The sequence below is a fragment of the Callorhinus ursinus genome, unplaced genomic scaffold (assembly GCF_003265705.2).
Source record: "Callorhinus ursinus isolate GAN/ISIS: 27379988/994484 unplaced genomic scaffold, GSC_fseal_2.0 scaffold44, whole genome shotgun sequence".
Lineage (NCBI taxonomy): Eukaryota > Metazoa > Chordata > Mammalia > Carnivora > Otariidae > Callorhinus > Callorhinus ursinus.
Window position 1 is genome coordinate 3,709,975 of NW_027397106.1, and position 274,209 is coordinate 3,984,183.

General features: G+C 43.8%; 10 protein-coding genes, 1 long non-coding RNA gene and 3 pseudogenes across 39 annotated transcripts in view; 8 read left to right on the forward strand and 6 right to left on the reverse strand.

Annotated features, from left to right (window-relative positions):
- The window catches only part of BIN2 (bridging integrator 2), a 29,418-nt gene extending 13,431 nt beyond the window's left edge, over window positions 1-15,987 (forward strand). For 2 of the 3 annotated variants that reach the window (XM_025882652.2, XM_025882654.2), the window contains 11 exons: window positions 1,646-1,700; window positions 1,973-2,067; window positions 2,586-2,681; window positions 4,166-4,273; window positions 4,585-4,670; window positions 5,812-5,887; window positions 6,761-6,843; window positions 10,307-11,024; window positions 12,918-12,989; window positions 14,459-14,533; window positions 15,513-15,987. In XM_025882652.2, the coding sequence (XP_025738437.1) occupies window positions 1,646-1,700; window positions 1,973-2,067; window positions 2,586-2,681; window positions 4,166-4,273; window positions 4,585-4,670; window positions 5,812-5,887; window positions 6,761-6,843; window positions 10,307-11,024; window positions 12,918-12,989; window positions 14,459-14,533; window positions 15,513-15,542 (1,494 nt within the window). In that variant the 3' untranslated portion in view covers window positions 15,543-15,987. The remainder of the gene's footprint in view (window positions 1-1,645; window positions 1,701-1,972; window positions 2,068-2,585; window positions 2,682-4,165; window positions 4,274-4,584; window positions 4,671-5,811; window positions 5,888-6,760; window positions 6,844-10,306; window positions 11,025-12,917; window positions 12,990-14,458; window positions 14,534-15,512) is intronic. The other variant, XM_025882653.2, reaches the window with a different exon arrangement.
- A 4,656-nt stretch (window positions 15,988-20,643) lies between these two features.
- Window positions 20,644-35,699, forward strand: SMAGP (small cell adhesion glycoprotein). The gene is made up of 5 exons (XM_025883328.1): window positions 20,644-20,742; window positions 21,046-21,243; window positions 21,981-22,050; window positions 34,176-34,256; window positions 34,958-35,699. Exons 1-5 carry the CDS (start codon window positions 20,644-20,646, stop codon window positions 35,134-35,136), a joined length of 627 nt encoding a protein of 208 aa, XP_025739113.1. The 3' UTR covers window positions 35,137-35,699.
- A 1,390-nt stretch (window positions 35,700-37,089) lies between these two features.
- DAZAP2 (DAZ associated protein 2) lies at window positions 37,090-41,211 on the reverse strand. Of its 2 annotated transcripts, none has more exons than XM_025882656.2 (4): window positions 41,077-41,211; window positions 39,927-40,045; window positions 39,352-39,520; window positions 37,090-38,543 (listed from the first exon to the last, which is right to left on the reverse strand). In XM_025882656.2, the coding sequence occupies exons 1-4, from the start codon at window positions 41,087-41,089 to the stop codon at window positions 38,221-38,223; spliced, it is 624 nt and encodes a 207-aa protein (XP_025738441.1). In that variant the 5' UTR covers window positions 41,090-41,211; the 3' UTR covers window positions 37,090-38,220. The 2 variants fall into 2 exon arrangements, with proteins under 2 accessions (XP_025738441.1, XP_025738440.1); XM_025882655.2 differs by having other exon boundaries at window positions 38,281-38,543; window positions 39,275-39,520.
- Window positions 41,212-41,235: 24 nt separating this feature from the next.
- On the forward strand, window positions 41,236-86,345 carry POU6F1 (POU class 6 homeobox 1). Of its 7 annotated transcripts, XM_073881988.1 has the most exons (13): window positions 41,238-41,369; window positions 48,020-48,173; window positions 53,664-53,770; window positions 68,457-68,550; window positions 70,525-70,720; window positions 74,886-75,007; window positions 75,836-76,061; window positions 76,588-76,844; window positions 77,530-77,658; window positions 78,283-78,486; window positions 81,234-81,375; window positions 81,931-82,099; window positions 83,102-86,345. In XM_073881988.1, the coding sequence occupies exons 4-13, from the start codon at window positions 68,503-68,505 to the stop codon at window positions 83,445-83,447; spliced, it is 1,839 nt and encodes a 612-aa protein (XP_073738089.1). In that variant the 5' UTR covers window positions 41,238-41,369; window positions 48,020-48,173; window positions 53,664-53,770; window positions 68,457-68,502; the 3' UTR covers window positions 83,448-86,345. The 7 variants fall into 7 exon arrangements, with proteins under 7 accessions (XP_073738084.1, XP_073738089.1, XP_073738087.1 ...); XM_073881986.1 differs by lacking the exons at window positions 41,238-41,369; window positions 48,020-48,173; window positions 53,664-53,770; window positions 77,530-77,658 and adding exons at window positions 55,362-56,558; window positions 69,347-69,492; XM_073881983.1 differs by lacking the exons at window positions 48,020-48,173; window positions 53,664-53,770; window positions 77,530-77,658 and having other exon boundaries at window positions 41,236-41,369.
- LOC141370751 (swi5-dependent recombination DNA repair protein 1 homolog pseudogene) lies at window positions 66,072-66,760 on the reverse strand (annotated as a pseudogene).
- Window positions 86,346-93,224: 6,879 nt separating the features above from the next.
- Window positions 93,225-151,809, forward strand: TFCP2 (transcription factor CP2). 9 transcript variants are annotated; one of them, XM_025882821.2, is made up of 15 exons: window positions 93,225-94,065; window positions 131,107-131,258; window positions 131,764-131,840; window positions 133,219-133,324; window positions 136,617-136,723; window positions 139,014-139,166; window positions 140,013-140,123; window positions 140,462-140,550; window positions 143,276-143,342; window positions 143,735-143,828; window positions 144,729-144,819; window positions 147,252-147,364; window positions 147,794-147,936; window positions 149,819-149,870; window positions 150,303-151,809. In XM_025882821.2, the coding sequence occupies exons 1-15, from the start codon at window positions 93,944-93,946 to the stop codon at window positions 150,335-150,337; spliced, it is 1,512 nt and encodes a 503-aa protein (XP_025738606.1). In that variant the 5' UTR covers window positions 93,225-93,943; the 3' UTR covers window positions 150,338-151,809. The 9 variants fall into 9 exon arrangements, with proteins under 9 accessions (XP_025738606.1, XP_025738608.1, XP_025738612.1 ...); XM_025882823.2 differs by having other exon boundaries at window positions 147,252-147,352; window positions 150,300-151,809; XM_025882819.2 differs by having other exon boundaries at window positions 93,226-94,065; window positions 150,300-151,809.
- Window positions 151,810-158,223: 6,414 nt separating this feature from the next.
- On the forward strand, window positions 158,224-173,801 carry CSRNP2 (cysteine and serine rich nuclear protein 2). 4 transcript variants are annotated; one of them, XM_073881989.1, is made up of 6 exons: window positions 158,224-158,864; window positions 159,413-159,676; window positions 161,326-163,870; window positions 164,937-165,196; window positions 168,241-168,537; window positions 170,310-173,801. In XM_073881989.1, exons 3-6 carry the CDS (start codon window positions 163,720-163,722, stop codon window positions 171,231-171,233), a joined length of 1,632 nt encoding a protein of 543 aa, XP_073738090.1. In that variant the 5' UTR covers window positions 158,224-158,864; window positions 159,413-159,676; window positions 161,326-163,719; the 3' UTR covers window positions 171,234-173,801. The 4 variants fall into 4 exon arrangements, with proteins under 4 accessions (XP_073738090.1, XP_025738624.1, XP_025738623.1 ...); XM_025882839.2 differs by lacking the exon at window positions 159,413-159,676 and having other exon boundaries at window positions 158,224-158,973; window positions 163,634-163,870; XM_025882838.2 differs by lacking the exon at window positions 159,413-159,676 and having other exon boundaries at window positions 163,634-163,870.
- A 468-nt stretch (window positions 173,802-174,269) lies between these two features.
- Window positions 174,270-183,330, reverse strand: LETMD1 (LETM1 domain containing 1). Of its 3 annotated transcripts, XM_025882842.2 has the most exons (9): window positions 182,744-183,317; window positions 182,033-182,184; window positions 180,120-180,235; window positions 179,413-179,495; window positions 177,239-177,425; window positions 177,014-177,115; window positions 176,756-176,908; window positions 176,227-176,323; window positions 174,270-175,302 (listed from the first exon to the last, which is right to left on the reverse strand). In XM_025882842.2, exons 1-9 carry the CDS (start codon window positions 182,863-182,865, stop codon window positions 175,232-175,234), a joined length of 1,083 nt encoding a protein of 360 aa, XP_025738627.1. In that variant the 5' UTR covers window positions 182,866-183,317; the 3' UTR covers window positions 174,270-175,231. The 3 variants fall into 3 exon arrangements, with proteins under 3 accessions (XP_025738627.1, XP_025738628.1, XP_073738092.1); XM_073881991.1 differs by lacking the exon at window positions 174,270-175,302 and having other exon boundaries at window positions 175,310-176,323; window positions 182,744-183,324; XM_025882843.2 differs by lacking the exons at window positions 177,239-177,425; window positions 180,120-180,235 and having other exon boundaries at window positions 182,744-183,330.
- An 18,943-nt stretch (window positions 183,331-202,273) lies between these two features.
- SLC11A2 (solute carrier family 11 member 2) lies at window positions 202,274-242,302 on the forward strand. 6 transcript variants are annotated; one of them, XM_073881994.1, is made up of 19 exons: window positions 203,508-203,646; window positions 207,343-207,405; window positions 215,071-215,278; window positions 217,914-217,985; window positions 219,473-219,621; window positions 220,376-220,501; window positions 220,933-221,052; window positions 222,478-222,584; window positions 223,110-223,180; window positions 223,288-223,355; window positions 225,779-225,934; window positions 226,563-226,721; window positions 227,523-227,609; window positions 228,365-228,484; window positions 228,643-228,792; window positions 229,939-230,012; window positions 230,606-230,759; window positions 232,733-232,786; window positions 238,648-242,302. In XM_073881994.1, the coding sequence occupies exons 4-19, from the start codon at window positions 217,952-217,954 to the stop codon at window positions 238,723-238,725; spliced, it is 1,707 nt and encodes a 568-aa protein (XP_073738095.1). In that variant the 5' UTR covers window positions 203,508-203,646; window positions 207,343-207,405; window positions 215,071-215,278; window positions 217,914-217,951; the 3' UTR covers window positions 238,726-242,302. The 6 variants fall into 6 exon arrangements, with proteins under 6 accessions (XP_073738093.1, XP_073738094.1, XP_025738754.1 ...); XM_073881993.1 differs by lacking the exons at window positions 203,508-203,646; window positions 215,071-215,278 and adding an exon at window positions 202,278-202,347; XM_025882971.2 differs by lacking the exon at window positions 215,071-215,278.
- On the reverse strand, window positions 224,134-225,031 carry LOC112832344 (deoxyuridine 5'-triphosphate nucleotidohydrolase pseudogene; annotated as a pseudogene).
- Window positions 242,303-242,450: 148 nt separating the features above from the next.
- HIGD1C (HIG1 hypoxia inducible domain family member 1C) lies at window positions 242,451-256,265 on the reverse strand. Its single transcript, XM_025883181.2, has 3 exons — window positions 256,172-256,265; window positions 252,202-252,336; window positions 242,451-242,515 (listed from the first exon to the last, which is right to left on the reverse strand). Exons 1-3 carry the CDS (start codon window positions 256,263-256,265, stop codon window positions 242,451-242,453), a joined length of 294 nt encoding a protein of 97 aa, XP_025738966.1.
- Window positions 243,021-252,069, forward strand: LOC141370762 (uncharacterized). The gene is made up of 2 exons (XR_012375079.1): window positions 243,021-249,041; window positions 249,084-252,069. It is a non-coding gene; the product is annotated as an uncharacterized lncRNA (long non-coding RNA).
- Window positions 256,266-269,996: 13,731 nt separating the features above from the next.
- LOC112832737 (U2 spliceosomal RNA) lies at window positions 269,997-270,158 on the forward strand (annotated as a pseudogene).
- Window positions 270,159-272,506: 2,348 nt separating this feature from the next.
- TMT1A (thiol methyltransferase 1A) overlaps window positions 272,507-274,209 on the reverse strand; it is a 5,634-nt gene continuing 3,931 nt past the window's right edge. For both annotated transcript variants that reach the window (XM_025883329.2, XM_073881996.1), the window contains one exon: window positions 272,507-273,441. In XM_025883329.2, coding sequence (XP_025739114.2) covers window positions 273,427-273,441 — 15 coding nt within the window. In that variant the 3' untranslated portion in view covers window positions 272,507-273,426. The remainder of the gene's footprint in view (window positions 273,442-274,209) is intronic.

The following is a 274,209-nucleotide window of genomic DNA, read 5'->3' on the forward strand; positions in this document are numbered from 1 at the left end:
CCGAAGGCAGTTGCTTAACCAACTGAGCCACCCAGGCACCCGATAAAAAAAATTTTAAAGTAAGTTGTTAGATAGAATTTTCTGATTTTTCAGTTTTTCTCCTATATATTTTTGTTGTTGTTGTTGTTGTTGTTGTTAAAGATTTCATTTATTTGACAGAGAGAGACACAGCAAGAGAGGGAACACAAGCAGGGGGAGTGGGAGAGGGAGAAGCAGGCTTCCCGCGGAGCAGGGAGCCCGATGTGGGGCTCGATCCCAGAACTCTGGGATCATGACCTGAGCTGAAGGCAGACGCGTAACAACTGAGCCACCCAGGTGCCCCTCCTATAAATTTTTTTTATACTTTTGGTATGCTCAGTAGCCTATCTAGTGCTGAAAACAAGCAAAACAAATGAATAAGTTCACAAGTGCTTTATGGTGTACGCATAATGCATCTTAGCTTGAATACTCCTTCCCCGAAACTGGTGTGAGGCTCACTATTCTGACCCATAGGCCCTGCCCTGTAGAATACACTAAAGTAGGCTGCCCCTTTCAGTCCAGGCCCACACTCCTGAAGTCAGACTCCAAATGTCAGTAGTCTGGCTTCAGCTCCCTTCTCATACAACTCCTAGAAACTGGAGTCCACACAGAGGAAAGAGACTAGAGTCAGAAGGGGCTTTAAGTAACAACAGAGGGAGCCTATGAAAGAGAAGACGCGGAGCAGGGTCTGGGAAAGATGCCTTCCAACATATGTGCAAGAGTTATCAGATCTATTCTGAGTACAGAAGGCCAGCCCGAGACCAGTGGGCCAGAGTTCTAGTAGAACTATTTAAAATTGAAGCATAACCTCAGCAAGAAGTCATGAGTTTCTGCTTGCAGGAGGTATTCAAGAAGCGGAGGCTAAATGAACATTTGTCAGAGTTCAGACAAAAGTGGTTCATCTGTTGGGTTGAGATTTGAACTTCCAAATTTAAATGATACCTTCCTTTCCTTTTCTCCCTTCTTTTTTTTCCAGAGAGGAGACCTAACTGTGCTTGGGAGGCCCAGCCAAAAAAAAAAAAAAGAGAGAGTTCAGACACAGGAGCGAAGACAGGATTGGGTAGATGCATAGAGCTATGGATGAGGCCACTGGAGTTGGGGCTGAGGGAGAATCAGGGATGAGCCATTTGGAAGGGAAGCGTAAAGGCTGTGACTGATGGAAGGGAAGGGTGAAGGGAGGCGAGGCAGAGAAGGATGTCGGGGGAGAAGAGGGATGGCCTGTGTGAGGGTTCACGGGAGAAAGAAGGCTGAGCGTCTACAGAAGGTGGTGGTGGTTTACTTACCCAGAGAGGAAAGTATAAGCCAGGGCATCCCTCCCCAGAGAGGAAAGTATAAGCGTCACCTAGGACACCTAAATTTCAGCAGAGGAACTGGGGTACAGGCTTTTGTTCACCAGAAGGAAGAACAAGGGAAAGAAGGCCTGCAAGTGCCATGGGAACAATCTCCAAACAAAAACTGCCCCCAAAAAGACAACCAGCAACTTCTTGGTAAAGAGAACAAAGGCTAATTTATAACGTTTGCAAATTCCAGGATTGATTTCTGCCTTTAACCTACTCTTCTACCTTGACCTCTGAAGCATCTTTCCAAATGTATCTCTCTGGTCACCCAAAGCCCTTCTCCCTTGCAGGCAGAAGGCCAGAAGCTCTACAAGGACCTGAAGAACTTCCTTAGTGCCGTCAAAGGTGGGTAGTGTGCGGCACAGCCTGAGTGAGAGCTCTGAGGATGGGAGGAAAAACACCCAGTCTCCGGCGATTTGAGGCCTGGACCGTGTGGGCATAGGAAGAGCAATGTTTCCTGTCCCAGCCCCCGCCCAGCTTCCCTCTCAGGTCACCCGAACCTTCCGGGGGTGCGCGTCCTTCGGAAGTAGACCCGCTGATCTGCCCGTCGACCCATATGGCTATAGCAGCCTCCTTTGGGGGAAGCTGTAAGGTGGGACCGACTTCTTTCCTTTCAGTGATGCATGAAAGCTCAAAGAGAGTGTCGGAAACCCTGCAGGAGATCTACAGCAGCGAGTGGGACGGTCACGAGGAGCTGAAGGCCATTGCGGGGGTAAGAGTGTCCCGGCTTCACAGCTCTTCAGCACTCACTCCTGCCTTCTCTTAGCTTCTCCGTCCAAGCAAATAGGAAAGCAAAGGAGCCAGTCCGCGTCCTTCATGTGTATAGCCTCAGCAACAAGTGTTCCCTCATCTGCGGATTCCTCTGCAGTCCATCTTCCTCTCTTTAAAACCTTATGGAAGTTCTACCTACATAAAACCCAGCTGGTTGTCTTCAAAAACTAACTTCATGCAGTTTTTTCCTCCCAAATTTCCCTGTCCTTCAAGTCGAGTCCAAGACTGACCATCTCTTCCTGTTCTTGATGCCTGAAGGTATGTCCAGTGTCTTATAGGGCAGTTCCTGGGGGCAGGGGTGTTTCTTCATCTGACTCTTCACCAGAACCCAACGTGACATTCTAAACACAGCACTTCAGAAAGGAAGTTTGCTGCAGGAAGAATTTGGATTTTTCCCTGCTGGGCAGTTGTTGCTGAGAAGTGGGGCCCTCACCTCTGCCCTTTGCCTCTACCCCACAGAATAATGATCTCCTTTGGGAAGACTATGAAGAGAAACTAGCTGACCAGGCGTTGAGGACCATGGAAAACTACGTAGCCCAGTTCAGCGAGATTAAGGTAATCAGTTTCAGAGTCGAGGGTGGCCCCCAGAGTAAACATCCTAAGTAGAGTTCGAACCCACGGTTAGAAATGAAGCTAAGGGGGTGCCTGGGTGGCTCAGTCGTTAAGCATCTGCCTTCAGCTCAGGTCATGATCCCAGGGTCCTGCGAGCGAGCCCCACATCGAGCTCCCTGCTCAGCGGGGAGCCTGCTTCTCCCTCTCCCTCTGCCTGCCGCTCCCCCCTGCTTGTGCTCTCTCTCTCTCTCAGACAAATAAATTAAAAAATAAATTAAAAAAAAAACTAGCTGATATGTTTATTGTAGAGAAGAGGAAACTTGGAGGAGTCCTAATAATTATTTTTCAATACTGGGAGGTCTGTTAGGTGAAAGAGGGATGCATCCTGTTCTAAACGGTTTCAGAAAGCAGTGAGAATTCACTTACTCATCGAACTCAGATTTATGAAACACCTACTCCGTCGGGCACTGCGCTGCTTCTAGATTAATAGAGAGAAATTAGAGGGATCCTGATTTAAGTTTCTCATAGAAATATAAGTTTCTCATAGAAACTTAAATGAAATGAAATATACTGTGAAGTTGGGAGTTGAATTTCAACTCCAAGCAGAAGTTGAACTACTTACTTTGACTATTACAGAGAAGCTCCATGCACTAAATAGGAAGTTGGACCAGATAATCACTAAGATCCTTGCAAAATCTATGATTGGATTTGTAGTTTGGATGAGATTGAGTAGACGCTCTCTCGGTGCACACAATAATTTACTATTTTATTATGCTTTAGGGTTTTCAAAGCACTTTGTAGTCAGCGTTTGATCTTTAAAATATTTAAACACTGTAGAGCAGATGAGGCTGCTGAAGTTCCAGGAGAGATGTGCCTTGCCCTCCGTCATAAGGCTAATAAGTGGCAGCAATGGGAGTAAGACCCTAAACTCCTGACTTTGAATTCAGCTGGATCCTCAAGGCCGTTTCTCCTGGAGGCTGAACCCGTTTTTAGTGGGTTCATAGGAAATATTAACATTTAGTGCAGCCTTCCATGTGCTCTATAGAATTTCGCTTTACTCTATACCCGCTACACACACAGCCCCCATGAGAATTCCCATTCTTTCCAAATAGTGAGGGAAATCCCATAGGCACCAAGCTGTTAGAAAGTGAAATTTGGGGGCGCCTGGGTGGCTCAGCCGTTAAGTGTCTGCCTTCGGCTCGGGTCGTGATCCCAGCATCCTGGGATCGAGCCCCACATCAGGCTCCCTGCTCTGCGGGAAGCCTGCTTCTCCCTCTCCCACTCCCCCTGCTTGTGTTCCCAGTCTCGCTGTCTCTCTCTCTGTCAAATAAACAAATAAAATCTTTAAAAAAAAAAAGAAAGAAAGAAAGAAAGTGAAATTTGGTAACAGGGCCCAGTAATTGTGCCTCTCTGTTTGCTACTCTGTTACCTGCGTCCTGGCCACTGGAAAGTGAGTATCAAGGCCCTCTCTCCTGACTCTGGGTTAGGAAAGAATTGCCAAGCGGGGTCGGAAACTCGTGGACTATGACAGTGCCCGGCACCACCTGGAGGCGGTGCAGAATGCCAAGAAGAAAGATGAGGCCAAGACCACCAAGGTAAAAAACAAAAAAAACCCAGGTGAAACCCTGCCTTCCTTCCCCCGATAACTGTGGCAGGTGGCTGGGCCAAGCCGGGCTTAGGAAATGACAAATTCAGCATCCAGCATCCTGAAGGAAATCCTGTTTCCCCTGGCCCCGATGCTCGAAGGAAAGTCAGAGACGCAAGGCTGGGGAGGGCATGGGTCTGGGGAAGGAGAGGCATGGTTCCAGGTAAGCCGAGTCCCTGAAAGAAGGCAGGGAATAAAGGCGGCAGCCTCCAGCCCTAGATTCCGGATTGAGGGAGACTGTCCTGTCTCTTACACCCGCAGGCAGAGGAAGAGTTCAACAAAGCCCAGAGTGTGTTTGAAGACCTGAACCAGGAACTGCTAGAGGAGCTGCCTGTTCTTTATCATAGGTAATGACTGACAGGAAAGGCCTAGACTCCTGGGCCTGTGGAGGCCCAGGTTACCTGGCAACCCAAGCATGTCACCTCATGAGAAGAGCTCTGTTCCAAGAGTGGGATGTCACCTCAGCCCTGCTACTGGCTTGCTGGGTGATACTAGGCAAACTGCCTTATCGCCCCAGACCCTGGTTTCTTCATCTGCAATGAAGAAAGAGATAGCGGGGCTTGCCCTGCTGGCTTTTCCGGTTTAAAGGCAAGATGCTTCTTGGATAGGAGAGATCTTGGCAAGTAAATTACTGCCATCATGGGAACTAGGAATGCTTCAGTGTGTATTGTTTTAAACGAGCTTGGTTCATGAACATCCAGATTGACCTAGAAGATAAACCATGGGATGATTATTTCTATCAGGGATGTCTTTGCTTCACAGAAGGTAAAAGTGTTTTAGATGTATCTGGGTAGAAATTCTATTTGTATCCTATTTTCATCATACAAAATACGCTGCAATGCAGTTGTAGTCAGTATTTTATATTGCCACTTAATATTAGTCTGTGTATGATGGAGCCTTTTTAATAACTACATGTATTCTAAAACACTAGTTATGTGACTCCTAATTTAAATAGCCTTGAAATTTAGTACAGTTTCTTTAAATGTAAACTCCCCCAATTCATTTATAGTAGAATTCCACTAATGTGCATACAGCTCCATAGCAGTCCAAGTATTGCATAATGAGAAAGAATAATTACTTATTATAATAATTATAATTGTACGGCCTTGTATTTATAGCGTACTTTAAAAATTCTTCAGAGTACTTTCATTCATATCACTTTAATACCTAAAGAGCCCAAATCAAGTGAGCTTCATGCAACTAGAAGTCTCTTATACTTTGGTGTCAGACTGGGCTGTTAAATGTCTCCTCTGACCTTCCCACACTTCGGAGAGTCAAGTGTGCTACTGGCCTGGCTCTGACGAATCCAGATCCCAGAACATCCTGAGTCTTAGGGTGCGGGGCGCTTTTCTCTGAGGAGTCTTAGTGTTGGCTTAAGCTCCTACCTTGTATTTCAAAGGTTTCCTTTACTAACCCTTACCTGTATGTGTTGTTGTGGGGTTTTTTGTTATTGTTTTGGTTTTTGTTTGTTTTTTTGCCTCCTGATAGTCGTATTGGCTGTTACGTGACCATCTTCCAAAACATTTCCAACCTGAGGGATGTCTTCTACAGGGAGATGAGCAAGGTGAGAAACCTCTGGCCAATGTAGATGCCTAGGTGGGTTTCCCTAGGAAATATGAAAGTAGCCCTAATTTACATAATCATATTAAATATTGATATTGGCACCACAGGTTTTTACTTTTCTCTTGTGATGAAAAAACAGCACTTGATTGACGGTGTTGAACTGTGTCAAAGCACAAGTATACACATCAGAGGGCCCTCCCCGTCTCCATTAACAACTGAATGATGGCATCCAGACTTGAGCTTCAGATAAATAGAGGAGGTTAGGCCTATGGAAGGAAGAGCTGAAGTGGGGAACCAAGCTGTGAATCGTTATCTTTAGCTGCTACGGAGGAGGGAGGGCAGTGTTTAAACACAGGTCTGTCTCTCGGGTAGTTGGGCAGGAAGAGAGAAGGCCAGTCCTTTTCAGTGAGCGGCAGCCACAGAACACGACCTCGTGGGGCCTTTTCTAGTCCTGGGATTCCAAGACTCTGTTCTGTCACGTCATTAATTAAATTCATGCACACATCCATATATTCCTCTCCACAGTTGCTTTAGCTAAATTATGGTTTGCCTCGTTAATATTACAATGGGTTTTTCTTTCCCTGGATTACCTGAGAGAAGCTAGAACCTCAACTCAAACATCAAACACCAAGGACCCGGCCTTGAGAGAGCCGCCAATCTGTTGGAAGGGGCAGAACTTAAGACACAGCCAGTCAAGGAAGAAGGGGCAGGACAGAACCCTCGATGCTAGTGCAAAAGAGATGAGGGGGAATCTTATAGTGAAGGGTGCGGAGGTTTTATTCTGGGAACTGTCTGAAAGGGAGGAGAGAAGGGATATATATGCCCGTCTCGGGTTTCCCACTGGCTAGCAACCCGTCTCTCTTGCTGGCTGTAGCTGAACCACAGTCTCTACGAGGTGATGAGCAAACTGGAGAAGCAGCATTCCGACAAAGTCTTTGTGGTGAAGGGAGTATCAAGGTGAGCAACTCCTGAGACTCCTTGCTCCTTCGCTTGTCCTGTGAACATACGCAAACACTCTCATTTCCATCCCTAATCCTGGCCTTCCCTTCATGTTCACGTGCATGGTGTCGTTTATTTGCATTATGCCCCTATATAAATTCTTTTTCTTTGTATGAAATATTTCAGCTATCACTAAAGGTATAAGGAATAATACACTAAAAAAGAGGAATACAGTAAGTAGCCATACTGCCGTCAAATTTAAGAAATCAACTATTATAAGTATTATTGAAGTGCCCAGTGTCCCCCTCCCCACTCATCCTGCCCCTCACCAAAGGTAGCCACTGTCTTAAATTTAGTATTTACTTTTCCTGTGCTTTTCTTTTTACTTCTCTTATACACACAGAAAATACCGTTTTGCGTGTTTTTAAACTTCATAAAATGGAATTATACTATATATGTACTTTTGCAACTCCTTTTGCTCTCTTTGTACCCTCTGTGAGGGTCATTTATCCTGTTGCTGCATGTTGCTAGCCCTGGTCTTTCCTCTCCCTAACTGTTATGGATGCTGTTGCTTAGCTGGTCTACAGTTTATTTATCTATCCTCCTGCTAATAGACATTTGGGTTGTTCTCCAGTTTCTTGCTATCACAAATAATGTTGCAATGGACACATTTTACATTGCTCCTGTGGCTATTACCAAGAGTGTCTTTAGGGTGTATACTGGGAGTGGAGTTGCTGAGTCATAGTCTGTGCATTTGGGCCTCTTCAGCCTTGCTAGGTATTGGCATTGTCAAATGGCTCTCCAAAGTGACCGTTGCACTGTACAACCCACCAGCAGTAAATAAAAGCCCCCATTGCTCCCTATTCTTGCTACATGTGACATTGTCAGACTTACTAATTTTTTCAAACTAACAGGTACGAAATGGAATTTTTTGCGATTTTAATTCGTATCTCCACAATTGCTAGCTAGCATGAACATCTTTCCGTGTTATTGGCCATTAAATTTCCTTTCAGTGACTTTCCTGTTTATCCTTGTTTTCACATTTTTCATTTAGATTGTTTACCTTTTAAAATTTTTTTTTTTAGATTTTATTTATTTGTCAGAGCACAAGCAGGGGGAGCGGCAGGCAGAGGGAGAGGGAGAAGCAGGCTCCCCGCTGAGCAGGGAGCCGGATGTGGTCCTGGGATCATGACCTGAGCCGAAGGCAGACACATGACTGACTGAGCCACCCAGCATCCCTAGATTGTTTACCTTTTTTAAAAAATTGATTTATAGAAGGTATTTGTGTGTGTGTGTGTGTATTCTGGATATTAATTCTTTAATGATATGCACTGCAAATATCTTCTCAACCTGTTATGGATTACTTTTCGTGTGTGTGTGTGTGTGTGTGTGTGTGTGTGTGTGTGTTCATACATTATGCTGATAAACAAGCAATTCAGTGGTCCTTTAGAATGTGATCACTTTCTCATTCTGAAGCCTTTGCTTGGGAGGATTTAAGTTCCTTCTGTGAACAAGGTTTTATGCTGAGAGTTAGAGATCCAAAGACATAGGAGACATGTCCTTTGGGTGATTTACCAGAAGTTGGAAGGACAGACGGTGTACCTAAGGAAAGAAGGAACGATATAAGCTTGCCTATACTAAGTACCTAATGAGACCAGCAGGAATTCCAGAGAGGTGAGTACTTCCCATGGTATGGATGGTCAGGGAAGACTTTGAAAGGAGATGGTGAAACTGATCTTGGGACTTGAAAGTAGAATCAGGCTCACATTTGTTATTTGTACTATTCATCTAGCAATTTGTTACAGACTATTAAAAATAATCACTAAAGGATCAATGTAGATTTCCTAGATGAATTCCCTTTTGCTCCAAAAATTCTGTTTCTCCGCATTGAAAGCCAGAGTTCTTTCTAATCATCCATTCGTCTGAAACCTACTATCACTTAAACCAAGATGTCCCAGAACCTTGTAGGGAAATCTGTTTTTTTCTTGCTATGTCCTGGGCCTTCTATACCTGCTAACCCCGAGAATGCTAGTGCTAGAAAGAACCTATGTCAGCCAGCTTGTCTCACGTCAGAAACTCCCACAAGGCAGGAACTAAGTTTCTCTCTTTATCTTCCTATCCCTGTCTCCCATCCTTGTGCCCACATTAATTGGTACCTGTCGAGTAAATACTTGTGGGTTGCTTAATCAGTCTGTGGACAGTACATAGGAGGCACTTGAGGAGGTGAGTAGAAGTCAAGCCGATGTGGGCTGTAGAAGCACTCAGCAGGGTATCCAGCCTGCTTGATGAATGTTAGAGTCAATTTCATTATTCGTGGTAATTGTGTTCTATAAACTCAGCAGGGTATCCAGCCTGCTTGATGAATGTTAGAGTCAATTTCATTATTCGTGGTAATTGTGTTCTATAAAGCCACGGTGAGCACGGGATTGGTGAATACTGAACCATTGCTGCTACGGGAAACACAGAGTTAGGTTCCTGTGAGCCCCTGCTCCCAACGTTTTCATCAGCCCGTCAATACATAACCTCGTCTCATGTGTGTTTCTGTTTAAAGACACCTTATTTAATACATACTGCTGGGGCACCTGCGTGGCTCAGTCGGTTAAGCATCCGACTCTTGATTTCAGCTCAGATCGTGAGCTCTGGTTTGTGGGATGGAGCCCCGCATCAGGCTCTGCACTCAGCATGCAGTCTGCTCGGGATTCTCCCTCTGCCTCTGCTTCTCCCCCTGCTTGTGCTCGCTCTCTAAATAAATAAACAAATAAATAAATAATACATATTGTTGATTCCTTCATATTGAACTGCCAGCCAACAGCACCAGAACTCATGCCGGAGTGACGTTTCTCTAGTGTGTTTTTTTCTCTGTAAGGCACATCACACTCTTCTGGCTCTAAGCACTTTAGTGCTATACTTGGAGGCCATTTTAAACAGCAAAATCACCAACAAAAGGCACAACAATGTGAAAAACATGGCCAAAAGGACACATTTGCAGTATAAGAGCTGAAACAAGGCAGAGGATTGCCTTCTTAGACCTCAGCTGGGAAAGTGCCCGTTAGGCGCTCATTTTTCAAAGCTCACACATGTCCGTGGCTGGCCGCAAAAGCAAAATGAGTATTAATTTTGGAGTTGTAAATAAATTTTAGGGAGTAGGTGAATTTGCAAATACAGAATCCTCAAGGATCAACTGTATATCACCCATGGAATCTTTTCCACAGAGAAAATATTTTGTCAGCGTTTTGCTGTGTTTCTTTCTCGTCTTGTTTTCTATATATGTTTTTACATAATTGAGATCGTGATATGGATAAAATTTTGTAGCCTCTTTTTCACCTTAGGAAGCATTATTGCAAAGTATACAGACTTTCTCATATTTTACATTGCTTTGTTCTGTTTTATTGTTATGTGCGTGCATCATTATTTATTTGGGGGTGTTTGGGTTGCTTCCAGTTTTTAGCTCTTCTGAATCTGAATGCTCTTACTTTTTCAGCAGCAGCAGACGCTCTTTGGTCATCTCTTCCCCAGTTTGCACGTCTGCGGTCTCTAGCCCCCTGACCTCACCTACCAGTCCCTCTGCGCTTTCTTTGAAGAATGACAAGGACTCCACCTCAGCAAGTGAAGAAGAGCTGGCATCTGATCTGGCCCAGGGAGAAGAGGATTCCAAGATTAAAGAGCCCTTAAAAGACAAGGAAAGAGAAGAGGAAGAGTCTGAAGCAAGCTCCTCTGAGGAAGAGCCTCTCCCAGCTTGCAATGGCCCCGCCCAGGCCCAGCCCTCTCCCGCCATTGAGGGCAGCAGGTCCCAGGAGAAAGTTCTCCCTTGCTCGCCATCTCCATCGCCAGGCAGTGCTCTTATCCCTTCAGAGCAGCCCTCTTCTCTCCCAGAAGTAGTCCTCCGAACCCGCACCTCAAGTGAAGGATCTGAACAACCAAAGAAGAGAGCCTCTATCCAGAGGACCTCAGCACCTCCGAATAGGCCTCCTCCACCCAGAGCCACTCCCAGCCCCAGGCACTCCTCAGGGAACATACCCTCTAGCCCTCTAGCCTCTGAGCAGGGTTCACCTACCAGTCCCAGGGCCTCCTTAGAGGTTTCTCCTGACCCACAGCCACCAGAGAAGCCAGTAAGAACTTCTGAGGCCAGAGAAAAGGAAAACATCAACAATCTGAACCCAGAAGAACTTTGTACTTCCCCTACCTTGATGATGTCTGAGGTGAGATTGGATCTGGTTGAGTCTTTTTTTTTTTAAGATTTTATTTATTTGAGAGAGAAAGAGAGCATGAGAGGGGGAGGGTCAGAGGGAGAAGCAGACTACCCACTGAGTGGGGAGCTTGATGTGGGGCTCAATCCTGGGACTCCAGGATCATAACCTGAGCCCAAGGCAGACACTTAACCGACTGAGCCACCCAGGCGCCACCAGGTTGAGTCTTTATTCCCTTTTAAAACCTCCATGTAGATCATCTTTACTATAGTAAGCTTGCCCCAGTTGATAAGCTCTTATGTCATTAGATTACAGTTTTAAGGATATTCTTGGATACCTTTTTTGATTCTGGGGATTGTTTCACATATCCATAGCAACTAATTCAGTGACCTGTACTCTTAGGGTAGTTGACTTCTGCAAAGGACTATCTCTAATCTTATTATTATGAGCAGATTCTTGCTAATTTCTTTCTTTTGCTCCAAGTTCTGGGAGTTCCCAATATAAAGAATCTACAACTGGCATCCTGAGCTTTACCTTCTTTAGTGGGGGATGGGGAGGAGGGTCTCATTTCAGTTTGTCATACTTAACGGCTATGGTAAGCAAAATGGCATCTGCAAATTTCCGAGGTCTGTCTACTTTGATGAGAGAGGCATAGAAGAAGGAACTCACAGGGGAGAGTAAAGCAAAAGGGATAGTCTTTTGAAAGGTGAGGATATGGATGAGAAAAGGATTGTGTTAAAATAGAGACCGAGAGCCCGTGGAGAGCACCCAGTTCCCTAAAGGATCTGGAAATCAAGTCACATTCTATTCAAATTACATGGAAAGGCTTAATCATATAGGAGAGAGGTTTGACTTGTCCTTTGAGATTCCTGAGGGCAGAACTATGTGTAAAGACTTTTTTCCCCCAAGTACATTTTGGATCAATATAAGAGGAACTTTAAGCAATTAGCTCTGTTTAAAAAGATAATATGGAAACACAATTTGAAATACAGGGGAAAGGGGGCACAGGGACTTCCAAAAACAAAAATAGGGTAGGCCACCTTGAGAAATAGCCCTCTTTCCTTGCTGTTGAAAGCTAAGGATATATAATCACCTGTCAGGTGCATTGTAGAGAAGATTATGGTGAGACATCTAACTAGATGGCACCAAGATTCACTCACTCATTCATTCATTCATTCATTCATTCATTCCCTACTTACTGAGCCCCTGCTATGTGCTGGGCACTTTTTTAGGAGGTGGGATATGACAGTGAACAAAACACAAAACTCTCTGCCTTCCTGCATCTTACATTCTAGTGGGGGGGGGGGGGGGAGGAATAAGGGAGATAGGCAAGAAACAGTAAGTAAAATGACAATTTAGCGATGATAAGAGATAGAAAAATTAAGTAGGGGAAGGTACAGGGAGTGAAGGCTAAATTGCAGGGAGTTTTTTGTTTTTGTTTTCGTTTTTTTTTTAAACATTTTATTTATTTATTTGACAGAGAGCACAAGCAGGGGGAGTAGCAGACAGAGGGAGAAGGAGAAGCAGGCTCCCCACCGAGCAAGGAGCCCAAGGCGGGACTTGATCCCAGGACCCTGGGATCATGCCCTGAGCCAAAGGCAGATGCTTAACCGACTGAGCCACCCAGGCACCCGCTAAATTGCAGTTTTAAACAGAGTAGTTAGAGGAGACATTTGAGCAGTGAAGGAGGCCATGCAGACATCTGGGAGTCTGAGACTTCTGGTGCCCCTCCTTTCACACCACCCAATTCACACCACTGAAGCCTGACCAGGCTACCTCGAGGGCCTCCTGTTCTCTGGACATGGGTCCCGTGGGTACCAGCTAGCATGGACAAAGGGTCCAGGGGTGGCATCCAGGGTGTGAAGGTGTGGAACTCTCTCCTCTGTTGTCCACTTTGATCCACAGGTCTTTTCAGAGTCTGACCCGACCGAGGACAAGGAAGAGAATAGTAAGCTCACCTCTGCTGACTCCCCTGAGGTACTGACATCTAAGTCGTCAACATTATTATGCTCTCCGTCTTGATTCACATGAGGTGCAGAAGGTCCTAACGGAGCAAGATAGGAAACTTTTTCCCTTTGTTGGCTTCTAGGCTGAGGAAGCTCTACTGATGGAGAGAAATGTGCAGGGTGTGTAGACAGTGAATAAGCACAGGGTAAATGTGGGATTTTGAGTAGGTAAAGTGTAGCTACTTTTCACTTCCCTGCACTAAAAAGAGCAATTCAACAGCATGGAAAAATCAAAATTAATTTATATTTGACTTTGTGATATATTATATGATTTTAGTATGGGGTCAGCAAAAGAGTGAATAAAACAGGTTTGCCTCTTGGGCATCATCTTATTGTAGGGGAGATGGTAGGGGCCAAGATACTGTCTATTTTTGAGAAACAGTCTAGTAACACTGTCCTCCTTGGGAAAGAGATACAGGGTACAACCTCCTACCCCCTGAAGCCACCTCCTTAAATATACATATATTGGAGATTTATAGTGTTTTCTTACTCCCAGCCTCTCCTCTGGGATTGCTTGGTCATCAGCTAAGGAGACATATTTTTCCTTCCGCATTAAGCAGCTAGAGCATCTCAGATCCTAGCCTATCAGAGTCATCAATCTCCTGAGGCCTATGTCCTGCGAGATCTGTTCACTTCCCTTCCTACAGATGCACCATAAGTCATACTTTCCCTCAAGCAGAATTATGGACATATCACATATTAAAATGGGTAAATAAAAAGAAAACTGTGAGCAAATCTGTTCTTGCTCAGCATTTGAGTCACCTGAGAGAATGAAGGTTCTCTGAAAGAAAGTAACTTTCTGGGAGGTGGTATTACCTTTGGGGCAGTTCATAGCCTGGAATTCGAGGAGGAAATAAGAAGGAAAATCCCTTAAAGGAGAAAGCACCTCAGAGTACCAAGGTCTTCTTCCCCTGGCTTAGCAGTTCCTAGGCAGGGCTTTCCAAACCTTGGGTACCCATCTAAGAACCCAGAACTTTTCCCAAAGAAACCGTCATGCCACTTGCCTTTCCTAACCACCATAGCTTAGGATCATCTCAGTGTGAGAGCCGCAGTGCATTCCCGAGGAGGGTTAGTCTAAAAGTGGTAGGTAGTGGTTTTAAGGCCTATATTTATAGTCTCACAGACTCCCACATAGATTTATATACAGATGCATGTCACACAGATCACACGGTGTCTGATCATGGAAACAATGGGAGTCCAAAGACCTGGTTTCCTGTCCCAGCAGGTCATTTGATCCTTTGAATCTCGGTCTCTTGGTCTGTGACAGAGAATGACAGTAAAGCCTTCCCTGATGCTCTCAGGCCATAGTAAAACAACATTGTATGTCTGCCCTTTGTATTGTCTATGACCCTCGTAAATGTAAGGCACAGAAGACCCTTCGAAGCTGAGAGACTCGGGAGGTTGAGCCACTTCTCACTGGCAGAACTCTTCTCTTTGCAGAGCCAAGATCTTCAGCTTCAAGTCTCTGCAGTTCCAGAAGAGAGCAATGTCATGGCAACCATGCCTCAAGAAGAGGTAAGGAGGCCAGATAACACAGAGAATGGGGTGAGTGGTAAGACTCACATTGGGGGTGGACAGAGGTTTGGTTACAGTCTGGAAACCTCACCATGGGCTACCAGGGGAACCCGGCAGTGAACAACATCCTCAGGGCAAAGTCAAGCAGGCGGGAGCCAGAGGAACCAAGAGTGACCTGGGACTTTGTGGTTTCTGTGCCCATTTCCCAGCACTTGGCCTTGAACCTTTTACCTCTCACCATAGCCTTATCTCCTAAATATATTTTTTTTAAGATTTTATGTATTTATTTGATAGAGAGCACAAGCAGGGGGAGTGGCAGGCAGAGGGAGAGGGAGAAGCAGTCTCCCTGCTGAGCAGGGAGCCCAATGTGGGGCTTGATCCCAGGACCATGGGACCCCCTAAATATTTTTATCTGAACTTATTTCAAAGTAGTTAAGTGGGGCACCTGGGTGGCTCAGTCGGTTAAGTGTCTGACTCTCGATTTCGGCTCAGGTTGAGATCAAGCCTCACATGGGGCTTCTCACTGGGCATGGAACCTGCTTAAGAGTCTCTCTCTCTCCCTCTCCCCCAGCCCCTCCCCTCCCCCACTAACACACACACACACACACACACACACACACACACACACTCTCTCTCTCTCTCTCTCTCTCTCTCTCTCTCAAAAAAAAAAAAGTTAAGATATATAAAAGGCACACTAAAAGGTAAACACACACACACACACAAAATATACTCAGAAGTAAATTAGTAACAGTGACCTAAAATGGAGCTAGGCAAGTACAAAAACACATTCTATAAAATAAAACTGTGGAGGATGGACCACAAAGTTGGTTCCACACTTCCTAATATCCAAGAAGAAGAGGCAAACCTGGTCAGTTCACCCAGTTCATGATGCCCATTCCTTAAGAGAGAAACAAGTCCCCCCCCCCCCAGTTGGTGGGAGGGCAGATCAGCATCTAACCCAATCCTGTTTACTTTCCAGGTATCTACAGTTCAAACTGACTACCTATGAAGGGAAACTGTCAAGACCTCCACACACACCTCCCCAGACAAGGTCCTCAGCTAGAGGGTATATAGGTCAGAGGGACTTAAGATCTAGCATTCATTTTTAGGTTCTCCAACCATATGAACGCTGGTGGTCTCTAAAGATCTAGCATTAATGGAGGCTGAGGAGCAGACTTAGGGGAGGGAGGGCAGCAGGCTTAGGAGAAGAAACTATTAGATCCCGGGAATATTTAATTCAGGCTTTAGCATTGTTAGAATAAAAAGACTTTATATATTAAGTAAAGTGGGCCAAAAATGACTATAAAAAGCATAAGCATCTGTAGACAGAGACACGTCCACATAGAGACTCATTACCACACATATTCAGAAAACAGTGAACCGCTCATTTTGCAAGACTTAGAGGCAAAAGAACAGATTTTCAGGTTGTTAAATAAAGTATTACTCTGACTGTGTTATGGATTGTTTTTTTGACACAAAGAGTTACAGCCCAGCACTGTGTTCTCCACTTAGGTAAGGTTATTGATTCTACCTCACGTTCAGAAAGCTTTAGTCACATCCTTGACCCCCAGCCCCAGTCGGAATGACGCCAGGGGCCCCAGGCTCCTTTCCTCAATCCAGATGCTCTGTGGCATGCCCCTCACCCCCACTTTCAGCTAACAAGCAAATACCCTGGGAAAGGGGTTACATTTTAGAGCTGTAGCTAGTGTTTACAGTCTGCTACTTGGTGTAACTGAGTATCTGAGCAGGATGGAAGGAGAAATGGAACTCCCAAGTGAAGGGAAAGGATACAAAGTACAGTAATAGAATGGAAATGGTGAGGAATTTAGAATCCGAAATCCTGTATTCAAGTCCTATCATTTACTTCAGTGAAAACATTAAAAACACACTTTGAAGTTCTGCCACCCTAATAAACACACACATGCAGATGTTCCTCCATTTTTGCTTCTGTTTCTGGGGTTATGGACAGTGTCGCAATTCATGCAGTCATTCAGCAAGCATTTATTAGCACCTGCTCTGCACCAAGCACCATACTAGGTACTAGAGAAATAATGAGGAAAAAAAGTGAGAACTTTATGGAGACAGACTATTGAGCAGGGAGCAGAATGGGCAGGATTTAGGAATGTGTTAGAAGAGGAGACATGACCGAAGTTACAGTGAATTACTCTGGGTTAGGCTTGAGAGACTAGGCTTTGGTGGTGCCATTCTCCTAAATGGTGGTAACAGGAGAACAGGCATCACTGCGTGTGGGTTCTCTGCTCGCAAACAACAAACTGCCCCGATGAAGCAATAAAGAATATGTTGTGAGGACATTAGGCAGCTCATAGAACTGGAAGAACAGGAGAGGACAAGAACCACCCCAGGCTGTCTGTCACAGGAATGTGTTGGACGGCCGTGTAAGCAAGACTCCGCTTCCATCACCTTCTGCCTCTGTCCTTTCCAGATCCAGGTCCCCGGAGAAAGAATGAGACTGGCCCAGTTTATGGAGAGGCATGGTAGTGTCTACAGTGACAGACCAGTGGCGGTGGGAGGGGGTGCACAAGGAAACTTTTATTTTATTTTATTTTTTTAAAAGATTTTATTTATGTGAGAGAGAATGAGAGAGCAAGCGAGCACATGAGAGGGGATAGGGTGAGAGGGAGAAGCAGACTCCCCGCTGAGCAGGGAGCCCGATGCGGGACTCGATCCCGGGACTCCAGGATCATGACCTGAGCCGAAGGCAGTCGCTTAACCAACTGAGCCACCCAGGCGCCCCACAAAGAAACGTTTATTTTATTATTTTTTTAAAAAACTATTTATTTATTTGAGAGAGAGAGAAACAGCATGAGAGGGGATAGGGTCAGAGGGAGAAGCAGGCTCCCCACTGAGCCGGGAGCCCGATGTGGGACTCGATCCCAGGACTCCGGGATCATGACCTGAGCTGAAGGCAGTCGCTTAACCAACTGAGCCACCCAGGCGCCCCACAAAGAAACTTTTAGAGAAATGGAAATATAATGCTGTGGCGATTGTTTAGTGAGTACATACATGTGTCAAAACTGATCACATTATATACTTTCTGTGTAGTTTATTGGTTGTCCCGTACAAACATTGGAAACGAGCTTGAGAACTTCCAGGACTTTCCAGTAGATGTGTCCATTAGGGAGCTGGAAATAAATGTTTGTATTTAGGAGTCATTCTTCTAAGATCTAATCCTGCTACTTTTACTTAAAAGCCTTCAAAAGATTTCTACTGCTGAAATGGAGAAGAGGTTGCATGCCCCCCCATGAAAGCCCTACTGCCTATATTTTAATACCGTTCCCATAAGGCATCCCATTCCCTTGGCACTCAGAGTCATGGCTAGGAGTGATAGTCCAGAGGTATCAGCAGGGTGGGGGAAATGTCCAAGGCCTTCCGTGACCTGCTTGGAATCACCTCTCCCACATTCATCCAGCAAAATCCAATTCAAGCCTTTTCTTTGCAAGGCTTCCCCTCCTAGGAAAGGAGTGTGCCAGCAAGGACTTCTAGGGACTTACAGTCTGATGTGGGGAGACACGCACCCAAAGTAACTGCTATGGCAGAGGCACAACAAAAGTGGAGACCTTTACTAAATTGTGAGATTGCCACTTCATGTGCATATGGCCCTAAATAAGGTTCCAGCAAGGCAGGGGAAGGGGCCGGTATGCTGGACCTAACTAATAATTTTGCTTATTTAGGATAGATAGTCTTGGCTAGGAACCAAGTTGTTGACCCCTGATTTACAAAATGGTAAAGCTGGGGCTCCTTGGTGGCGCAGTCAGTTAAGCATCTGCCTTCGGCTCAGATCATGATCCCAAGGTCCTTGGAATCCAGCCCCACATCACATCCGCATCCGGCTCCCTGCTCAGTGGGGAATCTGCTTCTCCCTCTGCTCCTCCTCCTGATTGTGTTCTCTCTTTCTCTCTTAAGTAAATAAATAAAATCTTTTTTAAATAATGGTAAAGTTGTCCAGGGGAAAGGCTAGGATTTAGAAGACTGCCATCCTGGCAGCAGCACAAGAAGGGGCTAGAAGCCAGTAAATTGGGCAGAGATGAGTATCTCTTATTCCCTGCCCTGAGGCCCCTGCGGTCTGTTGACAAAAGGAAGGCTGCTCCAGTTTCTGAAGTTTAGCATTCAATCCTTGGAGAACACTGCTACATCACCACCAGTGAGGCCCCATTCATCATGTATCTGGATGCAGCTCTATATAAAATTAATTGCAAGAACATCACCCAATCCCTGCCTTCCAGCAATCTGAAGGACAATATTGACAGGCTAGGTGAGATATCTAGAGAACACTGGAAACATGACACAGGCAGGATGTACAAGATACACCAAAGAACAGCATACACACACTGCTTACAGTATTGCTATTTTACGCTAGATTAGGTGCTGAGCACATGCATACTGGATCTTATTTTTCTGCATATTTACACTTTTTAAATGAATGGTATGTGCCTACAGGGATAAAATCATGTACCAGCAAATCTTTTAAGGTTACATTTTAAAGAGAAAAAAGTTACTTGTGAGTGATTAACCATGAAATTGTGAAAGTAACATGACATTTCAGTAGAGTCATTGGCCTCTAAGAGTCTACAATGGGGGGGGCGCCTGGTGGCTCAGTCCTTAAGCGTCTGCCTTCGGCTCAGGTCATGATCCCAGGCTCCTGGGATCGAGCCCCACATCGGGCTCCCTGCTCAGCAGGAAGCGTACCTCTCCCTCTCCCACTCCCCCTGCTTGGGTTCCCTCTCTTGCTGTCAAATAAATAAAATCTTTAAAAAAAAAGTCTGCGGTGGGTGGGGACAATTGTTAGTACGTAATGGAATATGCTATGGGGGAGATTAACCAGATAACAAAAAAATCTCAACCTTTCCTGGAATTCATGATCAGCTTGTCAGTAAATGCAAGCAATTACCACCTTCAAAATTTAACCCTTAGGATTTGAATTTCCTTTTCTGTTGGATATTCTTTTATCTGAGAACTAACCAGGCTGACATTTTTCTTAACTTACATACATCTTGCCTACGTGTTACTTTCTCTGCTTTTCTTGGTTGGATTGGTAGTTTTCCCACATATGGGCTTTCTTCTTCCTCATTGATAACTACTGTGCCTTTAAAAATATATTTAAATAAAATGCATTTCATCAACTTACTCTGTTTTTTCCTCTGGTTTTTACCAACCAAATAATATCTTTAGCAATGAAAGCAACCACTCTTGCTTATTTTATGTTTTCGCTTTTTTCCTCACACTATGCTTCTATTCTGAGATTTTTCTGTCAGTCTTTACTCCCCAAATGAACATGCACCAGACCTATCAGTCTATATAAATACTGATTTCCAAAACTAGAGAACTCCTCACAGGAATAAGCAAGCAAGGAAATCTGTATCACTGGCAGAATAACCTGTCCTAACCCTAAATAGGAAGAGAGTCCAAACCCTAAATAGGAAGCCAAGATAAAAATAGCTAGCATTTACTGAGCACTTACTATGTGCCAGGTAAGGTTCTAATGCTTTAGACGTATTAACTCATTCTCTCCCCCCAGTAACTTCCTGAGACAGGTATGGCCCTAGGTAGAGAAATGAAACCCAAGTCGCGTGTCTAAGATAACACAGCAGAGCGCATTCCAGAGCCTGTGTTTATAGTATTACAACCTTGGTCACTGAGTTCATTAATTTGGGAACATTCCCTGCCACAGAGAAGTGAGTCAAGATGGCTAAAGTATGGCATTGATGAACAGTTAAATTGAGGTGCTCACCATGTGCTAAACGTGTGGCTATGGTATGGCTTCACTTCGGGGACGAGGGAACAGATTTTAGAGACGTTAAGTAATTCGCCCAGAGCGACACAGCTAACAAGCGGCGGGGCTGGGACTGTTTGAATCCAAAGTCCACGACGCTCTTAACCTCTATACTAAACGGCCTCAGAAGAACGTCAGACGAGGAGGATCCGGATGGGGCACCGGTCCCCTCCCCACCAGTGCTCCCAGCTTCCCGGCCGCGGTGCGCCTGAGTTAGCTTACACTCCAAGATTCTGGACACCGAGCTTATTTACGTAAATGATAGGCAAACGCAAGTAAATGTAACTTTCCACATCTGCTGGAAATTCAGATTACGTCGATGGGGGGCAAGCGGACAGATCCCAGTTATCCCAGTTCCGATCCCACGCCGTCTGGAGCCTCGGGCCGAAGGAGGAAGCGGCTCCGGGTGGAGAGTAAAGTGACAGTCGGACAAGGAAAAGCAGCCTTTCCTCCCGGGGGAGCAGAGGCGGCCGGGCAGGCAGAGGGAACCTGCAGAGGGCGGTTTCTCTCCTCTTTTCCTGTCCCACCCAGTCGGCCGGTCCCTCCACCCCCACTGCCGGCCGGCCTCCGCCGCTCGCTCCGCGCGTCCGTCCGCGGCTTCCTCCCGCTCTGTGTCCCTCGGCGGCTCTCCGCGAACCTCCGCCTTTCCCGCCCCCGGCGAGTTCAAAAGGACGCGCGGAGTGGCGCCGGGCCCTCCCCCGGCCGCCCGTCCGACTGGTAGGTTGAGCACGCGGAGGAGGGCATCGGGGGAGGGCGAGGCCAGGCGAGCCCGGGGGCCGCACGTACACCGCCGTCGCCTCGGCCGCCGGAGCGACGCGAGCCCAGAGCGGCCGGAGCCTCTCCCGTCGCGGCCGCTCGGAGCGGGCTGCTCGGACGGACGGCCGCGCGCGCCGCGGGCTGCCCCGGCAGCCGTGTGCCGGTAACGCGGGAGGGCCGGGGCGGGAGGCGGGGCCGAGACCGGTCGCCGGGTCGTCGCCTCGCGAGCCTCGACGTCCGCGCGGGGCGCCGAGTCCCGGGCCGGGCCAAGTGGGGTCGGCGCTACCGGCCGGCCGGTGGGGTTCGGCAGGCAGGGGAGGGCTGGCGGGGGGAGCGGGCCCGCGCGGGACAGCGGCTGGTCGGGGACAGGCCTGAAGGGGACTGAGGCCCCTCACCTCCACGTTCAAGTGTCTGGCTCCCGGCCCCCAGGCCCCGGCCCTGCCCTGCCCCCACGCGGGCACCGGAGCCGTCGCGTCCTGCCCTCCCGGCCCTCTCCTGACCCCTAGTGGACGGTTGCGCGCAGACTCGCGGCTCGGGGAAGAGCGGGGTACCTGTGCCTGCAGCTTGGTGAAACTGGGTCCGCTGTTAATTTGCATAGCTTCGCCTAACTTTCTCAGGCCGGGAGAAATCCCTTAGGTAAATGTGGTGGCCAGGTGAAAGGATCTCGGGGTAGTACGGTCAAAGGCAACCCACACCAAGTACCAGAGGTCTCGGCTCTGCTCTTGGCACCTGCAGCCTGAAGAGATACTCAGGGAAACCAAAAGGGAAGGGTTTAGGACTAGCCCCATGGGGGAAGGAATCCGGGAAAACCCGGCCCTTTCAGAGGCTTTCCTGGGACTTCGGCGTCTCCAGCCCCAGTAGGGGCCCACCTCACGCCTGTCTTTGTCCCTCTTCATACAGATCTGCCTCTCCCTGGTGCCCAATCCTCTTGCTGCAATGACTAGCCTGCTAACCACGCCTTCTCCAGGAGGTAGGTGAAGGCCTTTCCCGATACGAATGGTAGAGACTTGTTAATATTCCCCCACCTCCAGCCCAGGCCTGGAATTCCCTGAGCCTCAGCCCAGATGCAGTGACCCTCCTACTTCCCTGTGCCGGCCTCACACCGGAAAAGGTCCTGGGAAGCTGGGAAGCTGCGGAGGGCAACCAAAATGCTTGCTTTGGTGCAGTTTGAATCTGAAATCACATGGACCTGGGCCAGTTCCCAGTGCTACCACTTAAAGCTTTGTGACCTTCAGTGAGTGATCCATTCTCTAAGCTCCAGTTTTCTCATTTGTAAAAGGGGGAAATGGTACCTATCTTATGAGCTTATTCATGAAGATTAATGAGATAACCCATATAAAACACCTAGCACAGTGCCTCATATCTAGTAAGCACTCAGTAACATTGGTTATTATTATTAACGGGTGCTTGTTAGAGACCCACCTTTTCCTGGAAAGGAATTCTGCCTGCTTTTTAATTCCACTCCTCTGATGATACACTCCAGCATCAAAATCCATTGGTTCCTGGAGCTATCTATGCTCAGGCAGGGATCCACCTCATCACATTGAGAAAGAATTCCCGCCTTTTGTTTAGTAACCAAGCTGAGCCAGACAAACCATCAGATAGTCACTGATGGTTTTCGTTGTGTACGGTAGGGTAAGGGAGGAACCAAACCTTGGTTGGTCTATGTACCTCTGTTTTCAGGTACGCGGCCTCATTCGTCATTCATTAGGACACACTATCTACTATACTGATGTGAAAACGAGTGACAACCCCAGGGAAGTTGAAGACACTGTCCTCTGTGACCATGAAGCACATAATTCGGAATGTCCATTATCCAGGGAGAGACAAGAGGGAGAAGTGGATCGAAGTCTAGATTGGTCAGCAAAGGCTTCATGAGTGGGGAATGGAACGGGAGGGAGCACTTAACCTTGAAGAATGGATGTGGTTTGTACAGACCAAGAAGGGTGCAGTGGCTGTTCCAGATCAAGTTAGTGCCATGCGTTGAGACCACAGATTGCATCTTTCCCAGAAGGTGTTCTGGAGGAAAAGGCAGAGGACCTCTAGAATAAACCTACCCATAGGGAAAAGAGGTGATGCTTTGGCAGCTAAGTGAGAAGTTAGGACTTGGGCAAATTTTCCCTTTTTTTTTTTAATTTGTGGTAAAATATACATAATATGTTATTATTTTAACCATGTTTTGGTAGTTTGGCGGCATGAAGTATTGATTAACATTCACGCTGTTGTTCAGTCGTCATTACCGTCCATCTCCAGAACTGTATCATCTTCCCAAACTGAAACTGTATCGATTAAACAGTAGCTCCCCATTCCCCCTCCCTCCGGCTCCTAATGACCAGCATTTTACTTTCTATCTGTGTAAATTTGACTAGGTACCTCATATAAGTGGAATCATACAATATTTGTCATTTTTTTTTAAAAGATTTTATTTATTTGACAGAGAGACACAGCGAGAGCAGGAACACAAGCAGGGGGAGTGGGAGAGGGAGAAGCAGGCTTCCCGCAGAGCAGGGAGCCCAATGCGGGGCTCGATCCCAGGACCCTGGGACCATGACCTGAGCCGAAGGCAGACGCTTAATGACTGAGCCACCCAGGTGCCCCCAGTACTTGTCATTTTGTATCTAGCTTTTTCACTTAGCATCTCAAGTCCGTCCATGTTGTAGCATGTGTCAGAATGTCCTTCTTTTTAAGGCTGGATAATATCATGCATGCGTCATTATATATACATGTACTATATCATTTTGTTTATCCATTCATCCATCAAGAGATTACTTCCACCCTTTGGCTATCGTGAACAAGGCTGCTAGGGATATGGGTATACAAATTTCTTCTCGAGTACCTACTTTCAGTTCTTTCAGGTATATACCCAGAAGTGGAATTGCTGGATCACGTGGTAATTCTGCTTAATTTTTTGAGGAACTGCCACACTGTTGTCCACAGCGGCTGCACCATGTTGTATCCCACCAGCAGTGTGCAGGGTTCTGATTTCTCCACACCTCACCAACACTTGTTCTTTTCTTTCTTTCTTTTTTTTTATAGTAGCATTCCTAGTGGGTGTGAAGTGCTATCTCTTTGTGGTTTTGATTTACATTTCCCTAATGATTAGTGATATTGAGCATCTTTTCTTGTGCCATCTGCATATCTTTTTTTTTTTTAATATCTCCTTTAGAGAAATCTCTATTCAAGTCCTTACCCATTTTTTAATTGGCTTGTTTTGTTGTTGTTGTTTCTCATCTTGCTTATTCCTTATCCCAGCCTCGTGAGCAGGTTTTATTCTCATTTTACAGAAGCAAAAACTGAGGTTCGGGGTAATTAAGAAATTTTCAGAGGTTAAATTCTCCCAAGGTCGTGTGGCTAATAAAGGCCGAGGCAGGATTTTGTGCCCAGTACTGATTTACTCCAAAGCCTGTGTCCTCTCTGTCACGGTACACCGCTCTGAGTCTCACTGCACCCCACTGGCCCAAGCCCAGGAAAGAGAAGAAAAGAGAAAGGAAGTAGAATTCCAGGGCGGGTTCCCATGGAAAGGAGAATTGAGGGAACCGCCCTTTGTTGGGCAGGTCTAGAGCAAATTAAGTAGGTTGGCAGACTCAGGTGGCAAAGGATGTGATGCCTCAGTGATAAGAGATTTAGCCTGAAAACAATGGCCACAAAGAAGCCAACAGGTATCTGGGTTAACAACAACCAAAAAAAGGGTACATAAGCAAAGTAGATCTTGAGGTTCATTTGCAATTGGTTAGGATTTGAGTGGAGCCTCAAATCTTGTTGTGTTCCTCTACCCCAAGCCCCCTACCTGAGAGAAAAATGGTGTTACAGTCCTTCCAAGCCTGAGGAGAGGGAAGGAAGGGAGTAAAATTACCATTCCTTTGTTTGGACAGGAAGACAGGAGAGAAATGGTGTCGGAACAGGAGATAATGGGGGGGAGAGCTGTGAGCCATTCACCCCCTTTTATGCCAGGCTTCCTGAACTTAAGTTTACTTTGTTGTTGTTTATTTTTTCGTTAAAAAGCTATTACATGCCCCTCAAGGAATAGCCTTCTAGACCTTTTTTATGTATATGCAGACATATATATGTGTATGTGTGTGTTTATAGTTCCATTTTAATTTACTTTTTTTCAAACACGTAATCTTCTACACATTCCTGCCCTAGCAATTTGCTTTTTTCATCTCACCATATATCCCTTGCCAGTAATTACAGATCCACGTCATTCCTTTTGACAACTGTATAGTGTTTCCAGACTGAATGGCCTGTAATTTACTTAATCATTCCTCTGCTGATGGACATTCAGATATGCGTCACTCTTGCAAACAGTACTATAGTGAACACCCTTTCCATTCTGCAGTAAAATTCAGGGAACCAAACCCAGTGGACACGTCAACTAAAATGGTTAGCTGAGGCAGAGCAGAGATGTTTCCAGAACCTGGAGAGTTGATAGTGCGTGGTGGAAAAATACCTTGGAATGAGGAGATAGATTTGAAGCCCAGCTCAGCCAGCAGCTCAGTGACCCTGGGCTGGTTGATGCAATTTGCTGAGCTTGTACATAATGATAATACCAACCCTGCTTACATCATGACTGTGAAGTAGAGATAAAATAATGTATGTTTCATAAACTGTAAATAACAAATATAGATTACAGCTCTGTTTTCTTTTTTTTCTTTTTAATTTTAAGTAGGCTCCACGCCCAGCATGGGGCTTGAACTCACGACTTTTAGACCCTTAGATTAAGAGTCACATACATGCTCTACCAAATGAGCCAGCCAGGCGCCCCCATAGATTACAGTTCTGGCACTTGAAACCTGAAGACCCTAGCTCCTTAGCACCTAGCTGTTTCACTTAGTCTGAAACAGCTCTTTTATGCAGAGTGGAGTTCAAAAATTTGATTTTTTAAAAATATTTTATTTATTTATTTGACAGAGAGACAGCGAGAGAGGGAACACAAGCAGGGGGAGTGGGAGAGGGAGAAGCAGGCTTCCCACGGAGCAGGGAGACCGATGTGGGACTCGATCCCAGGACTCTGGGATCATGACCTGAGCCGAAGGCAGACACACTCAACAACTGAGTCACCCAGGGGCCCTTGATTTTTTTTTTTTAAGTAAACATTTTATTTTGGAGTAATTTTAGATTTACAGAAAAGTTGCAAAAAATAATATAGAAAGTTCCCATATACCCTCCAGCCAGTTTTCCCTAATGTCAGTATCTTATATGACCATGGCATGTTGTGAAAACCAAGAAATTAACATTGGTATAGTACTGATAACTAAACTACAGCCTTTGCTGAGATTTCACCTGTTCAAAAATTTGATTTTAAAGAGAATTCTGATAGAACACTTTCAATTTATAAAAATTCCAAAATTAAGGCTGAGAAAAGTCCTCAGGGTCAGCTAGTCAAACCACCCATTCTGTGCTAGAATTCTCTCTCCAGTACCCCATGAAGCATCTGGCCAGTTTTGCTCTTCCTTCTCTGGGAGAGACCTCTCTGTCCCATTAGTTTCTGCCAGTGGTCCTCTTGCACAGGTCATCCCTTGACATATTTGAAGGTAGCATTCAAGTTCTAGGCTCTCCCTAAGTTTCCTTGCTGGGCTTTCTCTTACCAGCTTTCCTTATCTGATACAGTTTCCAAGCCATTCACTTTGTTGGCTGCTCACCACACAAAACTGTCATACCCAGATTCAGCAGTCTAAGAGTGGCACAAAGTAGGGCCGCACTGTTGTCTCCATTGAAGAGCCCCATTATATTAATGGTGCCTAGAAAAACAGCAAGTTTTAAATTTTTTAAGATTATAGAAGAACAGGGCGCCTAGGTGGCTCAGTCGTTAAGCGTCTGCCTTCGGCTCAGGTTATGATCCCAGCGTTCTGGGATCGAACCCCACATCAGGCTCCCTGCTCAGGGGGAAGCCTGCTTCTCCCTCTCCCACTCCCCCTGCTTGTGTCCCTACTCTCGCTGTGTCTATCTCTGTCAAATAAATAAATAAAATCTTTAAAAAAAAAGATTATAAAAGAACAGTTGACCCTTGAAAACATGGGGACTAGGGGCGCTAGTCCCCCCACACAGTCAAAAATCCATGTATAACTTTTGACTCTCACAAAACTTAACTACTAATAGCCTACTGTTGACCGAAAGCCTTACCAGTAGCCGTCAGTTAACACATTTTATATGGTATATGTACTACATACTGTATTCTTGCAATAAAGGAAGCTAGAGAAAAGAAAATGTTAAGATCATCAGAGAAAAATGCATTTACAGTACTGTGCTGTACTTATGGAGGGAAATCCACTTTGTATGTGGGTCCATGCAGTTCAAACCCATGTTGTTCAAGAGTCAACTGCATTTATCATCGTAAGAAATTTGGGAGATAAAGGAAAGCATATAGAAAAAAAGAAAAACCATCCAAAATTCTGCAACCTAGCTGTCACTCTTGTTGCCATTTGAGGGTATTATCCTTCCAATGCCCGTGGCTTTTGGGTGATCTCACTGTAAGTCTTTTTTTATATGTGCTGCTGCCAAGCCATAGCATCTCCATTCTTTCTTCGTCAGTAGTTGAACAAGACTGAGGAATCTCAAATTCTCATCTTGTTCAGTTTGGCCCATTTCTCCAGTCATTTGAAATCTCTCTGTTTATCAACTTATTAGCTGCCCCTCTTGTTTGGAGACTTGCACAAATTTGCCACACCTCTCCTGGGCCTGCAGGAGTCTGCGTTTATGCAAAGGGCACGAAGCACTTCCACATGCAGCTTATGCAGAAGGCACAAGCAGGCCACCAAAACAAAAGATCTTGCAAAGAATTTAAGATCTTGCAAAGAATTTAATATGCAGTGTATTAGAAAAGTCAAGCAAAAAAGCCAGAGTTATTACCATCAGGGACAAATGATACTGAACTTTCTTATGCCTGTCTTGCAATGTAGTATTTTTATTTTGAATTACAGGAAGACCTCAGATTTGGTCCTGGCATGGTTTGACATAACAGTATCAATTCAAAAAGAACTAAGGTCAAATCCCAGTGGAAGAATTTGTGGTTAGACTTGGACCACTTCATTCCTTGATGGTCAATTTCTACTCCACTTAGTCCTGATAGCCAGGCTGTATTACTCCGCAGGATATTATAAAGTCTTTTAAAACATATTTATTTATTTATTGTGGAGAGAGAGAAAGAAAGTGAGCATAAGCAGGGGGAGCAGCAGAGGGAGAGGGAGAGAAGCAGACTCCCTGCTGAGCAGGGAGCCTGATGCGAGGCTCCATTCCAGGACCCTGAGATCATGACCTCAGGCGAAACCAAGAGTCAGACGCTTAACTGACTGAGCCACCCAGGCACCCCTATTATAAACAGCCTTATCCGGGTCCTGTGATAAGACACTATTTACTCCTACAGCACCTTCGGCTCTCCCATCCTCACTCTCAATAGATGACCTTGCATTCTGTTTTCTTGAGCAAATTAACGTCCTCAGAAAGAACTGCCCAAGGCCCCCACTGCCCCCATCTCTCCACCACCTGCCTCTGTGCCCACGTGCATGTCAGTAGCATGCACTCCGCTCTGTCTGCAGCCAGCCCCTCTTTCTGGGCACTGGACCCCATCCCTCCAAGGACGCGGTTGCAGCCACTGACCTCCCTCATGCATCCCCAGCAGTTCCCTCTCTTCCGACTTACGCCTATCCTTCCTATTTGTACATAAACATGCTGTCGTTTCTCCCATCCATGAAAAACCAAACAAAAAATTTGAGCTCCCTTCCTCCTCCAGCGTCAGGAGGAACTCCCATTTCTCTGCTCACATTTACAGAAAAAAGAGTTTATCTATATTCTGCCTCCAGTTCCTCTTCTTCCTCTTTTTTTTCTTGAATCCAGTGTCAGCCAGGGCCTTACACACAGCACGTCACCGGAGCGTCTCTTGTCTGGGTCATTCATGAGCCCTGCATAGCGAAACCCAGTAGTCCTTGCACTTGATCTCTTTGGCTGCTACATCTCAGTCTTCTTTGTTCTTTCCTTTCTGAGCTCAGCCCTTGGGCCTCTTTATCGGTACTTATTCCCTCGGTGAGCTCACCTATTTTTCGGGGGCTGAAATATGCTGACTTTTTAAATCTCCAGTCCAGACCTCTTCCCAAAATTCCAGTCTTAACAGCCGCCCTTGGGTGTCTAATAAGCAGTCATGTCCAAAATTGAACTCGGATCTTCCCTTCCAAATCTGTTCCTCCTGCAGGCTTCCCAGCTCGGGTGACACCATGCCTTCCTTCCCTCCAGTCACTCAAGCCCCAAACCTTGGTGTCATCCTTGACTCCACCCCATACCCCATCAGTCTTGGTGTCGAATGTATCCAGAATCCTACCACTGTTTCACTGGGCTACACTGGGCTTCCTCACAACGTGGTGGGCTCAGTGTTTCAAAAGCATGGTCTTTGGAATTTCAGGCCCTACCCCAGACCCCCTGAATCATTTTAACAAGATCCCTAGGAGATTCCTATGCACAACAGAGGTTGAGAAGCACTGCTTTGGAATATAGATCCAGTCTGTGCCCCAAAACCTCTATGAGGTTCTCATTTCAGTCACTGAAAAAGCCAAATCCCTTCCATGGCCTGCAGCACCCATAGTATACAGGCCCCTCAATTTCATCTCCTCTTGCTTCTCCCTTGCTCTGTTCAGTGACCTCTGTGCTGTGCCTTAAGCATGCCAAGCATGCAACAGCCCCAGTGCTTTTCTTTCTTTTTTTTTTTTAAGATTTTATTTATTTGACAGAGAGAGACACAGCGAGAGAGGGAACACAAGCAGGGGGAGTGGGAGAGGGAGAAGCAGGCTTCCCGCGGAGCCGGGAGCCCGATGCGGGGCTCAATCCCAGGACCCTGGGATCATGACCTGAGCCGAAGGCAGGTGCTTAACTGACTGAGCCACCCAGGTGCCCATCCTGCTCTTTTTTCCTACATAGCACTAATCAGTATGTAATACAGTATATCTTTTTCTTATTTTATTTATTGTCCATCTTCTCAGAATGTAAACTGTATGAAGAAAAGTTTTTTAATTACAGTAAAATTATACATAACATAAAACTTACAATATTTAAGTATACCATTAAGTATATTCACACCCAAACTGAACTCTCTACCCATTAAACAACAACTCCTATCCCAGGGCCTCTGGCTGGCTCATTCGGTAAAACATGCAGCTCTTGATCTCCGGATTTTAAGTTCAAGCCCCACATTGGGTGGAGAGATTACTTAAAAATAAAATCTTAAAAAAAAAAAAGTAGTAACAGCTACCCATCCCCTCTCCCCCCAGTTCCTGACAACCACTATTCTACTTCCTGTCCCTATGAATCTGGCTATTCTCGGTACCTCATCTAAGTGGCATCCATTCTGTAGCGTATGTCAGAACTTCCTTTGTTATATTACTCAGCCTTAAAAACAAAGGAAATTCTGACACGTGCTACAAAATGGGTGAGCCTTTGTTCCTGAGGTGTGTGCTTCCTCCTTTTAGAATTAGATGCCAGAGAGTCTTTGCTTCCAACAGAGACCATTTTCATCAGAAGTAAAAATCTGATGTAGGGTCCGCCTTCTTCATTACTCGGTTGTCTTCGTCTAGAGGTAAATTTCTTTGTACCTCCTTCATTTTGTACTTAACTGCTTCACCAGATGGCTTCCAACCAAAAACTGCATCCACGAAGGAGGCTTTTTTTTTGGTGTGTGTGTCTTTTTTTTTTTTTTTTTTTTTTACTATTTTATGTATTTATTTGAGAGAGAGAGATAGCGAGAGAGAACGGGAGCGGGAGCGGGGGTGGGGCCAGAGGGGGAGAAGCAGGCTCCTGGCCAAGCAGGGAGCCCCACGCAGGACTCGATCCCAGGAGCCTGGGATCATGACCTGGGCTGAAGGCAGACGCTTAACCCACTGAGCCACCCAGGGACCCCGAACTGTATGTTCCTGCAGGTCTTTCTACATTGCCAAAATGTGCTCTTCGGTTGTAGCGAGCTTGCCTCTGAGCACCTCAAGCGTTAAAGTTAAGAAGGATGTTGCCTGTGAGGCAAAATGTCTTCCCCGTTACACAGACGTCACGGCCCGCTCACCAGTTGCCCCTGAGCCAGTCCGCATTAAGGACGCACTCTGTGGCACGACAGCGTGTAGCGGATTGTGGTCGGCTGGTGTTTCTCCCGCCTTTACCCCTGTTTTTTAAACCCTTGAGCTTTCTGGAAAGCTTGTTTTGCTGCCCCGTGGTAATCTCTGGGAAAAAAGAAAAGGACATAGTAGGAAGGATTAGTATAAATACCTTGCTTGGGCTTTGGAGCGTGTAGTCCTGGATTCAGATCTTGGCTCCATGCACTGTTCCATCATGTGTGACATGAGCCATGCCATTTAACTCTCCTGGGGCCTCGGGGTCCACATTAGCAAATAAAAACACCTACTTTGAAGTGATTGATGTAAGGATTAAGGAGTATGTCTATAAAGCACCCAGCACGAAGCAGGGACTTAGTAAATGGCAGCTGCTATAATTGGGATCATTTGCAGAATTTCCCAAATAGCAGTCATCTTCCATCCTCTGGGAGTCATATGTATCTGCCCTCTGAACCCTCACTGAGATTGAGCTCCATGGTCCAGTCCCTGGTTGACTTCATCACCGCCCCTTTCTCAGCATCTATGACTGTACCTCCGGCACATGGTAGGGGCAAAGTAAATTGCTGTTGATTGATTGAATTGAATCTTCTTAATCTTTATACTTAAGCTCCCGTACATAAACTATTCTTCTCAGTGCTTTGTATAGCTTACGTTTTCTAATGTTTAAGGAAGGCAAGACTAAGAGCATCTGTACAGCATTCTAGATCAATGGTGGGAAGATGAAGTGCAGCCCTGGGAGGTTTGGGGGAGGAAAGTGTGCATGGTGAGGGGCAGCAGTCTGAGGCAAGAATCAGGAGGGTAAAGTTCAAGGCTTCTCTTTGATGGAAGTCACAGCGTAATCTCAGAAGTGACAGCCCATCACTTTTGCTGTACTCTCTTTGTGAGAAGCAAGTCCCTGGGTCCAGCCCACACACAGGGAGAGGGGCTTACACAGGGTGTAAATAAACACCAGGCAGCGGGGACCATCCCGAGCCACCTCACCAGCTGCCCACCACACCTCTGTTTTGCAGTTCAAGAAACTAAAGCTCCAAGAGGTTTAGTAACGTCCTTAAGGTCACCTAGTAGTATGTTGGGGCAAGGTTCGAACCGAGACTAGCTTTCCCTTTTAAGCACTAAGCACAGAAACAGCGTCACTATGTGATTGCTTCCTGCGCTCTCATTCAGGCCTCATCGTTGCCCTGCAGGGTTGGTTAATGTCGCCCCCAGCGGCAGCAGGAGAGCAGGACCGCGCAGGAGGGAATCAGGAGACGTGACCCTGTGGCCTGGCCTTGGGAGTGGGGGGTTGCTCTAGGCAGCCCACCCCTGCTTTCTCTGTTGCAGGACCAGGTTCATCAGGCCCCTTCTTGGCCTGTGTGAAAAGACCCCTCAACACCATTGGCCCCTTTCAGCACTGCTCCCAGGCTCCCAGTCCCCCCGCTGGTGACTACATATCACTGGCCCTGGATGGAAACCTGAAGGCGGCAGGCATCGGAGGGGAGTCACGCTCCTGCACTGTGCTCAAGCTGCGCGGGCCCTTGTCCCTTTTACCTTGTAAACTCCTACCCCCTGCTTCAGTGGCCAGCTCACATCTCACTTCCTGGGAAGGCTGTGCCCTGCTGGAAGACTAGATCAAGGCCCTCTGTCCCGGGCTCTCCTGTGTGCCCGAGATCTCCTTTGTCTCGTGTATTGCGGTCATTAACCGTGAACCATGGCATGGTAGAGGGTCAGCTCCATGAAGGCAGGCCATTTGCTTACCATTATATCCCCAGTGTGCCTGGCCCCCAATACCTGATGAAGGGTAGGCGGTTAATGAGTGCTGCTATTATTTATTGAATGAATATTGAATAATGTCTCCTGTGGGCGATGTCAGGGTCAGCCAGCCCCTTTTCCCCAGGATACCTCTGTCCTGCAGTAACCTTTTTTTTTTTTTTTTTAAAGATTTTTATTTATTCATTTGCGGGAGAGACAGAGAGAGAAGAAGCAGGGGGAAAGGCAGAGGGAGAGGGAGAAGCAGACTCCCTGCTTAACAAGGAGCCCGATGCGGGACTCGATCCCAGGACCCTGGGATCATGACCTGAGCCGAAGGCAGACGCTTAACCATCTGAGCCACCCAGGCGCCCTGTCCTGCAGTAACCTTAACTCGGTGCCTTTTCAAATCCCTACACTAAAATGCTAACTAGGGACAGAAGTAAAGGGCTCCCTGACGGCCCATGTAAATACTTTTTTTTTTTAAAGATTTTATTTATTCACTTGAGACACAGAGATACAGAGAGAGAAAGAGAGCATGAGCAGGGAGAGAGGCAGAGGGAGAAGCAGGCTCCCCGCTGAGCCAGGAGCCCGATGTGGGTCCTGGGAACAAGTCCCACATCGGGCTCCCGGCTCAGCCGGAGGCCTGCTTCTCCCTCTCCCACTCCCCTGCTTGTGTTCCTGCTCTCGCTGTGTCTCTCTCTGTCAAATAAATAAATAAAATCTTTAAAAAAAAAAAACAAAACGAGTTTGTAAGAACATTAAAGAAATAGCTCTGCCAATATAATGTAAATATATATACATGTATATACACTCATCATTTGATCTCATCTGTGTAAGAGTATGCATTCCTAATAATAGCTTATCCTTATTGAGTTACCTCCTCCCTGTCACAACAACCCTAAAAAGCAGATGAAGACGCTAATGCACAGAGGGGTTAGGTAATTTTCTGAAGGTAACACAGCCAGTAAAGGACAGAGCTCAGAACCTCATCAGTTAGGCTCCAAAGCCCATACTCTTTTTTTTTTAAGATTTTGTTTATTTATTTGACAGAGAGAGTGAGAGAGCACAAGCAGGGGGAACAATTGAGGGAGAGGGAGAAGCAGGTTCCCCGCCAAGCAGGGAGCCCGATGCAGGGCTCGATCACAGGACCCTAGGACCATGACCTGAGCCGAAGGCAGACGCTTAACCATCTGAGCCACCCAGGTGCCCCTCCAAAGCCCATACTCTTAACCACTGTATGACAAAAGAATTCACCCCATTTCCTTTTTCACTTTTCTAAATTTTCTAGAAGAACTGGTGACCACCCCAATTCTTCAGGCCACTGAAGCCCTGTCCCCAGAAGCCGAGGCCAGCACAGCACTCATTGCAGGTAACAAAGGCCCTGAGCCAAATCCATTTTGAATTCAGGGGCTCTCTTGCTCCATAGACTGGCAACCCAGTGTAGTGATCAAGGATTTTCCCTATGCAGGAAAGCACCACAAATTGGAGACCAAATCCATTAATGGGCTCGTTTTGGCACGTAGGTTATCTTCTATGCACACACACAAGGCTATAAAAGACTTAGAGGCTTCACGCCCGAGACACTGCCAGTAAATGTGGGAAGCGGCCACAAATAGATATAGGTGTGTACGGGCAGTACACTCCAGTGTGCGGGTGGGGATGGGAACATGTGTGGTTTTGTCAGACGCGTGAGGACGAGGGTGGGAGGGATCAGAGAAAGCCCTGCAGGAGGCTGTGGATTTAAAAATGCCTTCCTGTTGGGATAAGCTATTTCCTGTTTCCCTCCTTCCTGTTTCTATCAGAACCATCAGGAACTGGTTGAGAGGGGGTGGTTTTGTTAGAAATCAAAAGCCATGTGTGTTTAGCTTAAGCCCCAGGACACTTCAGATTATCATGCACCGTGGAAGTGGGACTTGAGGGGGAATATGGATTTTGGAAGTGGACGCTGGTTAACTAGAACAGAAGGATCTTTATAAAAAGTGAGGGAATCGTTGAATTCGGGGGACCCCATGAATTACTGAGACATCCTCAATCCTGAACCATCTCTGCATTTTCCCTCTCCTTTCCAAGTTGTTATCACCGTGGTCTTCCTCACCCTGCTCTCAGTCGTGGTCTTGATCTTCTTTTACCTGTACAAGGACAAAGGCAGCTACGTCACCTACGAACCTGCAGAAGGCGAGCCCAGCGCCATCCTCCAAATGGAAAGTGACTCGGCCAAGGGCAGGGACAAGGAGGAATATTTCATCTAATGATTCCCGGGCCCCAAGGAGCTTCTCCAGGCTCCAGTGCTAACACACTATTTATTAGGTGAAAGTTTTATCTGAAACCAGTGAGAAGCATTGACTGATATGGGCAAACCTGAGCTCCTTCTAGGACACAGGCCCAAATGCCAACATCACTGATGCCAGGGACACAGAGAAAGCTGTTGATGACATCTTTAGCGAGGCCTTTGTAGTCTAGCTGGTTTCGGTGGCTGCCCAACAAGGTGGAGCAACACCAGGCCACATGAGCCCAGTCATCTTCACTTTTTTCAAGGTCAAAGGGAAGGAGAGTTAGGGTCGCTGGCTGCTCCTCTGTCCCCTACCTGGTCTGCTAGTGACAGCTGGAACAGAGATAGTGTCTGTAGAAGTTCTTCCCAGGTGCTGGATACCATGGTAAAAGGCCAAGCGGGGAGGGGCAGGAGACTATGGAGACCCCACCCCCTGATGAATGTGCTATATCTCCTAATCTGAGCCCTTCCTTTCCATATTCCCCAACAACCTTATACTGATGCTATTTTTATCACAATTAAAAATGTTCATTGACAGAGAAATCTGATTCTCGTGTGCAAGAAGTAACTACCTTTATATTCTGACTTATCCATACTGAAACTTTTTTGACATTTTCTTTTGCTTATTTAACTCGTTTGCATATGTTCTCTCCCAAACATAAAGAACCCTAGGGAAGTTTCAGAAGAAGTTCCCATTGGGCGCCTGGGTGGCTCAGTCGTAAGCGTCTGCCTTTTGGCTCAGGTCATGATCCCGGGATCCTGGGATCGAGTCCCGGATTGGGCTCCCTGCTCTGCGGGAGGCCTGCTTCTCCCTCTCCCACTCCCCCTGCTTGTGTTTCTGCTCTCACTGTGTCTCTGTCAAATAAATAAACAAAATCTTAAAAAAAAAAAGTTCCCACAACAATCTCAGGAGTTTGAAACAAAGATGGTCGTGGGAAGCTTGTCCCAGGGGTGTCATTAGAAACATACCCTGGGAGATGAAATGGTTTTACCTTCCATCCTGGCAAGGGCCAGAATTTCCCAGACCCATTCTTTTTTTTTTTTTAAGGTGTATTTATTTGAGAGAGAGCATGCTCGAGAGAAAGCATGAGTGAGGGGGGGAGCGGTAGAGGGAGAGAGAAGCAAGTTCCCCACTGAGCAGGGAACCCAACTCAGGACTCCATCCCAGGACCCTGGGATCATGACCTGAGCTGAAGGCAGATGCTCAACCAACCGAGCCACCCAGACACCCTTCCCAGACCCATTCTGTGTATACACAGAGGGAACCAGAAACAATCTCCCCACCACTCTTCTGACCAGTGTCCTTTGAATCAAGCCCACAGAAGCTTCTTGGATCTTAGTCCCCAAATGATATGTGTTTAAAAGACCCAGTGTTTTGATAGAAATCATAGCTCCCCAAATACTGTTTACTTTGGAATTAAGCTAAATCTCCTTTGAGGTCTTAATTGTTATTGCCTCCATTGTCCAAGCTCAATTCCTCCCAAGACCCAAGAGTTGAAGAATCAATTTTGACAATCCTAGTTTTCAGTATTTTCTCCACACAGAACTTTGGAGAAACTGAAGGTCACCTTGAACTTACACAGACTGTCATACTAAAACATTTTTCTCAAGTCAAATTCTAGAGCAAGTTAGGACAGTCAGTCGTTCCCTTATTTCTAAGTTTATGTTCTGAATACCTCTGGCATAATAGGCTCTTAAGAATCTGAAAGAGCTTAGGAAGTAAAATGAAGAAAAGTAAAGCACCTAGAATGGGACTCATGAAAATGGTCAAATCTTGGCCACGTACTCCTGAATTTATTTCAAAGGCTTCATTTAAAAAACAAAACAAAACAAAAACCCAGAATGACAGTAGCACCTATCTGAATTCTGGGTGGGACATGAAAGATACATGGAGAAGAAATCTAAAAACAAGTTGAGTAAAGAATCCTTGAAGTGAGGTGTAATGCAACTTCATCACTTTATTCAAATCTTCAAAATAGTCTTTATTCTACATTTTTAGTATAAAAAATCCACAAGTTAAGTGCACCACAGTGTAGAGAGAGACATACAACGCTGAACTTCCATAACAGTCAATGGTACAGTCAAACATCACATGGACCGAACACAAAATTTAGATGAACTGAAATTATAAAATAAAATAAAATCCAATTGCAGAAAACAAAAATCAAAATATTAAGGATCCCTGAAATATTCTTAACCCTAATGAGATTTCACTGGACTCAAGTCATTTTGTAGTGAGGGATTCATAACATGACCCCATTAACCCAGCTGAGGAATTCTCAGGAGCCGTGAGGGCCTCCATCAGGTATTCTGACAATGAACGGTAACCAATTTTTGGATGGGAAAACCTCCCCTAATTGGGCTCTGACGTCATCCGGCTTTTGAAATGCATCTTCCTCCTTGCCCCCACATTTTAAACAAACCTGTTTACAGTACAGTTTGCATTGACACCCTTTGTTCAAATAGAGCTCTGTTTTTCTGGCACCGAAGCAAATTGGGGTTTGGTTCATGGATGAAGAAACAACCTATGAGGAGGGTCCAAGAGGCACCCTCCACTTTTGCCTGAGGAGATGCAAAAGCAGAAGTAACGGGGCCTGTGCTTGGGGCACAGAGGGGGTTTCAGAGGATCCTTGTGAAAGACTAGTTAAAAGATGGCAAGTGGGGACAAGTGCAAGGAGAGAAGGAAGTTAGTCTGACTGGCTTTCTGTCCTGCACCATTGATTCAATGGAGATTGGCGGGAAGGAACTGGAAGAGACTAGAGGTGAGGGTGGGACATGGGGCAAAGAATGGAAAGGAGGGAAAGGCAGACAACTAATGCGTTTCATTTATAACAAGTAATAGAAATCAAAGACTTAAAGGAGATTAAAGACCAATCAGAATAATTTGGCAACTTTAATTCTTAGGAAGATCAAAGTTCCCTCCAAACCTAATTTGATGTTTTATTAACTAAGAGCAAAGACCAGTATGGTACAGTATTACTCCAGAGGAATTAAAGGAAGATCCTTAGGGCTGCTTTACCCACATTCATTTTATGAATGGATGCCTCCCCTACCTCAAAATGCTTTAAGGAGGTACTGCTACCATTACATGGTTCCTTATTAAGTTTGAAAAGTGCCTGAAAGTTTGGGCACCAGAAAGACACCCCAACAACATGTGTCTAAACTGCAACTTCAGGTTAATATGACTAAAGCAGTTACATTGTGAGAAGTGCTGAAGGTATGTGATGTCTTTCCCGGCACAGAGGTGGCCTTGGTTCTTCACCAGATGGTGTAGCCACCATCTGAGCCACCCATGAAGAAGTTTCCCTTCCGCTGAGTTACGAGGACATTGGCTCCCTGCATGACTGCAAGCTGAGCAGCGTTGGGAGGGCATCCAGGGGGTGGAGGCTGAAAGGAAAAGACAAGGTTGACTGGGCATAGGGCAGCTGAGACAAGGGAAGTGGGACACAGGTGAAACAGGATCCGTTAGGAAGATGGCAATGTGCTGACCAATCGCATCTTAAAGCTAGTCCTACCACCAGCTTGGGTTGTAAAGCAGGTCTGTATTCTCTGTGAACCCAAAGATACAAACAGGAAAGAGCCTACCACTCATTCAAAGGCGTTCTCACCTCATTTCAGGCATATGGTTTTGAGTGGATGGCCCTAGCAAGGACCATTTGGGGCTCTAATTCTTATGCATGGGCGAACTAAGCAGGAAACCGGACTACAACCTCTAGCATCTTTCCAAATGTTACTTAAGAGGGACTATGCTTTCTCCATTTTTAATCATCTTGTTTCCTGATGGAATGCCATGCTGATGGCAAACTTGAAGTAAATGTTTATGGAATAAATAAGGAATATTACTAGACCAGTACCAAACTGGAACTGAAAAGGCAGCAGGCAGGACTCCTAAGATAGGAAAACAAAGGAATCTGGTTAACTCAGACCGCAGGGTATGTGCCAGATGCTACTAACTTTCCATAGTTCTCCTGCCCCCCTCATCTGCTTTCTGCCTGACCACTGGAAATCAGTGGTTACACTAATACCACAGCTATTATCCAGGGACGGTGAAAGGATGGAATCTCTTCAGAAATTTAAAACACACAAGAGCTGAGTTTTTCTGGTAAGGTCATACTCACAGGAATGTTGCCAGCGGTAGCCCCAGCTCCAAATCTGGCACCTGCATCATACCCTCCTTCCACCAGCACTGCTGAACCAGGTGGATAGATGGGACCAACTGGATAATAAGCCATAGGGATTGTGGAACCTAAAGGTCCAACAGCCACAGATTGGGCCATGGGAAGATACAGTGAGGCGCCAGGAAATGCAGCTGACATGGTGGGGACTGTGGCAGCCCCTGGGTGCACAAAGCTCGGACGATAGAGCTAGAAGAGGTAGAAGAGAAGGGAACGGGTTACTTTAAGACATTCCAATTTTAGATCTCTTTCATGAGTCAATTCTTAATTCTCCTTGTGCAGATTACGCTGTGAGTTACACAAACTGCCTTTCCGCTGCCACTCAGTATTCTCTTGGGTCACTTCCTGCTATAGCTAATGTTAGGCTCAAGGAACGCAAACTCATCTTCCTAACCTCAGCCTGTGCCAAAAAACAAAAAAATCAGATAATGCCTTCTCAACCCCAGCAGAAATTGCTGAAGTATACAGTTTCAGACTGTTCATGTGAGCACTCTCTACTCTTTATGGAGTTAATAGATACGTGGAGTCAGGCTTAACTGAAGACTGAAAATGTGATCCCAGAGTATTCAGTTCAAGTCTAGTAAACTGGAAGCACCTCCGAGTAGGCAGGTGGAGCATCAGTATAGGGTGGAGCCTGAGGAAGATGCAAGGTCTGAGGGTACACTGGGTTCCCAGGAGGCTGCACAGGGTAGGTTGGCTGCGTTGGATATTGACCTGGAAGACAAGACAAAAACGCACGTTGCCTACCATACAGAGCCACCAAAATGGGGCAGTGCATATTAGGTAGCTAACCTAGTGACAGCAAGCAGATTTGTAAACAGACTGCTCTGGAGGGCCTGATTTTTGAGGCCAAGAAAATAAGCATTTTCTTTGCACCCTTATCCCACTTACACACAAAGATGTTGGATTCTAACTGGCCATATAAAGGGCGCTCTTCCCATTAGCACACTGGTGTAAGGGAAAGTCTAGCTGAACTCAAGTTTCTCCATCGATGCAGGCAGGGCAGGTCTGGGCACCCGTTCCTGCCAGTGTACCAACGGGAGGTACATCCTGCCTCCGCTCTGGGTGGTCTTCACAAGCCTGGTGTAACTGCCCACGACCTCGTTGAGTCACAGTGGTTATGATGATTTGCCCCATAGATTCCTACTCAAGGTCGACTTCCAAATAGATGAGTGGTGGAAGTGAACCTTCAGACTCGAGAGAAGATAAAGGAAAATGTCCTAAGAAACAGCTGAGGATCGTGTTCTGCCAGACACTAGTACAATCACAGGAACCGGGAGAACTTCGGGCCGCCATCGAAGGGAAGGGGAGAGACCCTTCTGGCCCCCTGGCCCGCCCACCAGCGCCGGCACCTCACTAGTTAAGCCCGGGCGCCAGCCTCTGGTTCCGGAGCGCAGCGCCCCGCCTCCGCCGGCGCTCCATTGGCCTACCCAAATCCCTGCTCTAGCTCCCCATTTGCTCCTGCAGATGCCCATCATGACAAGCCTTTCCCCCCCCACCCCTCCACCCGAGCCCGCAGCTCCAAACTGCGCCACAGAGTTTAAGGAGGAAAGGGCCGAGAAGGAGCGAGTAGCCGTAGTTCGAGGATGACGAAGGCGTCTGGAGCAGCCCCCGGGACTGCAGCTGGTCCAGGACCGAGGCGCAGCTCGCCCCAAGCCTAGCGCTTGGTGACCCTGAACTCCGGGCCCACTCGCTCCAGGCTAGCACGAGTCCCCCCGACGACCCCAACCGCCCCCTGTCCTTGCCTTTGCTGTTCATGGTGGCTGCTGGTCCGGTTCGGCTCGGCGTCGCGGACGGTTATTTTTTTCGTCCTCTTCCTGTTCGTAGTCACTTCCGTGTCACGTGACGATTCGTCCGCCTAGCGTCACCCGACGCCCGAGTGCCGCTACCACCGGAAACCCCGCCCCTCCGCCGGGTCTCCAGTAGCTAGAGGAAGGGCTCGCGTGGTCCCGCCTACTCGCGAGCGTTGGCACCGCCCCTTGGGTCCTGTGTTCCAACCCCCACCCGCGCCCCACGACGGGAAGAAAACCAAATACAGGTATTGTCTCAAAACAGGGCTTTTTTTTTCTCTCTTGGGCGCTCGGAGGCAGAACCATTAAACCATTCCCCGGAACCTTTTTACACCTACGCGCCTCAACTCAAGGTCACCTCACCTTGACAGCCTTTCCACAAGGGGCATGGATTTCTAATTACTTCTCTAACTGAAACATGCTCCCGAAACCTTGACCTATCGCTCAGTTTCCCTTCTACGAAGCCCGACTTAAGCCTCAGCTCCGTCCAGGTTTATTTTGCCAGTCCGGCTGTCATCTGTCCTTTTCTGAGGTAGACCATGGGCGGAAACTTCGCTGCCTTGTCTGTGCCACCGACAGGTGCCAGTTATTTACTTGTGTCGCTGTCTTTCTTACCAAAAGGCAGGGCGTGCTCTGCTGTGTCCTCCACGGCAGCTGTAGCACTAAAACCCGCACACTCGCGCTACCCAGGGAGTGCTTGTGGCCCTGCCCTGCCTTTGGTACCTGTTACAGGTGAGCTGTATGGTGCCTTGTGTATATTTTCTGTTTCGTCTCGCCCCTAACCTAATTGTCCTCAAGGGCAAAGATGCCATCCTTGAGGGCAGCAATTAAGGTTTTCCTTACATCCTTCATTTTAAAATATGCCTCCTGTGTGCAAGTACAGAGATGGAACTGAACAAGACATTTTTTAATTTGGTTCAGACTAATACTAGTATTGAAAAGCCTATAATATTTACCTTTTCCTGTATTTCTGACTCTAATCTTGAAGGCAGCATAGTGTTAGACATTCACTCATTCAGCTTATTTGTGAAACACAGATGCCACGTACTGTTCTAAAACAAAACAAAGCCCTTGCTCTCTTGAAGTTCACCTTCTGGTGCCGGGGCTTGCAAACACTTTTGACCACAATCCATAATGCTATGCTTTAAATCATGACCGAGCATACACACACATTTATAACAAAAATTTTTGACCTAGTACTTACCCTGCGACATAACAGTGCACTGTAGTATTTCCTGTTCTCGTGTTTATTTTTTTCAGATCTGGTTGTGGTTTCTCATCCCACTAACAAGTCAGGACCCACAGCTTGAAAAACATTGTGTTTTAGTAGACTTGTATCTCCAGAGCCCTGTACTTTTCTTTTCTTTTTTTTTAAGAATTTATTTATTTATTTGAGAGAGAGAGAATGAGAGATAGAGAGCACGAGAGGGAAGAGGGTCAGAGGGAGAAGCAGACTCCCCGCCGAGCAGGGAGCCCGATGCGGGACTCGATCCCGAGACTCCAGGATCATGACCTGAGCTGAAGGCAGTCGCTCAACCGACTGAGCCGGCCAGGCGCCCAGCCCTGTACTTTTCTTAGCATGAAGTTTGCAATCAGTAATTGGTAATGGAGTGAGTAAATCCTTGAAGGTCAGATCAGAACAACTCTTCCCTATATCCTGACTTTTCCAAATCAGATCCTAAATTGATTCCACCCCAAAGCCTGAAGCTGGGGAAGTCACTAACCTGTCCTAACCCGTACCCCGTGCTCAAGGCTTCAGAAAGTAAAGGACTGAACCTAGGAAAGGTTTTTTTCTTTATTTCTCTCTGTGGCCCTTGGGGACCCTAAAATTGTGTTGACTAAAGCAGTCCGTGTCAATGAGAGTGTAAGAGGTGGCTCCTAAATCAAGATACTAGTTATGCTTCTCACTCTGTCACCAACTGACTTTGGTCCTCATCTATTCAGCTTCCACTTATCCCAGGCTATTTCTTAATCAGATGCTGCGCGGGGACCTTACAGATGTAATCCATGTCCATTGCAGACTGAGGAAAGGTGCAGATCAGGAAACTGTATTTCAGAGAAGTTAAGTAGTTGAACTAAGTTACATAGCTGCAAAGCCAGTATTCAAACTCAGGTTTGTGACTTTACAAGCATTGTTTTTAATTTGTTTACATTGTTTAATCTGTTTACATTGTTTTTAAATCTGTTGCCTCCCAAGGGTCTCAGTTTCATCATCTGCCAAAAAGGTCACACAATCCTTGTGTCACCTCCAACTCTAGACTCTGTTTTAGGGAAGGAAAGGAGCGAAGGGAAGTCTGAGAGGACAGAGGGGAAAGGGGCAGAGCTGATAACTGGGTTGTAAATTTTGGTCAGGCCCTACCAGGTGTTAAAAATTCAGATGCTTCTACTGGATGGTAAAGAGCCATTGCCCCCAACCATCTCCCCAGTGGTTTGGCCCTCTCTGCTCTGGCCCTCCAGTGGAACCCACCCCAACTTAGGACCTAGCTCCAGCTAAGGCAAGTTGCCCTCAGATTGGTCAGTGCCTCCTCTACAGGATGTTAGTTATTTTGCTTATCGCTCTGGGACCTGGGCATAAAGCAAGCTAGGGCAGAGCCAAATGAGGTTTCCAAGAGAAATGGAAGGGTCACAAACCACTGTTTTCTCTGGCAGATGGGATTAAGGAGCAACTGGCTACTTTCTTGGACAGGAGTCGAGAACCTTTCTGTTTTTTTCCTTCTCCTGGGTTCCCCCACCAAGATGAAATGTTCATTTAGTCATTTATCAGACATCCGTTCTTGAATTAATTTAGCAACTATTTATTGAGCACCTGTGCAGGGCCCTGTGCTAGGCACTAGGGAAACGGTAGTGAAGAAGCAGACTTCTTCTAGTCACTACTCTCCCAGAACTTAGTCTACCTAAAGTAAACAGATAATCATAACGTAATGTGACTAGCGCTGACATAAGGACAGTACGGGATGTTAGAACACAGATGAGGTGCCTAATCTCTTCCACTGGGCTCAGGGAGGGCTTCCTGCTGACAGTGATGTTGGATAGGAAATCTGAAGGCTGAATGGAAGTTCAGCAAGTGAAGGGAATTCCTCCAAGAAGGAACAGCTTATGCAAACGCCTGGAAATGAGAGTGCTTATGGAAAGAGAGGACACGAAAACAGTTCAGTATAGCAGGAGCATGGAATGGGAGGTGAGGTCTAGTAAGACATGATGGTAAAGAGAGAAACAGGAGCCAGACCACGCAGGGGACCTTGGAGCTTATAGAGGATCCGATCTTAAGACACTGGATTCTAACTAAGGGCACTGGTTAGCCACTGAAGAGTTTTAAGCAGAAAAGTGACATGATCCTGTTTTTATTTTAGAAATAGCTTTCTGGCTACAAAATGTAAATAGAGTAGAAGGGGACAAGAGTGGAAATATGTCTGGGAGAGCTAGAATACCAAGTAGTAATTTTAGTGAGTGACGATATCAGACTGGCCCAGGGAAATGGCAGGGGGTAGAAAGAAGGAGGGCAGCATTCCAGAACGATTTAGGAGGCAGAAACAACTGGACTAATACTCAGGATTAATGTGTCCAGAATTAATTAAGAGAATTAATGTCAGGGATGAAAACTACATAAAGTGAAAAGACAAATGACAAATTGGAGAAAAGATAGCGGCGATTTGTATCACAAAGGTCTTCTCTCCCTGTCCCAGAGCTCATAGACATCAGTAAGTACATGACCAGCGTTTAGAAAAAGTAGCAAATGACATTTACAGACAGTTCAGAGAAAAGGAAATACAAATGGCTTTTAAACATATGAAATGATGTTCAGCTTCACTCTTAATAAGAAAAACGCAAATTAAAACCACACAAACACCATTATCAGATTGGTAAAATCCAAACATTTGCTAACTTTATTTGCAGTGCTATGAATAAACACACTAATTTATTATTTTGGGGGGGGTGTTTTTTAGTTTTTGTCTTAATTCCAGTTAGTTAACATACAGTGTAATATTAGTTTCGGGTGTACATATAGTAATTCAACACTTCCATACAACATTAGGTGGTACTCACCACAACAAGTGCCCTCCTTCATCCCCATCACCTATTTCACCCATCCCCCCACACCCCTCCCCTCTGGTGACCATCAGTTCTCTGTAATTAAGTCAGCTTCTTCTTGGTTTGTGTGTTTCTCTCTTGGTTTTCTCCTTTGCTTCTTTGTTTTGTTTGTTAAATTGCACATATGAGTGAAATCATGTATTTGTCTTTCTCTGACTACAATCTAATTTACTGATGGTGGGAGTATAAATTGGCACAACTCCTATTGGGTTAATTTGGCAATAACTATCACAACTACACAGTAGCAGCCCCATTTTTTTTTTTTAAAGACTTTATTCATTTGTCAGAGAGAGAGAACACAAATGGGGAGTGGCAGACAGAAGGAGAGGAAGAAGCAGGCTTGAGGCGGGACTCGATCCTAGGACCCTGGGATCATGACCTGAGCCGAAGGCAGATGTTTAACCGACTGAGTCCCACTATCCCCACTTCTAGGAATGGTCCCTACAGATATATTTGCACTCATGAGAAACACTGTGTATAAGGTGTTCACTGCAGCATTGTAATAGCAAAAGATTAGAAAAAACCCGTAAGTCCAGGGTGCCTGGGTGGCTCAGTTGGTTAAGTGTCTGCCTTCGGCTCAGATCATGATACCAGGGTCCTGGGATCGAGTCCCACAGCGGCCTCCCTGTTCCGTGGGGAGTATGCTTCTCCCTCTGCCCCTCCTCCCACTCGTTCTCTCAATCTCTCTTTTCCTTTCTCTCTCTCAAATAAATAAAAATAAAATATTTTTTAAAAAGAAATAACCCATATGTTCATCCATAGGGAATTAGTAAAATCTTAGTACGTCCATACAATTAAATACTGTGTGGCTGTAACAAAGAATGAGAAAGCTCTGCGAAATATTTTTCTAAATAAAAAAGAAAGGTTCAGAACAGTGTGGTTAGCATGATGCCTTTTGTAAAAGAGCAGGAAAACCAAGAATGTTCATTAGCATTTGAGTAAAGAAATTCTGAAAGAATACACAGACACCTATAAAAGTGGTTACCGGTTGGCATGGGGAGACGGAGGCAAAAGTGAGACTTTTCACTGTATACCTTTAAATTTTTAAAAAAATTTTTAATCATGTGAATGCTTACCAAGTCAAAAAATTAAAACAATGTTAGCACATCTATTTCAATGGCTAATATAAAAAGCCTGAATATTTCAAGTGTTAGAATGTAGAGCTACTAGAACTCTCACACACTGCTGGTAAGAGTGTAAAATGGTACGACCACTTTGAAAATAGTATGGCAGCATCTTTAAAAGTTAAACACACACATAGAACTACCCTGTGATCCAGCAATTGGCACTACTACGTATTTACCCAAAGGATACAAAAATACTGATTCAAAGGGGCACATATACCCCGATGTTTATCGCAGGATTATCAACAATAGCCAAAGTATGGAAAGAGCCCAAATGTTTATCAACTGATGAATGGATAAAGAAGATGTGGTGTGTATGTGTGTGTGTGTATATATATATATATATATACACACACACACATACAATGGAATATTACTCAGCCATAAGAAAGAATGAAATCTTGCCATTTGCAATGACATGGATGGAGCTAGAATGTATTTTGCTAGGCGAAATAAGTCAGAAAGACAAATGCCATATGATTTCACTTGTGTGGAATTGAAGAACCAAAACGGATGAACATAGGCAGGGCAAAAAAGAAGAGAGGCAAACCATAAAACAGTTTCCTAACTATAGAGAACAAACTGAGGGTTGCTTGAGGGGAGATGGGCAGGGGGATGGATTAGATGGGTGATGGGTATTAAGGAGTGTACTTATGATGAGCAGTGAGTATTGTATGTAGGTGATGAATCACTGGATTCTACTCCTGGAACTAATATTGTACTATATGTTGACTAACCAGAATTTATTTTTTTTAAAGATTTATTTATTTTACAGAGAGAGAGAGAGAGACAGTAGGGGGGAGGGGCAGAGGGAAAGGGAGAGAGTCTCAAGCAGACTCCCTGCTGAGCGTGGAGGCAGCTCCTGACCCTGAGATCAGACCTGAGCTGAAACCAAGAGTCGGATGCTTAACCAACTGAGCCACCCAGGTGCCCCACTAACTGGAATTTAAATAAAAACTTGAATTAAAAAAATAAACAACAAAATATTTTTTTAAAGGTTTATTTATTTGAGAGAGAGAATGAGAGAGTACATGAGAAGGGGGAGGGTTAGAGGGAGAAGCAGGCTCCTCACTGAGCAGGGAGCCCGATGTGGGACTCAATCCTGGGACTCCAGGATCATGACCTGAGCCGAAGGCAGTCGCTTAGCCAACTGAGCCACCCAGGCACCCCAAAATATTTTTTTTTAAAGTTAGACGTTCACATACCATATGATCCAGCCATTCTACTCCCATTAGCCCAAGAGAAATGAAAGCATATGAGGACAAAAAGACTTACCAGGATATTTATAACAGCTTTATTTGTAACAGCCCCAAACTGGAAACAACACAATGAACGTCAGTAGGTCAATGGATAAACAAATTGTGGTATTGCCATACAATAAAAAGGAATGAATTGTGGATTCACACAACATGGATAATGTCAGTTATGCTGAGTGAAAGAAACCTAACCAAAAAAAAAGAATGTATACTGTAGGATTCCATTTATATAAAATTTTGGAAAATACAAAATCTGTAGTGACAAAAAGCCTGGGGGAGGAGGAGGGAGAGATGGACTCTGGGAAACTTTGGGGGGTGATGGATATGTTCGTTATCTTGATTATGGAAATGGTTTCATGGCAGAATACGTATGTCAAAATTTACCAAATTGTACATTTTTTAAAAAGATTTTATCTATTTATTTGACAGAAGAACACAGCAAGAGAGGGAACACAAGCAGGAGGAGTGGGAGCGGGAGAAGCAGGCTTCCTGCAGAGCACGGAGCCTGATGTGAGGATCAATCCCAGGACCCTGGGATCATGACCTGAGCCGAAGGCAGATGCCCAACAACTGAGCCACCCAGGTGCCCCAAATTGTACATTTTAAATGTGTAGTTTATTGTGTCAGTTATACCTCAATAAAGGTATTTTTAAAAATAATGTTGGGGACACCTGGGTGGCTCAGTCGTTAAGCATCTGCCTTTGGCTCAGGTCATGATCCCAGGGTCCTGGGGTCGAGTCCCACATCGGGCTCCCCGCTCAGCGGGGAGTCTGCTTCTCCCTCTCCCTCTGCCTGCCGCTCCCCCTGCTTGTGCTCTCTCTCTCTCTCTCTCTCTCTGACAAATAAATAAAATATTTTAAAAAATAATAATGTTGGGATGAAGAAGAGGGAAAAGCCAAGGATGATGGCTAATGAACTACTAATGTGCCTGGCAAGACAGATGCTGGGACCAAAATTAGGACAGAACTTGGTAAGTGCTGCAGTAGAGATGGGTAAACTGTGGTCTGAGGGCTCAAAGAATCCCCTTGCCTCCCCCTGCTCGGTCCCCACTCCCAAGTAATCAGGCTGGGTAGAGCTTTTTAATGTACCTTTCTTGAATACCTACTATGTGTTCTGCTCTTGACTCATGTAACTGGAAGAACAAAACCACCTTCCATATTCCAGCCCAAAGAGGGAGGGCAGAGGTTTGTGGAAGAATCCAATCTGGCTCTTTGAAGCAGCCTTTTCAAAGCTTTGGCTGGTTTTTTGTGTAACTAAGGGAACAAGGATTACAAGATATATGACTCAGAAATGGACCCTCCTTTCTTATTCCAGGCCAGCCTTTGTAGGAGAGGCACTAACACTGCTCTGCATAATAATGCAAAGGGCTAACTCTGCTGTGGCTGGGGCGGCCGAGTAAATCCTGGGGCAATGTCTCTTTTGGGGTTTTGATCAGTTTTTCTCAATGTGAAATCAGAAGCCACCTGCATCAGAATCATCCCATGCTCATTAAAAGTGCAAAGTAATGGGAGTGGTACAAACACACATCGACATTTGCCACTTTGGGGGTGGAGATTGCATTTTCTTCTTCAAGGTGTGTGTCTGTGTTCAGAGGTTACTTACTTTCCAAAAGACAGAAGAATAGAGCCTCATCTGCATCTCAGTCTGGCCAAGAGACTGGGAGGGTTCTGGACTTGGGTGCCAGCCTCCTCTAGCCAGTTCTGCGGGTGGACTGTGTGCCAAAGCTCACTGGGACACCTGCTCTGTGGCGCCTTTCCCCTGGCACCACACACACATACACACACACACACACACACACACACACACACTTACCTCTTCCAGACTCACACACACACACCCATTCACCTCTTCCAGACTCACACACACACACACACCCATTTACCTCTTCCAGACACACACACACACACCCATTCACCTCTTCCAGACTCACACACACACACCCATTCACCTCTTCCAGACTCACTCACACACACACACACACACACACCCATTCACCTCTTCGAGACTGAATTTGTCAGATTTAGGGAAATATACTGGGGGTAGCTGAGGAACAAGAGGGAGGAAGGGCCTGGGACTTCCCAGAAAGAAGTGGATGTTTGAAGGAGTTTCTAGGGAGAGAAGCAGACCCGAGGACAGGGAGCCAGGTTAGGGTCTGGGCCACCTCCATGAAAGGAACAGACTCTTTAATAAAGATTGAACTCCTCAGCTGTTTTTCACTTGGATTATAGGAAAAGTTAAAGGCAAATTTTTAAGCTTTCCCTTATTCATTGGAATTCTCTTTAGTAGTCCCCCAACCCTCTTTGTGTAAAGAACACTTTGTGTAGTCACGTTGGGGAGAATTCATAGCCCTGCCCCACTGTGAATATAGTTGCATTTCATCCAGAGGAACCACACCAGGCATGCTAGGCTGTGACCAGCAGCCAAGTGAGTGGCCCAGGACCAAATGGAACAGAAGGTCAAGTAGAAGATTTGGGAGACAGGCGTGAGACAAACCTTGCCTTGCATTACACTTCCCCAAATACACTAGAGAGAGGTGACCCTTAAAATGGAGAGAAATACAAAAAAAAAAAAAAAGACGAAAATGCTGACACTTGGGTTTCATATACATTATCTCTGTCGACACTTACAAAACCTTAGAAGTGAGTGTTATTCCCATTCTACAAATGGGAAACTGCAGCTTAAAAAAGCTAACTTGCGCAAGGTTACACAGCTACTAAGCGGCCATGGTCACATCTGAACACAGATCTGTGGATCTGATTGGATTATAATGTCTCCTACTTGCTCCTGTGGCAGTGGGGGTTTGCTGTCACACCAGTTAACTACCTGTTCATGCCCCAGGGACATGTTAGTCTTCATTCTATAGAACTTTGTCTTATTTGATGCTTTCACAGAAATAAGATGTAATAAGGAAAATAATAAAATCAAAGGTTCCTGGAATACATTGTGAAATGCTTCTCTCTTGGGACTGGTGGGCTTTATCATCCAGAGGACTTAGGAAGACAGAATATAAAGAACATGGAGTGTGAAAGAAGATGTACGCTCTACTGCTGGTCTGCTCACCAGCTGTTTGGCCTTAGACAAATCACTTAACCTCTCTGAGCCTCGGTTTTCTCATCTTGAATATTATTCCTACCTCACAGATTTGGTATGAAGGTCAAATAAGATAAATGATAAATACTTCTTGAGCTATAGAATGCAACCTGTCTCTTAGTTAATATAAGTATTAACTCTATCAGATTTGCTGAAGCTGCTCTTTTATTGCAAGGAAGGATAGCCCCTCTGGCCACTTCCTGGGCACAATCTCTATGCAAGCAGGAATCAGGGGCCTTTAGCCAAGTTAAATGAATGGTGGTTGACTCTGCCAATTTATTTCCTACTCCAGGCTTTCTTTCCCTCTTATCTACACATCTGCATGTCAGGAATAAATTTCTTTTTCCTACAATATCATTTTTTGATGGAAACTTCCAGACTTACTCAGATGGGAGAAAGGAGGGGGGAGAACAAAAGACCACATTTCTTCAGCATTTCAATCAACAGCCTCATTTTCTTCTAACAGTTGAAGTGAACTTCTTATGAATAATGGATGATAGCCTGATGAATATGCACACAGCCTATTATGCCTGTGAGGTTTGGTAAATAATTTATGAGCTAAAATGTTCCTCACCTTGTTACTGTACAAAAATTGTGAAAAAAAAAACACACATATTTACCCTTTGAGCTAGTAGGGTGATCTGTCAGAGTGACAGCAGCCTAGTAATACCGTTCTACATAATTGCTAAAATTAAAGTAAATAGAATAAAATATATGCATTTCAGGGTGGGAGGTCTGTAAAAAAAATGGAGTTGCACAGCCATACTCTGTGTCACATACAAGTTTTCAAAAACTCTGGCTTCTCGGGGGAAAAAGAAGAAGAAAAAAAAAACCCTCTGACTTCTCACCTTAAAATATCCCGCATTGTTGACAGTACTCAGGGACCTCCTCCTCCATCACCCATTCTCACAAGGACTTCAATATGACCAGTCAAGATGGGCAACAGTTTCCTTGTTTCATGAAAACTGGCCGACCACAAGCCATAACGTGGTAAAATTTAAGCCTCCAGAGATTTAAAAAAAAAAAAATCCTAATAGCTTTCAGAGAGAACAAGCAGGTAGCACAGAGGGGAATGAACTGGCAGAGAAGCACTTAGAAATGCATCACTGTCTTCTCCCAGTTGAGAGCTTTTTCCTGCTGACCAACCTGCCTCCCCACTGTTAACCATCCTCCAACTCACTCCCACCTGCCCACGCCTCATTCCCTTAGCAACGGCAGTGATGCCTTTAATCTGGTGATTAGAGAGGGGGAGGGGCAAAATTAACTATGGACACAAGGAAGGTATTGGGGAAAATAGGCACGGATCCTGGGGAAATTTGATTGTTCCATGACAATTTTTGAAGACCTGAAACTGGGTTAGTTCTCAAGGCAGGGAAGATAGGACACCAGGGATTATTTGCTCAGATTCCCAGGGCTTTCTAGGAATGGAGTACAGTGCCAAGGGAGACTCTTCCTGTCAACAGCCTCTTGCTGTCCCCCTGATATGCTTAGTGCTTGGAGATGAGACAAAAGAGGAAACATAAGGCCCTGCCCCACATCTGTTGGGGAAACCAATATATTCTCCAGAAAAAGAATGAATGGCCTATAAACTACAAATTATATAATGAAGTCATTGGAACAATGATGTAATTAAAATAATACTAATTAGAACAATGTATTATTCAAGAAGGCTTTGGGAGGAGATAAACCTTGAGTGGAGTTTGAAAAGAAAGAACCTAATTAAACTGAAAGATTAAAGGTATATATGGCCAGGCCTTCCTGATGTGGGCCCTGCCTATCTTCCCAGCCCCATTTAGTGCAACTCCCACTTGCTGTGTTCCAGCCATATTGATCCTCTTTCAGTTTCTTGAAGGCCGAGTTCTTCTTGCCTCATGGCCTCTGTGCCCTGCCTCTGCTTCTGCCTTTGCTGTTCTTCTGCCTCCTGCTTATCCTGTTGTTTACACTTTGCCTTTTCTTTGACCCCTTCAGAGGTCTGCCCTGCCCTGCCCCCCAGCGTTACTCTTTTGTACCACCTTGTTTTCTTAAACATCAGGTGTAATGATATATTTGTGTTTATTTTTTTGTTGAATGTCTGTTTCCCTAGTAGACTATAAATTCCAAGGGAGCAGTCTGTTTTGTCTTCCACTGGACACTTAGCACCCAGCCCAGTGTCTGGCACACAGTAGATAATAACTATTTGTTAGAAATGTAGGCTCAGAAGACATGGGACGTGGGAGTTCAGGAGAAAAAGAAAATGTGCAAGAGTTTTCTTTGGCATGGGAAGCAGAAGGAAGCCACTGGCAAAATTGCTCTCTACCCATCCATGAAAATATTTATATTGAAGCTTTTTTCTGATTATCAAATATATACTTATTTGTATATATACAAATATATACAAAAAAGACTGTACTGCAAATATTAAAAAAAAAAACTGTATTACAAGGGTTGGAGGGGATGTGAAACAACTAGAACTCTCATATGTTACTACTGAGGACATAAATTGGTTCAAACACTGTTGAAAACCAGCAGAATCTACAAAAGTCAAATATATACTCCAAACCTAGCAATTCCACTCCTCAGGATTTACCCAGGAGAAATGAGTGCATATACTCACCAAAAGTCTTGTACAAGAATGTTCATAGCAGCTTTATCCATATAAGGGACAAAAACAGGAATAGCCGAAATGCCCATCAATAGTAGAATGGATAAATTGTGGCATAATTATGCAATGGAATACATACAGCAATAAAAAAAGAACTAACAGTACTGCTAGACACAACAACATGGATAAATCTCAGAAACATATGTTGAGTGACAGAAGGCAGACACAAGAGCACATACTGTCTGATTCCATTTATGTGAAGTTCAAGAACCAGCAAAACTAATCTATGGGGACAGAATTCAGAATAGTGGTAACTGGGAGTTTAGTGACTATCAAGGAGCACAGGAGAGTCTTTTTTGGGTGTTAGAAATGCTTTTTTTTTTTTTTTTTTTTTTTTTTAAGAAGGCTGCATGCCCAGTGTGGGGTTTGAACTCACAACCCTGAAATCAACAGTCGCATCCTCTACGGACTGAACCAGCCAGGTGCCCAGAAATGCTCTATATCTTGTTGTGAGTAGTGATTTATAATTATGTAAAAATTCAAGTTGTACGTTTAAGACTTATGCTGTCTAATGCACATGTTAGACCTGAATAAAAAAACGTACAAAAAAGTTAATATATGCTCATCAGAAATTCAAGCAATGCAGGGTGCCTGGTGGCTCAGTCGGTTGGGCCACTGCCTTTGGCTCAGGTCATGATCCTGGAGTCCCGGGAGGGATCGAGTACCTCGTTGGGCTCCCTGCTCAGCTGGGAGTCTGCTGCTCCCTCCCCCCTTGCTTCTCCCTCTTGCCCATGCTGTCAAATAAATAAAATATTAAAAAAAAAATTATCCTTGACATTTACGTCATTCAAAGCATTTGATCTGTGTGTAGCACCAAAGCAAGTCACATAAACTAAGAGTTTCTGCCTTCGTGTAACAACGTGCAATAGCAACTGTGCCCGTCCTTCACACAGAGTAGTAGGAAATACAAAAATGATTAAGTCACAGCCTGTGCTCTCGAGGAATTTACAGTCTGAGGGGAAAGACCATTGAGACTACGGACAGACCAAACAAAACTCCCAAGAGCTGTAATACCATGACGTGTCAGAGTTTCACAAGGCCATTAAAATGGATGCAACTATGGGACACCTGGGTGGCTCAGTTGGCTAAGTGTCTGCCTTTGGCTCGGATCATGATCCCAGGGTGCTGGGATCCAGTCCTGCATCGGGCTCCAGCCTGCTTCTCCCTCTACCTGCTGCTCCCCCTGCTTGTGCTCTCTCTCTCTGATAGATATCTAGATAGATAGATAGATAGATAGATAGATAGATAGATAGATAGATATCTAGATAGATAGATAGATAGATAAAATCTTTTAAAAGAACGGATGCAACTATCATACAGGGACTGATACCTTACAACTGTATAGAGCTTATAGTTTTCTAAGTGCTTTCACATTCAGCCTCTCTATTAAACTTAACCCTATGAAGTAGTGATTATAGATAGAACTGTCACTTTGTAAGTAATGAAGAAGTTAAACTGCTTGCCTGGACTGTGAGCGGAAGAGCTGAGACTCACACCTAAATATTCTGACTCCTAATCCACTGGTTTCTTATAAATCTGCCACCAGCGGTATCTCCTCACCCTCAGGTAGAAACAGCGAGGAGCTAGAACCCGAGCCCTGCGGGCCAGGCAAATGATAATATCAGGCCTCAAGAGGAAAGCTTCCGTGAGCAGGACCCCTGGGTGTGAGCAAGCTCCAGGCAACATTCTGGAAAAGTGTGTAGTAGTGATGGTGTGGAGCCACGTGATGCTCCTCCTCTCTCCTCCTCCCCTGCAGTGTCTTCCACCAGGGGGCTTAAAGAACAGTCCTGGGAGGGCTGGGGGCTCCATTCCCTTCTCCTCTATGGAACAGCGCTCTCCCCGCTCTCCGTTAACCACCAAATGGCGGGGGGGGGGGGGGGGGACACGAACAGGCGGGCAGAGAGGTGCACCCAGACCGACAGCAGGCCACCACAATCACTGAATTTACAGAGCCTCCCTCCTCAATTCTTCTCCCATCGTTCCTTCTCTTCCCCTTTGGTCTTCCAACTCCTTCCCCTTCCGCTTGTCAACTACTCCAATCTGCTTTACCCTCGGCCCCAAACTCTACCTCTTCGAATCCCTTCCCGTTAGCCTACCTTCAAAGGCCTCTAGAGAAACCAAACAGTCCGCACCATCACCACCAGCGAAGCAGAACGTCGTTCTTCTCCAACCTACTGAACTGTCTCTCTCTTTTTTTTTTTTACATTTTCTTGTCCACTTGGACAAGAAGGCAGGGAAGTTGTCTTGACAGCCCACAACCAACCGCCAGTGGGGTGAGAGGGGAGGGAGCATTCAGGACCTGGGTCCCCTCCGTGAAATGGAGCCAGGGCACAACCAACTGGAGGTTCGACGCTGGCTGAACGCCCCCTTAAGCCCCCCACTCCTGTCTCGAGCTGGGGTTCTGGCTCGGGGCTTGGAAATGGACCTGAACTTGACTTTCGACGATGAGGAGCACGGCTGACTAACTAGAGAAGAAAGGCGGCGGTGGCTGGGAGTCCCCGCCCCAACCCTAGGCCGAAGGGAATGTGGCATAGGGTCCCCACTTCGGACTCCCTAGCTCCTGCTCCCACTCTCGCACCTTCCAAAACGAAAGCACCTCGAGCAGCACCTCCGAAGGGGCTGCGTGACTCGCCCCCACGGACCTTCCACTCCAGTCCGGGAGGAGAGCTGGGGCCTCCCGGCGTGACCAAGGGCTGAGGGTGCCCACCCCACCCCCACCCCTCCTCGTTCCCGGGTCCCCAGATCCCCTCCCTTCCTCCACCGCCCGCCCAACCCGCCGCCCCCGGCGGCTGGCGCGCGCCGTGCAGCATGCGGCAAAGCTCTTTGCATAAATTATGCTCATGACGCAGCAGCTAAAAAAATCCAAGTAGCAGAAGGAGGGAAAAAAGGGGGGGGAGAAAAGGGGGGGTTGTGGAAGGGGGGAAAGAAGAAAAATATATATACCTGCCCGCCCCCCCCAGCTCCCCCTTCCTGCTTCCCGGCCGCCCCCCCTCCGCCCCGCGCAGCCCGCGGAGTCCCCTTCGGCTCTGCCCAGCCCGGCCTGGGGGCCCGGGGGTGGCGGCGGGTCCCGACCGGCTCCCGGGCCGAGCCGAGCCCAGCCAAGCCGCACTGGCTTCTTTGTCTGCGGGCGGCGGCCGCCCGGCCCCGGCCCCGGCCCCCTGGCCCGAGCTGTGAGATGAATTTCTAATCGGTGGCCGCCGGGCACCCGGGGCGAAGGCGGCTTGGGCTCGGGCTCCGGTAAGTAGCGGGGTCCGGGGCGGGGAGGGGTTTGCACGGAGGGGGAGGGGGCCGGGCAGGGGAGGTTTCGGGTTTGGTTAATATGCAATGCCCGTAATTAGCATAATTTATATATTTATGATAAAGAGAAAAAATGCCGCGGGGCCGGGGTGCCGGGATGCCGGGCCGGGGCGGCGGGGAGCTCTGGGAAGGAGACTGCGCGCGGCCGCCCGCCTGGGGCCAGAGACCCCGGGGGCCGCGCCCTCGCCCGCCAGCGGGCCGGCGGGGACCGGGGGAGGGGAGGGGGCGGCCGCCAGGTGGACCCCGTGGGGAGCTTGGACCCGGCCCCTCCCCTGGAGCCCAGGTGGGATACGGACCGGAGCGGACGTTACATACACAGAACCCGTGGCGACCTGGAGCGGATTCCCGCCCCACCTGAGAACCCGGACGCCTGGGTTCCCGGCAGTTAAGGTCAACTGGGTCGGCCTGGGTGACCTGTCACAATTCTCCCCAGCCACAGTACCCAGGGAGGACTGGTGGGACTCGGGATTAGGAACCCAGACGTTCCTGGAAGCGTGGAGGAATGGTGGGAGGGTCGCCATCGAGCAGAGCATAAGCACTTCATAAATATTTAATAACAATATTATTATTAACAAATAGTCATAATAATGGGCCCGATATGTGCTTCCTGGCCATTCTCACCTGGCAAGGCCAAGGGAGCCCCAGGGAGCCTTGTAATCCCCACTCAGCCGTGATTGGAAGCCTAAAACCACAGAATAGCCTCAGCTGCAGGGCAGGGGGAAATAAAACACGGTCAGGAAGCCTTTCTGGGCAAATGAAAAGAAGTTCTTTGCAGAGATTGTAGCCTCATCTGCTCTTCCAGATTCCTTGCTCCAAAAGTAGAGGCTGGTCTTTAATTGTTTATGGACATATATCCCTCCTCCCCTTATTTTGGTTTTCTAAGGCAGCCGACAGTGACAAGCAGGGCCTTCTGAAGAATAATTCCATATATTCCATTTTGATTGAAGTCCTGGTGCTCAGGGTGATATTTCTGTGACCTGTTTTTTGTTTTGTTTTAGCATACGTGCAGTAGAACTTCGTTTCGTTCGTTGGTCACACAAAAATACCTAGTATGTGCCATGCTCTAACCAATACAGATAGAACTTACCTTGTCATGGAGTTTTCATTTCAGTTTAGGTGGCGGTGGTGGTGGTGGTTAGGGGGTCAAGGGAAGGCAGATAATAAACATGAAAGCATACAAGGTAATATCATAGAGTGATAATGTGTGTGTATGTGTGAGAGACAGAGATGAGCTATTTCTTCTCTTTTGAAGGTACTACCTAGCAACTAAGAAAAAGTGAATCCGAAGAAATTTGCTTCGCTAAGGGTTCTCTGCATTATGAAGGAACATGGGATAAGATTATATCCCTCTCCCCAAGATTACCTGGCTATAAAATCATACTAGTAATCTTTTCTATTTTTTAACACTTTACAGTTGAAAACATTTTTATATGCGTGCTTTACTTCAACTAAAAATAATAACAATTATTATTTTACTGAGCCTGGGTGGTTCAGTCCGTTAAGCATCCAACTCTTGATCAGCTCAGGTCTTGATCTCAGGGCTGTGAGTGCAAATCCTGCATTGGGCTCCACGCTGGGCTGGGCGTGGAGCCTACTTTAAAAATAACAACAATAACAGTAGTAACAGTTACATAGTGTTTGCTGTGTGCCAGGCCCACTTCTAAGTACCTTACATAAATGTTACCAATTTAAACAACCCATGAGGTGGGTACTATCATTTAGCCTCATTTTACAGATAAGGAAACTGAGGCTTAGGGAGATTACCTGAGGGGAAGCAGTACTCAACCTGGGTCTTCTGCCTTTAAGCCCCAAGCTCGCTCTGTCTCAAAATGAGGATCAGTGAGGCCACAGAGGGAATGGGAGGGAACCTGGATTGCCACATTAGGAAGGAGTAAGAGTGGTTAAGGTTCTCCAGAACTTATTGCCACTTCTTTGAAATAATTTTTAAGTAGTCCTAGGACTGTGAATAGGGCAAAAAAATTGAAATAGGATCTGTGTTTTGAGGGAGGAGGTAGGAAATACGAGGAGGGCAAGTGACCTGATTTCTTGGTTTATATTTTTGGCTCATAGTCATTAACACCCCCCCCCCATTATGTACCAGCTATTATACTAGGCACTGGGGTATGTATTTTTTTAATATTTTTATTTATTTATTTGATAGAGACACAGCGAGAGAGGGAACACAAGCAGGGGGAGCGGGAGAGGGAGAAGCAGGCTTCCCGCGGAGCAGGGAGCCCGATGCGGGGCTCGATCCCAGGGCCCTGGGATCATGACCCGAGCCAAAGGCAGACGCTCAACGACTGAGCCACCCAGGCGCCCCAAGCACTGGGGTATGTTAATAAGTGGACATGTCTTCTTGGAGCTTACAGTCTAGTGGGGGAATATACCTACTTTTTATTTTCCACATTTCATTTGCCCCCTCCCTTCACCCTGCCTAGGGTGAATCATGCTTCGGGACAAGGGAAAGGGCACAGGAGGAGAAACTAAATGTGTCCTTATTAAACTAGTGTTTACTGTTTGCCTATATATGTCTAAGATTATACATGATAGTTTGGAAAGGAGGAATTAAAGTTGTTCACTACTTTCCTTTTTTCTCCTTCCCTTGTTTCTGGCCCACGTGAATGCCTAGCTGGTCTGTCAACAGCTTACCAAGCTATTTATCTCTGCTACTGGATGGAGGTGGCGGGGGGCGGGGTCTGGAGGAGAACTGAGAGTTTTCATTTTCCAATGTGTCCTGATCCCTGGGGGCCAGAATAAGCCGCTTACAATTCCGGAGAGGAAGTTTGGTATTGTGTTAGGAGGATAGGGGTCTGGGATAGGTGGACACTGTGTTGAATTTTGAATCTGCTATTCACTTTCCTGTGCCCTTGGGCAAGTCACCTGACCTTTCTCTACCTCCACTTCCCTGTTGATAAAACTGAGGATCATAATAAAGCCCCATGCTAAGCATTCCACTTACATGATCTCTTGTCACCGTTATAACAACCCCATAAGTTTTTCCCATTTAATCACCATTTTAAAGATGAGGAAATTAGGGGCACCTAGGTGGCTCAGTCAGTTAAGCGTCTACCTTCAGTTTAGGTCGTGATCCCAGGGTCCTGGGATCGAGCCCCGCATCGGGCTCCCTGCTCCGCGGGAAGCCTGCTTCTCCCTCTCCCACTCCCCCTGCTTGTGTTCCCTCTCTCGCTATGTCTCTCCGTGTCAAATAAATAAATAAAATCTTAAAGAAAAACACACACACACACACACAAAAACCCCCGCATCATCATCATCATCATCATCATCATCATCATCATCATGAGGCTCCTTGCTCAGCGGGGAGTCTGCTTCTCCCTCTCCGTCTGATCTCCCTCTCCTTCCCTCCCCCCTTCCCCACTCATGCTCTCTCTCTGTCAAACAAATAAAATCTTTTTTTTTTTAAGATGAAGAAATTAAGCTTCAGAGAGATTAAGTCAATTGCCCAAGATCACACAGTTATTTCATGGCCAAACTGGGGTTTGAATCTGGGTTTCCCTCCAAAGCCTCAACTTTCTATCTATAAAAATGGGAGTAATAATAACTAATTGTTCTTAGTGTTTTATTCAATAATCCCGAAGTAAGCTCTCTTATTATTTATCCCTGAGAAAACAGAGAAGTAACCTGCCCCCCTGTGGAAAGTCACACAATTGGTCAAGTTTCACTGTGGATTTGCACTATGGACTGGGGGCGCTGGTGTCCCAGAATCAAATAATAGTTAATATACATTGAATCTTTATTCAATTTACTGTAACACTAGCCCCGTTTCAAATATGGTGAATGAGGCATAGAGAGGTGAGGTCCTTGTCCAAGGTCTCACAGCTAAGACATCTTAAAACTGAGAGATGAATCTAGCTTCTTTTTTTTTTTAAGATTTTATTCATTTGAGAGCGAGAGAATGAGAGATACAGAGCACGAGAGGGAAGAGGGTCAGAGGGAGAAGCAGACTCCCCGCCAAGCAGGGAGCCCGATGCGGGACTCGATCCCGGGACTCCAGGATCATGACCTGAGCCGAAGGCAGTCGCTTAACCAACTGAGCCACCCAGGCACCCTGAATCTAGCTTCTTAACGGCTGCACTAAATTGAAATGAGATAATGTATGTAAGTTTTTATAAGAGCTACCATTTTCAGAGCCCTTACTATGTGCCAGGCATCAATCTAAACTTTTTACATGCATTAATTTATTCAATCCTCGCTATAACCCTATGAAGTTGGTGCTGTTTCTCGAATTTTTTCAGATGAAGAAACTGAGGCACAAAGGTTAAGTCATTTGTCCTGAGGCCCACAGCTGGTAAATTCCAAAGCTGAGATGATGAACCCGACACAGTCTGTCTCCAGAGTGTGCTCACTATAATACTATGTGTAAAGGTCATGGGTCCCAGTAAACTATAAATGATTATTATTCTTCAGCAGGTGTAAGCAGGGAAATCTGTGTCCTGGGAACAGAAATGGAGAAGGATGGAAGGACATGCAGAAAATCCATCAGGCAGCAATGACTTTGAGGTGGCAGCCTCTCTGGAGTCTGGCAGTTTAAGAAAAGGGCTGATAATACTTGTGTGCAGGGATGTGGTGTTCTTCACACCAGCTACGAAAGCTGTGTGGACCACCAAGGCAGTGTTAAGTGGGGGAATTCTGGGCATATTGGAAGGAAGGGCCAGTGGGATTCGGTGAAGGAGCAAATGTGAACAATAAGAGAGAAGGCAAGGATGATGGCAGGGTTTTTGGCCTGAGCGTCTATGGAAGGATGAAACTGCCCATTGGCTGAGACGGGGAAGGCTACATGCAGGTGGAACAGGTTTGGGGGCACCTGGGTGGCCCAGTCGGTTAAGCATCCAACTCTTGGTCTCAACTCAGGTCTTGATCTCTGGGTCGTGAGTTCAAGCTCCGTGTTGGGCTCCACATTGGATGTGGAGCCTACAAAAAAAAAAAAAAGAAAGAAAGAAATCAGGAGTTTGGTTTTGAACATGTTGAGTACAAGATGATATAAATAATCAGTAGGCTTTTGGATTTCTGAGGCTGAAGTTCCCAGATAAGGTCCCAGCTGGAGATTGAGATTTGGTCCTTGTGTGACTGAGTGAACCCAGCTAGGGATAAGGTAAAGCGTTGATGGCACCATTCAGCTCAGCCCTAGTTACCCATCTATGCCAGTCTCCTGCATGCCGTCATTGTGGTCTTTTTGAATGGCAGCTCTGCAAGAGGTAAGTGCGTACACAATTTAAATACAAAAGGAGTGCAGAGCTGGAGATACTGATGCCAACAAACAACGTAGCCTGAGAGAATAAAGTCAAATTTTTGAAAGGTGATTTTCTACAATAAATGTGGCTTTCTTTCAATTGACTACAGGTAAAACTAATTTCAGCTTAGCCAGCCATTCCTTGGAGTCCACTAACTTCACGAAGAGGACCCTCTGCCTCCAAAATTGACTGTATAGTGAGAAGGTATTTTACACCTTGAAAACCTCAACCACATGAAGTGTTAAGGGAGGGATGAAAACCACAGAAATGAGTCTAAGTTAAAAGTCTGCATCCCACATGAGAATTTCCATTGTCCTCCACATGGCATAAGATACTTCACACATAAAATTTCATGTCGGAACCCAGGAACAAGGGGAAGGGGACCAACCCCAAACTGCAGTAGGTATCCCTTCTGTGGACCCTCTTGCCCCTGTTTATCCATGATGACATTTATTTTTTTATTTTATTATTTTTTTAAGATTTTATTTATTTATTTGACAGAGGGAGACACAGCGAGAGAGGGAACACAAGCAGGGGGAGTGGGAGAGGGAGAGGCAGCTTCCCTGGGATCAGGGAGCCCGATGCGGGGCTCGATCCCAGGACCCTGGGATCCTGACTTGAGCCGAAGGCAGACGCTTAAGGACTGAGCCACCCGGGTGCCCAACCATCATGACATTTAAAACATACTGTATTTGTAGTTCTCTCTTTGTTTCCTTGACTCCCATGTTAGACTGAAGGCTTCTCCACAAAGCTAAGGAAGGTTCTCTCCCCCGGTTGTATCCCCCATGCCCAGCACATAGTAGCCACTGAAATATTTGTTGAATAAATGAAGGATGAAACATTTCAGGATTTTTCCTAATAGAATCTCAGGCTACTCTAGGGGGTTCGGATGTGTTTCAGATTTCCTTTTTTTTTTTTTTTTTTAAGATTTTATTTACTTATTTGACACACAGAGAGAGAGAGCACAGCAGGGGGAGAGGCAGAGGAAGAAGCAGGCTCCCCGCTGAGCAGGGAGCCTGATACAGGACTCAATCCTAGGACCCTGGGATCATGACCTGATTCCAGGGCAGACGCTTAACCAACTGAGCCACCCAGGTGCCCCTGCTTGAGGTTTCCTAATGCTCCTCCTGGGTGCCTTGGAACGTTGCCCTAAGCAAGCCCAAAGCAGTTGCCAAAGGAGAACGATACATAGAACCAGGTCCCCTAACTCAGACCCCTCTGCTGGAACTCCTAGATGGTCCCAGACCTCCGGATTTTCAGATTGTGGGCAAATGCCTCAGCACCCACAGTTCATTCTCTCCCCGGGGTTACCTGTGTTTTTAGATGTTAGCCCAGGAAAGGGAGGGATGAATGAACTCCCTGGGAACCAACTGAGGTGCTTTGCCCGATTAGAGTCAGGTATTTTTCACTCATCTCACTGGACAAAGAAGACCAAGGAGGAGGCTTCGGGTGGGCTCTGGCTCCCACCCCAGCTTTACCGAGAGCAGCTCCGCTGTGCTGTGTATGGTGTGGAGTTCTACTGCCTGAGTGATCACAGGAGCCCCTTCTCTTAAAACGGACCGCGGATCGTCTGTCCTCACTGGCTGTCAGGCTGTGGGCACGGCATGGCATCGTGAGCTCAAAGGAGGCCGTGCAAATGGGCCGTTTACCCCCATCATTGGGGAACCGGTCAAAAAGCAAACTAAAGATGGCTGTCTAGTCAGTGAGGCCAAGCCACAGCCTTAGGCTTGAAAAATGTGGAAAGTTCCTGGCAAGGGGCTGGGACCAGGTGCAGGAGAAAGTCTGCACGGATACTGAGCTAGGAGATGCACAGGACAGAGCTCAGAGTCAAAATGCTGCGTGTCTACAGATTGGAGAGGTGTTTATGTCACATGCATAACTCTGATAGGAGCCATCTAAAGCCAAGACAAAGGGAGACGAGGAAGTCCTGGGGTCTGAGATGAGGGAGGCATTTGCCTCTGTTCTGTCTGCATTTCTGCTAGGCAGAAGCCTGGTTGGTGGGTCAGAGGGCGCCTGCGTGGCCAGAGGCTCTGAGCCAGGCCTGCCTTTTCCCTTGACACAAAGGACTAAACATTGAGGATCCGGGTCCACATAAGCTCATGGAATTTCGAGGGTAGAAGGGATGTTAGAATTACCTGAGCCTCTCTACTGCTTGAATCCCCCGAATAACACAGTCACAAAGTGAACACTTGCTTAACCACTCCCTGTGAGTGGCCATGGCTGGCCCCAAGGAACCGGTGGCCACAAGACTGGGAGCAGGCTTTAAGCTCCTCTTGAGCAGATGCCCCTTGCCCCACAATGACTAGCTACTGATGCCTCCCTTCTAAAGGCCTTTGGAATTGGAAAATTCTTGCCCTGTGAAATGTATGTATCAAGCTATAATGGACCCAGATTTACTTTGCACACCTTTCTGCTCCATTTTGTCTCTGCCTTTTATTTGAATTTGCAGATGACTTGCTAATTGACTTCTGTATATAACCAATATCATGGCTCATCCCAGTTCCCATCCAGCACCGGTGGTAAATTGCCAAGTCCTTGGCAAAACTCACAGAAGGCTCCCATGTACAAAATCTGGAGGAGGACATCACCCAGGAATGAGGCCAGAGTCCCAGTGAGGGTGGATGATGCCTACTAGCTCTTCCAGCAAATTCCTCTGCCCCTCCTGCCCCACCTTGTCCTAACTGAAAAGGGAAGCCTTATTTACTCTTCTTTTTCAAGTTGCTGGGTGTCCTGAATTTCTTGCCCTTCCTTTCATCCCTACTCTAGGTGGTTAGGGAAGGAAAGGGAGAGAAGGAACCTCATGGATTTCCTTGCCTCCTTGGCCAGGAAACATTCTGCCAAAGAGTGAAGACCCTAAAAAGCGATTACACTCTTAGGGGCGCCTGGGTGGCTCAGTTGGTTAAGCGACTGCCTTCGGCTCAGGTCATGATCCTGGAGTCCTGGGATCGAGTCCCACATCGGGCTCCCTGCTCAGCGGGGAGTCTGCTTCTCCCTCTGACCCTCTTCCCTCTCGTGCTGTCTCTCATTCTCTCTCTCTCAGATAAATAAATAAAATCTTTAAAAAAAAAAAAGCGATTACACTCTTAGGTATATATGCCAAAGAATTGAAAACGAGTGTTCAAACAAAAAACGTGTGCAGAAAAATTCACTGAAGCCCCACTATTCACATAGCCAAAAGGTAGAAACAACCCAAACATCCATCCACCAATGAATGGATAAGCAAAATGTGGTATATCCATACAGGATTTTTTTTTTCAGGACATATGAGTTTAATTGCCTACTAGACCATCCAGATGGAAATATGTGGTAAATGAATGGAAACCAGAGTCACAAAATTAGGAGAGAGGCAGGCATTTTTAGACCAGCTTAGGTTTAGACATTCACCAGGCTGGACTTTTTTTTTAAAAAAACATTTAAAATAAAACTTACCACAATAAACAGAACAATATATTAAAACTGACTTCCAGAATTGTCCAAATTATTTTAATCACAAACATTTTTTTCACATTTCTTTAAATGTCACGTTTTCTTTGGCAAATTTGTTTAAAATACTAAATTTTCATATAATTTAGTTTGTCTAATAGAGTGCCCTACATTGATGGTCATCAGGATACCTTTCTCTAAGCCCTAATGGTTTGTATCTTCCCTTTAAAATGTATTAGTGGGCGCCTGGGTGGCTCAGTTGGTTAAGCGACTGCCTTCGGCTCAGGTCATGATCCTGGAGTCCCAGGATCGAGTCCCGCATCGGGCTCCCTGCTCAGCGGGGAGTCTGCTTCTCCCTCTGACCCTCTTCCCTCTCGTGCTTTCTATCTCTCATTCTCTCTCTCTCTCAAATAAATAAATAAAATCTTTAAAAAAATTAAATGGAAAATCAAAATAATTAGTTTTAAAAAAATAATAAAAAAATAAAATGTATTAGTATCGGGGCGCCTGGGTGGCTCAGTCGGTTAAGCAGCTGCCTTTGGTTCAGGTCATGATCCCAGGGCCTTGGGATCGAGCCCCGCGTCTGGCTCCCTGCTCAGCGGGGAGCCTTCTTCTCCCGCTCCCTCTGCCTGCCACTCTGTCTACTTGTGCTTTCTCTCTATCTCTCTGTCAAATAAATAAAATCTTTAAAAAATAAATAAAATAAAATGTATTAGTATCTTTAAAAAGTGTATAAATATCTTTTAATTGCGTTATCATTTTCAAAGAAATCCTAGGGGGGAAATTATGAATTAAACACCTGTAAGTTCTTCATTTCTGCTATAGTATAGCAATCGGTCATCTAACCCATAGTGGCCTAGCAACTGAGCAAGGCTGAGTCTTGTCAGTTGCAACCGATTGCCCCTCGTAAAGCAACAGCTGATTACAGTTTCTCCACTTCTTTTCGAGCAACCCCATAACTGGCCCAAGTCATTCTTTGATCTATACATTATGCTAGTTTTGGTCCCCGAAGAAGGTCTTCCTTTTCCTCAACCTGCTTCACCAGTTTTGCTTGTTCTTCATTTAATCCGTGTTTGGGAATCCTCATTCACAAAATCGTTTTGGAGACCACTGCACAACGCAGGATCAAGTGCATAGACTCACGTGCATCGATATTCTGGAAGGTATTTTGTGAAATACGTACTTTCTTTACATTCACGATCTATGTGTTTAAAATGTTCTTAAAATTCCAAACGGTTTTTTTCTGGCGAAGATACTGATGTCCTCGAAAAGTTCTGATAGTCTTCATTCTTTAAGACATTTTACCATGCTGTAACAGGGATTAAATGAAGATCTTGTTTTCCTTCCTCGTTGTTTAAGTGTTGCCCTTACAGGTTTTTCTCTTGAACTGCTTGTGTGGGGAGGTGCTGGATCAGCACGGGCCTGGGGAGAGCTCAGGAAAGTCGCAGCTGAGCTTGATGCACTTTCCATCTTGGAAATGAAATCTCAGTTTTGCCTCTCCCTGAGCCAGCGCAGAGAGTGTTGAAAGCCCACCCGATATTATCCATTATTCCATAGCTGTAAAAAGGATTAAAGTCTTGATACATGCTACAACGTGGATAAACCTTGAAAACATTTTGCTAAGTGAAAGAAGGCAGACATAAATGCCGTTTAGTGTATGATTCCATTTTTTTTTAAAGATTTTATTTATTCATTTGAGACACAGAGATACAGAGAGAGAGCACGAGCAGGGGGAGAGGGAGAAGCAGGCTTCCCGCTGAGCAGGGAACCCAATATGGGGCTCGATCCCAGGACCCCGGGATCATGACCCGAGCCGAAGGCAGACACCCAACCATCTGAGCCACCCAGGCGCCCCCCATTTATTTTTTTTATTATTATGTTATGTTAATCACCATACATTACAGCATTAGTTTTTGATGTAGTGTTCCATGATGTATGATTCCATTTAGATGAAATATGGAGAATAGACAAATCCATAGAGAAAAAAGCAGATTAATGGTTGCCAGAGGCTGGGGCTGGCAGAGGAGGGGAGTAACAGCTAATGGGGGTTTCCTTTGGGGATGACGAAAATGTTCTGGAACTAAATCGCGGTGATGGTTGCACAATATTGTAAATCTATTAAATTCCACTGAGTTTGACACTTTAAAATGGTTACAGTGGTGAATTTTACCTCAATCAATAAAATAAAATAAGGAAGACCGATCAACCACCCCAGGGTTGAAAGAGGAGGAAAGGAAAGATCTGGAATCTAGAACATGTCTCTGAGTTTAGTTTCCTCATCTGTACCGTGGTGGTAATAATGCCGCCAGCCGGCATGAGTAATTAGAACAAATAAGTGTTACATAAACACTTAGCACTGGAGGCACTCAAAGTCAATGTTAATTGCCTTATTTTCTATGTAAGTATCTAAACCTATATGTCCCTATACCTTTATTTCTTATGACCCTACTGTTTGTGGTTCCAACCAGCCAATCTGTTCTTCACAAGGGCTCCTTCCAATTCCTCTCCCTGCCTTTGGCTGGCTGTTCCACCATCTGGGAGGTTGTCCTGCCTTGTGTTAGAGGCCTGTAGGGTTGCTAGGCCACTGCCACGGAATCATGTAAGAGCTGATTTTGTGGGACCCCCTGCTGAATCAGACTCTCTGGGGATGCTTGCTTCAGGGGAATCTGGTGTCTGTATTTTTAATAAGTGCTCTAGGTGATGATCATGCATATTCAAGTTGGAGACTACTGTTTTAATTTATCCCTGTCTTTACCATCTTTTCCAGGAAGTCTGCTCAGACTCCTCCCCTGAAAAGCCCTCTGATTAGCCAGAGTGCTCTTTTCCTGTGTCTGAGGTTCTCAGTGTCTAGGCCAAAGTCAGCTTGGGTTCGGCTGGGTCTGCTCACTCCCTGCAGACTGGGGGACTCCCAGGGACAGATGCTTGGTGTTCTCTTTCCTCTTGTCACCCTGGTTCCCCCTGAGTTTAGGTTCTCCTGGGATGCCGTAGGAAGGCAAGATACTTTAGTTTTAAAGTCCTTAGAATCCTGCTTACTTCCACAGATATTTGGGAGAACTTAGATTGGCTCTCTTCCTACCATTCTCCTCCTGACTTTTTGAGATGATACAGAAATTGTATTACTGTGTCACATCAGCCTTTGCTTTTCCTGTCCCATGTCATCCCACAGATGTGCTAGGTGTGGGCCGACCCCCACCCCACCCTGACAAGTAACCATGGATCCTGGAGCCGGGCCAGAGTCATCTCTGACTGTCAATGAGCAGGTATATGCTAGGGCAGGAAGGGGCGGGGGGAGTGAGGGTCATGGACCCCGGGGTATGGTCAGGAGGAAGACTCCACAGAGCCTGTCAGTATCTGTTTCTTACCAAAATTCTTGGTCACTTCACTCATCCAGATATAGTTACCAGCTAGGATTTCTCAGGGGCTGAGTTGGGGGATTTAAGCTGTGACTTTTTTTTTTAAGATTTATCTATTTCAGACAGAGAGGGCATCAGCTGGGGGGGAGGGGCAGAGGGAGAAGCAGACTCCCCACGGAGCAGGGAGCCCCATGTGGGACTCCATCCCGGGACCCTGAGATCATGACCTGAGCCGAAGGTAGACGTTTAACTGACTGAGCCACCCAGGCGCCCCTAAGCTGTGACTTTAAAAAATGAAATTAAAATATACAAATATGTATGGGGCACATGGCTGGCTTGGTTGGTAGTGCATGTGACTCTTGATTTGGAGGTCGTGAGTTTAAGCCCCACACTGGGGTAGAGTTTACTTTTAAAAATAAAGAAAAATTTAAAAACATATATATAAATATGTATATTTTTACATAAGGAAAGATTGGGACATCACATAATTTACTCTATTTTTTCGTATATATGTATTATCATTTTTTGTAGTGAACATATTTATTACATCATTTTTTAAAAGAAAAAAAAGACTAATATCTCTTAAAATGTAATTGGACTGAAGTCCCTCATAGGTCAAGTTTGCATCAGAAAGGGAACTGCTTTTGGAAGTTTATTTCACTCATACTTCCCTGATGGGTTACATTGTCACTTTTTCCGGCAGTCTCTGGCTGGATTCAATTTTCAGGCCTCAGGACTGTGTTGTGGGAGTGCCTTCGGGTACAGGCCAAGTGCAGGGGAGGCCCGACGGAGCTTTTGCATACACAGAGTGTCCCTGAATCTTGAATGGCCCAATTCAAAGTGCTGGAGGTAAAGAGCCCAGGAGTGCTGGCTGTTTGAGCAGAAGACCACCAAGTGTTCTAAGGAGGCCTGCGGGCTGCCTGCACCGCTGGGATGTGGAAGCCACCCTCCAGGTTGGAGCATGCCCACAGGTGGCACGACTGGGCCTGCAGGCCCACGGGGTCCAAAGCTCCAGTCCAGGATTCCTGACCCTTGTTTCAAGAAGTTAGCTCACAGGGGAATCTTGGCCTTTACCCCAGGGTTTTAGAAGTAAAGGAATCATGAGCTTAAAAAGTTCCTCAACATTGTGGAGCAATCATTTTCCACCCCCTTTATCTTTGAGGGAACTTCTATAAGGTTGCGTGTGTGTGTGTGTGTGTGTGTGTGTGTGTGTGTGTGTGTTTTAAAGATTTTATTATTTATTTGACAGAGAGAGACACAGCGAGAGAGGGAACACAAGCAGGGGGAGTGGGAGAGGGAGAAGCAGGCTTCCTGCTGAGCAGAGAGCCCGATGCGGGGCTCGATCCCAGGACCCTGGGATCATGACCCGAGCCGAAGGCAGACGCTTAACGACTGAGCCACCCAGGCGTCCCTCTATAAGGTTTCAAGAGAAGCGAAGAGGGATTTGCTTCTTGGCCCAGCTTAGGCTGTGGATACCGTGTTAGGGGCCTCCATCACCACCCTCCAATATCCTAGCAGCTAAGAGGACACCCTGGCAAGGCTGTGGGTTAGGCCACTTACCACTCCCTGAACTGAGTCCAAGAAGGGGGACAAATAGAAATATTCCCAAGCGCTTTGGCTCTGTGGGGCTTTTTCCAGCACATGTCAAGCCCTTCCCCTGTCACCAGGCCCCCAGTTCCTTTCCGAAGCACCTTTCCTGGAATCAGGGAGCTGCAGCCGGCCCCAGGCTGTGGAACTGCCACAGAGCAGGCAGCCCTCAGGCAGGAGGTCCAAGTCTTGAAGTGCGCTCTCCGCTCTCCCCCAGCCAACCCCAGAGCTCTGCTCCCCAGGAGCTAGACCAGCCGCTCCGCACCAGCGAAGTCCCCTGTGCTCTGTTTGCAGGTCATCGTGATGTCCGGCCACGAGACCATCCGCGTGCTGGAAGTTGGAGTGGATGCCCAGATCTCTGCCGAGGAGGAGGGCAAAGGGCTGGAGGGTGTGGCTGCCGAGGGCTCCCAGAGCAGAGACCCTGGCGAAGCTAGTGAGCCTGCTGGTGAAGCTGGGCCAGACAACCCAGACTCCGCTGCAGAGGCAACTGGTACGAGGCCATCAGTCCCATCTGGCATTGCACCACCCGAGTCCCTTTCTCTGGATCCTTGGAGAGCCAGCATGAATCCCTGGGGCCTCGGTGGCCTTAGGGTCTTGCTGTCTTCCTGTCCAATGGGCAGCCTCTGGCCACAGCTATCCTTCTGCTCAGCTGCTAGGGCTGTCCTGCCGTCCTTGTTCCTGGAACTCTATCTGGTTTCAATCACTTCTACACCTCAACTGGGATGGTCATGGTGAGCTAGGCGGAGAGAGGCAAGGCTCAGTTGAGGGGACTGAATTCACCTCAGAGAGAGGGGGCTCCAGGTCTCAGCCAGACCCTCAGGCCCAATGCAGAAAAGACTAGACCTTTAGGATCCTGACAGCCCTTCCAACTCAGTACCTTTGGTGGTGGATCTGGGAGGTCCCAGCAGCTGGGGGTGGGGGGGGCGTGTTACCTACCCTGGACTAAGGCTGTGGGTTAGGTAGGACCTTGTAGAATCTGAGCTCCTTGCTCCCAGCTGGGCTGCTGTGAGTCAAGCCAGCTGGTCTTAGTTGTGCTGTCCTCTAAAGACACTTGAGGGCAAGAGTTTGATTCTCCTGTACGGGGAATGGAGAGAGATGATCCACCCACACGGTCTCTCCTAATTACCCTGCAGTATAGCTGCGACACAACCAGGCCTGGCCTAGAGGCTGGGACTGGTGTCAGGCATGGCTCTCTGGCCGTGGGGCACCCTTTCCTGGACTTTCCTCACTGATACCTTGCAGAGTAGACATCTTTTGCTGGAAACCTGGGACCTCCCTAGTCAGTCCCCCCAGAACCCCACGATTCATCTCCCCTAGCCTACTGCTTATCTTCCCTTCCCTAGATTGGAGATCTGGGCTGATGGAGGTGGGCCAAGAGGAGGAGCCAAGAAGAGAGCAAATGAGGACAGGCTTTAGGGAAAAAGCAACTCCTGAATAAGAAAACTGCAAGGCCTCATATCCCTTGCTCTACCCACAATCAGTGTGCAGATTCATTTGGGACCCTAGTAACCCCGGGTCATTTTTTTCTCCTTTTGAATGAAGGAATGGCAAGAGACATGACCATTCTCCGCTAGCCTGGAAATGCTCTGCTCCGTGTTGAAGCTGGGGTGGGCATCGCCTGCCCCTGTGGGGGCAGTGCCCTGGAGAGCAGGCAGCCAAGACAAGGGTGTTACATCTGGCTCCCCTTCTCATCCCTTTCCATGGTGGGGATGAGGCCCCTCTTCAGAAAATTTGGGAGGTATCCCAGGTTTATCCTCATTTTCCCTTTTACTCATTTTTTTTTTTTTTTTAAGAGAGGGAGGTGGAGAGGAGGGAGAGAGAGAATCTTAAGCCGAATCATGCTCAGCAAGGAGCCCGACGTGGGGCTCGATCTCAGGACACTGAGATGGTGACCTGAGCCGAAATCAAGAGTCGGACGCTTAACCGACTGAGCCGCCCAGGCGCCCCATCCCTTTTTACTCTTCAATCTGTCTTCCATATCTCATTTCTTCTGGTGCCTTAATTCTGTTCCTTTTCCAAACCTGCTCTCGGAAATGGATCCTAAATCAACTATTTACACCTTAGCATGAGTGTTTATGGTAATGTACATCATCTTCCAGAGGTTTGTATATTTAAGCCTTTCACGAAAGTCCTATTCTCTGGAAAGGAAATTCTAGTTATCATCAAGAAGGTAAGGGAGGCATTGTGACGTACCTCCTAAGAAGCTGCCAACTTAGACTGTGGCCTTGCAATCTTTCTAGATACGCAATATTACGAAGAGTTTCCTCTTCAAACAAAACTAAGTAATGGGAAACTTTTTCAGGATGAAAAAGCTCGAGTGATTTATATCACTCTAAATTACTACCCAGGCCTTGTCACAAGTATGTATCTTTAAAGTTGTGGCCACCAAGAGTAGACTGTAATAGGACACTTACCACCATATTATTCATAGGCCCATTTCCTTTATTGACATAGATTCATAACACCTGAGTCTGGGTGTGGCTATTGTCAAACTGTCTGGTTTTTCACTGTCATAACCGGTACTGCTTTGAGTTTCTTTGTACTGGTCCTTTGAAAATTTGTTTTTTCCTTTGAGGTATTGTCCACTTGAATTCCTTTTGAAGAGAAATCAATTGTGTACATAGGAGGAAGTCATGACATGAAAAATACAAAATCTATCAATGAGAGGACAAGTTAATTGGCTGTAAGGTACCACATGCCTGTTAAGCCAGAAAAATAAACAGTGATAAAACCTAAATTGGGTGGCACTTTGGAGAAATAGGAACATTATTGACTGTTCTGTGAATTGGTTCAGTCTCTGAAAAGCAGTCTTGCAAGAAGGGACAAAAGCCCTAAATGTGTACAGACCCTTGGACCCTGGGTCCTACTTTGGAAATAAATCCTAATAAAATGAATATGTCCTTTCTTTAGATGGTAAGCTTTTCTCATTCATGTTCATCACATTCCCATTTTCCCACTTCCCTTTTTAAATTTCATAAAATTTTGTGAAGCAAAATCTTTTTTAAATTTTCATGGATTCAGGGGTGCCTGGGTGGCTCAGTCGTTAAGCGTCTGCCTTCAGCTCAGGTCATGATCCCAGGGTCCTGGGATCGAGCCCCACATTGGGCTCCCTACTCAGCGGGAAGCCTGCTTCTCCCTCTCCCACTCCTCCTGCTTGTGTTCCCTCTCTCGCTGTGTCTCTTTCTGTCAAATAAATAAATAAAATCTTAAAAAAAATAAATAAATTTTCATAGATTCAGAGTATCCTTATGTTCTCTGATTTTTTTCAGTCGTTAGAACTGCATTCCCCTCCACAGTGGAGATGAACCTGCTATTTTGTTTTGTTTGAATTTTATTTTTTTTAATTATGATTTTATTTATTTATTTGACAGAGAGACAGCGAGAGAGGGAACACAAGCAGGGGGGTGGGGGAGGGAGAAGCAGGCTTCCCGCGGAGCAGGGAGCCCGATGTGGGGCTTGATCCCAGGACCCTGGGATCATGACCTGAGCTGAAAGCAGATGCCCAACGACTGAGCCACCCAGGTGCCCCCTGTTTGAATTTTAGAAGGCTTTAGTTGTTGCCTGTTTGTCTCTTTAATTCCTTAAACAATTGGATTGTTTGTCCTTATATACTGTGAACATTACAGTCCTGAGTTAAATTGCTGCCTTTCCAGATTAAAACAGGGGCTGGGAACGTAGGGTTGGAAGGTTATCTGATTCAGTGGTTCCCACTCTGGCTGCGTCCTGTATCACAAGCGAGCTTAAAAGAAAGAAGAGAGAGAGGAGCGGTTGCTGGCCTCCACTCCCGGGCATTCCCATTCAGGAGGCCTAGATTCAGGCCTGGAAATCTATGCGCAGCCAGTATTAAGAGGCCACCGATCTGGTCTAACCTCCATCACCCCATCCGTGGTCTCACCATGTATTAAATAATAACCCCTCTCCTCATGGTTGTGTGGCTTTGAAGAGGTTTCCTGGTAGGGTCCCCAATACCGAAGTCGGACGCTGTAACATGGGTGAAAAGCTCCGGTTCACAGGAGGTTCCTTTAGAAGCTCAGCGAAGCTTCTCTTCTGGACCTTAGCCCTTAGGCACTGGCAGAGAAACTCTGCCCAGCCTGCAGTGCCCCTTCTGGAGTCCAGTTTTCAGGGCCTGTCACTTCAAGGACTTCACCCTACAGGAATCCTCGGAGCCTTGCCCCAAGCCAGCACCTGCATCCAAAAAGAAGCCTGCAGGTGGCATGAACAATGATTCCGCTGCGGGATGAGCCAAGGGAAGTTGCTCCCATCGATTCTAGCTCCTTCCCTTCCTGCCACACGTTCACTTCAGGCCCTTCTACTGATGATGTGATAGGTCACCGTGTCCTGTGGAGCCGGGGAATGAGAGACTGAGAGCCAGCTGCGCACAGGCCTGCATTTTCTTCAGCTAGAGGTGGGAAGAGGGTAGCCCACCTTGCAGGTCAGGCACAGGGCTCCCCAGCCTCCTGTTCTCACGACCGGCAGCACTGGGGGAAGCAGTCTCCCTGGGGCCAGGGAAGGCCAGTGATTGGCCTTGGGTTATGCAGAAATAGAGCGTGAGGCTGAGAGTTGTCACCTCAGGCTGCAACAAGATGCTCTACTCCGGTGACCCCTCCGCGCTTACCAGGCTCACTCCTTGTCCTTTCTCTCCATGCCATGTGAAGTGAAGTCTCTGCCGGGGATCCCTCCGAGCCCTGCCCCTGCTGTTGCCACCTTCAGCCAAGCCCCCAGCCAGCCTCAGGCCTCGCAGACCCTGGCGCCACTAACTGTACAAGCTGCCCCCCAGGTAAGGGCCCCCCAGGGAGCTGAGCAGAGGGCCCTGGGCAGGAGCAAAGCATGGGACAGCCAACGTGGGGTGGCCGTGGGATCTGGGAATTTCACGGGCAGAACAGGGAAGGGGCTGTGGCTTGGAGGAGGGACTCCCCCCTACTAGGCACCCCTGGCCTCTCCCCTACCCCAGATCAGGCCCACTGGGAAAATCAGATGTGTGCTTGCCAAGTCATATCCCTGGGTCCAGCAAGGACTGTAGGTAGGGAGAACATTAACTCTTTCGTGCCACAGGTGTCTCTTTATCTCACGACTAAATGAGGGGATGCCCTTGTTAGCCCCTCCAGTGGATGCCTGGCAGAGTTAATGGATTGTTCAGAGTCCTCATTTAGAGCCAGGGGGCAGCCCCAGTGCAATGAGAAGCTGCCTCCCGGATCCCCCAGCCGTGCTGCACTCCCTGTGGCCCTTCGCTCCCGGCACAGATCTGCCAGGCATCCAGCAGGGGTATCCTCCATCACAGCTGCCCAGAGGCCTCTGTAGGCCCTCGACCACTTGGTTCCACCAGCCCCCGCCCTTGCTTCCCCTTGGCTGTGCTGTGAGCAGGGTCAGGCCCTGTCTCCAAGGGGGGCAGCTTCTCTGAAGGCAGGCTGGTCAGGTCCAGGCACCCCCTCAGGGTTGGGCCTCCGGCTAGGGCTTGTCTCTTCCCCACCCTCATGTGGGCCTTTGCCCCCCCCCCCCCAGAATGCTTTGTTTGTGCTCAACTGGGTCCGAGAGACCCGGTGTTTGCGCTGTCAATGTTGATTTTTTATTTTTTCTTTTCTTTTTGAAATCTTGTTTGCTTTTGCAGGTCTTGACTCAGGAAAACTTAGCCACAGTTCTGACAGGAGTTATGGTTCCAGCAGGGGCAGTTACTCAACCTCTTCTTATCCCCATCAGTATTGCAGGTCAAGTGGCTGGTCAGCAGGGGCTGGCCGTGTGGACAATTCCTACAGCAACCGTGGCCGCCCTCCCAGGACTGACAGCTGCTTCTCCCACGGGGGGAATTTTCAAGCCACCTTTAGCCGGTCTGCAAGGTAACGGCAACTCTCCCCAGGACAGCACCAGGCCCCCCACCACCCTATACTGCTCTCCCTGCACGCGTGCTTGCCATGTTGGACTCAGAACCCGCGGCCCGCCAGGGCCCACAGCCCTGGAGTCTGGATCCGGTGTCCCAGGCACCCCGCCACAGAGCTGCTGCACCATCTCGGGACTCTAGGCCATGACACGGTGCTGGCCCAGCAGGCCTCTCCTACTCCAGCCAACTGAGACTGCCCCTCTCCCCCCACGCCAGAATTCACCCCACGACCAGCCTCCTGAGAAGGACTGCAAGAAGATTCAGCGTCTGGTTTTGAACCTCCACATCTCCAGGCCCAAGGGAGGGGGGATGAGAGATGTTGTCCTGTGCTGCCCCTGCAAGGATCAAGGGAATCACAGCTGCCTGTCCCCTCTGCCCCGCTGTCCCAACCCCCTCTTCTGCCTGTGCCAGATCCCCTGGGATTGGAGCCGCTCAGGGGCCGCGGCTAGGCGTTTGAGCACCCCTGTCTCTGCCTTGCTCCGTAGCAGCCGCTGTGCTGAACACCGCCCTCCCGACACCCGTACAAGCTGTCCCACCGCCGGCACAGGCCTCCTCGCCCAGCCAGCCCCGGCCAGCAGCCCAGCCCCAGACGCTGTTCCAGACCCAGCCGCTGCTGCAGACCGCGCCTGCCATTGTCCCGCAGCCCACTGCTGCGGCCGCTGCTGCCCCCACGCCCAAGCCGGTGGACACCCCCCCACAGATCACCGTCCAGCCCGCGGGCTTCGCGCTGAGCCCAGGAATTGTAAGCCGCTGCCCTCACCCGGGGCTGATCAGGGATGGACTGAATCTTGGGCCAAGGGTGGAACTGGCCCTTCCCACAGGGGAGGAAGGAGGTGGAGGACCAGCCCCCCCGAATACGGCTCTTTTCCAACACATCAGCAGAGATGGCCCCCCTCTGAGGCCTTCTCCTTGCATCTGCCAGCCCATTCGTCCCAGACAAGAGCAGACGGCCTCCGCCAAGGGGGCTGGGCAAATACTCCAGAACCTGAACCACTGGATCGGCCTTGGAGGGTGGGATGATGTCTGGGGATTGCACACTTGTGAGCTGTAACAAGGCAGAGTTGGAGGCTCACGGCCATATGCCAGTGTCTGTCCAGTGTGGCTCCCGGCTTGCCAGGGGTGCTGTTAGGTGCGACTAGAATCACATCGGCCCGCCCCAGTCTGGACTTTCTGTCCTCCCAGGCCTGGCCTGAGAGATTAGCCAGGGTTACCCTTCCACGGCGGCGGTCCCACCCTTCCCTGCCAGGCCCCTGCAGCCCCTGGCCCTGGATACTCTTCAGCTGGACCTGGGTCTGCAGCCCACATTCACATCTGCCCAGCACCTGTATCTCCCCACCCCCCCACCCCCGGCCCTCAGCATTCTCCTCTCTGCCTTGGGCTCTTTCTTGCCCCTTGGCCTCTGAGCAGGATTCTTTCTCCACCCACAGATCAGTGCCGCTTCCCTCGGGGGACAGACCCAGATCCTAGGTTCCCTCACTACCACTCCGGTCATTGCCAACGCCATTCCCAGCATGCCAGGGATCAGCAGTCAGATCCTCACCAACGCTCAGGGACAGGCAAGTGGTCAAAGGCAGGGCTGAGGGGTGGGGGCTGTGGAGAAGCTATCTGGGGGGTCAGGATGTGGGCTAATGGTCAAAGAAACTCCAACAGGGTATCGAGCTGCTGTCCCTGTCCCTTGTGTGGCAGCTCTGTGCTGATGCTGAGCCCGACAGGGGCATAGCCACCACCCCGCCCTCTAGGTGCTCACTCTAGCCGGGGGCTTTCATTTGTGGAGCACCACCTCGTGGCCTGGCTCTGCGTTAGGTGCTTTCTTGTACATTACCTCACCTCACTTGGAGTACAGGCCTACTAGGCAGAGATTTGCATTCCCCTTTTACAGGGGAGAAGGCTGAGGTCCAGAGAAATTAAGCCCCCCGATAAAATGAGGCAAGGCAGGGATTCACATCCAGGGCCATGTGACTCACGTGCAGACCTACTCCTGCTCCACCACAGCTCTGGAGATCGCACAAAGGAAACAGCTCCTAGAGGATGAATCCTTGTCTTTACTGATGAGTAAACTGAGCTCCAGAAGGGTGAAATGATTTGTTTAAGTCCCTTCCCCTGCCAGTGTGGGGGTTTGGGTTGGGGGCAGGACTGGACACTGGCCTCACACCCGGGGTCCCTGCGTTGTTTCCTCCCAGGTTATTGGAGCCCTTCCGTGGGTAGTGAACTCGGCTAGCGTGGCAGCCCCAGCACCAGCCCAGAGCCTGCAGGTCCAGGCTGTGACACCCCAGCTGTTGTTGAATGCCCAGGGCCAGGTGATTGCAACCCTGGCCAGCAGCCCCCTGCCTCCACCCGTGGCTGTCCGGAAGGCAAGCACGCCTGAGTCCCCTGCTAAGAGTGAGGTACAAGGGCTGGGTTGGGGCGAGGGCAGGGTTGTGGGGGGTGGGCGGCAGGCAGGGCTGTCTGGCATGGACTGCCTCCCTCAAGACTGCAGGGCAGGACAAGGTTATCTTCTGAAGTCCCCGGGAAACAGCACCTCTCCAAAGTGAGGGGAAATCCCAGGGTAGAAGGCCCAAGCGAGTCCCCACATGCTCTGTCCAGGGAAGGAGCACCCCCCAACCCCTACCCGCACACACCCAAAAATGCGTCTCTGTGCCCTCAGAGGCTAGTGGCGTGCTGAGAAGGCCAGGGAGGTGGTCAGAGTAAACCGAGCCTGGATTAGCTCCAGGGTGAACAGACCACCAGAAGAACCCCAGAACTTTATTCTGCACCTCCTCCCACTTTACCCCTTCACTCTGCACTGTGGCTTTGATTATTGCTTTATTTGTTCATTCCAGGAGCCGTTTTTGAGTGCCTCCTCTATCCCAGGTGCTGAAGATCTAGAGATGAGTAAGATGCCTTTCCTAGCCTTAGGTAGCCCAGTGCTGGAGACATTGCAAGCCAGCGTGACAAGGACTATGATAGGGACCTGCGAAGGTGCTGTGGGGAGCCAGAGAAGGGAGCTCCCAACAGACCAGGGAGTTCAGCAAGGCCTCATAGAGAAGGGTCGGTGAACTCATCTAAAGGGATGAGTTCGATGGGAGAGTGGGCCTACCTTTACGTAATTGCAGGAATGATAATGTGCCAGAGCAGGGGTTCCCACACTTGAGTGGGTATCAGAACCACCCGGGGGGCTTGTTGGAATGCAGATTCCCCACGCACACACACACATTCCCCCCACCCCCGGAGTTCTTATTCAGCAGGGTTGGAGTAGAGCCCAAGAGTTTGCATTTCTAGCAAGTTCTCAGGTGATGTTGAGGCCGTGGCCCTCAAATGTGGTGTGTTGTTTCCAAGCTTTGTGAATAACCCCTTAGCCTCCTCTGTAACATGGAGATTATCAGAGTACCAATTCAGAAGGTTATGAATGTTAATGGATATATTATACATAAGACAGTTAACACTCTGGTACACAGGAAGCACTGGAAAAGTGAAGCTTTTATTTTATCACTGTTATTATGTAGTGGGAAGTCATGGAAGGGCTTTTAGCAGGGAAGTGGCTAGATGTGTATTAAAAAGAAATTACCCCCCTGGGGGGGGGGGCGGTTGGTGCCTGGGTGGCATAGTTGGTTAAGCATCTGACTCTTGGTTTCAGCTCAGGTCTTGACCTCAGGGTTGTGAGTTCAAGCCCCACGTTGGGTTCCACACTGGGCATGGAACCTACTTAAAAAAAAAAAAAATAGCTCTTATACACGTGGAGCTAAGAACTGAACAGTGGCAAGACTTGAGTCCTTGTCACCTGTTAGGAGGCAGCCGAGAAACAGTTCTAGCAAGAAATGAGGAGCCCTGACCGAAGGCTAATAAGGTTCTGGTGATGAAGAAGGAATGGACTTGAGAGCTACCAAGAGGTAGAATCCAGGGAACAGGACCCATCCTAGAGAAATCTGCACTTTCCCGGAAGCTTAAAAAAAAAAAAAAAAGTCATACTGGGGCCCCCGGCTGGCTCAGTCAGTACAGCATGCGACTCTTGATCTTGGGGTCATGAGTTCTAGCCCCATGTTGGGGGTAGAGTTTACTCAAAAAAAAAATCATACAAAAAATACTAATGTCATATATTTATAGTTTCTCTTGATGATAAATATGATACATGATTTTTATAAAAATTCCAATAGTACGTTAATGGAAAAAAGGAAAATTCCACCTCCAGAGATGACTTCTGTTGACAACTTGCTTTATATGCCTCCAGATTTTTTTCCTGGAAACTCATATGTATTTTTTTTGAAGATTTTATTTATTTATTTGACAGAGAGAGACACAGCGAGAGAGGGAACACAAGGAGGGGGAGTGGGAGAGGGAGAAGCAGGCTTCCCGCGGAGCAGGGAGCCCGATGCGGGGCTCGATCCCAGGACCCTGGGGTCATGACCTGAGCCGAAGGCAGACGCCTAATGACTGAGCCACCAGGCGCCCCCATATGTATTTTTTTTCTTTTATTATGTTATGTTAATCACCATACATTACAGCATTAGTTTTTGATGTAGTGTTCCATGATTCATTGTTTGCATATAACACCCAGTGCTCCATGCAGTACATGCCCTCTTTAATACCCATCACCAGGCTAACCCATCCCCATACATATTTTTAATAGGAACTATTCTCTAAAACCTGTTTTCACTTTACCTTTTTTTCCACTTAGCACTGTGACCCAGAGCTCTTTGTGTGTATTTAAGAGATTTACTGTACTCTTTTTAATAGCTGCATAGAATCTCACTGTAGGGGAGTCCCAGGAATCACTTGCCAGTTCCCTATTGATGGACATTTGGGGCCTGGGAGGCCCTAGAATCAGGTTTCGGTTTCTGCTCTGAGGGAAACGATTTGAGAGCAGTTATCTCAAGGGTGGATACTTGTTGGGGCTTTGACCAAGTGTACTGAAACTTTCTGAGCCTCTGACCTGCCTGTGTCACAGGTGCCTATGAGGCTCCAAATTGGTCATGATTGTTGGGTGGGTGCTAATAAGTAGCTTGTAAGTCTTGCTTTGTGATGGCGCATAGGTAGGAGTGTGCCAGGTGAGTGAGGATTTCATGCCCATTTTGCCCTGCCTCTGGACCTTGCAGGGACTGCAACCCCCTGAGCCAGGCAGGTGGGCAGTGGGGACTCATGGACTCTCTTCTCATAGGTACAGCCCATCCAGCCCACGCCAGCCGTGCCCCAGCCTGCGGTGGTCATCGCCAGCCCGGCCCCAGCGGCCAAGCCATCTGCCTCTGTTCCCATTCCAATCACCTGCTCTGAGACCCCTACTGTCAGCCAGTTGGTATCCAGTAAGTGGCTCCTGGAGAAGGTTGTAGGGAAGAGGAGAGGAGGCATTTATTCAAATACCCCAGCGCCTTTGGATACTGCTCTCCTTAATAAACTTTCTAGGGTCCAAAGGGGAAGGGCAAAGGCCTGACACCAGGGATTGGCTCTCTAATTCCCATTCCTGCTGAGCTGGATTCTAGGCATGATGATAGTGGAGGCTGCTTCTTTGAGAAGCCAACCCAGTGGCTGTCTCTCCTTTGGTCTCTCACCCAGTATCTGAGGAATGTGGATGGCTAAGGTGTACTTGGGGCTAGGAGTGGGGAGAATGGGGGAGGGTCAGGCATTAGAGCTAGAAGAACTTGAAAACAGACCCCTACTTCCAGACAGGTTAGTCCAGGCTCCTTTCCTGCAAGTCTCGTTTGCTTTGGGAATAGGGGTGAAGAGGACAGTAAGGGGGCATGGGCCTCTTGTCAAATGTCCTCACCCCTCACTACCTTACCAGGCCAGGCCAGTAAGCTAGATAAGCAGTGACATCTTCTGTCTTACACACTCACCCCTGGTCCCTTCCTCTGGCCTAGAGCCACATACCCCAAGTCTGGATGAGGACGGAATCAACTTGGAAGAGATCCGGGAGTTTGCCAAGAACTTTAAGATCCGACGGCTGTCCCTGGGCCTCACGCAGACTCAGGTGGGTCAGGCTCTGACTGCCACGGAAGGCCCGGCCTACAGCCAGTCAGCTATCTGCAGGTGAGTAAGTCCTGCTCAGGCACCCGATGTCACTAGGCACTCACTGGGACCCAGGTGCATGGCCCCTTTCCATGTTCTCCCTTCCTCCTGCCTCCTTCTAGGCCAGAAAGGCTGTTCTAAGGATCGACGTGAACACCTACAGTAGCCAAAGACTGATGCAGTCCATCTGAGGGCCCTCTGTAGTTTATCCTCCAATCCTGAGCATTTATGTGGTCTTTTGGTGGGGGGGACCCCAAGACCCTAATCCATTCAGGAGCCCTACAGGGAAAGGAGCACAGCTTAAGAAGTTGGTCCCAAAAGCGGGACCTTCGGTACTGACTTGGCTCTCAACCACGACCCCCGCTGCACCCCCCCATTATGCCCCCATTTCCCCCTCCTCCAAGGCATGACTGTAAAGGGATGGAGCTGGCTTTTCTGTGTGCAGTGTTCGAACTGGTTCTGGTGCCAGCATCAAAGGAGGGCAGAGGGTTTCAAACAAGAATGAGCACATGGCTCAGGGAAGGCCAAAAGGTGCCTGCCAACTCCCTGGATCAGATGACGGTGACTGTTAGAGCAGGCTCCATGTTGGCAGTTCCATAGTCCCATCTGGGCTTCGGTCAGAAAGAGTTGTCTGACTTAGTGAGGCTGCTGTGGGGCTGACTGGAGAGGTGCACTCGTGACATCCATGTGCCATCTCTGAAAGCCTCTCTAGACAACTCCTCAGAGGACCTCACTCACTTGGGTGTGAACATTCTGGAAGAGTTGTTCATACAGCAGTTGCACTGCTATCCTTGCACCACTGAACTGAGGCCATGGGAGTGGTCTCCCTGGTATGACCTGGGATGCAAGACAGTCTGAGGAGTCCGGGCTTGGCTGGGCCAGGGTAGTCTTGGTGGGGGGGGGAACATTTAGTCCAGTGTCACCAGTCCTGAGAGGAGCGGCCCCTTGCGGAGTGTACTCACACCCCAGTGTGAGGACTAAGACATTCTCACCGTCCCTTCCCTGGGCTCGGGTCACCCACAGGTTCGAGAAGCTGGACATCACGCCCAAGAGTGCCCAGAAGCTGAAGCCAGTGCTGGAAAAGTGGCTGAATGAAGCCGAACTCCGGAACCAGGAAGGGCAGCAGAACCTGATGGAGTTTGTGGGAGGTGAGCCCTCCAAGAAACGCAAACGCCGCACCTCCTTCACCCCTCAGGCCATAGAGGCTCTGAATGCCTACTTCGAGAAGAACCCGCTGCCCACAGGCCAGGAGATCACCGAGATTGCTAAGGAGCTCAACTATGACCGGGAGGTGGTGCGGGTCTGGTTCTGCAATCGGCGCCAGACGCTCAAGAACACCAGCAAGCTGAATGTCTTTCAGATCCCTTAGGGCTCAGCCCCCAGCCCTGCGTTCCAGCACTTTGTACTTCTCCCTTGGCACCTGGCTGCAGCCACCGCCGTGACAGCACCTGTCACAGTGTGGCACGCAGCTGTGCTTGTCCTGGGTCGCGAGACTCCACCGTGTGCATGTGTGTCCGCTCCCTCCCTCCTCTCCTCCACGTATCTCACAGCATGGGGAGGGCAGAGGGGCCCACCGAGAGCTCCAGGCTCGGGCCAGTCACGCTGAGGGATCCCTCCCTCACTTAAAGAAGCACTTTGCTAATGTGGTTTTCGAAGGGTGAATTCTGGTTGGGAACCAGACACCCCCCCGGCCCCCGTCCTGGGGGCAGGGCTGCTGCAGCCCCCGAAGGACCCCTGGCCATTTGCTCTTGTTTTCGACGGCATTCTCTCTGGCCCTCTCTTCCCCTTTGCTCCTGTGTGTAAGTGTGGCAGGGACTGCAGCCTCACCTCCCACCCTTTGCCTGCAGGCACACTGCCCCCCCACCCCTCCCGAAAGGACCCAAGAGGCACAATTCTGGGAAAAGTGTGATGAGCTGCTCAGAAGGTCAGGCTCAGGGTCTGCCTTGCCTTCAAGGTCAGAAGGTTCCCGCAGCCCTGGGGCCAGAACACGTGATGTCCTTTCCCACTTCTTCCTGATTCCTTTTGGGGGGAAATTGCGCCAAAGGGGAACCTTTTCATTTGTAATCCATGGTGGAAGGAAGCAGCTTTGAACTCTAGCTGTCCTGGAGTTGACCTGGGTGTACAGCACGTTGGGAACTTAGTAAATAAGCCCATCCTCCCAGATTTTAATCTAATCTCTGCCCATGGCTGTCTCCGCCACTAAACAGTGAGGGATAAAGAACTGGCAGCCTGGAAAATCCCATTGCCCAAGCTCGCAGCACCCTGGAGAAAAATGAGGGAAGGAATGCTGACTCTCTCTTTCTCTTATCCTCCCACTTACCCCCAACCCAGTGCCGGGCCTTCTCAGAAGGGGCAAACGAAACACTAAACCAGACAGCCAGGCCCCGGGGAAAAGGCCAACATCCAGAAAGGACTGATGGCAGCCCAGGAAGGTCTCTTGCGGAAGGTGACTTAACTCTTAATTTTCTTTGAGACTTTGAGCCTTGGATCTTGGAGGAGAAATCTTATTTTGTCCCAAGTCTTAGACCACGTGTTTGTGCAGACGATCCCCACCCCCACCCCCCAGTCAAGAAGACCCCTGAGGCAGGATGGGCGTCACCTGTAGAAAGGACAGCTATGGCACGTTGAGGGCTGGCATCTCATCCGAGCTGCTAAGTGAGTTTCACGGTGGCTGGACAACCCCTGGAACTCAGTATGTCACTCTGGGAGGTCAGGAGAGCACTAAGAGGTTGACTTAGATGAACCCAGGCTTGCTGTGTAGACCGTCCCTAAAGGGGCACAAGTCACAGAGCCAGGTCCGTAGCAGCCGCCCTCCTCCTCCACACCTCACAAGATATACCCTGATGAAGTGACTGTGAGGCGAGGGCACATCCCCACCCCCACTGGTCACTGTGGCAGAGCCACCTCCTAGTCTAGCTTCCTCTGGCTTGCTGTCATTTCCTGCCTACGACTGGTCCCTGGCAGGCCCTACATTGGCAGAGTGTGAGAGGACAATTGTGTGTCAAATTGCCACACACACACCCCGCTACGTTCGGACCAACCAAACCTTCCCGAGTGTAGTGAGAACGAGGAAGCAGGCAGGCACCTTGCCTGCCCCGGCCTCCCAGGAGAGAATATGTCTCCCCGGCGGGGCGGGGGGGGGGAAGGGGCGTCACACTCAAGTTTAGGGTTATCCACCCTGTCTGCATGAGATGAACTGGCTTGGGAGAGGCATGCTAAGCAAGTTTTCAGTAAGAAGAGTTAAAGTACTGGGGTTGGCAAAGGATTCAGTGACTTACCCTTCAATAAATCAGAGAGAGACAGGTTTTCACCCTCAAACACTTGCGTTCAGATATGCTTTCTTTTTTGGGAGAGACAAGTGGGTCACAGCTGGAGCCCTGGAAGTAGCATATAATCCAGGGTGTGGCCGTGGCTGTGGAGATGCAGGAGGAACCCATCTGTCCTGGTCTGCGGAAGGAAAAAGATAATGAAGTTCTGGTCTAAATTAGGCCTGGCCATGCTTTCTCAGCTCCTCCCTTTTCTAAATCTGTCTTCCCGAGGCTGGGCTAGAATGAAACCATTTTCTCCTCTCCAGGAAGGATGGGTAGGTCTTTCCGAGGGACAGAATTTTTGCGGGCTGAATTCCCCAGGCAGGGGGGTGCAGAGTATCCCTGAAATGGCCCAGGGCAGAGCTCACCGGCTTGCTGTCTCTGCTCCTGCTCTCCCACTGTCGGACCCTCGGGGAGCAGCTATCTGTACCCGAGGTGGGTTTTCTGCTTTGTTTCTGGTAGCGCCAGGCTCTGAAGGGCGTTAATGTAACTTTTGTCTTGAAAGCACCTTTCTGGACAGAAGCCAGAGCTTAGGCAGAAGAAAGGGCAGAAATGATTTCACTGTCTGCGTGTGGTGTTGTTTGTTTGTTTTTTGTTTTAAATGAAAGAAAGACCAAAACTTTCTATGGCCCGGTGAATCAGCTGGGGTCTTTGACCCTGCACTATCCACGGCATTTTATCTAGTGGGGGCCCAGGGAAGAATTTGGCCAAGCGGATTGAGGAACACACTTGAATCTGGAATGAGAGAAACCCTGACGTTTTTGTGCCCTTGGACCCACTCACCTTCCTATGCCTAGATTTCCTTTGTGTCTCGTAGGCCAGGCTCTGACACTGAGGTTCTGACTATCTCCCCACAAGGGGCAAAGCCTGCTGAGGGCTGGAGTGAGGGGTGGGGAGGGAAGAATGGGGATGAAGCACTTGATGTAGTTGTGTGGAATAAACAGTATTTTTCTTTTGTACGGGTCTGCTTGTTGATCCTTCATCTCTCAGGAGCTGATAGGGAGAAGCCAGACAAGTACCGGGGAGCTACCTCTGCCATCAGAGCTCGTAGCCTGGAAAACCCCATTGCAGGAAGGGCGAGCGTTAGTGCCCTGGCCTCTCACTTCAGAAAGCCCTGCCATGACCCTCCAGCCAGGATCCTCCCCATGGAAGGCAGGGTCAAGATGTGCCCTTTCTCCTTCCAGGACCTCAGAATTCCCTGCAAAGCCCACTTGCCAACCTCTCTTCTCTGGGTTTTGACAGACTGTGCTGTTGGTGTGCACACTCCTAGGCCCAAGAGGTGGCCAAGGGGTAGCTGTTTGTCAGAGAGCTGAGTGGATGGAGCTTGGATATACAAGCTGGAGTGTTTATAAATACCCACAAAGCCCTTTGCCGTGTGAGGTGGGTGTGCCAGGGGGGAAGAGAAGACAGACTGTAGGCTGGGGACCAAGGCTGCGGAACATTCTAACACAGAACTTCAGGTTATTATGAAGGTATGCTTGCCATGATACAAGGCTAGATCATTCACAGTTAACTTAGACTTGATGCAAATTTAGCTGTGTGGTAAGTGGATCTTCATCTGTGCTCTTCCTTCGGCCTACAAATGTTAGGGGCAGACCTGGCACTTGGGCTTAGAGCAGGGAGAGCATGACTGCAATACGGGCCCCTCTCTTTACCCGTCTACCTCCTAGGAGTTGGGTTCATGCCATGCACCCCTGCACCCCCCCCTCCTCCCCCTTCCACCTACCTGGTATTGATGAGGTCTGGGCTCCATCATCTAAACTGGTGAGAGCAAGGCATCAGCTCTGATTCCACCCAATCAACATCCCTGAGCCTGGCCCTGTGCTGGATTCTAGATCATGCTCTACCACCCCACCTCTGCCCAAGGGACAAAAGGTGTCCAACATTCTGATGTAGGGCTTAGGGATGCGAGGAGCTTTATAGCACTCTGAAATAATGGGGCAGAAAAGTCAAATAGAAGCCAGCGCTTACCTCTGCGTAGATCTCACAACCCTAATATTAACTGTCCACACTAGGCTGGGACTCCTCAGTACCCAGGCCAGGGGCACACAGTAGGTGCTTGATGAACGTCAGATAGATGACTGAATGCGTTTCCTGTCCTCTCCTTCAAGGAAATAATAAAAGCTGAGTTCCTGACTTCACACTCCTGGGAGAAAGCAGGTATAGAGGATTCTGCTTAGCTATGCAGGGTTTAGACTGTGGTATGTGGGAGTGAATGGAATCTGGGCAGCAACTGGCCCTGACCTGAGAAAGGCAGCTCCCAGCAGCTCCCACCAGAAGAGTTGGTGGAAGCTGATCTCTCTGGCTCAAACCAGTTGAATGTGGTTCCTGGCACTGGTCCCAGGACAGCCTGAAATGAAGAGGGGTAGTTTTGTGGAGGACTGCAATTTCCATTCCCAGGTCTGAGATGTTCTTTTGGCTTTCTGGACTCAATTCCGCCGTGTATGTGCAGGCTTCCCCGCACCAATAAGCAGTGCTCAGACACCAACAAGGTATCCACGAATTCAGTTCAGTTCTGACACGATCTCCCCGAAGATAGCATCAGATTCCACAGGTAAAAGGCTCAGTCTGGCAAGACCACCCTCCACTTCTGATACCATCACACGCCCCAGTTGTTACCTGTGCTTCTGATTGACCAGCTACAAATTGGAAGCTCCAACGGTCCCCTTCCAACAGGATGCCAGTTGTGAGTATAGGTTGTTACCTACACTTCTGACCCACTGGCTATACATTAGAGGTTCCCATGACCCCCTCTTTGGGTTCTAGATTAATTTACTAGAATGGCTCACAGAACTCAGGGAAACCCATTTTACTCGCCAGATTACTGCTTTATTACAAAGGTTATTAAGGGATACAAATCAACAGCCCTATGAAGAAATACATGTGGCAAGGTCCAGAACAAAGGAGCTTCTGTGTTCATGGAGCTTGGGGCCCTGGCTCAGTGGCACATGGAACGGTTCTATTTCCCAACCTGGAAGCTCTCTGAACACCTTCCGTTGGGATTTTTATAGAGGCTTCATTACATAGGCATGGTTGATTAACTCATTGGTCATTGGTGATTGATTGAAACTCTAGCCCCTCTTCCTTTCCCGGAAATCAGGGGGTGGGACTGAAAGTTTCAACCCACTATTCATGGTTGGTTTCCCTGGCAACCAGCCCCCATCCTTAAGTGTTTTCCAAAAGCCACCCTCCTTAACAAACCCAGCTGTGGTGAAAAGGAGCTTGTTATGAATAACAAGACACCCATTTCACCCTCATGGCTCTGAAGCATTTTCAGGAACCGAGGACAGAGACCAAATATCACAAAAGATGCTCCCATAGCTCTATTGTTCAGGCAACTCCAAGGGTTTTGGAAGCTGTGAGCCAGGAACTGTGTGGGTGAAGACCAAATATATATGAGACTATATTTTGGTCATCTGGATACACACACACACACACACACACGTGTATACACATATATACACATAAATATACACACACACATATATATACACTATATATATATTTCTTATAAATCACAATATCGCAGATGTCCTCTGTGCTGAGGACTGCTGTGAAGAGGGAACTGATCTTTTATGGGCTGGAGAAGATGTGGGCTGGATTCTGGATTACAGATAAGAGATGCAGGCAACCAGAAGTTGCTTGGAGCTGCATGGCTATGAAAGGTTTTGATTTCCTTTTCCTCTCAACTACAGAGTCCTTCAAAGAAGCCAGATTGGGGCTCACAGGCTTGTCTGGGGGGATGTAGGAAAATGTGAAGAGTTAAAATTAGGTGGTCAGTCCCTCAACAAAGCCTGCCTGGTTAATGGTTTCTTCCTGTATCTAGAAGAAAATGCCCACTAATTGACTGGGGAACCCAGCAACCATGACTGACTTCAGTATTTGAGTGAGAAGGGAAGCCTAGGGGATGGATGGGTGCTGACCCAGAAGCTTGAGCCCTCAAGCCTCTGAGAGAATTGTTTTGTCTTGAGAAGTAGGCAGGACAGGTGCTAGGGTCCCCTTTATGTCAATCATAATAGCTAACCCTTACTGATCACAACTATGTTCTAGGTACTCTTCTAAGCACTTAACATGCATTATGTCAGTTAATTCTCACCATAATTCTATAAAGTAAGAACCACTATTATACCCATTTTATAGATAAGGACTTGAGGCACAGAGAAGATGAGGAATCTCCTTAGCGTTGCTTTGTTTGTGAACTGCAGAACCAGGTCTCATACCCAGGTAAGTTGCCTCTAAAGCCTGTGTGCTTAACTTTACCCCATACAGGATGGGACTTGGGAATTGCTTTTCTGTCCTGATCTTATTGGTAGAATTTCCACATGTTTTTACCACCCAGGGTCAGCTCTGCTGTGTTCTGTAGAAGAGGAAGAATTTTTCCTTTACCCTTTTAGGTTCTTTTGGTGGGTCTATTAATTACATTGACATAAAACACACTTAACAGGAGAAAAACAAATCTAATTACATATGTACAACAGCCCCATAAGAATAGGAGACCCACAAGTGGTCAGGCAATTGAGGCTTATATGCCATCCTGAGCTACGGGGAAGGGGGTTGGGGCCTGAGACTTTAAAGGGGAGGAAGATAATTTACAGGAAGATGGGAAGAGCAAATGTTTGGTAAGCAAATGTTTGCCATGGCATGCAGAGACAATGGAGCCAGAAAGGAATCTGAACAGGCCCCTGAGCTTCCCATAGCTACCATACTGAGCTCATCTTCTTTGTAGTTATCTCTGATGATAGTTCTCTTCCTGGCCTAGGCCCTCTATCTAAATTATTTTAGGCAGTTAAAGGAAAGATAAAAGCTTTTCCTTAGCCTTTCAGGCCTTGATCGACTTCAGCTCAAATTAATCCACAAGCCAAAAATGCACATTTTGGGGAGGCTCATTCTGAACCCCTTCAGATCCATCTAAACAGTGTCTGGTTTGGGGACCTAATCTAGGGAAATGAACCCTTTACAGATAAGCCTTAACTCCACCCAGTCGTCCAGAATACTGAATTTGGAGCTCTGTGCCACAGGTGCTCTAATTAATTAGTCATATTTACTATATCTAATAAGAACCATGATTTTTGTTGTGGGATGAATTTACCCATACAAAATTTGGTTTATTGATAGGTGGTGCTGGATTTCCAGGGGGAACACCTGGTGATCTTTTCTTGGAAGCAGAGCTCCCAGGGCTGTCCCTGAAATCCCTGTTTCCAGCCCTGGCACTCCAGTTTCACTTTTAGTTACATTGGGAAAGAGAGAGGAAGGGAAAAGTCCACTCCCCCCCTCAGTCACAGCATTCCAGGGGTAAACAATCTGTAAAATCTTTTCCCCACAGGGGGATCTGGGCTCACAGACATAAATCTCGAGACTGATCTGCCTTCCAGTTGCGACGGGCCAAGGCTTAGGAATTACTTCTCATCTTACCCCAGTTTATTTTAGAATTAATAAATGGTAAGGAGGATTTTTGTGGCCTTTATTTTGGTTCAGAATTTAAACTTAAGCTCAAACATTTCTGAGAAAGACAAGTCTGTCTTTTTCTAAATATTTTCCAGAGGACAGGGCTCCATAAGATTTCTGGATATGGTAATTATCTCTTCCAAACATCTAGTATAAATATTCCTTGTTTTATTTTATTTTATTTTTTAATATTTTATTTATTTATTAGATAGAGAGAGACACAGTGAGAGAGGGAACACAAGCAGGGGGAGTGGGAGAGGGAGAAGCAGGCTTCCTGCTGAGCAGGGAGCCCAATGCAGGGCTCGATTCCAGGACCCTGGGATCATGACCTGAGCCGAAGGCAGATGCTTAACGACTGAGCCACCCAGGCGCTCCCCTTGTTTTATTTTAAATCCATTCACTTTGAGCTATTTTTTCTCCATATTAAAAAAGTTTCATCCAAGATGTCTTCATGTGTGCAGTTTTTGATAATTCAATATTCTCACCTCCACAAGCTTCAAGACTCACCTCTGAAAAGAATAGGTAGGGAGCAGATCTTTTTTAGGTTAAAACCATCCACGGGGACAGAGTGGCACAATGGTTAGATGTCCAGACTGTGAGATCAGTCAGGCTTCACCACTCGTAAGCTGGGTGACCCTGAACAAGCCAATTAATTTTTGTAAGTCTCAGTTTCCTTATCTATGAAATGAATCTAATCATGGTACCTTTCTTACAGGAGTGATGTGAGAATTAAATGAGCTTCTATACATAAAGCACCTAGTTAGGGCTTGCACTGAGGAAAGGCTCAGTAAATACAAGTCTCTCATTATAACATCAGAGATTTAGTTACTTGCCCAGATTATGCATGTAGTGATGGAGCTGTTAATTCAAGGAGGCATGGTTCCACCTAACAGGTGTGTAAAAATACTCTGGATATAATGTTTGTTTACAAAGGATTTTGATTATGGCGTCTCTCTTTTGGTTTCTGAGCCCCGGACCAGTTGGTTTACTTATAGACACATGTTTTGAGATAAAACTGGCTCAAGGGAAGGAGAAACGGCTTGACGAGACATTTAATGTCCCAGGGAATCAAGACTTCGATGCCAGGGCTTATTAAGGTAAGCCTAGAGCCCTCAAAGAGAATCTTGTGCCTGAAACTGGGGGCATGCTGTTAAACTTCATGTCAACCTCTTTCCTTTCTTAATTCAATAAGCATTTTTTTAATTTTTTTAAGATTTTATTTATTTATTCATTTTGAGAGAGCGAGAATGAGAGAGAGAGAGAAAGCACACGAGAAGGGGGAGGGTCAGAGGGAGAAGCAGACTCCCTGCTGAGCAGGGAGCCCGATATGGGACTCGATCCCAGGACTCCAGGATCATGACCTGAGCCGAAGGCAGTCGCTTAACCAACTGAGCCACCTAGGCGCCCAATAAGCATTTTTTTTTTTTAAATCCCACTGAATGCAGAAACTATACTGGGAGATATGTATAACACAAACCTGAAAAAAATTTTTTTCTCTTATTTAGGAAATCGCAGTCTAATGTAAAAGGCAGATACATACGACTCAAAACAAATTGTAAAAAGTTCAACAACAGAATACAACAATGAACCAATACTTTAACATATAGGCAATATTTTATAGTAAAAAATATCAGACTTTGGAATCAGCTCTGAAGTTGGCATGGCAATTTAGCTCTGGCAAATTTCAGTCCCTAGGCTTCTGTCCCTACTGGTAATATGAGGGTCATCATACTTAGCTTCATTACAAGATTGTCTTGAGGATTACTAATAATGTCATAAAGTTCCTGGTACATAGTTGCTGCTCGATAAACAGCGAAGGAAGGTGAAGCAGGGATGGTTAGCCCTACTTTTCAAAGGAGGAATCGAAATCTCGACGAGATTAAGCGATTATTCGAAAAATCACCAAACTGGTAAGTGAAGACGCCAGCCCAAATCCTAAATTCAGACCACGACTTTTTAAAAACTCCAGCTTTCACCTATCTCGTGCTTTCCTGTTCAAATGCATTCGGGAGAATGCGGAAGATGAGGATAAGCAGTCTTGACCTTCGGAGAGGTGAGTTTTAAGCAGAGAGAGTATTCCAGGAGCAAAGGAGCACCTAAAGGGAGCGCCGGGGAAACGGTGCAGAATCCTCCAGGGCTAGGGGTGGGTTCGGTAAGACTAGAGTGAAGGCTCCACCCACGCCTTAGAGTGCGGACTCAGTACACAGCGGAAGGCAGTCCTCAGGTAGCCACACAGAAGGCCATTTAAACAGAGGACACCTGACGCACGCCGGGTCCTCTCCTAGACCGCCCAGCCCATCTACGGGGGCGGGTGCCGTCGCGCAGCTAGCCTATTATCACTGCCGAAGCCCACGAACTCTCTTCCTCATTGGCGAGCCACGGGGTGACGTCACGTTCTCCGGACCCGCAAAGGGAGAGGGCGCCATGATTGGTTGGCGCTGGGGCGGCGGGCGGTGGAGGACCCTGGCTAGTCTGGGTTTCAAGCCGGTGCTGGACTTTCCCCTTCCATGTTCCGAGGCCGTGGGGGACTGCAGAGGGCGGGGAGTTGGCTCGGCGGAGACCTGGATTTGGTTCTAAGAGCTTCGGGGTTGAGAAGGGGTGACCGGAAGTGATCGTGGGACTGACCGGAAGCGAGGCCTGGAGGGGAAAGAGAGAGCGGGTCCCTGGAGGGAGGGGGGCTTCCCGCAGAAGGGGACCGGGGGGAAAGGTGCGAAAGCGGCGTGGGAGCGCCGGATAGGCAGCGGGTCTCTGCTGCTGGTCTGTTTGGAAGGCAGCGAGTGACCACCACGAGCTCAAGGGGAGAGCCCAAGGATTGAGAGTACGGGAGTCCCGGGCTGCCTCGGGGGAATCTGGAATAGTTAAGCAAAGGGGCCCGCGCGCGGCTCCAGAGAGCTGGGTGAGAGGGATTTTGGAAGTCGAGGTAGGAGCTAGGAGCCGAGGGTACGGCAAATTAGTTGTGCGGGCAGTGCGGTTCAGGCTTGGGGTCGGCCAGTGGGAACTGCGTGGGAGATCTTGGTTTGGAGTTTTCGACAGTCTTGGCCGCGTTGGGTAGAATCACACTACTTGCCTTTGTACAAGAAACGGTGTCTCCTGGGGCAAGGAAGGAGCCAGCATGGCCTGGGCTCTGAAGCTGCCTCTGGCCGATGAAGTGATTGAATCTGGGCTGGTGCAGGACTTTGATGCTAGTCTGTCCGGGATCGGCCAGGAACTGGGTGCTGGTGCCTATAGCATGAGGTGAGTGAGATTTTTCCCAGACCCTGCACCTTCTAAATAACAAAAGCAGGAGAGAGAATGGGCGGGGGGGGGGGGGATGGGGGGAGGTATTTAGTTAAATAAGCTGTATGCGGTTAGGGAACATTGACTTGTTTCTTTGTTGCTTTGAATAGTGACTATTGTGGAAGAAATGGAGCAAGAGATTGTAGGTAGTGTCAAGTCTGTGCAGGATTAGTGGAAGAAGCAAGAATGGCCCTTGTTTAGCAAAACAGATGAATGTTGAGAGGCTGTTTGTTGTGCCAGTGTGGGAGACTTGGGGACCGATGGTGTGTGTGTATGTGTGGGTTAGGTTGGACTGGAAGTGTGTGAAGGGGCCACATTGAGCATGTTAGGGATGTCTGGGGAGTTGGGAGATGGGGTTAATGATGAATATTGGTTGACTGCTTGTTGGAAGGAAATGTGAGACCTTGGTGAAGAAGTCCACACGTCTGCCTTAGCCAGCCGTTAAGGATTAATTGTGGGATGTCTGCCTTTTGAAACATAAACTACAAAAAGAAAAAGTATCGGAGAACTTTTAGATACTTCTAGACTTTGGTGTAACAAGTCAAATGTTGATAATAAATAAAAATCTCCTATGAAAGTAGCATAACTTCCCATGTAGTTTATTTGCATGCATTAGCTACTTCATTCCCCCAAGTGTAGTTTGTCTCATTTATGAGATGTACAAGAATTGTGTCTGGAAATGTTGAAACATCTGCACCTTAGGGTTACATGGAATATAATTGGGTTTCCAAATGCATTATAACGCTCAGTCTAAGTAAGTGAGGCAAAAGAGACTTTAGAACATCAGTTTGAATTTATGAGTTTATAGGGGAAAGATTTTTTTTATGGGGAAGGTAGACAAATTTTGTATTCTGATAGTGAGATCCTTTGAGAGTTATGTAATGTAAAATTCTTGTCTTTATGCCTGCTACACCAAAATGGATTTTCCTCAGTGAAGTAAATTAATGAGTTAGAACTTAATACTTCATCTTCAGGAATCTTTGCTTACAGTTAGAATAATAAAGGCTATCCTTGCATACATATTTTAGTGATTCTCAGGGAAATTTAAGCACTCTCATGCAATGCTCTTAGTGTTGAGAAATTTAACTCTAGTTTTGCCTGTCCTTGTTTACATAAGTCTGCCCTTAAAAATAGAGATTATCTTGGTCTGAAAGTAAATGTCCCGACCCTGAGCTTGCACAGCAGTTGACATAATATTTGACAATTCATGCTGTTGTTCATGTAAAGACTAACACAGCAAAAGTTTGGTTTTCTCTGGATTATCAGAGGATGAAGATAATTAAATATAACTGTACTTGTTATAAAAATAGTTGACATTGTCAACAAACATTCTGTGCATGTTATGTGCTTTCCATTATCAGGCAACCTTAAATTTAAAAATGCTTTCCTATGTCATATCCTGAGTGGTCTTCACTGGTATTAGCACAATGGTTTGTGTATTTACACATTTAGAATTTTTTCCAACATCAGTTCTGCAAGAGTTTTCAGACATGACTTTGTTTTCCCTAGAGCACAGTGTGCCAGAATTTGAAGTATTTTTCTTTGTTTTTTTTACCTTCCTCTTTTTTATGCATTTTGCTCTTGTCACTCTTCTCTTGACTCTGATACATATTTAATCATTTGTGTTAACTTGTATTAATTAGATATCAGTTCTCAGACTTTGTGTTCATGAGAGTCATCCAGAGTACCCATTAAAAATAGTTTCCAGGGGCGCCTGGGTGGCTCAGTCAGTTAAGCGTCTGCCTTCGGCTCAGTTCGTGATCCCGGGGTCCTGGGATCGAGTCCCGCATCGGGTTCCCTGCTCTGCAGGGAGCCTGCTTCTCCCTCTGCCTCTGCCTCTCTCTGTCTCTCATGAATAAATAAATAAAATCTTAAAAAAAAAAATAGTTCCCAGGGTCTCATCTTCAGTGATTTTCTGGGGCACAGGCCAGAAATCTGATTTTTAAAACAAGTTCTTAGATTTTGATGCAGGTAGTCCAACAACCACATTTTAAGAAACACTGACTGGAGGAGTTTTCATACACAAAAACGATTCTTTGCTCTTTGTGTTTCTCCCTTTAATTAAACCTCGTAATTAATTTTCCTACACCTTTTTAGGGAAGAGGTTCTCTTTGACAAGCTATTTGTTTTGTAAAATATATTCCCTAACGTATTCATTTTACCCTAATTTGCATTTTTGGCTGCATCTTATAATCAAATCTATTGATTTATATTTTATAAAGATTCATCTTAACTGCGTTTCTGTTTTGGACTCCTGATCTGCCGTTGTATTCAGTAATGTTCGTTTTCTCAGTGGCTCTTTTTTCTTTTTTCTTTACATTTTAATACATGGAACAAGTTTTATAGTTAAAATAAAGGAAATTCCCTGAAAACATGCTAAGTAAAAGGAGCCAGTCACAAAAGACGATGCAACATATGATTCCACTTTTATGAAATGTCCAGAATAGGCAAACCTATAGAGACAGAAAGTAGAATAGTGGTTGACTAGAGCCTGGGGAAAGAGCTAATGGGGAGTGACTGCTAATGGTACTGGGTTTTTTGGGGGGAGGGGGTTCATAAAAATGTTCTAAAATAGTGGGGTTGATAAAAATGTTCTAAAATGGTGGTGAGGGGCACCTGCCCCTGTCGTTAGAGCACTCTTGATCTTGGGTCATGAGTTTGAGCCCCATGTTGGGTATAGAGATTACTTAAGATGCATACATTCATATATAAAAATAAATTGTGATAGTTGCACAATTCTGTGACTACACTAAAGACAACTATACACTTTAGATGGGTGAATTGTATAGTATGTGAACTGTATCAAAATAGAGCTGTTATTAAAGTAAAAAAGGGCTCTCTCTCTCAATTAAAATCTTTTTTATTTTTATTTTTTATTATTTATTTATTTATTTGAGAGAGAGAGAGAGAGAGAGAGAGAGAGTACATAAGAGGGGAGAGCGGGAGAGGGAGAAGCGGACTCCCCGCTGAGCAGGGAGCCCGATGCGGGACTCGATCCTGGGACTCCAGGATCATGATCTGAGCTGAAGGCAGTTGCTTAACCAACTGAGCCACCCAGGCGCCCCTAAAATCTTTTTTAAAAAGTAAAGAAGATTGGGGCACCTGGGTGGCTCAGTCATTAGGCGTCTGCCTTCGGCTCAGGTCATGATTCCAGGGTCCTGGGATCGAGCCCCGCATAGGGCTCCCTGCTCCACGGGAAGCCTGCTTCTCCCTCTCCCACTCTCCCTGCTTGTGTTCCCTCTCCTACTGTGTCTCTCTCTGTCAAATAAATAAAATCTTAAAAAAAAAAAATAAAGAAGATTAAATTTTGTTGTTTAGTTCAGTTTGTTTATTTATGGTGGGCAGCAAAGCAAGGTTTATTGAGAGTACAAAGCTCCTGAAGAGGGAGGGTCCCCAAGAGGGTTGCCTAAATTTTGTAGTTTAAAAAGAATTTTCCATCTTTCATTTTTTTAAAAATTTGAGGTGGAATTCACATCATAAAAATTAACCATTTTAATGCGAACAATTCAGTGTTATTAGTATATTCACAATGTTGTGCGACTGCCACCTCATCAGGCCAAAAGAAAACCCTGTACCTTTTATGCAGTTGTTCCCCATTTCCCCCTCCCCTTTCTCCCTGGCAATCTGTCTGTAAGGATTTACCTAATCTGGATATTTCATATAAATGGAGTTGTACAATGTCTGACATTTTGCGTTTGGCTTCTTTCACTTAGCGTCATGTTTTCAGGGTCCATTCACATTGTAGCATGTATCAGTACTTCAGTATTTCATTCCTTTTTATGTCTGAATAATCTATCATATGTATATAAATCATAGCTTGTTTATCTGTTCATCCATTGGTGATGTAGGGATTGTTTCCACCTTTTGACTATTATGAATAATGCTAATGTGTCATTATGTTTAAAAAGGAGATGAGTATGAAATGTTTATAAGCATTTGTGTACAAATTTCTGTGTAGATTTCTTTTAATTGAGTTGTAATTGGTATATAATATTGTATTAGTTTAAGGTGTGGAACATAATGATTAAATATTTGTATAAATTGCAAAATGATCAGAATGATAAGTCTAGTTAACATCTTTCACCATACATAGTTAGAAAAAATTGTTTTCTTGTGATGAGAACTTTCAAGATCTACTCTCTTAGCAACTTTCAAATATGCAACACAGTATTATTGACTATAATCACCATGCTTACTAGACATATGTTTTCATTTCTCTTGGATATATTTCTAGGCCTGGAAATTCTATGCTTAACTTTTTTTTTTTTTAATTTAAAGACTTTTAGAGCAGTTTTAGGCTCACAGAAATACTGAGAGGAAGGTACAAAGATTTGCCATATACCCCCTGCCTCCACACATGTATATTCTCCCCTTTTATCAACAGCCTTTACAAGAGTGGTCCACACTCTGTACTTACATCGATGAACCTACATTGACATATTATAATCACCCAAAGTCCATAGTTTACCTTAGAGTTCACTCTTGGTAGTATACATTCTAGAGTTTTGGACAAATACATAATGACATGTATCCATCATTAGAGTATCATACAGAGTATTTTTACTGCCTTAAAAATCCTCTGTGTTCTGCCTATTCATTCCCCCACCCCCACCCAACCCTGACAACCCACTGATTTTTTTTTTTTTAGTGTTTCCAGTTTTGCCTTTATAGAATGTCATATAATTGGAATCATGCAATATGTAGCCTTTTCAGATTAGCTTCTTTCACTTAGATATATGCATTTAACATGCCTCCATGTCTTTTCATGGCTTGATAGCAAATTTCTTTTTAGTGCTCAATAGTCTAGTCTGGATGTATCACAGTTTATTCATTCATCTACTGAAGGGTATTTTGTTTCCTTTCAAGTTTTGGCAGTTATGAATAAAACTGTTATGAAACATCCATGTACAGGGTTTTGTGTAGAGATAGTTTCCAACTCCTTTGGGTAAATAATAGCAAGGAATGCAATTCTGGATCATATAGTAAGAGTATGTTTAGTTTTTTTGGTGTGTTTTTTTTTCCTGATATTTTCCCAGCTTTATTATTTTTTTTAAAGATTTTATTTATTTGAGAGAGAGAATGAGAGAGAGAGCGAGCACATGAGATGGGGGAGGGTCAGAGGGAGAAGCAGACTCCCTGCTGAGCAGGGAGCCCGATACGGGACTCGAGCCCAGGACTCCAGGATCAGGACCTGAGCTGAAGGCAGTCGCTTAACCAACTGAGCCACCCAGGCGCCCCCCAGCTTTATTATTTTTTTAATTAAATTTTTTATTATTAACATAATGTATTATTTGTTTCATGGGTACATGTTTGTGATTCATCAGTCTTACACAATACACAGCGCTCACCATAACACATACCCTCCCCAATGTCCATCACCCAGCCACCCCATCCCTCCCACCCCCCCTCCACTCCAGAGTATGTTTAGTTTTTGTAAGAAACTGCCAGACTGTCCTCTAAAGTGGCTGTATCATTTTGCATTCTTCCTGGAAATTAGTGAGAGCTCCCTTTGCTCCACATCCTTGTCAGTATTTGGTGTTGTCAGTGTTCCAGATTTTGGCCATTCTAATAGGTGTGTAGTATATACCAAACTTTTTCAGGAACTGTCAAGCCATTTTTGGTTTTGTTTTTTTAAGATTTTATTTATTTATTTATTTGAGAGAGAGAGCATGAGAGGGGGGAGGGTCAGAGGGAGAAGCAGGCTCCCCACTGAGCAGGGAGCGCAATGTGGGACTGATCCTGGGACTCTAGGATCATGACCTGAGCCAAAGGCAGTCGCTCAACCAACTGAGCCACCCAGGCTCCCCATGAACTGTCAAGCCATTTTACACAGCAGCTGAACCAGTGTATGTTCCACCAGCAATGTACGAGTGGTCCTATTTCTCTACACTCTCGTCAGCACTTCTTATTTCCTGTTTTCTTTTTTGTTGTTGTGTCCTGATTAAACCCACCCTAGTGAGGGTGAATGGTATATCATTGTGGTTGTGTTTTGCTATACTCCTTAGTGACCATGAAGTTGAACATCTTTTCACATGCTTGCTGGCCATTTGTATGTGTATCTTTGGAGAAGTGTCTATTCAAGTCTTTTTTTTTTTTAAGATTTATTTATTTATTTTTAGAGAGCGAGAGAACGAGACAGCACATGCACGAGAGCGAGTGCGTGGGGGGAGGAGCAGAGGGGGAGAATCTTCAAGCAGACTCCTAGCTGAGTGTGGAGTATGTCGTGTGGCTTGATCCCACCACCCATGAGATCATGACCTGAGCCAAAACCAAGAGTTGGCCACTCAACCGACTGAGCCACCCAGGTTGCCCCCACTTTTTTCTTAATATTTTATTTTTAAATAATCTCTACACCCAACATGGGGCTCAAACTCACAACCTCAAGATCAAGAATCACATGTTCTACCAACTGAGCCAGCCAGGTGCCCCATCAGCATATGATCTCCAACTTATGATGGTTCAACTTAATGATTTTTTGACTTTACAGTGGCGCAAAAGTGATATGCATTCAGTAGAAACCATACTTCTGATTTTGAATTTTGAACTTTTACTGGGAGGGGAGGGGAGATGCGATACAATACTTTTCTCATGATGCTAGGCAGTGGCAGTGAGCCACAGCTCCCAGTCAGCCAGGTGATCACAAGGGTAAACAAATGATACACTTCACAACTATTCTGTATCCATACAACCATTCCATTTTTTACTTTCAGTACAGTATTCAATAAGTTATATGATGTTCAACACTTTATTATGAAATAAGCTTTGTGTAAGATGATTTTACCCAACTGTAGGCTAATGTAATTGTTCTCAGTACACTTAAGGTAGTAACCTAGGCTAAGCTATGATGTTTGGTAGGTTAGATGTATTTTTTTTTTAAGTTTTTTTTTTTTTTAAAGATTTTATTTATTTGACAGAGAGAGACAGAGAGAGGCAACACAAGCAGGGGGAGTGGGAGAGGGAGAAGCAGGCTTCCCACTGAGCAGGGAACCCGATGCAGGGCTCGATCCCAGGACCCTGGGATCATGATCGGAGCTGAAGGCAGTCCTTAACGACTGAGCCACCCAGGCACCCCGGTAGGTTAGATGTATTAAATACATATTTGACTGACAATATTGTCAACTTAGGATGGGTTTATTGGGACATAACCCCATTGTAAGTCAAAGAAGATCTGTACTTGTCTTTCATATAATTGGTTAAATTTATTCCTATTTATTTTATTCTTTTGGATGCTATTATACATGGAATTGTTTTCTTAATTTCCTTTTTGGCTTGTTTATTGCTGGTATGTAGAAACAACTGATTTGTGTGTTTGTGTGTGTTGATCTCATATCCTGCAACTTTGCTGAATTCACTTATTAGCTCTAGTATTTTTCTGGATCCTATGGGATTTTCTATACGTAGAATCATGTATAGCTTCACTTTTTCTTTTCCTATTTGTATGCCTTTTATTTCTTTTTCTTGCATAATTGTTCTTGTAAGGACTTCCCGTACAGTGTCAAATAGCAGTGGTGAAAGTGGGTATCCTTATTTCTGATTTTAGAGGGAAAGCTTTCAGTCTTTTACTATTGAGCTGTGAAATTTTCATAAATGCCCATTTAATATTAAGGAAATTTCTTTTTATTCCTAGTTGGCTCTTTGTGTGTGTGTTTTATCGTGGTAAAATACACATAAAATTTACCATTTTAGCTATTTTTTTAAAAGATTTTATTTACTTATTTATTAGGCAGAGAGAGAGAGCGAGAGCAGGACCACAAGCAGGGGGAGTGGGAGAGGGAGAAGCAGGCTTCCTGCCGGGCAGGGAGCCCAATGTGATGTGGGGCTCGATCCCAGGACCCTGGGATCATGACCTGAGCCGAAGGCAGACGCTTAACAACTGAGCCACCCAGGCGCCCCCATTTTAGCTATTTTTAAGTATACAGTTAGTTCAGTGGCATTAAATACATTCACGTTGTTGTGCAACTATTATCAGCATCCATCTCCAGAATTTTTTCATCATCCCAAACTGAAACTCTCTACTCATTAATTACTAACTCGCCTAGTCCCTGGCACCACCATTCTACTTTGTCTCTATGAATTTGACACTCTAGGAATCTCATATAGGGGAGTCATACAAATTTGTCCTTATGTGACTGCCTTATTTCACTTAGCATAAAGTCATCAAGGTTTTGCTGAGTGTTTTTATCATGAAAGTGTGTTAAATTTTGTCCAGTGCCTTTTCTGTGTCTATTGAGATGATCATGTGGTATATTACGTTGATTTCCTTATGTTGAACCACCTTGTGTTTCTGAGAAAAATCCTACTTGGTTATAGTGTGTAATCTTTTCTTTTTTTTAAAGATTTTATTCATTTGAGACACAGATACAGAGAGAGAGAGAGAGCATGAGCAGGGAGAAAGGCAGAGGGAGAAGGAGAAGCAGGCTCCCCGCTGAGCCAGGAAGCCCGACGTGGGCCTCGTTCCCAGGACCCTGGGATCATGACCTGAGCCGAAGGCAGATGCTTAACCATCTGAGCCACCCAGGCGCCCCGAGTGTGTACTCATTTTTATATGCTATTAGACTAGTATTTTGTGAGGATTTTTGTGTCTTTATTCAGGGATATTGGTCTGTAGTGTTCTTTTCCCATGCTATTTTTGTCTGGCTTTGGTGTCAGGATAATGCTGGCCTTGTAGAATGTTTTAGAAAGTGTTCTCTTTTTTTTGGAAGAGTTTGAGTAGGGTTGGTGTTAATTCTTTAAGTGTTTGGTAGAATTCACTAGTGAAGGCATCTGTTCTAGACTTTTCTTTATTGAGAGGATTTTGATTACTGATTCAATCTCTTGTTATATATCTGTTGAGATTTGTTATTTCTTCTTGAGTCAGTTTCAGTATTTTGTTTCTAGAAAAAAATTTTGCATCTAAATTATCTTATTTTTTGGAGTAAGATTGTTCATAGTGTTCTCTTAAAATCCTTTCATTTCTATAAAGTTGGTGGTAATAGCCCCTTTCATTTCTGATTTATTTATTTGTGTCTTCTCCCCTTTTTTCCTGGACAGTCTAGCTAAAAGTTTGTCAATTTTGTTGATCTTTTTAAAGAACAGGCTTTTGGTTTTGTGGATGCACTACTATTTTTTTATTTTTCTACTTCATTTTGCCCTCAGATTTATAATTATATTTTCCTTTTTTAAGATTTTATTTATTTATTTGAGAGAGAGAGCAAGCAAGTGTACAAGTAGGCAGAGTGGCAGGCAGAAGCAGGCTTCCAGCTGAGCAGGGAGCCCGATGTGGGGCTCGATCCCAGGTCCCTGGGATCATTGACCTGAGCCAAAAGCAAACACTTAACTGACTGAGCCCCCCAGGCGCCCCTGTAATTATATTTTCTTGATAAATTGTCTTTTAAACCAATATAAAAGTCCCTCTTTGTCTCTTGTAGCAACTTTTAACTTAAATTCTATTTTGTTTGATATTTGATTAGTCACTGCAGGTCTCTTTTGGTTACTATTCGCATGGAAGATCTTCCGTTCTTTCACTTTTAGCCTATTTGTGTATTGTATCTAAAGTGAGTCTTCTGTAAGCAACATATGGTTGGTCATTAAAAAAATATCTTTTCTGCCAGTCTGTGTCTTTAATTGGTGAGTTAAACCATTTGTACTTAAAGTGATTACTGATAATGAAGGACTAATTTCTGCCATTGTACTATTTTTTTTTAAGATTTTATTTACTTTAAAGATACAGACAGACAGCAGTGGGGGAGGAGCAAGAGGGAGAGGGACAAGCAGACTCCGTGCTGAGTGCAGTGACTGACACAGGGCTCTATCCCACAACCCTGAGATCATGACCTGAGCTGAAATCGAGAGTTGGACGCTCAACCAACTAAGCCACCCAGGTGCCCCTGTGCTATTTGTTTTCTATAGGTCATATATTTTTGTTGTTGTTGTTGCTCAGTTACTCTTCTTTTGTGTTTGATTCTTTCTAAGGTACCATTTTAATTCCTTCTTTATTTTTTTATTTTTTATTTTTTTGTATATTTTTAAAAGTTATTTTCTTGGTGGTTACTGTGGGGATTACAGTTAACTTCGTAAGTGTATAACAATCTAATTTGGTTTGATACCAGCTAGACTTATTGTGGTGATCATTTTGCAATAGATATAAATATGTATAGATATCAAATCATTATGTGGTACACGTGAAACTAATATAATGTTATATGTGAATTATATCTCAATTTTAAAAAACAGCATACATTAATTCTGTTCCTGTCCAGTTCTGTTTCCACTTTTTATGTTGTTATTGTCACCAATTATGTCTTTATACATTGTGTGCCTGTTACCATAGATTTATAATCATTGTTTTATTCATTCGTTCTTTTTTTTTTTTTTAAAGTAAGCTCTACACCCAATATGGGGCTCAAACTTACAACCCTGAGATCAAGAGTCACGTGCTCCACTGTCAGGCACCCTTATGCATTTTGTCTTTTAAATCAAATAGGAAACAAAAAGAAGAGTTACATACTAAAAATCAGTGTACTATGTGACCTGTGTAATGATCTTTTTTCTTCATGCGACTGTGAGTTACCGTCTAGTGTTCTTTCATTTCAGGCTGAAGGATTCCCTTTAGCATTTCTTGTAGGGCCGGTTTACTAGAAATGAACTCCCATAGCTTTTGTTGAAAAATAGTTTAATTTTTCCATCATTTTGGAATTCTTGGTTTTTAGTTTCAGTGCTTTACATATATTATCCCACTGCCTTCTGGCCTCCGTGGTTTCTGATGAGATATTGACTGTTAATTTCATTGAGGTTCCCTCAAAATGTGATGAGTCCCTTTCTATTGCTTTGAAGATTCTGTTTTCCAACAGTTTGTACATAACGCACATAGGTGTGGCTCTCTTTGAATTTATCCTTTTTAAGTTTGTTGAGCTCCGTGGATGTGTAGATTCATGTCTCTCATCAATTTGGAAAGTTTTTTTTTTTTAATAGATTGTATTTATTTATTAGAGATAGCGAGCACAAGTGGGGGAAGGGCAGAGGGAGAGGGAGAAGCAGATTCCCCTCTGAGCAGGGAGCCTGACGTGGGGCTTGATCCCACGATGCCGGGATCATGACCCGAGCCAAAGGCAGATGCTTAACAACTGAGCCACCAGGCATCCCAATTTGGAAAGTTTTTAACCATTATTTCTTCAAATTTTTTTGCTGCCTCTTCCTCTCCCTCTTCTCCTAGAACTCTCATAATATGTACATTGTTACACTTGAATGGTGTATCATAGGTCTGTTAGTTTCTGTTCATTTTTCTTCATTCATTTTTCTTTCTGCCCCTCAGTCTGAGTAATCTCAATTTGCTGTCTTCAGGTTTGCTGATTCTTCTGCTGATCTGATGTGAATCCCTGTAGTAAATTTTTAATTCCAGCTATTGTACTTTTGGGTCCAGATTTTCTATTTGTTTCCTTTTTATAACTTTTATTGCTGTTCTTTACTTGTTCATACATTGTTCTCCTGATTTCCTTTAGTTATTTGTCCATATTTCCTTCAGCTCTTTGAGCATATTTAAGGTGTTTGTATATTAAGTCTAGTTTTAGGGCTTGCTCAAGGATAGTTTCTGTCAATTTCTCTTGTGAATTGGCCATGCTCTCCTTTGTCTTTTTTTTAAATTTTTTTTTTAAGATTTTATTTATTTGAGCGAGAGAATGAGAGAGAGAGAGCACGAGAGGGGGGAGGGTCAGAGGGAGAAGCAGACTCCCTGCTGAGCGGGGAGCCCGATGCGGGACTCGATCCCGGGACTCCAGGATCATGACCTGAGCCGAAGGCAGTCGCTTCTTTGTCTTTTTATATGTTTTGTAATTTTTTGTTTAGAACTGGACATTTTGAGTATTGTAATATGGTAACTCTGGAAAGCAGATTCTACTCTATCCCTAGAGATTACTGTTGCTACTTGATTAAAACTGAAATTATCCACTTGTTTAGTTACTTTCCCAAAGTATTTTTGCAAAAAGTATGTTCCTTGTTTTATGTGGTCACTTATGTCTCTTCTGTTACCTCCATGGTCAGCCAGTGATTTGACAGAAATTTTCTTAAATGCCTGAATCTAATAAGAAAAGAAAAGAGGAAAAAAGAATGTTCTGTTTCTTTAAATCCCCTTGTCTGACTCTGCTGAGGAAGCCACCTCTGGCACTGGGTTGAAACAATGGCCAGCCTGTGTGCCAACTCTTCAGCAATCAAAAGCAGTGATCAAAACAAATAACCTTGATTTTTGGAGGACAGAGTCCCTATTGCCCACTCTGACACCAGCAGCCTGCAACAGGATCTCAGGCTACTGTCCCCACAGCTGCCTGCCATGGGACTGGGAGCTGGGGGAAGATAGATGGTATGCCAAGTGCTGAAATTCACTAAAATTTACCAGCTTCTTTCTTCATCAAGCATTCCTTTGGATGCTGCTGGTGTTTGGCTAGATTCCAGATTTCCAAAACAGTTGGTTCAAGCATTTCTTGCCAACTCAACAGTTATTTTTGGTGGAGGGACCAATTTCTGGAGCTTTCTACTTTGCCATCTTTCACGACCTCTGTCCTTAATCTGTAGTAGCCTTTTAATTGGTCCACCCCTGCTTCCAGCTCTGCACTCATCACCCTCACAGCCTGTTCTCTACACAGAAACTTTATAAGTATGTGTGTATTTTGTTCATAAAAAATAGTAATTTCAGACTTGAAGATTTGCAAAAACACTACAAAGAATTTCTAAATACTCTTCACCAAGATTACTCAAATGTTAACATTTTGCTATATTTGTTTTATCTTTCTCCCTCTTCTCTCCAACACCTAGAATTTTTTTTTTTCTGAACTGTTTAAGGGGTGCCTGGGTAGCTCAGTCAGTTAAGTGTCTGACTCTTTTTTTTTTTTTTTTTAAAGATTTTATTTGTTTGACACACAGAGAAAGCGAGAGAGGGAACACAAGCAGGGGGAGGTGGAGAGGGAGAAGCAGGCTTCCTGCAGAGCAGGGAGCCCGATGTGGGACTCGATCCCAGGGCTCTGGGATCATGACCAGAGCCGAAGGCAGACGCTTAACAACTAGCCACCCAGGCGCCCCAGTGTCTGACTCTTGATCTCAGCTCAGGTCGGGATCTCAGGGTTGTGAGTTTGAGCCCTACATTGGGCTCCATGCTGGGTGTGGAGCCTACTTGATTAAAAAAAAAAAAAAAAAGAAAAAGAAAAACTGTTTGAGTTGCAGATGCAGTGCCTCTTAACACCTAAATACTTTAGTGTGTATTTTTTTTTTTAAGATTTTATTTATTTGGGAGAGAGAGGAGAGAGAAGGGGAGAGCGCGTGCATGAGTTGGGGGGAGGGGCAGAGAGAAGCGCACTCCCCTGCTCAGCAGGGAGCCCGATGTGGGGCTCCATTCCAGGACCTGGATTCCTGATTCTTTGTATTTTTTTTTTTTTAAGATTTTATTTATTTATTTGACAGAGCACGAGTAGGGGGAGCGGCAGGCAGTGGGAGAGGGAGAAGCAGACTCCCCGCTGAGCAGGAATCCTGACATGGGGCTTCATTCTAGGACCCTGGGATCATGACCTGAGCTGAAGGCAGATGCTTAACTGACTGAGGCACCCAGGTGTCCCTGACTCTGTATTTTTATGACATTAACAACTTGATGAGTACAGGCCAGTTATTTTGTAGTCTGTCCCTCAATTTGGGTTTGTTTGACGTTTGCTCATGGTAGATTCAGGTCATGCACTTTGGGTGGTACTACTTAAGAAGGGATGCTGAGCTCTTCTCTGTGTATCATGTTAGGGTGCACATTCTGTTATTGGTCCCATTACTGGCAATGTTAATTCTAGCTACTAAGTTAAGGTGATGTGTGCCAGTTTTCTCCATTATAAATTTATTATTTTTCCTTTTGTAATTAGTATCTTGTGGGGATATATTCTGAGACTGTGAAAATATCCTATTACTTTCAAACATTCACCTACCAATTTTAGCAGCTGTGGATGACTCTTGCCCTAATCAGTTTTCTTTTATGATGTTTGCTAAATGATGGTTTTCTAATTATGTCTTTCCTTCTACATTTATTGGTTGGCTTTATGCTGTAAGAAGGAACTTTCCCTTTTTATTTATTTATGTTTAACAATGTTGCCTTGGAGATTTTTACTTCATTATGTTGTAATCTTTTACAACTTATATATTGTGATCAAATTGTTCCAGATTTGGCCAGAAGAACCCCTTCCAACTGGCTGTGCAGAGAAGCCTTTTAAAATTAAGGTCTTGAGGGAAAAAAAAGTAAAATCTGGTTAATGTCTGTTGTCCTGAGGTAACTACTAATAACACCCTTGTTCACTCACCAAAGTGTCCCTGTTTAAATGATACATTTATGATAATTAAATTATCAGTAAGGTGATACCACCTTATTTAAAAATGTAGAGCAAAAAAATAAAATATAGAGCAGATCATTTTCCTTTTCTCCTGAAAACTCTCCAGTGATTTTGCATCTCACTTTGAAGCCCCAGTTCTGGTACTGATCTACGTGGGATGCCCTTCTGATCACCGTGTCTGCATGGACCCTTCTCAGTCTTCTCATGGCCTGCCCTGTCCCGGCCACATTCGGTCCTCTTACAATTCCTTAAATGCTGTGTACACTCCCACCTCAGGGCCTTTGCATTTGCTGTTACTCTTCCTGAAACAGCCTTCTACATTGCCCACTTCTTTGGGTTTCTACTCCAATGTCACTTCATCAGAAAGATGTTCTGTAACCACCTCCACATAAAATAGCAAGCCGCTCCGTCTCCTCACCAGTACTCTGCCTTCTGTCCTCCGCTGTATCTTTTTCTGAACATCTGATATCTTATTCATTTGTTTGCCCCTTTCCCCAACTAGAATGAATGTTCCACGAAGGCAGTTTATCCCTCGTGTTTTAGAACGGTGTACCTAACAGGTAGTTTGTGTGAATTTATTGGGTGTGTGAACTGAACTCACTCACTCATTATTTTGTTTAAGAGGCAACTAGTGTAGCGGTTTCTGAGGCAGCTATTTCTCTTTATCAAAATTGAGTTTTGTTCTTTTTTGCTTTGCTTCTTTTTCACTAGTTTGCCTTCACTTTTTTCCTTTTCATCTATTACCTATCCGTCTTCTAAATCCCCATCTCTTTTTTGTCTTAGAGTTGGTCAGTTGTTACAGACTGTTCCTTTACTTTTCCTTTTATTCTGGGTCTCTTATGATGGACAGTGTATTTAGGTGAGATTCCTCACTTTGCCACAAAATTTATCACTACTTTTGAAAAAATGGCACCCCTGTAAAAATATAAAGAAATGAGTAAAGGGCGCTTGGGTGGTTCAGTCGGTTAAGTGTCTGCCTTCGGCTCAGGTCATGATCCCAGGCTCCTGGGATCCAGCCCCGCATCGGGCTCCCTGCTCAGCGGGGAGCCTGCTTCTCCCTCTCCCTCTCTCAAATAAATAAATAAATAAATAAATAATAAATAAATAAATAAATAAAATCTTAAAAAAAAAAAAGAAATGAGTAAGAATGTCTCACTCCAAATTCAGGTTACTGTTGCCTCTGGAAGTTGGAGGGGGATATAATGGAAGAAAGATACAGAGGTCTTCAACTGTTAATGCTCTGTCTCTTAAACTGAGTGGAGTATACACAGGTATTGGTTATACTTTGTCTTTTTATGTCTGAAATACTGTATAATAAATTTAAGGAAAAAAGTGTCCAGCGCACAATTGCTGGCTAGCTTTCCTCATCTTTTTAAGTTGTCCTATCATTCACTGCCTTTTTTACCAAAGGTCTGTAAATTTTTCTTTGCTTCCTTATAGTTTCTTGCTCTCATAGTTCTTACAGAAGATGACTTCCAGTCAGTGTTGCCATTCCTTCCTTCTCCTGCTTTGTTACCTTCTTTATTTTTTCCACCTCCTGCTGCCCTGCCCTCCTTCTTTGTCCACCTTGTTGGCAGTAATTCCCATTTGTAGCTGAGAGTTGGTTCTCCTGATGCATCATGGAGCTGGAATCTGGGAGAAAAATAGGTTGGGGACTTGGGATACACAAATTGATGTTCTGATTTTCCTTTCACTGCTAGTTCATGCTTTGTATGCCCATCAAGTCTTGGTTGATTCAGTCACTCAGCAGATTTTTCTTCATTCCACAAATATTTGAGTGCCTTTTGAATGCTAGGTTTTGTACAGCTTGATTGTGTAGCTTTGAGTCTTTACCATATGCTCCTATAAGCAGTGCTGTGTCTAGTGCTATAGGATTAAAAGACAAATCAAGCAGGTTTTTGTCTCTCCTTGCTTACAATTTGCTAGAGAAGATAAGACATGTATATAAATAGGTATGATACAGGCTAGAAATTGATATACCAAGACACTTAAAAAGTGCTGTAGGAGTTCAGAGCATAGAAACATTACTTTTACCTCCGAAGGGGTATCGGAAAGAAAAGTAAGGTTTGGCCATGCAAAGATGGACAAAGAAGATATTAAAGGCAGAGGACTTGTAGGATTAATGTAATTGCTGGATTATGAAGTTTGTGTATCTTTATACAAGGTAATGCTAAATTATTTTCCCTGGTATACTTGGGAGTTTAAGTGTTTATGTTGTGATACATCCTAACCAATACTTAGCTAGTCAGTGTTTTAATTTTTGTCAGTTAGTGGATGTGGATTTCATTGTGGTTTTATTTGCATTTTCCTGATTTTTTATGAGTCTGAGCATCTTTTTAATATGTTTACTAGCCATTCATGTTTTCTCCTGAGAAGTAAGTATTCAAGTTTTTTGGGGGGGAGGTGGGGTTGGTCTTTTTTATGTTAATGTATAGGAATTTTAAATATATTTTGAGTCCTCATCCTTTTTTTTTTATTCATGAGAGACGGAGAGAGAGGCAGAGGCAGAGGCAGAGGGAGAAGCAGGCTCCCTGCGGGAGTCCGATGCCGGACTTGATCCCAGGACCCTGGGGTCATGACCTGAGCTGAAGGCCGACGCTTAGCCCACGGAGCCACCCAGGTGCCCCGAGTCCTCATCTTTTGTCAGTTATCTGTACAGCTGGCATTCTCCCTGTTTATGGATTGTCATCTCACTTTATGTGTCTTTGGTTCCAAAGTTCTTAATTTAGTGTGTTATAACTTATCAATCTTTTCCTTTATGGCATGTGATTTTTATTTCATCTAAGAAATTCTTCCTACTCTAAGGCCATAGAGTTATTCTCTATTATTGTCTTCTAAAAGTTTTATATTTCTGGAGCACCTGGGTGGCTCAGTCTGTAAAGCGTCAGACTCTTGGTTTCAGCTCAGGTCATGATCTCAGGGTCCTGGGATCCAGCCCCAGGTCCGGCTCTGTGCTCAGCATGGAGTCTGCTCAAGATTCTCTCTCCCTCTCCCTCCCCTTCTCTCTCCCTCTCCCTCTTCTCTCTCCCTCCCCTTCTTCTCTGTCCCTCCCCCTCTTCTCCCTCCTCCTCTTCTCTCTCCCTCCCCCTCTTCTCTCTCCCTCCCCTTCTTCTCTCTCCCTGTCCCTCCCCCTCTTCTCTCTCCCCGTCCCTCTCCCCCTCCCTTCCTCTCCTGCCCCCCAAACTTGTATTCTTTTCTCAAATAAATAAATAAAATATTTTAAAAATAAATAAATAAAAGTTTTACATTTTCATTTTTTATGCTTAAGTCTTCAATCCATTTAGAATTTTTATAAAAATAATGATTTTTGTATTGGATGTTGCTAAGGATCCAATTCCATTTTTTCCTCCCGTATAGATGTTGACTTTTTTCCAACATTATTTTTTGAAAAGTCCAGACTTTCTTCACTGATCAGCAATACCACCTCTGTCGTCAATTAAATTTCCGCATATATAGATTTGTTTTATGGGCTCTGTATTCTGTTATGTAGGTTAATTTGTCTGAGTCAATTCCATGATGTCTTAATTACTAATGCTTTGAAATAATTCCTGATACCTGACAGGGTAAATCTCTAGTCTTGTTTGTTCTTCAAGAGTGTCTTGGCTCGGGGCACCTGGGGGGCTCAGTCAGTTAAGCATCCAGCTCTTGGTTTCCGCTCAGGTCATGATCTCAGGGTCATGAGCTCAAGCCCCGTATTGGCCTCAGCTCAGCTCTAAGTCCGCTTGTCCTCCCTCTGCTCCTCCCCCCCGCTTGCTCGAGCACACTCTGTCTCTAAAATAAATAAATGAAATCTTAAAAAAGAGTATCTTGGCTCTTCTTGGCTTTGCTCATTGGTACACATTTTTTAATTAGTTTGTCAAATTGAATCTATTGAGATATTGATTGGAATTGAATCTAGAGATCACTTTGGGAAAAATGGACATCTTTATGATACTCAGTTTTTCAGTTCTTGGACATGATATAGCACTCTATTTAGGTCTTATCTGAGTATCTTTTGAATTCACCCCTTTGTCTCCCTACTTTCATTGCTGGTTCAGATTCTCATTTCTTATTTGGACTGTTGCATTAACTTTGAACTGATCTCCGTATCTTTACTCTCCTTTTTGCAAGAGGCAGTCCAGCATAGTGACCTCTGGAACCAGATTTAGGAGCTTGAAATCTGGTTCCATCAGGATTGGGCAAGTTACTTAACCTCTTTTGCTTTAATTTTTTTTAAATTTTTAATTAATTATTATTTTTTTAAGATTATTTATTTATTGGGCACCTGGGTGGCTCAGTTGGTTAGGCGACTGCCTTCGGCTCAGGTCATGATCCCAGGGTCCTGGGATCGAGGCCCGCATCGGGCTCCCTGCTCGGCGGGGAGTCTGCTTCTCCCTCTCCCACTTCCCCTGCTTGTGTTCCCTCTCTCACTGTCTCTCCCTCTCTCTGTCAATTAAATAAATAAAATCTTTAAAAAAAAAAGATTATTTATTTATTTGACAGAGAGAGACACAGCGAGAGAGGGAACACAAGCAGGAGGAGTGGGAGAGGGAGAAGCAGACTCCCCGCCAAGCAGGGAGCCCAATGCGGGGCTCGATGCAGGGGCTCGATCCCAGGACCCTGGGACCAGGGCCTGAGCCGAAGGCAGACGCTTAATGACTGAGCCACCCAGGCGCCCCTAATTTTCTTTTAAAGATATTATTTATTTATTTGAGATACAGTGAGAGAACAGGAACGGGGGAGGGGCAAAGGGAGAGGGAGAAGCAGGCTCTCCACTGAGCAGGGAGCCCAACACAGGGTTGATCCCAGGACCCCGAGATCATGACCTGAGCCGAAGGCCAGATGTTTGACTGAGCCACCCAGGAACCCCCTCTTGTTTTAATTTCTCGTAGGGTTGTTATGAAGATTAAATATGTGTTTTAATATATGTAAAATAATTAGGACAGCATCAGGCGAACAGTAAATGTTCAATAAATGCTATTATTACTGCTGTGATTTATTTTTTTAACATTTTTTTTTTAGATCTATTTATTTATTTGAGAGGTCAGGCCCCATGTTGGGTGTGGAGCATACTTAAATAAATAAATAAATAAATAAATAAATAAATAAATAAATAAATAAATAAATAAAAATAAGTTTTTAAGTAATCTCTGCACCCAACGTGGGGCTCGACCTCACAACCCAGAGATCAAGAGTCACATGCTCTACTGACTGAGCCAGCTGGGCGCCCCTAGTTTGAGCATTTTGACTGATCATATTACCATCCAATACAAGGGTCGGAAACATGGCAGGAAGGTAGGCTGGGTAGGAAAATTAAGAGTTGTCGTTTGAATCTGGTCCATGGAATATCCCTGAGAGGCATTAAGGAGGCAAAGGTATGTAGGTATTTATTTATTTATTTATTTATTTATTTATTTATTTTTTAAAGATTTTATTTATTTATTTGAGAGACAGTGAGAGAGAGAGAGCGAGCACATGAGAGGGGGGAGGGTCAGAGGGAGAAGCAGACTCCCTGCTGAGCAGGGAGCCCGATGCGGGACTCGATCCCGGGACTCCAGGATCATGACCTGAGCCGAAGGCAGTCGATCAACCAACTGAGCCACCCAGGCGCCCGGTATGTAGGTATTTAAATATTTAAATCTGGAGTTCAAAATAGGAGTCTGGACCTAGTAGGTGCGTTTGGGAGTCATCAGAATAAGGTGATTTTTTAAATGTATGATAATTAATGAGACCACTGGGAGTACAGAAAGAGAACAACAAAACCAATTCCTGAGGTTTTGTAGAAGAAGAGGGGTTACCACAGGGGAGCTGGGGAGATGCTGCTAGTGAGGGAGGAAGAAAATCAGGAAAGAGTGTTCAGAGGCCAGAGAGGAGAGTGTTTCCATGGAAAGGCGGAATGAAAGCCTGTCATGGTTTGAGGAATGAATCAGATGAGGAAGTCAAGACTATGTATATAGAGACTTACAGTTATGAAAGGTACAGAGAAGCGTAGCAGTAGCTGAAGGGGGATGTGGGAAGACTTTTTTTTAAAGACGGGAAATACTCAAATATGATTACGCTGATTATATTTTAGTAGAGGGAGACTGATGGTGTATACATTGAGACAATTAAAGGAATAAAGTTCTGGGGAATTGAGAACGGATGGATTCCAAGTCCATGGGTAAGGATCAACCTTTCCTAGGAGGAAAGACTTTGCCTTCGTTAAATTAGGAGCAAACCATTTCAAAGGTAGGTAGGTTCATAGGTTTGGTAGTGGAAGATACCTAAAAACTGTTTTATGACAGGGGCTCCTGGGTGGCTCAGTCATTAAGCATCTGCCTTTGGCTCAGGTCACAATCCCAGGGTCCTGGGATCAAGCCCCACATCAGGCTCCCGGCTCCGCAGGAAGCCTGCTTCTCCCTCTGCCACTCTCCCTGTTTGTGTTGCCTCTCTCGCTGTCAAATAAATAAAATCTTAAAAAAAAAAAAACATGTTGTATGACAGATTTAATTAGTTAAATTGTATGTGGAGAGGCAACTGCAGGTAACTTCCAAAGACTTAGGAGTTCCTCACAGGGGTTGTAGATAGCCAAGTCCTCTGCGGTTTTGATAATAAATGATAGCAGCATTTCCTGGACTATTTGTCCACAAGTATAACCCAGCCATGTTTGCTGGGTAGCCTAATTATAAAGACGCAGATTTTCTAATGGGCATATTATTATTTTAATCATTTATTTAAATAGTATTTATTGAGTATCTACTATAGCCAGGTCTTGTTGATACTAGGGTGACAAGACAAATGAGGTCCTGGCATTCTTAGAGCTTGGATTTTTATGAGACGGGGAGTAGATAGACAGACAAGGAAATTTCAGAAAGTGCCATGATGAAAATATATAGGATCTGCTTTAGGTAGAGTGACCAGGAATATCTCTTTGTAGACATGACAATTTATTTATTTATTTTGAAAAGATTTTATTTATTTGAGAGAGAGAGAATGAGAGCACGAGGGGAGGAGGGTCAGAGGGAGAAGCAGACTCCTTGCTGAGCAGGGAGCCGGATGTGGGACTCGATCCCGGGACTCCAGGATCATGACCTGAGCCGAAGGCAGTCGCTTAACCAACTGAGCCACCCCGGCGCCCTATAGACATGACAATTTAGCAGAGACCTGAATGATGAAAAAGAACCAGCCAGGCAGAAATCTGGAATTTAGCTTCTGGGCAAGGGAGTCAATTATTGCAAAAGCTTGAGTCCTTTTAATGAAATCAGTTATTGATACTATCATTCTCTTAGTATGAATGGAACAAATAGCCATGTGGAAGTGTTGGAGCACACCACCTTTAGAAACATCTTTGAAACATTGAACAGAAGCTTTTGATTATGGTTTTTTCCTCGGGAATGTTTTTGTTTTGTTGTTGTTTTACAGAGAGAGAGGGAGGCCCGGAAGAGGGAGAACGAGGACTTTTTTTTTTTTTTACTTAATTTGAGAGAGAGTGAGTAAGAGAGCACAAGCTGAGGGGCAGAGGCAGAGGGAGAGGGAGAATCAGACTCCCCGCTGAACAGGGGAGCCTGATGAGGGGCTTGATCCCAGGACTGTGGGATCATGACCTGACTCCCAACCACTGAGCCACCGTGGGCACCCTGAGAGAGAATCTTAAGCACGCTCCACACCCTACCCCATCCTCCCCGTGGGGTGGAATCTCACAACCCTGAGATCATGGCCCGAGCCAAAATCAAGAGTCAGAGGCTTGGGGTGCCTGGGTGGCTCAGGCATTAAGCGTCTGCTTTCAGCTCAGGTCATGATCCTGGGGTTTGGGATCGATGGGCTCGAGCCCCGCATCAAGCCCCGCATCGGGCTCCCTGCTCAACGGGAAGCCTGCTTCTCCCTCTCTCACTGCCGTTGCTTGTGTTCCTGCTCTCCTTGTGTCTCTGTCAAATAAATAAATAAAATCTTTAAAAAAAAAAAAAAAAGAGGCTTAATGGACTGAGCCGCCCAGGCACCCCAAACCCCAGGAATGTTTTGAACAGGTGTTGCTTTATGCCAGCCATTGAGTAATAATAAAGAAGGACAAAATTTGGATAAAATTTTAGTTTCCCCCCTGCCTGAAACAGTGCCAACCAGGCACAGAAGTGCTCACAAAAGTATTTATTGAATGAATGGATGCATGAACTTGGATTTATATATGCTCTTCACGACCTGTGTAACCTTGGGCAAATTTTTAACATCTCCTATTACTTGAGTCTCAGTTTCCTCAACTGGCAAATGAGGGCAAATGAGGCAGTTCCTCCTGCCCCACAGCATTATTATATGGGTTAAATGTGAATTTATGTGTAAAAAATCTGTGGCAATAGTTGAGTGGGAGTGAAGGAGAACAAGGGAAAGGAACTGCAGTTTGTTGGAAAGGAACTTTTAAAAGGGAAACAGATGTGGGATGTATAATGAGAGATGAGACATGAAAAGGTAAACTGGGTCCACTTTGGAAAGACCTTGGGAGCTCAGTTGAGGAGCTAGTACTTTATCATGATTTCCCTGGGAAGTGATGAAGCGTTGTAAACAGGGTAATGACATTTTAAATTTACATTTTTAAAGGTTACTCTGACACACATTGGAGGATAATGATAAAAAGCTAGTTATCATTCCTGAGAAGGGTCAAAGCTTAGTGAACTGGGTATCTTCTGCTCTGCATATCTTTAGAAATGCAAATTACTTTCATCTATCTACTATCCATAAAAGAAAGGGAGTAAATACCAGGTCTGCTTTGATTACATCATCAGGCCTAATTTGAGGTACCTCCAGGGAGTGTGTTGGCCATTTTAGAAGACTGGGCTTTCATCAAAAGTATGGTCTGAGGAAGAGCAATTTTCCTACAACTTAACCACTGTGAGCATAAGGGGAGAGAGATAGCTAAAGCCTTTTTACCATTTCATAGGACTCATGCTCTGGTAGTTTTAGGATTTTCCCAAAAGTCATTAGCAGTTAAAAGCGTTAAAAAACAAAAAAATCCGTGCTTGTGAGGAATGGGAGACCAGGGAGATTTGGGGGCTTTGAAGCTAGACTTGGTAGTGGGGATGGAATGAGCAAGGCAGAAGAACCCCAAAGGATAGGTGGTGAGTGATGCTTGCCCATGAAGAGGGAGGGAAGCTAAACTGAAGGGGGGGGGAAGAGCTGGTAGACATTTGGACCTGAAAAGAAGCTTTGAGGCTCAGTACCATAAGGGTCTAAGTGTGATTTCCCTTGTTGTTTTCCCATGTAGGACATACTATGATGGTAGATACCAGATTTTGAATACTGAAATGGGAGTTCCACTTTCTGTATCAAAATTGTCAGATTCTTGGAATATATAAACCATGAATACTGTTGCAGGTTGCCATTCATCACCTAATGGGAAGAGTCGGTAATTTCAAATTTAATAAAAGAGCCTGGTACTAATGATGCCACAGGTGATGTTTTCAATTAGCAGTGTCTTAATGAGATTTATAGGCTGGTAAGAGCTAATCCTGTAATGTAGGAAAAAAACTGAGAAAGCAGGCCTATATCTGGCAAATCTCCTGAGGTAGGGCTTTGCTGGATTCAGATTTCTTTGATTAAACCTGTAATATCTTACGAGTTTTCTGGAAGCAGATTTGTATCTGACATTGGTCGGATACTTTTCAGCTTCCAAAATAAGTAAGGCTTGCAGACAGGTTTGAAGTGAGAAGTTTTTAGTGACTTTCTAAGCTAAAGGAAAATAAAATGCACATTGCTTATAGAAGTAAATAAGTAGTAATTGGCAAATAATTCAGCAGAGTAGAAATGAGGAAGATTCAGAGACTGGGGTGGGGGGAGAGAAATTAGCGTCATTCTTGGGTAAACTTTGAGATATACACGATGAATGACAACTTTCAAACTGCTGGTCTCTCATAACTGTGCTGAAGAAATAGAATGGTTCATATCTAGGAGTACTTCTTAAAGGGCTTAAAGAACGGTAAGCCCAGTATTGAGATCTAGAAAAAAGGTCTACAAATACTATTTCTAAAGAAAGACTTGTCAGATGACCAATATCTCTATCAGGGGCAGCATCAGCATAAAATCCAGAAGTGGTGTTTTTATCTACTGCTCACTTGGCATTTTAATGTCCTATTCACTGGACAGTCTGCATTCCAGGTTTGAAGTTGGAAGGGAGTAGTAGAGTTAAGCTACTCAGGGCAGAGTGTATAAAACACCTGCTAGAGATATCCTAAGCCTTTTTGAGTTACATCATTTTTGCTCTGTATTTTATTTTATTTTAAAGATTTTATTTATTTATTTGACAGAGAGAGACACAGCGAGAGAGGGAACACAAGCAGGGGGAGTGGGAGATGGAGAAGCAGGCTTCCCGCTGAGCAGGGAGCCTGATGTGGGGCTCGATCCCAGGACCCCGGGATCATGACCTGAGCCGAAGGCAGATGCTTAATGACTGAGCCACCCAGGCGCCCCTCTATATTTTAAAATAATTCGTTTATGCTTACTCGAGTATTTGTAATACCGTAAGGACAATGAACGGAATGTAGGAAAACAATAGATATTTATAGAATGATGCATATGATTTATTGCTGTGCAGAGAAAGAAATTTAGACAATGATGTAATACTTTATAAGGGGACTTCGTCTGTAACTTGATTACTGTTCTATCCCTGCCACCTAAAATAGGCCCAGAAGATAGTATGTGCTCAAAGATTATTTGCTGAATAAATGGAAAAAAAAAAGATTGAAGAGATTTAGTGATTGAATGTCAAGCTGAGTGTTTTCCCCCTAGTAGTTGGATTTGGTGATACATATGTATAGACCTGAACAAACTCCCTTTCCCTTAGAGATAATGTTTCAAGATGGCTCACTGAGGACCTCTGTAAAATCAGATTTTGGTATAGAGAGGTGGTCATCTTAGACGACAGAAATCAAACCCATTACATTGGCTTATTAAGGCATAGCCCTTAGTAATTAAGCTCACTATCTCCCCTCCCCCTTCTGATTTAAATGGTGCAGGATATGGCCTGGAAAGGAGTTTTAACTACCCCCCCCCCCCGACCCCTGCCATTGATTGTTAATATGCACCCAAGGTTAACAGCCACTTATATTTATATACCTTCCATGCAGACCTGACTCCTTTAATTTAGTAATACAGTCTACAAGTTACAGCAGAAAATGACTTGAGGGCTATTTTACTTCGAAATATTTCCTGACTTAAAAAGCAGGATTGGGATTGCAGTGTTCAGTGCAAACATGCTGGCCGTTAGATTTCGCAGTGCTTTCTGTTGCTTTGCAGTGGACAGTTATGTGCTCTATGAATTAAAAATGAGAGCGCCAAAAGGGAGCTAATAAGAATGAGTTGAGGAAGAGTCACTTTTCTGTTGAGTACCATCTGTGTTTACTCTCCGTGTGAGTCTCTATTTGTTTAATTATCTATTAGAGTAGATAACATCCCTGTTCTTTTTTTTTTTTTAAGATTTTATTTATTGATTTGACAGAGACACAGCGAGAGCAGGAACACAAGCAGGGGGAGTGGGAGAGGGAGAAGCAGGCTTCCCGCGGAGCAGGGAGCCCAATGCAGGGCTTGATCCCAGGACCCTGGGATCATGACCTGAGCTAAAGGCAGACGCTTAACGACTGAGCCACCCAGGCGCCCCAACATCCCTGTTCTTAAGTAGCCAAATGACAGTCTGTCTGATCTGGAAGACTTGTCTTTTATTGTGTTAGTTTTTGGGTTTTTTTTTAAGATTGTTTAATTTAGGACAACCCTCTCAGGTCCCCTCCCTCCTTGGGAGCTTTGTACTATCACTTTACTATTGCTCAATAAACCTTGCTTTGCTGCCCACCAAAAAAAAAAAAAAAGATTTTATTTATTTGAGAGACAGCACGCGAGTGGGGGGGGTGGGCAGAGGGAGAGAGAGAGAGACGCAGACTCCCAGCTGAGCAGGTAGCCCAACTCAGGGCTCAATCCCAGGACCCCGGGATCATGACCCGAGCAGACACTTAACCAACTGAGCCACCCAGGTGTCCCAAATTAGTTTTTTGAATACCGGTAAAGGGACTGTAAATTAATTTATTTTTTATTTTTTTATTTTTTTTAAAGATTTTATTTATTTATTTGAGAGAGAGAATGAGAGAGAGAGAGAGAGAGAGAGAGAGAGCATGAGATGGGGGAGGGTCAGAGGGAGAAGCAGACTCCCCGCTGAGCAGGGAGCCCGATGTGGGACTCGATCCCGGGACTCCAGGATCATGACCTGAGCCGAAGGCAGTCGCTTAACCAACTAAGCCACCCAGGCGCCCGGGACTGTAAATTAATTTAATTTAGTGCAAAGTTTTTTGTTGTTTTTTTTTTTTTTTAAAGATTTTATTTACTTATTTGACAGAGAAAGAGAGCACAAGCCGGGGAAGTGGAGCAGAGGGAGAAGGAGAAGCAGACTCTCCGCTGAGCAGGGAGCCTGATGTGGGGCTCAATCCAAGGACCCTGGGGGCATAACTGAGTCGAAGGCAGACACTTAACCGACTGAGCCACCCAGGTGCCCCTTTAGGGCAAAGTTGTGGGATTTTTGTTTTGTTTTGTTTTTAAGATTTTATTTATTCACTCGACAGAGAGAGAGCGAGCGAGCACAAGCAAGGAGAGTGGAAGGCAGAGGGAGAGGGAGAAGCAGACTCCCCGCTAAGCAGAGAGCCCGACGCGGGGCTCGATCCCAGGACCCTGAGATCATGACCTGAGCCAAAGGCAGCCACTTTAACTGACTGAGCCACCCAGGCGCTCCAAGTGCAAAGTTTTAAGGGAAAGATGAGCAGCACTGTTTTTCAAACTGCTGGTTGTGGTCAACATTTAAAAAAAAATGAAGTCAAATGGAAAATACCAACATTAATAAGTATTGTTTTGTGAAACTTGTTTCAGTTCTATAGACACATGTACTGGGTCTTAATATAAAAATGACTTACTTGGGGGGTGCCTGGGTAGCTCAGTTGGTTAAGTTTCCGACTGTTGATTTCAGGTCAATTCATGATCTCAGGGTTGTGAGATCAAGCTCCATGTCAGGCCTGCGTAAGGTTCTCTCTCCCTCTTCCTCTGTCCCCCACCCCAAATGACTTAATGTAGATGGTATTCAGAAAAATTTGAGGAATGCCTGGGTCACTCAGTCACTTGGGCATCTGGCTTCAGCTCAAGTTGTGATCCCAGGGTCCTGGGATCGAGTCCCGCGTTGGGCTCCTTGCTTGGCAGGGAACCTGCTTCTCCCTCTGCCTGCCACTCCCCCTGCTTTGTGCTCTCTCACTCTCTCTCTGACAAATAAATAAATAAAATATTTTTTTTAAAGAAAAAAGGAAAAAAAATGGAAAGTCGTAGGGCTAGAGCATATGAAAAAGATGGAGGAAAAGAGGTAGTTGTCCTATCATTCTCTTAATGGGGCCAGACTGCTTATTATCCACATTTATTTTTTCTCTTTTTCTCTTACCGTCTCTCACACTTTCTTTTGTTTTTTTACCCAGTTGCTTATTCTATGGATCTGACCATATTGTTCAAATTCTTTACTACTGTTTCTTTACCAGAAGAGCTAAAATAAGTGTGTTTCACTGGCAGTGTAGTTTTTATAGCATTAACTTGTTTTATTTATTTATTATTTAAATTTTTAAAATTAGAGTATAATTGACATACAGTATTACTTTAGTTTCAGGTGTACAGCACAATGGTTCAAGTTCTTTACATGTTATGCTGGGCTCCCCACAAGTGTAGCTGCTGTCTGTCACCATGCAATGCTCTTATAACTGACTATTCCTTACGCTGTGCCTTTTATTCCTGTGACTTATTCTTTCCATAACTGGAAGCCTGTATCTCCCATTCGCCTTCACCCATTTTGCCCATCCCCTCCCTCCCCTCTTCCCTCTGGCAACCATCAGTTTGTTCTCTATAGCTCTGATTCTGCTTTTGTTTGTTTATTCATTTGTTTTTTTAGATTCCCAGATGTGAGTGACATCATATGGCAGTTCAAGAAGGTTCCCCAAAACACAAAAGTGAAAGCTATTACTCCTTGGGGTGCCTGGGTGGCTCAGTCGGTTAAGCGTCCGACTCTTGATTTCTGCTTGGGTCGTGATCTCACAGTCGTAAGATTGAGCCCTAAGTCTGGCTCCATGCTCAGTGTGGGGTCTGCTCAAGATTCTTTCTCTCCTTTTCCCTTCTGCTCACGTGTGTGTGCGTGTGCTCCCTCTTTCAAAATAAATACATAAAATCTTAAAAAAGATTCTTTCTCCCTTGCCCTCTGCCCCTCCCCGCTAAAAAAACCCCAACAACAACAACAAAAAACACCAACGCTACATTTGGATCATCTAGATTTCATTTATTTTCATTTGTCCCCGAAGCTCTGTGTTCAGCATTTGCTCTGCTATAGATAGGAACTGTCTAGCAACTGTTTAGGTGTAAGTTAAGCATAAATGAAAAAGAACTTAGTAAATTGGTTAGGGAGAAGTGAATACAGGATGGGGAATAGATGATGTCATAAACTTTGCATTAAAAAAAAAATTGTGAGAACTAAAAAGATGTACCATTCATTGCTTATTCCTGAAACATGGAAGACCAAAGGAAGGGGGAATAAAAGAAGAAAGAAGGAAAATAATTTCATTTAAAAAAACTGATACATAGTTTTTATTTTTATTATTTATTTATTTTTAAAAATATTTTATTTGAGAGAGAATGAGAGAGAGAGAAAGTGCATGAGAAGGGGTAGGGTCAGAGGGGGAAGCAGACTCCCCACTGAGCAAGGACCCGGATGTGGAACTCGATCCCGGGACTCCAGGATCATGACCTGAGCTGAAGGCAGTCGCTTAACCAACTGAGCCACCCAGGCGCCCCTGATACATAGTTTTTAGTACTTAGAATAGTGTGTGGTACTAGTAGGTGCTCAATAAATATTTGAATGAATAATTGAAGTTTTCTTTTTAAAAAGGTAGTTACCAGTACCTCAGGAAACTTGTATTCCACTTACCAGCTAGTTAATACTTAGTTTAGAAGAATGTATTCTGAGAGCATGGTTCATTAGAATCATCTTTGGCTAAATAAGATGTGGGCTTTTTCTAAGAATTCAAAACCTTTGTTTTGACTTTAACTGAGAATACCATTTTGATTTTTTTTTTAAGATTTTATTTATTTATTTGACAGAGAGAACAAGAGCAGGGGCAGCAGCAGGCAGAGGGAGAGGGAGAAGCAGGCTCCCAGCTGAGCAAGGAGCCTGATGTGGGGCTCGATCCCAGGACCCTGGGATCATGACCTGAGCCAAAGACATGCGTAACCAACTGAACCACCCAGGTGTCCCAAGAATACAATTTTTAGAAATTGTCTGTGTTAGAGAAAACTACAGTGATGAGTCTTTTGGATTTGGTATACAGAAGAGTTTGCATGCCTAGATGTTGTCCATGCCTTTATGATGATTGGTTTAGTCCTTGTTTTGTCATGGCAAATACACAAGGGTCAAAAACATTAAAAAAAAAAAAACAAACTGTATAGACAGATTTATAAGCCAGTTGGTCTAGCCAGTATATAGGCTTGTATAGTTATCATTTGGCTGCTACCTTCTATAGCAGGTGCTGTAGAATATACATTGGACGATAATCACAGGGAAATAGTGAGATTTCCTGTCTACTAGAGGCTACTGTATACCAATTAGTATTTCTAATAATCCATAGGATCCCTAAGCTTATCCCAGTGCAGCTTCTAAAACCTAAACAGCCTCAAAACATTTATTCTTTTTAGAATAATAAAATAATAGAATTGATTTGGAGGACATTTTTTTAAAGGTCAGCTTGTCCAACCCTGAACCGATGATTAAATCTCTTTATGGAGCAGACCTAACAAGACTTTGCTTCAGACAGACACCCTCATTTCCTTCATTTACTCTTCAAATGGCATGACTCTAGGTCCCCTCCCTTATTCTTTTCTTAGATTTTTAAAGTCCCCCCCCTCTCTTTTTTAAGATTTTATTTTTATTTATGAGAGAGAGCAGAGGAAGTGGTACAAGCAGGTTCCGCGCTAAGTGTGGAGCTCAACACAGGGCTCGATCCCACAACCCTAAGATCATGACCTGAGACAAAACCAAGAGTCAGACACTTAACTGACTGAGCCACCCAGGTGCCCCTTAAAGTCCTCTTTTTTTTAAGGTTCCACACTCAGAACTAAGCACAGTACTCAAGTGTAGTCTGATTTGCATAGAAAAGAATGTCATTTCCCTTATCAGACTTTGTTTCTAATGAAACCTGCTATCAGCAGTTTTGGCATCCATGTTACACTGTTTGTCTTGTTGAAATAGATTTTTTTTTAAAAGCCCTAGTCTATCTCACATGTATTGGCCCATTTTGCTGTCTTTGAACTAAAAACAGCAAAATGTGTGATGTTATATTTATCCTTGTTAAATCTTACCTTGTTAGATTTAACCTCCTCTTCCAGCCAATTAGAATTACTTTAAAAGTTGATTCTATCATACAGGATATTTGCTTTCTCATCCTATCATTTATATATTTGATCATCATCCTCTTCATTGTTCTCATCCAAGTCATTTAAAAAAATGTTTTTTAAAGATTTTATTTATTTATTTGACAGAAAGACTGAGAGAGAAGTACAAGCAGGGGGAGCTGCAGAGGGAGAGGGAGAAGCAGGCTCCCCACTAAGCAGGGAGCCTGATGTGGGGCTTGATCCCAGGACCCTGGGATCATGACCTGAGCTGAAGGCAGACGCTTAACCAACTGAGCCACCCAGGCTCCACCCACGTCACTTCAGAAAATGTTGCAGAGGACAAGTTTCTCTGGGGTCCTTGTGACATACTACTAAACCTTCTAGACTTACCTGTATACTCTTTAGGTATGGTTTATATAGTGATCTATGAAGCCACTTAACTGTACAAAATTCATATTTTTCACCTTGAAAATCCAGAAGTATTTATCTTTACAGCATTCCCTGGTCATACTATGTTACAAATAGGAAAATGAGTTAGTTTGGTTATGGCTCCTAGTGATCCCTGTATCCTGCCAAATACTCATAATTAATATGTGTTTTAATCAGTAATACGCTATTTACATCAAAGAGTGGACCTGTGTCTTCCTTATACTTTTTGTAAGTCTCAGCACATTCTGGGTTTCACCTCACGCTGCTTATATATATATCAGTGCCACTTTTTTTTTTTAAATTAGTTTCTTTCCTTTTATATGTATTTTTCTTTTTTTTATAGTTTTTTTTTTTAATTTTATGTATTTGCCAGAGAGAGAGACAGCGAGAGAGGGAACACAAGCAGGGGGAGTGGCAGAGGGAGAAGCAGGCTTCCGGCGGAGCTGGGAGCCCGATGCGGGGCTCGATCCCAGGACCCTGGGATCATGACCGGAGCCGAAGGCAGACTCTTAATGACTGAGCCACCCAGGCGCCCCCCTTTTATATGTGTTTTTCTTGGGCATGTCCTAATTCTGAGGTGACAGTGAGCTTTCCATTTAGTCTCTTTAGGTACCTCCCCTCATTTTTCCCCCTCTATCTCAGATAATGTGAGATTGGCAAAATGTCATTTTTGAGATCCTCAATCCTGTTGTCTCCCCTTTTATTATCTCAGGCCATGGGCTTGGGTCCTATTGTCATTGTTTTTTGAAGCCTGTTCTCTTAGAGACTAGGAACCACATCTGGCTTTGTTCTTTTTACTTATCTGGCTTGGCTGCTTCCTTTTCAGGCTCCCACCACTTCCTCTTTTCTGATCAGTTTCTTCTTGGTCAAATTCAGTTCAGAATTAAAATTCTACTCATTTCTTCTGCCTTCTGGGTGATAGAATAATTAGCAAACAATTTTAAAAAAAGATTTATTTCTTTTAGAAAGAGAGTGCAAGCGGTGAGAGGGGCAGAGGGAGAGAAGCAGATTCCTGCTGAGCATGGAGCCTGATGAGGGGCTTGATCTCACAACCCTGAGATCATGACCTGAGCCAAAATTAAGAATCGGCCGCTTAACTAACTGAGCCGCCCAGGCACCCCAAGGCAGTTTTGTTTTAGGGGGAAGGGAGCAGCAGAGGGAGAGAGAAAGAATCCCAAGCAGGTGCCCATCGTGGGGCTCAATCTCACTAAACCAAGAGCTGAAACCAACCGTCGGACACTTAACCGACTGAGCCACCCAGGCACCCCAGCAAGGCAATTTTTAAAATATATGCTGCTTTTTAGTTGAATGTGATTTTTCAGTAGATGTTCAGACAGTAGAAGTCTTTTATTACTTTCTGTGACAGAGGGTGCCTACCAGAAAGTACCCTTATTTTACCATTACTCAGTAGTAAGGAATCTGACTAGCTTTGTGTTAAAACCTGCAGCACCATCTTTTCTTACCAGGTCTCCCTGATCTGCCCTGTCAGCCTTTACACAAATCCGGGAAATCAGTCTGCTTTCCCCTCTTCTTTAAGGTGTTCTGACTAGTTATTTACTGGATTTTTTTTTTCTTTTGAAGCTGACCTCAGAGTAGAATGTAGCCTCTCTCGTTCTTGCTCTTTCACACTGGGACTGACATAGAGGTATTGCCATGTTTTGTTTCAGATGTTTTCATCATGATGGAGTCTAAATGAGGGCATAAGTAGGGAAGTTAGAAGCTTAGGACCTCATATAAACCAAGTTAGTTTCTAATTTTCTTTGGTGCTATGGACAACCTGTCTACTTGCTTCTCTTACTCAAGGTAGAGCTCATCAAACTTTTCCCTCTCCCTTCTTAGGCTCTCTAGACAGATGGTAGACCTGAGGGAGAGGGTTAAATAAACCATAGTCATTAATTCCTACAGACCATTCAGAGGTTGCCTTATCTCAAAAGAGTAGTTTATGCCTCAGGAGACCATGAAGCAGCTCTTCATGGAATCCCAGTTAGATATAAGAAAGAACATTCTTGATCATGCTTCTGTTCCTCTGTTATTTCCATTTAGATGCTTTCTGCTGTTTCCACTCTTGGTGTGAATTTCCACTTAGCAATGCACATTTTTAACACATACTCAACTTATCTTTTTATCAGGTGAGATTTCTGTATCCTTACATTTTTTTTAAAGATTTTATTTATTTATTTGAGAGAGAGAGAATGAGAGATAGAGAACACGAGAGGGAAGAGGGTCAGAGGGAGAAGCAGACTCCCTGCTGAGCAGGGAGCCCGATGCGGGACTCGATCCCGGGACTCCAGGATCATGACCTGAGCCGAAGGCAGTCGCTTAACCAACTGAGCCACCCAGGCACCCCCATATCCTTATATTTGATCAGATATCACATTCCAAAATGGTCACAATGTACTAGTGCTGAGTATTCTGGAGACTGCAAACAAAAATATAAATCACATCAACAAATATTTACTAAGCACATAAAAGAGAAGTTACTCCTTCAAATAGTTTATGTTTCATTGGAATGAATTAAATACATGAAGTAGGGGCCCCTGGCTGGCTCAGTCAGTGGAGCATGCAACTCTTGATCCTGGGGTCATGAGTTCAAGCCCCACATTGGGTGTAGAGATTACTTAAAAAAAAAAAAATACATGAAGCAATTGGAGAATGTTATAAAATGCTAAATTGTACATTGGTACCAACTACGTAGGCTCCACCACTCAGAGTCGGTTTTCCTGACCAATGCTCAGTTTACCTCTGAGAAGGAGCAGACTTTTGTATTTCCAAAATTGTTGCTTACTTAATCTGTTACTGTTTTGCTATAGACAGGGTCCTAGAACTGTGCTCGCCAGTGACCTTTAGCCTCCATCTCTAGGAATGTGGAACTGAATGGTACTCTTGCTCCCACAGCAGAGTAAAAGAAATGCACTGTAGCAAGAACATGAGTAATTCAAATATATTTGACGTTTTGGGATCTTAAAATCTCTGATGAGAAAATATAGTTTTGTGTATTTGGTTTGGCTGTTTTGAGTTAGTTAATTTTAGGGGTAATTTTTAGAATTAGTTTTGAAGTTTCAGCATCAGATTGCTTAGTCATGAGGGGTTAGGTGTAAAGCCACGTTATATTGGAAGACTAGGGACTATTGCTATGTATTAACCTTGCTAGCCAGTAATATTTGAGAAGAAAAAAAAAAACACCCTACATTCTAAAAGGTTGAGCTGTTGCTATGTTTCAAAATCTGATTCGCCTTGATTCCTGATAATCTTCACTACTCTTTCAAGGAATCATCAGATGTGGTATATTTGAGAATGATATGTATTGAGATACTTGTTGAGAATGATAAGGCAACAAAGTCTCCCAAAGACTAGCATCATGTTTCTGAAGTTTTATAGTGTTTTGCTTTATTTTCTGTACTATTTGTTGGGGGAGCATTGGTAGCTTTCTGATTTTGAGAAGTGGAAGAACTGGGTTGGAGTACTTTTCTAGAAAACCCAGTGCTTCTACAGTTTTATATAGCCTCAGGGGATCAGTAGTATGTTTCACATGACAATATAGACAGAAAGAAGGATTCCTCACCTCCACTCAACCCCAACCCTTTGAGCAAAGGACACGTACCTCAGGGCCTCAGGGAGAAGAAAGCACCCTTTGTTTTTCTAGCCTTTGAAATACCTTTTAGCATTAAGAAACTTGTGTTTCATAAAAACTGGTTTGCATTTCGGGTGCCAGGATTCAACTAATAACATATAGCCTTGCTATTTAGACAACAGCAGAAAATTTCTCTCTTTTCTCTTCCCTCCGCCACACCCCTCTCTTTTTTTTAAAGCATTTATGCCATTAAATTTTTATTACTCCTATGTGGATCGTTAGGACAATAATCAGAACATTTTCTGCTTATTTTGTTTTCCAATAGGAATTGATAATGTCTCTAAGATTTATAGGAGTTCAGCCATTTTTCTATCAATGGTTGTTTTTGCCTGAATGTAATGATTCTGTACTGTTTGGGGAGAATGTGTACTGCCGAGGTGCATATAAAGAATTGCCATGTAACCCACACACTTAGCGTTCTAGAGAACATTTTTATCTCCCCAGAAAGTTCCCGTGTGTATCTTCCAAGTCAATCTCTGCCCTGCCAGGAAACCACTGTTCTCCTTAGCTTTGCCTGTTTTAGAACATCATATAAATGGAATTGTACATTATATATTCCTTTTATCTAGCTTCTTTTGTTCATTATGTCTGTGAGATGCATCCATGTTGTTGCATTCCTTCGTTTCGCTGACTGGTATTCGATCGTATGAGTATACCACAGTTTGTGCATCCAGTTCTCTTAATTACAAACATTTGGATTCTTTCCAGTTTTTGCTTTTATGCTATGAGCATTTATGTACAGCCTTGAGTGGACTTATATTTTCGTTTCTCTTGGATAAATACCTATGAGTAGAATTGCTGGGCCAAAGGGCAGATAGATACATACTTTTATAAGAAACAGTCAAACCTGGGGGCGCCTGGGTAGCTCAGTCGTGAAGCGTCTGCCTTCGGCTCAGGTCATGATCTCAGGGTCCTGGGATCGAGCCCCACGTCGGGCTCTCTGCTTCGTGGGAAGCCTGCTTCTCCCTCTCCCACTCCCCTGCTTGTGTTCCCTCTCTCACTGTGGCTCCCTCTGTCAGATAAATAAAGAAATTCTTTAAAAAAAAAACAAAAACAGTCAAACCTTTTTCTAGATTGGCTGTGTTATTTTACACTACTGCTGGAAAAGAATAGGAGTTCTGGTTGCTCTGCATCCTTGCCAACATTTGGGTTGTCTTTCTTTTTAACTTTAGCTGTTCTAGTGAATACAGGTACAAATTCTGTAAGTGAATTAAAATATATTTTATTTTGAGAATTTTGTGGCATGTCTTGAGGTAATTGGAAATACTGCTTAATTTGGTACATCTATTTTTTTTTTAAGATTTTATTTATTTATTTGAGAGAGAGAGAGCACGAGCGGAGGGGGGAGGAGCAGAGGGAGAGGGAGCCCGCCAAGCAGGTTGCCCAATGCAGGGCTTGACCCTGGAACTCCGGGATCATGACCTGAGCCCAAGGCAGATGCCCAACCGACAGCCACCCACGCGCCACTAATTTGGTACATCTCTTAAGATTCTTTTAAAGTTTGGTCTGGGGCAAATGTTGATCACAACAGTAGGTTTCCAGGATAGGGCCCAGGATATTCTTTCCTACTAACCACAGCTGGAGTTTATGAGGGAAAATTATTGTTAATCCTATACATCAATTTTAGTCCCTTATGGTTTCCAAAATATTTTCTCACATATTTACTCTAGACAGCAAATGTGATTCCCATTTTATAGATGAAGGAATGAAGACTAGAGAGCTTGTCTAAGATTTGCCTAAGGCTTTTAGGGACTAAAACACACCACTTTTAGTTAGTTATATTCCACAGAATGAAAGCTGACCTTGAGATATATCCTGGTCATTGATTTGTCCTTTTCAAGTGGCTTCTAGGAATTCTGAGTCTTGTTTTAGTCCCTAGAGTAGATCAGCTGATACGGTTATAGAGATAACTGCAGTGGTGCCTTTCGAAGAACAAATACATTACTGAGTGTCCTAAACTGACATTTTGGAACTCTGCGTCCGATTCTCAGAGCCCTTTTAGGAACCCCTATCTAAACAGTTTTAGCAGTGAATATCTGTCATTGCCCACATTGTTGTGGTGAGGGGGATAGCACAGCAGGTAATCTGAACTGAATTGGGAAGAAACTTCATCAAAGTGAGTAATGTTTATAGTTATCCAAACCAAATTGCAGTTACATTGTTTGAGCATAAATCCACTTTTGCACCTCTGTCAGATGTTAACATAAGTTGTTCGTTTTATTTCAGTGATGTCCTTGCATTGCCTATTTTTAAGCAAGAAGAGTCAAGTTTGCCCCCTGATAATGAGAATAAAATCCTGCCTTTTCAATATGTGCTCTGTGCTGCCACCTCTCCAGCAGTGAAACTCCATGATGAAACCCTGACGTATCTCAATCAAGGTTAGATGCTTCCTTATTTGTTAGTATTATTGAAGATCTGGTGGATTGCTAACATTTCATTAGGTGTACTTTTATGTAAAAAGTACGTCTTTCTAGTGTGACCTCTCAGAGTTGAAGCCTTATGTCAGAGATCTTCACTTTTATGTCATATTTGATGTATATCAGTGGCTTCTTTTGTTTACCGATTTTAGTTCCTATCTCCCTCTTTCTAATCCTTACCCAGCTCTATTTACCAGTTGTGTGACCTTGGATACGTTACTTAAACTCTTTACATTTCAATTCCTTTATCTGTAAAAATGGAATTGATAATACTTTTGAGAATTGTATCAACTAATGATATAATAATATGAAAACACTTAGCACTGTGCCTGGCATATAGTAAAGGATTATAGTTGTTACTAATAATATTATACTCTTGTATATTCAGCCAGCTGAATTTTATTCTTTCTGAATCTTACAAACTTAATTTATGATGAATATAATATATAGTAACTTTTTCTTCCAGGACAGTCTTATGAAATTCGTATGCTAGACAATAGGAAACTTGGAGAACTTCCAGAAATTAATGGCAAGTTGGTGAAGGTAAAAGAAAATGAGTAAATCATTCCTCTACACAATATCCTTTTACTGACCCTTTTTGGGTAATGTTCTTTTGCTTCCATAAAGGGCTTGGTGCTATCTCTTAGCTACTACAATTTGCTGGCAGAGTGGAGAGTGGTAAACTGTTATTTCTTTGGAGTGAGAGTGAGCCCCCCCATTCACATGGATTTTTCAGAGCTGCAAAAACAGAAGGCTTACTACTTCATGTCAAAGGAGTCTGCTGGTTCAGTGAAGTTGTTTGGGGTGGAATAGAGTGACCCCCTTGAGATTTTTAGAGAAACTCGTGTCTCTTTGGATACGTGGTCTAGTAGCAAGAAGAACAAACTTCTGTTGATGAATAGCAGTTTTCTTAGTCTAGACTTGTAGCAATGAATTCACAGCACAATTGGGACAGAGGAATTTGGTCAGCAGCTGTAAAAGTTGGTGGGAGGGTTGTTAATAAACACCTCCTCAAAGTAAGAATAACAAAAGGAAAGTTGATAGATACAACCCCTGCTTACCCTCAGTGTTGTATGGTGGGTTAGCAAGCAGGGAACTTGGTGAGCTTTTCATATGCACCTGAAGAGCTGAGCTGATTATTACATGGTAACAGTAGAGACAGGTAGAAATGCTTCCAGTAAGAGTCCTTTATGCCCGGTCTGTGAGGACTGATGTTTAAGCCGCATTTTAAATATGGTACCAGTTAACTATAAAGATTATATCTGATGGGCGCCTGGGTGGCTCAGTTGTTAAGCATCTGCCTTCGGCTCAGGTCATGATCCCAGGGTCCTGGGATCGAGCCCCGCATTGGGCTACCCGCTCGGCGGGAAGCCTGCTTCTCCCTCTCCCACTCCCCCTGCTTGTGTTCCCTCTCTTGCTGTCTCTGTCAAATAAATAAATAAAATCTTAAAAAAAAAAAAAAGATTATATCTCTGTCAAATAAATAAATAAAATCTTAAAAAAAAAAGATTATATCTGAGCAATTATAAAATTAACCTGCAAATAGAGTTTGGTATGGTATGGGTTTTAGAGTGAAACAAATCTTTTTTTTTTTTTTTTTAAGATTTTATTTATTGATTTGACAGAGAGAGACACAGCGAGAGAGGGAACACAAGCAGGGGGAGTGGGAGAGGGAGAAGCAGGCTTCCCGCTGAGCACGGAGCCCAATGCAGGGCCGATCCCAGGACCCTGGGATCGTGACCTGAGCCGAAGGCAGACGCTTAACGACTGAGCCACCCAGGCGCCCTGAAACAAATCTTAAGAAAAATCATTTTAGATCGTGTCTAGAAAACAACTAGAGGTGACTTCTGGTAGTTTTCCATTATCAGCACTGATTTTTTAAAGGATCCTATTATCATTTGATTTTGTTGCTTCCATTTAGAGTATATTCCGTGTAGTGTTCCATGACCGACGGCTACAGTATACTGAACATCAGCAGCTGGAGGGCTGGAGGTGGAACCGACCTGGAGATAGAATTCTTGACATTGGTGAGTTAAGGGAATCTTTTGCCCAGGAAACGCCTGTAAGTATGGTCTGAGAATTGGTTTTCTTTACTTGATGTTTACATTGATTCAAAGTACCTCAGGGGCTCAATTAGCATAAACCCCGAAGTGTTTATTGACTAAGCATAAAAAAATTACTGGGATGATAATACCAAAATTAAAGTTGGAAGTGTAGACACTTCAGTTCCATAACAATTGCATCCATTACTTTAGGGTGATTTTATTTTTGGTTTTGTTTTAATTTAGTTGTGGTAAAATATATATAACCTAAAAGTTACCATTATAAAACATTTTAAAGTAAATAATTCAGTGACATTAAATACATTCACATTATGTAGCCATCACTACCATTCATCTCCAGAACTTTTTTCATCTTGCAAAACTGAAACTCTGTACCCATTAAACAATAACTCCCTATTCCCCTTCTCCCTAGCCCCTGGCCACCACCACTCTACTTTTTGTCCATATGAATTTGACTACTCTAGGTGCCTCATATAAGTGAAATCATCCAGTGTTTGCCTTTTTGTGATTGGCTTATTTCACTTAACCTAATCCTCAAGGTTCATCCATATAGTAGTATGCATCAGAATTTTCCTCCTTTTAAAGACTATATAATATTCCATTGTGTATGTGTATATATACCACATTTTGTTTATCCATTCATCCTTTAGTAGATACTTGGGTGGATTCTACCTTTAGGTTATTGTGAATAATGCAGCTTATGGACATGGGTATACAGATACTTAGTTCAGTCTCTGCTTTCAGTTCTTTTGGGTATATACCCAGAAATGGGACTGCTAGATCATGTATGGTAATTCCATTTTGTATTTTTGGGGGAACCGCCATACTGTTCCCATAGCAGCTGTGTATTTTACATTCGCATCAGAAGTGAACAAGGGTTCTAAATACTCTACGTCCTTGCCAACACGTGCTGTTTTCTTAATGGATGTAAAGTGGTTATCTCATTGTGGTTTTGATTTATACTTCTCTTATGATTAGTGATGTTGGGCATCTTTTCATGTGCTTATTGGCCATATATGTATCTTCTTTGGAGAAATGTATATTCAGGTCCTTTCCTCATTTTTTAATCTGGTTTGTTGGTTTTGTTGTTGTTGTGAGTTGTAGGCATTCTTTATATATTCTAGATATTAACCCCGTATCAGATACAAGATTTGTAATATTTTCTTCCATTCTGTGTGGGTTGTCTTTTCACCATGTTGATAATGTCTTTTGATGCATGAAAGTTTTACATTTTGATGTAGTCCAGTTTATTTAATAATTTTATTGCCTTGCCTATGCTTTTGGTGTCATATCTAAGGATATTATAAAACCCAGTGAAGCTTTTCCTGGTATGTTTTCTGCCAAGAGTTTTATGGTTTTAGGTCTTACATTTAGGTGTTTGATCCATTTTTTAATTTTTGCATATGGTATAAGGTAAGAATTTGCCTTCATTCCTTGTATGTGGTTATTCAGTTTCCCTGGCACCATTTGTTGCAACAACTGTTCTTTCCCCCACTGAATGGTCTTGGCTATTTTGTCAACCATCATTTGACTGTGTATGTGAGGACTCATTTCTGGCCTCTCTAATATGTTCGTTCTATTTGTCTGTGTCTCCATCTTTATGCCAGTACCATACTATTTTGATAACTGTAACTTTGTAGTAAGTTTTGAAATTGTGAAACTTGGCACCTCCAACTTTACTTTTCAAGATTATTTTCGCTATTCAGGGTCTGATACTTTGTTTTGTGTGTATGTAAAAGGGGCCAGGTTTTTCCCCAAATTGCTGCAAGTTCTTTTATTTTACTAATACCTGAGAGGCAGATTAGTGGTTTGTTTTACCTAAAGTAAGAGACCTGGGATTAGAATCTGTGCCTCTTGATTTACAATTTAGGTTTTTCCCCTACTGCTTTGCTACGTAGGGTAGAATTTATTTTTCTTAAATCATAGGGTTTAAGGAAAGTTCCTTTACAAACATACATGCAGTCTCTCTTCATGAATGTATTTTTAATCCTGGCATCTATGTCTTTGATCTTTTTTTTTTTTTAAGATTTTATTTATTTGACAGAGAAAGACACAGCGAGAGAGGGAACACAAGCACGGGGAGTGCGAGAGGGAGAAGCAGGCTTCCCGCTGAGCAGGGAGCCCGATGTGGGGCTCAATCCCAGGACCCTGGGATCATGACCTGAGCCGAAGGCAGACGCTTAACAACTGAGCCACCCAGGCACCCCTGTCTTTGATCTCTTATTGGTCATTATCTCCTACTAGTAAACAGTTGCTGAATAAATCTAAGTACCTACTAATTTTACCTGAGAAAACACTGATTCTTATACAGATATCCTGACGAGCACAGTTGGACCCACCTTGTTGTTTGAATTGATAGTAAAACAGTAGTATAGTGATAGCACAGTTATGATCATAAATATCAGCCTGGCTTTCTCTCCCCAGTTTGAGTATTAATAGGAGAAGTCAGGAAATGATATTTGATTATATGCTATGTAGAATGGAAAGCAGCATTCTACTAGAGCTCATTCATTTTTGCTTCCCTCTCGAGTATCAGATTTGTTGCTCTGTTACAGGGTTATTTGATGACTTTAAGGCCAGCATCACTCCCTATGTTAAATTTTTCCCACTTTTTTTTTTTTAAGATTTTATTTATTTATTTGACAGAGAGAGACACAGCGAGAGAGGGAACACAAGCAGGGGGAGTGGGAGAGGGAGAAGCAGGCTTCCCTCAGAGCAGGGAACCCGATGTGGGGCTCCATCCCAGGACCCTGGGATCAGGGCCTGAGCTGAAGACAGATGCTTAACGACTGAGCCACCCAGGTGCCCCTAAATTTTTCCCACTTCTATCTGTAATACAATGCTTCTGCCTTTATTCAGACACTCTGCTTTATCTTTCTATAGCAGTCTTGTTAGTGTACTTCTATCAGTATCACTAATCCTAAAACTGTAAGTGAAGCAGATTATGTTACAATTTTCATGACACTAGAGCTAGTGTGTAAACTAAATCTGTCTTTAAGTAGAATTTTGGCAGATTAAAAGGAAACTACGTTTAAATTGTCTTATTTAAAAAACCTTTTAAAATGGAAAAAAAGATAGAAGGAAAGTACTTAGGTCAAAATTAGCTCTAATCAAACCCTTTTCATTGGCAAAAAGGTTTAGGGTGTGATACATAAAAATCTTGGTAACTAGGAACCAATAATAAAACAATCGATGCTATCTTATTTAAACCCAGTAGTCCTCAGAATTGTTCAGTGATTACCATTTTGTTTCTCAGATATCCCAATGTCTGTTGGTATAATCGATCCTAGAGCTAATCCAACCCAACTGAATACAGTGGAGTTCCTGTGGGACCCGGCAAAGAGGACATCTGTGTTTATTCAGGTAGAGCATTGCAGATGGGGTTCCAGTTATGAAGAGCATCTCTTACTACCAATTTGTTTCTTTTTCTTTTTTTTTTTTAAGATTTATTTATTTATTTGGGGGGGAGAGAGAGAGAGAGAGAGTGTGTGTGGGCACGAGCAGAGGGAAGGGCAGAGGGAGAGGGAGAGAGAGAATCCAAGCTGACTCCCCACTGAGCACAGAGCCTGACGCAGGGCTTGATCCCAGGACCCTGAGATCATGGCTGGAGCCACAATCAAGAGTTGGATGCTTAACCTGCTGAGCCACCCAGAATCCCCTACCAGTTTGTTTCTTGAAGGATAAAACATGTTAAATTTGAAATTTTTACAGTGTTCCAGCCTGACTGTCAAGTCCAGACTCCTCAACACTTGCCTGAGGGCAATGAGGAGTGTCTGAATTGCCCTTCTAATTTCCCCAATTTATTTATTTGTATGACAAAACAAAATAAAAAATAAGCGAACAAACAAACCAAAAAACGCTTGCTGATGGCTGTATAATATTCCATTCTTTGGATGCACTATAACTTCCCTATTTAGCATTTAGATTCTTCTAAATTTTCCCTATTATCTGTAAAGTTATTTTGAACATCTTTATGCTTAAAATTTGTTTTACATATCTAATTATGTCTGTTGGGTAGATTCCTTTAAAATTCTTATTTGTAATATTAAAATTCTTATTTGTAATAAAGAAAGCTATGGTTTATTATGTCCCATTAGATAGTCACTATGTTAAGTAAACAGTTCATATATATGATTTTATTTTTTTTAAAGATTTATTTATTTATTTATTTGAAAGAGAGAGAATGAGAGAGAGAGAGCACATGAGAGGGGGGAGGGTCAGAGGGAGAAGCAGACTCCCCGCTGAGCAGGGAGCCCGATGCGGGACTCGATCCGGGGACTCCAGGATCATGACCTGAGCCGAAGGCAGTCGCCCAACCAACTGAGCCACCCAGGCGCCCTATATGATTTTATTTAAAACTTTCAGCAATAATCCTATGGAGTAGAAATAGTTTTGAGGCTTAGAGAAATTAACAAGGTGCCTAAGCTAATATTTGATCAGTCGAGGTTTCACTGTAAGACTCACCAGGGTCTTCATTTTATGCAGTACAAGCCTTCGCAAACCTTTCTTTCCCCACCATTGCCTGTGAGTCTTCATATTTGCTAGTTTTGCTGCTTTCTAAACTCTACCCTAGAGTCCAGGAAACTTTTACTAACCTGAAATCATTTCTCTTTTATATTAACTCTGTATTCTCTAAAACAGCTAGTGAATTTAGTTCCTCCTAGTAGCTTTTGTTAGCATTGGATCTGTATATTTATTTTGTTTCATTTTAAGATTTTATTTATTTATTTGACAGAGAGAGAGAGAGAGAGCAAGCCAGAGAGCACAAGCCAGGGGGGGAATGGCAGAGGGAGAGGGAGAAGCAGGCTCCCTGCCGAGCAGAGAGCCCTACGTGGGGCTCAGCCCCAGACCCATGGGTTCATGACCTGAGCCCAAGACAGACACTTAACTGACTGAGTCACCCAGGTGCCCCTACTTTGTTTCATTTGTAATAATTAAGCTTCCTTATTTCCTCTATTAGAATATCCATTCTTTAAGATCTAAAAGAGAGTAAAAGTTTTTTGTTTTGTTTTGTTTTGTTTTTAGGATTTTATTTATTTAGAACCAGCAAGAGAGCACTCGAGCATAAGCACCGGGAGGGCCAGAGGGAGAGGGAGAGAGAGAATCTCAGGGAGTCTCTGCACCGAGCGCAGAGCACGACATAGGGCTCAATCTCACTATCCTGAGATCATGACCTGAGCCGAAATCAAGAGTCAGATGCTTAACCGAGGCAACCCTAAAAGTCTTTTTTTTTTTTTTAAGATTTCATTTATTTATTCATGAGAGAGAGGCAGAGGGAGAAGCAGGCTCCCTGCAGAGCAGGGAGCCTGACGCAGGACTCAATACCAGGGCCCCAGGATCACAACCCAAGCCGAAGGCAGGTGCTCAACCGACTGAGCCACCCAGGAGCTCCTAAAAGTTTCTTTGTTTTTTTTAAGATTTTATTTACATAGATGTTTTTAAGTAAACTCTATGCCCAACGTGGGGCTCGAGTTTATGACCCTGAGATCAAGAGTCATATGCTCTACCGACTGAGCCAGCCAGGTGCCCCTAGCATAAAAGTTTTTTTTATAGGTGTTTTTAAAGGTTTTGCTGTTAGTAGTTGCTCAGAAAATATTGTTGACTGATGTGGCTAGTTAGCAGTACTGAAACCTGGATGCTGTATTCTTTGTAGGTACACTGCATTAGCACAGAGTTCACTATGAGGAAGCATGGAGGAGAAAAGGGAGTGCCGTTCCGAGTACAAATTGATACCTTCAAGGAAAATGAAAATGGGGAATATACTGAGCACTTACACTCAGCCAGCTGCCAGATCAAAGTCTTCAAGGTATTCCTGGGGCCTCCTGTTGTCCCTTGTCTTCTTTTCCCTCATCTTTCAATTTCAACACTAGCTACCAAGTCAGAAAGTCACATTTGTCTTCTTTCAACAACTGTGAAAACTCAGTCTGCGCTAGAGTCCTTGAGATAATCGCTGAGATGCCTGGTAATGAATTTGTATGGGGATGGGCATGGGAGAAGAGGAACTTGGAAAGGGAGCTAGAGGCTAACATGGATTTTCACTGAAAGCTCTTAATGTCTGTTGAAATTACAAGCTCTTGTAAAAGCTCACAAAATTATGAAATGTTGATAGTTTTGGTTACATTGGTACTTGATTTTCTTTTGTTAATTTGGTCTTTATTTGTTCTTATCATATGAATATAAATGTATTCTCATTGCAAAAGATTCATTAATACAGAAGTATTCAGACCGAAGTCCCCCTTTACCACTTTTACCCTGACTTCCCAGGCTTTCCTAGAGGTTGCCACTGTCATAATTTAGCATGTATCCTTCTAGTCTCCTTCTGTGCTTTCATATACACATGTACATAAGTATACACATATTTTCTTTTCTTTGAAACATCAGTAGGATTGTAATGTATAAATTATTATGAGGCTTGCTTTTTTTCAGTTAGCTATGTGCTTTAGAGGTCTTTCCATGTCTGTAGCTATAGATCTCTTATTCTTTTTCAACTCCATCACACAGTTAAATTTTCTATTTTCAGACTTAGATGCAAGGATGCATCTTGTCTTTATATCATTGTACATAAATCCTTGTTTCGCATGGGACTGTTTAAGGTAATATTGCTGGATCAAAAGTCAGTTGATGAGTCAAAACAAAACATTTCTCTTTCCAGCCCAAAGGTGCAGACAGAAAGCAAAAAACAGATCGGGAGAAAATGGAGAAACGAACACCTCACGAAAAGGAGAAATACCAGCCTTCCTATGAGACAACTATACTCACAGAGGTGAAAGGATTTCTTTTGGTGATGATTTCAATCAATACTTCCTATTCTTAAAAGAAAATCCCATCATTTTGCACTATATACATATATCAAATCGTTATATTGTACACCTGAAACTAATACAATGTTGTATGTCAATTATATCTCAGTTAAAAAAAACAAACCCATAAGTTCTAGCCTGGTCAAGATTTACTTGTCCTGGGTATATTTTCTCTTAATTATAGGGACCTCTGTGCAGTTAAGATTTACTAATCAAGATGTGCTATTCAAGTAACAATGTTTTGGTGGGACACTAGGGTCAAATGTACTTTTTCAGTATTTAAGTTGTTCTTTGTTTTTAGTGTTCTCCATGGCCTGAGATCACATATGTCAATAATTCCCCATCACCTGGCTTCAACAGTTCTCATAGCAGTTTTTCTCTTGGGGAAGGGTAAGTGTGGGAAATGAAATTAGGTTGTGTTTGTCCTAAATATGTCTTCTTTCATTATCTTCCCATGTAGAAGCTCTTTCTAAATCAATAAATCCATTGATGGATCTGTGGATTAATTGAGCTTTGGATTATCTTCAAAAGTGACTGAAAAGAGTTTTATATAGTCCTTTCTCCTCTTTTTCTTCCTATTCGAAAACAGCATTTAAAGAAAAAAAAAAACAGCATTTATAGTCAGTTTTTAGTGATTCAGAGGCTGATTTTCTGGGCTTTTCACTTCTCCCTGTCACTGCTTATCTTGTGGTCATTTCACTTCCTGTGCATACTTTCACCAGAATGGTCCTCAGGAACTGAAACACAGTTGTACAAACACGAAAATCTGTTTTGTTACTTTTTTTAAAATAATTTTATTTTTTTAAAGGTTTTATTTGTTTGACAGATACAGAGAGAGCACAGGTAGGCAGAGAGGCAGGCAGAGGGAGAGGGAGAAGCAAGCTCCCCAATAAGCAGAGAGCCCGATGCAGGTCTCCATCCCAGGACTCTGGGATCATGACCTGAGTCGAAGGCAGACGCTTAACCGACTGAGCCACCCAGGCGCCCCTGTTTTGTTACTTTTTAAGAATGATCCTAGGGCGCCTGGGTGGCTCAGTCAGTTAAGCAACTGCCTTCAGCTCAAGTCATGATCCTGGAGTCCTAGGATCGAGTCCCGCGTCGGGCTCCCTGCTCAGCGGAGGGTCTGCTTCTCCCTCCTGCCCTCCCCCCTCTCATGTGCTCTCTCTCTCTCTCTCATTCTCTCTCTCAAATAAATAAAATCTTAAAAAAAAAAAGAATGATCCTAATACCTAATAATTATGGATCTTTGATAACTGGGGAAGAAGGTTGAAGATGAGAGCTAAAATGAAGTTTTAGAATTATCTATGGGATACATTTATTCTTTATTGTCTTTTATCATCAAAGATAATTGAAAGTTGGTACAGTTGCGTATTCCAGTTAAAATAAGTTGTCTTTAGTCTTAGCATTTAACACATATTCCACGTAGGTCATATTGAAATTTAAAATAGGCTACTGAATGTGTGATTTTTTTTGTTTTGTTTTGGTTGTAATGTTTGTTTTTGAATTTATGTAGGCTCTGTGTTCAGTCTGCTTCTATAAGTAATTAAGGTAGCTTCACTATTCAAAATATGTAACAGTTAAGAATGAAAATAGGTAAGGGGTGGCTGGGTGGCTCAGTCGATAAGCGTCTGCCTTCGGCTCAGGTCATGATCCCAGGGTCCTGGGGTCGAGCCCACATCGGGCTCCCTGCTCAGCAGGAAGCCTGCTTCTCCCTCTCCCACTCCCCCTGCTTGTGTTCCCTCTCTCGCTGTGTCTCCCTCTGTCAAATCAATAAATAAAATCTTTAAAAAAAAAATGAAAATAGGTAGAAGTTATAGAGGGAATAGGTAATAAGGGCCTGGTGATAAGTTAATTACTAAACATGAATACTGAATTTGAATTTTGCAGCTGAGGCAAAAAAAGAAAAAGAAGATCTATTTTGAAAGAAAAATCTCTTACCATCCATATGGATTATGCAGTCTACTTATAGGCAATTTTATTTTTTATGTTTGTTAAAGTCTATTTTTTTTTAGTAATCTCTACATCCAACTTGGGACTTGAACTCACAACCCTGAGATCAAGAGTCACATGCTCTTCTGACTGAGCCAGCCGGCACCCCTAGGCAATTATAAATATATAGAATTTAAGAGTTGTGTTTTAAAGTTTTTTCTCTTCTCTTTGTCATTACTTTTTTATTAGACTCAAATTTTTCTCCCATAAAAGAAGTAAGCATTAGGAAATAGGGACAATCCTTTTTTTTTTTTTTAAAGATTTTATTTATTTATTTGAGAGAGAGAGAATGAGAGATAGAGAGCATGAGAGGGAAGAGGGTCAGAGGGAGAAGCCGACTCCCTGCTGAGCAGGGAGCCCCATGTGGAACTCGATCCCTGGACTCCAGGATCATGAATTGAGCCGAAGGCAGTCGCTTAACCAACTGAGCCACCCAGGCGCCCCAGGGACAATCCTTAAAACAAAAGGAAATACAGGGAAAAACAGAGGGTGGAGAGATAGCCCGTGGATTGCAAATTAGGCAGCACTAATTTTCGAAGCCGCTTTAAAAATAATTTGGTTTTCATTATAAAAGTATGTGATTACATTGCATTGCATAAAGTTTCTTCTGGTATTTTTTCCTGTATATGTTTGGTGTATATTTATGTATTTAATATAGTAGTAATATATTGATTACTTTTATGTTCTGATATTTTTTTCTATTATAAATTTCTTACGTTAAATATTCTTCATGCCATAATTTATCCAATTAAACGCAATTTGCTAGAATTTTGATATTTTTTCAATTTGTCCAGTAATAAAAAAGGTTGAAAGTGACAGTTTCTTCCCCTCTCCCCATAATCTTAAATTAACAGATAATAGAAGAATTGACTATCAGACTAAGACTGCTTTAGGAGAGAGCACAGATTCCTTTAGATCTCTAGCTTGGGGTGCCTGGCTGGCTCTGTCGGTGGAGCCCTCGACTCTAGATCTTGGAATTGTAGTTTTGGGCCCCACGTTGGGTGTAGAGATTATTTTTAAATAAAATCTTAAAAGAAGAAAAATCTCTAGCTTGAGACTTACTATGAGATGATGAACCCTAGTATGTGTCATGGACTCATCCTTTTCATTTTCAATATTTCCTTAGAAATGGTTCACCAAACCACCAGCCAGAGCCACCCCCTCCAGTCACAGATGTAAGTCTAAAGTTAAATGTAAGTTATTTGCAATGTCTACTAATACTTTGATAACTGTGCAGTTCATTAGAAATGTCCAACCTTTAAGGAATAATACTTATTCAATCATTAAACGGACGTTTATTGAATTTTGACTATGAACTAGACACTAACCTAGGGACCAGGGATGTGAAACAAGTTAATGCAGGACCCTGCAATTTAAAGAGCTTACAGTTTAGTAAGGAAGATAAGGATGGAATTCCATGGGCTTCTTGCGTAGTCAGGGAAAGAAGACTGATGAGGTATAAACAACTATCAAGCGAACTAGGCCTGAGGGTGGGTGTGTTTAGCTCTGTGTTACCTGAGGATGTAAGAGATAAATCTCTTCAGTTACCAAGAAAAGAAAAAAAAATGCTTGCTTTCTCTTTCAGAACCTCTTGCCAACAACCACACCTCAGGAAGCTCAGCAGTGGTTGCATCGAAATCGTTTTTCTACGTTCACAAGGCTTTTTACAAACTTCTCAGGTTAAATTTATTTGTCCTTTTGTTGTTCCCAACACAGGATATTCCTTTACATTCTAGGGCCTCCTAGTATCCATGTGAGGGTGTGAGGGTGTGTGTGTGTGTGTGTGTGTGTGTGTGTGTGTGAGAGGGAGGTAGGGAGGAAGGGAAGGAGAGATCTTCATGCATTTTTAGGATTAAGTGAATTTCATAGAACCCTTCAGACTTTCTCACCAGCGGCATCTGTGCTGTGAAATACTTAAAAAGAAAGACTTCTTAGTTTAAACTCACTTTAATTTAAAAATATTTATTCTATACAATACTTTTTAAAATGTATATTCCATATCATATCAAGGGCATTTGTAGGTAGTCTGAAATTTCCCCCTTGAAATCACTATATTGTATTTGCACATTCCACTTTTATTAAGCACCTTCTGGGTACCAGGTATGGTAGGAATACACAATTGGGTAAGGCCTACTTTCTGATCATTCATCATCTAGTATAAAAACAAAAACCCAAATCAAATCAAAATAAAACCCTGAAAAAATAAGGAAATGGTTGTGACGCAGTAGATAAGTGGTACGAAGCAGGGTATTGGGGGAGTGTCTGTGGTTAGGGAACACGTGTAATGCATGAGGTAAATCTTGGGGGATAAGGAGGAGTCTGTTGGTTGGAAAGTAGAAGGCTATTTCAGGGAGGGGGGACGGCGTGCTCATTAGACCTCATCAGTATGATGAAAGCATGGGGTTAAGTGGATCAGTGAATGGGGTGGCAGTTGAGGTGAGAGAGGAAACAGGGGCCAGGTCATGGAGAATTATGTACCGTGCAAAAGATGATGACCTATAACATGACAGAGCCATTTCAGTGGTCATTAACAAAGATAGCCTTTGCCTTTATCACCCATTTTCTTATATTTATTCCAGGGGCAGATTTATTGAAACTAACTAGAGATGATGTGATCCAAATCTGTGGCCCTGCCGATGGAATCCGACTTTTTAATGCATTAAAAGGCCGGTATGTAATTAGTGTAAAAATATCAGCAAGGTTGAATTTCAAGTGGATTTGGATTCAGGAGCTCTTTGCACAGCTCACTACATCTTGTCGAAACATTCTTTTTGAATGCCAGCTATGTACCAAATAAACGAAGATGAAAACTATCTTTTCCTACAGTAGATCTAAGGAATTCCTCATGATATTCCATTTTTCGTTTCTAGGTAGTTTTTTCATTTGATAAATACTCAGTATCCCTAATATGAGCCAGGTACTATTGTAGGCTCTGGGGATACATTGGTGAGAAAACAGACAAGGGACCCATTATTATGAGTTTACTTTCTAATGGGGGGAGAGATAAAAATATGAACAGTGAATAATGTCGATAGTGATAAGTGCTTTGAAGGAAAACCAAACAAACAAAAACAAGGTTATAACCTGTAGAGTACCCAGAATATGGTCAGGAAAGACATCTCTGAGGCGGGGGTGTTTAAACTGAATTATGAGGGGCGCCTGGGTGGCTAAGTCGTTGAGTGTCTGCCTTCGGCTCAGGTCATGATCCCGGGGTCCTGGGATTGAGTCCCATGTCGGGCTCCTTGCTCAGCAGGGAGTCTGCTTCTCCCTCTCCCACTGTCCCTGATTGGGTTCCCTCTCTAGCTATCTCTCTCTCTGTCAAATAAATAAAATCTTTTTTTTTTAAGATTTTATTTATTTATTTGACAGAGACACAGTGAGAGAGGGAACACAAGCAGGGGGAGTGGTAGAGGGAGAAGCAGGCTTCCCGCAGAGCAAGGAGCCCGATGCGGGGCTCGATCCCAGGACCCCGGGATCATGACTGGAGCTGAAGGCAGACGCTTAACAACTGAGCCACCCAGGCGCCCCAAATAAATAAAATCTTTAAAAATAAATAAACAAACAAACAAACTGAATTATGAAAAGGATGGAAGCTGTGGGGTCATATGAGGGAAGAGCGCTCTAGGCAAGAGGAACAGCAGGTGCAAGGGCCCTGAGTCCATTTTGACTGGGGAAGAGGTCATTCTTGAATTGGATAGGAACTACTTAAGTGTCCACTTACAAATGATAAAACAGAGTAACTTGTAGTCCCTATTTGGGATTTTCAGTTTCAAATAGGTAATAGGATTAATGGAAAAAACATACAGGTTAATGCCACAGAACCAAATGAGTGACTAAATAATGAAACAGATCATGAAGTATTTTGTTTGGGTACATCACAAGAAATGTTGAGTCAGGTTGGCTCTAATCTGGGAAATTTTTAAAGAAAAGAAAAATTCAGAGGTTGATGATTTGCAGAAAAAAGAATGGATTTTTTTTTTTTTTAAAGATTTTATTTATCTGACAGAGAGAGAGAGAGAGAGACAGTGAGAGCAGGAACACAAGCAGGGGGAGTGGGAGAGGGAGAAGCAGGCTCCCCGCTGAGCAGGGAGCCCGTTGTGGGGCCCAATCCCAGAACCCTGGGATCATGACCTGAGCCGAAGCAGACACCTAACAACTGAGCCACACAGGCACCTAGAGGATCTTCATTTTTTTTTTTAACATATTATTTATTTAAAGAGCATTTAAGGGGCGCCTAGGTGATACAGTCAGTTAAGAGTCTGAGTCTTGATTTCAGCTCAGGTCATGATCACATGGTCATGAGATTGAGCCCCTCCTTGGGCTCTGCACTGGGTGTGGAGCCTGCCTAAGGTTCTCTCTTTCTCCCTCTGCTCCTCCCCCAGCCCCCCCCAAACACCTCCCAGCGGGGGCTCTCCTCTTCCCCCCCCATGCACTCACACACGTGCTCTCTCTCTTAAAAAGTAAAAGAGCGTTTAAAAATAGGAATGAGATGATCAGATCAAGAGGTCATTGAGTACCATTGTCTAAGAAGTAAGAAGAGACAGAAGGCTTAGGCTGCTTAGTAGGAGAAGGTAATGAGGGAACTAAGATTCTCTGTTTTATAGTGGCGCTTCTAAGGAGAAGGTATGTGTTCAGCCGGACCCATGCAGCAGCGGCTCACACGTTTCGAATATTTCTAACGTTTACATCAAAGATGATAAACTCAAATGATCCTAAATGATAAACTCAAAGGCCACATGTAAATGAGCGACAGTCAAATCTGGGGTGTAGTGAAGAATGCATGGGTCAAGGCAAGGAGAACAGCCGATTGTTTTCTTGTAAGAATGAGGGCCTCAGATGGCCAGATCTGATTTTTCGAGAAAAGCCAAAATTGCAGAGGTCTGTATGATGTTGGAATGGATTCAGTCGAACTGCACGCGATGCAGATGCGCGCACCCATCTACCCCAGTGGAGAGCTAATGAGGCAGCAAATGAGCTTCCTTGGCCCGCGGGCTGCCAGTTTGCAGCTCTGCCCTCTAGTGCTAACCCAGACACACAGGTTCTCCCTTAAAATGTGCTTCCCGTGAAGACCGTGAGACTAACAGCCTCGCTTTCCTCCTCAGGATGGTGCGGCCCAGGCTAACCATTTATGTTTGTCAGGAGTCCTTGCACTTGAGGGAGCAGCAGCAGCAGCAGCAGAAGCGTGAGGATGGAGACTCAAATGGTACTTTCTTCGGTAGGTCCTTCTGGACAGGCTAGGACACACACTGAGGCGAGGGGAGGAGATGACGTAGGAGCCTGTGCGGTGGGAATGCCTCAGACAGCAGAGTGCGCATTTGCCAGAATAAATGGTAATTGCTCACGTTTATTGAGTTCCTCCCAGAGACCGGGCACTACACTCAGCACGTTTACATGCTTTACTTTTTACAACTGGTGCTTCTTCTTTGCAGTACCTTTATTGTTCTCGCCCACATGTAGGTGAGGAAAATGAGGCTCAGGGACGTTAAGTAACTCACCCCAGTCACACAGCTAGCAGGTGGCCGAGCCAGAATTTGAACTCAGGCAGTCTGTGAGTCCTTTAGAAGAGCGGGCATTCCTAGTGACCGGGTTACCTTTAAGAGCAGAGAAGCCTGTATTGACTCCCTTTGCTCTGTCCCTCTTGCAGTGTACCACGCCATCTATCTAGAAGAACTGACAGCTGTTGAACTGACAGAAAAAATTGCTCAGCTCTTCAGCATTTCCCCTCGCCAGATCAGCCAGATCTACAAGCAGGGGCCAACAGGAATCCATGTGCTCATTAGCGATGAGGTAGATTTTCAGCGCAGCTCAATCACCACATTGCCAGTTTGTCAGGGCGTGTGACAGGAGCAAGGGCCGTCCTCCTGGGGTACAGGCTCCGCTTACGAGACCAGGGCTTTTCAAATGCTTTTGCTTACTGACTTTCTAACCACGTATCCCCCTTGCACATTTTTAGGTTGACTTAAAATTTTTTTTGTTTTAAGTTTAAATAGTTGCAAAATATGTCATTCCTGGGCATTATTATATAACCTTTAAAAATGAAATGGTTACATCACTATTCTAACTATATTCCATGTAACCTAAATAGAAGAGCGATGTAATACCACCATCACTGTCTTAAAAAATACATGAATATACTTTTCTTTAACAGAGTTTTTATGTCATTTCTTTGTTTCCTTGAACTCCTGTTTCCATTCACTTCTCCCATAGAATTTTATCTTACCATAACCTGTTTCTATGCTCAAACATCTTTTATTAATTATCTTACCATATTTCCTTGAGACAAATTTGCTTCAACTTAAGAATTTGTTTCAATAACAATTTAAAAATTATTTCTTCTGAATAGAATGATCACCATAATTATATAATCAATAAACATAAATGTATTCTATGTTTTGATAAATTTTTAAACATTAAGAAAAATGTATTAGAAGTCTATTATTTTTTTTAAAGATTTATTTATTTATTTATTTATTTGAAAAAGAGAGAGAGAGGGAGCACATGAGAGGGGGGAGGGCCAGAGGGAGAAGCAGACTCCCCTCTGAGCAGGGAGCCCGATGCGGGACTCGATCCCGGGACTCCAGGATCATGACCTGAGCCGAAGGCAGTTGCCTCACCAACTGAGCCACCCAGGCGTCCTAGAGGTCTGTCTATTAATGAGCTGGATGGAATTGTCTGATTCCCTACCTGCCCTGCCCACATTAATTCATGTATAGATGAATACTCTTTACTGATTTTTAGAATGAAACAGAGTTCAGCACCACTTTCGTTCTGTTTTATCCCCCTAGATTAATAATGCTATGGAGTCTGATTAATTGACAGACAGGAATGGATGGAGTTTTTTATAAAAACATGACTGGATTTTTTTTTTTTTTTTGAACTTTGGAGTTAGGTGCCAAGAGTTATATAGTCATGTCACAAAGAATTATTTTGAATCACCTGTCATTTGACAGTTTGTGATTAGGTCAGTCTTCAGTTCTGGTGCAAGGAAAGAATTAGAAATCATGTGGCTCACAAAATACTTTGTTACCCAGTCATTAAAGTTCACATTAATGGTCACACTTTGGCATCCTGGAGGTTTTTGTACCCTGGGGCGGGGCATCTTGGTAGGAATCCAGGAGGGTGAAACTTATGCCTTTATTTTATAAAATGGGAGAAGGGAGTTCAGAAGGGAAAGTGGGTAGGGAAAATCGAAGAGGTGCTCAGGCAGTTTTGGGAGATGAAGACCTGGAAGTCAGTTCTCCCAAATGGGCCTACCAGTGTTCATGTACCCTTGCAGCATCTTGGGGTTAATCAGGAAAATGCATCCTATAATTTTAAGATCAGTTGTTTTAGATTGCTTAGCTTTTATTTTATTTTATTTTATTTATGATTTATTTATTTATTTATTTATTTATTTATTTATTTATTTATTTATTATTTTTTAAGTAGGCTCCAATGCCCAACATGGGGCTTAAACTCACAACCCTGAGATTGAGTCACATGCTCTAGCAACTGAGCCAGCCAGGCGCCCCTAGACTGCTTAGCTTTTAAAACTTAAAAACTGAACGTGAGAAAACGAAACAAAGGATTATTTTTCCCTTAAGTCCAATATAATAAAAAGCCATATAGTCTAAATAAATGCAGCAAACCCGAGTCTTTAATAATTAGCAACTTTTTTTGCTTTTCTCAGATGATACAGAACTTTCAAGAAGAAGCCTGTTTTATTCTGGACACAATGAAAGGTAATAAAATAGTAGGACAGATGCCTCTCTGTAAGGAGTTTAAGAGATTTTTTTTTCATGATTTACTTCTCTGAGGAGAGAGGGAAAATATCAACCACCATATTTGAGGCAGAGAAAGTGATATCTTTGGAGATTGTTTCTTTGTATGAATTGGCTTCTTGCCATTATCAGAATAGACGAAGTGTAACTGATGACTCTGCCATTCTCTCCCACCTTCCCTGGACAAATGAGGAAATGAAGGCATGTTGTTTTTATAATGCATATTTATTGTAAGTATTTTGTGGTAATAAATATGTTGCGCTTTGTCCTGCTGGGTTTTTTTTTTCCCTTCTCAAAAGATCCTTACCATCTTTTGTTCTTTTTTTTCTCCTACTGTGTTTTAGAGGTGACTAAAGATTATTCTCTCTCTCTCTCCTTTTTTTTTTACAGCAGAAACCAGTGACAGCTATCATATCATACTGAAGTAGGTGCCGGGCATTCCGTCTTCAGTGGCCGCTGCCTCCTTCACCCCTTGGAAGCTTCCCTCTCAAAGGGAGTCGCTCACTAATGGAGATTGGAAGGTCTGCAGGAACCTGACCCATCTGACTGTGTGTGGGGGAGTCCAGGCCATGGAGGCAGAATCCCAGCCATCTGTTGGCCCAAGCTCTTGTGGCACACACAGATTATTGCCCAACATGCATTTCTGCAGCTGTGGTTTCTTAGTTAAAATTTATGGACCCTGTTGTCGTTGAGTATCATTAGAAACTCCACACCATTTAGGGTGTTTGTAGGGTATAATGATGGTGAGAATTGTGTGATGTTTCATGGAAAGATGTTAAAGTTTGTGATATGGAGCCATGTAATTTTTTTCTAATATAAAAATTAACATCTGTATTCCTAAGACTAGATCCTCAGTCTCTTTTGCATCATACATACTGGATTTTGCCACAGTCGGCCCCTGAAAACCTCACCAAAGAGGAGAAATACAGAGAGGTAGAATAGAATTTTTCTTTTGGTCGCCCTGTAATACCAAGACTAATCGTAATTTTAGCTAACATTTACTGAGCATTTACTTGTGCCTCATAGTGTGATAAATTCTTTAAGTGGATTACCTTGTTTAACTCCTCTTTAATAATCCTCTGTGAAGTAGGTAGTAGTGATCCCTAATGAAGGTGAGGACATGGACACACAGAGTGGCTAAGGAGCTTGCTGGGCGACAGGCAGCTAGAAAGCAGTGTTGCTGAAACCCAAACCTGGGCAATCTGGCTCATTTTAACCGCCAGCCACGATGCCGCCCTTGCAATACCCTGTGCTTGCTGCCGTCTCTGACCGTGGCTCTGCCAGCGGATAGGACGCAACACCACGTGACAACTGAGGAAGCAACCACTGTCAGGAACAAGCCACACCTAAATAATCACGAACGAATCAAGAGCTACAGAAACCCAGAACATACGTGCTTTTGAGGCATCATCAGTTATCAGATTCACAGACTCTGAAGTGGTGAAAATGAGGGGTCATCTGGAACTCCCCAAATTCACTGTTCTTGAATGAGCTTCTCAAACTATTTATTCATGAGTTTGGCTAGCCCCTGCTTTCTCTTTCCCCTCTCTGCATCTTTCCTTGGTAGAGGAGGTTCTTTTACTCATGTAGTGTTCTTTTATATAAGCTTCATGAGAAATTCATTCCTAGTCCAGTCACACTCTTCCCATTTATTTTAGTTCTTCAAGGGTGTGCGTGCGTGTGCGTGCGTGTGCGTGCGTGTGCGACTATGGGTTGTCTTTTTTCACATGTAGAGTTTTATCCAGAAATCCCTTTACACATTATGTTGAGGTGAAAAAAGATAATGTTCAAAGATTCTGTAATGGATTTGGAGCTGTGCGTGTGTGTTTTTAAAGCATTTGATAAAGTTTAAATGTTTTTATACAGAGAATTTTGTTCATTAAAATCAACCCACAACATGGTCTGATTTCTTTTGGTTTGAAACAAATTGAAGACTTTGAAACTGGAGAGTGAAGTCAAGTGACTTTTAAAAACTGACCTGGGTAACGTGACATTATTAGGCCAAAATACTTCTTAAATGAAAGTATTGATTGCCAGATGTCCCTGTTTCAGAAGAGGGGCATTTCTGGTTGTATTAAGTTCCTGGGACTGTTCTCAGTTTCAGAGAAGTTAGTTCTCTCTTTAGCAGGCTGCTATTAGTTTTTTGGTTTTGGTTGTTTTTGTTTTTTTATTATTCTGTCTGAATATTAGGCTGGGAGGGTTGGACTAGATAGACTTTAAGGTCCCTTCTGAATCTGTGACTCTTTACTGCAAATGATATATAGAAATCTTTTTAATATATTTACCACAAATTACAGTTACTAATTTGCCTAGGATTAGAGTTTTTTCAGAGTAGTCTTCAAATTTATTATAGAAAAAAAAATATATATATATAATATTTAGAAATTATAGGGGCACCTGCATGGCTCAGGAAGTTGGGCGTCCAACTCTTGATTTTGGCTCAGGTCATGATCTCAGGGTCGTGAGATCGAGCCCGGCATCAGCATTGGGCTCCATGCTCGGCAGGGAGTCTGCTTGAGATTCTCTCTCTCTCCTTCTGCCCCTGCCCACCCCCGCTTGTGCACATTCTCTCTCTCTCTCTCCCTCAAATAAATAAATCTTTTTAAAAAAGAAATGAATTTATACAAGTTCGCAATCACAGATCCTAAATTAACCAGAAAAATTGTTGAGGCTTGCTTTAGCTCCAAAAAGTATAGTATCAATGCTATACAATTGGTAAGAATTGGTATAGTGATAGAACATGGCAATTATTCAACTTGCTTTTAAGAATCACATCTATTACTATTATTGATCCTTTCAATTCAATGAAAATTTTAAACTAGCTTTTTTATTATCAAAATAATATACAAAATGATAAATTCAAACAATAAAGAGGGGTATAACTTTTTCTTCTTACCTCCTAGTCCCACTCTAAAGAGAGAAGCATTGCAGAATACCCCCCATCCCTCTCCCTCCCTCCCTTTCTCACACACAGACAAATACTCAGGCTCATGTTACACTAATGGTCTGCAATTTGCTTTTTGTATTTAACGTCTTGAACATCTTTCTGTTATTAGAATTTATAGTTCGACATCATTCTTTTTAAAGATGGCCATTCCCTATAGATGTTTAGGTTAAGTGCATTTGAAAGTGCATCTTCATAAGTTTTTTGCATGTGCCTCTAAGATACATTCCTAGAAGTAAGATTTACTGGATTTTATCTTTTTAACAATGTGCCAGTTGATATTTATTTTTTATTTTATTTATTTTTAAGGATTTTATTTATGTTTTGACAGAGAGACAGCAAGAGAGGCAACACAAGCAGGGGGAGCGGGAGAGGGAGAAGCAGGCCTCCCGCTGAGCAGGGCGCCCGACGCGGGGCTCGATCCCAGGACCCTGAGATCATGACCTGAGCCGAAGGCAGACACTTAACGACTGAGCCACCCAGGCGCCCTGCCAGTTGATATTTAAACTGAGTAGATAGTTAAATGGTTTTATTAGAGTGAGGGTATTTGAGAGGGAGAACGGTTAGATTTAGACCCTCCTGAGAAGTGGAGTAGGCTCCTATTTGAGTATTGTGTGTACTGTTCCCTTGAAGGGGGAGGTTCTATCTAGAAGAATCAGCTATATAAAGACTTAATAGTTAAAAGGGAGTTATTGGGAAGTAAAAGGGGGGCATAGGTCATCGCAGGACTCCAGAGATTAAGTAGTGGTCATTACAGAAATACGGCTATTAAATAATAAGATTGTCCAATATTATGGCCTAGTAAGAATGTTTACACACATAAATGATTTATTCAGGAAGCTATTTAAAGGGAGGGGAAATGGAAATGGTCATAGTGCCTGGAAAGAGAGTACAGTACATCAAATACAGGACAACCAGAACCTGAGAGACCGGAGAAAGGTCCACATGAGGGGGCAGATACTCTGATTGCTGAACGTCAGGCACAGTCAGGCACTAGGTATGCTGTGAGGGGTAGAGTGTGATCTCATCACTGGGCTGAAGGAGCATGGGGAAGCTTGGTGAGTGAAGAAGGCTTGGCAAAATGGAACTGGTCCTTTCTGATTTACGCCTAATGGAGGAGTGTTCTGAAAATCTTTGCCCCCAAGTATTCTCAGGAAATCTTTTTTTTTTTTTTTAAGATTTTATTTGGCAGAGCGCGCACAAGCAGGGGGAGCAGCAGGCAGAAGGAGAAGCAAGCTCCCCGCTGAGCAAGGAGCCTGATGCGAGGTTCAATCCCAGGACCCTGGGATCATGACCTGAGGCGGAGGCAGACACCCAACTGACTGAGCCACCCAGGCGCCCCTCAGCAAATCTTTTGGACAGGGTTGCTGCAGAGATTGGGACTGTCTTTTAAACGACTGTGAAGGATTGAAGGAAGGTTCAGCGTTTGGTTTTGAAAGTAACACAGATTTGGGGTACAAATATTTGAAGTCAAGACTGAATTTATCCCTCTTCACTGTAGTTTTTTTCTCTAGCCAATACCTAACAATTCCAGATAGCTTGATCGGAGAGCTGAAGTTGAGCCGTTTTATCATTTTACTGAATTGTTCTGCTTCTTTGGCTGTGGGTGATTCCTCTGTAGGAATTTGATCTGTTTGTGGCCTCTACTGGTCTGTTATGAGAACTCCAATCTCAACAGGAATGGCACAAATGCCCCACCTAGCTGCATCATTTATGTACAAATTCATACAGAGTATCCTGCATCATTCTTCTGCTTCTCCTAAAAATGATCTATGTTCTCAGTTGTAGGCTACAGCTTTCCCTAAAGCTAGAATATTTATTTTTCGTTTGTGGGTAAATTTTTGCTTCATTATACAAGCTCTAAGTTTTAAATGAGGAAGCATTTACTACCACTGCAAAATGGAATGGAAAAAAGATGCCCTATATGACATCAGCATCTGTTTTTTTTTCTGACTTGTTAATATTTTATTTCTCCTTCTTGCTTCGTTTAATGACCTTGTATTTTACCCTTGATCTTAAACATCTCTCTATTTCCACTTCTTCCTCTTTTTCTTCATCTTTCCTTTTCCCTTCTAGATCTCCTCTGTGTTATTTCTTACGAACACAGGCCTAATCAACAAACTGTACCTAAGTCTAGCATTTGCATTCTCAAATTCAGAGGTTTAAAAGTTCTATATGAATTTAAATTTTCAACTGGATTAATGTAAATTATAAGGAAACTTGCTATTTAAAAAACACTTGTACTTACATTATTGTACTATTTTGTACTGTATGGGCTCTTTGGGGGCATGAGTACTAACCAGTCTCTCTTATGGAATCTGTGTTTTCATATATTTGTGTAAGATGAGGTAAACATTCCTCATTTTATTTTTTTAGTTTTTTTAAAGGTTTTTTTTTGTTTGTTTTTTCTTTAAGATTTTATTTATTTATTTGACAGAGAAAGAGAGCAGAAACAGGGGGAGCAGCAGAGGGAGAGGGAGAAGCAGGCTTCCCACCGAGCAGGGAGCCCGATGCGGGGCTCGATCCCAGGACCCCGGGACCACGACCTGAGCCGAAAGCAGATGCCCAACCGACTGAGCCACCCAGGCGTTCCAATAGTCCTCATTTTAATTGCTACAGATTCCTGGTTTTTTCCCGAACTCTAATGACTGATTTTTTATTTATCTTTCTCTACACATCTTTAAAACTTTGCTTCAGACTTCCATTCACTTCCTTTAGGCTTAGTAAGCTTGCCCTCGCTAAACTCACCCCTGCACTCAACCCCCTTAAACCTGATTGTTATTTCGCTTTTTTAAATAGGGTGTGTATTGTGCACATATATAGATCAATTTGTGTGTGTCCTTTTTGAAATCTTCCTGAAGCATACAGCTTCTTCATTGTTTGTGCCTTTAAATTGCTGTGGCACTTTTCCCCAGATTTGTGCATACAAAAAAAGTCTCTTTTTGTTGTGCAACCAGTCACAAAGAGGTGCCTACCTCTCTAGATTTGGATTATAATTAAATGTAAGTTAGTAAAGTAACGTCAACCTCAGGGCTAAATCTACAGGTTAACTCTTTTTCTCTCAGAAGTTTAGCACATAGTATCCTCTGACCTATTAATTTTCAACCCCCCCTCCCCCCCCAGTGTATTCTTGTTTTGGTGGTAAAGAATAGTTGATACAGTATATACTTTGGTGTCAGATAAGCCTCTGTTCAAATCTTGCTCTTCCTGGATGTGACCTTGGACAAAATATTCTCTTAAACCTCAACTTTCTCATCTTAAAAAGGAGATCATATTTAATTCATACGATTGTTTGGGAGATTAAAAAGGATATTGAGTATAAAACACAATTTTGTATTTAGTACCCTTATCCAATTGCTCAGTAAAATTAGGATTACAAAATCACCTCTATATGTAGAGACATAACTGCAAGACAGATTTGTAGGCTGCCCAAGACATGAAATCTGGCCTTTGGTTTTCATGTCTTTTCTTCCTGTTCTGCTTTGACATTTTTGTCCCAGAAGCAAACCACCCATTCGTGATTTGTGTATTCTGAGCTGGTTCATACATATGTTACAGTGTGGTTTGGAACAAAGCAGTAACATTGAGATTTAGACATCAAAGGCTATTAGGATTTCTTTTCACTTTGTTTTTGTAGTTTCTAATCTGCATTGAGCTTCCTGGTCATTTGCCCTCTATAGGCTCTGCTTAGGCAGGGGGCAGAATTGCAATTATGGGCAAACTGGCACCATTACTTATCTAGTGATTCTACTAAGACAATGAAATATGGTGAATAAGTGACTGTGATATGTAGTTGTGATGTTTGTTACAGGTCCAGGTGATCTCCTGACTGAAACAGAGCTTATTGCCAAATTGGATTCTACTGTGTTTTCAAAGGGTGTGCTAACTTTGGTTTGGCTATCTTCTAATTTGGTGTCATTAACCTACAAATCGTGGGCATTGAGGCTGATGGTACCCTGATGAATTTCTATGACTCAAACCGTGGATGCGTAGGCGTATGAGACACTTTTTTAGCCTAACCAACATGGCCTTTTGGCTATTATTTTATAATTCCGCTCACTGATTCTATAGAGTGGTCTGGGGCTTTCTCTTTTTGTTATCTGTGTGTCCAGGAAAGACAGAATCATGAACATTTACATAGCACTGACTATATTGTAAACATACTATATTAACTATTTAATCTTCATGAAACCCTATGAGATACATACTGTCCTCCCCATTTTGCAGATGAGGAAGCTAAGGCACAGGGAAGTTACATACCTTGCCAAGGGTCATACTACAACTGAGTGGAGGGACGGGTTTGTATTCAGGCAATCTGGCTCTGGATTACATGTTATATCATACCTAAATTTCAGCAGATAGGGAGATGATCAGTGCATGGTACGCTAAGGACTGCTTTCTCGTGATCTGCTTTTTCATCTCGCACTGTTGTTTCCTGGCCTCGTGGAGCCTCTGATGTCACCTAGGTGAGAGGACTGGAATCTTTGGCATTTTGTCCAAGTTAGCCAACTTCTCAGTTCATAAACTGAGATGGCTTGGTAGCCAGCAGATCTGGCTCCATAGTTCTTGGTTGCAGTGAAAAGTACACTAGGCTATGGAACCAGCCTAACCTGAGTTTAAGTCCTGCCATCCATCCAATCAATATCCAGTAAATATCTCGTGAGTTCCTAAATGTCAAATATCAGGCTTTGTACGGGGTGTTCATGATACAGTAAACAAAGCAATTCCTTGTTGTCATGGAATTTAGTCAAGTGAGAGAAGACTGAAAATATACATCAGGTGGTAAATGCTAAGAAGAAATATAAGCCAAAGGGATAGAGACTAAGGGGAAGCATCATTTTAGAAAAATCGTTAAGGAAAGTCTGATACGGGGACATTTGAGCAAATAATTAAGTGTTGGAGTACGTATGTGGCCTGCTAGGGAAAAGGCCCTGAGGTGAGAGCTCGATCGTTGAAGGAACTGCAAGGAGGTCAATGGGCCAATGTAGTTAAAACGGAGTACAGGAGGTGAAAAGTAGCAGGAAACAAGACGGATGACAGGATGGGGGATGGTGAGGGTAGTACGGAGAGGGGATGTACCTACCTATATGTGGTAGGGTCTTATAGGTCAAAGAAGAGACAGATACTCGTATTCTGAGTGATACCGGAAGCCGAGGCTGGGTGTCCTTGACAAATGCCATATAACTTCTGACTTCTGAGTCTTCGTTTATCCCATCTTAAAAATGAGTTGCAAAGTTGTGAAGATCAGAGATCATGTAAGACTATTTTTGATAGGAAACACATCAACCAGTCAATACGTATCACGGTAACTCAATACATTGTATTTTCTTCTCTATACCTTGGGCAGGCTGCAGCATGTCATGCTGCTTAGGACTAAGCTCCCGTGGGCGAGCATAAGGGGGATTATGTTCTTTAGGCATGGGAGTGTGGTCCTAGAGCAAGGAAAAGGGGAGTTTTAGAGGCTGATTCTTTTAATCATTGAAGATCTGTGGCTGAGGCTGTCCCCCTTCCTGTTCAAAGGGCTGCAGCGGCGCCAAACTCGCTTTCCCAGGTTCCACTGCAGCAGAGACCCCGCCTCCAGAGTCCGTCTGCAGACGACTTTCGGCTCTGCGCCGGTCGCCGCCTCCAATTCCCGGCATGCCGCGGGCGTGATGCTGGCTCGTAGACTCCATTTCCCAGCCTGCCCCGGGGCTCGGTCAGGACGTGCCGGCGCCTATAAGAGTCAGAGCGCTGCGGCCGGAGCCTATTGTTAGCCGGAGCCGGGGCGGTTCTGGGCGTCTGCTACCGGGGGCGCCCGAGTTGCTGGAGCCGCCCGCCCTCCGCCGCCTGCCGGCCGACCTGCCCACCCGCCCTCCCTTCCCAGCCCTGCCGCCCTGGGAACTCCCCGACCGTCGCCGCGGGCCCGGGACTCGCTATCTCGTCTCTCCTTCCCACCCGGGCTAGGGCGGCGGCGGCGGCGGCAGCGGGGGCGGCAGAGATCATCACGGGAGGAGGCAGCTGCGGCGGGGCCGGTAATGGGCCTGGGGGTGCGGGGCGGAGGGTGCCGCCTCGTCCTTTCTCGGGATCGGCCCTCGGGCGGCTGTGGAGGAGTGGTCAACCCAGAGCAGCGCGGATGGAGGGGTCAGAAATGAGGGAGGCTCGGACGGGAGCGGTCGGGGGGCGGGGAGCCAGGGCGCCGCCGGGAAGGGAGAGAGTCGGGAGAGGCGTGGGAGCTAGGGGCACGGAGGACGCGGGCCCGGACTGCGGGGGCAGCTTGGGGGAGACCGATGGGCGGCTTGGAAGCTGGCAGGGTTGCGGATGAGGGTTGAGTTCGGAATGGAGTGGAGATGATGTAGGATGGAGGGAAGTGAGGGAAGGGGAGGGCGGATAGAGGAAAATGTGGGAGGAGTGGTTGGGAATTTGTGAGTAGCAGGCAGGAAGGGATGAGGAAGGCTGGGCAGGGGCTGCAGACGACTGGAATGAGCGGGAAGGTTAGCAGGAATCAGAGACATGGGCCGGGAGCTGGAGGGTTCAGCAGGGGTGTCCATTAAAGGGAACTGATGCCTTCATGTCCTTTCAGCTCAGGTTCCTGATGTCTCCTATTTTTCTGGCGTTGTGGGAGAAAACGAAAGCATCACTTGCCCTGGCTGCTAGCTTTATCATTTTTCACAGGCCCAAACACGCAGCTGCCTGCCATCCATCCCTCTTAGTGCCATGGTCTTGATTTAGCCTTTGAAAGGGGTTAGAGGGGCAGTGTGACACACAAACCGTTCTTCAACATGAAATGTTAGAAGTTCTCCCCAAGAGACACAGTGTCCTCTTGGCCTGCAGTTTTCAGTTAAAGGTAAAGCCATAGTTGATTCAGATTTTCATTTTCTTTTCTGACTTTACATCTTGCTAATCTCCAAAGCCAGGAGGATGTTGGTGTGTGCCAGAGTTACAAATGACTGGATATCCTTGAGAGTTAATGGTTCCTGCAGCATCACGTTCCCGGTCTCCCACAAAGATCTTGTGTCCTCCCTTCCGCGGTAGCTCAGACATGGAAAGCCAAATTCGAACCGTGTGTTAGCGAATATGCGTAAAAAAAACAGAAAACGGAGTGAGGGTTAGAGGGCTTCCTTAAAATACCTAGTTTAAACAGTATGTTTGCACTCAAGCACTTTCTAAGTTCATGATCCTGGTAATCACAAGGACACATGGATACATGAAATTCGTAGTATTTGAGAATCAACTGCAATATCTTGTAAAAGGAGAAACAGGTCAGATCATCTCACTCAGGTTTATCCAGACACTTAGCAGGAAGGCTGCCTTCTTCCTCTAACCCAGCTACAGAAGGTAACCCCGACAGTCTTACCAGAGAGTTTGGTCCCTTGACCTTTAGCAGAAGGCTGGGTTCCAGTGGATTGAAGAGGCTTTCTCCTGTGAGATATACCTTGTCTTATTATTTTATACTCAGTTAAGAGAGAGGCTTTCATTACCCAAACTTTGCAAATACATTTTGAATCCACAGGGTTTTTTTTTTCTGGGCAGTCCCTCTTTTGCTAGTCCCACATAAGCTGTATTTTTTATTTTGTTTTGTTTTTTGGGAGGTTGTAATAGGAATCCTCCAGGCCCGAAAAGACTTAGATCTAGCACTAAGATGCACATACGCTATAGATCTGTATTCGGTGCTAGCCTCGTGTCTTCTGTATACTGTGGGTGCGCCTGATTTCATATACCTTTGGGAAACCTTCTGCTAGAAACACTTGAGAAGAGACCATAAGGCATGTAGCCAGAAAGTGTCAGCTGACCTTTCATTTCGCTGGCATTAAAAAGCTTTTATAGGGGTTTGCATTATTTCCTCCAAAAGCATTTGCTGTTTGAGTTGGTCATTTTGACAGTTAACTGTCAGTTACGGCCTGCATTTCCAGTCTCACCTTCATTATTTCTGTATGGGTTTAAGTGCTTGGAGTATAACTCACAAGTGTTTCTCTTGAACACAGGCATTGATCCTCTGCCAATGAATGGTTGAGGGAGGTGGGAATGACTGATTTCGAATTGTGGTTTGAAGAGAGGTTGATGGGGTGAACTGGAAAGTGGGGGACCTATTCTAGTTGTTTCTGTTGCAAAGAAAGTTCTCTTCAGGCCACTGTGGAAGTGGATGGGAGGTTTGTTGTTGGTGCCCAATGAGTATCTTTTTCTGACAAGTCTAGTTCACACCAGAGTTGGACAAGGAAGGCTGGGTTGAAATTTAAATTTATACTGGTTGTGAGGACAGAATCGATGGATTATATATAGAGAGAGGAATGAATGTCAGAGAAAATGATGCAGACAGATCCTGGGTAGGGCGAGGAGAGCTCAGTCAGTATGCACATTACTTACCTATATAGCCAATGGGTTCAGATGATTCTCTGGCATTGTAAGGAAAATACCTTTCTCCTAGGTTTCACATCTTTTCTTTTCCTCTTTCTTTCTTCCCCCCCCCCTTCTTACCTCCCTCTTATCATTGCCCAGAAGCCACTATTCCAGGAGTGGAAGTGGGGAAGACACAGAGAAAAGGGCGAAGGAGAATGGAGCAGCCAGCAATCCTTGCTGCACCAGAAGAAGTGATACCCCTGAGGGCAGCTGGGTTAAGACAGAATTTTAATAATAAAGATGATTTTGGGCCAAACCCAACCTCATGCAGGGCTTAAAGAGAAATATTGAAAGGGAAGCCACACCACTGGAAGCAAAGGGACACTGGAGGAAAGAGCAGGACTGCACATTTGCCTCCAGTCATGAAGCGCTGTACGCTTCCAACCCGAGGAAAAAGCCACTTTCCCGGTAGCAACACTGGACATCTCAGTTAAAACTGAAGCTGGACTTGGGCCCTTTCTGAGAAAGCAGATTTTCAGCTCAGTTTGAGTTTTCATGTGGTTTCTAAGGCTTTTTTTAAGCGGGTAGGAAAAATTCAATGCGGTGGTCAGCAGTATTCTCTTTTTTTTTATCCCACCCACATAAGTTCTCAATTGTAAAGATTACTGACCTCCATTATCGAATGGAATGAGAAATTTGTTAGTTAAGAGGTATCTTTAAACCCAGCTGAAATCTTACCCCATTAAAAGGTCCTTGGCTCTCTCCATTCTTAATACGTCCTAGGAATGTGACCTCTAATGGTAAGATCAGTAACCTGAAGAACGGAATTGACCCTTTGGGTTCCTTTTTAAATTTAATTACAATTCTTTTCAAGTACTTGATTTTTTTTTCCCCTCCCTGGCCAAATTTATTTCAGGAATATGCTTGTCTGAGACCCACGATGGCTGAGGTTTCTTAGGTACATCTTGTGACTCGAATGCAGACTCTTGATGAGATCTGGATGGATAGATCAGGAAATATCTTCCCTCAAATACTTACTAGGTCTGTTTGACTCTGTAGAACTGACCCAAGAGCAGGCAAATTGCTTCCGAGAGACACAGTCCAGCAAACCAGCTCTGTAGCAGGCATCTCTTGACACCCCAGTATATTCTGGGCAGCTGCTGTGCAGTAATGCAGCCCTGTCTTTCTGGGCAGTGTTGTTATTCCTGCTGCATAATTAGCAACTAGTGAGATCATAGTCTGCGGAGATTCTGGCATTACTGAGGCAAAGCAGGGAGGCTTCATATCATCACATGTGGCTCCGCCTCTGACAGCATTTCTGTCAAGCAGATTTCATCTTCTTGGGAACTTAAGTCCAAAGGTGGAGAAGGAGAAAGATTTGTCCCTGGGAAATGGACTCTCCCAGACTCTTGTGTGTGCGTGACGTGTTGAAAGCACTGCCTGCCATATTGACGACACCAGTCAACTGTCACTTCTTTTGCTATTTGTTTTCCCCTTGCCGGCTTCTTTGCGGAGGGCTAAGATGGTGAATCTAGGTTTTCCTCGCACACGGGTTGATGACAGGTCAGCTCAGCCCTATTTTACGGAGCTCTTTGAGATGGGAAAAGATTCTGGGTTTTGAAGGCAGCGCAGAGTCTAATCTTCAGTCCATTCTTTAGAACCACATTTGATCTTTCTAGGAGCCTGGCGAGAAAGGTCGCCCTTGTGAAGATCTGGATAAATTGTTTCCCTGGCTTCTGATATACTCTGAACCTTAGATCCTAGAGCAGTATTTCCCAAAGTGCGTTCCAAGAATCACTTGCCCCCTTGAGACACTCTGGAAACAAAGGCTTCATAATCGGGTGTGGGGACCCCTGCGCTATGTTTGCTCTTGCTCTCACCCTTCGCCATGCTCATTAGCATGTTTAAAGCCTCCAAGCTGTCCTCTCATAAGCACTTTTCTAAGCTATTTGGACACAGCGGTCCTATTTCCATGTAAAGCTATTAATATCCATGGAACTAGTTGATTTAGTATATACACTTTGGGAAAAGCCAGGCTAAATTTTCACTAGGAAAAATAATTGGATCTAGTGTAGGTTTAGGCACAGCCTAATTCTGCCTGTGGTCCCCAGTCCCTCCTGCGGGCCCCTTGGAGAGCGCTCCTGCGTGAGCACAGGAGAGCTGCCGTTATCCCCGGGCTAATGAAACCCAGAGCCCAGCTGGCTCGGAGCCAGAGGCCTTCACTCTGCTCCGAAAGGTGCCAGTGTTACTCATCTCATTATTCTGCGAGCGACTGAGACTGGAGGGGCTGAAGGGAAGTAAAAGTAGGAGAACGTTGGCCAGAGTAAGTAGAGAAATGACTGAGTCTCGCGAGACCAGACATCAGCGCTAGCTCAGGGACTTTCTTCATTTGGAGAGCTGTGCGTATAGACTCGGGAGGGGTCTGGCTCAGGACAGGAATGCTGATTCCTCCTTTTCCCCTGGGCAGAATCCTAATGTACCTGGCTAACTGGTGGTGAGCAGGGGCTTTGGGGCCAACGTGGTGGGCTCCCCAAGGAAACCCCTTTGAAACCAATGGATGCATTCACGGGCTCGAGTCTCAAGAGGAAGTTTGATGATGTGGATGTGGGCTCATCAGTTTCCAACTCAGATGATGAGATCTCCAGCAGTGACAGTGCTGACAGCTGTGACAGCCTCAATCCTCCTACAGCTGCCAGCTTCACGCGTGAGTGAGCCCCTCCGCCCCCTGCCTCCGCCCACGTCCTCTGAGTGGCAGAGCCCATTGCGGTCCTTGAGACAGCTTCTCTCCGCCTGGGGGCTTTTCCACTCTTGGCCCAACCTCGCTCTTTGGAGGACTTTATCGCTCTAATAGAGCGATAGACTTAGGTCTGACTTATTCTAGCTGATTTTTCCTATGCTGTGGTTTATAGGTCCCCAGAATGGGCTGAATTAAACTGAAGAAGGAGAAGTCCAGGATTCTCCCCTTACCCACCAGAGTCCCACACAGTTGTAGCTCTGGAAGGACGTACATGCAGCCTGGACAACTGGGGCAGCTCCGGATTTCTTAATTCTAATGGCTCCATTAATTTCTTGGAAAGAACTTCTGATTCTGTAGATCAGAAGTTGCCTATGGACCAGATCTGGCCCACTGCCCATTTTTGTAAATAAAGTTTTATCGGCACACCGCCACACACACTGTAATTGCTTTCAGGCTTCGGTGGCAGAGTTGAGTAGTTGCAGCAGAGGCCTCATGGCCAGCAGGGCCTGAAGTATTTACTGTCTGGCCCTTTAAAGAGGCAGTACAGCACCCCGGCTATAGATAACACTGTCCAGTAGAATTTTCTGCTATGATAGAAATGTTCTATATCTGCACTGCCCGGTATGGTAGCCATTAGCCATATGTAGCTATGAGCATTTGAAATGCGATTGGTGTAACTGAGGAGCTGAATTTTACGTTTTATTTTGAATTATTATTTTAAATTGCCACATGTGGCTAGTAGTTGTCGTATTGGACAGTGAAGCCATATAGATTGTTATCAAGATCACCTAGAGAGCCTCTTCCCAGCTGATGTCTCCAATTAGCTCTTGTGGTCATCCGTCTGGGTGGAGTCGGTCTGGAGGCAGTGGTACGGACCAGCCGATGTTCAGGGTCCCTCCCGGCTGTGCGTGGATGATGGGAAGATAGCAGGGTCTCGAGGTACAGAGAGCGCGTTGGACAAGAGTCGAGAAAGAACGAGGGCCCCAGGCTGGCCGTTTCGGGGTTGGTAAAACCGCTCTGTGCTCCTTCTCAGCCACATCCATCCTCAAGCGGCAGAAGCAGTTGCGGAGGAAGAATGTACGCTTTGACCAGGTGACCGTGTACTACTTCGCCCGGCGCCAGGGTTTCACCAGTGTGCCCAGCCAGGGTGGGAGCTCGCTGGGCATGGCCCAGCGCCATAACTCCGTACGCAGCTACACGCTCTGTGAGTTTGCTCAAGAGCAGGAGGTGAACCATCGGGAGATTCTTCGTGAGCACCTGAAGGAGGAGAAACTCCATGCCAAGAAGATGAAGGTGCCTAAGGGGTCTGGGGTCTGGGTACTTAACTCTGTGCCAAGATAAAGTGGGAACCCGTCCTGGGCTCCTGATGATTTATTTGTTCTTTTTGACTGCTGTCCTTGGCATGTAGAGATTCCAGCGAGAAGTGAGAAGCCTCAGGTTTGGAATCACCTCTCAGTCTGAGACACCATTCTTTTTGTCTCTGGTGGGGAGTCTACACAAGAGAGCAAAATGGCTTCCCTAGAATTCCCTACCCTCGCCACCTCAGCAAATTTTTTAAAAGTTTAAGGTGCGAATACCTGAAGACATTCAAGTCCGCCACCCTTGGAACCTGAGGAGGCACACTGTTTCAGTTTCTTGTCACATGACTGTCTATTGTCCCCGTGCACAGAACAGGTTTTCTCCGATAGACCCCTCTGTTTCCGTAACCCCCGTCACCTCTAGGTGGTGGTCTTTTGGGTGTAAACAGCAGCATTACCAAGTAGCTCTTTCGGTTTGGGTGGTACTGGGCCCGCCATCTGATGCCACACCAGCTCTTCCAAGGTTAGGAGGAGAGTGGGGCTGCGAGACGACCCATCTCTACCAGGATGGCTCTTTACGGCTCCCCATTTGCTCTCGGCACTGCTTGGCATGCCACAACCATACTTTCTACCCGGCCGCAGAGAGCCCCCCCCCCCCCCCCCCCCCGCAACCTCCCTGAGTTCCTAGTTCCAGATTTGGAGAACACTGCTTTCGGCCTGGCCAAGTTTCTTGTGGGCCCAAAGCTGCATTATTTCCAGGGGTGTGGGTGAAGTCCTAACGGGCCACACCAAAATGTGCTGTGGCTGGAGAACTGAGGGCAGAGGATGTGGACTAACGGCATCTTACTCCTTTCTCCGTCTGACAGCTATGTCTCCTTCCCGCAGCCTAGCCCCAGAGCCTTCCACCTGTTTTTCTAACTGGAATGACATTGAGGCGTCCCTTTCTTGTGTCTGAGGAATTCCGTCACTGACCTATCACCTTCCTGCTGCTATAGCAACAGCAGGGGAAATAAACACTGTTCTCATCATTTACAGTGAAGGCTTCTCCTCCTTTGCCTAGAAGAAATCTCTTTCCTAGATCTGGTAGAGGGATAAACCTGTCAAAGCACGATTCCATCCTGTTCTGTGGCCTCCCTTGTCAGAGGTCTAGGGACAGCTAGGCAGCCTCAAGGCTGACATAGGACTCCCACTTAGTAGCCGATTTAGTGAACAGCGGCATTAGTAACAACTAATACATCTTTCTGTGTCAAGAGAAAACCCTTACTTTGCCCTCCCCGGGTCCAGTTTTCTCTTTTCTTAGAAATGTTTCCTATCTTTAGTACTCTACAGGGGAGGCTGTTGATCTAAGAAATACATCTTTCGCATCTCCCATGTGCCATCTAATACTTATTTTCCTTTTTAGGCTGCCCCCCCCCAACCCTCCCCAGGAAAGCTCCTGGTGCTCTGTAGCTTTAATGACCTATACTTTTTCTAATACTTTCATTATTTTTTTTTTTAATTTTGGCCTTTTATTCACACGGAATTCATTATGGGTAGTATGACTTGGGAATCTAACTTTACTGATTTATTTTTCAGAAGAATATCCAGTTATCCCAGTATCATTTAATGACCAGAGGACTCTTTTTCTCACTTGATTTGAAATGCCACCTCTATCATGTTATGCGAAACTCTTATATCTGTGTGGGTTTCTTCCTATTGCATCTCTGATCTCTTTCCCTTGAGAGGACAGCAGGAGGGAGGGTGCTTAGGAGGGGGCCATCCCCGGCAAAACAGGCAGGAGCAGTCCCAAGGTCGGCAGAAGGGCCCCTCATCATGAGTCCGCCTGGTACATAAACAACAGACCAGGAAACGCCCAGAAGCACCACCGTATTTGTCCCCTCTCTCTCCCACCTTCCCACAAACAAACAAAACAGGTGTGGAGCTGATTAGCCTGAATCTGTTGCATCATCTCTCTCCCAGGAGTTGTTCCTTTACTAGCACTAATCTGTGGCTGGGTCTGATGAAATAAACCAGCCCCTCCAGGAGCTTAGCTTTCATCCTCCTAGTAGCTTCCAGAGCTCTGGGAATCACGAAGTCTCATTTTCTTTCCTTGAATTCTCCAGTGAGTTTTCAAAACTCATTCAGCCAGATTGTCTTCAGCCTGTCCTTCCACGAAGACTCCTTTTCCTGGTTCTCTGTCCTTCTTAGCCCAGAGAACCCAGATTTCTGCCCATAGATAGTACCTCAGTATTATATATGCCACCCAACTTCACAGACAGCTTTTCTTTGAAATCAAAGAAAAAGAATTAGAAAGGAGAATGAATATATTCTAGGCTATGGGTTGGAAGTGAGGGCTCTCTTTGATAGCCGTTAAAAAATTTGGTCATTTTCTTCTCCTCCCAGTGAAATGAAGCTCTTCTTGTGTATGCAGATAATTCTTCACACTGTGGGGATTCAGGTTCATTGACAAAGACCTGGTAGCCTTGTACTACGCTTTAGTGTACTCTTCTTCCCAGAATGTGGTTTGGGGTCCTTTGGGGTACAGAAGGAAGGGTGTTTTGCAAGTTTATCTGTACATCCAGGGAACGTGCAGCCATTGATAGACCTCCTCCTCCCTGTGTTAGAAGGCAAGTTAGCTGAAGTTACGGGACACAGGTCTGGGGATGGTGGGTATGTCTGTCTTCTAGGAGGGAAGATGAGACACGGGCTTTGAGAAACTTTGATCTGGAAGGTGATAGCCCCTGTGTTGACAGGGAGGTGTTAGAGCTACGTAAGCCTTCCCGCCTTCCTGCTCTAGATTTATTCTCTTCAACTATCCAGTGTGGGAGCGACTAGCCACATGTGGCTACTTATACTTCATTAAAACAAAATAAAATTAAAAAGGTCCCCTTCTGCTCTGCACTAGCCACATGTACAGTGCTCATCAGCACGTGTGCTACGGGCAGCCTGGATCTTGCCCTCATCGCAGAGTTCAGCTGGGCTCTGCTGCTCTAGGTGCCGTGTCAGGAGGTGCATGCTGAGAATACTCGAGGCTAACCTCTCCTTCCTGTCTCCTGGCAGCTGACCAAGAATGGGACAGTGGAGTCGGTGGAGGCCGATGGCCTGACCCTGGATGATGTTTCAGATGAAGATATTGATGTGGAAAACGTGGAGGTGGATGATTACTTCTTCCTGCAGCCCCTGCCCACCAAACGGCGACGAGCCTTGCTGAGGGCTTCGGGGGTCCACCGCATTGATGCTGAAGAGAAGCAAGAACTTCGAGCCATCCGCCTGTCACGGGAAGAGTGTGGTTGTGACTGTCGCCTGTATTGTGACCCAGAAGCATGTGCCTGTAGTCAGGCTGGGATTAAATGCCAGGTCAGTCCAAGTTGGCCTGAGATGGTAGATCTACTCTAGAGGCCGGGGGATGTGATGTGGGTACCAAGGAACACGGGAGACTGCCCATCATCCGTGGGTGCATTCCCCATGACTGGGAACACTCCCTGGTTCCACTGCCCTCCTCCACCAAGGAAAAACACAAAGCATGGCAGGATTCCTAGGCTGGGGAGGTAGGAATTACCTTTCCTGTGTTTCTCACCTTAGAAGTGATAAGAAGCAGCTATCAGCAAATGGGAGAACATGGGTTGATAAGTTTAACATTAGTAGCTGTTCCTTGAATATTGACTGATTTTATGAGCTCAAAGGAAGCAGAGAGATGAGCTGAGGCCTTTAGATTTTACCTTGCACTCACAGGACCTCTACTCCAGTTCTGTAACTCAAAATAATTCTCGGCTTCTTATAATTCAGGATCAGACTTGGCCTGGCAGAGCTTTAAGTCCACTGTCTTGAAAGATGGAAGACATCATCCCCTAACCTACAAGGGACAGTTTAGCAGGCATATCTCCATTGAAAACAGCAGTACCATGCCAAAGGATGAAATTTATTTGGAACTTGTATACCGAGTCTTTGTGGTTGAATGTATCCTAATGAACCTTTTCTTTCTTATTTTTAGGTAGGTAATAGCTGTAGCGGATCTGGCCAAATACTGCTTTTCAGACTGAAGTCCCATAATGAATCAGTCTGTTATACAGTCCTGAGAATAGTCCTAGGAATTGGACTGCTCCTAAGAACTGGAATGGAGAGTTCTAGAAGTTGTTACCATAGGAAGACATTGTGTATTTGTATATACATATTTGCTTATATTTTTTATTTTTGGCATATGTGGGCTTCTTTCCTTTTTGGGGTCCAAAAGGGAGATACGGAGGCAGAATTTCCTTCCTAGATGTTCCTGGTCTGTAAGTTAGTTTTATCATAGTAACTGCTCCAGACCTAAACTGGTCAACCGTCAGGGGAAAATGAAGCAGGTGGTGAAAAGCTGGCCATGATTAATCGCACCCTAGCAAAACTAAGGCACTGTCACTTAGTTTCCCTAGGAAACTAAGATACATTGCTTTGGACCAGCTAGATCTTCTACTTCCTTTCCCTGTCATTGCAGAAGGCAGTAGGCTTGGGCCTCAGCCTTTGTTTTCTCAATAAACTAGGTAAGTTCTGGAAAAGTCTCTGAGGCACAAAAATTTCTTCTACTCTGAGAACTGTCAGCATTCAGAGAGGTATCTCTGGACTTTTTAACTGGAAAGGCCCTTTAACATGATTTTTTGGCTACATTTTATTTGTAAGAGGAAACAAAGCCCTGGAGAGAGAAAGGACCTTCTTTTTTTTTATTTTAAGATTTTATTTGAGAGAAAGAGAACACAAGCAGGGGGAGGGGCAGCAGGGGAGGGAGAGGGACAAGAAGACTCTGCGCCGAGTGCAGAGCCTGCTGCAGGGCTTGATCCCACAACCCTGAGACCATGGCCTGAGCCTAAACCAAGAGTTGGATGCTTAAGTGACTGCACTGCCCAGGGGCCCCTGAGATCGAGGCCCTTCCTGAGGGCACACTGCTACTCAGCGGCTGTGCTGGAACCGAAATGCAGGCGGTCTGATAACTTCCACCTAGCGCTGTTAGGTCGCGCTGTTTGTTCCATTTGTTCCCGGTTCCTCTTTGAAGAAGACCTCAAATCCCCGCCGCCCATGTTTGCCAGCTCGTCTCCTAGCCCCGTCCTGAAATCTGATGCTCTCATCTTCCCTCAACCTTCTTGTCCTCTCCTCAGGTGGATCGCATGTCCTTCCCATGCGGCTGTTCACGGGATGGCTGTGGGAACATGGCTGGGCGCATTGAGTTTAATCCGATCCGGGTCCGGACTCATTACCTCCACACCATCATGAAGCTGGAGCTGGAGAGCAAGCGGCAGGTGAGCCGCCCACCGGCCCCAGACGAGGAGCCCTCCCCGACGGCCAGCTGCAGCCTGACGGGAGCCCAGGGCTCGGAGACACAGGACTTTCAGGAGTTCCTCGCTGAGAACGAGACGGCAGTGATGCACCTGCAGAGCGCGGAGGAACTGGAGCGGCTCAAGGCAGAGGAAGATTCCAGTGGCTCTAGCGCCAGCCTGGACTCCAGCATAGAGAGCCTGGGCGTGTGCATCCTGGAGGAGCCCCTGGCTGTTCCCGAAGAGCTGTGCCCCGGCCTGACCGCCCCCATTCTCATCCAGGCCCAGCTGACCCCCGGCTCCTCGGTCCTGTGTTTTGCCGAGAACTCGGACCACCCCAGCGCCTCAGCAGTGAACAGCCCGTCCTACTTGAACAGCGGGCCCCTGGTCTATTATCAGGTGGAGCAGAGGCCCGTGCTGGGGGTGAAAGGAGAGCCCAGTACCGAAGAAGTCCCACCCTCTTTCCCCAAGGAGAAGGATCTGAATGTCTTCTCTCTCCCTGTTACCTCACTGGTGGCTTGTAGCCCCACAGACCCAGCTGCCCTGTGTAAATCGGAAGTGGGGAAAACGTCCACTCTAGAAGCGCTAGTGCCGGAAGCTTGTAGCCCCGAGGAGCCTGAGAACGAAGACTTCCGCCCCTCGTGGTCCCCCTCGAGCCTCCCCTTCCGCACGGACAACGAAGAGGGCTGTGTGGTGGAGAAAGGCTCACAGCAGAGTGAGGACAGGCCCCCTGAAGATTCTTCCCTAGAACTCCCTCTGGCAGTGTGACGCGGGGACGGAGATTCTGCCTCTTACCCATTCTCTATTTATTCCCTTATTTTATCTAACACCATTTCAAAACAAAACTGTAGAAGCAGCTGCTACCCCCATGTTATTTTATCGGGGTCTTGGGGGGGATGGGTGGGAAAGAATTGTTTGTAAAAGTATTTTCTAAGGGTAAACGGAACCAAGGAGACCAGTCCCAGCCTGATCTGGGGAGAGTCTTGGGGCAGAGGCTGCACAGTGCTGAATACTGAGCTTTCTGGGCCACTGGAACAAAGAATGAGGATCTCACAGGAGAAGCTGGGTAACTCAAGCAGCTATTCTTTATGTAGGGACCAGAACACAGTAATTTGAACAGCATGGCAAAGCCCCTTCTCCTTCCCTGAGCTCCAGGTGGGGCACGAGCTCATTTTCTCATCAGTCACCCTGATATCCCACTTTGGTGTATCGTCATCAGCTGGAGTATCATCTGGTCACATCCAGAGGGGAGTGGATAGAAGGGTCTCTGCTTCTGTAGAAAACCTCCGGGATTTATCAAAATTTAACCTGCCTTCCCTGGCCCCCCTATTTGGTAAATAAGTTAATATTTGACATGTTTAGTGTTCTCTGACCTGTTCCCCACACTGGGGATTCCTGGTCTGTAACTTGAATTATTTCTTTCACGTGTTCTTAGGTACTAGGGTTAGACTTGTCTATTTATCTTTTTTCCCCCCTCCTTCCTTTTCCCTTGAAGAAAAAGCTAGACTGGCTGGGGATGTGGCCTAAAGAGCCAGGGTCTTCTGTCTGTGTCTAACGCTGGCTCTGTCGGGCGGCTTTAGGCTGTGGGAGGCGTACATGGAGCAGTAACTGTCCAAAAGAGGCAGCAGGGACAGGCTGCTGTCTGGAAAGAAGACTTTATTTGCACCACGCTTGCTTTTTCACCCAGGTTTTTCTCCCACTCTGGGAGGTTTGAGCTTTAAAGGAACATAGGATGTGGTAATCTAAAGTCACTGACTAGTTTTTGTTCTTTTTTTCTGTATCCACCCTCGTGGTCCTTGGATATACAGGGTTGGAGAGTTCTTACACTGCTCCTGTCCACACAGGTTTCCCCCCCCCCCCCCCCGCCCCCAAGAACTGCAAATGTTAATTGCATCCCTCCATCTTGATATGTAAAAATTGGAAGCCTAACTAATTCTTAAATGCAGCTCCCAGGTTCCAAAGAATTCAAGTTCCGAATATAACCTTTGAGATCTATAAAGTGGGGCTCAAATTCAGCTCTTACCTCTGTGGGGGGACACGGTTCCTGCTCTTATGTCCAGCTTACGTTCCAGGATGTGCTCCACTGAACACCATGGAATTCTTTTTATTAACAGTTCTCTCTGCCTCCCTTTGGAGGCAGGAGGGAGCAAAACACTCTTATCTAGCACCTTTACATCATGCTTCACTTCTGGTATGGTTTATTAACCAGCAAAGAACAAGAGAAAACCCTCTTTGGTTTTGGTGGGGGAGAGAACTCTTTCCACTTACCTTGCTCACCAAGCCTTTTCTCGGGGGTCGTTAAAGCACCCTTTATGTAAGTCCCGGCAGCAGTTCACCTACCATATCTCTCACCTGAGCCTGTGAGGCCTTGTACTTCAACAGATACATCTTTTAACCCAGTCTGCCTCTCCTGTTCATTCCGGTTTTGCTTGGTTTTACATTTGGAGGGGAGTTCTTAAGTACGGGACCTTGTCCCCCCCCCCCCCAATCCTCTGGCCTCACAAAACAGACAGTCTTAAGTACCTGAGATCTTGACACTCTCCCAAGCTGAACACCACTCTCCCACCTTTGGCCGGCCCCTTGAATACGAGACTGAAGCTTCACTGCAAAGTTGACTCTGGAGAAGAACCTTCCTGAAAGTTTGTGTTGGAAGGGGAGGGTGGGCTCTACACATTCCCTCCTTAGGAAGGCTCCAGCCTCACCTAGGAGGTGGATTCCAGCTGCTCAATAAGAGACACTTTAGCCTTTGGGATCAAACCAAGAATCTGAATCTAATTGTCAAAATGACTGCCAACCCCCAAGATAATTTGGTTTTTCTGAAAAACTAGTTTCTTCACTTGATCTTAGCCAAAAGGCCAAGAAGTGATATCTGAAAAACCAGTTTCTTAATCCAAGTCCATCCCTCCACTAACTCAACAATTCTGACTCCTGCTGATCCCAAGTTTTTTAATGCTGAATATTAACATTGAGCATTAATCGTCTTGTCAAGCAAACAGCCTTTTCTACAACCTAGTCCATCTCGTTTCTGGTGCTACCTGAGCTGGACAGAATTCTGGCTCATGGTTGCTAGAAAAGCTAAGCCTAGGCCTCCTGTGATCAGGAGCAGATGGCTTCGGTCCCGCTCAGTCTAGGCCTAGATAAAAGAAATCTATTATTGCAACTCATTATTTTCCAGTTTCCTTTCTCACATACTGTATACAGGTAGTATTTTCAATGTGAATCCAAAGCTTGTCTGGTTCTCTGAAAGGAAATTTTTTTTTTTTTTTTTTTGCCTTTTAGGTCCTTTACATTGTGATAATGCTGTATTTAAAGAGACTATTTAAATGTAATATTAAAGAAATACTCAAAAGAACGGTGTGTTATTCTTTATCTTGGCAGGCTTGTTACTTGTTAGAGAAAGGGTGTTTCTCTAGCATCATATATAAAACTAGGCCAGTTAGAGATTAATGTTAAGAACATTATGGTGGAAAAACAACATTCTCTTTGGAGCATCAAGAGCTTGACTTGCATCATATGCCCTTATGCACCTCTTCAGCTGAAGCAGGCCTTGATCCTGCCCTGTTGGAGCTTTTCCCTTTCTCTAGGCCCTACTCTGGGGGCTCATTTGTTAATTCCCAATTCTCTATTCCTTGTTACCATCTTAAAGTCCAGCAAAGAGGATCGTCAAATCAGATCCCTCAGAACTTCCATCCCATCAGAAGCTTCTATTCCAACCACCTACCTCCCCCGTTAGTTAGATTTGTCAGTCTTGTCAAAGGAGCTTTAGCAAAATAATTAGAGTATGCATAAGTCATTTCCAGCAACTGGTTTCAGGCAGTCTTTACTTGGCTTTAAAACAGTGCTTCATGCATTTACAGTAAGTTACTACAGGTCAATGATGTACACAGACAAAAGCTAAACCCGACTTACTCACACTGCAGGCCTCTCTGGTCTCCCAGGCGGGGCAAGGATTAGTACCTTAGAAGTTTAATCCGTGGCCCAGAGAAGGTGGCCACTGTCCTGTTACAGCTGGACTGCTGCAGCACAGTGGAGGTAAGCAGAGTTGAGGCTCCTTAGGGGCTGCACCACAGCGCAGAAATTAAGATGGGGGGGGGTGAAGGCCATAAACACGGGAAGGGGCAAGAAGCACTTGTGTTTCCTTTTATCTTTTGCATTAGAAAGTTCCCATATATGAATAACTATTTGCTTAAAAAAAAGATGGTCAAGGATTTGGAAAGGAAAGGGAGTGGTTAACCCAGTGAGGGGACCAAAAAAAAAAAAAAAAAAAAAACCCAAAAAACAAAGACCTGTTTTTGGTCATCACAAAAAGGATCGAGGGCAGCATCGACGTACGCGCATAGATGTAAATGCTCCAATTTCAACAGTGCCGTTGCCCTCACCAGCCGGACACTGTGACAAAAACGCAGCTCTAAAGACTACGGCAGCGGGTGAGCCCTGGGCCAGATGAGGCTTTCCACCTGTGGCACAAGCTCACTTCCTAGGCTCTGAGCTGGAACCATCACAATGGAGGCCCAGTACAGAGGCTGCCGGCCGCCCCGGCTGGTTCTGAGGAAGCCGGGTCGCCGGCTCACACGGGCCACCTCTGCTAAGAGGGCTTGTTTCAGTCCCAGCTGCAGCATGGCGGCTGCGCTGGGAAGCCCGTAGCACCTGTCCCCTGCCTCGGGCGCACCTACCAGCGCACGCAGAGCCCCGGCCGACCGGTGCGGGTAGGTGCCACGCTGCCGCACTCTGTGGCTGCAGGACAATGCCATCCGCCCCGCGTTCACTCAGCGCCTTGTCCCGGTGTAGTTGACGGAAAGCAGGACCACGTTGTGTAGCAAGAGGGACAGCTCAGCTTCTGTAAACACCAGCAGCGTTAATGGCCTGGCCAGGGAACAACAGTTAGCCTGCTAACTGCCTTGGTCGACGGGGCTTTGATACTAGAGGCGGGAAGCCAAGTGCAGAGGTGTGACGTCAAGAGGTTACTGTTCTCAAAGGCCCCTGCTTCGTTCCAGCCCCTGCATGGATGCTTTCCTTTCCTTCCACCAGATACTCCTTTCCACTCATCCTCGTTTCTTCTTGACTCTTAAGGGGTGGCGGTAGAAAATTCAGAGATGGTAATGATACTAATCACCCCTGGGATTCTTCTGGTAGAAGCTGGTGCTCTGGAAACATTTCTTGGCTCCAAGGAGACTAGTAGGCCTACCCTGATATTCACAGGCTTAGAAAACATCAAGGCCTAGCCAAAGGTTCCAACAAGAGACCCACAGGCCTAATACCCACCCTCGGGTCTTTTTATTTAGCCAATTGAGTGTTTTTGTTCCGAATTTGAATGCCTTTAGCCTAGCGCTTCTCAACTGGGATAATTCTGTTCTCCTCTGCCCCACTGGACATCCGGCAATGTTTGGAGACATTTTTGGTTGTCAGAACTGGCATGGATGATGCTGCTGGCATCTAGTGGGTAGAGACCAGGGATACTGCTAGAGATCCTCTCAAATGCACAGGACATTAGCATCAATAGTGCTGGGGCTGAGAAACTGCTTCAGACTGGCATGCATGCTGTTTTGGCCTCCCACAATCCTCACTACTCCCTCTTGTCTTGCAGAGTTCCACTTCATTACCTGCTTAGCCCCTGTAGGCAAATGAGTTTATGCCCTTTCAATTAGATATATATATTAAATAGGGGTCTCATGGTACTCAATAATCAACTCCAAAATAATCTTAGAATCAAACAGAAAAATATTTTGGATTTTAGTGGCATAACCACAGGGATGTGTCTTACCTTTCAGGCTGCAGGAAATCTGTAGCCACTCTCCTAGCCAAGTTCGACACCTCTCTTCAGCAATATGGGTAGAATTCAGGCCACGAAGGTAACAAGCCTGTATCACTCAGAAGAGGAACAGTCCTCAATAATCACATAGCAAATATCCCCAGGAACTGTAAGCCCACAAATAATTCAAAATCTCCTTTAAGTAAGTTATAACTCCATACCCACAAGAAACCTTTCTCTATAGCAATCTGAACTACGACAGACAAGCCATGAGGCCTATATAATCAAAAACAGTAGGTCTAAAGAATAGCGTCCTCGGTTTTTGAAGGGCCAAAAGAAAAGAAACATAAACCAAAATTACTATGGGCAATTCCTTTTCCATGAGTTAAGTTCACTGAGAAATAAGACACAGAAACAAGCTGAAAGAATAGAGTTTGGGCTTTGTTCTAACAAGCAAAACAGGGAGCTGTCTGTAAGCTCCCAGCCCCGGGAGCTCAAAAGCCACCAAGGACTGAGGGTTGATATCGCAGTAAGTTCTTACCGATTTCACCTCCTGAGGAGACAGCTGGCCAATCCCCAGCTTTGCCAAAGCTTTGTCCAGTTGGTGAATTACAGTGGTATGAGTCCTTAAACGGTGTCTCAACAAGAAAGAAGGCAGGTAAGGCGTGAGAAGCATGGCTCGGCTCAAGGCTTTCTGTAACACATCAACACAGGAGGAGAAAGTCAACATAGTTATTACAACATGCAAGACCTGAGGCAAGGTGAGGCTGCGGGACACAGAAAGCCACAAAGTGCTCACCATCTGCAAAGCATGGAGTTGCTTCATGCCCAGAGGATGGTTAGAGAAACACTCTCTCAGAGCCAGGATATCATGTGTTGCTGGGTGGGTACCACGCTGTATCTTGGGAGAGGTGAGAGATTGGTAGAGGTTAGGAAGGTCCTGCCTGGCCCTTTTCCCTAGTTTTAGTGCAAACAGGATCTCACAAGAGTCGGAGTTTGCAGGAAGGGTTAGCTGGAGGAATACCTTGGTGCACAGCTCTGTCATATGCCACCGGAGTCCTGCATCAGAAACGAGAGGGATAACCTTTTCTAAATAACAAAGGATTTCTGGGTGGGACTGCTTCCGGAGAGCATGATAGATATCTAAGAAATCAATTTGTTGCTTTGGGGTCCAGAAATGTTGGATCAGTAGCTGCCTAGGAAACAGGTACCTGAAAGGAAAAGGAATCACAATGTCACTTGCTGAAACCAGCAACTTTCAAAGTGACCCAAGAAAGCATTTGGCGGACATGAACACTAGGAAGAAGAGATGGGAGACATGACTTCCCTACCTCACTGTTCTTTTCTGTAAATGAGTCTCAGACCAAGGTTTAAAGATACACTGAAGCACAATTTCAGGCAACATTATTGAGGTTCTGTGAAAGGAAGCAGCAGTGGGACAGCCTTGCGTGTAGTGATTAGATAAAATGACTTCATTTGAATTAAAGCATTTGAAGAACATATTTTGGACAGAGTTGGAGAGAGTGGCAGACAGAGCTGCTCATTGTATGTGATGCTGACAACCTCACACTGTGGCACAGTCCGTATGTATATATAAAACGTTCAGGGCAAATGTGTTTTTTAATTCATTTTTCTACATGTGTGGTGGTTTAAAAACATGGCCGCAAACTCTCTGACATTCCTCTTATTGAGAAGTAAGGTCTATGTCCCCTTACTTTTTAAATCTGGGTGACTGATTCAACCAATAAAAGAGAGCACAGTGAGTCTTTGTGACCTCTGAGGCTAGGTTATAAAAGGCCAAGCAGATTCTTATTTGCTGAAACACTCACCCCTGGAGCCCTGAGCTGCCATGTAAGAAGTCCCATTACTCTGAGGCCACCCTATTAAAGAGGTCACCTGTAGGTACTCTAACTCAGAGCTCCAGCCTTCCAGCCATCCTCACTAAGGCACCAGACTTAAGAGTGACCTTAGACCAACCAGATTAGTCTCTTCATCAGCTAAATACGCCTGAGGGACTTCTGTCAACACCATATGGAAGAGAAAAATCAGTCACCCACCTGAACCCCGCCCGATTTCCTGACCCACAAAACCATGAAAAGCTACTAAGCTTCAAGACTGTTTGTTATACAGCAACAGATAACTAAAATAACAAGCAAGATCACAGTTTAAAAGTGTCATCTTTGGGGGCACGTGGGTGGGTCAGTCAGTTAAGGGTCCGATTCTTGATTTCGGCTCAGGTCATGATCCTAGAGTCATGGGATCGATTCCCCTGCTGGGCTCCATGCTCAGCGGGGAGTCTGCTTGAGATTCTCTCCCTCTACCCCTCCACGCCATGCTCACCCATTCTTGCTCTCTCAAAATAAATAAATTAATTAAAAAAATAAAATAAAATTGGGGTGCCTGGGTGGCTCAGTTGGTTAAGCGTCTGCCTTTGGTTCAGGTCATGATCTCAGGGTCCTGGGATGGAGTTCCATGTCAGGCTCCCTGCTCAGCCAGGGAGTCTACCTCACCCTCTCCATCTGCCTCTCCCCCAGCTCATACTCTCTTGCTCTCTCTCTCAAGTAAATAAAATCTTTAAAATACATACATACATAAAATAAAATAAAATAACTGTCATCTTTGGATACAAAATAAAATAATAAAAATTTATGTTATCAGAATATGAAATGCATTTCTCTCCTGAAACAAAAGATTCTCCCAAATTGCTATGCTTCTCAGGGAGTGGGCTGCTGCCTCTAGGGATGATGGAAAAGGTCATAATATTATTTCACATCACACAGGGGCAGCTAAGAGACATGAAAAGTCTAAGCTACCTACACCTACAGCTGACCCAGGAATCCAAGTGTTACTGAGTGGCTAATTAGAAGATTGGAACAGGAAGTGTGATAATCTCTGCCTACTTCTGAAATGGAAAGTTCTTTAAATAATTTTTAATTTAAAAAACATCTATATTTCGGGGCGCCTGGGTGCCTCAGTTGTTAGGTGTCTGCCTTTGGCTCAGGTCATGATCCCAGGGTCCTGGGATCGAGCCCCACATCGGGCTCCCTGCTCAGCGGAGAGCCTGCTTCTCCCTCTCCCAGTCCTTCTGCTTGTGTTCCCTCTCTTGCTGTCTCTCTGTCAAATAAATAAATAAAAAATCTTAAAAAAAAAAAATCTACGTTTCTTCAATATGCTGGGAAGATAGAAATCTGTACTCACATTAGCAGGAAGACCAGGTAGTTGGCAAAGGGTGGAATGGAAATAATACCTAGGAAAAGACACTTGGTGACGTCTCGACGGAACTAAGCAGAAATAAAGACAGACGCAGTTTTAACCCAAAGTTCTTAATACGATGAACAATCCCTCCCCCACACTGTGCAGTAAACTTCTATTGCAGCCCAGAGAAGGATCAAGGTTATTTCTATCTACTTCTAGTTGGTAAGTTCCTTGAGGACAGAAACCCTGATCTGTTCATTTTTGTATCCCAAATAATGTCTGGTAAGGGACCTGACACTATACCAAATCCCTCAACAAATTCTTCTTGATACGCCAAATGGGTCCTAGGTTCTCACTCTCAGCTTCAAAACTATCCATCAAGTCACCACCAAATGCTACTTTCCTGCTGCCTTTTGGATCCTTGCAGATTTTTATATATTCAGAAATGAACTGGATTTTAGTATACACAACTTTTATTCAAAAAGTAAAGCCAGAATCTCTACAGAGCTCTGTTACAGAGGGCTACAACTCTGAATAAACCCAATTCTGACAAATAACCTGATGCTCTCATTTAGTTCAGTGCTTTGATCTCACAGCGGATGGGAAAAGGTTGATCACGGGTGAACAAGATAGGAAAGAAAAAAGCTTGAGATCTTGGTTAACTTGAGTTACCTCACCATGGACTTCTGATCTCTGCCCCTGGCCCATACCTGTCTCAAATGCTCCATCTCCCGGTATGGAAGTTGATGAAACTTTATATTGTGCTTCCACATATTTGTCTTTATTCTTCTAGCCTTTTTGGCATCAGCCCATATCATCTGCAATCCTGCCTCATTAAAGTAGAGGACAGAGTGTGACGTTATCCCAGTTTGAATCTCACCACAGCTTCCAACTGCATGTTTACCCACAGCGCACGTATCTGCCCCTCCCCGACACTACTCTAAACCAGAGCTCTAAACTAGGACCCCTGAAACTCCTGTGAGGCCAACCTATCTCTCTCTTCTCATTCTTTATCCCCCCAGCACATCACCTCTCTTCCAGCCAAGGTGGCCTTCTGTGATCTACTATGGGATGCTCTCCTTCTTCTGGTTCACTACTCACTCCCTTTTTAAAATAAAAATTCAAAAACTCCCTAACCTCAGGAATTCTTGCTCAATTAACCTTATGTAGTCCCCAACCAGATATTAACTTATCTCCTTTCTAGAACACTTTCAGAAACACTGTAATTCAACATATTTCTATTATTGCATTTTTTTGTTGTTGTTCATCTGATGGTAATTCTTACATTTTACCTAAGGCTTTACTTTTTTAAAAATGCCTTCATATTTATGAATGAAATTATATAATATCTAGGTAGGCTTCAAAATAATATAGGACAAGGCAAGTGTATAAATGAAAGGAGATTGGTGGCCAGGAGTTTATAACTGCTAAAGTAAGGTTGAGTACATGAAAATTCATCATATTATTCTATTTTTGTGTATATTTAACATTTTCCATAATTAAAAGTTTAAAAACAGGGCACCGGGGTGGCTCAGTCGGTTAAGCGTTCTGCCTTTGGCTCAGATCATGATCCCAGGGTGCTGGGATCCAGCCCAGCGTCGAGTTCCCTGCTCAGTGGGGAGCCTGCTTCTCCCTCTGCTTGCCCCTCCCCCTGCTTGTGCTCTCTCTCTCTCAAAAATAAATAAATAAAAATCTTAAAAAAAAAAAAAGCTTAAAAACAAACCAACCAAAATACTTTTCCAGACTCTTTTCTCATTTAATCCCGGTTATAAACGTGGTAGCAGACAAAGTAGCCATTCTATTTCTACTTTAGATTTTGCAAGTCCATGAAGCTAGTAATAATCATGATAATATTCACAGCTAACATGGTAGTTTATTGTAAATGCTGTTATAACAAAAGTATAGAGTACAATAATAATTATAGATACGTTTATTGAGCACATACTATGATCAGGCCGTAAGTACTTTACATGTATTGATGTATTTAATTTTCACAACCATGTGATCAATCGGTAGGTCCTATTATTTTCCATATTTTACAGATGAGACAAACCAAGGGACAGAGAGGTTAAGTAATTAGTCCAGTCACACAGCCAGTGACAAGCTGGGATACGAACTCAGGCAGTCTGGCACCAGAGTGGACACCTGTCATTATATCATCTTCTAGTAACTAGCACAGCTCTGATCTGAATGAAAACATTCAGAAAATAAGTATATGTAGTGTTGTTTCCACGATATGCTATCTAGGACAGATTTGTGACAAGCATTAGACCACATTTTCTTATGGGCCAAGTCAACTGATAAATCACAGGACAGGTCTGTGAAGCCATATAGATGCCTGGCCTTGTGCATGTCAAAGAATTTCTACAATAGTCAGCTATATGTGGTTAAGAAAAATGCAAAAATACCTATATTCCCCCTGGATGTTGTCAGAAATTGTCATGATACTTTTTAGACACATTCTCCAGAAGTGCTAACTTAGAACTAATTTAATCCTCAAGCATTTATGAAACAGAAAACACCCCAGCTCACACCACATAGCAGAACATGCAAGTAATCTTACTTATTCTAAACTCTTTGACATTGCCCACGAAAGGATTCAAGGGATTTGTTTTGGTTTTACCTTTCAGGAAGACTGTGTACAGGACATAGAAGCGGGGGAAATGACGACCCAAGAAACGATGGTATTTCCCATTAATCACTTTTGTCTTGGCCACCACGTAAGAGATCAAGCTCTTCACATCTGCCTTTGGTGAAAGGTGAAGCTTTGAAGACCTACAAGGAAGATCAAAGAGACTGTCTGGGAATCAGTCCTCGAGCCCCTTTTACACTAATGCAAAACACCAGTCTCGGAGAATGTATGCTAAGACCTGAATCTTCTGAAATCCAAGGAAGATCTCGGGCTCAAGGACAGATAAGCAATCAGACCGAGAAAAACATCGGGCAGATGAGAGATCAGGCAGGGAGGAATGTCGGGTGTGATGTGAGTCTGCAGGGAGAGCAAAGCCTGAGGGACCCTTTGAACAGCATGCTAAGGCCAAAGAGATGGGATACAGATAAGTAGCAGTAAAAGAGGGAGCTAAGCCCAAAGAGGGAGGCTGAAAGATGAGTTCAGGACACGTGGGGAATACGGAAAATATGGGGCACTGAGAGTTGTGAGGGTCAGGAAGCCATATCACTAGTGGCGATCGGGGTGCGAGTTCTGAGCAGAAGAATAAAGACCCCGGGGCCAGGGCGTGGGACGCTGAGAATTAAGAGACAGCATGCAAACAAGGTTGAGCCGCTGGAAAGGCCTGTACGTCAGAAACGCTTTCCTTTCTCCCAGGTCCCTCACCGAGGGGCCCCCCAGGCCAGGCCACAGCGAACAAGTTGCAGCTTCCGGGTGACATGAGGTCCAGGGGTGACCGCCGAACCCCACAGAGCAGCCCGAGCCCAGCACACCCTGGAGAGCGCCATCTTCACAGCGAGGGAGGGGGAGAAGAGAGGAGGTCGCCTTTAGGGCAAAGTCTACTGTACGTCACGTTCTTTCCAGAGCGCATGCGCCTTTCCTGAGTGCTGATTGGTGTCCATAGACGGCCGGCCTGGCGCTCCCCTGGCGAAGAACCGGCGCTAAGACTAAGTGGCGAAAGGAGGACCAGGATTGGACGCAGCCAGTATTTCCTGATTTAAAGGCGCCGGAAGCTGGCTGTCCCCGAAGCAGTGAGGACGTATGGCAGTGGTTGGATTTGTGATCTTGGGGATGTCCTCTCACTGAGGGCCTGCTGATCCCTCGCGATTCCCTAGGGCTTCCTAGCGCCGCCCTTGCCCTCCATCCGTACCCCGGGCTTCGGGGCCTTGACGCGGTGGGTGCCAGGTGTCAGTGTGGCAGTGCCTAGGGCCGCGGCCCCTCCTGGGCGCTGGGGAGACCCGCGGCGCCCTCTAGTGGTGGCGGCCGGAGTAGGCCGGGAACTGTCCCAAGGCCAGTGAGGTGGCCAGGGTTGGAGGCCTGGGAGCGGCCACTGTGCACACTAAGTACCTTTTGGCTTTAGACGCCGGCTTCCAAACTAGGTTTGTGGGGAAATGCCTTTCGTTAAGCGCCTCCTGAAGACCACGGTCGGTTTCAAATGTCACTTTTCTGAGAGTTTCTCTGACCACCCTATTCAAAGTAATGCCCATTTTAAGGATACACATTTTCCCCCAGCACCTCGTGTATTTTCTTTATAGTACCTAGCCTTTAACGCTGTTTATATATTTCCTTGTTTGACCCCCTCCCTGAACTAGACAGGGCAAGCACCTTCTTGCCTTGTTCACTGCTGTACCTTACCCCTAATACTAGGTGCCATTCCTAGAATGTAGTAGGTGCTCAATAAATATTCTTTATTTTTTTTTAAAGTAGGCTCCACCCCAGTGTGGAGCCCAACGCAGGGCTTGAACTTAACCACCCCTGAGCTCAAGGCCTGAGCTGAGATCAAGAATGGGAGTCTTAACCAACTGAGCCATCCAGGCACCCCTAGGTGCTCAATTAATATTCTTGAATAAATTAATTAATTACTGAAACTGGGAAGGATTCTTAGAAGTGGCACTTAGCTGCCTCTGAGAGTTTAATGTCTCAAGTGCATATGAATATTTACCCTCCATGGAGAGTTGTAAAAAGCATCCCATTTGGAAACAGGGTCTAGGTTCAAATCTTAGCACTGCTGTTTCCTTTAGTGTGTGTGACCTTGGACATGTCACTTTAGCTCTGAGTTTATTTTCTCTGTAATAGTACTTACTTTATAAGGATTCTGTGAAGATCCGAGAAGAAAATGGTTGTGAAACCTCCATATAATGCTTAATGGGTCAAGGAGCTTTATATTAGCATAGGCTGTTTATGACTATACCACTCATGAAGTCAGAGAAAGTGTTCTGTAATGAGAATCTCTACAAGTGCTGGGGAGATGAGGTGGGCGGGATAGAAAGTTGACTACAGGGGCGCCTGGGTGGCTCAGTTGTTAAGCATCTGCCTTCGGCTCAGGTCATGATCCCAGGGTCTTGGGATCAAGCCCCGCATCGGGCTCCCTGCTCAGCGGGAAGCCTACTTCTCCCTCTGCCTCTGCCCCTGCTCGTGTTCCCTCTCCCACTGTGTCTCTCTCTGTCAAATAAATAAAATCTTAAAAGAAAAAATAAAGTTGACTAAAACATGATCTCTGTCTTCAGGCAGTGTCTAAGTTCTCTCAATCATTACGTATCTCAAGAATGTTCAGCTCTAAAATTCTAGAACACTCCTGGAAAGAAGGGGACAAGATCAATCAGAGACAGTTTTGTGGAGGAAATGGGAAGGTATTGTGCCTGGAAAGATGAAATAGAGGGAAGGCATTTCATGCAGTAAAACAATATGGCAGGAACACAGGAATTCCTTCCTTCCTTCCTTCCTTCCTCAAATACATGTTTATTGTTTAGTGCCTCTCCCTCCATGCCCCCTCACTGCAACATACACCCAGTAAGTCTTGCTGGTTCTGCCTTCTATTTCTGTAGTCATCTAGTTTCCTTCCCTCTTCTGTGCCACCACCCGCCTCTGATCTAGAGGACTGAATCAATTCCTTACTGGTTTCCCTGTCATCTATAAAATAGAGGTCAAAGGCCTCTTTCCAACCAGTTTTCCATTCCATAGCCAGAGAAAGCTTTGAAAATTGCAAATCTAAGCTTGTCACTCCCCTTTATAAAACCCTTCGGGTTTCCTTACTCTTAGGATAAAGTTCAGACTCCTTAACCTGACCTACAAGGCTTTGCATTATTGACCTCAGCCCATCTTCTCAGCCTCATCTCATATCTCATGGTATCCTTTCCGCCTTAGCTTTCTGTGCTTAGAGACAGTGGCCTTAGGGGCACCTGGGTGGCTCAGTCGTTAAGCATCTGCCTTCGGCTCAGGTCGTGATCCCAGGGTCCTGGGATCGAGCCCCGCATCGGGCTCCCTGCTTGGCAGGAAGCCTGCTTCTCCCTCTCCCACTCCCCCTGCTTGTGTTCCCTCTCTCGCTGTCTGTCTGTCTGTCAGATAAATAAATAAAATCTTAAAAAAAAAAAAAAAAGAAACACTGGCCTTTCAGTTCTACTGTAGGCCAAGCAACTTTATGCTCTGGGCTTTTGCACATGTAGCTCTTTGCTTAGAGTTCTATCTTTCTTTCTTTGAAGATTTTATTTATTTACTTGAGAGAGCGAGAGCACGTGAGCTCGAGTGGGGGGTGGGCAGAAGGAGAGAATCTCAAGCAGACTCCATGCTGAGCAGGGAGTTTCATGTGGGGCTCAATCCTATGACCCTGGGATCATGACCTGAGCCGAAGTCAGACGCTTAACTGACTGACCCACCCACCTGAGCACCCCTGCTTGGAGTTTCTTCCCTTCCTCCCAGCTTGTCTTTCATGTTCCAGCTGAAATGGCAATAATAGCTGGCATTTATTAAGCAAGTACCATGTGCCAACATTGTTCTTAATGCTTTATGTGTATTAAGTCATTTAATCTTCAGTGTAACTTCATGAGGTAGGTACTATTGTTAGCTCCACTTTATAAATGAGGAAAGTGAGGTTAAGTAACCTCAAGATTTGAGTCACTATTTGAACTCAGATAGACTGGGTACATGAATTGCTGCTGCACTCTATATGAATAGCACTGTTGGAGAAACTATTTTTTAATCCCACAGACTTAGGTTCCTTTATTACTCCTCTGTCTTATAGCTAGGTATATTTATCTTTAATAGTACTTAAAATGATCATAATTAATTAGCTGTGGCATTATACATTTAATGACGGTCTTTCCCATGGGATTCTAACGTCACTGTATCTCTAGTCCCTAGCACAGTGCCTGGCACACAAGAAGTGCTCATTAAGTATTTGTGAAATGAACAAATGTCTTATATACCTGAATATAAGGTTTATTTTTCCTCTCCAAATAATTTTTCAGAAAAGAAGTTGCCTTGTAATTTGTGTTCTTACAAAGTCTCTTATTATAGTCCATGATGTCTGTTTTATATATTTTGTTTTGAGTCAAAGGGTTTGGGGAGGATGCATCCTGAAATAACCTAAGTTGATACTAGTTCTTTTTTTTCTTTTAAGATTTTATTTATTTATTTATTTGAGAGAGAGAGAGAGAGAGAGAGAGTGATTGAGAGAATGAGTGGGAGGGGGGCAGAGGGAGAAGCAGGCTCCTTGCTGAGCAGGGACTCGGAACTTGGAACTCGATCCCAGGACTCTGGGATCATGACCTGAGCCGAAGGCAAATGCCCAACCGACAGAGCCACCCAGGCGCCCCAGTTCATGCTAGTTCCACAAGCTTATAGAGATCACTGGATGGAATCATTTAAAAACAAAGAGGAGGCAAAAAAATTTAACATAGATTTAAGGAATTATTCTTGGATTGGGACTTTACAGTTTCAAGTGTTAGATCTTGTTGTGAGTAAGCCTTTTAGAAAAGCAACAGAAAGAGGTTATACTGTGTATTTCAGGAATATGTGTGCATGGTATGAATTAAAAAAAAACTCCTCAAACAATTTGGATATATGTGAAGATGGTGTGATCTCTAAATTGAGCTAGTTGATGATAAAAGTGGCTTGAATGATGACGAAGGCACTGGTAATTTGAATTGTTAGAAAGTTTGAGTGAAAAAGCATTCTCTCGGGCGCCTGGGTGGCTCAGTTGGTTAGGCGACTGCCTTCGGCTCAGGTCATGATCCTGGAGTCCCGGGATCGAGTCCCGCATCGGGCTCCCTGCTCAGCAGGGAGTCTGCTTCTCCCTCTGACCCTCTTCCCTCTCATGCTCTCTATCTCTCATTCTCTCTCTCTCAAATAAATAAATAAAATCTTAAAAAAAAAAGAAAAGAAAAAGCATTCTCTCTAAATAAATATTTCACATGTGATTTTAAATATGTGTTGCTGAATAATATTAGACATATTTTCACTAAATTAGTAACTACTTAAAGTAGACATTTTAATATTCATATATATGAAGTCAACCGAAAACCATTTTTTTAGTTCTCTTTGGGAGAACAAGGCACTGCTTTTTTTTTTAAGATTTTATTTTTATTTATTCATGAGAGACAGAGAGAGAGAGAGGCAGAGGCAGAGAGAGAAGCAGGCTCCCCGCTGAGCAGGAAGCCCGATGCAGGACTCGATCCCAGGACTCTGGGATCATGACCTGAGCCGAAGGCAGACACTTAACGGACTAAGCCACCAGGCGCCCAACAAGGCACTGCCTTGTATTTGGGCACATATGTTAAAATTTGCAATACATTCTATTAAGTGTTGTTTATTAGGTATTAGCAGACGAGATGGGCTGATAGGAGCTTGGTGTATATAGAGAACAAGAAGAAAACTAGCTGAAACAAATGATTATATACTAGGAATAGTTCATCTATTCATTAACCTCACAATTATTGAGCATCTCCCCCAGGCCAGCCATTGTTCTTATTTCTCAGAATAAGTCAGAGGTCAGACAGGTAAAGATTCCAGCCCTAGTATAGTTCACGTTATAAAATGATCAAGAGATATGTTTGGAATACTAAAGTGAGGCTGCATTTCTGGGGGCCTCCTGCATGAAGACTAGAGATTTGGATTTGATTGGAAAGGATTAGAGAGTCCTACTATATTTTGCCCAAGGAATGACAAGATGAAGATGATATTTTATAAAAATTAGTCTGGAGTGGTGTCCAGGATGGATCAGAATAGGAAGATACTGGAAGTTAAGGATACCAAAAAGGTTATTATAAGGATCTGGACAAGAGGGGTGCCTGGGTGGCTCAGTTGTTGGGCGTCTGCCTTCTGCTCAGATCAGGAACCCAGGGTCCTGGGATCAAGCCCCACATCGGGCTCCCTGCTCCGCGGGAAGCCTCCTTCCTTCTCCCACTCACCCTGCTTGTGTTCCCTCTCTCGCTGTCTCTCTCTCTGTCAAATAAATAAATAAAATCTTAAAAAAAAAAAAGAATCTGGACAAGAGATATGAGGAACCATGAGAATGTCCCAAAATGGTGACCAACATTTACGTACTCCAGATTTGCAGTGTGAAAATGGGAATCAGATTTGAGCTCCCAAAACCCATGTCATTTAAAGATTTTATTTATTTATTTGACAGAGAGAGACACAGCGAGAGAGGGAACACAAGCAGGGGGAGCGGGAGAGGGAGAAGCAGGCTTCCTGCCGAGCAGGGAGCCCGATGTGGGGCTCGATCCCAGGACCCTGGGATCATGACCTGAGCCGAAGGCAGACACTTAACGACTGAGCCACCCAGGTGCCCCCCGAAAACCCATGTCATTTAGTTAGTCATCAGAATTTGGTGTTCATTTTACAAACATTTGGGGGTCCACTCTACAGCCATCTGCTAGATTCTAGGAAAATAAAGGCAAATAAGAGGCAAGCCTTTCCCGCAAAAAGTTCAGAGGTTTAGTAGAGAAGAGTCCATTAAAAAATTATTGTGCTATAACATGATAGGTGCTGTAACAGAGAAAATGTCCAAAGCACAGTGAGAGTTAAAAGGAGTAGTAATTGATAAATTCTGGTGGGGGGGGGCATCCAGATGAAGAGAAATCAGGTTTGAACTAGATCATGGAATATAAATTGGAGATTGCCTGGCAGTCAAGTACTGGAAGTAAGGGCTTTGTAAGAAGGAGCAGCATGTCCAAAGATAAGAAAGACTGAAACTTCAGGGAAAGAAATCTCTCTCTCTCTTTTTTTTAAGATTTTATTTATTTATTTGACAGAGAGAGAAACACAGCAAGAAAGGGAACACAAGCAGGGGGAGCGAGCGGGAGAGGAAGAAGCTGGCTTCCCGCAGGGCTGAGCAGGGAGCCCGTGGTGGGGCTAGATCCCAGGACCTTGAGATCAGGACCTGAGCCGAAGGCAGACGCTTAACAACTGAGCCACCCATGGAGCCCAGGAAATCCCTTTTGCTAGGAGAAATACTAACCGCAGTGATTTGCCAACTTTAGATACTAATTCCTTGAGTTTGACAGGCTGCCTTTGGCAGGTTATTCTTCCCAAGGCACTAAAATTAAAAAAAAAAAAAAATCCCAGGATGAAAGAGTTTTAATAACCAGTGCTTAATACAATTTTATGATACCCTCTCAGAATTCTGAGTGAGATGAAAACTCAATTGCATTTTTTTCTTATGTATTAAAAATGTTGTTGTGGGGGGTGGGTGGGCCTGGGTGGCTCAGTCGGATCCCAGGGTCCTGGGATCCAGCCCTGCAGGAAGCCCGCTTCTCCCTTCCCTCTGCTGCTCCCTTGCTTGTGTTTTCTCACTCTCTCTCTGTCAAATAAATAAATAACAAATCTTAAAAAAAATGTTGTTGGGGGCCATGTGGCTGGCTCAGTTGGTAGAGCCTGTGACCCTTGATCTCAGGTTTGTGAGTTCCAGCCCCACATAGGGTGTAGAGATTACTTTAAAAATTAAAATTTAAAATATATACATATATATATTTTAGTAGGCTCCACACCCAACACGGGGCTTGAACTCATGATCCTGAGATCAAGAATTGTGCACTCCACTGACTGAACCAGGCAGGCATCCCCCCAAAATTAAAGTAAATAAAATAAAAATGTTGTTGGGGCGCCTAGCTGGCTCAAAGAACATGAACCGTTTGATTTTGGGGTCATGAGTTCAAGCCCCACATTGGGTGGAGATTATGAAAACAATTTTTTTTAATCTTTTAAAAGGAAGAGAACACAGAATACTGTAACATTCATTTACGTATCTACCACCTAAAGTCCCATTTCATTCCCTTCCTGAGCATCCTCTTTATATCAGTCCACTTTTAATACTTTGAATATATATATTATAATATATAATTACATATTGAATATAACATATGTATGAACATATGAATATATTATAATATATAATTATATATTGAATATATATTGTAATGTGTATATATATCTTTGAACATACATATATATCTGCACAAATAGTATATGGACTTTAAAAAGATTTTATGTGAGAGAGGGCGCCTGGGTGGCTCAGATGGTTAAGCGTCTGCCTTTGGCTCAGGTCATGATCCCAGGGTCCTGGGATCGAGTCCCGCATCGGGCTCCCTGCTCCTTGGGAGCCTGCTTCGCCCTCTGCCTCTCTCTCTCTCTCTCTCTCTCTCTCTCTGTCTTTCATGAATAAATAAATAAAATCTTAACAAAAAAAAAGATTTTATGTGAGAGAGAGAGAGAACGAGCGGGGGGAGGGGCAGAGGGGGGGAGAGAGAGAGAAAGAAGCAGACTCCCAGTACCCAGAGATCATGACCTGAGCCGAAGGCAGATGCTCAACCAACTGAGCCATCCAGGTGCCCCTAATGTTTTAAAAATTCATGCACAGTTGACCTTGAACAATATGGGTTTGAACTGCACAGGTCCGCTTTTTTCAATAAATGCAGTATAGTACTGTAAATGTATTTTCTCTTCTTTATGATTTTCTTTTTTTTAAGATTTTATTTATTTATTTGAGAGAGAGAATGAGATAGAGAGAGAGAGCATGAGAGGGGGGAGGGTCAGAGGGAGAAGCAGACTCCCTGCTGAGCAGGGAGCCCGATGTGGGACTCGATCCCGGGACTCCAGGATCATGACCTGAGCCGAAGGCAGTCGCTTAACCAGCTAAGCCACCCAGGGGCCCTCTTTATGATTTTCTAAATAACATTTTCTTTTCTCTAGCTTACTTTATTGTAAGAATACAGACTATAACACATAGAACATACAAAATATGTATTCATTAATTATGTTTTTGGTAAGACTTCTGATCACTAGTAGGCTATTAGTTAAGTTTGGGGGGAGTCAAAAGTTATACATGGATTTTTGGGATTCCTGGGGTGGCTCAGTGGGTGAAGCATCTGATTCTTGATTTCAGGGTTATGAGTTCAAGTTCCATGTTGGGTATGGAGCCTACTTAAAAAAGATAGATATATTTTTTCTATTTTTCTTTTAGAGATAAAAAACAAAGTGGGAAGTCTGCTTGAGATTTCTCTCCCTGTCCCTCTGCTCCTCCCCTCCTCATGCACATGCATGCACTCTCTCTCTAAAGATAAATAAATCTTTAAAAAAAAGTTATACATGGCTTTTTGTCTGTGTAGGTCTAACCCCTGTGTTATTCGCAGGTCAACTATAATTGGTTTCATGTGGCATTTATTTTTTTTCATTTTATTTATTTATTTATTTGACAGAGAGAGACACAGCGAGAGAGGGAACACAAGCAGGGGGAGTGGGAGAGGGAGAAGCAGGCTTCCCGCTGAGCAGGGAGCCCGATGCGGGGCTCGATCCCAGGACCCTGGGATCATGACCTGAGCCGAAGGCAGACGCTTAACTGACTGAGCCACCCAGGCGCCCCTTCCTGTGGCATTTATTTTTATTTCCCTCAAATTTGTTTTCAAAATTCATCCATGTAGACCAAATTCATTAATTTTAGCTGCTGTGTGGTATTCTATCACATGAATACACTCCAGTTTGTTATTCTATTTGTTACTAAAAACATTTACGTTGTTTTCGATGTTTCATTATTACAAACACTGTCTTGTAGGGAACATCATTGAACAAATTTCCTTGTTCTTATGTATGAAAGTTTCTTTTAAGCAGTGTTTTCAGAGTGTTTTTTTTTAAACCATAACTCATAGTACAAAATACATTTTCTTTCAAGGCTCATTTCATATATGAAATAAAAGTTTAGTGAAGTAATATCTACTTAGGTTATATGCACTCTATTTCCTATTCTATTCCATTTTTATAAACTGCTGGACATGACTCACTAAATTGATTTCATGACCCACCCTTGGATTGAAAACACTGCTCTCAGGCAACAGACTTTCTGCATCAAAGGACACGTACATTTTAGACTTGAGTAAATATTGCCAAGTTGCTCTCCAAAGTGGTTGTGTCAATTTTATAGAATACGCAAGTCCTAGTTTCTCACCAACACTTAAATGGTCAGACTTTTAAATTATTGCTAATCCAATAGATGTGAAATGAATCTCATTGTCAGTTTACTTTGCATTTTCCTGGGTACTGGAGAGGTGGAATAGATTTTTAGATGGTTATTGGTTATTTGAATGCCTTCTGAAAATTATCTATTTATACCTTTTGTCCATTTTTCCACTGGGTTGTTTATCTTTCCTTTGTTATTATTACTTTATAGGAATCTTTTCCAGATGCTAGATAACCAATCCTTTTCTGATATGCATGTGTGTTGCAGATACCTTCTCCCTGTCTCCCCATCTGTCATTTGTATTTTAACCTTATGTAAGATACCTTTTGAGGGGCCCCTGGTTGGCTCAGTTGGTGGAGCACGTGACTCTTCATTTCAGGGTGGTGAGTTCAAGCCCCACGTTGGGTGTGAAGCCTACTTTAAAAAAAAAAAGATGTCTGGGCGCCTGGGTGGCTCAGATGGTTAAGCGACTCCCTTCGGCTCAGGTCATGATCCTGGAGTCCCGGGATCGAGTCCCACATCGGGCTCCCTGCTCAGTGGGGAGTCTGCTTCTCCCTCTGACCCTCTTCCCTCTTGTGCTCTCTGTCTCTCATTCTCTCTCTCTCAAATAAATAAAATCTTTAAAAAAAAAGATGTCTTTTGTGTATGAGTTTTTAATATTTGTTATAGTCAGTTTCATCAAAATTGGCTATCATAACTTCTGCTTTTTCATAATTTGATCTTTTGTTTTTGAAAGATTTTTATTTATTTATTTGTCAGAGAGAACGAGCAGAAGCAGGGGGAGCAGCAGGCAGAACAGGCAAGGGAGAAGCAGGCTCCCCACTGAGCAGGGAGCCCGATATGGAACTTGATCCCAGGACCCTGGGATCACGACCTGAGCTGAAGGCAGACACTCAACTGACTGAGACACCCAGGGGTCCCCATAATTTGATCTTTTAAATTCTATCTTAAGATCATAAAAATATTCTATATTTTTTCAGATAATTTTGAAGGTTTTGTTTTACAATTTTACATCTTTAATTCACCTGGAGTTTACTTTTGCCTGTTCCTTTTCTGTCTTTGAAACATGTGGGGCTCATCATCTGACTCTACCACGTCTCATTTCGGTAATTGTCTCTGGCACCCTAGGCATCTTATCTCCTCCTCCCGCTAAGTCTTTCTCTTAGAAATAACAGAATGGGAACATAAATTATCTCCAGGCTAAGAAAAATAGCTGTTTGAAGGCCTGTAAAGAAGAAGCAAGTGGCAAAAATGAGGTAAAGGGAGGCATCGAGAGGAATCTCTGCAAAAGATGATATACAAGGATGGTTCGTCTTTGTGTCCTACTTTTGAAGCCCTTCCACATCTACCCCATCTACTTTCTTTTTTTTTGAAGATTTTATTTATTTATTCATGAGAGACAGAGAGAGAGAGAGAGAGAGAGAGGCAGAGGGAGAAGCAGGCTCCCAAGGAGCAGGGAGCCCGATGCGGGACTCGATCCCAGCATCCTGGGATCATGACCTGAGCCGAAGGCAGATGCTTAACCATCTGAGCCACCCAGGCGCTCTCTACTTTCTTTTTTATTTTATTTGTTTGTTTGAGAAAGAGAACAGAAGCAGGGGGAGAGGGATAAGCAGACTCCCCACTGAGCAGGGACTCAATCCCAGGATCTTCGGATCATGATCTGAGCTGAAGGCAGATGCTTAACCAACTGAGCCATCCAGGTGTCCCCCCTCTAGTTTATTTTATTTCTCGTCCCTACCTGCAAGTCCTGTGAGCTTCTTCTGTCTTGCACCAGAAGACTGTGAAACTAAGGCATGTTAAGAGTCACATGGAAGTTGGTGAATCTGAGATTAGAACCCAGGGCTCCAGGCCGTCAAACTGAAAGGTTTCAGCTGAGTCCAGTGGAAACTAGTTTGCAAGAAAAGACTTACAAGAGAGGAGGTTAGCATTTCCAGACAAGCAGCAGTCCAAAATTACAATAGGTAGCCTTTGATTTCTAGTGTAATTTACAGTCATAATCATAATCAAAAAGCCTTTATCAGTGCCTGCTTGTAATGGGCAATTAAGGTAGACACTGAACTAAATTTAGAATTCATGAACATGGTCTAAGAATTCATACTCTATAAAAATTAATATAAACAGATAAGCAAAGGACATATCCATCTGACAAAAAAAAAAAAAAAAGGTAGACCAGTCTAGCTACTGGGGACAGTAAAGAATTAACATCAAACATGCCAGAACTCAGGTCAATTCAAGGATAAGGACATGGCTGGATGAAGAGCAGTGCCAAGTAGGGATTAGCTATAGGGGTTCCAAGTTCAGGGAAACTGTCACCAATCAATTAGGAAGGGCGGGTCTTTTGCTTTCTGACTTCTCCCACTCCCTTCCACCCTCCACATACACACCCCACCCCAAGCTTTTCTTCTTCCAGGGGACATAACCATAACCCTTGCTAAAGACTGAGATCAGAGGAATTTTTCCTTTGTGTTAGTCCTTGACTTTGGATAAGGGACCTTTACCCAGCATCAGCAGGAACCACCCTCAGGAGCCACTTTGTGCTGCCTGGCACGTCCACAGCAATTAGAGCAAAAGGACAGAGGTAAGAAAACTAGAGGGAGGTTCTCCCCACCCAGCGTTGGTAGGGTCACCCAGGACCTCTACTACCAGTCTTGGTATTCACTGTGGTACATGGCTCATTATCCCCACTAGCACCATTTACTGAGCTTCCCCCAGGTCCAATTTCTGTTGTATGGTGAAGTTAAACAGAAGAAACCATAAAGTCTTTCGAAACTAATTCTATTCAGCTTTAGAAACTTGGTCATTCTGAATCTCTGTCATTCTGAATCTCTGACCCCACCCCTACAGAAGACTCCCCATCAATCTCTTTTTCAGTCTGGGTGACTCAGGTAGAGCTGACCACACCCCCTAGCTCTAAGGGTCAGCTTGTGTCCCAGGCCCCCCTGGGCACTGTTTTCAGCTCATGATACCTACCCATGCTAGGTATCAGACAGAGCCCTCCCTGACACTTCTGCCGGAATAGTAGGGAAAGACATACTCTAACCTGCAAGCTGTGAGGATGACGTCAGTCCAGAGCAGATGGTGACTATTGTTCCACCGTACAAGGAGAACCTGCTTGAGAATGAAGTCATGCTAGGACTGATTCGGAGCCCAGAGTGGGAGAGAGTTAGAAAGAGACAGGTGGACAGTTGCTTGGCAATATTTGAGTCCTCAGATCCAGCCCTGCTCAAAGCTAGATGTGCCATTGGATTTCCCACGTATGTGAGTGATTCAGTTCCCTTTGAGCACAACCGGTCTGAATGGGTTTCTGGCTGTCACTCACAATCAAAAAACAAGACAAAAATCATGCCTAGTGCACATTTATTTTTTTTTCCTAGTGCACATTTAACTCTGTAATTTGTACCACATCAATTTTCACTTGTTTACTGAATAACACATGCAGCAGGTTTTTACCTAAAATTTTTGAACATTTTTATACCTCACAAAATAATCTCGTGTGTGTATATAAAACTTAAGTTTTAAAAAAGATTTTATTTGGGGCGCCTGGGTGGCTCAGTCGGTTAAGCGTCTGCCTTCGGCTCAGGTCATGATCTCAGGGTCCTGGGATCGAGCCCCACATCGGGCTCCCTGCTTGGCGGGGAGTCTGCTTCTCCCTCTCCGGCTGCCTGCTCCCCCTGCTTGTACTCTCGCTCTATCGGGTAGATAAATAAAATCTTTAAAAAATTAAAATAAAAAAGGTCTTATTTATTTGAGAGAGAGCGCGTGCCACATGCACGATGCGGGGGAGGGGCAGGGTGGAGGGAGAAGGAGGCTCCCCGCTGAGCAGGGAGCCTAACGTAGAGCTTGATCCCATGACCTGGAGATCGTGACCAGAGCCAAAGGCAGACACCTAACCGACTGACCACTCAGGTGCCCCTAGAACTTCATTTTAACACAATTATGTGAGGTGGGATATATGTTATTCTTTTAGTTGGTCAAACTGAAGCTTGGAGAAATCAAGCAGTTCATTCAGCATCACATAGCTAATAAACAGCGGAGCAAGAACTCTAATGTAGGTCTTCTGGCTCTAAATCCCAGGCCTATTCTATAGCTCTTCATCTGCTTAAGTAGTTGTAGGGTTCGGGCACCTGGGTGGCTCAGTTGGTTAAGTGACTGCCTTCGGCTCAGGTCATGATCCTAGAGTCACTGGATCGAGTCCCGCATCTGGCTCCCTGCTCAGCAGGGAGTCTGCTTCTCCCTCTGACTCTCCCCCTTCTCATGTGCTCTCTCTCTCTCAAATAAATAAATAAAATCTTTAAAAAAGATTTTTTTTGTAGGGTTCTTCATAAATTTATTTGTAGGGTTCTTCATAAATTTATTTTTTTGTCTCTCCTAATACAAGAGAAGCTCACTTAAAGACAGGACCTTGCTGTTTGCCTTGAGTCCCTGTTTTACTTCCTAGGGCAGCTTCCTGGTATAAATGGGACTCAGAGTAGGGGGTTGGCTCTCACTGATTGTAAGATTAGGGTTTGCCAGATCTGCTTCCTCCCATCAAGGAGCTTGTAATCAGCTGACTGAAATAATGCATATGTATTACCAGTGGTGTTTTTCCACCCTTTTTGACTGCTATGGTAAGAAACTACACACACATTATTAAAGTTTAACGAAGCAATACCTTACCTTAGTACTTGTGACAGTCTTTGATGTTTCCTATTTCATTTTTTAAAAATTCTGATTGTGACCCACTAAATTGATTTCATCATTCAATAAGATGGATTGAAACCCAGTTTGAAAAGCACTGTTACAGGGTACATATACGTAAAGTCAAATCCAAGCTAAAGTTCAATATAAGAAATGTTTATTGAGTGCTAAGGATGTGCTAAGTATATCGCTAGGTGCAGTGAATGATATAAAATAAAGTATGTATAGCTATATGACACTCATAATCTAGTGACTGAAATTAGAGAATAAACTCAAATAATTAAAGAAGGAAAAATATGAGCCAAAAAAAAAAAAACCCATAAAGATTCAGAAGCAGTAGAAGTCACATCCTGTGAGAATCAGGAAAGGCTTTAAGGAGCAGGTAGCACTTGAGTTAGGACTTGAAAAGTGGATATACTAGAACTGTGAGTGGAGGTAACAGAAGGAGCCAGAGCGTAGGGTCAGGCAAAGTGTTTGGGAAAGAAAGAATATGAAATTCAATTGGAATGAAGGGTTTGCGTGGTGGAGAAGTGGAAGATGAGGTGGAAAGAAGGCTGGAACCATGGTGTGAGGAACTTTGATTGTCAGATGAAGTCTATTCTGTATTTAAATGTGGTATGTGTATAAAACATCCTCCACATGGCCTGAAGTAGCACTCAGTTAATATGACCTCCCCTTTCCTTCTTTACTCTGCAGACCATAGGAAGTTTCTTTTTTTTTTAAGTTTTTTTTTTATTTATTTGACAGAGAGAGAGAGAGAGAGAGAGAGAGAGACAGCGAGAGAGGGAACACGAGCTGGGGGAGTGGGGGAGGGGAGAAGCAGGCTTCCCGCTGAGCAGGGAGCCCGATGCGGGGCTCGATCCCACGACCGCGGGATCATGACCTGAGCCGAAGGCAGACGCTTAACGACTGAGCCACCCAGGCGCCCCCCATGGGAAGTTTCTAAGTGGGGATGAGAAATGGTCAGGTTGATTGGGGGAAATTGAGGCTGTTGAGGTCAGCGCTGTGGAGGCCCAAGCAAAAAGGTAGCAGTTGAAATAGAAGGGGACAATTGACCTTGTGCAGGTAGGCAACAGTAACTGGCATTATTAGATGTGAGGGAGGATGAGGAATCCATGATGACTTTCAATTTCTAGGTCCCAAATACTGGGAATGTAGGGAAATTGTAAGAACAACCTGGTTTGAATAGAAAGGAGGATAGTTAGGAATGTTGACTTTCTAGCTGGACAACCAGGGAGAAAGTCCAAGAAGCAGTTGTAGCTCGGGAAAGGAGGGTGCAGGGAATAACGGCCTTTGGGAATCACTGTCAAGAAGGTGAAATGGTGCCATGGCTATGAAGTGATGTGACCATAGTCTTGGAGTCCTCCCTGAGGATACACCAGTGAACATGACAAAGTCCTGGCTCTCAAGGAGAAATACAAACAGTGAAAACAATGCAGTGGGGTAGTGCTATGGAAAAGGGAAGAATACAGCATAGTGCATCATAGGACTACATAGAAGACAGGCCTCACTCAGACACTGGGCTCATGGAAGGATTTTGGAAGAAGAAGCATTTCAAGTGAGACCTCAGTGGTGAGTAGGAGTTAGCCAGGTGAAGGATGCATAAACCAAGAATGTTCCAACAGAAGCACAGCATGTGAAAAGATGGGCAGGCAAGAAAGAACACTGGTACATTTGGGGAACAAAAACATGGAGGGAGCATCCTTATGAGGTTGGTATCATACCCAGTTCAGATAAAGAAATGAAACACAAAGATTTAATAACATACCCATGGTTTCCCAGCTGGTTAGACCTGGAACCCAGGTCTACTTTACTCTTAAGAGGTTGTTCTTCCCATTATTCCAACCTGTCCCACAAATGTCTCTAATGCTGGGTGGGTCCTGGTACTATTACACTGAAGTTGCTGAGATTAGGTAGAGTTAGAGGACTAAGGACTGAACCTAAGGAATGCCTACATTTAAGGAGTAGGAGGAAAGAGAAGAAAAATAGCAATTGAAGAAAGTCGAGGAAGAGCAGTCCAAATAGGAGAACTAGGGGTGCCTGGCTGGCGCAGTCAGTTAAGCGTTTGACTCTTGGTTTTGGCTCAGGTCATGATCTCAGGGTTGTGAGATCCAGTCCTGTGTCAGGCTCTGTGCAGAGCCTGCTTGAGGTTCTCTCTCCCTCTCCCTCTGCCTCTCCTGCTCATGCTCTTTTCTTCTCTCTCTCTCTCAAATAAATCTTTAAACAAAACAAAACAGAGAACTACCCAGCGAACAGAGCATGATGGAATCCAAAGAAAGAAAGAGCTGGAAGAGGAGTGGTACAACATTTCGAATGTGGCAAGAGCTGAAGAGTTTGTGGGTTCTGACCATAGATGGCCAATGACGATATCACTTAGCTAACAAGAAAGTAATTTCCAGGGTGGATCACAAAGAGTGGAAAAAGAATGTTCAGGAAGCAGAGTGAGTGCAGATCACTTTTTCAGAAACACTGATTTTGGGTTACAGGAAGAATTAAGAAGGGAAGCCCACTCAGATGGAGGCAGTGGGTTTATTAGGAAGTGATCTTGAGATCACCAGTAAGGGAAGGGAAGGAAGCAAATCTGCACAGAAGGAGAAGTTGGGCTGTGACATAGGACAAAGGCTCAGCCAACCTTCAGAGCTGTCCTTGGTTGGGATGAGAAGGCTGAATCTTTATACTCCCACGTAAATCAGTCATTCATCGTGGGCTGCCTGAGAAAGGCGCATGACAGGACAGCTGAGGGCCATCTGCCATCAGCATTCCCACTTCAAACAGCTGGGGTCCTAAGTCCTTCATTCTCAAAGGAGGTCCTGCCTGTGCATTCCAGCGTTTATCACAGGAATAGCCTTACAAGGCTAGCAGAAGTCAAGGGAGGAATATTTTTAGGATTGGTAAGACTCAACTTTGGAAATAGATACATAAATAGAAACAGATATATCCTAATTATTACTTTGTAATGCCCTGTCAGGCAACATGTCAGCCATAACATATTAAAAAGTGGGCTAATACATTTATGAAACACCTCCCATATATCTGGCCTTTGTTAGCAGCAGATGTACAAAGATAAGATAATCACCCCTATTGAGAAGCTTACAATTTAGTGGGAGAAGAAGAATGTACAAAAACAATAACCCGGTAAGGGGCTATGCTTATCTTATTTGTTGCTGTATCTGTACCACCCCGTGTATGCCCAGCACATAGTAGGCTCTCAAATATACACAGAATGAGCCAGTGGTAGAGTAGAATAAGAGGTCCTTGGGTAGAAGACAAAATGTAGGGCTAACACTGCCTGGAGGAGTCAGGGGGGTATATTTCAAGGGAAGCTTAAATAATAATAATAATGATGATGATGTTTTCCAGGTAAGGAAGGGGAGGGGTGGGAGGAGTTAAATTCCAGGCAGCTGTTTCAGGGAAAACAAAAGCACCAAAAAGAATACTTGGAGAGTGAGTAGAAGGTAAGTATGGAAAGAAAAGTCTTCTATTTCAATAAAGGGCACACATGATGCAAATACATATTAACATCTACACAGAAATGAGTTGGCTAGGGTGGTAATATGGAATGTTCAGGGAACTTACAATAGGATGTTACGAAAGATCATTTTTGAGCTAGATTTGAATGAAAGGGAATTGTTTTAGACGTACACAATAGAGGCAGTACGGTATGGTGGTTGAGTGCTGGTTCTTGAAGAGCAGATCTGTGTTCAAAGACTGGCTCTGCCACTAACTAGATGTATGTACTTAGGCAAGAAACCTCCCTAAGACCTAGGTTCCTAAATTGCAAAATATAGTTCCTGCCTTACAAATCTCTTGTGAGGATAATTCATGTTTGTGACCTTAAATATGGTGTTTGATACAGACACATAATAAGAATTTCATTAATGTTGTCAGTAGGAATTGCAGACCTGGAGTGTATATGAGTGGAGTGTGTAATGTTGGGACAAACTGCTGAGTAAAGGAAACAGGAGATATGTAGAGTCTCATTGTAAAATCCATTCCTATTTTTGGAATTCCTCAAACAGGGCTTTTTCCTCCAACATTTTAGTTCGTGGATGATTTCATATGAACTTCTATTTTCCTGTGAAGCAGAAAATTGGTGGCCAACACCATCTAAGGCAGCTCTATATTAGGGACGTTGTCTGAGGTAGAACAAGGACAGGGAGCAGGTCAGGTTGTAATGATAGGACTTTTAGCGCAGAGATCTTCATCTGGGTCCAGGGCAGGAGATCATAGATCCTTCCACTGACACTATGACTGTTCTGAGTAGGAAGCAGAGCCACTTGCTAGAAGCCTACTTTGACTAATATAAATCTATTAGTCTTTTCTTTCTTTTCCATTCGAAGATTATTTCTATCATACACATTTGCATATGTTTCTTATGGTATTAAGCACATTTTCTTTAAAACTATCACGAAACTTTCCGAAGGCAGCCACTTCTTGCTCCCAGTATCCCACCTCCTTCTCCTCACCTCCCCCTTCTGTCTCCTTTCCACCTGTGCCTCCAGCTGGCCTACTAAACTATTTGCCAGAGGCATCATTTCCGCAATCTTTCAGTTCCCCTCCTCCCAGATTGGGAAATTCTGGACTTGCTCTGGATTTGTTTTTCTACAGTCTCAGGTTGTTTTTTTTTTTTTTTTTTTTTTTTTTTTTTTTTCAGGCACCCCAGTCCTGGGTTTGCACGGCTTTGTGGTCGGCCTATGGATCACTGATTAACCAGGCTGATGCCAGCAGGTCCCTCAGATCCCAAGGAATGGACTAGGCGGTATTTTTACCCGCACGCTGGGACTCCTCATAATTGCATCAGTGCTGCACGCACCTATGGAAAATACTAGTAGACTGTCGGGCTTGGGGTTAATTGGTTTCAGCTCACACCTTAGGGGAGCAGAGTCCTAGCACACATGCTGGCCTGGTACAAGTGCCCTGACTGGTTTCACACTAAGGGGAGCGGCATCCTGAAGGAACGCAATTCCTTTTACTCCACCCCTTTCATCCACTGGCACTCACAGGCTGGCCTCCAGGTCCTGCCAAACAGATCAAAAATGAAATCTTAGAATAAAAGTTTTCTGACTCAATTAACTGTTCTTTAATATCCAGGAGTGGCCGATATATCAGGCTTCCCTTTTCATGGCAGGTCAAAGATGAAATTTGATCAGGCCTTGAAGGGTGTGGCTTGCCTCTTGAAACTCCCCGCAGTGTCTTTACCAATGTGGTGTTGCTCAGGGCAGCCCAAAGTGCCCTTATCTAACCAAGGGAGGCGCACTTGTCTGCATATATAGAGGCAGGAGCCGACACTGGGAAAAGTCAAATCCAGTCGGCCCAATGAAGAAGCAACGTAAGATGGAGGAAGCTCCACACTGTGAGCTCAGTAAGTAGCCAGCAAAAGCCCAAGGAGATTGCTCAGCTGAGCAGACCTGGCAGGGTGACAAGAATGGCTCCAGCCATTTTACTTTCTAGTTGCAGCAGACGTTCCCAAAGGAAAGGTTCTGGTCTGGAGGGACTTCATCAAGTCTTGCTGAAACTACCCAGGTGTTTTGTTGAGAGATTGTCAGAACTAATTATTGTGTGTGTGTTTTTTTTTTCTCTCCAGGAGAAATTCTGTATGGAAACCAGCCTGTATCAGATAACTGAGGATGCTCGGCCCCACTTTTTTTGTCCCTGAGTTTTTTACTTTGTACTTGATTTGGATTTTTCTTTTTGCAGTTCACTCTCCTATCATCCTCTCTTGGACTCTTTTTACTATCTAATAAAATTTTCTCCTACCAGTTTTTACATGAAGAAAGAAGTTGGAGGGGTTGATGCTTTTCCTTTCTAGGTCTACAATTTGGTCAAATAAGCTCGGTTATCTTTAATGTAAGCTGTAGGGGGGGTGTCTAAGAATGTTTCTGGATGTTCTAAGGGACATTGCAGAAAGTGAGGGTGGCTTGTCAGACCATTTTTCTTCCCTCTAAAGCGCTACTAGTCTGGCCATTATCTTCAGGGAAAGACTGGAGCGTGAGGTTGAGGGTGGGCTGGAGTGGGTTTACTTTTAGGTAGATAGAGATAAAGCCTGGGGGAAGAAGCGAGACAGACAGGATGGGAGTAGGGCACCTGATGTGGTGGAACTGGCCGCACTAGCTGATGTTCCGCCGTACCTCCCAGGTGTGGTATTGCTTTTGGTGAGGCTGCAGATACTATGATGTGACTCTGGGGACGAGAGGAGACGGTCCTGTCAGGTTGGCTAAACTTTATATAGTGGAGCCGTACCTCGTAGAGCAATGTCTACAGAAAAAAAGGGGCTCGACTGCCAGTATCTAATGTGAGGCAGCGGCTAACTACAGTAGGAAATTTGAGTGTCCCGGGAGCGCCCGCGCCGTGTCAACTTCCGAATCCGCACTCAGCGAGTAGGACCTGCGCAAGCCACGGGCTCCACTGGAGGCACCTCCCGCCGAGGCCGCCGTGGCCCCGCCTCCAGCCTGACCCGGGGGCGGGCGGAGCCTCGGGACGCCGTCAGCTGGCCACGCGCGCCCGCTACTACGGGGAATACGAGGAATCCAGCCAATGGGAATGTGCAACTGCCGTCCTGTTGGCCAATCGCGGGGCGTGTGGGGGTTGGCCCGCTTGGCGCTAGCTCCCGGGATATGGAGCTGCCAGCGCGAGGGCATCTTGTCAGGTGGTTGCGGAGCCGGTAAGGCGACGGGCAGGCGAGGTCAGGGGTCACGCGACCGCGCCGCCTTCCCTAGGCGGGCCGGGAGGGCGCAGGGCGGCTAAAGGGTGGGCGAGGGAGCAGGCGCCGGGGACAGCGTGGGGCGCGCGGGGCGTCGTGCGGAACAGCGAGGGGCGGTGCGGGCCGGGAGGGCCTAAGGCGCGGGGGCAGGACGGAGCCGCATTCTTCGAAGGAAGACGGAGACCGGGGGTGGGGGGGGCGGGAAGCGGACGCCTGAGGTTGTGGGGGCTTGGTCCCTTCCCCGCCGAGGCCTAGGAGAAATGGCCGAACCCCTGGCTGGACCTGCCGCCCCGCCGGATCCCGTGACCGAGGGTGCGCTAACCGGCTTCACGCCGCGGAGGAGGCGACCGGCACAGGGCAAGGTCCCGGCAGCCTCCTCCTTATCTGCAGAGCTCTGGGCCCGCGCCCGCGCCCTTGGCCTCCCGCCGCCCCTCTCCAACAATAAAGTTCACTTTAGTGCAGCCGACGTCCGTGGAGCGCTTTGCAGTGCAGGGCCTGGGGAGGCCGCTGAGTACTCGTGTGTAGATTGGTTTTAGGGCTGTTTGTGCGCCTGCCAGGCTCCAGGTACTATTACAGGGGGCACTGTAGCACAGGGTGTGTAAGTGGGATGGATGCTCTCCGACTGTTGGGTGTCCCTGTAATCCTACCTTTAAAAAATGTCGCTTGTATTTTGATATTCTGTCTTTGGATTCGTTTCCACTTTTGATTACCCCCAATACCCCACTTCATGTATCCGAGGATTTCAGAGAGCTTCCTTAAGGGAGAAGTTGAGAAACCTGGGCTCAAGTTTTCCTATGCATTGCCTTCAGAGGAGTGCTGTGAAGTTAAAGGAACGTGGCATATCTTTAAGGTGGAAAACAAAAAGAAAATTCTGTGGAAGGAGAGGCAAGGGCAGATAGGCTTCCAGAAACTTTTGCTGGCCATTAATTTTAGTGAATATTGGTGAAACCGGGGGCACTGTTTACCTTGACTCCTGTGAAATCGAAGGCCTACCAGTTTGCACCACTTCTTGGCTGTGTTAACCCTTCGAGCAAGGTGCTTAGCCTCTTGGTTCTTTTGTTTCTGGGTACTTAAAATGGGGATTGATAATATCAGTCTTACAGGGTTGTTGGTGAGTACAAAGTAACCATACACATAAGGTGCTTAGAACAGTTCTTGGCGTGTAGGAGTTTGTATTACTTACCTGTGCCTTCCTTCCCCTAAAGATTCCAAACTAAAGAATTCTGACATTACTACTTATTTAATCTTTGCTCAGAATCTGGAGCCTATTGTGGAAGAACCCTTAGGGCCTTGTTTTCCATCCATGGCAGTAATGTTGACCTGAAGGTATAGTATAATTCCATATGATTAGAGGCTTTCTACTGGGTGTTTATTTTTACCATTAAATAAGGTTGGCACCTATCTCTATACTAGGTATGTCTAGTGACAGCTGTGTTGGGTAAATGAAACCTCAGAACTTCTTTGGCTGTTTAGTTTTTCATCGGAAAATACTTCATTTACAGTCTTAGGCTAGGCACAGTTTATTTTGGATCCAATACCAAAAAGGCCACGATTGCAGCATACTTGGTGTCTAATGTTTCCGGGATGGCTGTGGGACTCGGGAGGGGAATTTCTGGGCAGCCTGGCAGCACTTCTTGTTAGTGAATGGGGAAGTTTGGTATGAATCCAGTCTTTACTGTTAGGATCTCAGCAGTGGTTCCTTGGATTACTCTATAGAGCAACTACTAAGCAGCTTTATTTCAGTTTTGACTCAGGGAAGTGAAGGTGAGAGGCTAGAGAATGGTATCCATAAAGTAGCATCTTTTGGGTGGGTGCTGTGGAGTCAGAGACCTCTTTATTCCTTGCCTTCTCTCCATGTACACAAATACAAATGTCTGCTGACAGGTATATACCCTTTCTGTGAGCTTAAAAGTCTCAAGTTTTCTTGTTGTCTGGAAGGCACTACTGGAAGACTGTTCTGTCTTCTGATTCTTCCCTTCCCTGAAAGCTGCTTTTTATACACATAGCATAATCACAAAATGAGAAACTCTGAATTTATGAAAAAGAGCGTCACTTACTGCAGCAGTATGCTGGCCCGCTTTGGGTGAAGTATGGATGCTTTAAGTTCACTTATTTAGCTTTGGAATGAGATAGTTTAGTAGTTCTATAGGGTTGAAAGTTGGATGTTGGTTTGTTGAGAGTACAGTGTCTTCTTGGAATCTCTTTACTTGTGCCCGAATAAGGAGGAAGGGGAGTGACATCTTCAAGAGTTGAGTGTTTGAGGCAAAAGGGAAGCATTTTGCCCTAGTATTGTTGTCATCTTTGTCATCTGAGTTTCTGGTTTGAATAAAATATTTTGGAAAAGAAGGCAGGGAGCGTGTGGATGTGCAGAATATAAGAATTTGGAAAACATTGACCCTTGTTGTCTCACTCGTCAGATGACATTTATTCTTTTGATAATTTAACAAACATATATTGAACAATTAACATTTATTGGCCCATGGAGATACAAAGAACAGCCCTTCAGGTATCAGGAATATCATGGGTAAAATGCAACATTGTTTGTATTATAAACTATAATAATATCAGAATGGAATATTAAAACATTTGGCTGAGAATAATAAAAATATATTTATTGTCTAATTCCTCTTCCACTTTTAATGTAAGTCTAGAATAACTTACATTTTTTTTAATGTAAGGGTCACAATTTCCAGTAAAAACTTAAATTTGGGAACTTAGGGTCTTTTCTTTGTGCTTATTGCTAGTAGGTCATCTGGGATGGGTTATTTTTGTTTGTTTTGGTCCCATCTATCACTAATGATCAAGTGTCTGTTAAAACTCCTAGGTAATGAAAGGAGAAGACTACAAGTTAATTATTAAGATTTTAACAGGCTCCAAAGGGCAAAAGGAGGCATATATACAGCCAGAGAATCTTGTAGTAAGCGTTTGTCTGTACATACAACTTTTCTTTGCTTTAAGAAAAGACATGTTGAGGAAAATATGTACTCAAATTGTTAAGGCCAGGCTACATCCAAGAGGCCAATATGTGTCATTGGAATAAATGAGTTGAATGTAGTCTAATAATAATCATTCTTCACATTTAATTACTCAAGCAAGTACGAGGGCGAAACATTTTTTCTGAGCCATCAGTGGGTATAAGGTGGTTTAATAGACTGTCTTACTTCAATATAAAGGGTCTCTGAAATCGTTCACAGAGCTTGTAGTTGTATTCTGGGATTGATGTGTCAGGTCGGGAGGCCAGGTCAGTTCTCCCAAAGGGAAACCCGCTCCTATATACCTCTGATCAGGAGGAAACCAGAGGAAGTTCTCTGTATGAAAACTGAGAGGAGCAAAGACCAAGCTGTATAGAAGTAGGACTTAGTGCCCCTGACATGTCAGCAGCCAAAGAGGTGGGAAAGCTGGTTAAGCCTCAGCAATGGGCCGAGAACGTGTTCTGTTTAGTAGGTATCAGGCCCTTCTAATTCTGAAGTCTGGTTGATGAGTGATATTTTTGTCTGAGAGATCAGTACTTCCTGACAGCCTGGCCACATTTCTCCGGCGGTTATCATCTTCGACACCCCGGCAGCCAGTTTCGTTATCGCCTGTCCTCTCTCCCCATATCTGACTCCCTCCCTCCTGGCGGCTTAACATTTTCTCTTTCTTCTTTTTTATCATTAGGTGTTCTCAGTGTCAGGTCTTCCTTCCAACTCTAGAACACAGATTCTCGGAAGTCCAGCTCAGGTGAGAAACCACAGACTTGATGTTGAGTTGAAATTGTGGTCTCCGGTAGATTAAGCAAGATTCTCCCAATTTTGAGATTGTTCTATGGTATATAAAGTCAGTAAAATGAAGAACAGCCTACGCTGGTATCTTAATGGCCATTGTGCCAGACTGAGAAAGAGAGACACATATACACAAGCCCTGATGTGTATTAAGCGCATGATACAATAGGAGTACTGTTTGTACTTTATGAACTGGGCGTGTTTGTGTGGCTTTTGGCTGAAGACATTCTCTACTTAGGTAGTGAAGATTAGAATTTCGAGACTTCTTTCTTAAACTGACTCCACAGGGACTTCTCACTTTGCTTCTTTGCAGAAGTAGGTGTAATCAGTCCTCAAACCTATCTTTTCCTCATTTTATGTCAAGTTCATTTTCATAAGAGAAAAATAGGATACACTTATATCTAAATTTTAAAAATTCTAAACTTCACATCCTCAAGAATAATTTAGAAATTCATATGGCTTTTAAGAAACTATTTATTATAGGTGACATACAGTGTTACGTTAGTGTCAGGTGTACAACAGTGATTTGACAATTCTATACATTATGGGATGCTTACCACTGGTAAGTGGAGTTACCATTTGTCACCATAGAATGTTATTATAGTATTGTTGATTATATTCCCTATGCTGTACTTTGCATCTCCATGATCTGTTTATTTGATAACTGGAAGTTTGCACCTCTTAATCCCTTTTCACCTATTTTGCCCATCTTCCCTCCCACCTCCACTCTGAAACCATCAGTTTGTTGTCTGTATTTAAGAGTCTGTTCATTTGTTTGTTTTGCTTTTTAGATTCCACATATAAGTGAAATCATATGGTATTTGTCTTTCTCTGACTTATTTCTCTTGGCATAATATCCTGTAGGTTCATCTGGGTTGTCACAAATGGCAAGATGTCATTCTTTTTTACGACTAAGTAATAGTATAGTGTGTGTGTGTGTGTGTGTGTATTTATCACTTTTTCATTATCCTTTCATCTATCTATACACACTTGGGCTGCTTCCATATCTGGTCTATTATAAATAATTCTGCAATAAACCTAGGGGAGCATATATCTTTTTGAATTAGTGTTTTCATTTTCTTGGGGTAAATGCCCAGTAGTGGAAATACTAGATCATATGGCATTTCTATTTTTAGTTTTTTGAGGAATCACCATACTGTTTTCTACAGTGGTTGCACCAGTCCATATTCCCACAAACAGAGCACAAGGGTTCTCTTTTCTCCACATCGTCATAAACACTTGTTTCTTGTCTTCGATACTTGCCATTCTCACTGATATGAGGTGATAGCTCACTGTGATTTTGATTTGTATTTCACTGATGATTACTCACATGGAGCATCTTTTCGTGTGTCTGTTGGTCATCTCTACATATTTGGAAAAATGTCTATTCAGGTTCTCTGTCATTTTTAATCAGAATTTTTTTGTTTTCAGTTTTAGAAGTCCTTTATATATTTTGGATGTTAACCTCTTATCAGATATATCATTTATAAATATCTTATCCCTTTCTGTAGGTTGCCTTTTTGTTTTGTTGATGTTTTCCTTTGCTGTGCAAAAGCTTTTTATTTTGTGGGGGGGGGCACCTGGTGGCTCAGTTGGTTAGGCATCTGCCTTTGGCTCAGGTCATGGTCCCATGGTCCTGGGATTGAGTCCCACACCTGCTTCTCCCTCTGCCTCTCTCTCTCTTTCATGAATAAATAAATAAAATCTTAAAAAAAAAGAAACATTTTTATTTTGGTATAGTCCGGGTAGTTTATTTTGCTTTTGCTTCCCTTGCCTGAGTTATATCCATAACTATGTTACTAAGGCCAGATGTCCAAGAGATTACTTCCTATATTTTCTTCTAGGAGTTTTATGGTTTCAGATCTCACATTTAGGTCTTTAAATCATTTTGAGTTTGTTTTTGTGTATAGTGTAAGAAAGTGGCCCAGTTTCATTCTTTTGCATGTTGGCTCTCCAGTTTTCCCAACACCATTTGTTGAAGAGACAGTCTTTTTTCCATTGGATATTCTTTCCTGCTTTGTTGAAGATAAATTGACCATATAGTTGTGGGTTCATTTCTGGGTTTTCTGTTCTGTTCCATTGAACTATGTGTCTATGTTTGTGCCAATACCATCATCAGGGAAGTACAAATCAAAACTACAAGGAGATAATCACCTCACACCAGTCAGAATGGCTAAAATTAACAACACAGGAAATAAGAGGTGTTGGCAAGGAGGTGGAGAAAGGGGAACCCTCTTGCACTGTTGGTGGGAATGCAAACTGGTGTAGCCACTCTGGAAAACAGTATGGGGGTTCCTCAAAAAGTTAAAAATAGAACTCCCTTAAGACCCAGCAGTTGCACTACTAGTTACTTACCTAAAGGATACAGAAATACAGATTCAAAGGGTTAGGTTAGGAATTTCATTGAATCTATAGACTGCTTTGGATAGTATGGACATTTTAACAATATTAATTCTTCCAACCCATGAGCATTGGTGAATCTTTCCATTTGTGTCATCTTCAATTTGTTTTATCAATGTCTTGTAGTTTTCAGAGTACAGGTCTTTCACCTCATTGCTTAAATTTATTCCTAGATATTTTACTCTTTTTGGTGGAATTTTAAGTGGGATTGTTTTCTTAATTTCCCTTTCTGTTACTTTATTTTAGTGTATAGAAACACAACATATTTCTGTGTATTAATTTTGTATCCTGCGACTTTACTGAATTCATTTTTTTTAAAGATTTTATTTATTTGACAGAGAGAGACACAGCGAGAGAGGGAACACAAGCAGGGGGAGTCGGGGAGGGAGAAGCAGGCTTCCCGCGGAGCAGGGAGCCTGATGCGGGGCTCGATCCCAGGACCCCCGGATCATGACCTGAGCCACCCAGGCACCCCTACTGAATTCATTTCTTAGTTGTAATAGTTTTTTTGCTGGGGTCTTTAGGATATTCTGTATATAATATCCTGTCATCTGGTAATAGTGCCAGTTTTACTTCTTTACCAATTTGAATGCCTTTATTTCTCATCTGATTGTTGCAGCTAGGACTTCCAGTACTATGTTGAATAAAAGTGGTGAGAGTGGACGTCCTTGTCTTGTTCCTGATCTTAGAGGAAAGGCTTTCAGCTTTTTACTATTGAGTATGATGTTAGCTGTGGATTTGTTATATATGGCCTTTATTATGTTGAATTATGTTCATTCTATACCCACTTTGTTGAGTTTTTATGATGAACAGATGCCCTATTTTGTCAAATGCTTTTTCTGCATCTATTGAGATGATTGTATAGTTTTTATCCTTCCTCTTGTTAATATGGTACAGCACATTGATTCGTAGATATTGAACCACCTTTGCATCCCTGAAATAAATCCCACTTGATCATGATGAATGATCCTATTAATGTATTGTTGAATTTGGTTTGCTGATATTTTGTTGAGGGTTTTTGCATCTGTATTCACAGGGATGTTGGCCTGTAGTTTGTTTGTTTAAGATTTATTTGAGAGAGAGAGAGAGAGTGAGTCAGGGTAGGAGCAGAGGGAGAGGGAGACATTGCGAATCTCATGCAGACTCTCCGCGGAGCACAGAGCCCAATGTAGGGCTTGATCTCATGATCCTGAGATCTTGACCTGAGCCGAAATCAAGAGCTGGATGCTTAACTGACTGAGCCCAGGTGCCCCTGAAGTGTTTTGTTTTGTAATATCTTTGGTTTTGGTATTGTAGGGTTATGCTCACCTTGTAGAATGAAATTAGAAGTTTTCCTTTCTCTTCTACATTTTGGAATAGTTTGAGAAAACTAGGTATTAACTGTTCTTTAAATGTTTGGTAGAATTCACTTGTGAAGCCATCTGGTCCTGGACTTTTGTTTGTTGGGAGTTTTGATTACCATTTCAATTCCATTACTAGTAATTGGTTCACATGGCTTTTCTAAGCTGTTTCTTTCCCCCTCATTTCCAGTGGGGGCAAATTGAGTTTTGGAACTAATGAGATTGACATCCTCAATGGAATGACTCAGAAAATGGTACTTTTTTGTTGACCTGGAATGGAAAACAAAGAAAGCAATAATCTCTTATTTAAAAAAAAAAAAGTGACTAGTAATTTTCCTTATTAAAATATATAGGGTTCAGAAAACAATTAGCCCTGTTCAAACCACTTGAATAATTCAGAGTTTTGTTGACTCCCAGTCATCCAGGATAGGAGCTTACTTTCATGAAGAACATCTTATACGACATAGGTGTTACATTAATAATAATGGTTTAATAGAAATATCAAGTACTTTAACCATAAAGGAGACTTTTAGGGAAAAGGATTTTAGAAGGATCCGGAAATTTTTACATTTTCTTCAGGACAAATGGAATTTTTATTTTTATCACAGCTCCTTGTTATTCTCAAATAAACAACTTGGATATCACTTTCTAAAGCCTACATCTCTGCATTTGGCAGTTTTGACTGTGTCACAAGCATGTTGCTGGCACTGATAAATTGGCTGAGGGAAGCACCAAGAGGGAGAAGAGGTGGCTTTGCCAGTCAACTTTATTTTATTTATTATAATCTCTATTTTATTTTTTTTCCCAGAGAACAGTTTTTGGTCAGTGTTTAAGGACTTAACTCCTTACATGGGCTTTGGTGGAGGTTTGGGGGCAGCCGGGTCTAAATCGGGGTGGAGGTGTTTGATTCTTCCCTGTTTCGCAAGAGCGACCCCTGACTACTTTGCTGTGAATTTTGCCAGTCAACTTAAACATTCCTGTTCACATTTAACCAGTTGCTACCATGCAAACACTTCTGGTTCCCTCTATGAGAGTTCTTTTTCTACTTTAATTCTTCCTTTGATTTTATTTATATAGGGAAGGGGAGTTAAAAAGAGGGGATGAATTAGAGGACTGTTCAAAAACATTCCTCTTTAAGCCTTATAATTAATTTTAGGGAGACCTTTGCAATGTTGAACACAGCTCTGAAATCAGTGAAATAATTTTGAGGACCTTTGTTCTCTATAGGGGAATTTTATAAGAAGTATTTCAAATTCAAACTTTTTTTTTTTAACCGTAGGGGGAAAACAGTTAAGTTATATGTTTTTTAGTATTCGGTATTTCAGACTTTCTTTCTTTCTTTCTTTTTAAGGTAAGCGTTTTTTTTTTTTTAAAGATTTTTATTTAACAGAGAGAGACACACACACAGTGAGAGAGGGAACACAAGCAGGGGTAGTGGGAGAGGGAGAAGCAGGCTTCCCGCGGAGCAGGGAGCCCAATGTGGGGCTCGAACCCAAGACCCTGGGATCATGACCCGAGCCGAAGGCAGACACTTAACGACTGAGCCACCCAGGCGCCCCGGTATTTCAGACTTTCTTAAGAGCAAATTTTAAAACAGATTTGGAGGACGCCTGGGTGGCTCAGTCGGTTAAGCATCTGCCTTCAGCTCAGGTCATGATCCCAGGGTTCTGGGATTGAGTCCCACATCCGGCTCCTTGCTCTGCGGGGGGCCTGCTTCTCCTCTGCCTCTGCCTCTCTCTCGCTCTCTCTCTCTGTCTGTCTCTCGTGAATAAATAAAAAAATCTTTAAAAAAATATAAAACCGATTTGGGCTAAGTTGTTTTTTTTTTTTTTTTTTTTTGAGAGAGAGAGAGAGCAAGAGTGAAAGAGTACAAGCAGGGGGAGCGGCAGAGGGAGAGGGAAGAAACAGACTCCCCGCTGAGCAGGGAGCCCGACATGGGGCTCCATCCCAGGACTCTGGGGTCATGACCTGAGCCTAAGACAGATGCCCAACCGACCGAGTCACCCAGGTGCCCTTATCTAAATTGTTCTTAAAAAAATTGTTCTTCTTGAGTTCTTGTGAATGTTAACAGAACACACGAATTCATGTTAATTAGATGTTCAGAATCGATTAAAGCTAGTATGTGTTTGGGGGGATACCCAAATTAAGGAGTCAGGAAACTCTTTCCTGACGACGTGGCCTCTAACTTTTTGCATTCAAGTGAAACTCCCAATTCATAATTTCAGAGCATGGCTGTTTGGGCACTAAGACAAAGTAGTAGTAGGTTAAGCTTATGACAGTGTATGCCTGCCAGTTGGATAGGTATAGATCTCTGGTTATCCATGACAGAAGTTTTGTCAGATAGAGTTCAACTATACATCCTGAAAGTGTTTGTTCAGAAGCTGAGTGAATCCATATGACCTTTATATTTTTAAAAAATAAATAATACAAGTACATGACAAAAAAATTTTTTAAGTGCAAAATGGGATATAGGGTATATTCAGTGAGAGGTCTTCCCTTCATCTGACCTCGTTTGTGCTCCCCCGCTCCTTCATCTTGGGGATGGCATTAGCAGTTTTTGGCATGTCCCCAGGGGGTAGTCCATACATGTACAAGTGTGTATTATCTCTTTTTTTTCTTGACATAAATGATTGCACACCATTCTATACAGTGGGTTTTTTACTTGAAAACATGTCTTGGAGATTGTTTCCTATCAGTACATTTAGATTTGCTTTATTATAATAGCTGCATGGCATTCTATCCTGTAAATGTACATAGTTTGTTTAACTAGTCCTTGACTAATATCTAGATTGTTTTTAGTCTTTTGATACTACAAAGAATGTTACAGGAAACTTCCTTGCACATACTTCCTTGTGTGAGTATTTCTTTAAGATCCATTCTTAGAATTGCTGGGCCAAAGGGTATGTACACTTCTGGCATTTTAGACAAAAAGTGTAATTTTATTAGTCTTTTTATCTTGTAAAACTTTTTTTTTTTTAAGTAATCTCTACGCCCAGTGTGGGGTTTGAACTCCTGACCCTGAAATCAAGAGTCACAGGCTCTACTGACTGAGCCAGCCAGGCACCCCCACTTGTAAAACATTCTTACAACCTTTTTTGGAGCGGGGAGTAGGGTGGGGGGGGAGGAAGAGCAGAGGGAGAGAGAGAATCTTAAGGAGGCTCCACACTGGGCGACGTGGGGCTTGATCTTACAACCCTGAGTCAGACACTTAACCGGCTGACCCACCCAGGCACCCCCATTCTTAACAACTTTTGATAAGGAATGGGATAAAATAGTTATATTACATTTAACCAAGAGTGCCATTTTTTCTGTTGTTGACTGCTGTTTGACAGGAGGAAACTTACTGGATTTGGAAGAAGGTGACACTTTATGGTTGAGGGTGAACTAGAATATAAAAGCTATGTTGCTTATAATTATCAAAGTATTGCTGGATTGATTCTAGTTGCTTGTATTTCAACTTGATCTTTTCATTAATGTAGTTAAATGACTGAAACAACCTGGTGGTATGGTCCTAGAGAGCAAAACTGTTTTAATATTAACTGCTTCTGTATGGGTCTTAAGTTTTCAAGGAGATTAAATACTGTACAGCTCACCAGGTATAACTGACCCACTCTATTTCCTGCCCTCATTATGTTCTGTAGGCACTGGAAGCAATAGAGCTTGTAGTTTGCTGACTGAAAGTTGGAATCTAGAATAGTTTTTTTCTTTCTCGGAATAATACATTCCTGAGATTTCAGAGAAGACCAGACTTCTTGTATTTATTAGCTTTGTATGTAACTAATATAGAAATAATCCCTTAGGATACTAATAATAATTGTTTAAAATTTTATCATGAAATATTTCTGCCTAAAATTATTTAACTATAACCTTTTTTTAAAAAAAAGATTTTATTTATTTGAGAGAGAGCAAGAGCATGAACACAAGTGAGGGGAGGCAGAGGGAGAAGCAGACTCCCGACTGAGCAGGGAGCCTGATGCGATGTGGGACTCCAACCCAGGACCTGGAGATCATGACCTGAGCCGAAGGCAGAGCTTAACCGACTGAGCCACCCAGGCGCCCCTAACTATCACCTTTATAGACTACAGGCTCAGGGTAAAACACACTACTATCTCAATTGTTTTCTTTTTTTTTTAAGATTTTATTTATTTATTCATGAGAGACAGAGAGAGAGGCAGAGGGAGAAGCAGGCTCCCAGGGAGCAGGGAGCCCGACGTGGGGCTCGATCCCAGGACCCTGGGATCATGACGTGAGCCAAAGGCAGACGCTTAACCATCTGAGCCACCCAGGCGCCCTATCTCAATTCTTAAAATCTTATTTTGGGTAGGAAATTTCCTCAGATGGATTAAACACTTCTGTGACTTACACAGGATATCAGTCATCACTGCAAAAGTAATCTAATTTAGTCAGTTCTTGGTGAGTAGGGCCACATTCAAAGAAACTTGAGTTATTTTTTTAAAAATATTTTATTTATTTATTTGGCAGAGAGAGACACAGCAAGAGAGGGAACACAAGCAGAGGCAGTGGGAGAGGGAGAAGCAGGCTTCCCACCGAGCAGGGAGCCCGATGTGGGGCTCCATCCCAGGACCCTAGGATCATGACCTGAGCCGAAGGCAGACGCTTAATGACTGAGCCACCCAGGCGCCCCAATTTGAATTATTCTTAATAATAATATAATTAATAATAAAATATTAATAACATTATTTTTCACAACAATAATAACGTTCTCAGAGTTGATCAAAGTATAAAGAAGAGCTCTTTGCCTCATATGAAGTGGTCCAAGACCTTTTCCTATAAGAGTTAAAGTCTCAGAGCTGATTTGTGGTGTCTAATTTATTATGGGTTAGGATAACCTTATAACCTGACTTCTTAGAATTATATGTATAATAAAAGGATAAAAGCTCTGGGTGGGGCCCAAGGGGCTGAGCTGTGATTGGAATCCAAGTGTCTACTGCTAGTCTCAGTGGTCAGATATGTAAATCCCATTCGGATAAGGTGCTAAAGAGGGTTTGAATGTAGTCAGTGTTACTGGCATCTACTGGCTGGTGTTAGCCATCTAGTGGGTTTAAACCTGATAGGAGGGACATGGCTAGTTGTCCACTGTAACAAAATACTTGATATTGGTGATTATAGAGACAAAAGATTATGTTTTCCAAATTAGCAAGTGGTGGTATGTTTTACATCTGGGAAGATGGATGAAACCTAGAACGCTTCAGCTCTGAATTCCAAATTCTTTATTTTTTTTATTTTATTTTTTTAAAGATTTTTATTTATTTATTGAGAGAGAGAGAGAGAATGGTAGAGAGAGAGCATGAGAGGGAAGGTGGTCAGAGGGAGAGGCAGACTCCCTGCTGAGCAGGGAGCCCGATGCAGGACTCGATCCTGGGACTCCAGGATCATGACCTGAGCCGAAGGCAGTCGCTTAACCAACTGAGCCACCCAGGCACCCTCCAGGGACAGAATATATTGGTAGATTATCTAAGAAAAGAAAGTAGAAGAATGTTCAGATAGGAACAAGGGAGAAGAGAGAAAGACTTTTCAGTAAAAGATAACTAAGGAGAGGCTTTATAACTTGTTCAGTAGGACCGTTCTTAGTGGGATTTAAGTGGGGGTTGGGGCTAACAAATATTACCTCATCTTTCTCCTTCTAAATTTGAAATCCAGGGCACCTGGGTGGCTCAGATGGTTAAGCGTCTGCCTTCGGCTCAGGTCAGGATCCCAGGGTCCTGGGATCGGGTCCTGCATTGGGCTCCCTGCTCCTTGGGAGCCTGCTTCTCCCTCTGCCTCTCTCTCTCTGTCTCCCTCTCTCTGTCTCTCATGAATAAATAAAATCTTTAAAAAAATAATAATAAATTTGAAATCCACTGAGAAATAGATTCCTTAATCAGTAGATTGAAATGTAAAAAAAGCCAACCTTATTGGTGGGGTTGACTGGAGAATATTCCATAGATCTTTGGCCAAATGGGCTTATGACCATCCTCCTCCTCCCCCCAGTTAAACTTAACCTGTCAGGGCGCTAGACCTCTGGGACAACCCCTCGTTAACTCCCTTGCGGGATGGAGAGAAGTGCTGGCATCCTGCAGACTATGCCTAGTCCTTCTGGTGCCTCATCTCTCCCTGAGTGCCCAGGAAGGGAGAGCCATGGTGATTAGTTTCTTCTTTTGGTTGTTGAAGGGTTGAGGAATGAGAAGCATTATAGGGGAAGTCTCTCTCTCCTCAGGAAATAGGAGGCTGGGAAATAATGGCCCTCCAGTGGTGAGGTGCTATTTTCCCCCCTTTCCAGAAAATTGAATCGTGAGCTTAAATTGTTTCTTAGATCAAAAAGAGTCATAGATCTTTGTCCTTAAAAACTTATAAAAGTTGGGGGAAATCCATCTGGTTTTAAATAAATACTTGAGTTAATCTGGAAGCAAAGGCAGAGACTGGGGGATTGCTTAGCAGCCTCTTTGTGGATGCTTATTAAAAAGTATTTGCCTACTTCCCTGAAATATCTTTTGCTTCAGTTTGGTTTTAAAGTCTTGCTAGCAAAAAGTGATTAAGACTTTTTAATTTTTATTAAATATCTCTTAATCATACCCTGAAAACTGTAATATTTTCAAGGTTCTTTAATTTAGTAGGAGAATTATTCTTTTCATCTAGTATGGGGTCAGTTGTATGGAGTAACAAAATGCTTGTTCTGAACTTGTTAGTTTATTCTTGCTGATTCCTGTCTCCTTTTTCTCCTTTCCAGAATCCTATTCTAAGTACTTGGACACTCAGGCATCCACCATGGTGTTGGGTCCTGAACAGAAGATGCCAGATGGTAATTTACAGCTTTGTTATTGTCTGATTTTTACTAGGAATTAGGTTTAAATCAGTAATAGAAATTGACCATATTTTCCTTCTTGTCATCTGTTACAACAAAAATTGTCCTTAAATCCTCTTCCCTAGCTAACAGTATAATCATAGAGACCTGCTTCAATCAGGTCCAATCCAGTCACCATCTAGTAACTTAGGCTATAAATGATAACCATAAATATCTGTCTCATATCTTATTTCCAATTCTGAGCTGAGCCAAGATAAGCTTCAAGTTTGGTTTCTGTAGCAGTAATGCTTGCAAGGGCAAGTATTAATCACAGGCCTGGCATAAAAACCTTTAGAATGCTTTGGCACTTCACAGCACTGCAGATACTTATATTAAGGAGCAGTAAAATACCGAGCAAGCTCATTAAACTTTGTATTCCATAGATCTTCTGGAGTGTTTTGACTAATTCTTTCTAATTCTAAATTTCCCCTTTAGAAATTCTAAATTTCCCCTTTTCATTCCTTTTCTTTAAATTTCCTCATCAATTCAGGGCCATTTCACACTTCCTATAGAAGGAAAGCTTTTGTTTTTCTAACTGGATGTTGCAAGGATTTCTTGGAAACCCTGACATTAGAGCTCTGTGTTTTGAAATTGCCATTTGATAGCTACCAAACTGGGCTTTGTATCCTTCTGGCAGATTAGCCCTTTTCTGTCAGACCCTCCCCTTCCCAGCATTTAAGATTACCTGCAAAATGCAGGAGTCAGAAACACTAATAAGCAGTCTAAGATGAGCCCTCCTGTCACAAGGGTGCCCACACCCCGTGACCTGAAGCGCTTCACTGCAGGCCTTAGGAGGCAAAGGGTTCCTGTTTGGTGGTTTCCCTGCAGCTTCAGATTTTAGCCTAACCGTGGCAGGATTTGTCAACTTCCACATTTTTTTGAGAAGCCTGACAGAGGTATAATGTCCAAGGATGATTCTTTCACTAAGTCCTACCAAATAATGGATGGGGGTGGGGGCCGAGGAGGGTAGTAACCCACTAGACGGACCTAGTTCTGTTCTTCGAAAAGTTAGGATTTTAGGTTACCAGTATGGCTAGTCGGGTAATGTTCTATTTTGAGCCCCAGGCATCAGTGTTTTTAGAAGAAAATGAAATGATTCTAAAAATTGCCAACTGAGTGTATAGAAGTGTGAAAGTAGGAAAACCATTGTGAGATGAGCGTTAAAACTCATCTAGAGCAAAGTGGCTGGGGAGGAGGGGTGGGAGGGAGCTTTTTTACCATAAGCTTTTTTTATTTCCTGAATTTCCATCCACATGAATATACTGCCTAGTTAGGAATTAATTTATTGAAAGTATAGATGAAAATAAAATATTAGAAATAAATTGAGTAGAGCCAGGTTGGTCTTGTGCATTTAGGTATTAAAAAGATTTAATTTAAAAGTTGCTAAGGACAAGTTGTTGGTGTATTTTGTTCATTTTTCTTTCTTCTCCAACCTGTTAATTTAGATGATGTTTCTGGAGACCATGGGGACTCTCCCAGTCTTGGTACCCTCAACCCGGCCTATAGTACCTCCTCTCTCCCCCGGTCCACTGAGCACTCACAGGAGCCCTTTACTACCTACTTTGATGAGAAGATCACCATTCCTGAGGAGGAGGTTAGTGACAAATCCTTGGAGGAAAACAGTATTTAGGGAAGACTTAGGAGTGAAAAGTCTGCTGGACAACTTAAGATCAACAGCCTCAGATCGAATTTTGGCAAGCAGTCTCTGAAGACAACTTTTGTAATCAGAAGAACTGTTTACAGTAACTGTTCAGGCAAATGAGGGCCTTGAAAACAGCTGCCACATTGCACTAGTGATTATTTTTTGATCTAGAAAGTATGAATTTCATGTTCTTTTTTTACCATGGCTTTTGTCCCTTTTGGGTAGTGATTGGGCACAAGGGTACTGATACTGTTACTTAGGTTTTAGAATGAGAGGCTGATTGATGGAAAGAGCAGGTAAGGGAAGGGTTCTTATATGGACAGAGAAAGTGGCCAGTTTATTGATAAGAAGTGGGTAAGATGGGAGTGCCTGGGTGGCTCAGTCGTTCAGCGTCTGCCTTTGGCTCAGGTCATGATCCCAGGGTCCTGGGATCAAGCCCCGAGTTGGGCTCCCTGCTCAGCGAGCCTGCTTCTCCCTCTCACTCTGCATCCCCTGCTGTGCTTTCTCTCTGACAAATAAATAAAATCTTTAAAAAAAAAAAGTGGGTAAGATGGACGTTGAACTTGGACACACCCAGTATCCAACATCCTAAATCCTTTGTTCTTGTGAAGCTGATATTGTTGCTTTATATGTGATAAAATAACAGATTAATAAGATCAGTAGTTTGGAGGTGATAATTAGTTTGATCTCTTCCTCTCTTGTATAGTATTCTTGTTTTAGCTTTCGTAAACTCTGGGCTTTCACGGGACCCGGTTTTCTTATGAGCATTGCCTACTTGGATCCAGGAAACATCGAATCTGATTTGCAGTCTGGAGCAGTGGCTGGATTTAAGGTGAACATCTAGTCCTACCCCTGTCCCTTTTAAAAACACACAGTACACCCTCACATCCTTTCCCCCTACTCTGCCTGTTGGATATCATCAGCCTTGGAGGTTATATGCAGACACTTCATTGGCAGTGACACTTAGGTGAAAAGTACTTTGCCATCTGGTTTTTAAAATTTATTTTATACACACAGTTCGCTTTAACATTTATTTTATCCACTCCACATAGTTTTCCCCGAACAAGGGAGAAACTAAGGCTCAGAAAGATCTGAGGTGACCTAATAGGTTATATGTACAAACTGAAACAGAACTCAGGTTATTTGATTCCTGACCTGGACTCGTTCCTGAATGTAGTATTTCTCATTCACATTACCAAACAACCAAACGAAAACACTCCAGTTGTGTAGTAAGTGTTATGTTGGGATTTTGTTCTTCTCTAGTTGCTCTGGGTTCTTCTGTTGGCCACCGTGGTGGGGCTTCTGCTCCAGCGCCTTGCAGCCAGACTGGGAGTGGTCACGGGGTTGCATCTTGCTGAAGTGTGTCACCGTCAGTATCCCAAGGTGAGCCGGGTAGTGTCCTGTTTGTCACTCATCTCAGAAGAACCTGTGTGTTTGGTGGAACGTGCTGGCCTCATGGTATACTGAAATAGTGGAGGACTTGGTGGTCAGTGCCCTGCGGATGAGTTCCAGGGGAAATGTTGTAGCCCCTCTTGCTGCCAACCCATATTTCTGTACTCCTTCAGAATTTAACTTGAAATTCACTTTTTGCCAGAAAGCTTCCTTAGAAAAATTCAGTTTGAGTAAATATTTACCATTCATTCTGCCTTCTGACATCTAGCAGTGCCCAGCCCATGGAGGGGTGGGAGTGCTCTGAGCACTTTCATTCATACATCCATATTCCTATTATACATACTTTCTTTTTTGTTTAACTTTGTCATCAATTTGAAAAATAAGGTTTTCTCTTTTACTACAAACTCTCTGTGGCAGGATCTTTGGATTTGTTAATAATTATTTTTCAATTTACCCTGACCCTGGAGGTTACACTGTCTTCCACAACTTTTTTCTGGACATTTTGGGCCTTTCCTGCTATCTAAGGCAGGAATGGACTGGAAAGTAGTTTTAACCTAGGTTCACCTTTAGATAAGATAATGATCTGCCTCTGGTTTGTCCTAAATGTTTAATCTCCTTTCCTGGCTGTGAAAAACTATGCTTATCTGCTTTTTTCCCCCTTATATGCTTCTTAAAAAAAACCTTAGTAATTTATAATTTCTTGTAGTTTCTCTTCATGTATCTTAACAGTTGTTTTTTGTAATAATTTTTTTGGGTAGTAGATACCTGAAGGTATTTTTTTTTCCCTTGGCTTCTGTGAGCCAGTATTAACTAAACTTGTCTTTCACCTGGATTCTTTGAGCAGATTAGGTTCCTGTTTTATTATATGCCACTCAATTTCAACCAGTTTGCCCTGAGTCCCTTTACATATTTGTCCTTTTTCACTTGCTTATATATTGTCGTTACATTAGAGTTGACTCCAGCCTCTTCATTTTTGTTTTGTCTCTTCAGCCACGGTCAGGATATTTTCTTCTGTGGTCATTTTCTGTTCTCTCCTGAACAATATTTTGACCATATTAGCATCCTCATTTTCCCCTAAAACTTTTGGATTGTTTTTAGATAGGAAATTAAGTGGAAATTAATGCTTGGAAATTCCGTTCCTCTATTGAGTGGAAAGTAAGAGAAAAAAATTAGGATCAGCTGCTGTCCTGACCTTGGCTCATAGGCACCACCACACAGAAGCACCCTTGCTTTCTCCAGCTGGGGGCCACAGTACAATGGTGGGCCAGGTGGAGCCCAGTTCTGGTTCTTCATCTCTAGACCAAAGCCTTATGGAGGACTGTTGATGGGTCAGTGCCAAATGTGAATTCCAAACTGTAGGGAAAGTTCTTAGAAATGATTAATTAGAACCATGTCTTTCTGCTGTTTGGTATTTAGGTCCCACGAATTATCCTATGGCTGATGGTGGAGTTGGCTATCATTGGCTCAGATATGCAAGAAGTTATTGGCTCAGCCATTGCGATCAATCTCCTGTCTGTAGGAAGGTGAGGGGGTTTTCCTCCAGAAAGTAATATTTTGCTAGATTTCAAAGCAAATGTAAAAACAAAAACCAAACTAATTTTCAGTTTTCAAGATTCAATTTAAGTATTTTTTCTGTGGAACCTTTCTGGAGCCACCTTCTCTCCTAGCAGCTGTAGGCTCTGTATGTTCTATGTTCTCATGTCGGGTTATTCATCCCTCTATTATACAGTGTGTGACATTGTGTGTTACAATTATTTATTTGTATATCAGTTTGTCCCACTAGACAGTGAGCTCCTTGAGGGATAAGACCCATACTTTTCAGCTTTGTATCCTAAATGTTTGACTTAGTAGACAGTCAGTGTTTGAATGAATGTAATTCATTCAGTTGGTGCTGTGATCCTAAACTACCCAAGGCCTGACTTACTGTCACTGTCCCCTCCCCGTGAGTCCTTGCTTTTCCAAGTGTTGTCTGGAGAGCTGTTGGAAAGAAAGTGTTTTTCAACGTTTCCTTTCTTCCTGTTAATCTCCATTTCTTATCTCTGACCTAGGGTTCCTCTCTGGGGTGGAGTTCTCATCACCATTGCAGATACCTTCGTATTTCTCTTTTTGGACAAATATGGTAAGGAGAGTGGGAATGGAGGGGTCAGTCAAAGGAGCTACTTTACATCATGAGGCTAATGGAGAAGTCTGTCTTCTATGAGCTCACTGTTGCATTTTCCCCTTTAGGCTTACGGAAGCTAGAAGCATTTTTTGGCTTTCTCATCACCATTATGGCCCTCACATTTGGATATGAGGCAAGTGTTGCAGGCTATTCATTACTTTTTATAACCAAAAAAAGATTTTTTTTGCCTTTTCTTTTAAGACCGTATAATGCTAAGATGGTTTAATTGTATCACGTGTTAACAAAAAGCCAAGTTAGCCTAGGCCAATTTTGAAGAAATATGATCTATAGAGACTAGTCTCTGGGAAGGCCTGCTGGGTCTCCTAGGTCAAAAATAACAGATTTTTTAGGACTTTGTAAACTAGCCTCCTTGGTTCCAAGTTGGCTAGCCCCACAAGGAGCAGCCTTGGAGAGGGCTCGGGAGGGAGCTGCAGGGTTATTCCTGGCTGTTAACTTGGAGAGGTTCTAGTTTTGCTTATCCTGGCTTATACCAACTGCAGCTTGAATTTTCTCTGTATTGTGACAGTTAATGAACTATAAAGGATATAGTGGATGTTTCCTGGTTTGTGCCCCAACCCAGATACTCCTAGGAATCAGTACCATTATATGCAGTAATAGTAGCTTTCTATGTCCCGTTGTTATAAACTCATTTTTGCTCATTGGCCTGGCTAAACTTTTTTTTTTAAGATTTTATTTATTTGACAGAGAGATAGCGAGAGCAGGAACACAAGCAGGGGGAGTGGGAGAGGGAGAAGCATGCTTCCCGCTGAGCAGGGAGCCTGATGTGGGGCTTGATCCCAGGACCCTGGGATCATGACCTGAGCTAAAGGCAGACGCTTAACAACTGAGCCACCCAGGCGCCCTGGCCTGGCTAACCTTTTATTTTTTTATTTTTTTATTTTTTTAACTTCAACTTCTTTTTATTAACTTTTTAGTCACTCATACAATAATTTGTATCTATGAAAGAATTCAAATTTATTGAATGAAAGGCACTGCTTACGATTTACAAAACAAGTAAGTTGAAGAGGAAGCTTTCAGTGAATTAAATAATACAGGGTTTTTTGGATCCGTAATTGATAAACACATAATTAAAAAAATAAACAGCTTGTATTAGGTCACCACACAGATTTATACAACAATCAGATGTGTAAAAACATAAGTAAGGTTTTATGGGACCCCAACACAGGTATCTTTTCCTAAATCCTAAGAGAACCAAACAGTTTTAGAAGCTAAAGCTATTATGTTTACAGATGTGCAAAACACTAAGCAAAAATCCTTTATTTTTAAGAAAAAAGTACGTTTCCTCATTTTCTATTCTTGGCATAAATGTTAATTCTTCCCCGTGGAACCAAAACCTCCTGAACCCCTTTCAGTGTCATCTAAAACCTGAACTTCCTCTATTTCTGGATAAAAAATCCGTTCACAAATGAGCTGTGCAATCCGATCGCCCTTTTTGACTTGAAACTTTTCTTTGCCAAAATTAAATAGTACGACACCCACATTTCCTCTGTAATCTTCATCTATGACGCCAGCTCCTACATCGATGAAGTGTTTTGCAGCCAAGCCAGAATGGGGAGCTACTCTTCCATAGCACCCAGACGGAAGAGCTACCTGAATGTCCGTTTTCACAAGGGCTTTCTCCATAGGTGGTAGTGTATAATCATAGGCACTGTACAGGTCATAGCCTGCAGCCCGTGCGGACCCCTTGGTCGGGGCGGTGGCGTGCTCTGAGAGCCGGACAAAGCGGAGCCGCTTGCTGGGGGAGATGGCAGGTGTTGCTTCAGAGCAGGGCATGGCAGAACAGAACGCAAGAAAAGACAGCAGCAGAGAAAACAAACGCCTGGCTAACCTTTTAAAAGTACATGTAATCTGGGGCGCCTGGCTGGCTCAGTTGGTTAAGTGTCTGACTCTTGATTTCGGCTCAGGTCATGATCTCAGGTATCTGATTCTCTCTCTTCCTCTGCCCCTCCTCCCGCTCACACTCTCTGTCTCTCCATTTATAAAAGAAATAAAATCTTAAAAAAAAAAAAGCACATCTAATCTGTAAGTAGATTATACAATAGATTAGTCTAAGGCATCCAAGAGAAATGCTGAACCAGGAAAAAGTATGTGTGAGAAGTATTTATGAATGAGTCTCAGCATACATTAGTGGCAAACGTAAGTGATTTTTAGATAAACATAGGTGAATAGAGGCATAAGTATGGATAATCAAGAATTGACTATATTCTTGGGTCTGTCTCATAGGAGTTGTTGTGAAGCTAATGTCAATGAGGCCCTTAGCAGCCGTCTAATTCTTTAGAATGTAAATGACATTCTCCACACATCTACTTTGTATATCTAAAATATGATGTGAAATATTTGAATATCACAGTCCTGAATTCTCAGACCTGGAAGCAAGTCCCTCATACTTCTTGGTTTTCTGATGGTTCTGTATTCCTCATTATTCTAGGTGGTTGTTGAAAAGAGTATTGTAAGGAGCAGTGGATGCTGAGTGTTTCCTAGTACTGTGTTACACCCCTGGTCTCACGTTCTAATAGTTGTTATGTTGGTATGTAGTATATTACAGTGAAACCCAGCCAGAGCCAGGTACTCAAGGGCATGTTCCTGCCATCCTGTTCAGGCTGTCACACCCCACAGGTCGAGCAGGCTGTGGGCATCGTGGGAGCTGTCATCATGCCACACAATATGTACTTGCATTCTGCCTTAGTCAAGGTGAGCATGGCCCTTATATCTGTGTCATCCAGATAGTTCATGTTTCCTTTAGTTGCAGGGGACACTAGTTTAAAAGCATTAGAGCCCTAAAGGAGTGAAAGGTTTTTCCACGGTTGGATGTTTATAAATTTTACACACTCAGACTCTGTTTTTGTCACAAAGGTGGCCAGAAATAAGTGACCCCACAGAGAAACTGGGACTAAAACTCTTCATAATAGGTCCAAAAGTACACCAAATCTCTTGTGTTTAAATCCCAAAAGACTGAGTGACCTTGAAGAGATAAGGAGTAAAGAGCCCAACCAAGGTTTTATCAGTCAGTCTTATACAGTAGTTTCCTGGAAGATTTCAGAGACCTTTATAATTAAGGTTGTTAGGACTGAAAATCAGGTTGTTTTTGTATGTCAGTGGTTCTTCTAGCCACAGTAACTGAGAGCTCAGTAGTACAGTCATCATTTCCTGTTTGGGGAACGTGCAGTGTTGTCAGAGGGTCATGAAGTCCTTACTCACTTAATGAACTGGGATGTAAGTAAGTTTTCTCATATTTCTTATGGTCAGTTGTTTGCCGAAATGTTACTAGGAATCTTGTTCTAAATAATCAAAAAATGACTACTGGTGTTTATCTCTCTAGTCCAGACAGGTAAACCGAGCCAATAAGCAGGAAGTTCGAGAAGCTAATAAGTACTTTTTCATTGAATCCTGCATTGCACTCTTTGTTTCCTTCATCATCAACGTCTTTGTCGTCTCAGTCTTTGCCGAAGCATTTTTTGAGAAAACCAACGACCAGGTGGTGAGTAAGCCAGGGTCATGAGTGGTAGTGAATGTGAGGGTAGTGAAGGCTGGAATAGGGTAGGCAAAATAACAGTGACTTGGAGCTCAAGGAAAACAGATCTCCAGCCTTAGGACTGCCCCCTCATCACTGCACTAGTCAGAGTCTAGAGTCTGCGGGCAGACCAAGCCTAGACCCATGTTTCCCAGCTATTGGCTCAGAAGGGAGTTTGCCTCAGAATAGCAAAGATTGCCTTACGCTGTTGTGTTTGTGGCTTCATGTCTCTTGGGCTCTTTGTCATCCCTTTTTGTTTCCTGTTTATCAACCGCCAGCCTGCTTGCCAGTCCTGCCATTTGGAGGTGAGGACGGATAGGGAGAAGTCAACAAACAGAAAGCAGAAACTGGCTGAGATACACTCTTTTGCATTTTGAATTCACTATCATCTTGATTCCTGATTGCCTATCTATAGGACCTCTGACACCTGGCTCTGCTTTGACTAAGGAGTCCTCTCATATTTCTTAAGGGCCCTCTCCTCCTCCCATCACTTAAAGCCAGCCAGCATTCACATATTACCAGGCACACTCTTAACTCAGTAAATGTTTTTGATGGCATGAGGGTATAGAAGGATTATGGAAGAAGACCACAACTGCCTTTGCTGCCAGTCCCTGCTCGTGTTACACCCTGTATCCAGTGTCTTACCTCCAGCCTGTGTCTCCTAGATAACTTGAATGTGACCCATAGTTTGTGATCTGCAGGAGAACTCCTCTGGTCTGGTCCTTGCCTCAAAAATAAAAGTTGCCCCTAAACTGCTTTGCGTTCCAGATTGCAGTCTGTAGAAATAACAGCAGTCCCCACACTCACCTTTTTCCTGATGATAACTCGACACTGACTGTGGACATCTACAAAGGGGTAAGCCTTTTCAGATTTGTGATCACTGCTCCTGAATCAGTATTCTTGGCACAGTGTCTGATCTTTCCTGTGGGTTCGCTTTGGAGCTGAACCTATCTTCTCTGGAGTGTCATTTATTTCAGAGGTCTAGATGCCACACAAGCATTTCTGGATTACATGGGAGGGAATAGAGGATCAGCTGAAAATGAACTGTATCAGCAATTCCCAGAGTTATGTTGATATTATATTGTTTTATAGGATGTGAATTGGGGGAGACTAAAGAAAGTACTCCTAGTAAAGTATTCTTTATTGGGACCTCTCAGTCCTTTTTATGCTGGTTACATTATGAATCTCCCAAGAGTAGAATACATAATTTATGTAGTATTTCCCAAATGTATTTGACCTTTCTCTTCACTCTTGTTACTATCTTCCAGAATAGTGTGTTAAGTAATATAATTTGGGAAATGTTGTGTAGGCTTTCTTCTTTTTTTTTTTTTTAAACATATTTAAGATATAAGTTGAGGATGAAGGCTTTAGGAACTTGGAGAAAAGACTGAGCAGAGGAATGAAGGAATATCCAGCAAAATTTATGTTGAAGGCCTCTAAAATGAGGTCAGGTCCTGAGTCTAGCTTCTGGGGAGTAGCGCCCAGCACAGTACGTGGTGTAGGTTGGTACATAGCAAAAGAAGAGGGAGAAATGCTGCAGAGAAATTCTGTTTTGGTCATTGTCTAAGCAGATCATTGACACAAACATCTTTCTCCCCTGCCTCTCCCAGGGTGTTGTACTAGGATGTTACTTTGGGCCAGCTGCACTCTATATCTGGGCAGTGGGGATCCTGGCTGCAGGACAGAGCTCCACCATGACAGGAACTTACTCTGGCCAGTTTGTCATGGAGGTATGTGCTGTTTTGACTGGTATAGATTAGAGGAAGAAAATATCGATTGCCCTTTTGTTACTTCTTAATCCCATGTTTCTAGGATCTTCCCGAACCTCCCCAAACCTTTCTCTGTTTCCTGTTCTAGGCATTCATCCTGCTTCTGTGTTTTCTTCCAGGGATTCCTGAACCTAAAATGGTCACGCTTTGCCCGAGTGATTCTCACCCGCTCTATTGCCATCATCCCTACTCTGCTTGTTGCTATCTTCCAGGATGTAGAGCATCTAACGGGGATGAATGACTTCCTGAATGTTCTGCAGAGCTTACAGGTGAGGAGGGAGCTGGGGAAACTCCCATCCCATTTAATCAGGCAGCATTATATATTGCCCGTAGGTACCAAGCCTGTAGTGCTGGGTGCTGGGGAAAATTCAGAGGAAGAAAGAGGCACAGTCTCAGTCTGCAGTAAATGTATGGAATCCCTGGTATCTAAAAAACTTTTAGAAATGGTTTGGTTTATAAAAGCATGTTGAGGGGCGCTTGGGTGGCTCAGTCGGTTAAGCATCTGCCTTCAGCTCAGGTCATGATCCCAGGGTCCTGGGATGGAGCCCTGTGTTCAGCCCCGCATCAGGCTCCCTGCTTAGCGGGGAGCCTGCTTCTCCCTCTGCCTCTGCCTGCAGCTCCCCTGCTTGTGCTCTCTCTCTCTCTCTCTCTCTCTGTCCAATAAATAAATGACATCTTTTTAAAAAGGGGCGCCTGGGTGGCTCAGTTGGTTAAGCATCTGGCTCAGCTCGGGTCGTGATCCCAGGGTCCTGGGATTGAGCCCCGCTTCGGGCTCCTTGCTCAGTGGGGAGTCTCCTCCCTCTGCCTGCCGCTCCCCCTGCTTGTGCTCTTTCTCTCTCTCAAATAAATAAAAATCTTAAAAAAAAAAAAAAAAAAAAAGCCTAGGGCACCTGGGTGGCTCAGTTGTTAAGCATCTGCCTTTGGCTCAGGTCATGATTGCAGGGTCCTGGGATTGAGCCCCGCATCGGGCTCTCTGTTCAGTGGGAAGCCTGCTTCTCCCTCTCCCACTCCCCCTGCTTGTGTTCCCTCTCTCTCTATCAGATAAATAAAATCTTAAAATAAAATAAAAGCCTGTTGAATGGGAATTATCTGCTATAATTACATATAGAGTATAAAATTACTGTTTTTAATCCAAGCAAACATTAAATAACACAGGACACTGCTAGGTCCTATTGAGGTTAAAAAGGCAAGGCAGATACGAATGTTTATAAAGACACAGGATCAGAATCAATGCTAAATTAATGACGGCTCTACAGGTTTCAACATAAGGCATGAGCATCTTGGGATGATAGGAATAATTTCTCATGGGGTAGATGAGGTGGGATGTGTGTTTCCCTTGTGCTAACAGTGCTGCTCTTGGGGGTAATACAAGGATCTCCAGTAGCTCTATCTGATCTTCTTTCTCTCTTTTCCAGCTTCCCTTTGCTCTGATACCCATCCTCACGTTTACGAGCTTGCGGCCAGTTATGAATGACTTTGCCAATGGAATGTGAGTGTACTGCTCTCAGTTCCCCAAAAATACGTGGGGGAAGCATGTCTTCATTGAATAGGCCAGTCAGGAAATGAGTCATGGAGGGGAACCACATGTTTTGAGAGGTGAATGCTGGAGCTGCCCCCCTCAGTCTTTGGCTCAGAGAACAAAGACTGTGAACGTGGTAAAAAAGGCAAGCACGTTTTTCATTTCTAGCAGGAGAAAGTTCCGCTCTTAGGGCTTTGTTAATTCTTCAGCTTTAGTCACTGAAGTGTAAAGCACCTTAATTCCATGTTAAATGATCTTAATGAGAAAACCATAAACAAATACCTTTTATATACATCTTGAAAGGGTATGGGGTTTTTGAAATTGTTGCATCTCTAGGTACTCAGGACTTGTTGCATTTCTAGGGACTTAAATATTAAGGATTATTTGAGAGTATTTTCCCCCCTCTTTCTCCCTATTGGTGGTCTTACTTGGGACATAGTAACAATTTTCAGTTCATTTTGAGATGCCTCTTACTCCTGTCCTGTCTACCCTACCGGACAGTGTCCTTTTCTGCTTGTGAATGGGTTGGACTGTTCCACCAGTGACTGATGCTTCTTTTACAGAGGCTGGAGGATTGCAGGCGGGATATTGGTCCTTATCGTCTGTTCCATCAACATGTACTTTGTCCTGGTTTATGTCCAGGAACTCGGGCATGTGGCATTGTATGTGGTAGCTGCTGTGGTCAGTGTGGCTTATCTGAGCTTTGTGTTTTACCTGGTAAGTCCATTCAGGAGGGGCAGAGGTGTAGGTGTCAGAGATGGTAGAGATGGGGCTTATTAACACCAAAATGAAAGGACCCAAAAGAGCACGTAGCAGTCTTTTTTTTAAGCACATAGCAGTCCTATCTCCAGGTTAATGAGACAGTTTACATGAAATTAAGTCAACTGTGGTTAAACGGTATTTTTAACTGTAAGATTTATTTTGATTCTTAAGAGCTGTCATGTCACTTCTGTCTGGTTTCCATTCTTAATAATTCCTGATAAGAGGGGCACCTGGGTGGCTCAGTCAGTTAGGCATCTGCCTTTGGCTCAGGTCAAGATCTCAGGGTTCTGGGATTAAGCCTCATTTCAGGCTCCCTGCTCAGTGGGGAGTCTGTTTCTCCCTCTCCCTCTGCCCACTCATGCTTGTGCTCGCTCGCTCTCAAATAAATAAATAAATAACTTAAAAAAAAAATTCCTGATAAGAGAGTGTAGTGTGTTTGAGGAATTAAAAGAACAGTATAGAAAGGGAGTGGCATAAGATTTTAATAGCTGTTTACTAAAGAAAGAATAGTGATATTCTCTCATTGAATTACTCTAGAGTTATTTAAAAATGATGGTTATAAAATCATAGCTACACAGAAAATGAATGCAGAATAATGTATTCCAAGATAATAAATATTTTTTTTCAAAAATTGGGTAAATTATGTAAAAAATGGTGATAGTAGCTGTGTTAGGATGTTTCCTTGATGGATATATTCTTTTCTCTATTTTCCAAGTCTTCTGTAACATTACTTATAGTAATGGAAAATAGTTCTAGCAACAAAAACAACAAATGCTCCTCCCTGTTCTGTACAGATTTCTCTGAAAAATGCATGTGTGGTGTTAGGGACAGCAGAATTTATACCATACATGCTGCAGAGAATGGTTAAGGATGGAGCCTGGAGACCTGCTGATCTTTTTAGCTCTTACCTAGTCCCCATGCCAGTATCTGTCACAGGTTAAGTACTAGATTGAGAAAATCACTTTAGTGACTGTTGAAAAATTATGTCCTGGATTTATTTATTTTTTCTTCTCTCTTCCCCAGTATACCTTGAGCACACTAGGATTATGCTGAATCTATATTCTAAGGATTTACCCCAAGGAAACCCAAGTAACTGAACATGTCCTTGATAGGAATTATTTTAAAAATTCACTATAGAAGATAAGGGAATCCTTCCTTCCTACAAATTAGCTATGAAGAGACTGAGTGTCCTCAGTCACCCTGAGACCGTCAAGGTTGTTGAAGCCCCATTTTTAGGCTGAGGACTGATTCCGGGTCGGTTACTGCTGTTAAACCCCAAAACACGTACTTCATAGAGTAGTTTGGGATACTATCCCAGTTGTATTGGTCTGTCGGTCATTACCTCCACCTCTGCCTGCGTCATGAGGAATGGGGTAGGACTGAAGAAAAAGGGTCTTCAGGGAACTCCCAGTTGGCAAAAGAAACAAACGACAAGCACAAAGCAGTAGGAACTGGCAACTTGATATTGAAAATAGTATGAAGAAACTTTGTTGAGGAAGGCAGATTCCAGGATGTCTTGAAGGGGGGTAAGGGGTTGGAAGAATGACTTGTGCAACCTGGGTGGTAGGAGATGAGCAGAGCTAGATACATATTCAAGGAAGAGAGCAGGGGGGCACCTGGGTGGCTCAGTCAGTTGAGTGTCTGCCTTCGGTTCAGGTCATGATCCCAGGGTCCTGGGATCAAGTCCTGCATCAGGCTCCTTGCTCAGTAGGGAGCCTGCTTCTCCCTCTGCCTGCCTATCGCCCTGTTCGTGCTCTCTCTCTCTCTCCCTCCCTCTATCTCTCTCTGACAAAGAAATAAATAAATCTTAAAAAAAAAAAAAAAGGAAGAGAGCAGGTTTGCATCTGAGCAGTACAGTGTGAGCCGTCATGATGGGAAGAGGGGTCTGCAGAGAGGTTGGTGAATGATAACCATACTTTATCTTTCAGGGTTGGCAATGTTTGATTGCATTGGGCATGTCCTTCCTGGACTGTGCGCACACGGTAAGCATCTCTAAAGTCCTGCTGACCGGAGAAGCCACTGGTGGCTATACTAAGTAAACACTGGATCAGTCTGTCTTCCACAAGTATAGCCATCAGAGCCAGTGTGTTTCTGTGGTTTACTGTGTGAACATAGCCAAAAGTATGTGCTGTTGCACAGACTGCATTTAAGACTCAACTCTTTGTTGGGAAAGACTTTGTTTCAATATATGTTTGAAAGATGGAATTTTTTTTTTCTTCCTGACCTCCTAACCTGGGAAATAGATTAGACAGGATCTTTGAAAAGCTGACATTTGCTGCTATCATTCCAACACAAACTCTTAAGTAGCTGCCCAGGGGCCAGCTTGTTTTATCCTTTTGAGAGATAATCCTATGTGCATGCTTCTTAACCAGGCTATGTGTTAAAAAAAAAAACATATTTGAGAAATGTAATAAAGTTTTCATAAGATAAATTACAGGATGGGTATGCAGGTTTTGTTTATAAAAAGATAAAAGGCTGAGAAATACTTTTTTTCTTATGCATACCCTGTCAGTTATTTTGATTATAAAAAGATAAAATCTCAATGAAACTGGTTTCATCCATATTGAATATAAAATTATGAAGCATCTCCCTCTTTCAGGTTCAGGATTGTTTTAACTTATTTCCGCTTTAAATTTCTTGGTGGAAGTTAAGAGGGATGAGAAAGGATAAAGCTGGTGCTAAACACACAAATAGCAAAGCTGACATGTAGCTGGTGGTTATTAATCACCTTAGAAAATCACTGAGCAGATTTTCCTCAGAGATCGAAAGCTTATCAGGATTTTCTTTTAAGTCCTGATTTTCTTAACTTTCATGTTAGTACAGAGCTTTCCCGATGATATTTATTCTTGAGCACATAGAGTTGTAAAACCTTCACCTTCCTCATTCAGGAGGTTGGTTATAGAAAAAGATGGTAGCCTTTATGAACTGACATGAGATTTTGGAATGAGAAGAGACTTTAAAGGAAAGAAGAGCCATCTATTTTATTCCTAAAAGACACCTCCTACCAGAATTGTCATGGTTTTCCGAAGCATGCCCAAGACAACTTGCAAGGCAATCTCAGGAGCTGTGGACCTAACTGTTGCAAAGCTCTTTCTCTCTCTCAGCAAGTCAGTAGGAATCACTGTGATTGAAAAGTTCTCTCTCAGCAAGGTTGCACTGGGCTACCTCTCTTCAGCCATTCCCTCAGAGGGAAAAACTTTGAGACCAGATGGTGGAGCTCTGGAGTCAGAGGACGTGGGTCCCTTCAGCATGAAGCTGCAGCTCTTCAGCCACTGCTGACATTTTTACATGTGGAGCCTGAGATTATGTGATTATATCCAATCAATTCACATTTGTCTGGTGGAGATAAATAATCAAGTCTGTTACAGCCATGGACTTGATGAGAATAGTAATGGGAATGGCATTGAAGGACTTCTCATTTTTGGGACTTTCCTTCTAGAGTCCGGGTTGATTGATATTCTCTATTCATCTGAGCCCCTAAATGCATTATTGCTGATATTTTGCACACAGTCAAGAGTACAGATTGGATGGATTGTCTTTCAAAAGGCATTAAGGATAAACTGCTGTGTATCACTGACCATACCTTATCTTAGCCCCTTGAGTAATATAGCACAGGATCATGAAAGATAAATTTCCCTCACTGTTCGTCCTCACATCTGCCCCTCTCCATGTCATTATTCCCCAAACTGGTCATAAGGGCACTCTGTGAAGATACTAGGGACTGACATCTTAATCTCTCATCTGGTTGGACTAGGTGAAGGCAAAATTGACAAGAAAAATTTTTTGTAAAGACAGTACAATAATACTTACAACCTTTGCCCTGAGTCTGGGTAGGTCCAGTCAGTCTCAGATTCACAGTATTTAGAAGTTCAGGTAAAGCTGCTTGTTTTCTTTTGAAAGTTTTGCTTATGACTTAATATGATGGAAAATTTCCTGCCAGTTAAGTGGCATTTTATATGTGTGGTGTTTGACGGTGTTAAAAATACTCCTATACTGTATTCCATTTGATCCTGTCAGAATGAAAGTATACTTCAACCAGTACTCTGGGTGCAATAAACACTGCTGTGAAGTCTCCCAGTGCCAGCATGTGGTGTTTGTGCCGAATGTTAAAAGTATACAGTTGTACTTTATGTAAAGTGGTCCTTGTTCTCCATAAATGTGACATGAAGTAATTGTGCTGTTACAGCACACCAGGAGTTAATGGATGGGGAAGAGCTGTAGTTTGGCTCCTGTGAGGTCCTACTAGTGTTATTACAAGTGGTTACAACTGAGCTGTTCGTGCCCATTTAACAGTATGTAAACTGGTTTGTAATTAAAAATTTTTCCTTTCCCTGTTTGGTTTCCTGGGTATTTTTTTTAACCTTGAAAATACTTCCGGGGATGCCTGGGTGGCTCAGTCAGTTAAGAGTCTGCCTTCGGCTCAGGTCATGATCCAAGGGTCCTGAGACCAAGCCCAGCATCAGGCTCCTTGCTCAGCAGGGAGCCCGCCGCTCCTCATACTTGCACTTGCGCGCACTCTGACAAATAAATAATAAAAATAAAATCTTAAAAAGAAAAAAAAATATTTCCAAAATACTGCAGCATCAGCCAGCACCTAGATGACATTTTAAGCCCATATTGTTAGTGATTCTTTTAAAGGGATGGAGGTGTAAATAGGTTTAGTCCCTGGAAGACTTGGTGAACTGCAGACCCCAAACACTAATACCAGTTTACCCACTTAGTCAAATAGTTTTGCTGTTGCTAAAGGTCACATCATTGCCATATTTAAACTAAAAAAAAATTGTTATTCTGCCTTTTTTTGCTCTAAGCTGAACATTTTTCTATCTGTAGTCTTGTTTCACCATTGAAGTATGCTTTTATATTCCGTATGTGCTGCCAATAAAAAAAAGTATGAGTATTTGAAAAGAAAAACCAAAATTGCTTAGCTTAAAAATTGAAAGCATTTTGGCAGAACTGATATAAATGGAAATATTGTCACCATTTAATAAAACAAAGCTCAGGCATAGTAAACTACAGGCCCTGTCACCATACCAGTGACAGGAAAGTCAGCACTTCATTTATCCCAAGGTTGTCACTAGAACTTCATTTTCCCTTTCTCTGTTGTAAGATTTTCCTGTGTGTCTTACAGGAGCCAAATACTGTAACAGGATAGAAGTAATCTGGGAATTCTGTTCTCAGTGTTATCCTCCCTCATTTAGCTCTCCCTTCTTAATCTGGGTTTAATTTCAGAACTAAGATAAGATGTAACAATTTGAAGATCCTGATTGGAGACATTTCTTTTAGCTTCGCCCTCTGGGATGCTTTCTGCTCCTTTATTGGATAGGACCAGTGAATCTAAACGTATCAGCTTCTCTTGGCACCTTAGTTTATGAATGTTAAAAACGGCTAACGCTGACTACTATGTGCTAGTCCTGGTCTGAGCACTCCTCTGCCCTCGTTTAATTGTTGCAACAAGAGGATCAGCCTCTTTATAGATGAGGCGATTGAAAAGCCAGAAAGTCACTCCCCACATCACATTGCTCGTAGATAGGCGATTGGCGCTTCAACTTGAATAGCTTAACTCCAGAGCCCACATTGTCATTACCGAACCATCCTATATAATACATAGTACACATTTCATGCAAGGTTAAGACGCCAAGCTGGGTGTTTGGCAGGACCAGGAACACATCAAAGCATTTGGGTGATACTCTGATTATAGAGTATGTTTTAGCTCACAAGTTGCCAACTGGTAAACTAATTTTGTTTGGACTGTGCTAAATTTGAAACAACTTTGAATGCTTTTTGGTAAGCATTTGTCTGCCAGATGAACAGGGCAGGGCCCTCTGTGATCCCACCCCAGTGGTAGCTAAGAACTGTTAAGCTTACTCATTTGCACTACCTCTCTGCCCCTGACAGTATTTAGCCTATTCCTCTGTCGTTTCTCAGTGTCTCAGACAAACTTCAACAAGGAGGTTCTGTCTAGTAAGTCATCTGAGTGACTCTGGGGATCACAGGACTAATAATGCAACCCTTGCCTACTGCATAATGAGGAAGCCCACCACCTCAGCGCTTGTGAAAAGGCTGCAGTGAATTTATAGTGTATCTGACAATCGCTCTTGGTTACTAAAACCTGAGACATAAGACCTGAAGTGAATAAGGAGGCTTGTCTGAAGAGTTGTCTCTGCCCCAAGGCTAGTGTTAGTCACTGTACTTAGAATAGTTTTATCTTGGGTTTCATCTGGGGTCATCTTCACATAGCCATCACAAGCCTGTGAGGTATACGGGGCAATTTGTAATATGTTAAAAAGTTACATTTGTTGAAGACTAACATAACAGCACATTAACGTACTCGGCATTTTCAAATGTAGCATTTATTCCCATTTTACAAATAAGTAGGATAAGGCTCCAAAAGGGTACATGAACTTGCTCAAGGTCACAGGAATTGGCAGAGTTAGAGCTTGAAACCAACTCTGGTGCCTTTTCCACTATACTATAATAGGGATATTCTCCTATGGATTTATAGTCTACATTCTGCATTAACTCTTAGGCTATTGATGCCAAGGGGTGATGACATTCCTAAAGCCCTAAGTAATAACAGTAGGGCTAAAATGAGATTCAGTGATTGTCTCACGGTGTATGCAGAGGAGAGAAAAGGGGTAAACAAACTACAACTTCACAGATCCCAACACAAACCACAGGGATTCAGAAAAAAAAGGGGCGGGCACCTGGCTGACTGAGTTAAGCAATCAACTCTTGATCTCATCTCAGGTGTCGATCTCAGAGTCAGGAGTGCAAGCCTGGTGCTGGGCTCTGTTCTGGGTTGTGGATCAAAACAAAATAAACCACAGGGGTTCGGATTTCCAGGAAGGTGATCTGGCAGTGTTTTAAAAGTAGTCCAAGCGATTCCAATTCAGCCTGACAAACATTTGAGACCCATAGGTCATTTCCCTCCCTCAGCACTTTTCTCTGCTCAGGTGCCAAAAGATCATGAGACCTGGATAATATGGCTCAGGATTTAGACTGAGCTCAGGATTTAGAATTAATATTTAATTCTAATAATTTAGAATTAGTATTCTAATATTTAATTATTTAGAATTTATTTGATTTCTAAAACAGTACTAGAATACAAAAGCACTCTGTGTTGGCTCTCAATGTCCTTATCAGAAGTAGCTATCCTGGGGTGTCTGGTTGGCTCAGTCAGTTAAGTGGCTCAGGTCATGATCCTGGGGTCCTGGAATCCAGCCCGAGTCGGAGTTGGAGTCCCAGTTTCCTGCTCAGCGGGGAGCCTGCTTCTCCCTCTTCCTCTGCCCCTCCCCTTGCTTGTGCTCTCTCTTTCTGTCAAATAAATAAAATCTTAAAAAAAAAATTGCAGCCAAGTGTATCCCAAGAATAGCCAAGTGCAAATTTTGCTGAGGGCATTTGGCACTATCGCAATTCTTAACTATTTCAGCTCCCAGTTATTATTTTATGTGCCATAAACCATTCACGTATCTGTAAGCTATTTCTTTTCTGAAATAAAAATCAATATAGCTGTACTGAATAAAGGCCTCTATTGAAGTGCTGATTATAGGTCCTCACATGCCAGTTACAATATTTAAATACTTGCAAATCATGGGGCGCGTGGGTGGCTCAGTCGGCTGAGTGTCTGCCTTCTGCTCGGTTTGTGATCCCAGGGTCCTGGGATCAAGTCCCACATCAGGCTCCCTGCTCAGAGGGAAGCCTGCTTCTCCCTCTGCCTGCCACTTTCCCTGCTTATGCTCTTTCTCTCTGTCAAATAAATAAAATCTTTTAATAATAAATACATTAATAAATAGATAAATACTTGCAAATCAGTCTAACCCTTTTCCATTTTTTTTGTCCTTAGTACCATCTGGGATTGACAGCTCAGCCTGAACTCTACCTTCTGAACACCGTGGATGCTGACTCACTTGTGTCTAGATGACTGACAGCCTGAGAGACTGTATAAGAACCACTTTGTCTTAATCCCTTTGTGCCAGGTGTCCTGTTAACATATCTCTGTTAGTTCAGAGGTGAGTTTTGTTCAGATTTTGAACAAAAGGCAAAGATTTCCTCGTGGGAAGGCTGTTAAAAGCTGACAGCTGTAATTGTAGGACAGAGACCCACCCACCTCAACAGTCCTACAATAGCCAGAGTTACATGATTGGCCTATCATGGCCACACACCCCTATGGGCTTGTGTCTTGACTTCTGGCATTTATAAAATATATGTGTGTATATATTTATGTAAACCTGAACATATCCGTTTGGGTAGAGTTTTAAGGTTATATAAAATTGATAGGTCTTATTTTTTTTAAAGATAGTATTCAGATAAATCAGATATTTGTTTTATCTGGGTCACAAGTGAGAAAGGAGAGGGAGTAATGCTCTTTTTCAGAATGATCTGGTCAAATTAACTTACCTTTTAAAGTGATACTTGACTATGGCCAGTTAAATTCCACGTCGGTTTTAACCGACCAGACCTGCTTATCAGCCACTTCATATCAGCACATCATTTCTAAGGAAAACATTTCTTCTTTTCAAGCAGTCATATTTGGTCCTGGTCATTGGTGTGCTTTGTAATTACAGTTCTCTCTGTTGCTTTTCTTGAAATCTTGTCAGAGGTATGATGGTATTTTCCAAAGAGCCTAATAACTTGTAATAAGATTCAGAAACGATGCTTTAATCAATGATCAGTCTTCCATGTGACATTGTAACTCAGCCCATTCTAGCATTCAGGTTTTAGGTATAAAAGAAGAAACTTCTAACATTTAATTTTGTAAAGACCCAATAGAAGATGATGGAGGTATTTGTTTTCTTTCTAATGTTTGTAGAGTTCTACCAAATCTTTTCTTCCCATTTTCCCCATGAAAACTCCAAACACCATTTCTAGGTCCAAAATCTATTTCCAGGAATGGCTAATATTTCTAATGTTGAATTTCCCTGAATGCTAAGCATTTTACTTTAAGATATTTATACCAAGTAATATGAGATCAGAACTAGACTAGGACTTAGACGACTAGTTCTCATGTCATAAACTGCCTGCCTACATGTGGGTTATAGACGCTTTTTGACCCCTTTTCTTAACTGGGACTTTTTTCCTTAAGATTTTTATAATAAAAATGTTAATACTTTAAAATGGAAAGATTTTGCATAATTATCTGATGGAAAAGGAGATTTTCAACACGAGGCTCACATTCCTGCATGGAGTTACAGTTGGCTGGAGTGAGTGGTAGCTATCCATCTTCATGGACTATATTGCAGGGCGGCACACACTCCATTTCCTTCTAGCCGCAGAGGCATGCGTTTGTAAACACTGAAGGTTTCGTATGACTTTGAGCATCATTTTTCTCTCTCAGCTTAAAAGGTAAATATGTCTTATTTTAAAATTTAGTGCTTTTCAGTAAGACGTTTGTTGTTGTTGTTAAATCCAGACATTTTCATTTATAAAGACTTGGCCCTCTAAGTGGCAAGTTTTCTAAGAGGATACTTTAAAATTCTCTCATTTCTACGTCGGGGGCCCTTGAAACGTCTGGTAAGAGTAGCATCCTTACAATGTAGTTTAGCATCCTTCTGATCTTAAAAATGAAACTGAATTAGCATCAATTAACAGCTTTCACTTGAAAAAGAGATTTTTAAAATGAGTTTCAGTATTTTAGATTCTTTATACACAGTTAGCAACTCTAGATGGACCAATTTGGATTTTCCTCCCTTCTTGGGCAATTAAGTTTCTCAGTTTCATTACTAGAGAGTGTTAGGAGAAAGAAAGAAAAAAAAGGTTAAAAAATCCTGTTTTGCCACTCCTAAAAAGTTGAGGTGCTTGGTTAAACAGAGACTAAGTACTTGGGGGATTCTTTAACTCATCTCCCTCCTTTAGCTATATGTTACTAGGAAGAGACTGGAGTTTACAAAAGTTTATAAGTATATCTGTCAGGTCATATAATTCCTGTAATCAAAAAATTTGATCACCTGAGTCATGCTAAAACCAGGAGAGGAGAGTGATTTCTAAAGAGTGAGTCTTGGGTACACTTCTTTTCTAAGTTAAGAACATTTAATCATTCTCTAATTTATGTACAAATCTAGATTTCTTTTCCTTTTTTTTTTTTTTTTGGTTTTATTTATTTGACAGAGAGAGAGAGCACAAGCAGGGGGAGTGGGAGAGAGAGAAGCAGACCCCCCGCTGAGCAGCGAGCCCGATGCGGGACTCGATCCCAGGACCCTGGGATCATGAGCTGAAGGCAGACACCTAACCGACTGAGCCACCCAGGTGCCCCCTTAAGTCTGTTTTTAGTGCAGAGTATATATTAAGAGAGTAGAATCTTCCCAGTAGCCTGATGAGAAATACCTTTTCATTGTGAAATCAACTTGAAGGGTGACATTTCTATGCCAGCTGTTCTCAGTTTCACTGACCTCCATGGAGCATATTCGATCCAGCTGCTGGACTATTTAGTGGAATAAAGCAGTTGGATTCTTTGGGTACGATTCTTTCTTTGCCTATTTTCCAAAGAGGACAGTGTTGACCAAAATAGGTATACTTGTTGGTGGCACTAGAAGAGCCTCCTGATAGGTAAATGACAATTTCAAAAATTATTACCTGTGCCAATGGAGAGAAGTGTATATAATACACAAAATAGTGGGTTAATATCTGGAATGCAGACATATTTTCAGATATTCTTACATCTTTTCCTTTCCTGAATACTAGACTTCACCTTCCTGTCAGATTAACCCACCACTAAAGGAGACCTCAAAGAAAAAGGAAATAACCACCACATATCATTTTATAGTACGTTCTTGATTTTATTTCAGTGAATATTTTTTCATTTTTTTTTCCCCAGGCTTGGAGTCTTAGGGGAGTAAATTGGGGTCACAGCAGTTAGGACTTCAACAAAGTCTAGTTAATTTTTTAGAACCTTAGGGCAGTTATAGAGGAGTTTGAGGTCACAGGTATAGTTAACATTTAATGTCTGCTTTGGTTTCTTTGTTTTCTAGTGTCATACCAGATTAGCAATAGCATTAGACGAACTCCTTTCACCCCCACAATTGCCATCTGGGGGAAAGGGATTTTTTTTTTTAGCAATTTACCTTTGTGATCCTAGAAATACTTTCAAGAAGTATAAAAATGAATACACAGATATATTTAAATGTTAAACATTGATGTTTGTGGCAAAATAGTCAAGTTTTTAGATTAGAGTGAGGTGCACAGTGGTAAACCAAATTTTAATAACAACATGACCATTCTCCTCTGATACAATTGTTTCCCATTCTCAAAAGGAATTTATGAAAGCTCTAATTACCTTGCCCTATATGGAGAGAATTAAGTGATGAATAGAGTATCACATTTAATATGGATATAGATAATTTTTCTGTAGCCACTATTATAACTCCTAATTTTCAGATTGGTTTGGCATAATATATTGTCTGCCACTAACTAGAAAGGAAAAATTCTAAAAGTCAGAAAATCATATCCTAGGTTCTGAAAGACAATAAGGATATTTTTGAGTTGACTGTGATTGCTGATTTGGAGATCAACTTTGTAAACAGTTGAGACTTACTGTATATACAAGGCTATGAGAATCCTGTCTCATTCTTCTGCAGTATAATTTGCTACATATTGAGAATTTATTCTTCATAATAAATAGCTTTCAGAAGCCTTCTTGTCTTAGATGTAGCTTCATTTTTTGGACACATTGAAGAATCGAGGTCTGATGTAATCCTTATACATAGAATAGAGAACACCTAGAAACAAAAAGATGTATATAAATACAGTATCTGTGGAAAACAAACGCTGAATTTCTTCCACTTGTGTTTTCCCAAAACTATCCCTCAACTCAAAAAACAGATGCCTTCCATCTTATTAACTTTTGGCTTGGATCATATAAGCGGCTCCAGGCAAACAAACAAACCCAAAAAAGTTAGAGCCGTTTAAGATGAATATAAATCAAAATCCAAATTTATAATGTTACTATGCCACCCTAGAATTTGAATTTTAAAATATGGGTGAAAAAGTTAGGAGAGGGCACCTGGGTGGCTCAGTTGGTTAAGCGACTGCCTTCGGCTCAGGTCATGATCCTGGAGTCCCGGCATCGAGTCCCACATTGGGCTCCTTGCTGAGCAGGGAGTCTGCTTCTCCCTCTGACCCTCCTTCCTCTCGTGCTCTCTGTCTCTCATTCTCTCTCTCTCAAATAAATAAATAAAATCTTTAAAAAAAATAAAAATAAATAAAAAAAAGAAAAAAAGGAGAGTGGGGAGATTTGGCTAGATACTAAGATAGAAACAATAGACATCTCAACCTAGCACACCTCTCTTCAGTGCCTACTTGTATTCAGTGTCTCGAGGGAAACAAAGGTGAAAGGGATAGAATCCTTGCTTCTAGAGGTTTACAGTCTAGTGGGTGAATTAGCTAGTAGTCAAGGGAAATAGCCTGAGGGATAGTTGTTTCACTGCGGTGCAGGAACGTCACCAAATGTTCATACCCAAAGCAAGTTAAGGAGTCCGCTCACCTCCCACCCCCAACCATATCAGTTATCAAGACGCCAGCTATCTAGTAGATTGTCTAAACTAAATCCTTTACTTCCTTTCCTTCTGCTTTTTTTTCTGATGCTGCTTGTTGGTATCTTCAAAGAGTGCACAGAGAATAAAGGGTGGGTGAAGTTGTTCTCATCTACACACTGTAGCCAAGCGAGGCAGCTGTTGGCACAATTTTCTAACGCAATAATAGCATAACTGTGACAGATGTATAAAATCCAAGGCAAAAACATGTTTACTTGATGCATTGTGGTATCTATGGAAACATTCTCAGATGCAGAGAGAATTGTAGACCTCCTTTCCCGGTGCTTATTAGACACAGGTAATTCTTACCTCTTGCCTCTCTCTTAAATGTTGGTGTTCTGGAGTTCTGATCTCAGCGTTTTCTCACCTCATTCATACCTGTTGCTTCACTGGTAAGCAAGTTAGATCTCTTTGAATGTGAGACCCATATACTCATTATACCATATGTGAAATTTCCACATACATAGGCTGCCAAACTTTTAAATTGTGCATAAATAAATAAGTTGAGAATGCCGCTCGAAGTGTCCGTTTATTTATAAACAGTATAAATGTACTCTGGCCAATCTATATATGCGTGAACTTTTTTGTTTTCAAGATAAAAATATTTTCGGGCAGCCCTCTCGGGTCTGCCCCCTCTTCGGAAGCTTTTGTACTCTCACTCGGTAAACTTTACTATCACTTAATAAACTTTGCATTGCTGCCCACCAAAAAAAAAAAAAAAAAAGATAAAAATATCTTCTTCCCGCATACCCATGGATCTCCTTATACATCTCCTAGGGTATGAGTACTCTAATTTGGAGATGTCTGCCATAGGCATCTCAGTCCGTATAATATAAAATTACGAGTTCAGGCTGTGGAGTAGATAGCCCATGCAATTGTGAGCGAGAAGTTTTTTTCCTCTCTAAGCCTTGGTTTCCTTATCTGGAAATGGGATTATAACAGCACCTCCCTCTTAGGGTATTGTTAATAAAGACTTTGGTCTTTGTCCGGAGTTCTTGGGTTAGAGCTTCTAAAATGCTTGGAATTTCCCAGATAGAGAGGGGCACTTGGGTGGCTCAGTTGTTGAACATCTGCCTTCGGCTCAGATCATGATCCCAGGGTCCTGGGATCGAGCCCTGTATCGGGCTCTCTGCTCAATGGGGAGCCTACTTCTCCCTCTGCCTGCCACTCCCCCTGCTTATGTGCGCTCTCTTTCTCTCTCTCAGTCAAATAAATAAAATCTTAAAAAAACTTCCCAGATAGGAAGGAGTATCTTGTTATTCATGAGCCCCTTGGATTATACCTGAATTTATGTTAATGGGGTGACCCATGGTGGGCTCCCTAGATAACTTCAGGATGTGGCTAGTCATGCCAGAAGGACCAACCATATGATTAGAGCGTTCTTAGACCTCCAGGGAGGGGAGTAGGGCTGGAGATTAAGTTCTGTCATGAGGCCAGTGATTCAGTCAATCATGCCTACATAATGAAGCCACCATAAAAACTCTGGATGCTGAAGCTCAGTGCACTTTCTTGGTTGGTAGACACATTGATGTGCTGGAAGGGTGGCATGCCCTGATTCCATAGGGAAAGGGTATAGAGCTTTGAGTTTGGGACCCTCCCATACCTTACCCTACATGTCTCAATTTGCCTGGTCTTGATTTATATACTTCTTAATAAAACTGTAGTAAGTATAGAGCTTTCCTGAGTTCGTAAGTTGTTCTAGTGAAATATCAAACCTGAGGGAGTCTTGGGAACCTCTGAATTTGCAGCCAGTTGGTCAGAAGTGCAGGTGGCCGGGGCACCCCCCCTGGTGGCTGGTGTCTGCAGTAACGGCAGTCTCTGGGAACCATGTCCATAAACCTGTGGCATCTAAGGTGAGCTGCAGGTGGTTGGCATCGGCACTGAAGTGTATTGCGGTACGTGGTGTGAAGGAGGTTATTAAGATTAAATCACTGTAGTGTACACCTAACATAACACTATATGTTAACTCTACTGGGATGAAAATAAAAACTTAATAATAAAGTTTACCTACAAAAAATTAAATGAGATAGTAATATATAAGTTGCACATCATAAACACTCATTAACTATTAGCTATTACTGTTTTGTCCAATATGCACTTATCCTCTCACCAAACCTGTTCTTCGTTCTTTATATTAGTGAAAGCACACCTTTTATCTGGTTGCCCGAGCCAGAAACCTAGGAATCAGCCTTGACTCCTCCTTCCTTCCTTTTCTTTCCCACTTAGTTGGTGAGTCCTGAATGTTTCTAGAATCCCTCTCCTCCCCATTTTCACTATTCCTGCTTTAATTCAGACTTAGTTCATCGTCTAATTGACTTCTCTGCCTTTGTTCTCACCCCTGCTTTACAAATCCTCTCTAATCATTTTCCTAACCCTCATAGTGAAATATAATATGCATGGAAAATGGTAGACACAATCTAAACAACCAGATTAAAAGATAGTTGTAGAGTGAATTACCTGGAATTGTGGGTCAAGAAATAGAATATAGGAAGCATCCTGGAAGCCCCGCAGCTTTCCCTCTCTGACCATATCTCCCGCTCCTTTCCACAGATAACCACTGTTCTGTCTTTTGTTAGTGTGACCCTCTGTTTAAACAGTTTCATATTGCCTGTGTTTGAGCAGGCATCTTTCTCAGCTGCTATCATGACTACCTTACTCCCCTGTTTAAATCTTCCACTGACTCATGTCATCTTGTTAACGCCTCAGCTTGCAACCATATGCATCTATCGGGGATTTGTTTTCCATCAGTTTCACTATGCCATAACTGGTTTTTTGTTTGTTTGTTTGTTTTTATTTTTATTTTTTAAAGATTTTATTTATTTGACAGAGAGAAACACAGCGAGAGAGGGAACACAAGCAGGGGGAGTGAGAGAGGGAGAAGCAGGCTTCCCGCGGAGCAGGGAGCCGGATGCGGGGCTCGATCCCAGGACCCTGGGACCATGACCTGAGCCGAAGGCAGACGCTTAACAACTGAGCCACCCAGGCGCCCCTGCCATAACTGTTTTTTGTGGAATTCCCGTCCCTGCATATTTCTGGGTTAGCTTGGCTCATAAGAGACATTTTGCTTGAGATTTGAAGGTGAAAGTTGATGCAGCAGCTGCTATATGCTTTTTACACTTGGAGGGCTTGGTGCAGGGTGCCAGGCGCTGTTACAGCTTGTGCATGTTGTTGTTTACCTGCTGGCTCACCTTGCCATTGTTGGACAGCAGTCAGACCCACAGATCTTTCAGCTCCTTCTGGATCTCCTTTAGCTTCTTCAGCTCCTAGGCCAGGGGATGAGCTCCATGATAGGGGGTCCACCTTCTCCTACAGGTCACACCATGATCAAAGTTGGAGTCCGTAAAAGACTGACCCAAGTTTCTGTTTGTGAGTTCCAGCTCTTCCTTGAAGATTCCAGTTTATTTTGCCTTCCCAACTGCTGCCTTGCTAACTTTAGGCCCCAGCCTTAGAAACGTAAGCAACAGTCTAACATGGACTGTTTAACCAGCTCTCAAAATTGGTTAGGGTCATATTTCTATAATAAATCCCTTTTTGTATATCACTACTGGTAGTTTTGCTTCTCTGACTGAACCCTGACTGATACAGATTATGGTATCACAAGCTTCCAGAGGAACATAACCATGAGGGTAGGTTCTGGGTCATCTGGAATTGGTTCTCTGATCTGATTAGATTTAAAGATATTAATGGCCATTTTTTTCCAGTAGTAAAGAGGATGCTAGCAGTCCATGGCATGCAGTAGTAAAATGTTTTTTTAGATTGTCACCTATAGATAACCTTAATCAGATGCCTATAGAAACCAGGCTTTGGGTGATCAGATATTTACTGTCATAGGACATTTAGTGGAGATAAGGGGTATAATTAGGCTGGTTTCTTCTAAGTGTGCTGGAGAACTTGGGAACACAAAATGATGGACTCGGGGCTTTTAATTCCTTAATCCAGGTTCTGTGAGGGACCTGAAAACTGTATGACTTTCCAGAAAAAAAACTCAGCTCCCATAGTTATGAGGCTGATATTTTTGGAAAAACATACACAGGAACTAATCCTGTTGGTGGCTAATTACAACAACAGTAAAACTCCCAACCTCACAGAGTCTCTTATGTCCAAGTTAGGGCATTTCTTTGGAAAGAGTGGGATCCTGAAAATCAGGATGGGGACCTATGGGCAGGTTTCCGTGAGACGGGGTCCTTGGACCCCTGTATCTGAGACTCCTTTGTACTCCTTCCTGCGAATGACTAAAACTTGGCCTGAAAGGTAATCTCCACTAAATGAAGTTGAAATGCCAGAGCTTTCTTGGTTTATGTCCAGGGTACAGCAGTACGGCAGTCATTCTTCTTTACGGGGGCAATTTCATTCCCCAGGGAAATCTGGCAATGTCTGGAGGCATTTTGGTTGTCACAGTGGAGGTGGATGGAGGCTATTTGCATGGTAGATGCTGGGGATGCTGCTGAACATCCTGTAAAGCAGGATGACAGCCCTCCACAACAAAGAATATTCAGTCCAAAATGTCAGTAGTGCTGAGATTGAGAAACCCTGCTGTTAAGGAGGGTATCCAAGGGCTTAGGGAGATTGGAATGTTACAGTGGATTTTTCCTGCTCCCTTACCCCCTAAATCTGTTTCCTTCACCAAGGCTGTGCGAATTATCCTTAATATTTGTGAAAGGAGTCCCTGGCATCCTTGGAGAGTTCTGTGGCGACTGTCTTCTGTAAGCCAGAAATGACAGTGGGACTTGCTAGGCTTTCTGAAGTCAGTGGAGATGATGGGATCCTGAGTGGCAGGGGTCAAGTGGCATCATTTACTTGACAAAGACAGGGAAAGCGTGATTACTGTAATGCGCAGCAAAGACTAAACAGTAATCCGCATAGTCAAAGCCACAAAGATCTTTGGCATTGGCTGATTGATTATGGTGTCCCTAGAGTTGAAAGTGGTGGGCAGCATACCAGCAGAAAAGCTCTAGGTTTGGTGAGTAGAAGTTTCACTTGAATCATCACAGTAGACAGCCATGGCCCCCTGACCAGGTCCCAGATTTGAGTCACTTTACAGACCCAGAGCCCCTTGAATAAAGGAGAGGTCAGACCTCCTTAAGAAAAGACCCTGTTACACAGCCAAAAATATAAATACTGTAAATCCTCCGTCTAGCCTTTCCTAAAGGGATCTGTGACCATTCAGCAAGGTGCCTGTGCACGAGGAAGGGCAAATAATCACATTTGTGGGAGATTATTAAATATTGGTTCTGAATTGATACTGATGCCTTGAGAATTAGGGTGGTCTACCAGTTAAGCTAGGAGTTTATGGAGGTCAGGGTGGCCTGGTGGGTCCCTGAATTATTTTGCCAGTTCTGGAATGTGTGATTGGAATGGACAAACGCAGCAACTGTCAGAATCCTCACATTGGTTCCCTGTGGTGTAAGGGCTATTATGGTTGGGAAAGCCCACTGTAAGCCGTTCTACTTGCCATAATCTAGTCTGCAAGGACCTTGATCATCTCTCCATTCCACAGGACATTGTGTTAGTCCATTGCATCGATCTGATCTGACTATCAAGGGGAAATTAGGTTACTACTATACTATCCAAAGGTAGGGTAAGGAGGTGTGTGTCTGGAATGCATATCTTCTGGGGCATTTTATAGTACTCCCATATCCTGTGATTAAAGACAATGGAAAACTGTACCCAGTACAAGCAGGATGGCTAATGACCCAGACCATTTAGGAATAAGGTATGGGTCACCATACCAGTCAAATAACCTTGAATAGCCAAGGTATGGGTCACCATACCAGTCAAATAACCTTGAATAGCAAAGGGAGTATGAAATGGCTAGAACATGGTTGGAACACCAGCCATGACTGTCTGACCAGTTGTAGAAACAAGGTCTGATAGCTATGAATATTTCTTCTTTATTTTGATTTGAATACATTTGTGTATACATTAACCATTTTTTTTCCTATTTGCCATTTCCCTTTATCTGCCATCGAATGTAAGAAGTGTTAATAATAATTATCCTTGTATTTCAGAATTTAGCTTACAGGATATCAAAGGGGAATGTGACTCTGCTCAAAGACAAATCAACACCACTCAAAGATGGATAAAGGGATTTTGTATCCCCTTTTGGGAGAGAATTAGCATGTTTATGGTTATACATTGGATGGTTGATTTTGCCATTGTCTTAATTTCAAAGTTAAGTGTAATAAAAGAGGTGTCGTATGGATGCCAATAAAGGAGAGGTCAGACCTCCTTAAGAAAAGACCCTGTTACACAGCCAGAAATACAAATTTTTGCTGAACATCCTGTAAAGCACATGACAGCCCTCCTTTTTAAAGGGGTAGACAGTGGTGAATTTGTATTGTGTCAACTTAGCTAAACTGTAACTACATTTTCCAGAATTCATTTCCTTTTATTCCCTGAGTTATTGCAGAAGGGACATTTTGTGTAGGGTTTAGAAGGCAGAGGTGAAGCAGCAGCCAAATTCATTTTATGCTTGGAAGGCCCTGTTGCAGCGTATTTTTGCTTACCTGCTGGCCCCGTTTGTTGGTGTGGGGCAGCAGCTAGGGGTACAGCTACTGTGGCTTCTGCTGAATTTCCTCCTTCACCTTTCCTGACTCCTTGGCCAGGTCCATGTTTGGCTCCAAGATGAAGGGCATCGTTTTTTCCCCCGTCACTCCCGTCATCGAATTTAGAGGCTTAAAGATGGTGAGAAACCCACGAGGGTCCCAGACAGTTCATCCTGCGTGTTCCCAGCTCATCCTTGCAGGCTCCAGATTTTTCTTGCTCCTCTCACTTTGTATCTCCTTTTTCGTTCTAAGTGCTTGCCCTGCCCGCTTGGGGCCCCAGCTGCTGATAAATACGCAAGAGCCTCGCCATTACGTAATTCCAAATGCCTATAATAAATCTCTTATTACATATTACTACTAGTAGCTCTGCTTCTCTCATCAAACACCGATTGATTCACTTACCACACCAAGCTACGTTGAGTTCCACTAATGTGCCATGCTTCTGTGCCTTTGTTTTTTCCTCGGTCTAGAATCCTGATCTCCTTCTCTGACTAGCTAATTCTTCCACATGCTTGGCTCATATAATTTACATCCTGAGCGAAGCCTCCCCTGGACTCTCAGCACTAGGTACAGGCCCCTCCTTTGTGTTTGTGCTTCCAGAGCAACCTGTGCCATCTCTGTCATAGTATCTGTGATTTATACCGGCTTCTTCTGTTCTTGGTCATTCACCCCAAGGAGACCAGCCTCTTTGAGGGAAGGGACTGAGTCTTATCTCATTATCTCTAGACTGGCACAGGGCCTTGGACATAGCAAGTGCACAGCAGATGTTTGCTAAATGATGAAAATGGCACTGTAATTCTGTGGTGAAGTTTCTCATATTTTGTTCAACACCTGCATATCACAGGTCATGGTAATAAGATAATTACCATACAACTCCCTATACGCAAGCCCCACACCCATCATTCCATAATCCTAGACCTCCTCTTAGGCTGACTCTACCCTGCACAGCATGAAGGAGAACTAAGAACATTGTGACTTGTTCTCATTAATGTAGACAAAAAGAAAGTTAGATAATTAAGGTCCTGAAGTGGACTTCTTGTTAGAACTATCTGGTTTAGCTGTTGATATACCTGGATTTAACCAGATAATTTTACATCTGTTCTTTGGATTTGACTATGTTAAGTATTACTTAATTTATAGACTAATTAGAAAAGGTTTGCCTATTGCTCAGACTGGGAATAAAAGGAGAACAGATGTTGAGACTTGTGGGCTCTAAAACTGTATTCTTCCCAGTTAAACTACATTAATAATTATATCTGCTATTCACATAGGCTGGGAACTTGACTTAGGAGAGTGTTAAAGGCTGGAATCTAGAACCACTGCTTTAGTTGGGTTACAGAGGGTACAAACTATTCACTACTCCTTTCACTATACAAGATAACAGAACCCATAACCTAGTTCTCTACCTTTTATAGTTTTTTTTTTAAGATTTTTATTTTCTTATTGAGAGATAGAGAGAGAGAGAGCATGAGAGGGAGGAAGGTCAGAGGGAGAAGCAGACTCCCTGCTGAGCAGGGAGCCCGACGTGGGACTCGATCCTGGGACTCCAGGATCATGACCTGAGCCGAAGGCAGTTGCTAAACCAACTGAGCCACCCAGGCACCCTAGTTCTCTACCTTTTAAAAAAATTTTTAGGTATAATTGACCTACAACATTATATTAGTTACAGGTGTACAACAAGGATTCATTACTTGCATGTACTGTAGCGATCACCACAGTAAGTCCGTTAACATTTGTAACCTGCATAGTTAAAGGATTTTTTTTCTTGTGTTGAGAACTTTTAAGATCTACTCTCTTAGCAACTTTCAGATATACCAAACAGTATTATTAACTACAGTCAGAATGCTGTGCATTACATCCCCAGGACTTACTTATTTTATTTTATTTCTATTATTTAAGATTTTATTTATTTATTTGAGAGACAGAGTGTGTGCGAGAGCGGGGGGGCAGGGGGGAAGGGTGAGGGACAAGCAGACTCCCCACTGAGTGCAGAGCCCAATGTGGGGTTTGATCCCATGACCCTGAGATCATGACCTGAGCTGAAATCAAGAGTTGGACGCTCAACGGATTAAACCCCCAGATTCCCCAGGACTTACTTATTTTATAACTGGAAGTTTGTACCTTTTGTCTACTGTTTTTTTCTTTCAGTGCTTAAAATACCAAGAAATTAAAGCCTCTTATGGGGAAGCAACTTCAGCCAAGTGAAGTTCGCTGTCTTTCTTACCATTCTGCCTCCATTATATCACCTTGACCCAATATTCATTTTCTAAAATAAGTTAAAATATTCTCAAAGACAGCTGAACACAAGACAGAAATTAAGCAGGTTACCTAGAGTCACAGCTCCTACAACAAATCCTTGGGCAGCAACTCTCATGTGAATAAGATGAATGGACATTTTCTGATCTTTTCTGTACTTTAACTTGTAAAGACCATAGGACACCACAGTCATAAAGCCTGCTATTCCTGTGAATTAAAAAAGTAGAGGTTATGTAAATAGTAGGCTAGAATCCCCAAGATTTAGAGGGCTGAATAGAAAACTGTCCAAAAGGATCAGTACTTGGAAGATAAGCAGGCCAGATACCAAAGAATACTTTAAGAAGAACTATGCTGGATTTGACCCACCAGATTTTAAAACAGACTCATGGATTCAATATTTGCAGTGTTGACTCTTCCCCAAAAAACCTGAATCATGTAGTGTAGTAATTTCTAATGTTCCTGAGGCATGATTTCATATTGTGCATGGTGAAAGGCTTTTATTTAGGGGCAAGTCACTAATCCAGTGAGCAAACCAACCAAACATTCCAGCATCCATAGCTTTTAAATGTTTGGCTTTACTCCTCTCTACTTGCTATCAAATAAGGAGTAAATATTTTGATCTTCTATAAAAATGAGATATTTAAATTTTAATGAGATGAAAAGGTATGACTATTTGCCTAAGAAGTATGTGACTCCAGAAAGATCTGTGACTCTAGAAAACTCCAGAAGTACACACAAGTATTTCTGTATTCCCTACAAATGTCAAGGGGTGAATATACTGCTGTGACAACCAAGATCCTGTGTAATTGGCTCTAATACAGAAAACTGATCAACTGAATAGGAAAGATTCTAGAAAGAGATTTTAAAACACTGTGAGAACTTAATTCATGACAAATCAAAATAACCAAGTAACAGATCAAGGAATAGTTACTTAATAAATACCATCAGTACAATCTTTTGGTAGGGTGAACTAATTTGGATTTGTATCTCACAGCAGACCTACAAAAAAAATTCTGCATGGGTTAGAATTAAATGTAAAAACAAAAAAAAATCAACAAAAACTAGAAGAAAACAGAGTAGCATATTTATAACATCAAAAGAAGGTAAAGTAGACTTTAGAGAAGATGAGGACAAAATGCCATATTTTGATGTAAGAATAGAGAAAACTTTGCATAATAAAAGCATGGTTTATATTTTGGCTTCTCTCTTATATCTTGTTGATGTATGTATTTATCCCTCTAGCAACACTACACTGTCTTGATTACTGTAGCCATATAGTATGCCTCTATCAGGTACAGTGATTTCTCCCACTTTATCCTTTTTTTTTTTTAAAGATTGTTTTAGCCATTCTAGGACTTCTGCCTTCACATATAAATTTTAGAATAAGTGTGTCTTATCTACAAAAAACCTTGCTGGGATTTTGATAGGAATTACCTGAAACCTATAGATCAATTTGGAGAGAACTGACATATATTCTTTATATTTACATTCTTCTTTACTATATATTTAGTCTTGCAATCCATAGACACAATACTACATGTAGTCTTTACATTATCTAGGTCCTTTCTGATTTTTCATTAACATTTTATAATTTTCAGCATACAGATTGTATACATGTTTTGTTAAGCATATATCTAAGCATTTCATTTTCTTTGGAGTGATTGTGAATGGTGTTATGTTTTTAATTTCAGTTTCCATATGTTAATATATAGACATGCAATTATATTTATGTAGGATAGCAAGTTTTGATTAGTTATGTTGGCACATGTGTGTCTCTATGGGTGGGTGAGGGTATATTCTTTCAGAATCCATTTAATAGATGGAAGTAAGAGAGTAATTGCATTTACATGTATATTTTATAGGCTGACTAGCAAATGAAATAAAAATTAAAATGACAAAAACAGCAAAAAACCAATACTAATAAAAGAGTGGTAGGCACGTTGACAAACAGGCACAATGTTGAAAGCTCTGTAAATTTAGCCAAATCTTAAGAACTCTGGAAATATATAAGTGGTATTAAACTGAACATGCTTCCTGCCCTGGAAATTCATATTCCAAGGAAATAAGCAAAAGAAACATCAGGAAGTTGACACAAAGATGTTTATGGCTACACTACATATGAGGAAAAACTAAACAACAACAACAAAAACTGAACAACAAACTGAAATGGCCCAAACGGAGGAACTACCATAGCTATGAAAAAAATTGTAAGTATAGGAAATACCAATACACAGAAATGTACATATGAAAATGTTAAGTGAAAGGAGTAAAAACAAATTATCAACAGAGTTTCTATATATATATATATATATATAATGTATGTACAGACCTTGACAGTGATCATAAGACAAATTTAAACAATATAAATAGATTATAATGATGGAAGTTGTTTAATAAATAAAAATGTTTTGTAAATTCTCTGCACAGGACACTATCCTGCAGTAGGAAATACATAGTAGATATTATTAAAATAACAATAGCCAAACTATTCAACAGTATATATTCAAATTTTATCATTTATTTTTCTAGCAAAATCTTGATTCTCTTCCCTTATCAAATTAAGGCTCTCTTCTTAGTCAAATTGATTTTGTTTCCTTTGGAGATTAAAGTCAGAACCTTTACTGTTTTCCATATAGTGTCTCTGCAGTTTGTATATAATTGAATTTAGCTGGAAACACTTTTATCTTTCTACTTTAATCACCCTAAATGTCTCTGGAAAAATAATTCAATTTATGATAGGTACAGTGATTAATCTCTGTTCATGATAGTGATCTGTTCAAGTGGCATCAAGTTCTTGAATTGTTTTTCTAGTTAAAAATGCTAAGGAGGATGAATTAATCACTATAACATTATTTGCTTCCATTTTTTATGGGTGCTATTATCAGTTTTAATCAAATTAAACTTCTAAACAGCATATTAGTATAAAGTAAAATTTTTATTCTTTTTGATATGGAAATCATGACACAAAGTTGCTAGATTTGCAGTGACAATGAAAACTAACGACATACCTATTCGGAAGGTTTTAAGGAATTAATCACTTATGTAAGTGTAACTTACATAATGTCTCCTTTAAATAAGTTATCTTAATAGTTTCCAGGCCAAACGAGTACCAGGAAAGAGTCAATCAAGGCTGCAGTATATAATATGCTTAGATTAGCTTAAGCATCCAAAAGAAGAAAGAGAAAGCTTAGGTTTTTAAAACATAATATTGGTGCTTAGATTTTGTGGATTTTTTTAAAAGTCCAGATACATATAGTATTTGTTCTAAATGTAAACATATTAAATCTGTGTTGGGAAAGGAAAAAGAGGCTAAGACTCCAGGTCTAATTATAATAACACTTCTTTAATCTAGAGTTTACTTAACCATCAAGCTTAACATCTGGAACACATCAGGAAACCAGCAAAAAGGGCCACTGAACATGCACATCACAAAGTTCATGCCCTCAAGTGTCCGGACAGGTAGGTAGCCTAGGCTTTCACTCAGAGCTTCTTGACTCTGAATTGACTCACAATTCCTTTGAACTTATGTATCTAGCTTCTGGTGCCACAGAATACTAGAGGCAGAAGTTTTTGATTGTACTCAACATTAATTGGAAGAGACAGAAAAATCTGTAAACATCAGACACAAGACCTTAAAGGTTGGAGTTAGGGGACAAAGAGACGCCGACATCTCCGTCACTAACAGACTTTCAATATAATAAGCTGATGCTGCTGATGATCTTGCATCATCACAGAAGTGTTAAAATGCATTCAATCTAGTCCAGTTAGAGTGGGTAGGAATTAGTAATTTGAGACAGACCTCTAATGAAGGGGAGTTAAATATATAAGAGTGGAAGCTTCCTAATAATAATAATAGCTAACATTTATTGGGGATTTGCCATATACTGGAAACTGTTCTGAAAGTTTAACTCACCTTAGAGGGGGTTAGCTTCAATTACTTGAAAAAATTCAATGATATAAAACATTTCATTCCTCAAAGATACTGGGTAAAGCATTGTGATTGCAGATAGTTCTCCAGTGTCCAGTCAAGGCTCATACTTACCTACGGGGACAAATGGGGAGTCCCTAGATTTCCTGATCAGCCGGGAGAGTTGGCCTTCTTCCTCATCTGCTGACCACTGGTTATCTGAAGACATTTTTCTCTGTGGTTGCTGCAAATCATTAAAAATCCATTTATCCTCTCCCAGTATATTGTTGATCATGTGTTCGTCTGTCTTCAATTTGCTTGATCTGCCTGTCTGCCCAATTGAAATAAACAGTCATGTTTCCTTCACCGTTTTCATTATGGAATCCTTTCATTTTGTTTGGGGTAAAGGGTAAAAGTAAAGAGAGGTGATGATAATCAGATTCCATGAATACAGAGTAAAGACATCATAATTGGGTTTTTCAGTCTCCTTTCACTGCTCAGCATTTGAGGTCATTGGGAATCTCAGAACTTCTTCCACAAACAGTAAGAGAATACTTTTACAAAATATCATTTTAAAGAATGATGGCAGTGCCAACATAGGCAAAATTACCTCCAAATTTACAGGTGATGGGAGAATGACCACTGCAATTCTTCAGAATGTGCAGGGCGTTATAAAGTCATTGAGATATTTACCGAGCACCCACCACGTGACAGGTGCTATGCTAGACAATGGAAATAATCTTCCTTGTCTACACAGGAATGAGGAAACTCACAAGAGCAACTATAATCACAGTCACCACAGTTTAGCAAGCACCGCAGTCCGTTATCCATGCAACCCACCATTTTCACCTAATACTGTGACTTCATCCTATGAATCAGCTTTCATCAGAAAATGTAACCTGGTAAGTGGCAGAAGCACCATACCTGTGGCGTACCCCTGCTGTCTCCTGGTGTTCCTTCAGCAGGAAGCTGTAGATCAGAAGAGGCTTTGTAAGGCCAGGACACATTTATGTGCAATTTCCTACTAATTGACAATGGGAAAGCCCAGAAACAACCCTCCCCAAACCCCCGGGGGGGGCGTGGCCATCTGGTATTGGCCAAGGTTTCCACATCCCCTGCTTGGAAACTCACAAGTAACAGCACCTGGACCACAAACACTAGGTTTTCAAGGATATTAAGGAAACATTAAGGCTTTGAAGAAGATGCTTTTACTTTTACTCTGCCTTCACAGGGAGCTCCCAACTTCCTTCTGTGGCTGGGAGTCCCACTACCTGATTCCAGGGCCCCAAATCAAGAGGAAAGTGGGCCCATGTACAACACTGGGCTTTGGTGGCAGCGGGCTGTTTTAGCCCTCTGAGGCCAAGATTCTTGTCTTTAAAGAATATGCACTTGCTAGAGGGGCACCCACTGGGGCCCGGATCCTGGGCTCAGGTGCCACGAGCCTGTCCGGGGTCACCTGGAGGCAAGGCCTTCACACCTGCGACCATTGCATAGCCTCGAGCTGCACGAGCGCCCAGCTGCAAAGGACGTGATGTCACTAGGCCCGCGGCCAATCAGAGGGCCGGGCGGGTGGACGGGTGCAGGAAGGTGCTGAGTGAGCCGCTGCTCTGCGCCTGTGCGGGGAGCATGTGGGAAGTCATGTGGCTCCCGGGGCGGGTTGGTGGTGGACACTGCTTTCGCTTCTGTTGTACCCCGCAGCCTTCCGGCGCTTGAGGCCTCGGGGACGTCCTGGCTCACCGCCTCTTTCTGACCGCAGCCACAAAGATGAGCGCAGAAGACCACGTAGCGTTCACGGTTTTTTCCTTATAACGCTAATATTTTAAATAATTTCAAATTTGCAGAGAAATTCCCAGAATACTGCACAGAATTGCATGTCCGACACCCACATTCCCTTTTGTTAACATTTAGCCACATTTGCTTTATCATTTTTCTCAAGAAAAATTTGTTTCTTCCTGAGAACCATCTGAGAGCAAGTTGCATACTGAGGCGCCCTAACCCCTAAAAACTTCTGTAGGCATTTGGGGCATTCTTTTCTGTAGCCATAGTACCATGGTCAGAATCGGAATATTACTATGCTATAATACTATAATTGAAAGTTTTTTTTTTTTTTAAGATTTTATTTATTTGACAGAGAGAGACACAGCGAGAGAGGGAACACAAGCAGGGGGAATGGGAGAGGGAGAAGGGACGTCCCCGAGGCCTTCCTGCTGAGCAGGGAGCCCGATGCGGGGCTCGATCCCAGGACCCTGGGACCATGACCCGAGCCGAAGGCAGACGCTTAATGACTGAGCCACCCAGCCGCCCCTACAATCGAAAGGTTTTATTTTTATTTCACCAAATAAGTTCCCAATGATGACCTTAATGACAATTTTTTTCCTAATCTAAGATTCAATCAGGAATGCATACTGCATTTGGTTGTCAAGTCTTTCTATTCTCCTCTAACTTGGAACGTTTCCTTCGTCGTATTAGTCAAGATTCTCTAGAGAAACAGAACCAATAGGAGATATATATGCATACATATAAACACACACATATATATACACACAAGTATATATGTATGAGCTTGCATATATCTCCATATGCCTATATTCATGTATATATACATATAGATGAGATTTATTGTAGGAATTGCCTCATGATTGTGGGGGCTGAGAAGTCTCATGATCTGCCATCTGCAAGCTGGCAATAGTGTAAGTCCCTGTCCAAGTCTGAAGGCCTGAGAACGAGGAGCATTGACGTCTGAGGTCAGAAGATGTCCCAGCTTAGGCAGGGAGCAAATTCACCCTTCCTCTGCCTTTTTGTTCTGTTTAGGCCCTCAGTTGATTTGATGATGCTCAGCTGCATTGGTGAGGGTGATCTTTATTCAGTCGGCCAACTCAAGTGCTAATCTCTGCTGGAGACACCCTCACAGACACACCCAGAAATAACTTTTACCAGCTATCTGAGCATCCCTTAGCCCAGTCAAGTTGACATACAAAGCTCATCCTCACAATCTTCTTTTGTCTCATGACCCTGATATTTTGCTAATGCAGGCCAGTTATATTGTAGGATGTTTCTCAATTTAGTTTTTTCTGATACTTTCTCATCATTAGGTTGAAGTTATAGATTTTTGGCAGAATACCACAAAAGTGATCCCGTGTCCTTCTTGGTGTGCAATATCAGAGGCACATAAGTTAGTTTGTTTGGTGGTAGTAACTTTGATCCACTATATTTCCGATAAGTGTCTAACAACTGGTTATCCAGAGGGGAAAAAAAGTCCTGATTTACAAATCTACTAATTTTAATTTACAAATTTACTAATTTACATGGTGTAAATACTCCCACAATGGCCAATTTCAGGCTACTGTTATGTCATCACTAAACACAAAATTGGGAAGATATGGGCCACTCCTGAGTTGGTGTGAGTTGACTCTGGCACACCACAATTTTATCACTTGGATTAAGGTGGTATCTGCCAATTTCTCCGCTGTAAAATTACCATTTTTCCCCTTTATACGAAATATTTTGTGAGGAGATACTTTAGTATTATATAAATATACTGTTATTTATCAGACTTTTACCCATTGATGATCCTTGCCTGAATCAATTAATGTTGTTTGCCAGATGATCATTTTCTAAATCTATCATTCTTTTTATAATTTTCAGTTGGCATTCTAATATAACAAATTGCTTCCCCTTCTTTCCTATTTTATTTTTTAAAATTTTTAAAAAAGATTTATTTATTTAGAGAGAGCACATGCATGTGTGCACATGTGAGGGGGTGGGGAGCAGAGGGAGAGAGAGCAATCCCAAGCAGACTCCCCACTGAGATCAATCCCACAACCCTGAAACCATGATCTGAGCTGAAATCAAGAGTGGGATGCTGGGGCGCCTGGGTGGCTCAGTCGTTAGGCATCTGCCTTTGGCTTACGTCATGATCCCAGGGTCCTGGGATCCAGCCCCACATCGGGCTCCCTGCTCGGCGGGAAGCCTGCTTCCCCCTCTCCCACTCCCCCTGCTTCTGTTCCCTCTCTCTCTGTGTCTCTGTCAAATAAATAAAATCTTTGGGGTGCCTGGGTGGCTCAGTCGTTAGGCGTCTGCCTTCGGCTCGGGTCATGATCCCGGGGTCCTGGGATCGAGCCCCGCATCGGGCTCCCTGCTCCTGGGGAAGCCTGCTTCTCCCTCTCCCACTCCCCCTGCTTGTGTTCCCTCTCTTGCTGTGTCTCTCTCTGTCAAATAAATAAATAAAATCTTAAAAAAAAAAAGTCAGATGCTTAACTGATCGAGCACCCAGGGGCTCCTCCCTCCCCCACATTTTTTTTTCATCTTTCCTATGTAATTAATCATTTATATCATTTTGGACTCATGAATTTCTATTTCATTCAGTGGCTTATAATCCATTGCTATCATTATTTATTTTGATAGTCAAATTGTCCCAGATTTGGCTAGTGGTAGCCCCTTTAAGCTGGCTTCTATGTCCTATTGACATGACCCCATCTTTCTTCAAACATTCTTCTTTATATTCTGGCATAACAAGATGTTCCAGGCTAAACTTGTACTTTTTCTGCCCCAGCCCTGAAATCAGCCATTTTTTTATGGAGCCCTGATTCATTTTAGTGGAGAATGGTATTTAGAAACCAAGTTCTGAGCATTAGAGGTGTTCATTGTTACTGGAGTGTCATTATTTCTAGGCCCTCTCAGCAGACAGAATTAGGATTTATATCTATGTCTATTTGTATTCCTATGTATCTATATTAAAATCATGAGTGGGTAGTAACATCTCCAAGTTCAACCCAATTCCACAAGGTTCATTCTAGTCTTCCCCTTTTCATATTTGTGATTCCTTTCTCTCTGAGAGACCTGGCTCCCACTATCTTCAGGATATTTACTTATTTGCTTAATTCTAGAGTACACAAAAGTTCATTTCAGAATTTCTGACCCATGCTTCTGTGAAAAACAAGCCCATTAAATATTTTTTATAGTTCTTTTTTGTCAGAGGGAATATAGTCAAAATACTGCCTTCAAAAATCACTTGGAATGAAAACATATTTCTATACAAAAACTTGCGTGCAGATATCCATAGCATCATTATTCTCAATAGCCAATAAATGGAAACAACCCAAACATCCATCATTTGATGGAGAAATAAAATGTGTTATAGCCATACAATGGAATATTATTTGGGCATAAAAAGAAATGAAGTACTGATAGGTGCTAAATGATAGATGAATCTTGAAAACATGCTAAGTGAAAGAAGCCTGTCACAGAAGACCATATAATGTGTGAAACCATTTATATGAAATGTCCAGAATAGGCAAATCTATAGAGAAAGAAAATAGATTAGTGGTTGCCTACGGCTCTGAGACACCGGGCGGGGAGGGGGCTTGGGGGAGAGGATAGGGAGTGACTGATCATGGTTACAGAGTCTTTGCAGGGGTTAATGAAAAAAATTTTAAATAGATTGTGATGGAGGCACCTGGGTGGCTCAGTCAGCTAAGTGTCTGCCTCTGGCTCAGGTCATGATCCTGGGGTCCTGGGATCGAGCCCTACGTTGGGCTCCCTGCTCGGCAGGGAGCCTGCTTCTCCCTCTCCCTCTGCCTGCCGCTCCCCCCTGCTTGTGCTCTCTTTCTCTTTCTCTCTCTCTGTCAAATAAATAAATAGAAGCTTTAAAAATAAATAAATAAATAGATTGTGATGATGGTTGCACAACTCTGAATATAATAAAAACCACTAGGGGTGCCTGGGTGGCTCAGTTGGTTAAGCATCTGCCTTCAGCTCAGGTCATGATCCCAGGGTCCTGGGATTGAGCCCCGCATTGGACCCTGCACTCAGCGGGGGGTCTGCTTGAGGATTCTCTCCCTCTGCCCTCCCACTGCTCATGCTCTCTCTCTCTCAAATAAATTTAAAAATCTTTTAAAACCCTACTTAATTGTATACTTTAAATTTTATGATATGTGAATTATATCTTAATAAAGTTATTTTCAAAAAAAGGTACTTGGAAAAAAGGCTATTTGGGTTGATTTTTTTTCTCTCCTGCATCAATGTGGTTAGTCTTCATTTGGAATACAATTAGATGTTTTTTATTTTTCCATCTTAGGGTTCCCCTCCTTTTTCATTTTATTTTACGTAGGACATTCTTTTGTGTATTTTATGTAAGACATTAACATGGCTCCAAAAATCAAAACTAAAAGGATACATTAAAAAATGTATCACTTCTCTCTCCCCTTTATTTCTACTCTCTTCCTACCCACCCACTATAGATAACCAATCTCCCTAGTGTCTGGTTTATTCTTCTGAAGTTTCTTTTTGCAAAAATAAACATGTACATATGTATTTTCTTATTTGCCTTTCTTTTTTTGTGGAGAAGGTACCACACTATAGATAGTTTTACCTAACATAGCTCTTGTTTACTTAACAATATCCTTGAAATCACACCTTATCACTTCATAGAGCTCTGTGTCATCCTGCTTTGCAGGTATGTAGTACTCCTCTGTGCAGAAGCCATAGTTTATTCAAGCACTCATATGTACGGGCAATGCTGTAATGAATTATCTTGTGCATCTATATTTTCGTGTTGTTGGAAATGTATCTTCAGGATGAATTTCTAGAGTTAGGATTGCTGAGCCAAAAGGTAAATGCAGGTATACTTTTGTTAGATATTGCCAAATTCCACAAGAGTTGTACAAGTTTACCTTCCCATCAGCAATATATGGAAATGTCTGTCTCTCCATGGCCTGCTCAGCTGAATGTGTTGTCAGACTTTTTGAAGTCTTTGCAGAGCCGATATGTGAGAAATGGTATCTAACAGTAGTTTTAATTAGCATTTCATGTATTGTGAGTGAGCGCAAACATATTTTCAAATGTTTAGGGCCATTTTGGCATATTAAAAATTATTTGTTAGGTTTCATAATTTTAAAGTTCCTGAAGAATTTTGGGGAAGGTTGGAAGATATCCTCAGACTCATCAAAGGATTCCAAGTTAAGGGATTAATATGGGAAGGCTCCAGAAATAGAAATGATCATTTTAGCATGGGGAGATTTGTGAGGGACAAACACGCATTGTCCTATAAAATGCAGCCTAATTTTCTTCTTGAAACCTAGAGTGTACAGCAGTTTGTCCCTTTGTATCCCTCATTCAGTTCTTCCCGCAACTATTTTGCCATTCCACGCTGTTCTCACCTTGGCTCTGTGTTAGTCCAATCTGGCGCCTCATTCAGGTTCCTGCTATCATTTACATACTTTCCTTTCTTGTCCGGTCTAGCTGAGGTGGCAGGCAGAATAATGCCTCCTCTTCCCTACTCACAGATATGTCCCCACATCCCAATCCCCACAACCTGTTGGATGTGTTACGTTACATGGCAAAGGGAAATTAAGGTTGCAGATGGAATGAAGGTTGCTATCCAGCTGACCTGGGGATGGGAGGTTATTCTGGATTATCTGGGTGGAGCCAGTGTAATCACAAGGGCCCTTATAAGTGAAACTGGGAAGTCAGTTCCAGAGAGAGATTTGAAGATGGAGGAAGGGACCATGTGCCAAGGAACCAGTGTGGCCTCTAGAAGCTGGAGAAGGCAAGAGAACAGATTGTCCCTAGGGCCTCCAGAAAAAGCAACCTGGCCAACACCTTGATTTTAGCCCAGTGAGACCCATTTTGGACTTTTGTCCTCCAGAACTGTAAGAAATACATTTGTATTGTTTTAAGCCACTAAGTTTGTGGTAATTCGTTATGGCAGCAATAGAAAACTATTATGGCTGACATGTACCTGGCGTTCTATTCAGCCAGTCTGCCCCGAAGGCCAGGAGAGGGTGGTGATGGGGAGTTGGACATGACAGCCCTGTTGAACTCCACAAAGGGAAATCTGTAGGAATGGAGAGGACTGAAGATGGAATCCCGGTGAAGTAGAAGGTAGCAAAGGAGCTTGAGATGGAGCAGCCGGAGGGTCAAGAAGACTCACAAGAGAAAGGAGGAAGATCTCAAGAAGGGAAGCCAGAATCAGATACTACAGAGCTCATCCAGAGGACGAAGGCTTTATATTTGGAAAGCAGTAATGACTTTGTGGAGAACAGTTTCAGGTAGGGCTGGAAACCCAATGATAATGGATTGAGGAGTGAGTGGGAAGTAGGGGAAAAAAAAAACTGGATTTGGTATTTTTAAGATTTGACAGTGAGGGGAGGAAAAAAGCATAGCAATTTCAGGGGAAAGCAAAGCTAAGTGTTTTGGGTTTTGTTTTGTTGTTTTTGTTTTTGCCTTTCGGCGTTTTGTTTTTACTGGAGGAAGGTGTGTGGATTTTAGGATATTTGAACACAAGGGAAGAGTGAAGATGCAAAAGGAGTATGACTTGTTAGAAAAAAGACCTGAAAGAGATGAATCAAAAGGCTAGGGCTGGCCTTGCAGCTCTGGTCAGGAGAGGGCATCTGTGAGGTTCTTAAATTTCCAGACCCACTCAATGGCTCTCTTTTTGTTTTTCCTTCTGTGAAGTGAGTAGTGAAGTCATCTGCTGAGAGGAGAAGTGTGGAAATGAGGGTAGTTGAGGTTTGACCTCTGTGGCAGCTGAGGGTAAATGACGAGATTTCTGAGCAGCCCTAAAAAGTCTAACTCAGGCTTCATACTGTCTCCTGACAACAGCCACAGAGGCGGCAAATGGCTGGGATCGTTTGTGCGTTTCCCAGAGATTGAGTGCTGCGGATACAAAGCTGTGTTAAGACCAGTGCCCTGTCCCCAAGAAGCTTCGAGTCAGGCTGGGGAGACAGATGAGTAGCGCCACATGGCAGCACATTGTGGAGGTTTGAGGAGGAGGCCTGGGCTTCGCTGAAGGGCCTGAAGATCAAACTGGAGAAAAAAGGAAGTTCTTTTTGGAGAAAGTGACCTATGGGATATTTTAGAGAACCTAGTACATTTGAGATGAAGAGAGGAGACGGTAGGGGTATTCAAGGCAGCGGGCACAGCTTATGGAAAGACACCGAGCAGACAGCCCAGACAGCGCGGTGTGGAGAGCCGGGGATAGGAGGGGCTTGAGGAGGACAGAGCTACATGGCCAGTGCGGCCAGATCACAAGAGCCTTGCATTTTAGGCTAAGGAGGTTGAGGTTTCATCTGAAAACTGTGAGAAGCCATCAAAGGATTTGAGGCAGGAAGTGATTTTTAAATTTCGGTTCCAGGGCGCAGCCCAGAGGACAGATCAGAGGGGTCAGGCTGAGGCCAGTTAATCCAAGTAAGGAGGGATGTGAGCAGCCGTGATGGGGGAAGAAAGGAAGGGACAGTGTCTGACTGGCTGTGTGAGGTGAGGAAGAGAGAAAGCCGGGATGACGTCCTGGCTTCCAGCTTGAGTGAGAGGGACAAAAATAGTTTTGCCATTTACTAAGATAAAAAGAAGAAGAAGAGGAAGAAGAAGAAGAAGAAGAAGAAGAAGCAGCAGCAGCAGCAGCAGCAGCAGCAGCCGATTAGGGGTAAAGGAGACCCCGCAGTCAGAAATTGGCAGGTTTATATGGCAATAGGAGAAGGAGGCGTGAGTAGGAGTGTGAGGGTGGACTGATTTTTGTCTGCTGGTTTTTGTCCAGCCTGGTTAGAACAGGGATGCCATGCTGGCTGGCAGCCAGAGACAGCCCAAGGCAGGGTGGCTGCGTTAGAGGTCTCTAAGCTGAAGAATAGGTTTAGTGGGGGAGGTAAAAGACTAAAGGCTATTTCAAGAGCAGGATTTCAGAGTTTGAATTTTCATATGTGGCAATTTGGAAATGATGACCGTATACTCAGGCACTTGGGATGTCTGTTTTCCTCTAGAAATGGTAGGTTTATTTGTAGGAGCATTTTTCCAGGGAGAGGATCTAGACCTCTCATCAGATTCTCAAGAAGTTTCTTAGGACCCTATAAAAATCAAGAATTGAGGGCGCCTGGGTGGCTCAGTTGGTTAAGCGACTGCCTTCGGCTCAGGTCATGATCCCGGAGTCCTGGGATCGAGTCCCACATCGGGCTCCCGGCTCAGCAGGGAGCCTGCTTCTCCCTCTGACCTTCTCCCCTCTCATGCTGTTTCTCGCTCTCTCTCTCTCTCAAATAAATAAATAAAATCTTTAAAAAAAAATCAAGAATTGATACCAGGTGGCACCATTTTTACCTAATCCTCACACTTTCAGACATATCTGTCATCCAGGTATGGATGTGCAGTGGCTGTGTGAGCAAAAGGCAAATGTTTCTTTATAAAATTTTACTCAGGGTCCCAGAAGGCCTCCTTCCCAGAATATGAAGGGAAGAAAATAAAAGCACAAGAGCAAAAATGCAGGCTGACAGGTTAATGATTTATTAGTTGTGTCCACTTTCTCCAATGTTTTCTCCCACTTTCAACATTTGGGCAGACGAGGTTGCATGGATTGATAAGCAATTTGATATACGGCAACATTTATATTTATAAATAAATATTACATATTTTAATATTGAAGCTTTTGCTTTAAAAAATTTTTTTTTAGATTTCTTTGTTCCTAAGCTTTGGCGGACAATAAAATTGAAAAGAAACTCTTCCTCTGGGATCAGAGTAAATGATCTGTTCCCATAACTTGAGAAATGAGATAGAACTTGAACTGAGCGATGCCACTTTCATGGTCCTAATACTGCCGGCTTAGCCTGACGGATAAAGTGTGAGCCAAGATTAAAGGGATTTGAGTAATGATGTCTGTATCTTTAGCACTCTGTATAGAAGTTCTTTGCAGCATCTCATGTAGATGCCAAACTTTTTATTGTCAGATGCAAAAATTAGAGCTTTGCCAAGTTATTTTTTGAAAAAAATTTTAAAGATTTTATTTGACAGATGCACGTGTGCAAGCAGGCAGAGGGAGAGGGAGAGGGAGAAGCAGGTTCTCTGCTGAGCAGAGAGCCCGATGCGGGGCTCAATCCCAGGACCCTGAGCTGAAGGCAGACACCCAACTGACTGAGCCACCCAGGCGCCCCCATGCCAAGTTTTTTTAAATGGGAGATTTCTTTAAAAGTGTACCAAGTCTCCAGAGGGGCTTCTGGGTGGCACAGTTGGTTAGGTGTCCAACTCTTGGTTTTGGCTCAGGGCATGACCTCAGGGTCATGGGATCAAGCCCTGAGTGAGCCCTGAGTCGGGCCCTGCACTTAGCAGGAAGTTTGCTTAAGAGTTTTTCTCTCCCTCTGCCCCCCCCCCCGCTTGTACTCGCAAATGTGCTCGCGCTCTCTCTCAAATAAATAAATAAAATCTTGAAAAGTGTACTGAGTCTCCAGAAACCATTATGGTATCTAATAATCCAGTTGATTGGAATTCCAGGACCACATTTATAGAAGTAAAATATCTTCTCCTGTATGGAAAGATAAAGTCCATTCTGTTCTTCTCACAAATGCTCCATGTGAAGAAACTCCAGCACACATGACCAGCAATTTGATAGTTTACAAAGCACCTTTTGCATTTATGTCCTTCATCTTCACAAGAATCCCAGGAGATGTAGGTGGTGGTATCTTCTTATACTAAGTGGACAAAATATTAGTAAGATACAGTGATGAGATTTGGATCCAAATGTTCTGACCCCAAACCCCATGCTTTTCCTATTGGCCTACAAAGCTAGGAGAAGTTTTGAGATGTTTATGGACAGATACTCCTAAATGCAGAGCTGAGAAACCTCAATTCAACTTCTTGCTGAGGAGCTTCCTTTATAATTTTGAGTTGCAGGAATGGCAAAAGCGTTCTGGAAATTATGGGCATGAAGATGGGTGGTAAAGGCATGGAGACCCATTTGAAGCATTTTCTAGCATGAGAGATCGTGACTTAGATCAGACATTCGTGCCTTCCAAGGAAACCACTTCTTTGTGCCCCAGGAAAGTTATTTGCTGAGCTTCTGTTTTTCCATCATAGGTTAGTGGGGCGAATTGGGTGAAGGAAGGGAAAGAAGGTTGAGTCCATTGCAAAAGGCGTGTTTTTTGACTACTGTATCCAGATGTAGTATCTTCCCCTCACCTTAGAGCTACTTTTCTGCCATATCCCTGAATCATGCAATTCCTAGCAAGTTCAGAGGTAAATGGTTTGTCATTCCAGCTGTCCACACTCAGTCTATATATGTGGTCATCCAGGGCTTAGTTCTCAGACTAAGATGGCAGCTGTGGAAATGCAGTAGAAGGGACCATCTGAGAGGTGTGTAGAAGAGGCAGGACTTGATGAGGAATTAATCGGTAAATACTTCTGGAGATCCGCTATCTAGTAAGCACTGTGTCTGGCATGTAGAAGAAAGGAAGAAGAGATTGGTGGTGTGAAATCACACCTGCGGGTATTAGTGAATGTGAAGAGATTTCTCTAGGAGGAAGCTTCTTGAAACAGCCAGCAAATGCTTTCTAGAAGGGCATCTCTTTATCTGGTCCTTGGGAAATAATTATAGGTGTTGAAGAAATTGGAAAGTGTTGCTTATTTAGGGAAGGACCCAGTGAATTTTGTTTTTGACATGTTCAATTCTCAATATCAGAGGAGTGGCAAAAGTGTGAGGTTTAAGAATCTTTTTCAAATAGGTGATGGCTCACAACCTAGGAGTATAAGCAAGGCTCAAGGGATTGAACACAGACTGAACGAGTCTTGGGGGACCATTCACCACAGGGACCTGGGTTTGAGAAGACCTCAAGAAGCACTGTAACATTGTGGGGGAGGCCTGGGCTTTGGAATCAGGTAAGCTATGTAGGCATACTGGTGTGACCTCTCAACATACGGCTTTGGGCAAGTGATAGAACATCACTGGTCTGCTTTCTCCTTTGTCAGTTGTAGGTAATTTACCTGCCTTGTAGAGTTATGAGTACTATATGAAATAATTGTGTAGGGGTGCTGGGTGGCTCAGTCGGTTAAGCATCTGCCTTTGGCTCGGGTCATGATCTCAGGGTCCTGGAATCAAGCCCCACATCAGGTTCCCTGCTCAACAGGGAGTCTGCTTCTCCCTCTCCCTCTGCCTCCTCCCCCCTGCTTGTGCTCTCTCTTTCACTTACACTCTCTCTTGCTCTGCTCTCCCTCAAATAAATAGAATCTTTAAAAAATAATAATTGTGTAAAAAGTTGGTGCCTGGCATAGAGAGGGCACATAATAAATGGACATTTATATTGTTAGCTATTAGAGTCATGGAATAAAAAGATTATTCCAAGGAAAAGGTTGACATCAGTGTCAGACACATTTTAAAGATTGAGAAGGAGGGGCGCCTGGGTCGCTCAGTTGTTAAAGCATCTGCCTTCCGCTCAGGTAGTGATCCCAGGGTCCTGGGATCGAGCCCCGCATCAGGCTCCCTGCTCAGCGGGAGGCCTGCTTCTCCCTCTCCCACTCCCCCTGCTTGTGTTCCCTCTCTCGCTGTGTCTCTGTCAAATAAATAAATAAAATCTTAAAAAAAAAAAAAAAAGATTGAGAAGGACATAGCCTGAATTAATGCTGTTGGACATGAGAGATTTTTACTTTTAGAATGGTAAATTCTGAATGGCAATTTTCCTTGTTTCTATGTAATTCTTTACAGGTTCCCAAATACTTTCCTTTAGGAATAAAATAATACCTTTCTTGGTCAGCAAATTACTATGTTTTTTTTGTTTTATGTTTGTTAACTGGGAACACTGGCCACTCTACGTTCATTTCCTGTGCCCTCAATTAACATGACCTCTGTTCTTGAATCTGGTGGTTCCAAGAGTCAGGGAATTCTGGTTATTCTTTAACGTAGCCCAAATACTTTTGGTTTTAGGTGTGGAAATCATTAACGTGGTGCTTACTGAACAGATTTCTTTTTTTTTTTTTTCAGATTTCTTTTTTGCTTTTGTTGACGTTAGGTGGCTGCGATTCATTCCACTCTCAACTGCCTTAATAGATTAACAAGAATTGAATTTCAGTTGTGTTAAATTCTGGGTTTTCTAAAGCAACACCAAAGGGAAAGTCTTCTGTTAAGGGTCAAGAGTAAAAAAGAACTAACACAATGTTTGCTTCACTTGCTATTCAAGTCTGAAGTACGTAGGAATTCATAAGAAACCATTACAATATCACTTCTCGGCCTTTTGGCTAAGATCAAGTGTAGTATAATATTAGAAAACTTAGGAACAGAATGTTTCAGTTGAAGCCATTTCAATGGTGTTTTGTTTTGTTAGCCATTAAAATTAAGTATCTCGCCCATGGATCCAGGGGCTTAACAAGATAAGGAAGAAGCTACTGTAAACGGTAGTCATCCCCAGTCCTCCCCTCGGGCTCTGGGGCCTGTCCACCTCCTCCTCCCCCCACCTTCAGTTCCTCGAACAGATTGTGTTTCCTCCTTTCCTTTGTCTATGGCACGAGCTGTTTTCTTATGCCCGAACACTGACATCCTCTGGAATTCAGGTCAGATGTCACTTCCTCAAGGAAGCCGGTGATCCCCCTCCCCGGCTGGCTCAGATCCTAGCTGTGGGCGCCGTGAGGGCAAGGAACAAGTCTAGCTGATTCAGGGCTCTAAGCCGAGCACAGAGCAGAGTACTCAGTAACTATTTCTTGAATGAAGTTCAACTTTTATTAAGGACCAAGCACTTCACTTCATTAATTCCTCACCATAACCCTTTAGGTGGATATTATCCTCATTGACAGATGAGGAAGGTGACACTAGAGAAATAACTTGCCCAAAGTCACATAGTACACAAAGGACACAGCCAGGACTTGACTTAGGTCACTTTGATGCCAAAGCCAGTGTCATTTTGTCTTTTATTATACAATTATCCTACTGAGAAGCCTGCGTGGTACTATGTGAGCTACCACAGGAAAGCAAGCAGAGGGTGTGTCTGATCAAAATGCAGCGGTGTGTTTCTAAGGAGCATTTGTGGTGTGCCTTCTCAGCATCCATTCCTGCTTTCCCCAGTCACAGGCCCCGTTTTCTTTCTTTTTTTTTTTTTTAAGATTTATTTATTTGAGAGAGAGAATGAGAGAGAGAGAGAGAGAGAGAGAGCACAAGAGGTGGGGAGCGAGAGAAGCAGACTCCCTGCTGAGCAGGGAGCCCGATGCGGGACTCGATCCCGGGACTCCAGGATCATGACCTGAGCCGAAGGCAGGCGCTTAACCAACTGAGCCACCCAGGCGTCCACAGGCCCTGTTTTCATTTGGAGGATATACAACTCCCCTTGGCTCAGTTCATGTGCTCTGGGTGTGCTCAGCCCCAGGAATAAGGCACTGTGACCTGTGCTTGAGCCAGGCAGCATAATCCATCTGATCCACACATGATAATTGGTTCAGGCATGGGCTTGTGACTCAGTATTGCCAATATGAGCCAACTGAGACTCAATCCAGAACTTTGGAGTTTTTGCAAAAATAGACTTGATCTCTCCAACTGGTCTGAAAGCATGAAGATTGGCACTACTTCCACAGACTCCCTACCTGCTAGGGCAGACAGAAGGGCAGATGTGACTTCTAAGAATATCAGCTGAGCCCTGCTCACGCTGTGCCTGAGGCATTCCGTCCCTGTCTTTCCACTAATTTGAGTCATTAAAGTCCTTTTTCTACTGAAGCCTTTTTTTTGGTTGAGAGTTGTGCCACTTGGAATCAAAGAAATCCTAACCAGCACGCTGGACATGTTTTGCCTTTTTGTGTTTCCATCTTGCCAGGGCTTAGGTCACGTCCACGGGCTGTTGGAATGACTGTAACTGTGTGTCTTCTGGCCTGTGGAGGAAAGCAGTGAGGAGGTAACACGGCAGCGATGCTGTCGAAACGGGCTTTGTAGTTTTGGGAATCAGGGCTCCTAAGACCTGCTCAGTAACTTGTGGAATGTAAGAAACTCCATTTATTATTTCTCCATGTCTTAGTTTTGTGCAGAATGTGAGGATAACATTTGCCACGCCACTTAGACAAGAAGGAATTGATAAGACTGTGTTTAGTACTTTGGTATTATTTATCTTCCAGCGTGCTGGTAACATTTCAGCATGTCAACCCGTGTTTTTTCGTATTTCTCAGTCACTAGACTAACCTAACCAATAGTGAGGTGGGTGGTGAAGGAGGATCTTACTTTGGGGAGACTGTAGAGGGAGGAGATTCCTATTATAGAGCTCAGGAGGCCTTAGCCGAGCATTCCAACCTCACCATAACAATAACTATCTTCATGTTCAAGAGAGTTAGAATAGAAGCGTCCTTTCTTTCTACTCAGTGGATTTTACAAAGTGGCGTCTTTGGACTTGAACTTTTTTTTTTATTTGTCAGAGAGAGAGAGAGAGTACGCCCGCGAGAGAGCAAGCACAAGCAGAGGGTGTGGCAGGCAGGGGGAGAAGCAGGCTCCCCACTGAGCAAGAAGCCTGATGCGGGACTCAAGCCCAGGACCCTGGGATCATGACCTGAGCCTAAGGCAGACGCTTAACCGATTGAGCCACCCAGGCATCCCTGGACTTGAACTTTTCAAAACTCATTCTGATCCTTCCAAAATTGCTTTCTCTAAAACCCATTAGATGTGTTTATAGTTACCTGGAAGTAGAAGGAAAAATCTGTATATTCCAACAGCTTAATTTTCCGTTCCCAGAGACATTAAAAAAATGAAGCCAAGCCAGCAAAGATATAAACCCTTTATTTCCATTCCTAAAATCTATGTGAATTTATTGATTGATTTCATATTTAAAATAGTCCCTTTGTAAAGTCATTATACTTTACAGAGAATATACTAAATTTATTAACATACACACGAACTATTGCCAAAAATGCTATTCTTTTTTTTTTTAAGATTTTATTTATTTGAGAGAGAGAGACAGAGAGAGAATGAGCGGGGTGGAAGGACAGAGGGAGATGGAGAAGCAGGCTCCCCACTGAGCAGGGAACCCAACACGGGGCTCGATCCCAGGACCCAGGGATCACCACCTGAGCTGAAAGCAGACACTTAACCAGCTGAGCCATCCAGGTGCCCCTGAAAATGCTATTCTTAATCCCTCTGACTGACCAACGTAACACTTGTTTTCAAAGCACTTACGATTTTCAGAGGTTTCCATGGTGGCAAGGAACAAAGAAATCATCTTGGAACAGGAGTGGAAATTTGGTCAGAATAATCACCCAAATATGTGTCTACTTCTTTACAGACTCCCGGACTGCCTAGGTTTCAGGGGCTTTTTTTTTTTTTAAAGATTTTACTTATTTATTTGAGAGAGAGAATGAGACATAGAAAGCACAAGAGGGAAGAGGGTCAGAGGGAGAAGCAGACTCCCCGCTGAGCAGGGAGCCTGCTTCTCCCTCTGCCTCTGCCTCTCTCTCTCTCTCTCTGTCTCTAATGAATAAATAAATAAAATCTTTTTTTTTAAGACTTTATTTATTTATTTGACAGAGAGACACAGTGAGAGAGGGAACACAAGCAGGGGGAGTGGGAGAGGGAGAAGCAGGCTTCCCACGGAGCAGGGAGACCGATGAGAGGCTCAAACCCAGGACCCTGGGATCATGACCTGAGCCGAAGGCAGACGCTTAACGATTGAGCCACCCAGGTGCTCCTAAATAAATAAAATCTTAAAAAAAAAAAAAAAAGAATATTTGCATTAAAGAAAGTCAGACCTACTATCTATGTAACTTTGGGTAAGTTTCTTTTTTTTTTTTAAGATTTTTTTATTTATTCAAGAGAGAGTGAGAGAGAGAGCACGAGAGGAAGGAGGGTCCGAGGGAGAAGCAGACTCCCTGCCAAGCAGGGAGCCCGATGCGGGACTCGATCCCAGGACTCCAGGATCATGACCTGAGCCGAAGGCAGTCGCTTAACCAACTGAGCTACCCAGGCGCCCGGTTTCAGGGGCTTTTAGAAAGCGTACCTAATTTTATCCAAGGTTTTCCTAATTACAGTGGGCCTTTTCCTTACCTACAGTTCAACACATGCAGCAAACTATCTGCTACGTAATAAGGAAAATGTACTCAAGAAACTTAAGTGCCTCAGCTATTTTTCTGGCTGTACTAATGTGTCAAGTACAATCTTCATCTTAAGAATTGAAGACAGGAAACTAATGATGTAATGTATGGTGATTAGCATAACAATAAAAAATTAAAGAAAAAAAAGAATTGAAGACAGGAATGCAGGAACGCAAACGTCAGTGGAATATGGGAGTAAAAACAACAACGCTGGTCAGAGCTAGGTGTGGCTTCCTGGTCCATTAATTTTGAAAACCAGCCCCGTTACTAGGAACAACAGATAGATTCAGATTTCTCTTTCAAAAAGACCTGGGCTATTTAGATTTGGATTTTCAACTAGTTAGTATTTCTTGGCTTAGTTTGTGAAGTATTAAGATCTT

Excerpts from the sequence above, each read along its gene's own strand:
- SMAGP (XM_025883328.1), top strand. The coding sequence starts at position 20,644 with ATGGGGGGCAAGCGGACAGATCCCAGTTATCCCAGTTCCGATCCCACG. Across the intron at positions 20,743-21,045 it reads GGCTCCGGGTGGAGAGTAAA|GTTGAGCACGCGGAGGAGGG; the intron begins GTGACAGTCGGA and ends TCCGACTGGTAG. Across the intron at positions 22,051-34,175 it reads AACCACGCCTTCTCCAGGAG|AAGAACTGGTGACCACCCCA; the intron begins GTAGGTGAAGGC and ends TAAATTTTCTAG.
- DAZAP2 (XM_025882656.2), bottom strand. Across the intron at positions 39,521-39,926 it reads CTCCACCTGCCTACTCGGAG|CTCTATCGTCCGAGCTTTGT; the intron begins GTGCTTCCAGTT and ends TACCTCTTCTAG. Across the intron at positions 38,544-39,351 it reads TGGTCCCATCTATCCACCTG|CCTCCACCCCCTGGATGCCC; the intron begins GTTCAGCAGTGC and ends TTTTCCTTTCAG.
- POU6F1 (XM_073881988.1), top strand. The coding sequence starts at position 68,503 with ATGGATCCTGGAGCCGGGCCAGAGTCATCTCTGACTGTCAATGAGCAG. Across the intron at positions 76,062-76,587 it reads ACCTTTAGCCGGTCTGCAAG|CAGCCGCTGTGCTGAACACC; the intron begins GTAACGGCAACT and ends CTTGCTCCGTAG. Across the intron at positions 78,487-81,233 it reads AGTCCCCTGCTAAGAGTGAG|GTACAGCCCATCCAGCCCAC; the intron begins GTACAAGGGCTG and ends CTCTTCTCATAG.
- TFCP2 (XM_025882819.2), top strand. The coding sequence starts at position 93,944 with ATGGCCTGGGCTCTGAAGCTGCCTCTGGCCGATGAAGTGATTGAATCT. Across the intron at positions 136,724-139,013 it reads GGACATCTGTGTTTATTCAG|GTACACTGCATTAGCACAGA; the intron begins GTAGAGCATTGC and ends TATTCTTTGTAG. Across the intron at positions 144,820-147,251 it reads TTTAATGCATTAAAAGGCCG|GATGGTGCGGCCCAGGCTAA; the intron begins GTATGTAATTAG and ends TTTCCTCCTCAG.
- CSRNP2 (XM_025882839.2), top strand. The coding sequence starts at position 163,720 with ATGGATGCATTCACGGGCTCGAGTCTCAAGAGGAAGTTTGATGATGTG. Across the intron at positions 163,871-164,936 it reads TACAGCTGCCAGCTTCACGC|CCACATCCATCCTCAAGCGG; the intron begins GTGAGTGAGCCC and ends GCTCCTTCTCAG. Across the intron at positions 168,538-170,309 it reads AGGCTGGGATTAAATGCCAG|GTGGATCGCATGTCCTTCCC; the intron begins GTCAGTCCAAGT and ends TCCTCTCCTCAG.
- LETMD1 (XM_073881991.1), bottom strand. The coding sequence starts at position 182,865 with ATGGCGCTCTCCAGGGTGTGCTGGGCTCGGGCTGCTCTGTGGGGTTCG. Across the intron at positions 182,185-182,743 it reads CTGGCCTGGGGGGCCCCTCG|GTCTTCAAAGCTTCACCTTT; the intron begins GTGAGGGACCTG and ends TCTTCCTTGTAG. Across the intron at positions 177,116-177,238 it reads TGACAGAGCTGTGCACCAAG|ATACAGCGTGGTACCCACCC; the intron begins GTATTCCTCCAG and ends ACCTCTCCCAAG.
- SLC11A2 (XM_025882969.2), top strand. The coding sequence starts at position 203,520 with ATGGGAATGTGCAACTGCCGTCCTGTTGGCCAATCGCGGGGCGTGTGG. Across the intron at positions 228,485-228,642 it reads CTGGCCAGTTTGTCATGGAG|GGATTCCTGAACCTAAAATG; the intron begins GTATGTGCTGTT and ends GTTTTCTTCCAG. Across the intron at positions 228,793-229,938 it reads ATGTTCTGCAGAGCTTACAG|CTTCCCTTTGCTCTGATACC; the intron begins GTGAGGAGGGAG and ends TCTCTTTTCCAG.
- HIGD1C (XM_025883181.2), bottom strand. The coding sequence starts at position 256,265 with ATGTCTTCAGATAACCAGTGGTCAGCAGATGAGGAAGAAGGCCAACTC. Across the intron at positions 252,337-256,171 it reads CTCCCCATTTGTCCCCGTAG|GAATAGCAGGCTTTATGACT; the intron begins GTAAGTATGAGC and ends TTTAATTCACAG. Across the intron at positions 242,516-252,201 it reads TGTAGGAGCTGTGACTCTAG|GTGTTCTCTATTCTATGTAT; the intron begins GTAACCTGCTTA and ends TTTTGTTTCTAG.